This window comes from Macaca mulatta, chromosome 5 (genome assembly GCF_049350105.2).
Source record: "Macaca mulatta isolate MMU2019108-1 chromosome 5, T2T-MMU8v2.0, whole genome shotgun sequence".
Taxonomy (NCBI): domain Eukaryota; kingdom Metazoa; phylum Chordata; class Mammalia; order Primates; family Cercopithecidae; genus Macaca; species Macaca mulatta.
Window position 1 is genome coordinate 121,764,699 of NC_133410.1, and position 288,358 is coordinate 122,053,056.

At 41.1% G+C, this 288,358-nt stretch overlaps 3 protein-coding genes, 1 long non-coding RNA gene, 5 other non-coding genes and 3 pseudogenes across 25 annotated transcripts in view; 3 read left to right on the forward strand and 9 right to left on the reverse strand.

Annotated features, from left to right (window-relative positions):
* Nucleotides 1-12,978: 12,978 nt before the first annotated feature.
* On the reverse strand, nt 12,979-98,536 carry ZGRF1 (zinc finger GRF-type containing 1). Of its 6 annotated transcripts, XM_015139053.3 has the most exons (28): nt 98,183-98,536; nt 94,298-94,388; nt 92,834-92,914; nt 84,428-84,487; nt 80,624-80,812; nt 78,062-80,309; nt 72,980-73,044; nt 69,845-69,895; nt 63,758-63,931; nt 57,732-57,882; nt 55,872-55,924; nt 55,272-55,412; nt 54,442-54,580; nt 53,218-53,402; nt 51,664-51,860; nt 48,668-48,807; nt 36,765-36,908; nt 36,004-36,118; nt 34,363-34,625; nt 31,447-31,606; nt 27,994-28,071; nt 27,645-27,792; nt 22,377-22,504; nt 21,407-21,530; nt 14,702-14,878; nt 14,431-14,565; nt 13,468-13,729; nt 12,979-13,285 (listed from the first exon to the last, which is right to left on the reverse strand). In XM_015139053.3, exons 2-28 carry the CDS (start codon nt 94,316-94,318, stop codon nt 13,128-13,130), a joined length of 5,787 nt encoding a protein of 1,928 aa, XP_014994539.3. In that variant the 5' UTR covers nt 94,319-94,388; nt 98,183-98,536; the 3' UTR covers nt 12,979-13,127. The 6 variants fall into 6 exon arrangements, with proteins under 6 accessions (XP_014994539.3, XP_077858285.1, XP_014994540.3 ...); XM_078002159.1 differs by lacking the exon at nt 63,758-63,931; XM_015139054.3 differs by lacking the exon at nt 55,272-55,412.
* Nucleotides 98,537-98,663: 127 nt separating this feature from the next.
* LARP7 (La ribonucleoprotein 7, transcriptional regulator) lies at nt 98,664-122,139 on the forward strand. Of its 12 annotated transcripts, none has more exons than XM_078002161.1 (14): nt 98,664-98,767; nt 101,253-101,347; nt 108,545-108,748; nt 110,513-110,613; nt 110,731-110,814; nt 110,947-111,111; nt 111,192-111,285; nt 111,354-111,704; nt 111,797-111,941; nt 113,671-113,822; nt 114,603-114,721; nt 117,241-117,400; nt 118,270-118,361; nt 121,899-122,139. In XM_078002161.1, exons 3-14 carry the CDS (start codon nt 108,547-108,549, stop codon nt 121,977-121,979), a joined length of 1,746 nt encoding a protein of 581 aa, XP_077858287.1. In that variant the 5' UTR covers nt 98,664-98,767; nt 101,253-101,347; nt 108,545-108,546; the 3' UTR covers nt 121,980-122,139. The 12 variants fall into 12 exon arrangements, with proteins under 12 accessions (XP_077858287.1, XP_077858292.1, XP_014994542.1 ...); XM_078002166.1 differs by having other exon boundaries at nt 108,545-108,645; XM_078002162.1 differs by lacking the exon at nt 98,664-98,767 and adding an exon at nt 99,052-99,130.
* Nucleotides 111,981-112,048, reverse strand: MIR367 (microRNA mir-367). The gene has a single exon (NR_032491.1). It is a non-coding gene; the product is annotated as a microRNA mir-367 (primary transcript).
* Nucleotides 112,111-112,178, reverse strand: MIR302D (microRNA mir-302d). The gene is given in 1 exon segment (NR_032469.1): nt 112,111-112,178. It is a non-coding gene; the product is annotated as a microRNA mir-302d (primary transcript).
* MIR302A (microRNA mir-302a) lies at nt 112,277-112,345 on the reverse strand. The gene has a single exon (NR_032466.1). It is a non-coding gene; the product is annotated as a microRNA mir-302a (primary transcript).
* MIR302C (microRNA mir-302c) lies at nt 112,454-112,521 on the reverse strand. The gene has a single exon (NR_032468.1). It is a non-coding gene; the product is annotated as a microRNA mir-302c (primary transcript).
* MIR302B (microRNA mir-302b) lies at nt 112,589-112,664 on the reverse strand. The gene has a single exon (NR_032467.1). It is a non-coding gene; the product is annotated as a microRNA mir-302b (primary transcript).
* A 37,717-nt stretch (nt 122,140-159,856) lies between the features above and the next one.
* LOC703836 (oligosaccharyltransferase complex subunit OSTC pseudogene) lies at nt 159,857-160,321 on the forward strand (annotated as a pseudogene).
* A 22,939-nt stretch (nt 160,322-183,260) lies between these two features.
* On the reverse strand, nt 183,261-185,459 carry LOC144340825 (uncharacterized). The gene is made up of 2 exons (XR_013417272.1): nt 185,429-185,459; nt 183,261-183,418 (listed from the first exon to the last, which is right to left on the reverse strand). It is a non-coding gene; the product is annotated as an uncharacterized LOC144340825 (long non-coding RNA).
* ANK2 (ankyrin 2) overlaps nt 184,394-288,358 on the forward strand; it is a 695,731-nt gene continuing 591,766 nt past the window's right edge. The window contains exon 1 of the mRNA XM_078002190.1: nt 184,394-184,936. Coding sequence (XP_077858316.1) covers nt 184,865-184,936 — 72 coding nt within the window. The 5' untranslated portion in view covers nt 184,394-184,864. The remainder of the gene's footprint in view (nt 184,937-288,358) is intronic.
* On the reverse strand, nt 240,992-241,281 carry LOC114678384 (small ribosomal subunit protein uS14 pseudogene; annotated as a pseudogene).
* LOC100429245 (eukaryotic translation initiation factor 2 subunit 3 pseudogene) lies at nt 285,910-288,238 on the reverse strand (annotated as a pseudogene).

The following is a 288,358-nucleotide window of genomic DNA, read 5'->3' on the forward strand; positions in this document are numbered from 1 at the left end:
ATTCTGAGTTTTGCTTTCATATGCTGTTAGGCTTTTGGCTTTCTCTGTGACAGAAGCCATCTTTACCCTGAAGGACGCTACTGTGAGTTTCTATTTAACTGCATTTTTATAGCAGCAATCACCACACTGAAACTATGTTGTGTTATTGTCGAGTGCATGAGACAGCAGGACTGAGAATAAGAGAAAGGAAAGGATTTGCAAGAGTATAATGGCATTCTTTTCAGCAAATTCTCTTTTTCTCCAGGGTTTTTATTTTTGAGGATTTGAGGTTTCATTTTCTCTTGAAGAAAAAGGTTAATCTCACAATAAAATAATGTACAAAAAAATCAAAAGATATATGGTAAAAGGCTATATGGTAAAAGTCTACTAAGAAATTTTGAAAACACAAAATAGACTAGAAATAAAAAAATAAAACTCCATGTCAATATTAACCGAAAGCCAAACCCTATTGATATCCTAAATAGAAGACAGCTTTCACTTTGTTCTGTTTCGTTTTCAAATTTCCCAGCTGGGGAGAGTCTAATATGCCACCAAAAGGTGGAGAAAATTCTAATTTTATTATTTGCATGAATGTGGTAAGCTCTATTCTTATTTATTTAGTTAGTTAGTTATTTATGCATTGAGACAGGGTCTCGCTTCTGTCATGCAGGCTGGAGTGCAATGTCATGATCACGGCTCACTCACTGCAGCCTCGACTTCCCTGGCTCAGGTGATCCTCCCACCTTAGCCTCTTGAGTAGCTGGGATTACAGGGGTGTGCCACCATGCCCAGCTAATTTTTGTATTTTTTGCAGAGACGGGGTTTTGCCATGCTGTCCAAGCTGGTCTCAAACTCGTGAGCTCAAGAGATCTGTCCACCTCAGCCTACCAAAGTGTTGGGATTACAGGTGTGAGCCATTGCACCAGGCCTAGTCTTACTCTTATACTTCAAATAATTTGAGTTACGTTGGATTTGAGACCAACAATATTCTCAGAAAACAAATGATCAGAGGTTTAAGGACATTGTATTAGGTTTCAGTGTGTTGTTTCTTAAGATAAATTGCTGGCCACCCAAAAAGTGACATGGTATTTTGGTTTCTTCTCTGAGTCTTCCTTTGGCTCTCAGTGTCTCATAAAATTGGCATCAAAAATGTTAAGTGTTTCCGGCTGGGCATAGTGGCTCATGCCTACAATCTTAGCACTTTGGGAGGTGGAAGCGGGAAGATTAATTGAATCCAAGAGTTCCTGGATGCACTGAGCCAGATGGTGCAACTGTACTACAGCCTGAGCAACTCAGAGGGACTGTCTCTGAAAAAGGAGTAGTGCTTCATTGAAATAAAAGCCTTTTCTGGCCGGGTGCAGTGGCTCACACCTGTAATCCCAGCAATTTAGGAGGCTGAGGCAGGTGGATCACTTGAGATCAGGAGTTCGAGACCTGCCTGGCCAACATGATGAAATCCCGTCTCTACTGAAAATACAAAAATTAGGTGGGTGTAGTGGCTCTTGCCTGTAATCCTAGCTACTCAGGAGGCTGAGGCAGGAGGATCACTTGAACCCGGAAGGTGGCCAGGTTGCAGTGAGCCAAGATCATGCCACTACACTCCAGCTGGATGGCAGAGTGAAACTCCATCTCAAAAAAAATAAATAAATAAAAACATTTTCCTTCCCTCTCACCCAAAAATTCAAAGTGCTTTTTTCTCCCTAATAAAATAGAGGTGAAATAAACCACATAGAATGTTTAAAGTAATAATTAGAAATATATGGATACAGCCTCCTAAGAAGTCAGTAGTAATCTCTTGGTTCCAAGCATTTGGCCAGGAAAGAATATCTAGATAGCTATTTCAATCACAGCTTGCTGGCATTGGAATTTCTCTTTAATTTGATATTTAAGAAGAAATAAATCTGTAACTGCAGAACACAAAGTGATTTTTCTTTACTGGCCCAGGTAATTTAATCGGTGTGGAGAACCAAGTTAAAAGTTAGGTCAAGATAGCATTCATAGAGATGAAGACAATCACTTTTTCCTCCTTCTCCTTATTGGACAGTGTATAGTCTATGGCTATGGCAAGGCTGTGTCAGTGCTCTTGACAAGAGTGCTCTTGGCAAAGTGCTCAGCACTGCTCTTGACAAAGTTATCCTCTAAAGGAAAGATTTCTTTTGCAGTTTTTTCTCTACTTAGTCTTTCTCCATATTTTTAGGTTGCATTGGGTGACCAAAGGATTCAGTGTTTTTCTGGAGCACATTTTTTAGATGTTTATTTGCAGCTTATACCTTTTGGAAACTTGGAGGATATAGGGACTGCTTCTTGAAGAGGGGAAGCAAACCTACAATGAGCCAGGCACCATACCACCTACCAACCTTGAATATATTGTTTAATTTTGTCTTCGCACAAATCCCAATGAGGACATTATTGTCATTACCATTTTCACAAATGAGGAAACTTGCCTAAGATCACCCAGATCACAACTGCAGTCTAGTCCTGTCACACTGTACACCCAGGCTTGACAATTTCAGGGTTATGTGCTTTCCTTGAGGAATGTGTTGACCCTTCTGAAAGGGAAAAGATTCTCTATGACCTCATCAGTGCAGACAGTGCTATTGTTATTATAGTGTTACCTAAAGATGGCCAAATAGAAATCTTACTATAAATTCCTTGTTTTTATCTCTTACAAAGCGATGACAACCAACAAAATTTATAAATATAAGTACAACTATAAAGGCAATTCCATCCAAATCAACATCAACTTAACGGGATAGATGTCATTTTTTTTTTTTAATCACCTGAAGACACAACACAAATTTCATATAACCTGCCACTGTGAAGTTTCAAGTTTGGATACCTTTAGTATGGCACCAGGTATATTGTGTGATACGCCTACCATTCCCCATCCACCTTTTTTTTGAAATACCAAGAAATCTTTGTTTGTACAGTGTTATTTGGCTGTCATTAAGTGTTGACTAATAATGTACATAGTAAGTTGCCATTTTTTTTCTTATTGGCTATTAAAGCACTCCGTGGAACCAACACGATCAGAAACATAAATGTAAACAGGGCATTAACATCTCACATTATTATTGAGCACGGAGAATCCCTATGTCCCCACAGATGCCTGTCCTTAGATCCATAAGCTCCACACCAGAGTTGGGACTTACCCCATGAACTGACGATGGGAACACCGCCTCCTGAAATCTTCAAGACATGCAATGAGATAGATATATCCCAACAAGATTGAATGGGGATGTCTTTAATGTGACAGTGCTACAGAAAAGACAGCCAGTGGTGCTCAACTAGTCATTTTCTCCTTCTTTTATAGTAGTTAGATCCCCATTTTTAGCTGGGCATTTGGCTGCCTATAGTTAAAGACTACATTTCTCACTTTCCTTGCGGCTAGGAGAGGTCAGTGCAACTCAATTTTAGCCAATGAGATGCAAACAGAAGTGGCACATGCAACTTCATGTCCTTAAGGGCAGGGGCATGCCCTCCTCCCTTGCTTTTCCTTTGCCCTGCTGCTTAGAATATGGATATAATATACGGATTTCCATCTTGGGTCATGAGGAAGAGGTACACAGCCTGGAGATGGTGGAACAGCGACACCCTATCAGTTCTCCATTGCTTCCTTCCCAACTCATTTGCATGGGAGAAATAAACTTCTAATTGTTGAGGGCATTGTTATTTTGGGTTTTCTATCACTCACAACTGAATCTAACAAGCTCCAAACTCCCAAACCAATGAAAAATAACAGATAGGGCCGGGCACTGTGACTCACGCCTGTAATCCCAGCACTTTGGGAGGCCGAGATGGGCGGATCACGAGGTCAGGAGATCAAGAGCATCCAGGCTAACACAGTGAAACCCCTTCTCTACTGAAAAAATACAAAAAATTAGCCGGGCGTGGTGGAGGACGCCTGTAGTCCCAGCTCGTCAGGAGGCTGATGCAGGAGAATGGCGTCAACCTGGGAAGCAGAGCTTGCAGTGAGCGGAGATCGTGCCACTGTACTCCAGGCTGGGCGACAGAGAGAGACTCCGTCTCAAAAAAAAAAAAAAAAAAAAAAAAAAAAAAAAGAAAAAAAAGGAAAAAGAAAAAAAGAAAAGAAAAATAACAGACAGACAGAACTCCTTTTGTCTCTCTCTTAATATTACCTTGATTCCTAGATAGTCAAACTTGGCAGTCTTGGTAACAGAAGAAAATAAACTAGTGAACATCTTATGTGGTCTTCATTTGGCAGACTCAGTGGTAAGCAGAAACCTGATGACAGCTTAGGGTCCAGCTTGTTTCTCCTGGGGGCGTTCTTCCGAGGATATTTGGGCTGCCTCCAGAGTTGCAGTATCTTGGGCGGCCAGAAGGTGGGTGATGTACGGATCTTTTTTGTGTGTGTATGTGTGTGTGTGTGTGGCCGTGGACACCCTTCAACCCCGTCTTTTGGTCTTCAAAGACTTCGCCAAAAGGAGGGGCAGGAGCTTCCTTTGGCTTTAGGTGGGGCAGGAGCTTCCTTCTTCGCATTCGGCACCATCTTGTGAAAAGGGTATACAAAGTTTTAACACAGGTAAAAGTAGTCTCTGGAGAGTGGATTAGTGGTTATCTTGGGGAGGAGAGATTGACTCACCCCAAAGGGGCCCAAGGGAACTTTGCAGGTAATGGAAATGTTCTTGATTTTGGTGGTGGTTATAAAGGTGTACATACATTTGTCAAAATTCATCAAGATGTACACTTAAATTACGCATATTTTACATACCTCAATACAAGTAGTTTTTAAAAACAAAAACATATTTCTTAGGATAAATGACTTTGAAGTCAGTGGTTCTGACACAGGTTGACCAATGATCACATGTTGAGAAACAATATTATAGGTGATGAGATGCGATAAAAAATATTTCTAAAGTGATCATATCTGCAATGTTAGAAAAATCATTCTGGTGGGAAGAGTGACTGAAGATAATGAGTTGAAGAGCTTAGGGACGTATAACTTCTGGGCATATGGGACATGTGAGATCAGTTATCATAAATGTGTTGTGGCACCCATCTGCACGTTAGAATAATTTCCTCTAGAGCACCCAGAAGCCCAGGTGTAAGAAAATGGAAAAGGATGTTTGAATAAATCTATAGAGTTTTATCAGCTGGAAAAAAAACTGCAGCAAGCCACTAATTTGCCAAGGCAGTTGAGAATGCTTAAGCAGGATGGTGTCTGGACAGAGAGGAAAAGATAAGGAAACTAATAGAATGTCAGAATAGTAACGAGTCAAGGAATGAGAGATCATGAAGCCAGAAGGTGTGTGTGGGAGTGAGGGAGAGGTCATGGTCAGCAGCATGTTGGAGTAATTTAGGGTGATAATAAATCTCAGATGATTTTTTTTAAGTATAGACAACATGGAATGAACTCTAAGATATATTGTTCAGTGAAAAAGGCAAGGTATACAAAATTTCTTACATAGTAGTCTACCACGTAAAAGAGGGAGACCAGGCTGAGTACAGTGGCTCATGCCTATAATCCCAGGAGTTTGGGAGGCCAAGGCAGGAGGCTTGCTTAAGGCCACAAGTTCAAGCCTAGCCTGGGCAACATATTGAGGCCCCTTCTCTACAAAAAGGCTATAGTGAGCTATGTTTGTGCCACTGCACTGCATCCTGGATGATGAAATGAAGCCCCATCTTTAAAAAAAAAGTGAGACCTGGCATCTCACACCTATAATCCCAGCATTTGTGATGCTGAGGCAAGAGAATCTCTTGAGCCCCAGCAAGGGCAACACAGTGAGACCCTGTCCCAACAAAAAAATACAAAAAAAAAAAATTAGCCTGGCATGCACTTGTCATCCTAGCTACTGGGAAGTCTAAGTTGGGAGGACCACTTGAGGCTAGGAGGTTGAGGCTGTAGTGAGCTAAGATCATGCCACTGCACTCCAGCCTGAGGGACAGAGCAAGACCCTGTCTGTAAAAAATAAAAACAAAATAAATTAAGAAAAATAAAAGCTGGTGGCTGGGGAGATATTTATATGCATTTACCTGTATGTTAGTAAGGCATTTCTGCAAGGAAATATAGGGATCTTATAGCATTGGTTGACTCTGCGGAGGAAACCTGGGAGGCTGGAGGACACAGGAGCAGGGGAGACTTTGGGCTGTATTCCCTTTTGTTCCTCTTGAACAAACCATGGCAATGTTATTGTCTATTCAAAAGTATATAAATAGAATTAAACAAAAATAAGGGGAAAGAGAATAGATGTGCCATAATGAATAAAAACAGAAAGCAGAATGAGGTATTCATGCTTCAAGCATATAAATTAGGCACTGACCAGGCATGGTGACTCATGCCTGTAATCCCAGCACTTTGGGAAGCCAAGGTGGGGAGATCACTTGAGCCCAGGAGTTTGATCACACCACTGCACTCCAACCAGGGTGACAGAGACACTGTCTCAAAGAAAAAATAAGGCATACATGAGAGCACATACTAGAAGGTAAGAGAAATAAACACAGTTTGATTCATTTTAAAACATTTAAAGTATGCAAAATACGAAAGAAAACAGATCATCTGGATATATATATATATTTTTTTTTTGAGACAGAGTCTCACTCTGGCTGGTGCCCAGGCTGGAGTGCAGTGGTGTGATCTCAGCTCCCTGAAGCTTCCACCACCTGAGCTCAAGTGATCCTCCCACCTCAGCCTCCTGAACAGCTGGGACTACAGGCACACACCACCACGCCTGGCCTTTTTTTTTTTTTTTTTTTTTTTTTTTTTTTTTTTTTTTTTGAGAGGGAGTCTCACTCTGTCCACCTAGGCTGGAGTGCAGTGGCGCAGTCTTGGCTCACTGCAACCTTCACCTCCTGGGTTCAAGTGATTCTCCTGCCTCAGCCTCCTGAGTAGCTAGAACTACAGGCACACACCACCACATACAGCTAATTTTTGTATTTTTAGTAGAGACAGGGTTTCACCATGTTGGCCAGGCTGGTCTTGAATTTCTGAGTTCAAGTGATCCACCCACCTTGGCCTCCCAAAGTGCTAAGATTACACACATGAGCTACCATGGCCTGCCCATTCTAGATTTTTATAACATTCTATAGTTACTGAGCACCTACTGTACTGGTGCTGATCCCAAATTATAAATGCAAAACATGATTCTTAAGAGCCATTGGCACTAAAGTTATGTATGTGATTCCTTTACCAATATGTTGACTATTTTGTCCTTGGTCCCTTATATTCAGTCAGCTTACCTAGGCAACATACATAGTGCACATAACAATGTCTGGTCTCATACAACAATGTCTAGACTCATCAAATGACCCTGGACTGCTTGCTGTTCATTACACTTTACCTTATGCTCTAATTTTGTTCTTATGTGATGTCACCATGTTACTCAGAAAGGTCATCATCATCCATTCACAACACTGGATAGGGCTCATAATACCTAAAAGGAGTCACAAACCTGTGGGAGATGTCAGCTGGTTATACATACATCCACAGCTGCGCTGAAGGACGTGGGATCTTTTTATACTTCAGAATTTGTTAACCATGTTGTCTTCCCCACCAGTTACTCCCTTCCATTCACAACTATTCTTCTACCTCTCTATGACTTACCTGGTCTTCAAAGATCTAACTTCTACTTCATACCCCATAGCCTGATATTGACTCTAGATATAAAGAACCTAAGGATGTAGGAGACAAAGTATTGAGCTCCTGATGGCATCATGGTCATGTTAGCTCTTATTTAGAAGTATATATTCCAAAAGAATAGGGAAAGGAGCCCAATTTTCTTGCTTCAAGTATGCCCCTAAGTTTTTCCATCAGGAAGAGCTCTACTTTGCCCCATGTCAGGGTGGAGTGGTACATAACTAGCCTTGCACTCCATGCCTGGCCTAACACATAAAACAAGCTGCATATGCCTGTTGTGCACAAAGGGCCAGCCACAGAGCAGATGCTCAATGAATGCACTGACTTTAATGGCACCAAAGAAATAATTAGTTCTATTCCAAGAAGCCATAAATCCATCATAATTCATCCAATGTAATGAACTATATCTGTCTTTAAAGAGGCTGGCTACCATAGGTACCCTAAAACTTTCACTTAGGAAATTTTCTCTACCAGTTCTTTAGCCTGCAAGGTGACTGCTTCCTGATTTTCCACACATGCAAGCATGCACACATACATCTTCATTTATTATCAGGACTAGATTTTTTAAAAATCAAACTAACTTGTTTCAGGATGACAGAAACTTAGAGGACTGCGGAGACATTTGGTTAGTATTTTTCCTTTGCTTTATAATCAAGTCATGCTAATGTAAACCAAACACACAACTTGAACTAAACACACATTTCACTCATGGCTAATTACAAAGCAGGCATTTCAAATCAGTGTTGATCTAATGTTTTTAGAGCAATTATTTAATTTTCAAGGTCCAATATCTGTCGAGTAAATCACCAACTTCCAGTTCATTCTTATTTAATATAAACAAATCTAATTAGTATAAAGATATTTCACAGCTGTCTTTAAATTAAACCATAGTCAAGAGCAAGCAGAATTTTGGGTTTGCTTTGGCATCCCAAATAAAATGTCTTTTGTTCAAATATAAAAGAGCAATACCAAAAGTTATGTTTTATTTTGAAGTTTTAAACTAAGCTTCATAACCTCAAGCAACCTGTAATTTTTCACAATTCAAATTTTGAATAAGGACAGGAGCTGGCTATAGAGGAAAGCAAAGTATATTATTTTTTCACCTACTTTTGAGAATTATAAGAATTTTAAGAATCACCATTTCAGCTATAAATACCTTTTCGTTAATAATATTTCTCTTGCATTAAGTAGCAAACTACATCTTATAGTAGCAAATGTAGACATTCAAAGAGAAATCAACAAACCCATTTCTCTAGTAAAAATTATATTTACCAGGAAGGTATAGATTGTCCAACAAATAGGCCAGGCACAGTGGCTCATGCCTGTAATCCCAGCACTTTGAGAGGCCAGGTGGGGGCGGATCACCTGAGGTCAGGAGTTCGAGACCAGCCTGGCCAACATGGTGAAACCCCATCTATCTCAAAAAACAAACAAACAAAAACACATTGTTAATAAATGGTTTCATACTAAATTAACTAAGGTAAATGATCAGGAGACGAGTCTAGTTGGATCAAAGAGGATTGTAAAATTTTTGGTCTTTTATCCTTTGATAAAGTGACTTACAATGCAGGTGGTGCAAATAGCCTAGCCTCAGAATTGGATTAGCTTGGGTTCCAGCCCTGCCTTGTACTACTCATGGTAGATTAGGTGGATTACTTCAATTTTTCTGATCCTTGGCTAAATCATTTACAGAATGGGGAAAATACCTATCCCCCCACTGGGGTAAATGAGATGTTTGTGAAAAAATCTTCAAAAATAAAAAAAATCCAACACACATACTATATAAAGTAAGCAATTAATGATGAGTAGATTAAAGCCTAGAAATTTCATTCTATTTCAATTTGTGATACATAAACTAATAGACATTCTATAAATTAAAATCTTTACATTTTAATATCCTATCATTTAATGAACACAAGTTGGGAGACATTGTTTTAAGATTGTTATGTATAGATGTTTGATGGCTATCATTGTAAAACTGGCTTATTACTTCGAGTATCTTGTAAAATCCTAAGAAATTTTAATATTTTGATTGTTATTGAATGGGATGCTTCTTAAAGTTCAATTCATGTCTATCCAACCTTGGAATTTGAGATGAAAAAGATAAAGAATGTGTTAGCCTGGGCTTTAGGGATTTTTTTTTTAAATGTCAAATATTGTTATCTTTTTCTTACTGAAAATACATATAAAGACCATATTAATATTCAGGGTTCAGATAGTATGTTTCCTCAAAATATATCATGGAGCCAAAAACAACTCCACAATGATCAACACCACCCAATCAGAAGAATGTTTTATTAATATAAACCAGGCCTGCTGCAGCTGACATTACACTTTGGGATGACAGTCTGTGACCCAATCCAGAATGGTAAAGATTAAAACCAGAGACAAAACTATTAATACCATATCCACTGTGGAGTAAGGTCCACCCAGAGTGAAAGAAAGCCTCTCCATCTTCTCGCCCAGGTGGGAATCTCCGTCCTAAACTAAGGGAATGGGGGCAGCATGGAAACAGAGACTAAACTATTTCCATTTCTTCCCCCGCACCACCATTACTTTTTCTTTTCTAAAGTGCCTGGTGGAAAAGAGTGCTTAACCTAGTGAGCTATGCAGGTGGGCTAGAAAGAATAGAAAGAATGGTTCTGCAAAAACCAACATTTTCTATTAATTGAGTTTTAGTTTTCTGTTACAATATGCTATAAATTAGAAAAAGGGAAATAATAGCTATGTAGTTATAAGATAGAGCTAATCCCTTAGCAAAAATAGTAGCATAGTATATTAGCCATCTCTTTGCCACCTTCTACACCATAACATTTATACTAACTTATGTTCTAAACAAGAGGAATGTTGTTGAATGGGAAGTTCTTTTAAAGATTTCGATGTGTTCCTGTTTAAAAAGGACCCAGGCACGGTGGCTCATGCCTGTAATCCCAGCACTTTGGGAGGCTGAGGTGGGCAGATCACCTGAGGTTAGGAGTTCGAGACCAGCCTGACCAACATGGTGAAACCCCATCTCTACTAAAAATACAAAAATTAGCCGGGCATGGTGGTGGGCACCTGTAATCCCAGCTACTTGGGAGGCCGAGGCAGAAGAATCGCTTGAAGCTGGGAGGCGGAGGTTGCAGTGAGCTGAGATCATACCACTGCACTCCAGCCCGGGCAACAGAGCACAACTCTGTCTCAAAAAAAATAAAAATAATAATTAAAAAAAAAAAAAGGTTCCAGTGGCCTCTGTCACATTAAAATAACTATGAAAACACGTAAGATAAATATTTGACACTCCTAGCTGACCTATTGTCACAAGTTGGGAGGAATAGTAATGAACTGCTACAATGATATCCCTGGGTTGAAAATATAAAATTGATACAGTACATGTATAACGGCATTAAAAACAGAGTAGGCATGCTCACTTAAAAATAAGACCCTTCTCTCCTTTATTAAATATCAAAAATACAAGATTTATAACTACCAAAAAATAAGGCAGCTATACTTTCAAGTGCAGTTACTGCTTTTTGAGATTGCTGGAATGCTGAACCTACCCTCTACATCAGAATATTTGGCAATGTCTGGAGGCATTTTTAACTGTCACAACTTTGGGGTAAGGTGCCACTGGCATCTCATGGGCAGAGGCCAGGGATGCTGCTAAAGGGCACAGGACAGCCCCCCATAAGAAAGAATTATCTGCTCCAAAAACATTAAAAATGCCAAAGTTGAGAAGTCTTACTCTACACCATCAAGACCTGTCCCTATATCATGGTAGAAATGGAAATTTCTGGAAAACTGACAAAATGAGAGATGAAGGGAAGGGAGCAATTAATGACAGCACAGGCACTAGTGCAGAAGATTGAGCAGGTCTAGATAAAAGCTAGTAGGATTTAGACTAGGAATTGTGCAAAATCAGTCAGTCATCCAGCTGTAGATCCGAGAAAGAAGTTCAATTATCATCCAAATGAACAGTAAGTGAAGCCAAGGGCAATTTACATAGTGTTTATATAGCTCTCATAAGTGTATGTAAAAGAAATATATCCTCAGATATACAAAACCTCAAAAGATATATCATCTATATACTCTTTTTGGGGAAAATAAATTACTTGAGACCTAGCTCCAGCTGGCCAACAACTCAAAATTAAGAAATAAAAAATAGGGAGGTCTGGGCCGCAAAACTCAGGAATCCAGTTTAAATGTATGTTGTCAGTTAGATTGTACAGTTCATGGGTAAAACGTGGTTCTGTAATACTTCCTTCAACTATTCCTCTGCTTTGTAAGGATCTGTTGGAAGTCACATCTTTCACTTCAGTCTGGATGAACACTTAAAAAAGCAACTATTGTTGCAAGTAGTAACTAACACATTTGGGAAAAGGCTTGGAGAATTATTAAACCACAAGTTTGGTTACTGAATTTATTTTTTTTCCTAAGAGTTCCATAGAGACTGACTGGTCATTTTCTTTTTATTATGAAATAATTCCTGCAACTTTGAAATGAATATTTCCTGCATCTTTGAAATGAATATTGAGTGACTTGGGTCACAAAATATTTGAATTTTCCTGCATCTTTGAAATGAATATTGAGTGACTTCGGTCACTAAGATTTTTTTTAATTGGTAAAAATATTGCATTGATATTAATTATAATCAAGCCCTTGTCATTTTTCTTTCCAGGATGTATAAATGCTCTTTTGTTAATAATGTCTAAGAATCAATGTGGACACAAATGGTTTAAAACTTAACTACGTATATACACATAGAATATAAGCATAGAAAAAAGACTAAAGGAATATGTTAGTGATTATCTCCGGGTAGTGTATTTCTAGGTGATTTTTGTTTCCTGTTGTATACTTTCTTATATTTTGTAAATTTTCTACAAGAATGTATTATTTTTATAATAAAAAGTTGTAACCCATATATATATCAATACCTACTATGCAAACAAATGCAGAGGAAAAAGACTAGAAGAAAATGAACCAAAGGTAATCTTTCTTTCATCTGTTCATTCTTCCAATGGATACTTATTAAGCACCTATTATATCAGGTATAGGTGCAAGGCACCAGCCATGGCCAGGTGTTGAACACTGCTATCTCCAGGTGTAAACTTTTAGTGTTTTTCTTTCTTCTTTTGTGTACTTTTCAAAACTTTTAAACATAAAAACATATTTGTGAATATGTTTTTATTTATAAAATGGGGGGTCTTATAATCTTTTAAAAAATATTCTGATAAAGTTTAGAAAGGTGTTGGTATATCTGATTGTGTAGATATGTTCCAACAGATGAGCTCTGGAGACATTCACTATTATTGAAGTATACAGGTATTCTCCATACCCTGCCCCTTGTAAAATTCATTTCTTTAGCAAACAGAAATCATTCTTCTTAGAAAAAAGCTTATTTTTATTAGGATTTTATACTACCTTTTGTACACTTTTTTGAAGAACAAAATTTTTACATGTGTTTACTATGTTATTTAAATATCATAAAGTATTTTTAATAAGAGGGTTTAGAGTAATAAATATATAAAAAATATACAACATAAAATGAGTCTGACTTTACATAAATACAAAATATTTACATCATGTCTTTTTGTGAATGAGATTTATCTTTAGATTTCTCTTTTTCACTCTTTTTCTTCTGTTTTTCTTCTGCTTGTTTTTCAAAATAATCTTTAAGGAGATGGTTCAGCTGTGGTTCATACTGGTTTGCATCTTGCAATCCATCTTTCCTTCCTTAAAAAAACATACGACATGAGACAACTATTCTTTATTTTACAGAGGTCCCAATGTCATCATGTCAGTTACTTCCCCCAGTGACAAATTCAGAACTGCTCCTGCTTGAAGCACCCCAAGCATTAACCCATAAAAGTCAGTTTGAACTTGATACGCATGAATTAAACACATTTTTATTTTACCTTCGCAGTGTTGGATCACTCGTCCCCACAGTCGATTTTTCCTCAAACAGGCTAAATTTCCCACAATCAACAAATGCCTCTTTCCTCTAGTCAATGCAACATTCATTCTTTTTTCTGAATCAATGAATCCTACTTGTCTTGTCCTTACACAGGACAGAATAATGATCTCCTTTTCAGCTCCCTGAAAAGCATCTACTGTGGACACCTGCACAGTTTTAATATCAGGATGGCCAAAGTCCACAGCACTGAGTAAATGACAAAGCTGTGGAGGAAAAGATAGCAATCATGTGGTGAGAGATTGTGAAGAACTTAAGCTTCTGAACCTGCTCAAAGCAACCACTATAGTTTAACAGTAAATAATTTTCATTTTTCTTTTATGACTCACATAGATTTGGCTAGTTTCTAAAATGATAGATAAATGACTAGATGACAATATTAATTACGACACAAAATCAAAAGTGATTTATCTATTGCTGCGTAACTCATTTGGATATGCTAATTTGGAGCTGATAAACTAATAATGAAACAGATCAAAAAATACTAAAAGAAAAAAGAAAAATCTAGTTAGAAGTAATTGGCTTATGTGTACATTAATATTTGGTATCTATCCTTGATTTAGTGATAAAATGTACTAATAATAAAAGAACATTTTGGATAACTGAGATTCAATCCCATCTGTCTACAAAGCATACACCATATTTTCTTTCCTCCAATTTGTTTTTTTGCATTTTTGCCCCAACAGCGGTAAACTAAATTTAATTAAACCTTGTTAGGTTTACATTTAATTACACAGAAAAAAAGCCAGACTAGAAAAAAATCAGAATATTTCTTTTTTAATACATTAATTACAGTACCAAAAGTTTTTCAGGCACCAAACCGACTACTATAAATGTAATATCAAATGTGGTAACATGTAATTGTAATATTTAATATATGACAAATGCTGTAATACATAATACCAACCTTGTACATCTGGGATTTGTATAATGTTATCACGCCAATCATAGAGCCTGCTATTCCACTTGCAATCAGTGATTGAATCAGCTTCAGTGTAAAAGTAGCTTCTGCCACATTATGAAAGCTGTTATCTCTTTCTATCTGGAGTAAGAAACAGATCCTAAATTATATTTCCCAGAAAGGCTATGGCAAAACCAAGTAAAATCATACAAACAACAACAAAATTAAACAAGGAACCTAAACCATGTTGACTCTCATCAACATTAATGTCATTTACCTGTTCTAGTCCTTTAACATTATAAAAACACAGGGTTGGTAGCCATTCCAATAAAGGGCTCCTCTCTATTTCTGTTACACCATTCATGAGGGTTCCTTTGTAAAACAGATCATTAGCAATAGCACTGATTGTAGGATGACAACGGTATTGAGTTCTCAATAGAATTGGCTTGTGACCCTAAGAAATTTAAAAGAAGAAAAGTAAGAACACATAACTTTTTTATTCTTCTATGGAAAGAACATTATGTTTTTAAAATTAAAAATATTGCTATATTATGTATGGTCTTAGGAGATGAATTACAAAAAAATGTAATTTTTTGTAATTAATTACAAAAAATAAAAATATATTTTTTAATTACTAAAAATATATTCATATTAAATTAGAAAAATTAGAAAATATAAAAGATGTCAACTTTAGACTTATCTAGTAAGTTTGGCTCCTAACATTATGGTGGTTTTTTTTTTTTTGAGATGGAGTCTCGCTCTGTTGCCCATGCTGGAGTGCAATGGCATGATCTTGGCTCACTGTAGCCTCCACCTCCTGGGTTCAAGTGATTCTTCCGCCACAGCCTCCCGAGTAGCTGGAATTACAGGCATCTGCCATCACACCTGGCTAATTTTTGTATTTTTGTAGAGACTGGGTTTCCCCATGTTGGCCAAGCTGGTCTTGAACTCAAGTGATCCACCCGCCTTGACCTCCCAAAGTGCTGGGATTACAGGTGTGAGCCATCACGCTTGGCCAACATTATGCTTTTATAATATATCTGGGTTTGGTCTAACACTAAATTGAAAAGAATCTCTTAAAAAATTAGGTGTCGTAGATATCTCATTAACTTCCCTCATTGAGTAAAAGCCATTTTTCATTCTGAATCTTCAAAGAAGTTACAGATTTTATTAATGCATCATAAAATCCAAGTCCTATCTACTTTAGGGCTATTCGAGCAAAAAGTTCTGTAGTATTGTCAGAATTGAATAGCTACAAGGTGCTCTAACAATAATACATGTATAATTCAATGCAGGATTAATGACCAAATGGAGAAGAATCTTCTATGGCAAAAAAAAAAAAAAAAAAAAAATCCTAGTACTCTTTGGGGCATAAATTTGTCTACGTTTATAAGTCTAAGTCAGCAAGCACATGAAACTGCTGACAAAAGTGTCAAGTATAAAAATGCTGAAAGAAAAATAATGCTCAAGCCGGGCGCAATGGTTCAACGCCTGTAATTCCAGCACTTTGGGAGGCCAAGGTGGGTAGATCACCTGAGGTCAGGAGTTCGAGACCTGCCTGGCAAACATGGTAAAACCCCATCTCTACTAAAAATACAAAAATTAGCCAAGCATGATGGCGGGCGCCTGTAATCTCAGCTACTCGGGAGGCTGAGGTAGGAGAATCACTTGAACCCAGGAGGTGGAGGTTGCAGTGAGCTGCTCAAATGTTAGAGAAATGACTAAATTATGGTATATCCACACTACATAATACTTAGTGATCAACATATTTATGACAACAGTAATGATACAAAGCTAGTAGTAACAAGGGGAGATGATTTACTATTATGCAAAGTTTAAAAAGGCAAGATAGAAGTTATATTTATGGTATGGTTTCAACTATGTATAAATACATATATTTGATATAGGCATATAACCCTAGGATAAAAGATGGAAGGAAAAATACTAAAACATTACAGAGAGTTTTCTCTTAAGGGCAGTGAAGTTATTACAGATGTTTTTGTTTTGTTTTTACCTTTTTTCTTTCTTTTCTGAGACAGGGTCTCGCTGTTGCTTAGGCTGGCCTCAAATTCCTGGGGCTCACACGATCCTTCTGCCTCAGCTTCCTGAGTAGCTGGGACTACAGATGCCTGACACCCCACCCGAATTTATCTATTTTTTTCTTTTCTTTTCTTTCTTTTTTTTTTCTTTTTTTTCTTTTTTTTTTTTTTTTTAAGAGACAGGATCCTGCTCTGCTGCCCAGGCTGGAATACAGTGGTGAGATATAGCTCATTGCAGCCTCAAACTCCTGGACTCAAATGACCCTCTCACCTCAGCCTCCCAAGCAGCTGAGATTATAGATTATAGGCACGAACCATCACACCCAGCTTGCCTTTTCTCTTGTCTGTAGTTTCCACACTTTCTATAATGAATAGTGATTACTTTTATTTCTTTTACTTTTAATAATTGTGAACTAGTTCAAATATACAGAAAGCAAAGAAATAATATTACATCCATGAACTTACCATCCAGACTTGACATTAGCCATATTAAGTCATTTTTGTTTTGGCTCTCTCTTTTGTTAGATAAAATATGACATATATAGCTAAAGATCCTCCTTCATTGCTTTCCTCTACCACCTTTCCCAGAAATAACCCCAGTCCTGATTTTGTTTTGTGGACTCGTCATACATGTTTTTATATGTTTACTGTATTGGTATGAATCTATAAATAATATATATTATGTGCTTTTGAAATTCTCATAAATGGCATTTTATTATAATTATCCCTTTGTGCTTTGCTTCTTTCAATATCCACTATATTTCTGAGAAGTATCCATATGGATCTAGCTCATTCATAATAACTGTTTTTTTATTCTACTCTATGACTAACTCACTTTTTTGTCCATCTCTTATTTGCCGTTTTAGAATTCCCCTAAATTAAAAAAAACCCACTTCATATTTTAAAAGGCATTGACAATAGGTACATGGAAAAGGGCAGAACAGTATGCAGAGTACACTACCATTTGTTAAAATGGGGAGGGAAAATGCTCTATATTTGCTTACAGGCATAAAATATCACAAGAAAGGTACAAGACAGTGATGACAGTTTCTTTGAAGGAGAGAGAATGAATGATTGGGGGACAGGAGAAGTCTTCACTATCTCCATGTTTTTTGGTTCCACTTGAGTTTTGAACCATATGACTATATCACCTATTCAAAAACGTTTTAAGAATTTAAATAACTTTTTATTTTAAAAATTTTCTTGGTAGAGGCAGGATCTTACTCTGGTGCCAGAGCTGGTGTCAAACTTGTGGCCTTAAGTGATACTCCCACCTCAGTCTCCCAAAGTGCTGGGAGTTACAGGCCGGAGCCACCATGCCCAGCCCTTTTTTAAGATAATTTTTTTTTTTAGTTAAGATTTTTTTTTACAAAGCCATTGAAAATGTCTGATACAAAAGAGGTTGGACACTGACTTGTCACAGATGAGGTGGAAAGTTTTGCAATTAAATTGCAATTAACAGCTCAAGACAACTGAAAGCTTCCTTCTTCATAAAACGGAATACAATTCAACTCAAAATTCAATGCAACTTGACAGTTAGAAAGTCCAGCAAGAGGAGGTAACCGCTTGAGCTAACTCCGACCCGCAATGCAACTTGAAATTCAACCTAAGGGGGAACTTCTTAATTAAGGTAGAATAAAGCTGCCTTATAGAATCCATTCTCCAATATATAAAGGTACAAAAAATACAAAAACAGCAGCAATGATAATGCAGCAATTAGGCAACAAAGAAAGGTTTACAGCCAACCAAATGCCATAAACTTTAAAAAGTACTTGTCATCAAGAAAGAAACAAGATTCTGGGGTGGAAGGGGAAAAAGCAGCACAGTGAGCCAGAATTCATATGATGGCAATGGTTCCTAAGAATAATGAAAAAGGGAAAGTGAACTTGGCAGTTTTTACTAGAATTGAAGGCTCAAGAACTGTGTCCCTTTCCCGGGGATACTCTTGGGCCTCAGCTGTCCTATCACTTTGATGGGACATCACCATAATTCCAGGGTACTGAGAAAACAGAGAATACAAATCTGAGAGAGTATCTGATATTCAAGCATGAACACCAGAAAATGAAACAAGAATGGCAACTATACAAACATAGTGTTTATATAGTTGTATAGTTTGTATAGAAACAGTGTTCTCTCTTTCTCTCTCTGCCATGTAAGGACACAGCAAGAAGGTAGCATCTACAAGCCAATGACCAATGGAATAGAATAGAAAGTCCAGAAATAAACCCTTGTATATGTGCTCAACTGATTTTTGATGAGGGTTCCAAGACAATTACATGGGAAAAAAGGAGAGTCTTTTCCACACATTGGGAAAACGATATATCCACATGCAAAAGAATGAAATTGGACCCTTATACCATATACAAAAATTAACTCAAAATGGATCAAAGACCTCAACATAAGAGCTAAAATTATAAAATTCTTAGAAGAAAATATTGGGGAGAATTTTCATGACATTGGATTTGGCAACAATTTCATAGATATAACACTAAAAGCACAAGCAACAGAATTTTAAAAAATAGGTAAATTGAACTTCATCAAACTAAGAACTCTTGTGCATCAAAAAACACTATTAGGAAAGTGAAAAGACAACCAACAAAATGGAAAAAAAATTGCAAAGCATATATTTGAAAAGAGACTAATTTCTAGAATATATTAAAAAAAAAAAACCTATAACGCAACAACAAAAAAACCAAAACAACCCAATTAAAAAATAGGCAAAGGACTTGAATAGGCATTTCTTCAAAGAGGATATAAAAATGGCCAATAAGCTCATGAAAAGAAGCTCAAGATTATTAGTCTTTAGGGAAACCACAATAAGATACCCCTTCACATCCATTAGGATGGCTATGATACTCAAAAACCAACAAGAAGTGTTGGTGAGAATGTGGATAAATCAGAACCCTTGTGCAACTGCTGTTGGGAGAGTAAAATGATGCAGCCACTATAGAAAAAAGTTTGGTGGTTTCTCAAAAATTTAAACATACAATTATCATATGACCCAACAATTATACTTCTGGGTATGTACTGAACTGAAAGCAGGGATTTGAACAAGAGATTATTCACAAGAGCCAAAAGGTGAAAACAACCCAACTATCTATCAACAGAAATGTAGTACATACATGCAATGGAATATTATTTAGCCTTATAAAGGAATGAAATTCTGATACATGCTACAACAAGGATGAACTCTGAACACATTATGCTAAGTAAATCAGACAGATGTAAAATGACAAATACTGTATGACTCTACTCAAATGAGGCAAATTCATAGAGCTAGAAAATAGAACAGAGGTTACTAGGGGCTGAGGGACGAGGAAATGGGAAATTATTGCTTAATGGTTCAAAGTTTCTGTTTGGGATAATGAAAAAATTCTGGAAATGGACAAGTGATGGTTGTACAACATTATGAATGTACTTTAAAGTAATAATAATATAGTACCGATACATGCTACAACATAAATGAACCTCAAAAAATGAAAGAAGAGAGACACAAAATGTCTCATATTGTATGATTCCATTTATATAAAATATCCAGAATAAATAAATCCATACAGAGAGAAAACAGGCTGGTGTCTGCCAGAAGCTGTAGGAAAGAGGAAATGGGCAGTTAACTGCTAAATGGGTATGGATTTTATTTTGAAGTGATGAAAACGTTTTGAAACCAGACAGAGGTAGTGGTTACACAAGAAACTGTGAATGTACTAAATGCTACTAGACTGTTCACTTTAAAATAGTTTCTGCTATATAAACCACATGCTGTAAAGAAAAAAAAATTTTTTTTTAAGAAATTTAAAAAATAGTTTTATGCTAGATGAATGCAATGGTTTGAACGTGTCCCTCAAATTTCCTGTGTTGGAAACTTCATCCCCATGCAACAGTGTTGAGAGGTGGGACTTTCAAAAGGTGATTAGGCCATGAGGATTCTTTGTAATCCTCACAGATTAATGCCATTATCACATGAGTGGGTTCCTCATAAAAAGATGGATTTGTGAATGGATTAATGCCATTCCTGGTATATGTGTGTGGGTTAATGGATTAATGCCATTATCACATGAGTGGCTTCCTCATAAAAGGATGAGTTTGGCCTCTCCCACTCTCTTGCTCTTCTGCCCGCCACCACAGGATGACAATGAAGCAAGAAAGTCCCTGCCAAATGCAGGTCCCTAGGTCTTGGACATCTCAGCCTCTGAAACTATAAGAAATAAATCTCTGTTCTTCATACATTACCCAGTCTCAGGTTGTTCTGTTATACTAGCACAAAATAGACTAAGACAGTAAATTCCACCCCAATTAAAAAATGTTAATAATTAATTTAAAAATTATTTACAATGTGAAGTAGTGCTCCATGTAGATAATAGAGACATTATAGGTTTTTTTGGTTTTAGAGCAAAAGCTATATAGTCCTACCCACTACTCAAGTAAATAGGGAAACATTTCTTTTTATAAAAGGTACTGGCCGGGCGCGGTGGCTCAAGCCTGTAATCCCAGCATTTTGGGAGGCCGAGGCGGGCGGATCACGAGGTCAGGAGATCAAGACCATCCTGGCTAACACGGTGAAACCCCGTCTCTACTAAAAGATACAAAAAACTAGCCGGGCGAGGTGGCAGGCGCCTGTAAGTCCCAGCTACTGGGGAGGCTGAGGCAGAAGAATGGCGTAAACCCGGGAGGCGGAGCTTGCGGTGAGCTGAGATCCGGCCACTGCACTCCAGTCTGGGCGACAGAGTGAGACTCCGTCTCAAAAAAAAAAAAAAAAAAAAAAAAAAAAGGTACTTAAATTGCAGGGTTCCACTTGTATTTAAGATTAATATTTTCCAGACAACTCCAATTATACATTATTTTAAGGCAGGACTAAATCTTCTAATATTTTCATTCTCTATCAACACATACACACAATGTAGAATCAATAAATGATAATTCTGTAAGAATTTAGCAGTATGTACCATTAAGCAAAGTCGATCAAAAAGAGTTTGTTCCAATCCATTTTCATGAGCTGCATCAGAACCCTGAATAGTAGGAGGTAGCTGTTTGGGATCTCCAACAAGAATCAGCTTTTCACACTCAAACCTAAAACAGAATTTCAAAAATTAATCTAAGCAATTAAAAAGAGTGCATTAACATCATTTATTACACTGTTTGCCAAAATTGTACTTCGAAATATTCAAATGCCATGAAATATCCTGAGTACTAATAAAGCTTAGTAGTTCTATTAAGCACATTAAAGGCTTTGAAAAGTTACGCAATAAAGAATCCTTTATATAATTTAGTTACCCTCCCCGCACATAAAAGCTAGTAGGTGCCCCTTGCCTCTGCATGGAATTAATATTTCACAGAGCATATTTGGGAAATGCTAGTTTTTAGAATCCATAAACTCTTAAAATTAAAGTCTTTCTTAGGAGTCATTTAGCTTAAACCGTTGTCTTAGAAATTAAGTAAATTGGGTTCTCAGGGGCTAAATGTTCTCCTAAATAGGAGTAGGATATAGTGGGGAAAAATCAAAGTTTTATAAACAAACCTGTATCTAAATCTCAACTCCATTATATTTTAGATACCCAGCAGGTTATTTAATCCTTTCATGCTTCAGTATTATTATTTTTTCTTTTTTCTTTTCTTTTTTTTGAGACGGGGTTTCACTCTGTGTCACCCAGGCTAGACTGCAGTCATGCGATCCCTGCTCACTGAAGCCTTGACCTCCTGGGCTCAAGCAATCCTCCCACCCCAGCCTCCCAAGTTGCTGGGACTTTAGGCACACACTACCATGCCCAGCTAATTTTGTATTTTCTGTAGAAATGGGGATTTGCCATGTTGCCCAAGCTGGTCTCAAACTCCTAGACTCAAACAATCCAGCTGCCTTAGCCTCATAAAGTGCTAGGATTACAGGTGCTACCCCAGGAAAAGAATATTTTAGGTTACCTTGCAATGGGAAGGAGAGAGGCCGGTTCGGTTATCTGACTACACTCATCCAACACAACTACAGGAAATTTAAGATCATTCATGCATGGGAATGGGCAGGCTGCACAGGTAACTCCAACTACTCGAACCTTTATTACAACAAAAATGTTATTAATTAACAACTATTAAAAGAAAATAAGAGAATGTATTTACCAAAGAACTTGTAGGCTAAAATTAGAGAGTGAGCTAGTCCTAATTTAATTCCTAGCCATCAGAAATCTTAGGTCATCATATCTCCATATTTTTATTATTCCTACATACAAAATGGAAATCAACAAATGTAGGTTACTTAAGCCACAAGCCCATTAACAAGAACAAATAAAAGACATATTTTGATATTCAGAAGGAAAGTATCACAATATCAAGCATTTGTAAAATATCAAGGATGACGCACATATTTTATTGTCTAGATGAGGTTAGACAACGTACATTATATCAACACAGGCCAAAGTTCTTCACAAAAAACACTGAATATGTTAACGAAATATTCTTTGCTTAACCTTCAAGCACATTAGTTTTATTTATTTAAAAATGTAAAGATGACTAATTTTAAACAACAGTAAATAAAATGTACTCGTAGCCTGTGAATATATTTGAATCTTGTAAGTTACACATTATAGCAACATGGCATTACTCTGAAGGCAAAAAGCTTCATAAAAGCTGATTTTTAATCTCTAAAGTTAAATGTAAACAATAGGGAAATCTATGAATTTTCTAAATCGATGTAGTCATTGACCTAGTAGCCTGCTATCTATACACATATGTGTACATACACATATACACACGTATGTTTGTGTACATATACATATGTGTGTATAAACACAAACACATACACATACATGTACCTATACATATACAGTCATGTGCCACATAACAATGTGATGTTTCAGTCAATGATGGACCAGATATATGATGATGGTCTCATAAAATTATAATGGAGCTGAAAAATTCCCAGCCCCTAGTGACATCACAACTCTCACAGCACAATGCATTATGCATGTGTTTATGGTGATCCTGGTGTAAACAAACCTACTGTACTGCCAGTCATATAAAACTATAGCACATACAATTATGTACAGTTCATACTTGATAATAAATGACTATTTTAGTGGTTTATACATTTACTATAGCACACTTTTATTATTATTTTAGAATGTACTCCTACTTATTTTTTTAAAAAAAAGTTGTCTATAAAACAGTTTCAGGGACGTCCTTCAGGAGGTATCCAGAAGAAGGTATTGTTATCATAAGCCCTGACAGCCCCATGTGTCCTATTGCCCCTAAAAACTTTCTAGTGGGACAAGATGTAGAGGGGGAAGACAGTGATACTGATGATCCTGACCCTGGGTAGGCCTAGAATAATGTGTGTATTTGTATCTTAGTTTTAAACAATAAAAGAAAAAAACAGTTTTAAAGATAAAAAAAGAAAAATTTTAAATAAAGCTTATGGAATATTTTTGTATATACAAAATGTTTGTGTTTCAAGCTGCGTTATTACAAAAGAATCAGTTTTTTTAAATTTTAAAGTTTATAAAGTAAAAATATTATAATAAGCTAATTTATTATTGAAGAAAGAAAACATTTTTAAATAAATTTGGGGTAGCTTAACTGTACAGTGTTTACAAAGTCTACAGTAGGCCAGGCGTGGTGGCTCACACCTGTAATCCCAGCACTTTGGGAGGCTGAAGCAGGTGGATCGCTGAAGGTCAGGGGTTTGAGACCAGCCTGGCCAACATGGTGAAACCCCATCTCTAATAAAAATGCAAAACTTAGCCGGGCATGGTGGCAGGTGTCTGTAATCCCAGCTACTCGGGAGGCTGAGGCAGAAGAATCGCTTGAACCCGGGAAGCGGAGGTTGCAGTGAGCTGAGATCGCAGACTGCACTCCAGCCTGGACAGAGCAAGATTCTGTCTCAAAAAAATCAAAACTTTTTTTTAAGTCTACAGTAGTGTACAGCAGTGTCCTAGGCCTCCACATTCACTCACCACTCACTCACTGACTCAACCACAGTGACTTCCAGTCCTGCAAGCTCCATTCATGGTAATTTAACTATAAAGTTAACTATTAAAAAGCTATAATATACATAGTTTTCTGAGGACTTCTAGAACCAAAACTTTGTGGTTATTATTTCCAATTTCTCCTTCCCTCCCTCCCTATACAGGTGTACCATTTTAAATCTTTTATACCATATTTTCACAGTACATTTTGTTTAGATACAGAAATACCATTGTGTTACAATTAATTGCCTACAGTATACAGTACAGTAACATGCTGTACAGATTTGTAGCTGAGGAGCAACAGGCTATACGATGTGGCTTAGGTGTGTAGCAGGCTATACCATCTAGGTTTGTGTAAGTACACTATGACGTTCACACAATGACAAAACTGTAAAACAATACATTTCTCAGAATGTAATTCCATTGTTAAATGATATATGATTGTACTTATTCTCTTCTAACAATCTGAAGATCTATAAAATTATACTTCTTGATAGCAAGGGCAGTTCATACCAACTGACCATATCTTTTTTCAACAAAGTGACAAAAAATATACTTTACAAATTAAATATTGCCTCCACAGATCCTACAAAACAAGAAAACATTACAACTGCCTTATTTTCTTTAATAATAAATAATACTCACCACACACAATAGCCCTGTATCAGTTAGGTTTTCTTCTTTTGTTAAAAACAAAAACAAAAATCTTAAAGCCACATTTATATCAGAAATTCCACAGTATTTAAACATTCAGTGCTTTAAAAATGATCAAGCTTCAGTGCCACTCTGAAATATTATTCATTTTATTTAATTTCTGGCAACTGTATCTACAAAACAATCTTAGAATGAGAACTCTAAAGTTCTGTGTCAGGAAGTTTTTAAATTTAAAGAAATGTCTAGGCCGGGCGCGGTGGCTCAAGCCTGTAATCCCAGCACTTTGGGAGGCCGAGATGGGCGGATCACGAGGTCAGGAGATCGAGACCATCCTGGCTAACACGGTGAAACCCCGTCTCTACTAAGAAATACAAAAAATAGCCGGGCGAGGTGGCAGCGCCTGTAGTCCCAGCTACTCGGGAGGCTGAGGCCGGAGAATGGCGTGAACCCGGGAGGCGGAGCTTGCAGTGAGCTGAGATCCGGCCACTGCACTCCAGCCTGGGCTACAGAGCGAGACTCCGTCTCAAAAAAAAAAAAAAAAAAAAAAAAAAAAAAAAAAAAAAAAGAAATGTCTAATACAAAGACCTAAAGTTTTAAGTTTTCTTTAAAAAATTATATTATCTTTTAATTTATTATTATGTTGCTGAGATTCTAACAGCAGAAAAGATTTTGTTACTGACCTAACAAGTATTAATTAACTATGAAGCATTTTTAAAAATTAGTTTTATTGTGAAGACATGTCACTTTAGAAATGAGTCAGGTCTTCCGGGTGTGGTGGCTCATGCCTGTAATCCCAGCACTTTGGGAGGCGGAGGTGGGAGGATCACTTAAGGTCAGGAGTTTGAGACTAGCCTGGCCAACATTGTGAAACCCCGTCTCTACTAAAAATACAAAAATTAGCCAGGTGTGGTGGCACGTGCCTGTAGTCCCAGCTACTCAGGATGCTGAGGCAAGAGAATCGCTTGAACCCAGGAGGTGGAGGTTGCAGTGAGCTGAGACTGTGCCACTGCACTCCAGCCTGCAGCCTGGGCGACAGGCTCAAAAAAAAAAAAAAAAAAAAAGGTGTCAGGTCTGAATGCCTGACTGGACCTTAGAAATATGTCAGAGAAAACATCTAAAAAAATAATTCCTCTAAAATAGTTTTCATTTGTGAATAGGTGATACCAATGAGCAATAGATCATGGTAACTGAGCTTTCATTCAGAAAATCAGCCAAGAAATCGTTAACAATGATACATTATTCTTATGTATCATTGTTATGTTGGGTTAGTAAAGTGGTAAGTAGTTTAAATAAATGACTAATTTGTATTAATTGAACACAGCCAAACTAAGCCTTTCTGGATTTGGTTAAGAAGAGAGTACAGAGTTAACTCTAAAATTCAAATAACAGAAAGTTAGTCTGAAGTTTTCTGAGGACTTCCAGAACCAAAACTTGTTATAGATTTAGTTATTATTTCCAGTTTCTCCTTCCTGCTCTAGGAAATTATTATTACATATCCACACCCTTTGCCATGTTACTTGGCAGTGCTTCCCACCAGAGAAGTAGGGGAGTATATTTCCTTGCCTCACTGATGTTAGGCTTGGCCATGTGACCTGTTACAGCAAATGGAATGTCAGCAGACATAATATGAACTGAAGCCTTAAATGTGTTTCTGTGATCTGTCCTGCCCTCTTGCACTTCTGCCATCTGTTCATGCCATAGCAACTGTTCTCAGAATGAGAGACTTGATCCGTAGCCTCAGGCCAAGCGACACCACTTGACCTGTAGAGTCATAAGCTGTTGTCTTAAAGTACTAAGACTGAGTTTGTCAACCCTCATTATTTCAGCAATAGCTGATTAATACAGGGTGCCAAGTAGACTGATTTTCTCAACTCTCTAGCAGAAAGTTGCCAATGTGCAAGTGGCCCAAGAAGCCAACAACTTTCTTTTACTCCATCCCCATTGCTTTTCCCCATGCTCTCCTTTCACAGGAGGAAGCTGCTGATTGATTTCTCTCTTCCAACAGCTGATGCCCAGGCTTCCCTGGATCAAAACTTGATAAAGAAGATGGTGCTACCTGTTACAGCCTAGAATCTTGTGTGCTTAGTCTTGGCTCCCAATACCTGGAAGCTAGTATCTGAGCCTCCTGGATTTTTGGATATATACAAACACTAAAGGTCTTGGCTTTCTTGGAGAGCATGAGCGACAAATTTCATTTGGATATTTTGCTCAGGGTCAGACCCTCTCCATCACTGTTTCTCCTAGAATATAACCAATTTCATTTAACTTGCAAGGAATCTATTCCCACCTCTATACTTTCCTCTTCAAGCCTATAAAAAGAAAGTAAACAGGGAGAAGGAGAAAGGATGACTCAGTCATGGTGAGTTGGATCTATTCACGAATTTGAAGAATGCTTTGAAGCAAACATAAAACATACAATGGGTAGACTATATCCAAGGATCCACATGCATGCACCTCAGTAGAATCTAAACTATCATGGCAGTTTGTTTTATTTAAAGGAAATATTATTTCATCAACAGAAACAAGAGAATCTGAATGGTATACATAAATCAAGAAACAAACTGAAGCTACTTCTTACCTGCTTCAGCAGGGTTCTATTTGTCCCCAGTTTATGCTGCTCAATGCTTTTTCTCACATAGACTCTTTCCGTAGGAGTCAGGTCTTCTTTCATTAGTGCATGTAGTTCTTTTAACTGTTCACTTTCATTTTCTGAGCCAGCATGCAGGCTAAATAATTATATTAAAAACACTCCTCTTTATTTCATTTTTCGTAACATCACAGTAAAGCAAAATACGAATTTTCTAAGTTAACCAAGACAAGATAAGCCTTTCTCCATTCTTCAAAAATCAAATTTAAGGTAAGAGTCATATAAAAGTACCATACTTCCCTCTGACCATTCTGTGACTTCTGGAATTTTGCATTCTTACCTATAAGGTAAAATTGGTTTGGCAATCTTCCTAACACTCCCAACTCTGATAAAGTTTTCAAATCCAAGACTGAGAAGCCTTTAAATAAGAAAACAATATAGATTCTGATTATTTAGGAAACAGAATACAAAATAAAGTTTTATATAATAACTGTGTTATTACAACTAATTTTGTGTAACAGTATATTTTAGTTATAAAATTTAATGTGAAATACCTAAACTCAAAGTAAACGCAATGTAGTTGGTTTTTTAAATATAATGCATTTTCTAGAGAATTAAAAAATATGCATTATTCCATCTTGAAGGCTCATTAAATGTTCATAAAAAGCCAATGTTAGTATTTATCACAAATAAAATTGCCTCTAAAGACACAATATAGAAAGCAATAGCTACCATATACTTAGCACCAAGATTTGTTAGGAAGAGCCTCTTTACGTATGTCACATTGTTTAACACTCACTACAGCTCTAGATGACATCTCCTCTTAGAGATGAGGACACAAGCTCAGAGGTGAGGTATCATGATTCAAACCCAGGCAACTCTGTCTACATCCAAAGGTTATGACTGGTCCTCTACATACATTACCCCTTAGTTAGGGCTTTGTGAGGAATGACCCCTCACCTACACTTTCCTTTTATATCTTACAGCTCTAGCACTATGCTGGGAACACAGCTGGAACTCAGTGAATACTCAACTCTCTAAAACTTCTACCACCTCAAAATGGGAACGTAAAGACCTGGAGAACTAAACTATAGATCTCTAAAAACAATTTTCCAAAATAATTACGAAACAAATTAGTATCAATATATGAATAGATTTCAACTTTCACATTTTTCATAGTCTTCAGCTTGAAGAATAATAGCAACTTAACGGGCTGAAATACTAGCTTACGATTTTTTTTTCAATGCAAGTTTGGTTAAATCTATAATAACAAAGGTGCAGTCTCCTCAAAGTACTATTCACCCCATGCTCTTTCATTTCTTCTCAAGAAACTGTTCTATCCACTACAATAGGAAAACAAGGTCTGTTCAAGCACACAATGAAAAGGTTATTTCAGTGTGAAGAAATGTATGAAACCAGACTATAAGCAGTTGAGGCATAGATCCTAATTAGAGATTCACATTTCTCAGGTCCTTATCAGAGATTTAAGCATTAAAGAATCTCTTTTATAAGTTTCCTGTTAACTTTTAGTATTGAGTACTTACCTTCCCTCCTCATTCTAACTTCTTGTTTTTTTGTTTGTTTGTTTGTTTTTAATATTGTTTTGTTTTCTAACAGTCTACAGTTAAATTTTCATCTTGGGCTAAGCAATCTAAAGTTCCTTCCTGTGTAGTCTCCAGGTAACTCTTCATTATCTTTATTAAAAACAAACAAACAAACACAACGTCCTCAGCCACTCTTTTAAATTGCTTATAAGAGTGTACACTAGAAGAATCTTTCTGAAGGGAAATTTTGAAAAGTATATTTAGAAGCTTAAAAGTTTTCATATCTTTTATTCTAGGCTTAGGATTATTTTCCTAAGGAAAGAATCAGAAATGGATACAGAGTTTTATGTTTAAGGATCTTTGTCATAATATAATTCATACTGGCAAGAATTTGGAAATAATTTACTGATCAAAAATTGCTTAAAGTATGGCATAAGAAAATCATTGAATATAATAGAGTTATAAAAAATTATGTTTTCTAAGATTTTTTTTTTGGGACAGAGTCTCACTTTGTCACCCAGGCTGAAGTGCAGTGGTGTGATCTTGGCACACTGCAACCTCCACCTCCCGGGTTCAAGTGATTCTTGTGCCTCAGCTGCCCGAGTAGCTGGAATTACAGGCATGTCCCACCATTCCCAGCTAATTTTTATATTTTTGGTAGAGATGGGGATTCACCATGTTCGCCAGGCTAGTCTTGAACTCCTGGCCTCAAGTGATCTGCTCACTTCAGCCTCCCAAAGTATTGGGAATACAGGCATGAGCCAACTTTTTAAGTAAAAAAAGCAGGACACAAACAACACATACTATTGAATCTCAAATTTGGAAAACAAAATGTATGAGTGTGTATTTAAAAATCTGTAAATAAATATAATAAAACATCTGTGTAGTCTGCATATGTTCTACCATAAACATTCACTTGTATAATTATGAAAATTAATTTTTAAAATGCCTAGGCTTAGAAATAATGACTGTTTCTCCTAACCAAACTGCCATTTATGTTGAAATTCAGATCATTAAACATTGGAATATTGGTGAAATATTGTAATATTCTTTGCATTTTTAATAAAGTCTTATGCAATCACAAAAATTACCTTCAAAACAGATTATTGTCTTCTTTGCATTCCTCTTATTGAAATAAAAAACATAATATACTTAAATTGTTAAGCCATTTACTATGATGTGTTCATGTAGGCAGATGAACAAGAGACTAATCTATAACTACTGATTCTGGAATTTGATTCTAGCCTACTTCTTTTTATTTATTTATTTATTTATTTATTTATTTTTTTGAGACAGTCTCCCTCTGTCACCCAGGCTGGAGTGCAGTGGTACAGTCTCAGCTCGCTGCAGCCTCTGCCTTCTGAGTTCAAGCAATTCTCCTGCCTCAGTCTCCTGAGTGACTGGGATTACAGGCACCTGGCACCACACCGGGCTGTTTTTTGGTATTTTTAGTAAAGACGGGATTTCACGATGTTGGCCAAGCTGGTGTTGAACTTCTGACATCAAGTGATCTGCCCACGTTGGCCTCCCAAAGTGCTGGGATTACAGGCATGAGCCACCACGCCCAGCCTGATTTTAACCTACTTCTAAGGTAATAGACCCAAGACTCCTAGGTCAGAGACAAAGGACTTTTACTTATGGCACAGGAAGCAGTATAATTATCAACATATCTGCATTGGTTTCCCTTGGCTCCCAAGTCACATGAGGAGACAAACAGCATCCAGGTAGATGCCTGCACATGCCGTGGGTTGAGGAGTAGGGCAAGAACACTGAGGCTGGGGATCCAATATCTTACAACAAGTAATAAGCAAGCCTGCTCTTTGTCCTGGAGGGAGACATTACTTCATCAGTCAAAGTTGCTTATTGCAAACAAAATGTGAGAAATGTTTTGGGTAAGAATGGTCAGGGACTTGTATCCTTGGCATCCCAGCAGGGATGCTCAGGGCTGCTGGCAGACTGCCTCCCCCAACAATACATCTCTAGCCCTACATGTTCTTGGCTGAACTTGAATTTTTGCATGAGTATCACTGTGCCAAAATTTCCAGTTTTGGTTTTTATTTTATCCTACTTACAAACTAATTAGTTAGCCTGTTACTGTTTCACAGATGCTGGCTCCTGGGTCAGAGACAAATGTCTTGCATTCTTGGCATAACCAGCAAGAGTACATGGACACTCAGGGCCCACAGTGGGTTGCCTCTCTCAACAATATCCCAAAACAATAGCTACTTAAATGCACTTGTCATGCCTACCCAAGAAGTACTCTGTCAACAGCCACATTAGTAGAAGAAGAAATTAGAAGTTTCCATGGCCTTGCATTTCCAACGGTGGGAGCTTCACTCTTTTCAAACAGCTGTACAAAGAACAAAATCACCACTGCCAGCAAATAACTCTTTCCTGCTCCAAACACACCTAATTATTTTAAAAGAAGAAGAAAAAATAAAAAGCATAAAATAAATAAATTTCTTTTTTCTTTTCTTTTTTGAGACAGAGTCTCACTCTGTCACCCAGGCTGGAGTGCAATGGCACAATCTCAGCTCACTGTAACCTCCGCCTCCCAGATTCAAGTGATTCTCCTGTCTCATCCTCCCAAGCAGCTGGGATTACCGGCATGCATCACCACACCTGGCTAATTTTTGTATTTTTAGTAGAGCCACGGTTTCACCGTATTGGCAGGCTGGTCTCAAACTCTTGAACTCAAGTGATCCACCTGCCTTGGCCTCCCAAAGTGCTGGAATTACAGGCGTGAGCCTCTGTGCCTGGTCAAACATAAATTTCTATAGGCATAACAAATATTTCATCCATCTCTCCCTCCTCCATTTAATTAATTAATGTGCTCTAAAAACACTGAGTGCTCACTATGTGCAAAGCACAGGGGATAAATAGATAACCAAAATACTTCCACTTTTAATGAGACCATCGCCTACTTAAAATTATAAACAAGTAAAGTAATAATTAGAAATAATATGGTAAGCAATATTATTTTGGATCACAGAAGGAAGAAAATCTATCCCTGCTTTGATGGAGATGTGAGTACTTCCTAAAATTAAGAAGTAGAACTAAGACTTCCAGAATAAGATATCCAGACTGCTTAGAGAAAGGGCCATTCCAGGCAGAGCCATGACAAAGCATGCAGTTGTTAAAGTAACTTTTCTATATAACCTCTACCAAATAGGTAAGAGATGAGGCTGATAAGGTAGGCACGGGAGCTAGTAAGGTAAATCACAAAAGCTCTGTTTGCTATAGCTAAACAAAGTTTGAATCTTACCTCAGAGTCCAGCAGATGTCATCTAAAGATTTTCAGCAATGGTTGTTTTTTTTGTTTTGTTTTGTTTTGTTTTGTTTGAGACAGGGTCTGGCTCTGTTGCCCAGGCTGGAGTGCAGTGGTGCAATCTTGACTCACTGCGACCTCTGCCTTCCAGGTTCAAGCCATCCTCCCACCACAACCTCCCAAGTAGCTGGGACTACACGTTCATGCCTCCATGTCCAGCTAATTTTTAAATGTTTTTGTAGAAACAGGGTTTTGCCATGTTGCCCAGGCTGATCTTGAACTCCTGAGCTTAAGCGAGCTACCCTCCTTGACCTCCCAAAGTGCTGGGATTACAGGTGTGAGGCCAAGCAATGAGTTTGACTTAATCAGATTGTGTTTTAAAAAAACAACTTGAATGAAAATATGAAGTAAGGCACAACTAATGGTAGATCAATTAGAAAGTTTGTGAGATAATTACAACAATAATAAATGTTAACTTTACTGAGCGCCTCCCACGTGCCAAGCACTGTTCTAAGCCCTTTACATATGTTAACTCATTTAATCCTCCAACCCTATGAGGTGAATGCTATTATGATCTCCATTTTGCAGAGTAGGAAATTAAAGATTAAGAGATATATAACCTGCCCAAAATCATACAGCTAACAAATGATAGAGTCAGAATGTAAATTCAGGATTCTAACTCTAGAGTCCACACTCTTACCCACTAGGCTATATGGAGGTATGATGAAGGCTTTGATTGAGGGGATACAAGTAAACTGGAGAAGAGATACTCAATATGAAAGACAGATAGAATCTAGAAGGAACACATCTTAGTGACTAAGCTGATGGCAGGAGATGAATAGTGACAGAATAAGAGGAGGATTAAGAGAGAGTCACTTAATCTTGAGAGAATAATCTAGGATGACTCTCAGGTTTGATTTGGTCAACAGGGTGGATATGATATAATTCCTCAAAATAGGACAAAAAAAGTAGGATTAGCTTTGGTGTAGAGGTCTATGAGAGAAAATGTGCTACTGAGGCAACAGAATCCAGATAGAACTATTTACTGTAAGTAGGAGGAAGTAAATCGCCTTTGCTATGACAGAACCAAGCAGTAAGAACAGCTCCAAAATTAGGTAAATTGGAGAAGGAAGGCAGGACATTGAAAGCAGTTTCTGTTATGACCTCCATTTCCTCTTTTAGAGGCAAGATCAAGAGAAAGGGCAAGAATGAGGTTATGAGAAGAATTAAGGTTTGTAATCACTGATATAAAGGATAGAAGAGTGAGCTGACTAGGAATAAACAAAAGGTTTTGCTAATCAAGTTAAGTTTACTATAGGACAGCAACATGTAAACATCTAAATCAAATCTGGTTATTTTGACCATAAGCTAATAATGCTACTCATTTATCAGATACACTAATAAGTCTCCTTTTTTAGGGTAGTCAGTTCTGTTCTCATCTAACAGTTTACCAAAGTGGGTACAGGTTAAAAAGTCTGCTTAGAGTTATTCTTGAACCTCATTTGACTAGAAAATTATAAAGGAGCAGACTGAGTCACAAAAGCTTACAGATAGAAAACAATTAGGCTGGGTGCGGTGGCTCAAGCCTGTAATCCCAGCACTTTGGGAGGCCGAGACGGGTGGATCACGAGGTCAGGAGATCAAGACCATCCTGGCTAACACGGTGAAACCCCATCCCTACTAAAAAATACAAAAAACTAGCTGGGCGAGGTGGCGGGCGCCTGTAGTCCCAGCTACTCGGGAGGCTGAGGCAGGAGAATGGCGTAAACCCAGGAGGTGGAGCTTGCGGTGAGCTGAGATCCGGCCACTGCACTCCAGCCTGGGCGACAGAGCGAGACTCCATTTCAAAAAAAAAAGAAAGAAAACAATTACAATTATTTTATTTCTTGCTTCTTACCATGTATGATAGTGATAGGGAGGGTATGAGCTTGCAGTTCCTTCAGTTCTTCAATACTTTCATGTGATGCCATCATTTGAGCTATTTGAATTAGAGCTGTAGCTTGATCTTTGTTTAACTTGTATACCCGAATCAACTCACTAGCTAACTTCAATGTTGCTCCTAGGCTGAGTAGTTCAAATTTTGTGTTGACGTTTGTGAAGGCTGGTGGCATAAATTTTCTATTACTGACTCTTTTGTTACTAACTATAGTTGGCGAAGACCTAATAAAAATGAAGCAAATAAACAATTTTTAAAAATAGAGACATTTGAAAAAGATGAGTAGAACAATTCATAACTTAGCCATCACTTTGTAAGCATTACAGAGAACAGTTTTTTATGGAAACAAACAGTAAGTGGATATATACTGTAAATGGATACATACTCCAATATTGAGGAGGGTAGAAGAGAACTAACATTTGTTGAATACTTACTACGTGCTGACACTTTGCTGAGCATTTTACATATTACTTGATGAAATCTTCACAACACTAGGAAGTAGTTAATTAGTTAATTATCCCAAATACAGATACAAGAATATTGAATTTTTCCCCCCAATACCACACCACAAATAAGTGGTGGACTGACTTTAAAACCCATGCTCTATTATACAAACCTGACTTAGATAATTAATCTAGCCCTCATTTCAGGTAAAACTACATCACATGAATTGGTCTTAATTCTATTTCTATGAAAATTCATTTCAAATTGGATAAATAACGTAATTAAATCATAAGGATATTTATTTTACCTAGGACTTCATTATAGTGAGAAAAATAAAACATCACAGATAGATAATAATATTCCAAATTGAAAACTGGACTTTTCCTATCATTTTTAATGCATTTAATGTAATATCACTTCCATTTTTTTAAAAAAGGGACATGGTGCTTGAGAAATTGAAAATGAGATATGGCTATATCGAGAATAAAATCAGTAGTAATATACACACTGGATTCAAGCTGTAAAATGATTCCTTTAAATGTTAAATAATTTGTGATATAAAAATACAGATAATAAAAAATAAAATAAATACCAAAATGATCCTTAAATTATCTCCTGACAAAGTGAAAAAATTTACAGTAACATTTATTAGCTCAAACCTTAATAAATAGATGAAAAATACTGCATATTTCCTTTTCTCTCTCTTTCTTTTTTGAGATAGAGTTTCACTCTTGTTGCTCAGGCTGGGGTGCAATGGTGCGATCTTGGCTCACCACAACCTCCACCTCCCAGGTTCAAGCAATTCTCCTGCCTCAGCCTCCTGAGTAGCTGGGATTACAGGCATGAGCCAGTATGCCCAGCTAATTTTGTATTTTTAGTAGAGATAGGGTTTCTCCATGTTGGTCAGGCTGGTCTCAAACTCCTGACCTCAGGTGATCTGCCCACCTCGGCCTCCCAAAGTGCTGGGATTACAGGCATGAGCCACTGTGCCCCGTCCCTTTTCTCTTTTTAACTACTGACAGAGAGTAATGTTGTAGTCTGAAAAATAATTACAATTTTATTGGCAACATTTATATAATGTACTTTTATTGAATTTTCATCTTTACTTCTGGTTACCATTTTTTAATACCAATGACTCAAAGGTAAAAATTGACTTACATTGTTAACAGGTACTGTGTTAGAGGTAGAGTAGCTGGATTAAAGTAGTCCTGAATGTTTTTCAAAGTAGTCAGTTCTGTGCTAGCATTACAAACTAATAACGCATGGACAATCACTGTACAGAGGATACAAAAAATAAACATTCGACGTAAATAAAATGGCCCATAAAAACTCTGTGTTAAATGTTCACGTAACTCAGAGTTTGGCTACTGAATTAAGCACATGACATAAAACAAACCCTTAAACACACACACACAGATCCCAAACTTATATTCATTAAATTACTATGCTATCTGCTCATTCATTTTATAATGGGTACCCATAAATTGCATAATTTAAATCATATTTGGACTTCCATATATCAACAAATGAACAAGAACACCTGTTTTGAGTTAGTACATTGTAGCACAACTTCACAGCCAGCAGTTTCCTTTAATCAACATATCATTTGTGCCATACAGTAGTATTTGTATAATTTTTAAACACTTTCTTGCTTTTTTTCCTCAATTACTTCATAGAAATGTATGGAAAACAGAAAATCAGAACAATCTAATTAGAAAATTAGAACAAAACAATCCCCCACATACCATTCTTCCTCACAGAAATATCTATATATTCAACTTTCATACACATTTTCAGGAACACACTGTACACAATAGTAGAAACTAGAGTTGGGTGCTTTTTATTGGCTTTAATCAAACAGTGCATCTTGTCTATCATTCTTTTCAAATATAAACTAAAATGAACATAGTAATACTCACTGTTAGTGGGCCAGTTGGAAGGGAAATAGCCTTTCAAAGGCAGTATTTCTATCTCATTGATAGACGATGGTCCAAAGAAAGCACTACATGCAATAAAAGTATCCAGCTCAAAGTCTAGGGTTTTTGAAACCACCCAAAGATCATCTGAAAAGACAAACTTTTTTTTTTTAATTATACTTTAAGTTCTAGGGTACATGTGCACAACGTGCATGTTTGTTACATATGTATACATGAGCCATGTTGGTGTGAAGACAAACATTTTTAAACACTACACAGACACATACAGAATGGTTCTATATTTTTAAAAATTATATATATTTGCACATGTGTGTACATACATCTATAGTACACATATACGTACACATGATGAGAAGTAAAGCTCTGGAAAGATATTCATCAACTATCAACCTAAAGGTTGGGAGTGCTCCTGAACAAAAGAACCAACATCAGATTCTGCAATTAATACAGTACCTCTTGAATCACACAGAAAAAGACTAAAGAGATGGCAGAATTACAGGGTGAGGAAGAAGCAGGGCAGAGACATCACATGGGAAGATGAGTTTGCTACAATGGAAATCCCTAGGTTTTGCATGAACCCACAGAACTCCTAAGAAGGCAGGACATGGGCTAGCCCATAAGACTATTGTATTAGTCTGTTCAGGCTGCTATAACAAAATATCTTAAATTAGTAATTCACAAATAGCAGAAATTTATTTCTCATAGCAGTTCTGGAAGCTAAAAAGTCCAAGATCAAGGTGCCAGTAGAGCACCAGTGAATAACCAGTGAAGGCTCACTCTCACTGGTGCAAAGGGGCCAAGGTACTCCCTTTAACCTCTCTTATAAGGTCACTAATCCCATGCAGGACTAAGTTATGCAGTGCCCACATGACTTAATCATCTCCCAAAGGTCCCAGCTCTTAATACACTGGCAATCAAATTTCAAAATATGTATTTGGTGGGGGGAGTGGAGGGCGGGGGGACACATTTAGACCACAGCAACCACTTAACACACTACAAAAAAAGTAATATTGGACTCAGTTCAGGCTGAGAAAACCAACTGCCAGGGCATCAGCAATTGGAATAGTGCCAAAGATCAGATCAATAAGGATATAAGCAGTTCTAGCAAGCTGAGAAATAATCACAAAAAAGCAATATACTATCCCATTTTCACTAACAAGCCTCTTTCAGGAAAGCGGACCTTCCTCCTCTCTAGCAACTACTTAGTAATTAGCATGTGTATCTTGTGATATTAAAAGTAGGCACAGGGAGGAATAGGGTTTTTAGAAATGAGAAAGGTGTGGAAGCCCTGAAAGAGAGACTAAACTGGGCAGCGACTAAGATTTCAATACCCAAATGAGTCTGAAATTTATTGGACAAAATCTATCAAATTGGATTCATCTTAAACTTTCCCTGCTGCAAATAGGAATGAGAGATTCCAGTGAAGAAAATAAACTAAAGAGAACCTTAAGACTGAATATATCTAGTAATTATTTAATCATATGCATTTCAAAATGGTAACCTATAAGGAATGAAAATGAAAGGTATTAAAGTAAGACTTTCACTTTTAACTGTATATATTTCTTTATACCTTGATTTTTCATTGTATCTATTTATGTATTACTTGTTAATTTTTTTCTTTTTTTCCTCAAATGCTGGTTTGGAGATTTTTAATTTTTAAAAAATGATCTCAAACGTTTAATTTCTAAAAATCCAACCACTTCATGAATGTCTTCTATGTGATATACATTTAAAAAATAAAAACATACATAATGTTCCTGCACAAAAGTTTCCTTCAAAGGTCACATTATAAATTCTTTTTACTTACTAAATTAATAACATAATTCAAAACATGCAAAACAATGCTCAAAAAAACTTTTGAATTAAAAATAAAGACATAGGAGATTCCTGATTCTGGTGTCATCTAAGATGCTGAATTAGTATGATTGTTGGCTTCCTTTCTGTGGGGAACAGAGAGAGAAGTGGAGAAAACCATGGAAAATCTCAAGTTGGAGGGCCTGTTTTGAACCGGGGTTTGTGTACCTGAAGTGATTTTGGCCAAGTGCAGAAGGCCTGTAGAGGAGGAGGGGATCAAAGAGGGTGAGGAACCTCCTGGGGTTCTGTTCTTGCTTCCCATCCCATCTTCTTCCCCATCCCCAATTGTACTGGGACACATAGGGCCTACCTATCCATAAGGCAATTTATACTTCTGGTCCAGAAATCCTCTGGAGGAAAAAAAAAAAAAAAATCAGGGCGGCAATGCAAGCCCTATGCCATAAAGTGTGGAGAAAAACAGATGGTAACTCACTGATCACAGGCAGTCTCTACTTCACCTTCAAACCCCTAGGGCTAAAGAATTTTACAATCTAAGAAATGATACATCTTAATGTTGCATTTTCCTTTTATTTTATTTTATTTTATTTTTTTTTTTTTTTTATTTTTTTTTTTTGAGACGGAGTCTCGCTCTGTCGCCCAGGCTGGAGTGCAGTGGCCAGATCTCAGCTCACTGCAAGCTCCGCCTCCCGGGTTCACGCCATTCTCCTGCCTCAGCCTCCCGAGTAGCTGGGACCACAGGCGCCGCCACCTCGCCCGGCTAATTTTTTGTGTTTTTAGTAGAGACGGGGTTTCGCCGTGTTAGCCAGGATGGTCTCGATCTCCTGACCTTGTGATCCGCCCGTCTCGGCCTCCCAAAGTGCTGGGATTACAGGCTTGAGCCACCGCACCCGGCGGATTTTCCTTTTAATCAGAGGTTTTAGATTTCACTTTAGGGATCATTCTGTGGGTAACTGTGGTTTTCTAGTGCCTGGGGCTCTCCACCCCATAGCTCAGTTACACCCTCAACTCCCTGAGCTCCTTCGAGCTGACCAGACTGGAATGGGCCTTCCCCAACATGTACTGCCAGAAAGAAAAGCTGATACCGCCAGGGGAAAATGAGTTCACAGGCCAAAATATTAAGACATTCAAGGAACACAAAGACTTAAAAAAAAAAAAAAAAGAGGTAAAGGAAGATAGTAACAATGTAAAATAATAACAGCTGAGTGCAATGGCACACAACTGTAGTCCTAGCTACTTGGGAGGCTGAGATGACAGAATTGCTTGAGCCCCAGAGTTTGAGACCAGCCTAGGCAAAACAGTGAGAACTCATCTCAATAAATACATATGTACATACATACAGGAAAACAGGCCAGGCACAATGGCTCACGCCTACAATCCCAACACTTTAGGAGGCTGAGTCACGGGGATCACTTAAGCCCAAGAGTTCGAGATGTGCCAGGACAACATAGCAAGACCCCATCACTACAAAAAAATTAAAACATTAGCTGGGTATAGTGGCTTGAACCTATAGTCCCAGCTACTCAGATGGCTGAGGTGGGAGGATCACTAGGGCCTAAGAGGTCAATGCTGCAGTGAGCCATGATTGCTCTACTCCAGCCTGGGTGACAGAATGAGACCCTGTCTCAAAAATTAAACAAAACAAACAAACAAAAAAACAAAAAACAGGAAAAAGAAACGAACACAAATATTAGGTTGGAAAAATATAATTGATAAATAGCAGGATGAATACATTTGAGGAATCAATAGCCAATTCAGATAATCATATTGATGATATTTCCCAGAAGGAAGAAAGGACAAAAATTCAGGAAATATAAAGGAAAAACTAAGAGATTTGGAAGACAGATTCAGAAGTGCTAACATTTAAATAATAAAAGATCTAGAAAAGAGGGAAAGAATAAAGAGATAAAAAAGAAAGATTATTTGAAGAAATAATTAAGATTCATTTCCCAGAAGTATAAAAAAAGATAATGAACTTTAGATTTAAAAGGTCCATAATGTGCCCAAAAGGAGAAATCAGGAAAAACCCAGTTAGACACTGTGTAGAGAAATACAAGACTATCAAAGTAATTGAGAAAATTCTAAAACTCCCAGCCAGAAAGAGCACATAACACATAAAGAAATAAGAATCAGAGTGCCAGCCAGGCGTGGTGGCTCACACTTGTAATCTTAGCACTTTGGGAGGCCGAGGTGGGTGGATCACCTGAGGTTAGGAGTTTGAGACCAGCCTGGCCAACATGGTGAAACACTGTCTCTACTAAAAATAAAAAAAAAAATTAGCTAGGTATAGTGGTAGACACCTGTAATCCCAGCTACTTGGGAGGCTGAGGCAGGAGAACCACTTGAACCCAGGAGGTGGAGGTTGCAGTGAGCCCAGATTGCACCACTGCACTCCAGCCTGGGTAACGAGAGTGAAACTCTGTCTTAAAAAAAAAAAAAGCCAGGCACAGTGGCTCATGCCTATAATCCCAGCACTTTGGGAGGCCAAGGCGGGCGGATTACAAGATCAAGAGATGGAGACCATCCTGGCCAAAATGGTGAAACCCCATCTCTACTAAAAATACAAAAGTTAGCTGCATGTGGTGGCGTGTGCCTGTAGTCCGTTAATCGTGAGGCTGAGGCAAGAGAATCACCTCATCATTCAGGAGGCGGAGGTTGCAGTGAGCCGAGATCACACCACTGCACTCTAGCCTGGCAACAGAGCAAGACTACGTCTCAAAAAAAAAAAAAAAGCAAATCACAGTGCCATCAGACTTTTCAACAATAACGAATACAAGATGATAACTAAGTATATTAAATGTTGGATTAAAATATTTGAAAGTGCCGTTTTTGTAGGTTGAAAGCATTAAAGGAAAAGAACTTAGAACCTAAAATTTTATATGTAGCCAAATTATCATCCAAAAAAGATAGAAAATAGATGTATGCTAACCCAGTGTTTCAAGATTTAGACTAGAACTACTCAAAGCAGGCTGTCCTGAACAGTTACTGGTCTGTAACAAGAAGCTTGTGCTAGAATATAATTCAACAAATCAACATAATGCTTCCTTCATTCAGAAAGCTTGCTACAAATAAAACAAAATACAGCTAAACTAAACAGCATGCTAATGATATAGGTGATCTACATTCTGGAGCTGCTCCTCAGCTCTCTTTGGGAACCAGTAAGTTTGTGGACCAGAATCAGCCTACAGACTCTACCTTGAGTAGCACTAGTCTAGATTTTGTCAACTGGGGGCAGGAGGGGGAAGAGTAAGGAAACGGATCAGGGGAAGAACCAAGGGATGTGGGTGTTTTCTAAGTATCTGTTTTATTGGGAGCAGGGATAAGATTTAAATATCGATTTATTTTTTAAAAATAAGAAATGAGGCCAGGCGCGGTGGCTCAAGCCTGTAATCCCAGCACTTTGGGAGGCCGAGACGGGCGGATCACGAGGTCACAAGTGTAGATCACTTAGTAGATCAAGACCATCCTGGCTAATACGGTGAAACCCTGTCTCTACTAAAATATACAAAAAACTAACCGGGCGAGGTGGCGGGCGCTTGTAGTCCCAGCTACTCGGGAGGCTGAGCCAGGAGAATCGCGTGAACCCGGGAGGCGGAGCTTGCAGTGAGCTGAGATCCAGCCACTGTACTCCAGCCTGGGCGACAGAGCAAGACTCTGTCTCAAAAAAATAATAATAAGAAGAAGAAATGATTTTAAAAAGCATAGTAAAATTAGAATAAACAAAAATAATTTAAGATTAAAGAAACATATCCAGGTATCAATTATTATAATAAAGTCAACTATTGGTCTTATTCTATTTACAAGTCACATCTTTAAAATTGAGACATATGCTGTTTATAAGGAACACCTGTAATATAAGAACAAAGATTAAAAAATGAAAAAAGACTTATGAAACTAATACTAGTCAAAATAAACTTAGCATACCTATATTAACAGACTTTTAAGAAAAAATTATTAGAGAAGGAGAGGATCATCTCTACATAATATGTTTACCCCGAGGTTAATAATAATTTAAAATATATATGTACCAAATAAAATAGCCCTAACATATAAGATGCAAAATGTAATAAATAGCAGGGAGAGAGTGCACCACAAATTTTCAACTCATCTCCCTTAATTACTTAGACAACTGCCACAAAAAGTTGGCAAGACTATATAGAAGATCTGGACAAGACAATTAATAAGCTTGATCTGACCATTAAAGAGTTCTGTATTCAACAATTAGAGAAAATGCATTTCTCTTGTACTATGCCATTAAAAACAGCCTTAAAAATATCGCTCCTCAGTCTTTTGGCTAGGATCAAGTGTACAAAAACCTTAGTAGGCCAGCTGCGGTGGTTCACGCTTGTAATCCCAACACTTTGGGAGGCTGAAGCGGGCAGATTACTTGAGGCTAGGAGTTTGAGACTAGCCTGGCCAACATGGTGAAAACCTGTCTCTACTAAAACTAAAAAAATGTAGTGGGTGTTGTGGTGGGTGCCTGTAATCCCAGCTACTTGGGAGGCTGAGACAGGAGAATTGCTTGAACCTGGGAGACGGAGGTTGCAGTGAGCTGAGATCGTGCCACTGTACTCCATCCTGGGCAACAGAGCAAGACTTGTCTCAAACATACATACATACATACATACATATATAAATTTAATAAATTTTAAAGAATAATATAAAAATAAAAATGTCTACCTATTACATATTTAAGTCAGAAGTTAATAAAAAGTTAAACTAGAAATTCCCTACATTTTTGAATATTAAAACAAATGCTAAATGACTCACAGGTTAAAAAAGAAATCATAATGGGAAATTTAAAACAAACTGAATTATAATGAAAAAAATACTTCAGCAAAAATAGAGTGGTAGGCCAGGCGCGGAGGCTCACATCTGTAAACTCAACACTTTGGGAGCCTAGGCAGGCAGATCACTTGAGGTGAGGAGTTCAAGACCAGCCTGACCAACATGGTGAAACCCTATCTCTACTAAAAATACAAAAAGTTAGCTGGGTGTGGTGGTGGGTGCCTATAGTCCCGGTACGGGAGTATGGGAAGCTGAGGCAGAAGATTTGCTTGAACCCAGGAGGTGGAGGTTGCAGTGAGCCACGATTGTACCACTGCACTCAGCCTGGGCAACAGAGCCAGACTACATTTCAAAAAAAAAAAAAAAAAAAATAGAGTGGTACTTTAAGGAAAACTTACAGCCCTAATAAGTGTATTAGAGAAGAGAAAAGCCTCAAAATTAGCTAAGTATCAACTTAAGATGTGTAAAAAAGAAGAGGATACTATCCTAAACAAAATAGAAGAAATCATAAAAATTAGAGAGGAAGCCAACAACAACAATAAAAATGAAACAAAAATACATTGCTGATCTTCTGATCAATAAAACCAAGTCAGTTCTTCGAAAAAAATAACAAAATAAGACAAACCTCAGGCAAGACTGGTCAGAAGAACAAAAACACAAATAATACAGTGGTATCAGAGAATATGAATAAATTTAAGATAAAAATATTCAAAACTTCCACAGGGAAATTTGCAAAACTTTATTATAAGATGTCACAAAAAAATTTAAATAAACAGAGAGATATAGCAAGTACATGGTATTAAACCTTAATTTTTTTTTTTTTTTTTTTTGAGACAAGGTCTCACTATGTTGCCCAGGCTGGTCTCCAAACTCCTGAGTTCAAGCTATCCTCCTGTCTTGGCCTCCCAAAGTGTTGGGATTTCAGGTGTGAGCCACCATACTCAGCTCTAAATCTTGGTATTTTAAAGATGGCATCCCTTCTCAACTTTATAGGTACAATTCCAATCAAGATCCCAACAAGTTTTTCATGAAACGTGATAAGATGATTCTAAAATATATATGAAAGAGTAAAGGACCAAGAACAGCCAGGCCACATCTAAGAACACAGAGGGGAACTTGCACAATTTGATATCCGGATTTATGAAGCTATGGTAATTAAGGCAATCTGGAACTGGCACAACAATATACAAATTAACCTACAGTATAAAATAGGGATTCCAGAACACACACAGTTACTTTAAACCTGATTATATGACAGACGTAGCATTTCAGACCAGTGAGGAAAAGAGACTAATCAATAAAAAATGGTTACTATTCTAGCAAAATTGGTAATTAAAAAGAAAAGATGAAACCGGATCCCTACTTCACACCATATACGAAAGAAAAAAAGAGTCAACTTCAAGTGGACTGAAGATTTAAATCTCATAGCCACCAAAACAGCATGGTACTGGTATAAAAATAGGCACATAGATCAACAGAATAGAGAGCCCAGAAATAAAACCAAATACTTAGAGCCAACTGATCTTTGACAAAACAAACAAAAACATAGAGTGGGGGAAAAAACCCCTATTCAACAAATGGTGCTGGGATAATTGGCAAGCCACATGTAGAGGAATGAAACTGGATCCTCGCCTCTTGCCTTATACAAAAATCAACTCAACATCTAGAACATCAGAAAAATCCTTCTGACACTGGCTTAGGCTAAGACTTCATGACCAAGAACCCAAAAGCAAATACAATAAAAACAAAGATAGGTCGGGCGCGATAGCTCACGCCTGTAATCTCAGCACTTTGGGAAGCCGAGGCGGGCGGATCACGAGGTCAGGAGATCGAGACCATCCTGGCTAACACGGTGAAACCCCGTCTCTACTAAAAATACAAAAAATTAGCTGGGCGTGTTGGTGGGCGCCTGTAGTTCCAGCTACTCGGGAGGCTGAGGCTAGAAAATGGTGTGAATCCAGGAGGCGGAGCTTGCAGTGAGCCGAGATCGTGCCACTGCAGTCCAGGCTGGGGACAAAGCGAGACTCCATCTCAAAAAAAAAAAAAAAAAAAAGATAGATGGAACTTAATTAAACTATTAGTAAAAAGCTTCTGCACAGCAAAAGAAACAATCATCAGGGTAAACAGACAACCCACAGAGTGGGAGAAAATCTTCACAATCTATACATCTGACAAATGAGTAACCTCAGAATCTACAAGAAACTCAAACAAATCAGCAAGAAAAAATCAAATGATGCCATCAAAAAGTGGGCTAAGGATATGAATAGACAATTCTCAAAAGAAGATATACAAATGGCCAACAAACATGAAAAAATGCTCAACATCACTAATGATCAGGGAAATGCAAATCAAAACCACAAGGCAATACTGCCTTACTCCTGCAAGAATGGCCATAATCAAAAAAATCAAAATTAATAGTTGTTGGCAGGGATGTGGTGAAAAGGGAACACTTTTACACTGCTAGTGGAAATGTAATCGAGTACAACCAGTGGAAAACAGTGTGGAGATTCCTTAAAGAACTAAAAGTAGAACTACCATTTGATCCAACAATCCCACTGCTGGGTATCTATTCAGAGGAAAAGAAGTCATTGCACAAAAAAGATACTTACACGTTTATAGCAGCACAATTCGCAATTACGAAAATATGAAACCAGCCCAAATGCCCATCGATCAACGAGTGGATAAAGAAATTGTGATATAGATAGATACACACACACACACCCCCCCGACACACACACACACACACCATGGAATACTATTCAGTCATAAAACGGCACAAATAATGGCATTTGCAACAACCTGGATGGAACTGGAGATAATTCTAAGTGAAGTAACTCACGAATGGAAAATCAAACATCGTATGCTCTAATCGTAAGTGAGAGCTAAGTTATGAGGGTGAAAAGGCATAAGAATAATACAATGGACTTTGGGGACTCAGGGGAAAGGGTAAGCGGGGCGGTGAAGGATAAAAGACTACAAATTTGGTACAGTGTATACTGATCAGGTGATAGGTGTAGCAAAATCTCAGAAATCACTACTAAAGAACTTATTCATGTAACCAAACACCACCTCTTCCCTCAAAAAATTATGGAAATTAATAATAAAGATTTAAATGTCAAAAACCAAACTGTAAAACATTTAGTAGAAAATATAGGTGAGTAATTTTAGAACTCAGCATAGGAAAAGATTTTTAAGATAAGATATAAAAAGCACTGTCAAAAAGAAAAGATTACAATAAATATGACTATTCTAAAATTAAGATTTTTATTTATCTAAAGATATCTTAGGCCGGGCGCGGTGGCTCAAGCCTGTAATCCCAGCACTTTGGGAGGCCGAGACGGGCGGATCACGAGGTCAGGAGATCGAGACCATCCTGGCTAACACGGTGAAACCCCGTCTCTACTAAAAAATACAAAAAAGTAGCCGGGTGAGGTGGCGGGCGCCTGTAGTCTCAGCTACTCGGGAGGCTGAGGCAGGAGAATGGCGTAAACCTGGGAGGCGGAGCTTGCAGTGAGCTGAGATCCGGCCACTGCACCCCAGCCTGGGCGGCAGAGCAAGACTCCGTCTCAAAAAAAAAAAAAAAAAAAAAGATATCTTAAAGTAAGTGAAAAGACATGATCTGAGGAGCAGATATTCACAATATACATAATCAACAAAGAATTAATATGAAGAACACATAAAGAACTTCTATAAATAAAAGAAGGTTATAAAGAACCCAATAGTAAAATGGCTAAGAAGAAACACATGTAACTAATAAACACATGAAGAGTATTTTAACATCACTGGTGAGCAGAGAAATGTAAGCTAAAACCACAATGCAATCATCTTACACTCATTTGAATGAGTTGCTCTATAAGATCTCTTATACTCAGGTTGAATACAAACTGATAGAGCCACTTTGGAAATCAATTTGGCACTACAATCTAAAGATGTGTGAAGTATCTTCATATGCTGTAATGCAGCATTTTTATTCCTAGAGTAATATTCAAAAGAAACCTGTACATATCTACAAGACTGTACAAGAATATTCACAACACCCTGTTCACAGTGGTAAAACTTAGAAACCCAAACAATGAAAACAATAAACTATAGCATGTTTACAAAATATTATACAACAGTCAAAACAAATAATCTAGACTAGATTTAAGAACAACATGGATAAATTGTAGCAACATACTAACCAAAAAAAGATAAATTCCAAAAGATTATATACAGAATGACATCATTTTAGTAAGGTCTAAAAAAACTAAAAATTTTATTTAGCTCTTTAGGAATTCATTTACATAAATCTATACACAAAGGAAAGAAAAATGTTGGTGTGTGCAAGGATCAAAATGATAATTACCTTGAGTTTGGAGAGACCAGATGAGGTAGTGGGGTTAACTTAAATGTAGGTTGGTATAAAGGTACTAGATTTTGATTTGGTTTGTGGGCTCACAAATGCTTATTATATTATTTTAAATAACTAAGTAAATAACTAAATGAAAGTGAGCTATGTGAGGACCAATGACTAAGAGTAGGTCACAAAATCACAAATAATGATTAATCCAACTTAGTGCACCTAAGGTCCTTTAAAAACACTCAATGCTGGCCGGGCATGGTGGTTTATGTCTATAATCCCATGGTAGCCAAGGTGGGTGGACCACCTGAGGCCAGGAGTTCAAGACCAGGTTGGCCAACATGGTGAAACCATCTCTACTAAAAATACAAAAATTAGCTGAACTTGGTGGCGTGCACCAATAATCCCAGCTACTCGGGAGGCTGAGGCAGAATAATCACTTGAACCCAGGAGGCAGAGGTTGCAGTGAGCCTAGATCACGCTACTGCACTCCAGCCTTGGCAACAGAGTGAGACTCTGTCTCGGGGGGGGAAAATGTTTAAAGGATTTTATTTCCAAATATACAAAATTTGGGGTTCAATGTTGCCAAATTACATAGACAATAAAAGAAGCAGCATCAACAAACTTATTATTACGTATTTTCGGTTTATTTTTGACTTTAAATCAGGGCACAGTTGACTCAATATACTTACTTATATGATTCCAAGAAATAATTAAATGTTTTTGGTATCCCTTTTAATGAAGTTTTTAAAAAGCCCTAACATCTTAAAATATGTTTTTTAGAAATGGTCTAATTTATTATACAATTAGTTTATATATAATACATAGTACTATATTATACTTTCAAAATTTAATATAAAATTCTTTAATATAAACAACTTATACAGTTGTATGTAATGGAGACAGAAGGCTAGATTGAATCACCAGTATGATCAGATCAACTCACTTTTGCTATAAGCTGAAGAACTTTCCTTCCGACTCAGCTTAAGATAAAGTTTGGTTTTTGGTTCATTATAAAACTCAGGATTTACAGTAGTAAACTTCTTTAGTTTGCCATACTGTTTTCTTTGAAAATCAAATCCTTTTCTGAAAGGTAATAAAAAATAAAAATGAATTGTAATAATATTAAGGTGCAAGTTTTTTGAAAATCTTTAAAATACAGTATGAAAAGAACCAGGTTTTATATGTGTACCTACTTTCATACATGTATACAAAATATAAATATATTCTATCAAAGTAAGACAATAACAACTCTCACAGAACTGTCATCAGTTTTAGAAGAGACTGAGATAGAAAAGTATCTGAAAGATAGAACACCTCATGTGCTTTTTAAAATCTTTAAATTTAATTTGTTTTATTGGTATGTAATAGTTACACATACTTTAGGAGTACATGAGATCTCCTGGTATCTTTACACATTGTGTAATGATCAAATCAAATCAGGGAAACTGGGACATTCATCACTTCAAACACTGATCTTTTCTTTGTGTTGGGAACATTACAATTCTTCTCTTGTAGTTATTCTGAATATACAATAAATTATTAACTATAATTTCCCTACTGTATTCCTTTTTCTTTTTTTTTTTACATTTTAACCAACCTCTCTTCATTTCCCACCCCGTTTTCTTCCCAGCTTCTGGTAACCACCATTCTACTCTCTTACTTCCATAAGATCTCCTTTTTTAGCTCCACATATGAGTAAGAACATGCAATATTTGTCTTTTGGTATCTGGCTTCTTTTTTTTTTTTTTTTTTTTTTTTTTTTGATACTGATTGAGACAGAGTCTGGCTTTGTTGCCCAGGCTGGAAGTGCAGTGGCATGACCTTGGCTCAGCGCAACCTCCACCTCCTGGGCTTATCCTGTTTCAGACTCCCAAGTAGCTGGGACTACAGGTGCAGGCTACCACACCTGGCTAATTTTTTTATTTTTTGTAGAGACCAGGTTTCAAGAGACAAGGTTTCATCATGTTGCCCAAGCTGGTCTTGAACTCCTGTGTTCAAGTGATTCACCCACCTTGGCCTCCCAAAGTTCTGGGATTACAGGCGTGAGACCATGCCTGGCCTTTGGCTAATTTCACTTAACATAATGACCTCCAGTTGTTGCAAATTACAGGATTTCAGTCTTTTTTATGCCTGAGTAAGATCCCATTGTGTGTGTGTGTGTGCGTGTGTGTGTGTGTGCGTGTGTGTGTGTGTGTGTTTATATACCACATTTTTTTTATCCATTCATCCTCTGACAGACACTTAGGTTGATTCCGTATCTTGGCTATTGTGACTACTGCTGAAATAAATATGAAAGTGCAGGTATCTCTTTGATATACTTATTTCCTTTCTTTTGGATACATACCCAAGATTGGGATTGCTGGATCACATGATAGTTCTATTTTTTTTTTTTTTTGAGGAACTTCATTTTCCAAACTATAAAATGGGAATAACTTATTCCCATATCTCCATCTTACAGGCTATTATAATAATTACATAAAATAACTCATGTGAGGCCGGGTGCGGTGGCTCACGCCTGTAATCCCAGCACTTTGGGAGGCCAAGGCAGGCGGATCACAAGGTCAGGAGATCAAGACCATCCTGGCTAACACGGTGAAACCCCGTCCCTATTAAAAATACAAAAAATTAGCCGGGCATGGTGGCGGGCGCCTGTAGTCCCAGCTACTCAGGAGGCTGAGGCAGGAGAATGGCGTGAACCCAGGAGGCAGAGCTGCAGTGAGCCAAGACCGCACCACTGCACTCCAGCCTGGGAGTCAGTGAGACTCCGTCTCAAAAAAAAAAAAAAAAAAAAAATTCCTGTGAAGTGCCTAGTTACAAGAGGGCCTGGCATATATCGGCTCCCAATAAAAATGTTACTATTAAATCACCATGCAAATGGTCTTTATATTTATTTTGAATAATCTAAACTTTTATAAAAGACATACTTCCAAAAAGTAGCATTCTATTATCCTATAAGCTATGTAGGTCAGACATGCAAACAATCAGTTATTTATTATGCCACACTGCTAAAAATTATTCCTATAATTTTTCGGATAGGGTTTCCCTTAGGATTGTGGAAAATAGCCCCAACTATACATAAAATAAGTTAGAAAAATAGCACCCTGCTAGTTATACTGATATTGCTCACACTGTTTGATGTTTAGAAGGAGCCAAAATAACTTTAAAGACTTATTCCCTGGCCGAGCATAGTAGCTCACGCCTCTAATTCCAGCACTTCGGGAGGCTGAGGTGGGAGGATCATTTCAGTCCAGGAGTTCGAAACCAGCCTGGGCAACATAGCAAGACTCCAGCTCTACAAAAATTCAAATTAGCTGGGTGTGGTGGCATAGGCCTGAAGTCCTAGCTACTCAGGAGGCTGGGCCAGGTGGAGAGCTGGAGCCCAAGAGTTCAAGGCTGCAGTGGGCTAAGGATCACACCACTGCACTCCAGCCTGGGCAACAGAGCAAGATCTTGTCACTATATAATTAAAAAAAAAGAGACGGCCGGGCGTGGTGGCTCAAGCCTGCAATCCCAGCACTTTGGGAGGCCAAGACGGGCGGATCACGAGGTCGGGAGATAGAGACCATCCTGGCTAACATGGTGAAACCCCGTCTCTACTAAAAAATACAAAAAAAAAACTAGCCGGGCGAAGTGGCGGGTGCCTTTAGTCCCAGCAATTCGGGTGGCTGAGGCAGGAGAATGGCGTAAACCCGGGAGGCAGAGCTTGCAGTGAGCTGAGATTCGGCCACTGCACTCCAGCCTGGGCGACAGAACGAGACTCCGTCTCAAACAAACAAACAAAAAAAGGACTTATTCCCATTTTGCAGGTTTAGAAACTGAGGTATTCCATCTTTTAAATAGTTTTCCTATCTTAATCTCTTTTAAAACTGATGATAGTTCTGTGAAGGCTGTCGTTCTCTTATATAATCACAGGCAATCGCTTGGTACTATAAAACATACCTCAACAAAAGCTGGCATTCCTCATAGAGTGGTATCTTTTGACTTCTTAAGTACAAGCCAATACTCTTAATATCACTTAAAACCATGCCAGGTCGAGCTCCTTCCTGTGTTAAATATCCTGGAGTCACGTCCTCAAGCCATTTAAAGAATTTACATCGATCAGCTTTGGGTCCATCACATGTATAAAAGAGACGACCCTAAGGCGAAAGAAAAAAGATCAACATTTAGTGAAAAAAAAGCTTTTACTTTTCGATTATTTTTGTGTTTGTCAAGGTTTCTATGCAAACTGCTTGGCATTACTGTACTCCAGTAAATTAGTCACTATACAACTTAACTTTATTATTAATTTAAAACCACCTGCTTTTCCATTTACTTTCTCTTTATCAAAAAATTACATTATTCTGAGAGTAAAAGCTTATTTGAAAATTTGTTTTTCTGCTTTAAAATGTTCACTATCAACAACCTGAAAGCTGCCCAGAAACACTGAATATCTTATCCATTTCTTTCTATCTTTTTTTCTCATTCACATAAGTACACACACACCACAACCCAACAAGAACAAACACACGTAAAATTTTTTAAACAAAACTCAGATGATACATTTTCTACTCCGTAACCTACCCTTTGTACCCAACAACATAGTATGAGCATGAAACTATGTCATCAAATAATCTTAAAAAGAAAACAAAGACTTTTAGTAGCTATATTTTAGTCCACAGTTATACCACTATTTACGAATTTTGGCTTTTGACGCCTAAATTTAAATCCAAATTTATACACTTAGCTAACAATAAAGTGGGATATGCAAACGGTGGAAGCAAATTGTATTATGAATGAAAGCACAGTTCTACAGTGAGTATAAGTCATCAATCAACCTACGTTTTATTAACCTGACTCCCTCCATAATATATTATTAACAATATAAATTAAGTCAGCATACTTTTCTATTCCTCTGGGCTTATCTGTTACTTGTACTGGGGATTACATGGTAGACTAGTTTCAACCTTCATTTCTTTCAGGCTCATTTCTGAAATCTCTAAGCTCTCAGGTTGAAACACATCCCCCTTCTCAGTGATCTCACTATAACTTAGGCATATTCCTCCTATTTTATCAATTACAGAAGTATGTAAAATTTTCAGGTGGGCACAGTGGCTTTTATGCCTGTAATCCTAGCACTTTGGGAAGCCAAGGCAGGAGGATGGCTTGAGCCCAGAAGTTTAAGGCTGCAGCGAGCTATGATCAAGGCACTGCACTCCAGCCTGGGCAACAGTGAGACCCTGTCTCTAAAAAAATAATAATAATAAAAATAAAATTAAAATACTACACAAAAAGTTCCTAAGCAACTTGAAGGTTAATTTTAACTCATATTTTTGTATCCTAGAGCACAGATCATTCTTTCAATAAAACTTTGAGAATTTAATGTGTGTTAGGTACTAACACCTCAAATAGAAAGCTCTTAAGACTCACTCTTTAAGCTTATCATGAAGTAATAGGTACCTAAACCCTTTATAAGAGAAGTATTTGGTATGGTAGGGGGAGGGGAAGCAAGAATACCTTATTTGGACCTTCCTTTTTAACCATGACAAGTTTTGCAGGTTGACTATGATGGCAGGATGGCACATTATTTTCTACGTTTTTCAGTTTCTCTCCCTTCAATGATGTGTAAAATGATATGTCAACTTTTGAAAGAGCTTTGTGCAAGTTTTGTGCTAACGCAAACAGCAATATATTTAGATGTTCTACAAAAAAAAAGAGATAGAGCAGAAAATTAAATACAAAATAATTTTGTTTGTATTACATGTGCTGTTTGTAGCTAAATTTGAATAGCCTTTAAACAGTCATACCTAATACGAATTTCCATTTTTAAAAGTTATTTTCTGCTAAATTTAACACTTCTACTTAAAAAAAAAAAAAAAAGAAAGAAAGAAAAACTCTTAACTTGTAAAAGATAATATTGGCCAAGTGTGGTGGCTCATGCCTGTAATCAAAGCACTTTGGGAGGCCAAGGTGAGTAGACTGCTTGAGCCCAGGGGTTCAAGACCAGTCTGAGCCACATGGTGAAACCTCATTTCTGCTAAAAATACAAAAATTAGCTGGGTTGGCCGGGTGCGGTGGCTCACACCTGTAATCCCAGCACTTTGGGAGGCTGAGGCGGGTGGATCACGAGGTCAGGAGATCGAGACCATCCTGGCTAACACGGTGAAACCCCGTCTCTACTAAAAACACACAAAATAATTAGCCGGGCATGGTGGCAGGCGCCTGTAGTTCCAGCTACTCCGGACGCTGAGGCAGGAGAATGGCATGAACCTGGGAGGCAGAGCTTCAGTGAGCCGAGATGGGGCCACTACGCTCCAGCCTGTGGGACAGAGCGAGACTCCATCTCAAAAAAAAAAAAAAAAAAATTAGCTGGGTATGGTGGTGTGCACTTGTGGTTCCAGCTACTGGGGAGGCTGAAGCGGGAGGATTGCTTGAGTCTGGAAGGCAAGGTTGCAGTGACCCAAGACTGCTCCACTGCACTCCAGCCTGGGCAACAGAGTGAGATCCTGTCTCAAAAAAAAAAAAAAAAAGAAGAAGATTGTCATCTCCCACTTTTAAAACTCAGTTTTGATCTGAAATTAGAATAAAAGTTACTGTTCAAAAACTAGAACACATGAAAAATAACAAATCTTGAATGAGATACTTAGTATGAAAATTCACAATATAATGTATCATACTCTCACAATTCTACTACTTACATGAAGCAGCAATCGTAATACAATAAAAACTCAACAGCCATACCTATGAGGCAAGATGTGAAAGTCTGCTTATAATGAGCAGGAGACTGAAAAACAGCTGGTATGTGAATTTGCCTTTGGGGAAGATAAGCAGATTTTATTTTCTGCCCACTTGGAAAACATAGCTCAGAGCCACTTATCTCCTGCAATGGAATAATTCAAGTTATCATAGCAACTCCAGAAAAATACCGTTTACTAAAAAGTAAATTATTTTTCATAGACTTATTTTTTTAATTAATTCTTTTGATTTCTAGGATTCTTGAAAATTACTTTCAAATTTTAAATGAGAAAACAAATACAGCAAGAATACCTACAAATGGCATTTTTAACCCTAAATAAGAGTAACTTTTCTTATCTGCCCCTTAATAAGTTTTTATATATTTTTTGCTAGGAAAAGTTTAACTGATGTGAATGGATCATTATGTATCTTTATTTCTGGTTATGACTATAATAAGGATTATTCACAATTAACGTGAAATAAGATGCACTTTTACCCTAATGATGACTTAATCAGCAAACACAATTGACAGTCAAAAGTAAAAACAATCATTGTAATGGTAGTAGTGATGGAAACAAAAATAGGAGCTATCACTTATTAAGTATTGATAATGTACCAGACACTGTACCAGATACTTTCAAATAAATCATTTCATTCAATGTTCACTACTATTACGAGAGATTTTAAGTAAAACATGATGTGACTGCAGCTCAGAGTTAGGATCAAAAAAAGCCATCTGTTCAAATTGCTCCTATGCAGTATATTTTGTTAATTCTTTTGTTGAAATTCAGACAATAACTATTGGAAAAATGTACAAGACTGGTACATTTCCTCACCTGTAAATCCTTTACACTATAGTTGTAGCAGGTAGACTCTCCTAATACATTTTTAATTTCCTCTGTCTTAGAAGTCTGCTTTAAATTCAGAGAAAGTACTTTCTTTCTGGAAACCAATTCTTGGCTGCTAAAATCCTGCTGCTGTTGATAGAGCATGCCTTTTATCATTTGCAAATGCACAGAGTTCAAAGAGTTTTCATTGACAACATCACCCTGTCTTTTACTTATGTCTCTAAAATGCATCCCAGAAACAGCCTCAGCAAAAAAGCCATCAGTTATTCTCTTATCAACTCTGTCTGGAGTAGTCACGTTGCATTGGGATGTGTTTTGATATTTCAGCCACTTGCTCTGAGTAGATATATTATTGAGAAGTGAAACATCCCCTGGAGTCACTTCCCCAGATTCTTCAGAGAAAGAGGTTTCATTTTGGTCCTCAGGCTCAATGCTAAAAGAAAGAACTGCTGACTTTTCACACAAGTTGAGCATGGGGGAACCAGAAGACTGGTATGTGTTAGAGTTGATCACACACAAATGAGAGTCTAAGTCAGCTGGCCCATCAGTAGGTGGCAAAATAATAAGTGGAACCTGGGTTCTACTTACTAATGAAAGCCTTTGAAGGTTCTCATTCTCCAGAGAACTGGATTTTTTCATCCCTGAAAAAACAAAATGCTAATTAAATAAAAATGTTCTACTAGTTATCACCTAGGCTCTAGAAAACAGTGGGTGTACAAAAGCAAAAAGTAGCAACTTGCCCTGAAAAAAAAAATCATATTATTTTATTTCCTTAAAAAAAATTAATGGTTTTAATCTCAAAAAATAAAGATTTCAAAGCTTAATTCATATATACTGAAACATTTTTAGGGTTGATGAAGTCCCTCTTTTTCTTCTCCTCCTTAACTAATGATTTTTTTCCTAATTACTAAATTATGTTTATATAGCACTTAACATTTTCAAAGCACTTTAAAGCTAACAACAACCAAAAAATGCATCATTCTCACTTTACAAATGAGATTACAAAGGCTTAGAGGTAGCATAACTACAAAGTGGCAGAGTCAGGATAAGAACCTGGACTAGTTTTTTATATCTACTTTCATTCTTTCTCCAGAGACTGAAATTCATGGTTCACTTATATGACTATGTGATTGTAACTTCCTTTAGATATTTTTACACTCATGAATTATGTTACCCTTCAGAGTAAAAAAGATTTTAGCTTTACTTTGATCTAATGGTGTTTGATAAGAGTAGAATTCTGGTAAACTCATGGCAAATTCTGTCTGAAAGAGTTTAATGATTCTAATGATTCTTTCTGTGTGTCAGCAGCTTTAGTGATATATTCCTAAAAATCTAAGAAGCAATAAATATTTGTTGAATATATAAACAAATGAATAATACTGCATCAGAATTATGCAAGCTGATAGTTTTTATCTGACAATACTATGGATACCTATTTTATAATAATGTACCTTCCTGACAGAGTTTTTGTTTTGTTGGAAATACACTCTGGAGATCATCTGGAAAGTAGCAGAGCAGTAGGTGAGCCAATGAATATTCTTTTATAAAGTGCTATGCTGTAATTCTAACAAGTCAATCAAGTAACACTGACAGAAAAGTTAAAAATCCATTAAACTAAAAGATTCATGGTATAACTGTGAAAATCATCTACTGTTCATTACCATATCACTTGTTCTTGAATACCCACTCCCGTGTATTTGATTCTTCTCTACCTTGTTGTCTTCTACCAAGCACACCCATAAAACCTTCTCTAACCCAACTACCAATTCACATTACAAAATTTTTTGTATCATCCATCCAAAATCAAAAAAATCATCTACAACTCACCCCTCACCCAACATAAATTCAGAATCAGGGGAAGATATATTGATAAGATTATAAGAAAAGAGAGAAGAAAAGAAATTTTAGTGAAAGGGATCCTAGAGAATAGTATTATATTCATCAAAAAGCAGAAGCTGACTCATAGTGAAAGGCCAAAATATATGAAAATCCAGAGTCCTAGGAATGCAAGTGTGGAACAGCAGTTGAAGCGTTCAGGATCCCAAAGCAAAAAGAGAAACTAAGAGGTTATGCTAAGGTCAATCAATGGTGTTGATGAGACATTTGCAATCAGTCATTCCTCTGGAACAGGAAGGGGCTGTAAAGGGGTCAGATGCTGCAGTTACAGCTGTGAGAAGTACTGACAATGGTAGAAAATACTTTCAGGGCTCTGTGTTGACAAAGTTGGGAGGAGAAACAAGAAGGAACTAGATAGCTAGAAGGGAATATTGTACCTGGAATAGCTATCTATGATAGAAAAAGTTCAAAGGAAGAAAAGTTATGGAAAGGCTTCAAGGCGTATGACACTGAATCTGGTTCTAAGATATATTTAGTGTAATAATCTCTCAAATAAAAAATTTCATCTCTTAAATGAATAGACAGATATTAGAACAATATGGTAACGACTACCCTCCAAGTTGAGAAAATGAAGATCATCAGGTAAAGTTCTTGCTTTCAGGGACGTCTCAGAGAATTCTACCATGAAGTCTTCATCTCTTGAGTTCAAAGAAACGGTAGAAATAGGGCTCAACGTAGAGACGTTTTGTTCTGGTGATGTCACCTATACAGAAAGAAGAATCAAAACTACAGACCAAAATCTTCTGATTTTTTTCTTTAGTTTGAATGAATTCTAGTAATCTATATTATAAAAATAATGATTTAAAGCACATTATGTAGAGCTATGGTGGGGGCAACAACTATAAAACTTCTTCCAAAAAGGACGGAATAAATTTACTAAAATCAACAAGAATAACAGTAAAATACAGAGCAAAAAATCTTTCAGATTTATTTGAAGTGGGTCAGATTTTGATTTGTACTGGTCTGGGTTATTAGGATTTGGTCCTGAAGATCAATTGCCATTCTAAGGGGCTCGGGCCAAATTAGACCTAATGTTTACGGCTGTGAAGGTCTAAATCCCTGCAGACTCAAGGACTGAACAGTTTTCTCTTATGTCCTCAAGTCCATAGTTGATCTAAACTTCAAGACATTGCTCCAAAATGAAGTGAAATTTTAAAATATATCCCAGCTATACAGTTCATATGTTATTCTTGTTAGAACAGCATTTAATTTTGCTGCTGCTTCTTCCAGAAATTAATCATCTTAAAATCTAATATGATGATCAAATATATATACAATATATATATTTGTATAAGCACAGAATAAAAGAACAAAATTTGGAAGAATACATACCTTATTGTTAGAGTGGTTTTAGATGGGAATGGAATTGGGGGAAGAGCTCTTTTACTTATACCTTCATACTCTTGTAAATGATTTGAACTTGCTAAAATGAGTATGTTAATGAGTATATGATATTTTCCTTAATAAATGACAATAGCCAGGCACAGTGGCTCACTCCTGTAATCCCAGCACTTTGGGAGGCTGAGACGGGTGGATCACCTGAGGTCAGGCGTTCGAGACCAGCCTGGGCAACACAGTGAAACCCTGTCTCTACTAAAATACAAAAAACTAGCCAGGCATGGCGGCGTGCTCCTGTAATCCCAGCTACTCATGAGGCTGAGACAGGGGAACCGCTTGAACCTGGGAGGCAAGGTTGCAGTGAGCTGACATCACACCATTACACTCCAACCTGGGCAATAGAGCAAGACTCCTTCTCAAAAAAAAAAAAAGACAATAAAGATTTAAAGTTTATAAGCTTATATATACATTTTACAGCATTTTCTTGATTGGCTACTGGGTTCTGGGTGCTGTGCTAGGAAATAAAGATGTGAAAAAATACTCATGATCCCTGGACTCAAGGAGTTCAGTTCAGTGGAAGACAGACAAATGGGAAATTACAATCATCACCATAAAAATAGTTTTATTATATTTCTGAGTTCTTACTATATGCCAACACTATATATTTTTAACTTGTTTCATCCTTATCACAACCATATGAGGTGGGTACTCTTATTTTCCTTATTTTACAACTGAGGGAAGTGAGAAAAAGAGCAGTTTAGCACTTAAATTTGCTTTATTCATCAAGCTTATAAGGGAGTTCAAATCTAGCCAGTCTAGACTATATTGCCTCTTTAGGCCGAGACGGGCGGATCACGAGGTCAGGAGATCGAGACCATCCTGGTTAACACGGTGAAACCCCGTCTCTACTAAAAATACAAAAAACTAGCCGGGTGAGGTGGCGGGCACCTGTAGTCCCAGCTACTTGGGAGGCTGAGGCAGGAGAATGGCGAGAACCCGGGAGGCAGAGCTTGCAGTGAACTGAGATCCCGCCACTGCACTCCAGCCTGGGCGACAGAGGGAGACTCCGTCTCAAAAAAAAAAAATAAAAAAAATTAAAAAAAATAAAAATAACAGTAACAGGCAATACTTACTGAGTACACTATTCCGTTCTGTTCCCCTACTACCCTCTCCACAAACTTGCCAACGTTCTTTCTAAAATGTAAGTTTGAATATTTCACTCCTCTGATCAAAACCCTCCAATGCTCCCAATCTCTCTTAAAGTATGAGGCAGCTCTTACAAAGTCCTATGCAGCCCTACCTGATCAGCCCCTTACCTCCTGGTTAACCTCACTGCCTATCACCCTCCCCCTCACTCACTCCATGGCAGCCTCCTTGCTGTTCTATACACCAGCCATCATTCTTCTGCCCCAAAACCTTTGCTCTTGCTATTCCCTGTGCCTGGAATGCCTTTCCCCTGGATATCTGCATGGCTCTCTCCCTCTCTTCATTCAGATCTCGACTCCAGTGTCATCTTATCAGAGAGGCTTACCTTGCCTAAAATAGAACTCCATCCCATGTGTACTCCCTATCCCCCTACATACCAGTGTCATTCTTCAGAGCACTTAAGACACTCTGAGGTGCTGTATATTTATTTTCTGTCTCCTTTAACCAGAATGTAAGTTCTGTGAGGGAAAGATTGTGCCTTATTCATAAGACTATCTCTAGACCAAGAACAGTGTAACATACAGGCATTGTTCAAGAAATATTTGTCAAATGAGTGACTGATTAAATATGCTTATCTTTTAATGAGTTTGCTACATACATGGCCTCCACTTTCTTACCTCTCATTCATTCCTTTTATTTGTTGTTGTTGTTGTTTTTTGAGACTGAGTCTCACTCTGTTGCCCAGCTGTAGTGTAGTGGCATGATCTCGGCTCGCTGCAACCTCTACCTACCAGGTACAAGCAATTCCTGTGCCTCAGGCTCCTGACTAGCTGGGACTACAGCTAATTTTTGTGTTTTCTGTAGAGACAGGGTTTCACCATGTTGGCCAGGCTGGTCTCAAACTTCTGACCTCAGGTGATCCACCCGACTCGGCCTCCCAAAGGGCTGGGATTACAGGTGTGAGCCACCACGCCAGGCCTCATTCACTCTTTAAATGACTCTAAACTAATTCTTACCCTATTTCATTGAAATTATTCTTGCCAAGGTCACCATTGCTAAATGAAATGGACATATTTCTGTCCTCATTTTATTGGGTGTCTCAATAATAATTCACATAACTAACTCCATCCCAATTCTTGATACAAATAAAACCCATTCTCTTCTCTCTCTATGCTCTCTTTAAATGAACCCACCCATTCTTATTGCTCTAAACTTTTCTTTGTGCAAATGACTGCACAAATATCTCCTCTAAATCAGACCCATGTACCCAACTTCTTACATAGTATCTCTATTTGACGGTTTCACAGGTATTCTTTATTTATTCCTATGTATTCACCAAACCTGCTCCTCCCTGCTACAGAGAGAATTACGTACCCACAAAAAAGTATATGTTGAAGCCTTAACCTCCAATGTGATTATATTTGAAGACATGGCCTTTAGGAGACAACTAGGGTTAAATGAGGTCATAAGGGTGGGGCCCTTACGCAACTGAATTAGTTTCCTTACAAAGAGAGACAACCAAGATTTCTCTCTCTCTCTCTCTCTCTTCAAATGCACACAAAAAAAGGACACATAAGAACATAGGGAGAAGGCAGCTATCTGTAAGCCATGAAGAGAGGCTCATGAGAAACAGAATTGGCTGGAACCTTGATCTTGGACTTCCAGCTTTCAGACTGTGTGAAAATTAAGTTCTGTTGTTTAAGTCATCTAGCCTGTGGTATTTTGTTATGGCAACCCTAGCAAAATAATAGTTCCCCATCTTGCTTTACTCAATGAAAATTGCCTCAGTCTGCCCAATTGTTTTTCTTCTCCCTTTCTTTCACCCTACTCCTTACATTTAATCCAGTAACATCCATGATTCTAACTCCAAGATTTGTCTTAAACCCATCAACTCCCAACAATTTGGGAAGCTGAGGCAGGAGGATTGTTTGAGCCCAGGAGTTCAAAACCAGCAGCAACCTGGTGAAACCCCATCTCTTAAAAAAAAAATTTAAATATTAGCTAGGCAGCCGGGAGTGGTGGCTCATGCCTGTAATCCCAGACCTTTGGGAGGCCGAGGCAGGCAGATCACTTGAGACTAGGAGTTTGATAACAGCCTGGCCAACATAGCAAATTGTTAAGCTAGTTCTAAATGTATATGCAACATACGAAAAATACAAAAAATTAGCCAGGCATGGTGGCGCATGCCTGTAGTCCCAGCTACTCGGGAAGCTGAGGCAGGAGAATTGCTTGAACCTAGGAGGCAGAGGTTGCCGTGAGCTGAGATCACGCCACTGTACTCCAGCCTGGGTGACAGAGCAAGACCTTGTCTAACAACAACAACAAAACAAATTAGCTGGGCATAGTGGTGGGAACATGTAGTCCCAGCTACTCGAGAGTCTGAGGCAGGAGGATTGCTTGATTCCAAGAAATTGAGGCTGCAGTGAGCCATGTTCATGCACTGCAGTCCAGCCTGGGTAAGAGTTAAGACTCTGTTTCAATAAACAACAAAAAAAGACAAACTTTGATTCATCAAACATACCATTAAGAGTGAAAAGGTACGTAAGGGTCAGGAAAGATATTTGCAAAGCATACAACTGAGTATGTATCCAATTATATAAAGAATTCCAGAAAGTTTTTAAAAGATAAGCACATCAATTAAAAAATGAGGAAGAGGCCAGGCGTGGTGGCTCATGCTTGTAATCCCAGTATTTTGAGAGGCTGAGGCAGGCAGATCACCTGAGGTCGGGAGTTTGAGACCAGCCTGACCAGGAGGAGAAACCCCATGTCTACTAAAAATACAAAATTAGCCGGGCGAAGTGGCACATGCCTGTAATCCCAGGTACTCGGGAGGCTGAGGCAGGAGAATCGTTTGAACCCAGGAGGCAGAAGTTGCGGTGAGTCGAGATCACACCATTGCACTCCAGCCTGGGCAACAAGAGTAAAACTGTGTCTCAAAAAAAAAAAAAAAAGGAAGAAAGCCGAATAGGCACTACACCAAAGAGAATAAAGAGATGGCCAATAGGCACACAAAAAAGGTCCCAACCTCACTATCAGAAAGGCAAATGCAAATTAAAATTACAAGTGAAGTACCAGTATATACCCACCAGAACAGCTAAAATTGAAAACCAAAAACAGTCAGCATCAAGCGTTGGTAAAGATGTAGAGTGATGGGGACTCTCATACACTCCTAATGGAGATGTAAATTATAAATACCACTTTGGAAACCAGTTTGGCATTCTGTACTAAAAGTAAATATATCCTATCCAGTGACTCAGTGATGCTACTCCTGGGTAATATAACCAACAGAAGTATGTCACGTGTGTGTGTATATGTACATGTTCATGATGGTACTTGAATGTTCACAGCAGCAGTATATGTAATAGTCCCTAAACACAAATAACATGAACATCTGAAGAATGGATAAATTGGGATACATTTATGCAACAGAATACTACACCAGCAATTAAAATGAATAAATTATAGCCACAGGCAACAACATAAATGAATTTCAAAATGCAATATTAAACAAAAGAGGGCAGACACAAAGAATACACTGTGTATGATTCTATTTATATAAAGTTTTAAAGCAAAACTAATAGATGGTTATAAGTCAAGACAGTGGATATCTTAGGGAAAAGGGTAGTGATTGAAAAGGGACAGAAGGAGAGCTTCTTGGGTGCTGATAATGCTCTATTCGTTAAAGGTGGAGGTTATATGAGTATGTTTACTTTGTGGTGATTTACTATTTGCTGTATGTATTATGCTTACTATGCTTTTTTTATTTCTTCTAATATGTATTGTTTTAATAAAAAGGGAAATAGACGTTAAACAGATGAGTATTTCTCTGTGTAATCTACCTATTTGCTTTTGTCATGAATTCCTAGTCTTCTCTGAAGTGACAATCTATTAAACTCCCAATCCTAAAAAGGTAATGTATCTTTCAAGTAAAATACTTTTGTTATTTAGTTTTACTTGAGACATTATGCTTCTTGTCAATTTACTGTACTCCTTTTTAACTTATAACTGTACAAACAACCATGCTATTTTTACAAAATGTAGTATTAACATAAAGAAAATGATTTGGCAAAATGCAACTATAAAAATATTTTTACCTGCAAGAAGTCAATGTGCATACACGTGCTAGGTAACTCTGGTGTCTCTGTCATAAAGTTTTCATACTCAGTGCTATCTGGAAACTGACTGCATCCTAGCTGTGAGCTGCGTCCTCTGACCATTACACCACTAGTAGCTGATCCTTTTATTTGATGTCCTTGAAACTCAACAGGCTACAGATAAATCATTAAAAATAAGAACTGCATAACTATATATTGACACATATATTCACAAAGTAAACACACAGAACATAATACATAATTCACTTTTTATTACACATAAATAATTACCAGGAACTAATGCTGAAAACCAGGAAATTCTCCTATTATCCTAAAACATATGTATGGGTAACAAATTCAAAGGGCATTGATTTAACTGCATTTAACTTCAACATTAAAAAGTATGATTTAGGCTGGGCATGGTGGCTCACGTCTGTAATTCCTGCACTTTGGGAGGCCAAGGTGGGTAGATCACTTGAGGTCAGGAGTTAAAGATCAGCCTGACTAACACTATCTCTACTAAAAATATAAAAAATTAGCCAGGCGTGATGGTAGGTGCCTATATCCCAGCCACTCGGGAGGCTGAGGCCAGAGAATTGCTTGAACCAAGGAGGCGGAGGTTGCAGTGAGCCAACTTCGCACCACTGCACTCCAGCCTGGGTGACATAGAGAGACTCCGTCTTAAAAAAAAAAAAAAAAAAAAGTATGATTCATAGCCAATGAGGGGGGAAAAATGAATAAGTATAATTTTATTATAAGCATAAAGATGAGTATAATAATGGCTAAGCCAGAAATATTTAGTTGTTTCTCTATGCTTCCATTATATATTACACAACTATGCATTACATACAATACTGCATGTTATAGACTTTCAACTTCATACTACAATGAAGTTTCTCCTTATTTCTATACTAACTGTACTGTAAGTCCCTTGAGAACAGAGACTTTTTGCTTCATCTAGGTACCACCTATATTTAACAGTGTACTTGGTATACAGGAAGCAGTCAATAAACAGCCAGTAACAGGGAAGAATGAGAAAGAATGCAAACAGCATTTCTCTTTACTTAGGGGTTTTGTAAAATATCAGGCTCAACTGCAGGATGGGTGGTGGACTCTCTGCCTCTCAGTAGAAAGATGTGACATCCTACTGCTCTGAGAGCAAAGGCCTGAGAGTGTGATTCCAATGCAGACATGTTCCTTAGAGAGGTTCTTTCACTCAGTCTGTTTTCAGGCTTCAAATGGCTTTCTCTGCTGCCCCCTGGGGGGTTCTAGGATTTTTACTCCATACAAAGTAAAGCCTACCCGAAATGTGGAAAAATAAGACTGATAAGAGAGTCAAAGGAATGTAGATAAAGGATTAATTCATTTTTAACAAAATGACAGTAATATATAATTAAATATACTCTTATTAAAAAATGAAGAACTGTACATCACACATTTGAAAGAAAAATCTAATTTAAATGCCCTTTAATAGGACTTTGGTGGAAAATACTCTTCTGAACTTAAAAATAAACATTGTAATAAAAATGAGTCTCAACTGTTAAAGATTCTATATGTTTCTGCTTCTGCTTTGTCTGATGGGTAATGTATACTCCCCACAAGGAAACAGGTACATTGCTTTCCTTTTTTTTTTTTTTTTTTTTTTGGAGACAGTGTTTCGTTCTCTCACCCAGGCTGGAGCGCAGTGGCACAATGTTGGCTCACTGCAACCTCCACCTCCCAAGTTCAAGTGATTCTCATGCCTCAGCCTCCAGAATATCTGGGACTACAGGTGTGTACCACCACACCTGGCTAGTTTTTGTATTTTTAGTAGAGACAAGGTTTGGCCATGTTGGCCAGGTTGGTCTTGAACTCCTGGCTTCAAGTGATCCACCCGCCTTGGCCTCCCAAAGTACTGGGATTACAGGTGTGAGCCACCATGCCTGGCCAAAATAGGTACCTTTCCTTCTATGCTGCCATGTAGATCTTTTCCAGAGGTGTGTTGGGTTTTAGTAGTAGAACTGCTATTTACAAAACCCATCCATTTTTATGCTGTCATCTTTATTAATTTTTGACATAGAATAGGTAGCACTACTTAGAGCTTGGTTACATATACTTCTATATACTCAGAAGTATAAGTGGTAGAATAGACTATAATAAGTTAAAGGGTATAAAGATACTCATTTTTTTCCCCACGGAGTATTCATTAATTGTACTCTACATGGCTTTGTGTCCAACCCCCAGTGTATCCCATGTATGGAGGGATAATCTAAACACTATATTATTAGTTCATTAGTAGTATAGAGAAAGTTCAAGACCAAAAAGGGGATCGGGAGTCATTAAATAGTTTTTCTTGTTCTTAAAACCATTTATTATGCTACTAACCTTCTGCCTGTGAAAACTCTGATAGTTTAGTTGTTGTTTTTTTTTTTTTTTTAAAAAAGAAAGAAAAAAGAGAAGAAAATATAGTTGGTTAAAGAAATTGGGCCGGGCGCGGTGGCTCACGCCTGTAATCCCAGCACTTTGGGAGGCCGAGGCAGGCGGATCACAAGGTCAGGAGATCGAGACCACGGTGAAACCCCGTCTCTACTAAAAATACAAAAAATTAGCCGGGCGCGGTAGTGGGCGCCTGTAGTCCCAGCTACTCAGGAGGCTGAGGCAGGAGAATGGCGTGAACCCGGGAGGCGAAGCTCGCAGTGAGCCGAGATCGCGCCACTGTATTCCAGCCTGGGGGACACAGCGAGACTCCGTCTCAAAAAAAAAAAAAAAAAAAGAAATTGATGTTCTTCACAAATTTTACCTCAGGGTCACAGGTTTTTCTCTTTATTTGTTTAGGAATAACAGCTAGAAAAGCAGTCTCTTCTTTACTTCCCAAGGAAGAGAACTAGGATAAAATACCAGTAAGTTATCTAGTTAGCTAGAATAGTTTCACAGGTGGTTCATGATTTTGATGGGAAAATAATTACAAAACAAGTTTGCCCTGTGAAAACACACTTGCCATCTCTATCTTGCTTCTCTCTACACACACATACAAGCTATCTCTCCCTGGCAAAGGGGTACTTTAGCAGGTAAGTCACTATGCAAATTAATTTTAAAACTTAGCATGTTAGAAAATTCTGATTTTAAATTTTTAATTAAATCTTTGAACACTAGAAAAAAATGCCAGGTACAGCCAGGTGCAGTGTCTTACGCCTGTAATCCCAGCACTTTGGGAGGCCAAGGCAGGCGGATCACCTCAGGTCGGCAGTTCAAGACCAGCCTGACCAACATGGAGAAACCCTGTCTCTACTAAAAATACAAAATTAGCCAGGCATGGTGGCATGTGCCCGTAATCCCAGCTACTCGGGAGGCTGAGGCAGGAGAATTGCTTGAACCCTTGAGGCGGAGATTCTGGTGAGCTGAGATCACGCTATTGTCTAGCCTGGCCAACAAAAGCAAAACTCCATCTCAAAAAAAAAAAAAGAAAAAAATGCCAGGTACATAATAAATCACCTGTCAAACCTAATACTATGTTAATGCAGATCACCTATTTTAAAATTAGCAAGAAATGAAAGGAAGAAAAATTGAAAAAGTGCAATTGACTATTTGAAGAATGAATCATCTCCTAGCAATCACAAAACACATGATACTGACAACGGCAACAAGTCATTTTTAGTTCATCAAGTAATATACAAAATAACCATAACTTTTCATATGACTTGGACAAAGAAAATGAATTCAACTACAAAAGCAATTGTTTAAATGTTTAACAAATGCAGAGAAAGAACACTTTCCCAATAGACTGAAGAGGTAAACTAGTATATTTCTTCAAATAAACAATTAGCTCTTAAAAATATTCAACCTATATTTCAGAATTAGAATTTTCTTTTCCTTTTTTTTTTAGAGACAGGGTCTTGTTCTGTCACCCAGGCTGGACTGCAGTGGCACAATCGTTGCTCACTGCAGCCTTGACCTCTAGGATCAAGTAATCCTCCTGCTTCAATCTCCTGAGTAACTGGGACTACAGGCATGTGCCACCATGCTACCTAATTATTTTTATTTTAAAAAAATTTTTTAGAGATGGAGTCTCGTTGTATTGTCCAGACTGATCTCAAACTCCTGGCCTCAAATGATACTCCCGTCTTGGCTTCCCAAAGTGTTGGGATTACTGGTGTGAGCCACTATGCCAAGCCAGAATTACAATTTTCCAATATACAGTTTTCAGAATTAATTAGCATACTACCTTCTCTGCTGGAATAGTTCTTTTGCAATGTGTAGTTCATTATACTTTTAAAAATGAAGCAGAAGTGGCATTAAGGGTATCTTCAAAGAACATCCTGTTTTCAAAGTTCCTTCTATCACTAACATACATAAAGAGGTTGTTTCAGAGAGTTGTAGTAAGAAGAGCCATTAAATTAAGCTGGGAACATGCCTATAATCCCAGCATTTGGGAGGCGGAGGTTGGAGGATCACTTGAGGCCAGGAGTTTGAGACCAGCCTGAACAATATAGTCAGACTCCATTTCTACAAAATAAAAAGATAAAAAATAATTATCCAGCCATAGTACTGTGCACCTGTGGTCCCAGCTACTCGGGAGGCTGGAGGAGGATGGCTTGAGCACTGGAGGTCAAGGCTGCAGTGAGCTGTGACTGTGCCACTGCACTCTAGTCTGGGTGACAGAGTAAGAACCCATCTGAAAAAAGAAAAAAAAAGAGCCATCACAAAAATACTAATGTACTCCTATTTTAAAGCTAAAAACAGATTTAAATAATTTTTATTGCAAAAGATTATTGAGACCTTTTCATTACTATGGGATGACAGCATATTTTTATTGTCTTGTTAAGAAGAGGTGGATAACACTATGTCACATTATGGGGTCCAGGCTGGACTCTATCTCCTCAGCTCAAATGATCCTCCTGCCTCAGCCTCCTAAGTAACTGGGATCAAAGGCACAGGCCACTGCTCCTAGTTTCAACAGACTTTTTAAAAATATGTGATATTTAAGTGGCAACTCATTCTAAGGGAAAAAATAGTGATAGTGTTATCTGTACTTTACACTTTGTGATACCTGTCCTTAAAAAATTTTAAACCTAGGCCGGGCGTGGTGGCTCACGCCTGTAAACCCAGCACTTTGGGAGGCCGAGGCAGGCAGATCGCCTGAGGTGGGGAGTTCGAGAGCAGCCTGACCAACATGGAGAAACCCCATCTCTACTAAAAAAATACAAAATTAGCGAGGCATGGTGGTGCATGCCTGTCATCCCAGCTACTCAGGAGGCTGAGGGAGAAGAATTGCTTGAACCTGGGAGGCGGAGGTTGCAGTGAGCTGAGATCGTGCCATTGTACTCCTGCCTGGGTGACAAGAGTGAAACTCTGTCTCAAAAAAAAAAAAAAAATTAAACCTTATTTTTTCCAGTGAAAAAAAGACAAAAATGTGATCATTTGTAAGCTAAATTTTGTAGTTGCCAATTGTTTATAATTTTATATGTGTAATGTTGTTACATAAGAATGAAAAATGGCAAGTAACCATAATACAGGTGTTTTCTTTTTATTTTGTTCTGTTTTAGGCAACAGAGCTGTAGGGGTAATTGTCAATGACTCATAGGTTTGGTAATGTTTGCAAATCTGCAAACTAACTTCATGGTAAATAATTTGTTATTTAACCAAATTATATTGATCATATAGTACATTTATACTAAATGAATATCACTACAAATGATTTCAAAAACTGACAATATATAATACAAACTTAAATTTATTTATAAACTTAAAATTACACGCCATACTTATATATACAAATATAATTTGGCAAATTTTTTTTTTTTTGATACGGAGTCTCACTGTGTTGCCCAGGCTGGAGTGCAGTGGTGTCATATCGGCTCACTGTAAGCTCTGCCTCCCAGGTTCACGCCATTCTCCTGCCTCAGCCTTCCGAGTAGCTGGGACTACAGGTACTTGCCACCACGCCCAACTAATTTTTTGTAGTTTGGTAGAGACAGGGTTTCACCATGTTAGCCAAGATGGTCTCGATCTCCTGACCTCATGATCCACCCACCTCAGCCTCTCAAAGTGCTGGGATTACAGGCGTAAGCCACCGCTTCTAGTGGCTAATTTATATTTTAAATAACTTACCTGCAAAGACTGAAGTGGTTCACTTAGTTCAACTTCATCTTCTTTTAGTACCTTAGGAAGAGAATATTAATTTAAGATAAACCAATAGGCAATAATAATTTAGAAAACAAAAATACAAATTTCGGTTAGACTTAAGAAATACTAGGGCCAGGCGTGGTGGCTCACGCCTGTAATCCCAGCACTTTGGGAGGCTGAGATGGGCGGATCACCTGAGGTCAAGAGTTCAAGACTAACCTGGCCAACATGGTGAAACCCTGTCTCTACTAAAAACACAAAAATTAGCTGGGTGTGGTGGTGCATCCCAGCTACTCAGGAGGCTGAGGCAGGAGAATCGCTTGAACCCGGGAGGAGGAGGTTGTAGTGGGCCAAGATTGCGCCACTGCACTACAGTCTGGGCGACAAGAGTGAGACTCCGTCTCAAAAAGAAAAAAAAAAAGAAATACTAGAACACCATCACTAATATGAAATAAAAACTGGCCAGGCATTGTGGCTCACACCTCTAATCCCAACACTTTAGAGGCTGGGGTTGGAGGACTGCTTGAGCCCACGAGTTTGAGACTAGCCTGGGGAACATAGTGAAATCCCATCTCTGCAAAAAATACAAAAGTTAGTTATGTGCTGGCATGCACCTGTAGTCCCAGCTACTCAGGAGGCTGAGACAGGAGAACTGCTTGAGCCCAGGAGGTCAAGGCTGCAGGAGCCAATCACACTACTACAGTCCAGCCTGGGCAACAGAGCAATAACCAGTTTTAGAAAAAAATAAATACATAAAAAGTAAAATCCTGATAAAACAGTATTGTCACTTAGCAAGAATTTAAAAAGCTCGGAAGGGTACTAGTAAAAATGAAGTAAAATAAATATTCTAATTGTAAAACATTAAAATTTTTATATTTGAAAATATCATGGCCAGGCATGGTGGCTCATGCCTGTAATCTCAGCACTTTGGGAGGCCAAGGCAGGCGGATTACCTGAAGTCAGGAGTTCGAGACCAGCCTGGCAAACATGGCAAAACCCCATCTCTACTAAAAATACAAAAATTAGCTGGCGCATGGTGGCGTGTGCCTGTAGTCCCAGCTACCCAGGAAGCTAAGGCAGGAGAATCGCTTGAACCCAGGAGGCAGAGATTGCAGTGAGCCGAGATCACACCACTGCATTCCAGCCTGAGCAATAGAGCAAGACTCTGTCTCAAAAAAAAGAAAGAAAAGAAAAAAAAACAAAATATCAAGAACCCAAGAAAGAAAGTTGTTCCTAGCCTTCCAAATAATTACTTCTACTTCTGGAATCAAATCTAAGGAAAAACTTAAAATGCAAACAATGATTTATGTGTAAAAACATTTATTAAAGGGTTACTTATAATAGCAAAATGCTGGAAATTATTTAAATGCCCAAAACAGAGAACTGTTTGTCCAAAGCACAAGAGAGCCATAGGATGGATGGTAAATAACTTTTAAAACATATGTTTAAGAAGAATTATTAATAATGTGAGGTAATACAATGATATTAAGGGGAAAGGATATAAAACTATTTATATACATCAATCTAATCATTTTTTTTTAACTGGACACACAAGAAAATCTGGAAACATTAATAAATATTCTGAGAAATAGGGTAAGTTTTATTTTTCTCTTCACTGTTTTCTATATTTAAAAAGAAAAAAATCAAGATTATTAAAAGGGGAAAAAAGGACCAGTAACATAGAAAATAAAGAAAGATATAAAAAGGAAGCAAGTGAGGCCGGGCCTAGTGGCTCATGCCTGTAATCCCAGCACTTTGGCAGCCTGAGGCAGGTGGATCACTTGAGGTCAGGAGTTGGAGACCAGCCTGGCCAACATGGTGAAACTCCGTCTCCACTAAAAATACAAAAATTAGCTGGGAGTGGCGGTGCACACCTGTAATCCCAGCTATTTGGGAGGCTGGGGCAGAAGAATCACTTGAAACTGGGAGGTAGAGGCTGCAGTGAGCCAAGATCGTGCCACTGCACTCCAGCCTGGGCAAAAGAGAGAGACTGCAGCTCAAAAAAAATAAAAACAAAAATAAAAAGGAGGCAACTGAAACATTCTACTTGCTTTTGTTCCAAACATGTCTGTAGAAAGACCAGTGCCATATAATGAAAGAAATGACCCTCCAGAAGTGCTAATGGCATCCCCATTGAGTTAGAAACAGTCCTCTAGATGATTTATCCTAGAATTTCAATTCATCCTAATTAGAGCTATTATTTTTTATATAACTACCATGGTTCCCAAACTGTGCAACAAGGTACTCTGAGGTGGCACAATGGACTCACAGGAACTCCACAAGGTGTTTTACATGTAGGGAAACAGTGTCACCTGACATCTGTCTGACACCTAATGAACTACTAACTCCAGGTCTGTTTCTATATCAGATCTTGCTACATTTCTTTCAATGACATCGTGCCTTTGTGAAGCTGAGTTCTGAGAAACTGCTATGATAAAAAGCAATTATCACGAGAAAATCAATGTGTAACAAGAAATAAGGTGGTGTTACCTAATCTATTCCAAGGTTTGAGAAGTCATATAGTGCCCAACAGAGGTACACATTCCATTAGTAACTGTGGGGTTTTTTTTGTTTTTGTTTTTGTTTTTTTGAGATGGAGTCTCACTCTTATTGCCCAGGCTGGAGTACAATGGTGCGATCTCGGCTCACTGCAACCTCCGCCTCCCGGGTTCAAGTGATTCTCCTGCCTCAGCCTCCTGAGTAGCTGAGATTATAGGCACATGCCACCATGCCTGGCTAATTTTTGTGTTTTTAGTAGAGACGGGGTTTCACCACATTGGCTAGACTGATCTCAAACTCCTGACCTCAGGTGATCTGCCTGCCTCGGCCTCCCAAAGTGCTGGGATTACAAGCGTGAGCCCCCGCACCGAGCCATGTAACTGTGTTTTTTAACAAACAAAATGCTAACATAGGAAATACTTGAGTTGCTTAATACTACTAACTACATAATAAATGCAACTGTTAGGTATTTCTTCTGGCTGAGGAAGGCAATGAAAAAATTAGATACAGGAGGAGTCATGAACCAAGATAGCCTGGGACTGTATTACTATAATTCTATTACAAATTATAGAAAGTTCTTATCAAAATAAAAGAACATACTCTTAGAGAAAAAACCTGTACCTGTTGAGAATCCTTGTGCAGATGAGGAGACTTTGGTGAAACTACTGTAATAAAGGGTTTCCTCACTGTAATGGAGAAAAGAAATAATCATATCATTGTTATATATAGCAGTACTCTAAAATTTAACTTATTCCTAAATCTGAAGCAAGGAATATAACTTAAATTTTAAGATCAGACGATTTTGGTTAATTGTTCAATTTAGAAACTAGCATTTGAGGATTCACTGTACTGTTGTTTAGACTAAAACATTTTTATAATAAAAATTTAAAAATATTTAGAATGAAAGCCTTTTTACTTTCTAAGTCAATAGTAGGAATGTTTCCTTGTACTCCTTTTTTACACTAATTAAAAAATAAAAACTAACCCAATAGTTAATAACCTATGCTAAAAATGCTAAAAATGAAGTACTGGACAACTATGAGGAACAAGAAAGTCAAGACTCCCAATATACTGTTGCTATGTGCAAACATAGACAAGAAAAACCGAGTCAGGCATGGTGGCTCAAGGCTGTAATCCCAGTGCTTTAGGAGGCCAAGGCAGGCAGATCACTTGAGGCCAGGATTTCAAGACCAGTGTGGCCAACATGGTGAGACCTTGTCTCTACTAAAAATACAAAAATTAACCAGACATGGTGGTGCACAACTGTAATCCCAGCTACTCGGGAAGCTGAGGCAGGAGAATCACTTGAACTCAGGAGGTAGAGGTTCCAGTGAACTAAGGTTGCGCCACTGCACTCCAGCCTGGGTGACAGTGAGACCATGTCTCAAACAAAAGAAAAAAAAAACAGCACTTCATGCTATTTCTAGTCTATCTTAAACCCATTTTTACTATGGCTTAAGAAAAAAATTCTATATTCTAAAAAATTCACTCAACAATTATTTTCCAAGTGCAGTGTGCCAAGCACTAGGGACATAGCAGTGAACATGACAAAAAAAAATTCCTTGAAAAAAGAGAGACACAAAAGACAAATAACTAAGCCAGATAAATTCAGATTATGATACAAAAGGGTATCTCATTGAACAGTGATATGATACAGAACGATTTTTGATACAGGAATTGGAAAAGTTTCTCATGGGAAGTAACATTTAAGTTGAGACTTGAAGAAAAAATTCAGCTATGACAAGGGTAAAAGTGTTCGAGTAAAAGGCTGAATACAAAACAGCAGAAAACTTGGCAAGTCTGCAGAATGGAAAGGAGTGCAGAGTGGCTAGTTTTGCCACCTTATCAGGTATCCATTTAAAAATAGAATTTTTTTTCTTAAAAAAAGTACATATTCAATCATCTCTCTCTTCTAAAATCACAAAAAGACTAATTTTAAGTGATAATTACGGCAAAAAATCATAGCTATAACTAGTGTAAACTTCATTTTTAGGCTATTGCTATTTATGATTTCATTATTTTCCTGCTAAAATTCAGAATAAAATAAAATAAACAATAATTTTGGAACTTGACATTTCTAAAAAGTTTTTTAAAAACACTGGATGAAAATTGATGTTGTTTTCCTTTACTGCCTTTGCTCCAGAAAAACATTCTAAATTAACATTTCTAAGCTATATACAATTATCTCACAAAAAATTTAGAATTTTAACACTTTCACACATTCTAAATTGGTAGCAAAAGTTATTCTTCTCTAATTTTGCTTTAAACGTCATAAAAGTACGTTATACCCTCGTGATTCAATCTTCTCAAACTGTCTCAAGCAACCAACTTAATTCTTTTTAGAGAAATATATTTATATCAAAAAAGCGAATTTAGTCGATCATTACTCATGGATTCTACCTACTCCCTAAAGTTTATTTGTAACCCCTAAATCAGTATTTGCTATACTTTCATGGTCATTTGCAGACATACATAAAGCGGCAAAAAACGAATTGCCTGAAACGCATGTTCTCAAGGCAACACTCTGGCTTCTTGTTTTAGCTTATGTTGTAAACAATTATCTTTTTCATGGCCATTTGGTGCCACATTTTTCATTTTTGTGCTATTTATTGGTAACTTCACTACTTAAAATGTCCCCAAAGAGGCCAGGTGCCGTGGCTCACGTCTATAATCCCAGCACTTTGGGAGGCTGAGGTGGACGGATCACCTGAGGTCAGTTCAAACCAGCCTGGCCAACATAGCCAAACCCCATCTCTAATAAAAAAAAAAAATAAAAATTAGCTGGGTATGGTGGCACACGCCTGTAGTCCCAGCTCTTCAGGAGGCTGAAGTGGAAGAATTACTTGAACCCAGGAGGCGGAGGTTGCAGTGAGCCAAGATCGCCCCACTGCACTCCAGCCCAGGCAATAAACTGAGACTCTTTGTCAAAAAAAAAAAAAAAAAAGTCCCCTAAGAATAGTGCCGTCTAGTGTTCCCAAGGGCAAGAAGACTGTTATATTCCTTATTAGTGTGTTAGGTAAGTTTTTTACAGGTAAGTTACATGGCTGTTGGCTATGAGTTCAATGTTAATGAATCAATAATATATATTAAATAAGGTTCTTTAAGCAGAAACATACATAAAACAAGGTTATGTATTCACAAATTAATGAAAATGTTCTGACCACAGGCTTGCAGGAACCTAACCCTGTATTTCCCATAGGAGCAAGGTTTACTGTTGACTAATTATGTGTTTGCAGTGACTTCACAGAACTATTGCAAATCATCAGAATCAACTGTAATTTTCTTTCCAACTTGATGAGAGAAACAAGTTGGTTTCCCAAACTAATGTGTTTTTTTTTTCAGATGGAGTCTTGCTCTGTCACCCAGGCTAAAGTGCAGTGACACAATCTCTACTCACTGCAACTTCCACCTCATAGGTTCAAGCTATTCTCCTGCCTCAGCCTCCCAGTAGCTAAGATTACAGGTCCCCACCACCACACCCGACTAATTTTTATATATTTTATTAGAGATGGGGTTTCACCATGTTGGCCAGGCTAATCTTGAACTCCTGACCTCTGGTGATCTGCCCACCTTAGCCTCCCAGAGTGCTGGGATTATAGGTGTGAGCCACCACCTCGCCTTCAAAACTAAATTCTATAATCCCTAAATCTTCACACTAGAACTTTATGTTCTTATATGGTATCATATAACTTTATCTACTCATATTTATTTTTCATTAAAGCTTTTTACTTTTTTTTTTTTTTTTTTTTTTTTTGAGATGGGAGTTTCACTCTTGTTGCCCAGAAGTGCAATGGCGCAATTTCGGCTCACTGCAACCTCTACCTACCGGGTTCAAATTATTCTCCTGCCTCAGCCTCCCGAGTAGCTGGGATTACAGGTGCCTGCCACAATGCCCATCTAATTTTTTGTATTTTTAGTAGAGACAGGGTTTCATCATGTTGGCCAGACTGGTCTCGAACTCCCGACCTCAGGTGACCCACCCACCTCGGCCCCCCAAAGTGCTGGGACTACAGGCATGAGCCACCATGTCCGGCTACTTACTTTTAATATTTTAGAAAACAAACTAACAATTATCTTCAAACTTAACTACATTTCAAATAACCATTTTAGTAGGTACAATAAGTTATGTATATTTTTCTCAAGAATCACATGAGATACTCAAAGTTCAATTTTACCTTTTGAAAGTAGTGCACTGTTCATTTACATTCAAATGTATATTATTTACTATCATATTCTTTAAAATACAATGCTGTTGCCAGTGTACCATAAGGAAAATCAAAAGATCAATCACATACTGAAAGAAAACATTTACAACATATATCATAAAGGGCTAATATCTCTAATGCATAAAGAACTCTACAAATCAAGAATTAAAAAGCCAACATCTATTAAAAAGCTGGACAAAAGGGTAGACAGAAAAGATAGTTCATGGAAAAATATATACAAATGATGTTTAAATATAAGATGCTCAATTTCACCTGTAGTAGTAAAAACACAAATTTAAAATAACACTGAAAAGGTCAGAAGTGGTGGCTCATGCCTGTAATGCCAGCACTTTGGGAGGCCGATGTGGGTGGATCACTTGAGGTCAGAAGTTTGAGACCAGCTTGACCAACATGGTGAAACCATCTCTACTAAAAATACACAATTAGCCAGGTGTGGTAGACACACCTGTAATCCCAGCTGAGGCAGGAGAATCACTTGAACCTGGGAGGCGGAGTTTGCAGTGAGCTGAGATCATGTCACTGCACTTCAGCCTGGACAAGAGTGAAACTCCGTCTCAAAAATAAAAATAATAAAAATAAAAATAAATAAATAAAATAAATAAAAAATACACTGAAAAGCCATTTCTCATCTATCAGATTGGCAAACATTCAAAAGCTGGGCAATACACTATTGGCAAGGCTGTGGAGAAACACCCAGTCTCATACATTACTCATGGGAATGAGAAATGATTAACTCCTATAAAGAGAACTTTGAAGTATCTGTAAAACTGAGGCAGGAGAATCGCTTGAACCCAGGAGGTGGAGGATGCAGTGAGCTGAGATCGTACCATTGCACTCCAGCCTGGGTAACAAGAGTGAAACTCTGTCCTTAAAAAAAAAAAAAGACAGACACAATTATGGAACAGAGGAAAGAGGGAAAAGAACTCTGTGGTACAGGATTGGAATTAGAGGTATCAATATGAACTCACTTTAAAAAAAAAATGTATTCCCTAGTACCTGTCCAAAAATGAATAATAAGAATAGATGTAATTAGCTAAGCATGGTGGTGCATGCCTGTAATCCCAACTACTTGGGAGGCAGAGGCTGCAGTGAGTCACTCCGGCCTGGGTGACAGAGTGAGACTGTCTCAAAAAAAAAAAATAGACATATACACACATATACGTACATATATATGTACATTTTTTGACATATATTAACTTAAATGTGCCAATATATGCTTATACATGCATAGAATATTTATGGAAGGATATCCTAGATGAAAACTGTAGCTAATTCTGAAGGGTAGACTGAGGGATGTGGTTGGATGGGGACTTTTCATTGGTATTATTCTCTGTTAACATTGGTTTTACAAAGTACATGTGTTACCTATTTAAACATTATATAATTCTTTAATGTAGCACCCAGAGCTATTATCTTCTTTCTTTATAGCTCTTTGAGCTATAAAGAAAACAATCCAAAATAGACACACAATTCTAACCTTCAGGACTGCTATCTGGCTCATATGTCTGTTGAGTTCCCTGCTGAAAGACAGTATTTTTCTTTCTCAATATTTCCAAACTGTCTAAAGCAGTACTGTGTTCAGATAGTGACTTTAAAATAGAAATGGTATTTACTAATCCAGAAAGTTCTGAAGAATTTCTAGGATTCCAGTATTGTTTGCCTTCTCTGGCAGTTTCAACCTCAACATGGTCAGGGGGTGGACTTCTAATCTTTCCCAAATCTTCAGGTTCAGATATATGTGCTTCTGTGTCTTTGGAAATAAGATGCTTTTTTCCCAGTGGGTAAAACAAAGAATTGGAAATGTGGGTATTTGATTTATCAAGTTCAATACATTCAGAGTGATTCTGATTGGTATTTAATAGTTGGACACTGTTGTCACTACTAGAAGTTGAGGGTAAAACATGTTCAACATTTTTGTCTAAGTCATTTCCCAAAATAAAATGCTGAGGTTGAGCATCTTCTGAAAATAGATTACTGTTTTCAGCAATCTGATTTTGAATATGAAGAATATGTAAATTCATGTTTATACCTTTAGATTTATTTGGGAGTAAAGCAAAATCATAGTTATTTCTGACTTCTTGAATAGGTTTATTAGAATCTTCTTTATTATCTATGTGTACAGCATCAGTCCACTTGAAAGATTCAAAATTGCTCAATGTGTCACTATGCTCCTCTATTTCTTTTCTAGTGTTTTCAGCTTTACAAATTCTCATGTCAAAACCCACATAAGTTTTATCACAAAACTGTGATGGCAGAGTCTCTTTAACAGGAAATGTCACTGTAGGTTTGCCACTAACAGATGTTAAGAGTGGCAAATGTTTACCCTCAATCTCTTCACAGTTTGTATTCTCAGACCTCTTCTGAACACATGAATTGCCATCATTAACCAAAATGTCCTTTACCCAACTCTCTGAATTCTGGGAAATTTTGTTGCTTTCCTGTGATTCCTCCTCAGTGTCACTGGTCTCAAAATTGTTCAGATTAAAAGTTACCTCCAAAAATGGTTGTGTTACATTACTCAGTGATTCATGAATACTATTAAGACTTTCATTATCCATTTTACTTTCAGAAATCACGTCTGTAATGTCATCAGAGATTCTAGAATTATTACTAAATTCAACTTGGAGATGTTTCAGTTCTGGCAGAGATGACTCTGATTGTTCATACTCCTTTTCTGGTGTTCCACATGTATTTACCTCCTGAGCATTTTCTTTAATGAGAACTGATCCTTTAGTGCAGACCTTGTCATTTTGATTAAAAGATATTTTATTATCTTCTTGAATGTCAGATTCTGACAATGTACTATCATTTTCTGCACTGCTACAGGTAATCTGTAAGCTATTGCTTTCACTGAATGAAGGAATTTCTAATTTTACTTCCTGATTCCAGGATTGATCATTATTACCGACTGACTTGTCTACATTATACTTTTTCCCCTCTTCAACACATGTTTCAAAGAACTGTGTATTTTTTTGTAATGAAAGGTCTTTCAAATTATAATTTATATCATCTTCCTGGGCCTTGGTTTTCCTTTCTGTATCATTCCCATCTACAGTAGAACGTATAGGTGAACTCTGTGAGGATAAATACATGGCCCACCGGCTTTTATTTCTCATGGTATTTTCTGATTGATACTGGTAGTATAAATTTTCTGTGCTCTTCATCTCAGCACACTCTTCCTGTTGAATTAGGTGCTTCGGTTTAGTAGCAATTTTTAAACTTCCCTGTGGTTGTTTTTGAGGAAAATGCTCTGTCATCTCAGAATTTAGTTCCTCACATGTACTAGATGATTCAGACTTCAGAAGAGCTAATATCTGTGCTTTGCTTCTGATGTTTTGTGAAACTCCTGAACAGTAAGATGCTAAACTATCTCTTTTCACAGGCTCATTGGTCAGTAAAGAGTCTGAAAGCTTATTTCCAGAATTGATAGGAGAGCAAAAATACTTTTCTTCACATAGCACTTCTGGGTTAATCTGGAAGGATGGAGAAAAAACTGAAGAAAAATCCATGGCATTTCTCTCTCTGTTCTTGTAAGTCACAATGTTCTCAGGGTCTGCCAGTATATTATTTACATCTTTATTGCCAACAGTAGGAAACAAAGGAGGCATGCTGTAGAATGGAGAAAAAATAGTGGAGCCAGGTTTCTTAGCATCATGTGATGCAGCTGATTCACCACTTTCTGTAATAACCATTTTCTTCGGAACCTGACGTGGTCCTTGAAAATCCTGAAAATATTAAAATAACTGTTAGCTGTACCATTACCCATAAAGAAAATGTGAAGTGAACTGGCTAAGAAAAAAAAAAAAGACGAAGGAGCGTTTCTGCTTTGCCTAAGGTAAAGTAATATTTCAGATTTAAAGTTTGTTAAAGTACATTCATTTGTAATAAGATTTTTCAAAGTAGGGTTTATTTCCTTTCTACCTAAGTATACTATGAAGTGCCCTTTGAACGACAGAGTACGATAACTTCGAAATTCACTACTTTTTGAGACAATTTAATAAATATATTTTGATGTATTATTTTCCACAGTAAAACTTACAGTAAACTTCCTTTTTAAGCCAGAGGGCTGACATCCACGAGATCGGCCAGAGGATATAAATCTCCTTGAATTTAACTCTGGTGCTTCTTTATTGACATTCTGCTTAACAATACCTATGGCTCCTGCAACTTTAACCTCTTCAACTGTGATTAAGTATCGATCACTTTCTAAGTCATCTCCAGGTTTCACCTAAAAGAATAAATGTCAAAATCACATACATCTAATTATTTGATTATCTATGTATTCCAGGATGCTCACTAGCACTAAGACACAATGGGTATTCAATAAATAGGTGTTGAATGAATAAATCAGTAACTAAAGTCTTCAATTATTTTTTATTATGTACTCGTTAACTATCAATAAGCACAAAAAAGGACAATAATATAATTTTTAAATTTCTCTAATTTGTTTATTCAACAACACATATTAGAGCTAGGTGTGGTAGCTCACACCTGTAATCGCAAGACTTTGGGAGACCAAGGCAAGAGGATTGCTTGAAGCCAAGAGTATGAGACCAGCCTGAACAAAATATTCAGATCCTGTCCCTACAAAAAAATTTTATTTTAAATTAGCCCGGACTGGATGGGATGGCTTATGCCTGTAATCCCAGCACTTCAGACACCAAGACAGGGGGAATGCTTGAAGCCAGGAAGTCAAGACCACCCTAGTCAACATAGCAAGACCCGTCTCTACAAAAAACTTTTTAAAAAATTAGCCATGTATGGTGGCATGCACCTATAGTCCCAGCTATTTGGGGGGATGGTGTGGGAGGATGATTTGAGCCTAGGAGGTCAAGACTGCAGTGAGCGGTTATCACAACACTGCTCTCTAGCCTAGGTGACAGAGTGAGACTCTGTCTCAAAAAAAAAAAAAAAAAAAATTAGCCAGGCATGGTGGCATGTTGCTATAGTGTCAGCTACTTGAAAGGCTGAGGTGGAAGGATCCCTTGAGCCCAGGAGTTTGAGGCTGCGGTAAGCTATGATCACACTACTGTACTCCAGCCTGGATGACAGAGTGAGACAATGTCTCTAAAAACAAAATTAAATTAGTAAATAAATATTACATACTGGGGACTTACATGAGGCCCCTTGTTACATACTAGGGATACAAAGATGAGAAAAAAATGCCTCCTCTCAAGCAATTCACTTAGAATCCATACAACTAAGTGTAACTTTTCAAAAATTAGAGTTATTACCAACTATATATCTTTAAATGAATAAGATACTCATAATTATCACAAATTAAACATTATTATAAATCATTACAGTTGCTTAAATAATCATATTCTAAAAATGCATTTTAATCACATTAATGAGTAAATGTAGTACTTGCCACCATCTCTGATTGTAGCATAAAAATAAGATTATCGCTAGGCACAGTGGCTCATGCTTGTAATCCCAGCACTTTGGGAGACCGAGGCGGGCGGATCACCTGAGGTTGGGAGTTTGAGACCAGCCTGACCAACATGGTGAAACCCTGTCTCGACTAATAATACAAAAAAAATTAGCAGGGTGTGGTGGTGCATGCCTGTAATCCCAGTCACTTGGGAGGCTGAGGCAGGAGAATCACTTGAACCCAGGAGGCGGAGGTTGTGGTGAGGTGAGATCACGCCATTGCACTCTAGCCTGGGCAACAAGAGCAAAACCCCATCTCAAAAATAAAAATAAAAAATTATCAACCTAATTTGAAAATACAAAAAATCTGTATCAGATTAATATTTTACTAATGAAATGATTTTTTTTTTTTTTTGAGACGGAGTTTTGCTCTTATTGCCCAGTCTGGAGTGCAACAGTGCAATCTCAGCTCACTGAACTTCCGCCTCCCGGGTTCAAGTGATTCCCCTACCTCAGCCTCCTGAGTAGCTAGGATTACAGGCATGCGCCACCACGTCCAGCTAATTTTGTGTATTTTTAGTAGAGAAGGGGTTTCTCCATGTTGGTCAGGCTGGTCCTGAACTCCTGACGTCAGGTGATCCGCCCGCCTCGGCCTCCCAAAGTGATGGAATTACAGGCGTGAGCCAGCGCGCCTGGTCCGAAATGATTTTTAAGATGAAATAATAGTAGTTACCACCAATCAAACCATATACTAAGATACTGATTCTCCTAGACCCTTCTAAAAATATATAAAAGTATCATAACCACTACTGATGTCATGTAAAATTTCAAAACGAATTAAATCCTATGGCCAAAATTAAACATCATCATCATCATAGTATGCATTTTAACACATTTAGAATCACCGTACTAGGCCAGGTGTGGTGGCTCATGCCTGTAATCCCAGCACTTTAGGAGGCCAAGGCACGTGGATCACTTGAGTTGAGGAGTTCAAGACCAGCCCAGTCAACATGGTAAAACCCCATCTCTACTAAAAATACAAAAAATTAATTGGGTATGGTGGCACACACCTGTAATCTCAGCTACTCGGGAGGCTGAGGAAGGAGAATCACTTGAACCCAGGAGGCAGAGGCTGCAGTGAGCCGAGATTGTGCCACTACACTCCAGCCTGGGCAACAGAGGGAGACTCCATCTCAAAAAAAAAAAAAAAAAAAAAGAATCACTATACTAACTAAAACTGCTAGGCATTTTACAAAAGTTATTTCTAACCTTCAGACCGACCCTGTAAGTAATGCCTGTCTGTGATCTACATTTTACATCAGGGAAGTTAGATATAGAATTTAGGTGGGCCAGGAAGTATTTAGAACTGGGAAATGAACCCAGAATGACCAACTTTAATATCCTAATTCTTCACTAAAATATGCCTTTAGTTCTCTTTCTATGCTTTTTCCTCTTTGAGAGGAAAAACACAAACTACATATTTGATAGAATACCTTATTTACATACTTATTTTTAACTTTTAAGTTCAGGGGTACATGTGCAGGTTTGTTATACAGGTAAACTTGTGTCATGGGGGTTTATTATACAGATTACTTCATCACCCAAGTATTAAGCCTAGTACCCATTATTTTTTTCTGATCCTCTTCCTCCTCCTACCCTATCTGCGTCCTTCAGTAGGCCCCAGTGTCTGTTGTTCCCCTCTGTGTCCATGCATTCTCATCATTTAGCTCCCACTTACATGTGAGAACATGTAATATTTGGTCTTCTATGTTCCTGCATTAGTTTGCTAAGGATAATGGCCTCCAGCTCCATTCATATTCCTGTAAAGGAACATGATCTCATTCTTTTTTATGGCTGTACATCATGGTATATTTGTATCTCGTTTTCTTTATCCAGTCTATCACTGATGGGCATTTAGGTTGATTCCGTGTCTTTGATACTATGAATAGTGCTACAACGAACATACACATGCATGTGTCTTTATGGCAGAACAACTTATATTCCTTTGGGTATATACCTAGTTATAGTTCTCTTGGGTTGAATGGTAGTTCTGTTTTTAGGTGAGAGAATATTATACTTAAATGAGAATATGTCACAAAAAATTTCCCACAGTAGACCTCTGCCTATGGAAAAATCATGTAGTAGAATTAGACTCTAGAATCACCTCCTGGGATCAAATCTCAGCCTTCCTACCACTGTAACTCTATGAACATGAGCAAGTTACTTAACCTTTCTGCACTGCACTCTTAATCTATAAAAATCAGGTTTTTTTTTTTTTTTAGATTATAAAAAATCAGTTGTAGAGATTAAAGGAAACATATCTAAAAGGTTTTAGCACAAAGTCTAGTTATAATGTTCAACAAATACTAACTATAATTATTAGTATTATGACTACATTAACAATATTCATAAAGGACTTAAAGAGATTTTTAAATAATAACTTAAAAATAAGATAAACACACTAAAATACCTCAAGGCATTTAAGAAACACACTCTCCAAACATGCTCCTTTGTCATCATATAAAATTGCCTGTATAAAAACAAAATAAAGGTTAAAAAGGAACAACACAATTATGCTTTTCTTAAATATCTTCAAGAGGAAATAAGTAATTGTTATATAAGTCATCATATAACGAAAGGATTACATTTGTTGAACTTGGATTTGAAAATGCATCTATTTTGAATGTTTATTATGCATCAGTCTGTGTAAGAGAGTAAAGGCACACATAAATAAATTCAAGAACTTAATTGCTACCAGGAGGATATTAGAATGAAACTGGGAAGAGGCTGAGTGCAGTGGCTCACACCTGTAATCTCAGCACTTTGGGAGGCCGAGGCAGGTGGATCACCTGAGGTCAGGAGTTCCAGACCAGCCTGGCCAACATGGCAAAACCCCGTTTCTTCTAAAAATACCAGCTAAGGCAGGAGAATTGCTTGAAACCAGGTGACAGAGGTTGCAGTGAGCTGAGATCACGCCACTGCATTCCAGCCTGGGCAACAGAATGAGACTCCATCTCAATTAAAAAAAAAAAAAAATTGGGAAGAAAATATAATTGAAACACATTAAAGGGGACAAACAGGAGACAAGATCATTTCAAGAGATTATTGCAATGGGATGGTATACAGGATAAAGGAGATGATTAGCACTTAAAATAAGGTATTGGCATTCAGAAGGATAATTGTTTACGAGGTATAATGAATAAAACTTGTTAAATGTGAGGGTTAAGGGGGGAAAAAAGGATGCTAAGGTTATTACCATTTTCTAGCTTTCCCCTTATGTCTCTAGCCCTTTTTCATAGCAATTTTTCCACTAGCCCCTTTAATACTGGTGTTTCCATCACTTTGGAAAACAGTCTGGCAATTACTTGAAAGATTAAACAAAATTCCCACATGACCCAGCAATTCCACTCCTAGGTATATACCCAAGAGAAATAAAAACATATGTCTATACAAAAACCTGCACATTAATGCTCATAGCAGCATTATGCATAATAGCCAAAAAGTTGAAGTAACCCAAAAGTATATCAACTGCATTATGAATGGATAAATAAAACATGACGTATTGGGCTCGGTACACAGCTCGTGATGTAATCCCAGCTACTCCAGGTACTCTGCAGGCTGAGATGCAAGGATTACCTGAGACCAGAAGTTCAAGATCAATCCAGGGAACAAAGCAAGACTCTATCTCCAAAAAATTTTTTTTATTTGCCAGACACGGTGGTGTAAGACTAAGTAGTCCCAACTACTTTGGAGGCTAAGGCAGAGGGATTGTTTGAGCCTAAAGTGAACTATGATTGCACCACTGCAATCCAGCCTGGGCGACAGAGCAAGACCCTGTCTATTGAAAAAAAGAAAATCATGCCAGGTGCGGTGACTCACGCCTATAATCCCAGCACTTTGGGAGGCTGAGATGGGCAGATCACCTGAAGTTGGGAGTTCGAGACCAGCCTGACCAACATGGAGAAACCCCGTCTCTACTAAAAATACAAACTTAGTTGGCCTTCGTGGCACATGCCTGTAATCCCAGCTACTCAGGAGGCTGAGGCAGGAGAATCGCTTGAACCAGGGAGGCGGATGTTATGGTGAGCTGAGATCACGCCATTGCACTCCAGCCTGGGCAACAAGAGCGAAACTCCGTCTCAAAAAAAAAAAATTATATGGCAATAAAAAATAAAATACATATGAAGATACATGCTTCAACATGGAAGAATCTTGAAAATATTATGCTAAATAAGACTCACTCACAAAATACTACTTATTACACAATTTCATTCATGCATAAATGTCCAGAATAGGTAAATCTATAGAGACAGTAAGTAGATTTGTGTTTGGGTAGGGCTGGGGGCTGGGTACTGAGTAGTAGCTGCCAATGAGTATGAGATTTCTTTTGGTGGTGACAAAAACATGCCAAATTTAAATTGTGCTGATGGTTGCAAAACTGTGAAAATACTAAAAATCACTGAATGGGTGAATCGAAGTGTGTGAAGTGTGAATTATATCTCAATAAAGCTGTTAAAAAAAATTGGTATTCTTGTCCCTCTATTCTTTTAATTTGATACACCCTCCCTGAGCACTATCATCCATATAAATCAGATCATGTTATGTTCCTGCTCAAGTCATTCCCACGTCTCTGCAGCTCCCTAAGAATAACAAAAGTTCTTTCCATAGCCAGTGAGGCTTATATAATCCCCTTTATCTCCATTCTCGCCCTTGCTCACTCCGTTCCAACCACACTAATGTCCTTGTTATTGCCTTTCACTAGACATACATATTCATTTAATTTAGCGGTCTCTCTCCTCCGTGTTATTTCCATGAAGTCAGGGATTTATCTGTTTTGTTCTCTGCTGTATTTGTTAGAACAGTGTGTAACTCACTCGGATGCTCAAAAAATATTTGTTGAATAAATGAATACACTCTAATAGTTTCAAATACCATCTAAAAGCCAAGGACTTCCAATCTATACTAGTAGTCAGGAACTCCTTGCTGAGGTCTAGATCTCTACAGCTAATTACGTGAGTGTTTCTATGATACTTCAAATTTATTTATTTATTTTATTTTATTTATTTTTTCTTTTTTTGAGACTGAGTCTCACTCTATCACCCAGGCTAGAGTGCAGTGGCATGATCTCAGCTCACTGCAACCTCCACCTCCCGGATTCAAACGATTCTCGGCCCTCAACCTCTCGAGTAGCTGGAATTACAGGCACCCGCCACCATGCCTGGCTAATTTTTACATTTTTAGTAGAGACAGGGTTTTACCACATTAATCAGGCTGGTCTGGTCTCAAACTCCTGACCTCAAGTGATCTGCCCGTCTTGGCCTCCCAAAGTACTAGGATCACAGGCATGAGCCACCGTACCCAGCCTCAAATTTGTTATATTCAATATGGAACTAAAAATCTTGATTGTTCCCATTAACTCATTTTTCTTTTTGAAATATTTCATCTTGCGAAATAAATACACAAACCTAAAAGTCATTCTGGATCCTCCTCTCACCTTCTATATCCAAGATTTAAGAGGCTATATTTTCATAATTTATCTATAATCATTCTTTTTCTCCATCGTCATTGCTAATGTCTGCTTGGTCAGACCTCCATTACTTTTTGTCTAGATTATTCTACAGCCTCTACTATAAGTCTCTGAAACCCAATCTGACTTTTACCCTACACAACTTTTACACTGCTGCCAAACCAATCTTTCTAAAATACAAACATAGCCGGGCATGGTGGCTCACATCTGTAATCCCAGCACTTTAAGAGGCCAAGGCGGGTGGAACATCTGAGGTCAGGAGTTTGAGACCAACCTGGCCAACATGGTGAAACCCGTCTCTACCAAAAATACAAAAATTAGCCGGGTGTTGTGGCACATGCTTGTAATCCCAGCTACTCAGGAGGCTGAGGCCCAAGAATCACTTGTGCCCAGGAGGCAGAGGCTGTAGTGAGCCGAGATCGTGCCACTGCACTCCAGCCTGGGTGACGGAGCAAGACTTTGTCTCAAAAAAATAAAATAAAATAGAATAAAATACAAATATGGTATGTCACTCTTGTTCTCATAATTCTTCATTAGCTCCTAGGGCTGAGCACACAAAGTTCTTCATGATATGGTTCCTGTCTACCTCTTTAGCTTTATACTGTATCATTTCCCAATATGGGGCCTTCATTTCAGCTAGATTTAAATGCTTATAGTTCCCCACGTTTCGTATCATTTCATACATTCAGGTTGTTGGGACTAGGACACAATATTCAGCTCCCTTCCCCTTAACTTAGCAATTTTGTTTACAAAACAGAACAAAAAATATATACATATATGCTTCATCTAGAAAGACTTCCCTGAACCAGAGACAGATCTAAATGTCTCTACTTTGTAATCTCATAGAATCCTAAACAAACATATTATAATCCTTATGCCCTTAGTCAAAAATTAGATAAAAGTCCCTTGAAGACAAGAACTATAATAACAAACTACCATTCATTGTGTGCTTAGGATGTGGCAGGTACTTTATTAAGGTCTTTACATGTTTCTTATTTTAATCCTTAAGACAACTTTATGAAGCATCATTTTCCCCATTTTACAAAGAAAGAACAGAGGCACTGAGAGTACTTCCCCAAAATTATACATCTAATAAGCGAAGGGCCAGAATTGAAACTGAGGTCTACTTGACATTTGATGCTAACTGCTCTTCTACTCTGCATCCACCTATCTTACTTGACTTTTCCCACTGTTCACCAGCGATATGTTGGTAGGTTGATGACTTATTCAGTGGAAGTTGAATAACTTTGACAGAATTTAGATAGAGAAAAGGCATAACCAGCAAGAGAAGAATATAAGCAACAGCCTGCATTTAAGAATGAGGGCGTTATATCGGAAACAGTGAGATAATTAACTTGCCTAGAACACAGAAACTTTCAGGGACTAACTTGAATTTACCTTGTTTTCCTATAACCTACTTGTGTGAGATATATAATGGGCACTCAACAAATGTATGCTATAGTTGAAGATAAAGTTGGATAGTAGCACTAGCGTGACCATAATAATTTGGAACCAGAAGACAACACAAAGGATATGCAGAATCCAATCAGATGGTTTTTAAATATCTACAAGATTTTAAAGACACTAGATCTAAAGAAAAAGGCAGAATATAAAAGAAAAAGTTATATAGAATAGCATCAGACACTGAATGAACTAGTTTACATATTTAAAAAACATATGGATATGCACAGACCTGAATATTCATCTATTTAAATTAGAAGAATTAATCACATGACTTGAACATAGCGATAGCAACCATGAGACCACCACCTTCAAAGAGCATAGACTTGGAGATCCTGTTGTTACTACAATTAAACACAGGGTTCGACATGTCCCTTGGTGATGGTGTTCAAGTTATCCTGATTATCTATAGCCTTGGGTCTCAAATCTCACTCTAAAATCTTACTGGCAGCCTCAGTTTGTTGATATGATAACTCCAATTTACTTGGGTAACAACATGTTTTTTACTCAATGTGAAAGTACCTTGTAACTCCTGAAACATTTAGAACTGGATATAGACAAAATGAAGTAATTCAAACCAAAAATATCAATACTTTTGAATTATAGTCATGAATAGATTTTAGTTATTGGCCAATCTGACATTAGGTAATCTGATATTTCAAATATTTGAGCCAGGCACGGTGGCTTATGCTCGTAATCCCTTTGGGAGGCCAAGATGGCTTGAGCTCAGGAGTTTGAGACCAGCCTGGCCAACATGGTGAAACCCTGTCTCTACAAAAAATGTAAAAATTGCCAGGTGAGGTGGTGTGTGCTTGTGGTTCCAGCTACTTGGAATGCTGAGGTGGGAGGATCGCTTAACCCTAGGAGGTGGAGGTTACAGAGAGCAGGGATTGCACCACTGCACTCCAGCCTGAGTGACAGAGTTAGACTCTGTCTCAAAAGACAGACAAACAAACAAAAAAACTAATAAAATATTTGTGTTATTTTTAATTTTAAAAAGCTACTTTTGCCAGGCACAGTGGCTCACACCTGTAATACCAGCATTTTAGGAGGCCGAGGTGGGAGGATCACTTGATGTCAGGAGTTCGAGACCAGCCTGGCCAACATGGTAAAACCCCATCTCTACTAAAAACACAAAAATTAGCTGGCATGGTGGTGGGTGTTTGTAATCCCAGCTACTCAGGAGGCTGAAGCAGGATAATCACTTGAACCTTGGATGCAGAGGTTGTAGTGAGCCAAGACTGTGCCACTGCACTCCAGCCTGGGCAATAGAGCAAGACTCTGTCTAAAAAAAGAAAAAAAAAAAAAACCACTTAGTTTTTTCAACTTAAGTTGCTTGAGGCCGGGCGCGGTGGCTCACGCCTGTAATCCCAGCACTTTGGGAGGCCGAGGCGGGCGGATCACAAGGTCAGGAGATCGAGACCACGGTGAAACCCCGTCTCTACTAAAAAAATACAAAAAATTAGCCGGGCGCGGTTGTGGGCGCCTGTAGTCCCAGCTACTCGGGAGGCTGAGGCAGGAGAATGGCGTGAACCCGGGAGGCGGAGCTTGCAGTGAGCCGAGATCGCGCCACTGCACTCCAGCCTGGGCTGGGCGACAGAGCGAGACTCCGTCTCAAAAAAAAAAAAAAAAAAAAAAAAGGTGCTTGAACATTAAGTGAAAACCCTACTGAAAGTAACTGTTAAACTCAACTAGGTTTACAAATTTAATAGGATTACATAAATTGAACTTGAAGACTTAAGCAAAATTACTTTTTTAATTTACTGTTTTTTTTTTTTTTTTTTTTTTTGAGACGGAGTCTTGCTCTGTAGCCCGGGCTGGAGTGCAGTGGCCGGATCTCAGCTCACTGCAAGCTCCGCCTCCCGGGTTTGCGCCATTCTCCTGCCTCAGCCTCCGGAGTAGCTGGGACTACAGGCGCCCGCCACCTCACCCGGCTAGTTTTTTTTGTATTTTTTAGTAGAGACGGGGTTTCACCGTGTTAGCCAGGATGGTCTCCATCTCCTGACCTCGTGATCCGCCCGTCTCGGCCTCCCAAAGTGCTGGGATTACAGGCTTGAGCCACCGCGCCCAGCAATTTACTGTTTTAACAAATTAAATATTAAGAAATAGTAGGGCCAGGCGCAGTGGCTCACACCTGTAATCCCAGCACTTCGGGAGGCCAAGGCGGGCAGATCACCTGACCTCAGCAGTTCGAGACAGCCAGACCAACATGGAGAAACCCCGTCTCCACTAAAAATACAAAAGTAGCCAGGCATGGTGGCGCATGCCTGTAATCCCTGCTACTTGGGAGGCTAAGGCAGGAGAATCGCTTGAACCTGGGAGGTGGAGGTTACGGTGAGCCAAGATTGCACCACTGGACTCCAGTCTGGGCAACAAGAGTAAAACTCAGTCTCAAAAACAAAACAAAACAAAAAAAAGAAATAGTAGATAGCCTTTTCTCTACTAAAAAGTTTGCCTCAGTGATAACTTCACAATGACAGATAAGTAAAATAAGAACAGAATATGGTTATATTTAATTGCTAGACTGAGGAGTAGGGGCTTCATTCAGGAGGCCACAGACATTGTCAATGTGTCCTATGTAAAATTAGTGACTCAACTGTAATAAGGTTCTTTTTTAAAATTGGTAATATTTGGATCACCTGAGGTCAGGAGTTCGAGACCAGCCTGACCAACATGGCGAAACTCCGTTTCTACTAAAAATACAAAAGACTAGCCGGGTGTGGTAGTGGCACCTGTAGTCCCAGCTACTTAGGAGGCTGAGGCAGAGCTGCTTGAATGTGGGAGGCGGAGGCTGCAGTGAGCTGAGATCTTGCCACTGCACTCCAACCTGGGCAACAGAGTCAGACGCTGGTTCAAAAAAAAAAAAAAAAAAAGACACAGTAGAATGGAGAATGGTTAGGACATGGGCTCTGGGGACAAAAAGCCTAGGTTCATATGTGGCTCCTCCACCTTCCAGCTTTGACCCTTGGCAAGCTACTCCATCTCTCTGCACCTCAGTTTCATCTTCGGTAACACAAAGATTAAAAGAGTACCTAACTAGTAGGAGAGTTACGTAGATTAAGTAAGTTGATACTTTTAAAGCATTATGCCTAGTATATAACAAGCAGTTTATAACTTTTGTAAAATTTTTTTATTTACTTTTATTTTTTATGTAGAGCCAGAGTCTTGCTTTGCTGCCCAGGCTGGTCTTGAACTCCAGGTTTCAAGCAATCTTCCTGCCTCAGCCTCCCAAGGTGGTGGGATTACAGGTGTGAGCCATGATGCCTGGCCTTATCATTTATGTTAGGAGCATTCCAATTCCACTCTTGGAGTTATTTTGAAAATACACAAAAAATTATTATTAACAATAGTCACTCAGCCGGGCACAGTGGCTCACGCCTATAATCCCAGCCTTTTGGGAGGCTGAGGCAGGCAGATCACCTGAGGTCAGGAGTTTGAGACCAGCCTGGGCAACATGGTGAAATCCCGTCTCTAATAAAAATACAAAAAAATTAGTCAGGTGTGGTGGCAGGTGCCTGCAGTCCCAGCTACTTGGGAGGCTGAGGCAGGAGAATCGTTTGAACCCGGGAGGCGGAGTTTGCAGTGAGCCAAGATCGTGCCACTGCACTCCAGCCTGGACGACAGAGCGAGACTCTGCCTCAAAAAAATAATAATAACAACAGTCACTGTACTGTGCTACTGGATAACAGATCTTATGCATTCTATTAATGAACATTTTTAGAACGCACAAATGAACCACTGTGATATGGAGATCATTTGAAAATCTGTTTTCACATCATTTCAATGTATGGATATATTTGACATTTTATCACGTACAATTTTTAAAATATTCAATCAAAAATCGAGAACCTCGCTCATGCACCCTGTAGTCAACTGCCTTGTACTCACTTTGTTTCCAAAGGGAGTGATCTTCAGAATTCCATCTTGCCACACTTTTGACTTCTTCATCTTTTGATGAGTATATAGAACCTTATTTCCAAAAATACAAAAGATGGTTTCCATTTATATATATTCAATGTTATATATTTTATATATCCTTCCTACATACAAAATATATTTAAGGCACCTTTCATCAAAAAAAGGCACATACACCCATATCAATTTTTTAAATTTTAAAGACAAAAACACAGATAGCATGACAATAACATTAAACATTAATTAAATGAAATAAAAAGGGAAGGAAGGGAGAGAGAGAAGGAGAAGGGGGGAATAAGGGAAGAAATGGCAGGGGAAGGAAGAAAGGACAGGAAAAATACAAGGAAGAAACAAAAAAGATAAATGAGCACTGAAAGTAATTTGAGCTCTCCAGTCATCAGTGGGAAGGGAAAAAAATTATTGGATTACACAGTACTAATAATCTGTGCAGTTCTCAAAGTTTGGTCCAGAGACTCCTGGAGGTCTCCAAGACCTTTACAAGTATCTGTGAAGTCAAAACTATTTTCATAATGCTGTCTTTTCATCCTCACTCCTTCAGGGGTACAGAATGAAGTTTCCCAGGATTATGTATATGCAATATTGTAATATTCAGTTGCAACCTGAATGTAGAAGAAACAAACATGAGAATCCAGTTGTCTTCCGTTAAGCCAAATCATAAATACTTTTTTTTTTTTTTTTTTTTTTGAGACGGAGTCTTGCTCTGTCACCCAGGCTGGAGTGCAGTGGCCGGATCTCAGCTCACTGCAAGCTCCGCCTCCCAGGTTCACGCCATTCTCCTGCCTCAGCCTCCCAAGTAGCTGGGACTACAGGCGCCCGCCACCTCGCCCGGCTAGTTTTTTGTATTTTTTAGTAGAGACGGTGTTTCACCATGTTAGCCAGGATGGTCTCGATCTCCTGACCTCGTGATCCGCCCGTCTCGGCCTCCCAAAGTGCTGGGATTACAGGCTTGAGCCACCGCGCCCGGCCCATAAATACTTTTTACATTTCTGCTTTAACTTCTAGTATGAAAAACATCAATAGACGTAAGACCCCCATATACACAAGTTACTTGGGGTCAATAATTTTCTAGAGTGTTAGAGTCCCGAGATCAAACAGTGTGAGAACCGCTGATCTATACAGAAGAGGAATGCCAGTTCTTCAGGAGAAAGAAATTGTTTCCCGGTCTCACACTTCCAAAGAATATGTTACAAAGGACTTTGAACTGTGCAATATTTGGGATCCTAATGTTAAAAAAGGTATGCATTGTTTATTTGAAATTCAAATTTAACTGAGTAGCCTGTTTTTTGTTTTTTTTGTTTTGTTTTTGCTAAACCTGGCAACACAGCAATATGTTTGTGAAACGCCTTCAAAAGAAAGAAGGAAGAAAGGGAGAGAGGAAAGGAATTTCACCAAATTGTGAAAAATGGTAAAACTTACAATAAATTCTTGGCTTTCCATTATTTCTTCTTAAGTTATAAACCAGCTGGGTCCAGAAAATAGGAAGTACTTATTCAACTATTTATACCACCTAAAATTAAAAATGACATAAAATTTCCACCCTGATTTCTTAAAAATAACAAATAAAATTTTTCTCAATAAACTCCCGACCACAGGCATGAATCACAGTTCCAAGACTACCTAACTACCAAGGGAAACAGAGGTGTAATAAAATTATCTATCACTGAGGACACAGTAAAAGTGATACCATGCTGTGAAACAAGAATTTTTTCACAAGTAAAGAAAAAACCAACTAAAATATATAAACTAATTTGTAGTCTGCAAACATTTTTCCAGATACATAATATGTATCAGAAAACACGAATTTGTCCTCCACATGTTTGGTTTCCTATAGCACAAATTCAATTTTTAAAGTTTTCTGAATTGCTATGGCCACCACAAGATGGCCCCCTTGTGTTTTAAATTTTTCCTTTCAACTCTTAGCATCAATATACCACAGACTCTAGGACCAATTATATAGTACCTCTGCAAGGAAAAATCTTTCCAACACTGTTGCAACAGTTACTGTAGTTATGTTATGCTATTGGAGAAAACTGTTTTTGTGGGCAAATTTGAAAATCTAAAATCACTGATGGTGATCAGTGAAGAAGTAAATAGAAATGCCCAAGAAACATACTTTCTTTTTTTTTCCCTGAAGTGGTTCTAAAGATGTGACCCCTGGACCAACAGTATTATCTGGGAACTAGTAAGAAATGACCGATTAAGTCAGAAAGTCTGGGGTTGGGGGCCCAGCAGTCTGTCTTTTAAGAAGCCCTCCAAGTGATGCTGATGGACACTCAAGTTTGAGAATACAGACCTAAAAGACCTAGAAGCTGTAATTTGTGATCTGAGTTCAGTTCCTCTTTTAGACATATAAAATATGCCACTTACATATTATTTATAAGTTACATATACTTATTCAGTACTTACTATGTGCCAGATATTATGCTAGGCTAAAATATTTAAATGGAAACTCTACCCTCCATCTCAAAGAATTTCAGTATGGCGGGGTGATAAACAGTAAATTTAATAAAATATGGCAGGAATAAGCACAGGCTGGTCACCCAGCTTGGTGTGGATCATCAAACAAGGCTTCTTCAAGGAAGTAAAGCCTAAGCTGTAAGTTGAAATAACCATTAGTCAAGGGAAGGCCAGTGAAGGTCTTTCCAAACAAGAATTGATATGTCTGATGAGGGAACTCTAGTACAATTACCGGGTGAAGTGCAGGCCGGGCACGTTGGCTCACACCTGTAATCCCAGCACTCCAGGAAGCCGAGAGAGGCGGATCACCTGAGGTCAGGAGTTCAAGACGAGCCTGGCCAACATGGTGAAACCCCCGTCTCTACTAAAAATAGAAAATTAGCCGGGCGTGGTGGTGCGCGCCTAAAATCCCAGCTACTTGGGAGGCTGAGGCAGGAGAATCACTTGAACCCGGGAGGTGGAGGCTGCAGTGAGCCGAGATCATGCCACTGCACTCCAGCCTGGGCAACAAGAGCAAAGATCTGTCTCAAAAAATAATAATAATAAATGGGAGGGGGCAGTGAAGTGCAAGAAAGTGAGTGGCATCCTCCCTCGACTAATCAAGGTCATCTGGAGAAAGGATAGGTAAGGGGTATGCAAATGAGATATGCATACTTGCTTCATGACACAGGTCACAGCACAGAAACCAAACCTACAGAAGGACTGCCTTTCAGAAATATAACACCTGGCCAGGCATGGTGGCTCAGGCCTGTAATCTCAGCACTTTGGGAGGCCCTGGCGGGTGGACCATGACATCAGGAGCTCGAGACCAGCCTGGCCAACATGGTGAAACCCCGTCTCTACTAAAAATACAAAAATTAGCTGGGCATGGTGGCATGCGCCTGTAGTCCCAACTACTCAGGAGGCTGAGGCAGGAGAATTGCTTGAACCCGAGAGGCGGAGGTTGCTGTGAGCAGAGATCGCTCCACTGCACTCCAGCCTGGATGACAGAGTGAGACTCCATCTCAAAAAAAAAAAAAAAAGAAATATAACTCTCACATCTTATCTCCCTCCCCTCCAGCGCACATAAACTGCTGATGCCTAATAATGCCAAGAAGATAAAAGAGAGATCCAGAAAACCACTCCTGGGCTGGATATGCTGTGTACATAAATGAGAATACATGGTACAGACACAGTGCTGGGCATGTGGCAGTCATTAATATCAGATCTGTTTAATAGCTACCATGTATTCAGTGCTACCATATGCTAGAGACTGTTAAATGCTTTATTTGGAGGTTTCGCTTTTGTTTGCTTTTTAACTTTTCTTTTTCTTTGATAGAGACAGGGTTTCTCTCTGTCACCTAGGCTGGAGTGCAGTGTTGCAATCATAGCTCACCGCAGCCTCAAACTCCTGGGCTCAAGCAATCCTCCCAGCCTCCCAAAGTGCTATATTATAAACTACATTATATACATTATATGATGTTAATTATATACATTATAATTATTATGTAATTATATAATATATAAATATATTACTGTTATATAATATGTAATTAATTATTGTGTGTAATCATATATATTATATAACTATTGATTACATACTATGTATCAAGCAGGAATTGGACGAGACACTTTACATATAGTATTTATCAGTCTCATAATCCTGAAGAATAAGTATTACAATTTACATATTAGGAACCCAATATTTACTAATTTAGGATTACTTATATGCTATTTCGCAATTGCAAGATAAATTCTCTATTATTTTCCTAAATTGAGATATTACTTCTGGAAAGGTATAGTTTAAAAAGAACTTGGAAGATGGAAACTCTTAAAGGATGGTTAAATTCGATTACAGGAGAAAACCTCAAAAAAAAAGCTAACTGGATCTTTTAAAATCTACAAGAGCTCTAATACTTCTTCACTGAAAGTCAACACCCTTTCTTTTTTTTTTTTTTTTTTGAGACGGAGTCTGGCTCTGTCGCCCGGGCTAGAGTGCAGTGGCCGGATCTCAGCTCACTGCAAGCTCCGCCCCCCGGGTTTACGCCATTCTCCTGCCTCAGCCTCCCGAGTAGCTAGGACTACAGGCGCCCGCCGCCTCGCCCGGCTAGTTGTTTTTTTTTTTTTTTTTGTATTTTTTAGTAGAGACGGGGTTTCACCGTGTTCGCCAGGATGGTCTCGATCTCCTGACCTAGTGATCCGCCCGTCTCGGCCTCCCAAAGTGCTGGGATTACAGGCTTGAGCCACCGCGCCCGGCCACCCTTTCTTATCTTAGCATTAATCAGAAAAAATTATTTAAGATACCAGCATCATATATTTAAGTGAGATGCAAAGATAAAGAGTTTTTTCCAAGTGTTCATCTGTCCACGTCTACCAGCCAATTCACCTGCTGACCGACTTCTAACAGGTGAAAGATTAATCTCCAAAGAAGTTTTTAAAGATCCCAAATGTTCTGTGATAATTATATACATACATACATATACAGATATACGTACATACACACACATATATATACCTTGTGCTACGATATGTACAGATACAATACATATACATAAAACTCGGTGTTCTCAGTAAAGTATGAGCCATTTTTCATTTAATTACAAGATGTTTTTCCTTTTGTTTTTAGACAAGGAGGATTTTTTGAACCTAACCCTGAACCTCTAAATAGTTCAGATAACAAAGTTTTGGAATCACGAATTCAACATTGTTAAGAAACCATCCAGTCCAAATAAACAAAGGAAACCCACATATCATTTGCCAAGATTCTAATAACCATAATCCTGTGTCACCAAATGACAATGGAGACTCGATCCTTTATCAGTCCTAAATACGAACAGCAAAGTCCCCTTTGGTCCTCATACGTACTCGAAATTGCAAAGCAGGGCCTGGGAAAAGCGGTGAAGAGGCAACCCTTATTACAAGCAGTCCGAGTAGCTGTTACTAATCCTGGTTCCAAACAGCATCCTTCCCGGTTCTCTTCTTACGGAGCAGAGTCTTTTGTCCCTTCGCCCCAAATCGCTCAAGCCATTCCTAGGAAAGCTCGAGAAACACTTCACCTCACCTGTCAAAATTACAGAAAATCCACTTTCGAATTTTTCCCGCGAAAGAATGTGACGTCATTAACGCGGGACCTCACCAGATGAGGACCCAAAACTTGGCCCGTCCACCTCCGCCCAAGCCAAAAACCGCCGTTTTCAAACCGCCAATCAAATTCTTCCTTGGCTTCGAGGCTCTCAGCCGGCCGCGCTCTCCGATGCCCCGCCCTCCCGGAACCACCTCGCCTGTGACGTAGGTGGCGCGCGCAATGCCTTGGGCCCGTCTTTCTCGAGCGGGACCGGCGAACGTTGTCGCTCATCCTATGACGCGAAAGTAACCAAGACTATCAGGATCGGGAGACGGAAAGGGCTGAAGGCCGCAGTACTTGACCCTGTATTTTGGGAGTTGAACGGAGTAAGTTACAAGCGGCGTATAGGGTCGCACAGCTTGGGCGACGTCTGATTAACTCTCCGTCCTTTTTCTTGCGGTCCACTCTATCATCTGTCGTCCTTCTTACCCCGCCTCCCGCCTGCGCATCCATCAATTCCTTGACCTAGTTATCTATGCGCACGCGCAAAAGTCTTCCGGCAGTACTTGTAGTTCTCGTTTTCAGAGAGTAGGGGCGCATAGGGGCCCAGCATGGGGAGGTTTGGGGCGCGCCCTGCCTATGACGTTGTCCTTGTGGAAGTACGGGTGCCGAGAGAAGCAGTAGTCAGTAAAGACAGTGCAGTATTTCGCAGATTGGAGCTGACTTGTGGCTGCCAGAGGATAGTGAACGTGAGGATTTATATTCTAAAATTATCATCTTCTTTTGCAGGACTCTGCCATAGTCCTCAAAGAGTTAAAAATCCAGTTATGGAAGGGAACTAACAAGTGCTAGATACGGTGTGCAGAGTGCGTTAGCAAAAAAACTTAAGCGAAAACAAATGAGGAGGCAGTTAATTAGAGGACACAGGGTGGTGGAACATCTCAAAGAGTAAGATGCCATTTAACCTGGGCCTTGAAAATTTAGTAAGGAAATTTAGACGAGAAGATTCAGACAAAGCAGAAGACACAGGCCACTACGTGTTGAGGGACTTGAATTGTAAGCAGTGACTAGAACAATGATTCTTAACCTGTTGTGAAACGCTTTTGAAAACCTAATAAAAGTTATGGATTAGCTTCTCAGGAAAACATGTATGTACCTTTTAAAACATTTTGCGAGGCCGGGCACCGTGGCTCACGCCTGTAATCCCAGCACTCTGGGAGGCCGACACGGGCGGATCACTTGAGGTCAGGGGTTCAAGACCAACCTGGCCAATGTGACAAAACCGCGTCTCTACTAAAAACACAGAAATTAGCGGGGAGTGGTGGTGCACGCCTGTAGTCCCTTAAGAGGCCGGGTTGGGAGAATCTTGAACTCGGGAAGTGGAGATTACAGTGAGCCAGGATCGCGCCACTGCACTCCAGCCTGGGCGACAGAGAGAGGCTCCGTCTCCAAACAAACATTTCGCATATAATTTCCTCAGGAAAAATTACGAAATAATTTTAAATAGCAAACACACACAAATGACTTGGTGTCCTGTCTAACTCAGTCTTCCAGGTTATCTGTCTTTCGTGATCTTTGAACTATTTTTCAACCATGTAACCCGCTACAACAACATGGAAATGAGTTTGTCCAGTAAAGATGCAATTAATTATTATTCTGAGCAGTATTTATTAATATTTATTTCAACGTTCCTTATTGCCTATGTACGTGCTTTTTTTTTTTTTTTTTTTTTAAGAAGGAGTCTGGCTCTGTCGCCCAGGCTGGAGTGTAGTGGCCGGATCTCAGCTCACTGCAAGCTCTGCCTCCCGGGTTTACACCATTCTCCTGCCTCAGCCTCCCGAGTAGCTGGGACTACAGGCGCCCGCCACCTCGCCCGGCTAGTTTTTTGTATTTTTTAGTAGAGACGGGGTTTCGCCGTGTTAACCGGGATGGTCTCGATCTCCTGACCTTGTGATCCGCCCACCTCGGCCTCCCAAAGTGCTGGGATTACAGGCTTGAGCCACCGCGCCCGGCCGTACCTGCTTTTTAAATTCTTCTTTGAACTGGTTTTTAACACTTAACTGATTCCTTTATTTACAGTCCAGCACCACATACCGACAGACCGCATGTATGACAGTGGTCCCATAAGATTATAGGTGTGTAGTAGGCGATACTACCTAGGTTTGTAGGTGAGTACATCATACAATAACTACATACCCTACAATGTACTTACTCACCTGAATATGCATTTCTCAGAATGTGTCCTTGTCATTAAGCAACCCATGACTGTGCTTAAATCTTTACCATGTATTCCATTTTATATTTGTACAAGAGTCTTAATTTTACCTTATCTTTAAAATGTATTATTTACAATTTAACGGAGCCCACAAGAATTCTTGTCCAGACAAAGTTGCATGGACTTCAGATTAAGAATTCCTGAGTCAGAACATAGAGTCCATGGTGATAAATTGCAGGAAATTCTAACAAAAGGTAGACAATGTGGGATCAAACATACCTGGGATAATTTACTTAGCTAGCTTGGGCCAAGTCACATAACTTTTTTGAGTTTTTGTATTAAGAAGATGGAAGAAACTGCTACCTAGTGGGATTGTGAGGATTTACAAAAATGTATATAAAATTACTGGTATTATTACCCAGTAGCTTTTATTCTGCATTTAAAGCAACTAAAATGTTACTTTTTTTTTTTTTTTTGGAGTCTTGCTCTGTTGCCCAGGTTGGAGTGCAGTGGCACAATCTTGGCTCACTGCAAGCTCCGCCTCCCGGGTTCACGCCATTCTCCTGCCTCAGCCTCCCGAGTAACTGGGACTACAGGCGCCCGCCACCACACCCGGCTAATTTGTTTTCTTTTTTTTTTTTTTTTTGTATTTTTAGTAGAGATGGGATCTCACCTTGTTAACCAGAATGGTCTCCATCTCCTGACCTCGTGATCCACCGCCTCAGCCTCCCAAAGTGCTGGGATTACAAACGTGAGCCACTGCGTCGTGACTTTTTTTTTTTTAAACAATGTTTTCTTAAACTGCATATTATGTTATGGGAAGGTGCTAAGGAATTTCTAATGTTGCAAGTTTTGACAGAAGCATCACAAAACCAGGTCTGTATTTTAGATGGGTTATACATAGGCTTCTGCTGAGAATGGATGACTTACAGAACAGTTTATAAACTATTGGCATATTCTAGTGACAGTTGTAGCAGTAGTTGTAGAAAACACTGGATGGAGATGAGAGCCATTTCAAAAGTCAAACTGGTAGGATTTAACAAGAGTTTGGATAGAATAATGGTTACTTGTGTTCTATATCTTAGCAATTTGAAGTGCTTTTATTTACATTATTTTGGCTAATGCTAACAACCTTATAATGTGAGTATGATTTTTATCCATATTTTATAGACCGCAGAGAGATGGGGTAACTTCCTCAAAATCCACACAGCTAATAAGTAGCTTGATTGGTTAACTTGGTGGAATATGGCATCCTTAAATAAGTTGAGGATGGTAGAAAGAACAGGTGTGGATAAGAAAGACAATGAGTTTGATTTGGAATGTGTGGAGTGACAACACACATACCTGTTATCACAGGACATTGAGAAGTATGGACTTTGAGGATCAAGACTAACGAAAGTATTATAACTTCCTGATTCTCTACAGTCAATGTATAAAGAAGCTAAATTATACCATATCTTATGTTCCTTGCTATTTAATCTAAATCGAAGGTAAATCATTCTGAACTTAAATACTTCAAGCCACAAAAATAATCCTTAGGAAAAGAATGAAGGAGGGTCTCTGGGCCGAGAGATGAGAATGATAAGGAAAGTCTGGTTTCTGGGAAAATTGTGGCTTTCTGCGCCTATATATTTCTGTCTACTTTTCCTTAGGGCTTTGACAAGGAAATGAATTGGAGAGCAGGTAGTCTGCCCTTTATAACTTAATTTTTTCAAGAGAGAAAATCAGCAGTAGAGCCTGCTGTAGTGATAATCATAGCCTACACTGTGTGTGTTTGTTTGTTTGTTTTTGAGATGGAGACTGATTCTGTCTCCCAGACTGGAGTGCAGTGGTACGATCTCGCATCACTGCAACCTCTGCCTCCTGGGTTCAAGCCATTGTCCTGCCTCAGCCTCCCGAGTAGCTGGGATACAGGCATGGGCCACCACACCCAGATAATTTTGTTATTTTTAGTAGAGACTTTGTTTCATTTTGTTGGCCAGGCTGGTCTTGAACTCCTGAACTCAAGTGATCCACCTGGCTCAGCCTCCCAAAGTGCTGGGATTATAGGCATGAATCACTGCACCTGGCCTATTTGTATTTTATTTACATTCCACAACCTTACAAAGAATTTGAAATGCTTAACATTTTACAGGTTCTTTTAAATCTGTTTATTTATTCAACAAATACTTAGGTACTGATGAAGTTAAAGTTCCTGCCTTCATAGTGTCTACATTCTGGTGGGATAGATAGACAATAAAATTTCAGGCCGGGCATGGTAGCTCACACCTGTAATCTCAGCACTTTGAGAGGCCCAGATGGGCAGATGACTTGAGGTCAGGAGTTCGAGACCAGCCTAGCCAAAATGATGAAACCCCATCTCTACTAAAAACAAAAATTAGCCAGGTGTGGTGGCAGCTGCCTGTAATCCCAGCTACTTGGGAGGCTGAGGCAGAACAATCACTTGAACCTGTGAGGCGGAGGTTGTAGTGAGCCAAGATCGTGCCACTACAGTCCATCCTGCACAACAGAGACTCCATCTCAAAAAATAAAAAATAAAGTAATAATTCCAGGTAGTGACAAAAGGATACAAGGATAAAAAATAGTGACTGAGGAGGTGGACAGAGTTAAGGTCAGCAGGGAGAGAATATTTTAGATTGAGTGGAAAGAGTAAGTCTCTCTTAAGAAGTGATGTTTGCAGAGACCTAAGTGTACAAGGAAGTAATCCATACAGATATGGTAGGGAAAGTCAAGGGAGCAGCAAGGGCAAAGGCCCTGAAGTGGGAAAGGTCTTAGCATGTTTAAAGAACCAAAAGATGGTTATGTTTGGACTGAGCCTGTTGGCAAGAATTATGATAGATGAAGTTAGAGAGATCCCCAGGCCAGATTATATCGGGTCTAGTCAATCACAGTAAGGTTTTTGGACTTTATTTTGAGTATGATAAGAAACCTTTGAGCTGGGTGCGGTAGCTCACACCTGTAATCCCAGCACTTTGGGAGGCGGAGGCAGGTGGATCACTTCAGATCAGGAGTTCGAGACTAGCCTGGCCAACATAGTGAAACCCCATCTCTACAAAAATTAGCCGGGTATCATGGCGCAAGCCTGTAATCCCAGCTACTTGGGGCAAGAGAATCACTTGAACCCAAGAGGTGGAGGTTGCAGTGAGCCAAGATTGTGCCACTCCACTCCAGCCTGGGTAACAGAGCGAGACTCTGTCTCCAGAAAAAAAAAAAAAAAAAATAGAAACCTGGCTGGGCACGGTGGCTCATGCCTATAATCTCAGCACTTCAGGAGGCCGAGGTGGGCAGATCACCTGAGGTCAGGAGTTCGAGACCAGCCTGGCCAACATGATGAAACCCTGTCTCTACTAAAAATACAAAAAAAAAAAATTAACCGGGCGTGGTGGCACATGCCTGTAGTCCCGGCTACTTGGGAGGTTGAGGCTGGAGAATTGCTTGAACCCCGGAGGCAGAGATTGCACTGAACCGAGATCGCGCCACTGCACTCCAGCCTGGTTGACAGAGTGAGACTCCATCTCAAAAAAAAAAATGAAACCTTTGGAGGAGTTTGTGTAAGGAATTGGCATGATCTGATTTACATATTTAAATAATAAATTCTATCTGGAGAATTGATTCTAAGGGAAGAAGATTAGAAGCAAGCAGACTAGTAATAAAGTTCTTGTAGTTGTTCAGACAACACAGTAGTAGCTTGGACCAGGTGCTTATGATGGAGGAAATGATAATTATTCATATTTGGAATATATTTTAAAGTTAGAGCTAACAGAAATACTGATGAATTGACCATGAGGTGTAAGGAAAAGGGAAATTAAGAATGATTTTAGGCCGGGCATGATGGCTCAGGCCTGTAATCCCAGCAGTTTGGGAGGCCAACACAGGTGGATCACCTGAGATCAGGAGTTCAAGACTAGCCTGACCAACATGGTGAAACCTCGTCTCTACTCAAAATACAAAATAAGCTGGGTGTGGTGGTGCATGCCTGTAGTCCCAGCTGCTTGGGAGGCTGAGTCAGGAGAATCACTTGAACCCAGGAAGTGGAGGTTGCATGAGCCAAGATGGTGCCCCTGCACTCCAGCCTGGGTGACAGAGTGAGTCTGAGACTCTGTCTCAAAAAAAAAAAAAAAAGAATGATTTTAAGACTTTTGCCTTTTCAGCAATTTTGTAATTGGTGTTTCTGAGATAGGGAAAATTGGTGGGAGGGGGTTGTTAGCATTTGAGAGTCCTATTTTGAGATATCCTTTAGATAAACTAGTGGAGGTGTGAGGTGGACAGTTGAATATTGGAATGGGGAGCTAATGAGAGAAGATAGATTTGTAAAGCCTCAGCATAAAGCCAACGAGCTTAAAGCCAAGATCCTCAGAAACAATGACTGTGTAAATGAGAAGGAAGCCCAGGACTGACTCCAATTTAGGCATCATGTAAAGGTGTAGGGCACAGTAGGAGAGAGAGGGTAAAAGGAAATTGAGAAACTGAGATTGCAAAAGGAAATTGAAAAGGAGGAAAACCAGTTTGGAAGCTATATGAAGAAAATATTTTCAAGAAGGGAGTTACCAACTGCATTTGCTGCTGACAGGTCAAGTAGACAGTGGAGCACATTCAGGAACTTGTTTGTAGTTTCTCTAGAATGGTGAGGAGGAAAGCCTGACCAGATGGGTTGAAGTAAAGAGCATGAGGTGAAGAACATGGTTGTGTGGTACTCAATGACACCTCACTGTTTTTCTATTATTAACCCGTAGTTGTGTTTTATATCTTAAGCTAGCATCACCTAAATATGTCATTACTTGTATAATTTCAAAATTGGTATTTGATTGATCTACTGAAGCCTAAAATGCCAAAATGTTCTTCTGTTGAGTTTGATGAGTATGCATGTTTAGTTGGAGATTTGAGGTAAAATGCATTAAGGGCTTTGTACCCTCTTCCTAGATACCACTTTGAAACACATTATCAGCTGGGCGCGGTGGCTCAAGCCTGTAATCCCAGCACTTTGGGAGGCCGAGACGGGTGGATCACCAGGTCAGGAGATCGAGACCATCCTGGCTAACCCGGTGAAACCCCGTCTCTACTAAAAAATACAAAAAACTAGCCAGGCGAGGTGGTGTAGTCCCAGCTACTCGGGAGGCTGAGGCAGGAGAATGGTGTAAACCCGGGAGGCAGAGCTTGCAGTGAGCTGAGATCCGGCCACTGCACTCCAGCCGGGGCGACAGAGCGAGACTCCATCTCAAAAAAAAAAAAAAAAAGAAACACATTATCTATTTCTGTTACTATCAGCAGCATCACTTTAGCAGTTAGAGATTCTAACCAGCAGTCAGACTCAAGAGATGCAAATACTGTTTACCAAAGAAAGATACAAGGCAAAAGATAGGGTAGATGCAGCTTTTTCATCCCACCAAAGGCCACTAAGCCATTTACTTTTTTCTCCCATTTACCCACAGCAGGCATGTATGCCTTCCCTAGAAAAGGACCACGGTGTATTTAGGACACTTTAACACATAAAAGCTTTAACCCCTTTTGCCTATCAATCTCTTGTTCTGGTCATACAAGCATAAGGCCTCCATGCCATCTAATAGCTGCTCCAAACCAGGTGCAACATGGGAAACAGATAACACTCCCCATTAGTCTCTCCAATTTCCAAGAAGACTGTATTATGGGAGACTGAGGTTATTCTCAAGCAGCCTGTATTATCCCAGGCCTGATATTAATCCTTTGCTCATATAACCACTAGTGATTCAATTCATTCAACAAAATCTAGGCACAATTTATTCAAAACATTTTTAAGTGACTATGTGGCAGGGACTGACAATATATCAGTAAACAAAACAGACAAAAATCTCTGATTTCATTGATCTTACCTTCTAGGAAGGATAAACAATAAAGAAATAAATTGCATAGTAGTGATAGTAATCTTAGAACATGATAAATGCTACGAACAGAAATAAGGCAGGGGCGTTACCATGTATGTATCCAGAAATTTGCATTATTAAATATGGTTGTGGGAGGAGACTTCACTGAGGTGACATTTAAATAAACACTTGAAGTAGGAGAGCAAGCTCTGTTATCTCTGGGGATATGTGTCTCAGAACAGGTTTAAAAACCCCTGTTAGACATTGCTGGGTGAGCTTCAGGAAGTGCAAGGAGGACTGTATGGCTGGAGCTGACAGAGCAAAGGGGAAGAGATGTTGAAAGGAACTTGAAAAAGGAGGGGGGTAGAAATTGCTGCCCTAGGGCCGGGCGCGGTGGCTCAAGCCTGTAATCCCAGCACTTTGGGAGGCCAAGACGGGCGGATCACCAGGTCACGAGATCGAGACCATCCTGGCTAACACGGTGAAACCCCGTCTCTACTAAAAGATACAAAAAACTAGCCGGGCGATGTGGCGTCCGGACGCCTGTAGTCCCAGCTACTGGGAAGGCTGAGGCAGGAGAATGGCGTGAACCCGGGAGGCGGAGCTTGCAGTGAGCTGAGATCCGGCCACTGCACTCCAGCCTGGGCGACAGAGGGAGACTCCGTCTCAAAAAAAAAAAAAAAAAGAAATTGCTGCCCCAGAAATAAACACTGGGATGAGAAGGCTACTTGAAAAGGCTGGTTTATGGCTGAGTGTGGTGGCTCACACCTATAATCCCAGCACTTTGGGAGGCTGAGGCTGGGAAATTACCTGAGGTCAGGGGTTCGAGACCAGCCTGGTCAACATGGTGAAACCCTGTCTCTACTAAAAATACAAAAATTAGCTGGGTGTGGTGGCAGTGGCGCCTGTATTCCCAGCTACTCGGGAGGCTGAGGCAGGGAGAATTGCTTGAACCCAGGAGGTAGAGGTTGCAGTAAGCTGAGATAACGCCGCTGCACTCCAGCCTGGGCAACAGAGCAAGACTGCCTCAAAGAAGAGAGAAGAGGCTTATTTCTACAGCTTACCAGTTGAATTCTGCCCCTAGAAAGCAGAAATTAACGTTTTAAAAATCAAAATTGCCAGACACGGCCACTCCCACCTGTAATTCTAGCACTTTGGGAGGCGGAGGCGGGTGGATCACTAGGTTAGTAGTTCTAAACCAACCTGGCCAACATGGTGAAACCCCATCTGTACTACAAATACAAAAATTAGCCGGGCATGGTGGCGTGTGCCTGTAGTCCCAGCTACTCGGGAGGCTGAGGCAGGAGAATTGCTTGAACCTGGGAGGTGGAGGTTGCAGTGAGCCGAAATCGCGCCACTGCACTCCAGCCTACGCAACAAGAGGGAAGCCGTCTCAAAAAAAAAGCCAATAAAACTTCTCTGGGGCAGGGGGCGGTGGGCGGGGGGATTGTTGCAATGGAGAGTGTGCAGGTCCCTTAATCTTACACTTTTCACTTACTGCCTTATAAGTGCAGTTTAGTGAGATAAAGGTGTAATTGTTGTATTATTCTAGGATAATCTGGCCCTGCATTTTAAAAGGTACAGGCCGGGCGCGGTGGCTCACGCCTGTAATCCCAGCACTTTGGGAGGCCGAGGCGGGCGGATCACAAAGTCAGGAGATCGAGACCACAGTGAAACCCCATCTCTACTGAAAATACAAAAAAAAAAAAAAAATTAGCCGGGCGCCGTGGCGGGCGCCTGTAGTCCCAGCTACTCAGGAGGCTGAGGCAGGAGAATGGCGTGAACCCGGGAGGCGGAGATGGCAGTGAGCCGAGATGGCCCCACTGCACTCCAGCCTGGGGGTCAGAGCAAGACTCCGTCTCAAAAAAATAAAATAAAATAAAATAAATGAAAGGTACAAAAAAACTAAAGCATGATCCCTAACATCGGAGGTAAATTATTTTTTTAATTTACTTTATTAAATATAAAAATAAATTTTCTGTTTGTCTTCTCACAGCCAAATGTGAGTCCATTATTCTCTCAGACAATTAAATAAAGGCTAATCTAAATATTTAACTATATTAGCTATTGTGGTTATTTAAATATTTACCTCTTTTTCTTATATTTCACAGGAATGGAAACTGAAAGTGGAAATCAAAAAAACGTAATGGAAGAAGAAAGCACTGAAAAGAAAAAAGAAGTTGAAAAAAAGAAACGGTCACGAGTTAAACAGGTGCTTGCAGATATTGCTAAGCAAGTGGACTTCTGGTTTGGGGATGCAAATCTTCACAAGGATAGATTTCTTCGAGAACAGATAGAAAAATCTAGAGATGGATGTAAGTTTGCTTCAGTAAAGGAACCAACTTTTAGATGTGGTTGCCTTTCAATTTATTTATAAAATAGTATATCTATATATTTTTTTGAGATGGAGTCTTGCTGTGTTGCCCAGGCTGAAGTGCAGTGGCATTATCTCAGCTCACTGCAACCTCTGCCTCCTGGGTTCAAGTGATTCTCCTGCCTCAGCCTCCTGAGTAGGTGGGGCTACAGGCACGCACCACCATGCCTGTCTGATTTTTGTATTTTTAGTAGAAATGGGATTTTACTATGTTGGCCAGGCTGGTCTCAAACTCCTGACCTCGTGGTCTGCCCACCTCGGCCTCCCAAAATGCTGGGATTACAGGTGTGAGCCACTGCACCCAGCCTAAAATAGTATATTCTATAATGTATGTATTCGTTTCTGCAAGTATGTTCCTTGTCATCTGTTTTAATTTTTATTTAGTGAATGACAGTCTTCTAAATATTTAGACTGTTGGTAAGAGTTTAGGCTATATTAAATAAGCAGTTTCGGCCGGGCACGGTGGCTCACGCCTGTAATCCCAGCACTTTGGGAGGCCGAGGCGGGCGGATCACAAGGTCAGGAGATCGAAACCCCGTCTCTACTAAAAATACAAAAAATTAGCCGGGCGCGGTTGTGGGCGCCTGTAATCCCAGCTACTCGGGAGGCTGAGGCAGGAGAATGGCGTGAACCCGGGAGGCGGAGCTTGCAGTGAGCTGAGATCGCGCCACTGCACTCCAGCCTGGGCTGGGCGACAGAGCGAGACTCCGTCTCAAAAAAAATAAATAAATAAAAATAAAAAAAATAAATAAATAAGCAGTTTCATATCAAAGCTTGTAAGTATTTTGGGATTTAATTGCTTCAATAACCATTTATCATGTGTAACTTGAGATGAGAGTGCTATGCTTTAGTTCATACAAGAAGGCATTTCACCTAGCTCAATGTTATTTTTTGTTTCACATTTTTTGAGGCAGGGTCTATCTTTTTTCCCTAGGCAGGAAATGCACTGGCTCCATGTCTGCTCACTCCAACTTCTGCCCCCACCTCCACCCCCTAGCCCTACCCAAGCTGTCCTCCAACATCAGCCTCCCCAGTAGCTGAAAACACAGGCAAGCATCATCAGGCCTGCTTTTTCTTTTTCTGGCATTTTTAGTAGATATGGGGTCCCACCATGTTGCTGATCTCGAACTCCTGAGCTCAAGAGATCTACCTTCGCCTCTAAATTGCTGAGATAAGAGGCATTGAGCCACTGTCCCCAGTTGATAAATTTCAAATGACCAGCCATGTGCTTGTTTCTAATAGGATGGGATCCAGACATCCTCTTTGAATGTCTGGATGTTGCTAAGCAATAAAACCTCAATCTGCAATTACATACACTAAGATGTGTCATTTTAGGTATGCCAAATATGCAATACCATTTAGACCCTCACACAACAATACTGTTAATGGACAAAGTCTGTCTCCCAGGCTGGAGTGCAGTGTGATCTCAGCTCACTGCAACCTCTGCCTCCTGGGTTCAAACGATTCTCCTGCCTCAGCCTCCAGAGTAGCTGGCATTACAGGCATGTGCCACTACACCCAGCCTAATTTTTTGCCAGGCTGATCTTTAACTCCCCCATCCACCCGCCTTGGCCTCCCAAAGTACTAGGATTACAGGCATGAGCCACCAAGCCCGGCCTGAGGGGCAGGTTAAATTGTACCAGATTGAATTAATCCTGCTGATAGTGTACACTAACACAATTATTAACTTTTTCATTTTCATTAGATGTTGATATATCACTACTTGTGTCTTTTAACAAAATGAAAAAATTGACTACTGATGGGAAGTTAATTGCCAGAGCATTAAGAAGTTCAGCTGTCGTAGAGGTAAGAATTAAGAATGACTGCCATTACTATATAATTATAGTTTATAAATAATATTAACGTAATGATCATTATTATAGTTTATTATAGTTTTATTAATGTAATAATACTCTTTTAAAGCTTGATTTGGAAGGCACCAGAATCAGGAGGAAAAAACCTCTGGGGGAAAGACCAAAAGATGAGGATGAGCGCACTGTGTATGTGGTAAGCTTAAGAGCCCGGGTCCCCAGTCAGAAACTGGCACAGAAACAATGTAATTAAGTTAAAAACTTATTGACATTCTGAAAATATAAGCATTGCAAAAAACTATTTAATATTGCTTTTAATTTATCACAGGAGTTACTTCCCAAAAATGTTAATCACAGCTGGATTGAAAGAGTCTTTGGGAAATGTGGCAATGTTGTTTATATCAGTATACCACATTATAAGTCTACTGGAGATCCAAAGGGATTTGCGTTTGTGGAATTTGAAACAAAAGAACAAGCAGCAAAGGCAATTGAGGTAGGTCCAGATCCTAGAAAAAAAAAATGTATAGATATAACAAGTATTAAAATAGTAAAACTTTTTTTCAATCATTTCAGTTTCTTAACAACCCACCAGAAGAAGCACCAAGAAAACCTGGCATATTTCCTAAAACAGTGAAAAATAAGCCCATTCCAGCCTTAAGAGTTGTGGGTGAGTATTTTTCAATATTTAAGTAGATGTAATTGAAGTAAGATGAACTAATGATGGCACTTTTACAGAAGAGAAGAAAAAGAAAAAGAAGAAGAAGGGCCGAATGAAAAAGGAAGACAATGTCCAAGCCAAAGAGGAAAATATGGACACAACCAACACCAGCATCAGTAAAATGAAAAGATCCAGGCCCACATCTGAGGGCTCTGACATTGAGTCTACTGAACCCCAAAAGCAATCCTCAAAGAAAAAGAAAAAGCGGGACAGAGTTGAAGCATCGAGCTTACCTGAAGTCAGAACAGGCAAGAGGAAGAGAAGCAGCTCTGAAGATGCAGAGTCCCTGGGTCCGCGATCAAAAGTAAAGAAAATTATTCAGAAAGACATCATTAAGGAACCTTCAGAAGCTTCCAAGGAAAATAGAGGTAAACTGCAAGGTTTTATTTATATAAATTAAGCTTCTGTTTCACCCATTTCACAGCCGCAAGTCTTAACTGGCTTTTTTATTTATTTCAAGATATAGAAATCTCTACTGAAGAGGAGAAGGATACTGGAGATCTAAAAGACAGCTCTCTCTTAAAAACAAAAAGGAAACACAAGAAAAAACATAAAGAGAGACATAAAATGGGAGAAGAAGTTATACCATTAAGAGTACTATCAAAGTAAGTCTGTGGTTTAAATCCTGTCATTAGCTTAACAATCCATCACCATTGCTAAAGTGCAATTCCAATTTGTGTTCAACAGAGTTGCATATTAGCAACAGTAGTGGCCTGTAGCAAAGAACTGCACACAATGTGGGCGTTAACGCAATCGATGATTAAGTAGGAACCACCACACTCAAACATGGAAGCACTTATTTTTGTCTTACCACAGCAAGTGCCTCCATGTTAAAGTAGAGGGGGCACCTTAACAGACTTAAAAATACAAAATAAAGCTTAAATAAACGAGAATAAAATCCTTTTCTAAAAACCTTATAAAAATGTAAAAGGAAGACTTACCATCACCAAAACATGGAAGCACTTACTTCTTTAGTTTCAAAGCAAGTACATCCACGTTTAAGTGGTGGGAAGCCCAGTCTTGGACAAACTTAGAATCCTTTAACCTGTAACAAGCTTAGTAAGCTTGAAACACAGTAACAAAAAAAATTAACAAAAGGTGTGCTGACTTGGAGACACCTCCACTGAAACATGGAAGCACTTACTTTTGTTTCACACAGCAGGTACCCCCATGTTAAAGCAAAGGGGATCCCTTCAACCTCTTAAGGAGAGTGAAGTTAGCATGTTCTATTTTGGAGAAGTAAGTTGGATTCACTCCTACTAAAACATGGAAGCACTTACTTATTTTAAAGTCACAGAAAGCACTTCCATGTTAAAGTTGAAGGGAGCCCACCCACATACAACTTCTTTGGGACTTGAGAGTAGTTAAAGCTGAGGAGAAAGAAAACAAAATGGCATACCTTTTGAAGAAAAATATTTCCTTACCTTCCTGAATTAGTTCCCAAAGATTCCTGTCCTCCTCCAGAAGGGTAAAAGGCAGGGACTTCAGCCACTTCTATTTATACTATTCTTAACTCCTGAATTCCTTTTGCCTTTTTATCTCAGAGAATCATTACAAGGGCCTTTTGTTATTTTAATGTATCAGCTCTTGGGGAATGTATGATCCTGGGTGGGTCTGGATCCTTTTTTTTTTTTTTTTTTTTTTTTGGAAGTATACAGATGTCAATGTTAACAGCTAAAACCATTACCACAAGATATCTTCCTCTTTAAAAAAAAAAAAGGAAAATCTATCTGCTTGTTTGATGGCATAGATTAGGGTAACAATGAGTGCTCCCACTAAGCCAAGAGAGGCATTGTGTTTCTATCTGGAGGAACTCTAGCTGTTTGAAGAAACATCTACATGTTAAATATATGTAAATAAATAGAATGCTTCCATGGGGTGTTTTGTTCTACTTAGAAATTCTTTTTGATTCAAGTAAATACTAAGGAATGTTATCTCTCAAATTGGAAGCAGTTTAACAAATCTTTAATCTCGGGCTTTTCCCACAGAGATGACTGATTTAGTAAATGTTACTAGTTAAGGAATCAATGCTAAAATGTTACTTTTATAAATTAAAATACTTCAGACACACTCAAAAATGTAATTGGCAATCTTAAAACGTTTAATCTGAATATTGGGGGAAGAGGAACTCCCTTAGCTTATTTGCTAAATGTCTTTAGAACCCAGGAAATATTTTGAATATGTGTTTAAAGAAACAAGAAAGTTGGGTGGAGGAGTTACTCCAAGTCATTGTGAATGTATATATTTAGATATTCCCATATTTACTTTTTATATTTTAATATTTTTTTTTATATTTAGTCGTCTATAATCACTATTTCATTTCTTTCCTTGCAGGAGCGAATGGATGGATTTGAAAAAAGAGTATTTAGCGCTACAAAAAGCTAGCATGGCTTCTTTAAAAAAAACAATATCCCAAATAAAATCAGAGTCAGAAATGGAAACAGACGGTGGAGTACCTCAAAAGACTGGAATGAAAAATGAAAAAAGTAAAGATCACTGATAGTTTTGACTTATAATGTACAGTTTTGACTTATAATGTACTTATGTATGAAAATGCTATCTCTGAGTTGTTACAAGATAAACTTTAATTTTAAAAAACTTGATTATTCTGTGTCATTATTAGAACAATTCTTGATTTGTTAAGTTATCCAGATATGTTATTTACTCTTGATATAAGAACATTTAAAAGGCTCATTTAAAACAATTTTTTAAATAACCTGAGTTTTCTCTACAGTTTTCATTTAAGCACATGAGTGCAGTTTGTAGACTGAACAAGTTTGTAGGAATGAAGATTGTAGTTCTCACCTGTAATTTCATTCTGTAGTATGAACCACAAGCAGGAATAAGTTAAAGCAAAATTCTTACGAATTCAAAATTAGGATACATCTTAAATTATCATTTCTTGTAAAAATAAATGATGCTCACGTTGGAATAATTATTTAAAACAGTATCCTATAATTTTTTTTTAACTTTATTGAGTTAAAATTTGCTGTTCCTTTGTGCAGGGAGAAGGGGCAAACTTAAAGACTACCAGTGCTCTTCTAGCAGTAACAGTTTGCATGTAGAATAATAAACCTTTCTGGATTTTATTTCATGGTATTTTGAAATAAGCAGTATGACATATAAAATAAACTTTATTTTAAAATTAAATACGTTTTAAATTATTTAAATCTGCCTCAGGAATTATTCTAAGATAGTCCTCCCAAGTATTAAATTGTTAAGTGTAAGAGATTTAGTGCTGGTCTTTTTCCTCTTCTAATCAACAGCCAACAGTGAAGAGTGTCCCACCCAGGAGAAAGTTAATGCAACAGGACCACAGTTCGTGAGTGGAGTGATTGTGAAGATCATTAGCACAGAGCCTCTACCTGGCAGGAAACAAGTCCGGGTAATGATTTTGAGCCCGTAGGGTATTTGTTCCTTTCTTGTCTTAACTTCCCTGTGTGATAATGTTTTGAATATGGAAGATAAATCAAATTAGAATTTGTATCTCTATGGTAAACTACCTGTACAGTTTTAATTCCATGGTAACTCTTAGGTTTAATTTTGAAGCAAAAACTAGAGACTGAAATTCTTCACTGAGTCCATTTTATAGTAAGCACAGTTTAAACATCCTTCTTTATAGGAAAATTGTAACTTTTGCTTATTTTTATTGGCACGGATTTATTTTTTTGTATTACCTATGTGCTGATTATCTTTAAAATTGTAATTATAGAAAAGTGTAAAATATTTTTGAAGACCTATAGAAATCTTTCACACATGTGCCAAAAAACCCATAGTTCTATATAATTTACGCTACAAATTGCTGTACACACAGGTTTATAATCTTTTTTTCGTTTTGTACAGTCTATCTTCTATAGCCTTTTATACCACACTGGTAGCAATACTTCTTTCTATTAGGGAAAAGTAAGTATATACTTTTATGTGAGAGTACCGTATCTTATTTACCCTTACCCTGCCTGTGACCCATTTAAGTCAATCCTTTTCTTTTTAAAAAGTGTGAAATGCTCTGTAACATACCACATATTTTAAGTATTTTCTTATACTGACATTCATCATCACTTAGTATATTGTTTTGGTTTCACATAGACTCATCAGTCACAGGTTTTAACTTGAATATCATTGAGGTGGTTGTTTATCTGTAAGCACTCCTTATCTGAAATGCTGTCCTACAATCCTATAGCTGTCACTAAGAAACAAATTTTGATTCTCTTTCCAATATTGGTGAAGGATTTGGCCAAATCCAAATTGCTATTACCAACTTGCATTTCAGGAGACAGCTGAAAATTGAGGGATGTAAATACCGCTCTGGTTAATCAGATTGCAAAACATTTAATAAAAAAAATTACTCAGTTATTTGTAATCACTCATTAAATAACTTTTATTATTTAAATGGTAACTATATCAATTACAAATTCATCATTTATGATCATCAAAATCATAAAATCAATCCCTGCATTAATCCAGTTAGTAGTTACTTACATTTTGCTGAAACAAAAACTGAGCTGTGATGGTGGTTACAGCTGTCTGTGACTTGCCCATGTGATTACTAGGCTAATTTGTCCTTCTATGGGTTTTAAATTCTGAGGGTTTTAAATCAAGAGATTAGCCTGACATTATAATGGATATTTAGTAAATATCTTTTGAGTTGTAGTAATTGAATATGCTCAGAAGTCAGTTATAAAACTCATTACTAGTACTGAATGCATTCAAATTTCAACAATACTGAATTTTTTACTTGCTTTATATCTAAATTTGGTACTAATTAATTAGATAAAGAAGTGGGAAGGACTAGCAAGTATATGTCTCTGCAGTTCTTTTTTTTTTTTTTAATTTGGCAAACAGTTACCAAATGCCTGTTTTGTGCTAGTTTGCTGAGTGTTGGGATGAGTTAAGATCTGGTCCCTGGCTTCTAGAAATTCATAGATTTTATTATATATTTTTTATTGTTAACTGATAAACTTGTCTTATTCTATGATGAAATAATACTCCCAGGTATTGCTCAATTCTTTCCATAAATCAAACATCTAAAAATTCAACATTTGAACATAATCTAAATTAGTTGTGTCCTGAAAATGTAGGTTAAAACTAAAGTGAGGCAAGATAAGAAAGATTTTTTTCCCCCATTTAGGAATCTGCAGTTATTTCTTTAGCTTTGTGAATGGAAGTTGATGAATTAGGAATTAGTGTAACATTCCTGCATAAATGCATTGTATACTCTGTAAAACCTGCTGTGAGGGAAAAAAAAAAAGTTGATTAAGAATGCAGGAATCTGGTTAATTTGCCCTCACAGCAGGCAGTGTAGGTAAAACTTTTCCTTGCTGGGTGACCACAACTTGTTTAGAAGAGGTTGCTTAGGTATTTTTTTCAGAAAGTAAGAGCTCTTGAACAATTTGGAAACCTAGTATCTTAGGTTCAGTAAAACTGTTTTTCATGAGTTGTTATTAAAAGTTGAGTGATTTGTACACATATTTTAAAGTCATAGTGATTTTCTGCAGGTGAGTAAAAACAAACCTCCCTTAATCCTTTTTTTTTTTTTTTAAATTTTATTCCTTATACTAACTACTCCCAGATGTGAACCCTTCCTGATTTGGGGATTGGGGGACACTATTTCTGCTTTCTGCTCTACAAATCTGTTGTCCTTATAGAATATTCCCATTCTAGTTCAGATTTTACGGATGTGATTTCAAGAAAATAAAGGAAAATAAATTGTTAGAGTTGATATTATTCAAATCTATTTTTAAGAACATGCTTTACAAGAAATGTTTGATATAGGATATTTGCTCCTCATTAGTCTGCAAAATGCTTTATTTACATAATATATTCTGGCATAACCATTGGAATAGTTTTAGAATTATTGTGAAACATTTTAAATTTTATTTGTCTTTCTACTTAATTCTAATGCAGGATACTTTGGCAGCAATCTCAGAAGTTCTTTATGTTGATTTGCTTGAAGGGGATACAGAATGCCATGCTAGATTTAAAACTCCTGAGGATGCTCAAGCAGTAATAAATGCATATACAGAAATTAGCAAGAAACACTGCTGGAAACTCGAGATCCTTTCTGGTAAAACTTCATAGAAGTGTTTTTTTTTTTTGTAACCATCCTTATTGTGGGTAACATTTTCTGAGTTTGGCTAATGAAACTAGTTTTGTTTTTTGTTTGTTTGTTTTTTGTTGTTGTTTTTTTTTTTTTTGGTCTCACTCTGTCGCTCAGGCTGGAGTGCAGTGGTGTGATCTCAACTCAACGCAACCTCCACCTCCCAGGTTCAAGTGATTCTCCTGCCTCAGCCTCCTGAGTACTTGGGATTACAGGCGTGTGTTACCACGCCTGGCTAATTTTTATATTTTTATTTTATTTTTTGAGACAGAGTTTCGCTCTTGTTGCCCAGGCTGGAGTGCAATGGTATAATCTCAGCTCAGTGCAACCTCTGCCTCCTGGCTTCAAGTGATTCTCCTGCCTCAGCCTCCCAGGTTAGCTGGGATTACAGGCATGTGCCACCTTGCCCAGCTAATTTTATGTTTTTGGTAGAGACGGGGTTTCTCCATGTTGGTCAGCCTGGTCTTGTCTTGAACTCCCGACCTCAGGTGGTCTGCTTGCCTTGGCCCCCTGAAGTGCTGGGATTACAGGCATGAGCCACTGCACCAGGCAATTTTTAGTAGAGATGGGGTTTTGCTATGTTGGCCAGGCTGTTGTCGAACTCCTGACCTCTGGTGATCCTGCCTCCTTGTCCTCCCAGAGTGCTGGGATTAGAGGTTTCAGCCACCGCACCTAACGAAACTAATAATTTTATTTCTATTCTGTAATATGTATAAAGTGGCATTAAATATAATCAAAAACTGTCCTAGTTCTGTTACTGAGAATGTAATGCCTTGAATATGGTTTTTCAGATGTGTTCTTCTTTTCATCCATCAGAGTTTTTGTTTGTTTTTAAGGTGATCACGAACAAAGGTATTGGCAGAAGATTTTGGTTGATCGACAGGCAAAACTTAATCAGCCTCGGGAAAAGAAAAGAGGCACTGAAAAGGTAATTAATTCATTTTTGTTTTTTTAGACTAAACTTTCTTTGAACATTTAATGCCAAAGTCAGTATAGGTAGTCATAAAATGATCTTAGCTTTGCTATTACCTAACAAAGATTTACTGAGTATATACTATGTTTTAGGTTGGGAGGAAAAAGTCATTTCTCTAGATTTCAAAATGTGTGAAATTATTTTTCTCACAAGGATACATAATTATAATTTAGAGTTTTTCTTTTTAACTAGTGATACTTTAACAATCTTGATTTCTGGCTGCTATGTCTTGTAGTTTGGTGGTAAATGATTATAGAAAGATTATCGTAATGGTAAAACCACAACATATTTAGAATGTAGTTTCTAAAGATAGGAAGCTCCACAGATAAGATGGAGAGACTTTATGCATAGTGTTTCCTATAGCAACGATAAGCTTTATTCCTCTTTCTCTAAGATAGTCAGTAGGTAATACAAACAAGCTTAAATAATTTAAAGCAAGCCCCAGCCAGGTGGGTGGATCACAAGGTCAGGAGATCGAGACCACAGTGAAACCCGGTCTCTACTAAAAATACAAAAAATTATCCGGACACGGTGGCGGGCGCCTGTATTCCCAGCTGCTGGGGAGGCTGAGGCAGGAGAATGGCATGAACCCGGGAGGCGGGGCTTGCAGTGAGCTGAGATCCGGCCACTGCACTCCAGCCTGGGCGACAGAGCAAGACTCCGTCTCAAAAAAAAAAAAAAAAAAAAAGCAAGCCCCTCTTTCAGTAATTTTATTTTTCTGTCACTCAAAATGATATTATAAAAGTGTAAGAGGCCGGGCGCGGTGGCTCAAGCCTGTAATCCCAGCACTTTGGGAGGCCGAGACGGGCGGATCACGAGGTCAGGAGATCAAGACCATCCTGGCTAACACGGTGAAACCCCGTCTCTACTAAAAAATACAAAAAACTAGCCGGGAGAGGTGGCGGGCGCCTGTAGTCCCAGCTACTCGGGAGGCTGAGGCAGGAGAATGGCGTGAACCCGGGAGGCGGAGCTTACAGTGAGCCGAGATCGCGCCACTGCACTCCAGCCTGGGCGACAGAGCAAGACTCCGTCTCAAAAAAAATAAAAAATAAAAAAAAATTAAAAAAAATTAAAAAAAAAAATAAAAGTGTAAGAAAAAAGAAAAAGATGAACTTCCTTTTTTGTTAGGTGAGCACTTTAAAAGTCCTATTTCCTGTAATCTAAGGTTGTTGATTTGGGGTCATATTTATTTTAAAAAAAAAAATTTTTTTTTTTAAGTTAAAAGGCAAGCATTTTTCATCAACCTTCTTCCATTGCCCAGAATTTATTGTGATTTGTGAGGAGGTGTCTTACTGGTCTTTGTGAATTTTGTTTCCTTGAAAGGAGACTGAACTTGCTGTGGTGGGGAAGCCGCCTGTGCTTCCCAAGGATTCTTTCAGGGATACGAGGTGTTAATTTCAAAGCCTGTTTGAGATTATTCAAATGTTAAAATCACTGATCCAGAACTGGTAACTGAAGTGAAGTCACTTTGTTAAATAATACCCTTCTAATTGCTGTGAAATTTCATTTAGATTGTATATATTTTTTAAACTAGGAATAAATCATTTATTTTTCATTTTAAAAATTTAGAGCTCATCTTTGACTAGGAAATTTCTTAAATCGAGTTGGAACACAACTCAGTTATGATGTCAGGATTGTTGTTAACACAGTTTGTTAAGTAGCTATGGAAGTAGCAAGTTGACTCTTGTGAAATGAAATGGAGGTTACCACACAAAGTAAGTGCTGTGCAAAGCTTGTTGGAAAAAAGGAGTAGACCATAATTAGTTTAGCCAACTTGTTTGCTAGTTAATTCAACTAATGTTTTTTGAGTGCCTTGTGTTAGGCACCATTCTTGTAACCTCGGGTAAAGTCATGAATCACAAAGTCCTCTACTTTCATGAAGCGAACAGATAAACCCTATAGTTTAGGTGATGACCAGTGCTACACAGAAAAATAAAACAAAGTGTATTGCAGGAGAGCGTTGTATCAGCTGAGGTTGTCTGGAAAGCTGTCTGCAAAGGTGATGTTACAGCCAAGACCCGTAGGGAAGTGAGCGAGTAAGCCCCAGTAAAGTTTAGAAGTATCGCTTTTCAGGCAGAAGCAAAGAAAATGTACAGACCATAAGGGAAGACTGTCAGGGACTAGAAGACCAGTGTAGTTGGAGTACTAGGAGCATCTTAGTAATTAATGGGAATTGCTTAGAAAAAAACTAGTAGAACATCAGTGAATCTGCCAAAAGGTTACATAAATACCTTACTGGCATGACAGCCCAATGAAAATACTACAATAGTATTGTATTTGGCCCATAATTGAGTAAAAGTAAAAAAATTATGGCTCTTAACATTCATATTATGGGGCCGGGCGCAGTGGCTCATGCCTGTAATCCCAGCACTTTGGGAGGCTGAGGCGGGTGGATCACTTGAGGTCAGGAGTTGGAGACCAGCCTGGCCAACATGTTGAAACCCTGTCTCTACTAAAAATACAAAAATTAGCCAGGTGGCACACACATGTAATCCCAGCTACTTGGGAGGCAGAGGCAAGAGAATTACTTGAACTTCGGAGGCGGTGGTTGCAGTGAGCCAAGATGGTGCCACTGCACTCCAGCGTGGGCAACAGAGCGAGGCTCCATCTCAAAAAAACTAAACTAAAATAATATATTAAACACAAGTAAATAAAATTAGTGATGTCTCACAAAAGATCAAGAAGATTAAAGAAAAGTCTGCCAAAAGGGATGTCTCCTAGTCATTTTGCTAGCCTAAATCTTTGTAGTATGCCCTATCATTTTGAACAAATTGGTAAAAATAGATAACAGCTACTAGAGACATAATGAAGCTTATTTCTCTTTGGCTTTTAAAACATTTGAATTATTTTCTGTATAAATTACTGATACTCAGCAGGTAAAGGCAGAATTTATAAAATTTGTGAACAGCAACATGGGTATGATAGAGTTCTAAACATCTTTGGATTTTAATTCACCTCAATGATGAATAATAGGTTTTTAGTTGAATCTAAAAGTAAATTCCTTCCAATGGCCATTATGGTACCAAACACTTTAAAGCTATTTAAATGAATACCCATTAGAATCTGTATTTTTAAGAGGAAAAGATTTGCATTTACTCCAAAGTTTAATATTTTAACTTTTTTTTAATCAAGGAGGCTTTTGGAATATTTTAGACATTTTAAACAGTCTTCTTCTTTATTCTGTGTAATTTCATTTGCTTTCCTTAAATATATTCAACAGTTTATGTTAGGGTATAAGAAATAGGAAATAGTCAATAGCCTTAATAACAGATTTGATTTGTAATTGATTTGACCTGAGCATAATTATCTCATTTGTCATCTTCTTGCTGTTTTTAAAAAATTTTCATTCAAGCTGATAGCTGTGAAGTTTTTTCTAGTCGTAGTTTTGTGTGTGTGTGTATGTGTTTGTTTTTTGGTTTTTTTTTTTTTGGTTTTTTTTATTTTTTTTTTTAGTATCCAATGCACTCTAATTTCTGATTTATTTCTCTTTAGTTAATCACCAAAGCCGAAAAGATTAGACTGGCAAAGACTCAACAAGCAAGTAAACACATAAGATTTTCTGAATATGATTGAAAAAAAAAACAGTTCACCTCTTAATACTTCACAAGATACTTGAGCTGTTCTTGGGATATTCACTTTTATTATGGTAGCACTGCATAATGAATGTGTTTTTAATTAAAAGAAATATCTTTGTTCCTCAATTTGTAAATAAGACACTTTTTCTAGAGACAAATACGATGTATACCACAATTTTTTCTTTTTTTTTTTTTTTTTTTTTTTTTTTTTTTTTGAGATGGAGGCTGGCTCTGTCACCCAGGCTGGAGTGCAGTGGCCGGATCTCAGCTCACTGCAAGCTCCGCCTCCCGGGTTCACGCCATTCTCCTGCCTCAGCCTCCCGAGTAGCTGGGACTACAGGCGCCCGCCACCTCGCCCGGCTAGTTTTTTGTATTTTTTTAGTAGAGACGGGGTTTCACCGTGTTAACCAGGATGGTCTCGATCTCCCGACCTCGTGATCCGCCCGTCTCGGCCTCCCAAAGTGCTGGGATTACAGGCTTGAGCCACCGCGCCCGGCCTTACAATTTTTTCTTAAAACATTTTGTTGAAATTATCTCAGATGTCGATGTCAGGTGATTTAGTAAATAAATGTGTTTTGAACATTATTTGGAAATGTGTTGATTTTGTTTTTATATTGTAAAACCAAAACATAATTGCAAAAATAACACTACATGAATATATATAAAATTTAGAGAAATGTTTAATACTGAACTCTCCCTGTACTTAGTAGTTTGTAACTTGCAATACCTTCAATACCTTTTCATGTTGATTTATACAGACATGTTTAATATTTCGTTCTATTCATTCCACTTGGCCTATCTGAGCTTCCATTGAATAATAGACCATAGGGATTGGTTCTAATTAAAATGTTAAATTTTAAAAGAATTGAGTTTATTTTTCATAAATCAAGTTAAATGTTTTATTTTGGTTAGACAAAATAAAATATACTAGGTGCTCTGAGCACAAGAAGGAAAAAATACAGGAATCAACCTTAGGCAGAACTGAGCTCTGTTATTTTATTCAGGAAAATCACAGGAGTGAAATATTTAAGGCCTTCCCAGAATTGAATTTACTGGGTCCATACAGGACTGGCATCTTACTCTCTTACCAAAATCTCAAGGAAGTACTCTGGACAGCCATGGAGTTAATTTCATTGGGCTGCAAACCAAATCCTGGATCTGTCAGCTTTATCCAAAATTGGGGGTCTTATTTGGCCACCCCCTTCCATGGATTGTGGAGAGGCTACAGTCAGGATCTGTTCACTTCTATGAGCCAGATATTTAAGGAGATTGGCCATCTCACTGGTTGGAGTGACAGCTAATTGCTACCAAAGTAAGTACCATGGCAAGTTCCCACTCACCCACTCCATGAAGTTTTTCTCTCTCCACGAAGGAAAGCTAGCATATGCATTTTCATGGAGGAGAAGGAAGATGTATAAATAGTTGCTAAGCCCTATTATGAGGATTATGACTAAAGATGCTCCAGTAGATCAGAATATCAGGAGTAAATTAAGGTTTCAAGAATTCAATTGATGTCAGTGAGGAATGTCTTAAGGCAACATGGAGATGTTACCGAGTAACATTTCAGAAATCCCCCCATGAGCAGTTTTTAAAACAGTCATTCAACAAATATTTATTGAATATCTGTGTTTGGACATTGTAACACTTGGAAAACATTGAACAAAACAAAGATCCCTCACTCATGGAGTTTATAGTTCAGCAGCAGATACAGACAGTAAACAAAAGTAAGTAAATTACACAGTTTATTAGAAAGTGACAAGTCCTAGGAACAAAAAATGCAAGGGAAGAGAAACCCTGTTCATTCATTTTTTCTTTCTTTTTTGAGATGGAGCTTCCAGGCTGGAGTGCAGTGGCATGATCTTGGCCCACTGCAACCTCCTCCAGGGTTCAAGCAATTCCTTGCCTCAGTCTCCCGCATAGCTGGGACTAAGGCACACGCCGCCACTCCCGGCTAATTTTTGTATTTTTAGTAGAGACGGGGTTTCACCATCTTGGCCAGGCTGGGCTTGAACTTCTGACCTCGTGATCAACCCTCCTCGGCTTCCCAAAGTGCTGGGATTACAAGCGTGAGCCACCGCGCCCGGCCTCATTTTTTTATGTTTTAATTCATTTAATTCAAAGAATGTTTATGTAGTCCCTGGTATATATCAGACGCTGACTCTTTAAACATTAGAGATACAGAGGAAAGGTCCTTGCCCTTGAATTTACAATCCCTTGGTAAAGACAGACAAGTGAATACAGTGTAATTATAGTATAGTGTGATAGGACAAACGTCACTCCAGATGAGATGCATTCTGTAAGTAAAATATTTCTTCATGACCTTTCCAAGTCCCCGTTGAACCTGTCATGTTTTTGGTAAATTCTTACTGAATTACTGTGCTTAGCACACAGTAATTACTTACTATTTGTTTAATTGAATTAACTTGAATGTGTACTTCATGATGTTTCCCAAGTGCAAATGTTTAGTTGCATAAAGGTGGGTTGTGTTTTCAAGTTGCTTATTCTTAGTATTCACATTTCTTTTTTTTTTCAAGTATCTGCTCTGTACCTATCCTTGTACATGTCAGTGGGATCTGCTTCTTTAACTGCAAAACCAATTTTATTTTATTTTTTTCCTGAAGATCTGCTTGTTGAGAAAGCAAAACCAATTTTATTTAATCACCCTCCAACATCTCAGTATCGCTTTTACAAATAAAACTTTATGGACCATTGTCTGAATTGAGATGTGCTACCAGTATAAAATACAGATTTTTTTGGAAGAATTGGAAAAGATTATTAATTTTTTCATATTGAATACGTATTGAAATAATATTGTATTAAAATATATTATTAAAATTAATTTCACCTGTTTCTGGTTAATTTTGTATGTGGCTACTAGAAAATTTTAATTGCTTATGTAGCTCACATATTTCGATTAGACAGTGGTGAGCTGGAGGAACCACATTGCAACTAGAATCAATGGCAGTATTTACTGTAATAGCTCATGCTGACTCACAGTTACTGAATAAATTGGGAATACCAAAAACTTATATCTTTGCACAAGGCTTAGCTGATGCCAGAAAAAGAAAAAAAAGTTATTTTGTCCTCGAATCCATTTGATAAGCCTCATGCTTTGTTATCTTTTGACTCAAAATAGATCTGGATTTGTATTTTCCTGTTTCCTGCAGTATGACTATATAAAATTGTCAAGACGTAAGGAGTTTATTATTTTTCTATACTTGAAGAACATTTTGTGGAATTATTTTAAAAGTAACTGCTGAATTATATACCTGCCTAGTTTTATTTTAATATCAAGAAAATATGTACTAAAATTGGCTGAATATATATATATTTTTTGAGACGGAGTGTCCCTGTCGCCCAGGCTGGAGTGCAGTGGCGCCATCTCCACTCACTGTAAGCTCTGCCTCCTCGGTTCACGCCATTCTCCTGCCTCAGCCTCTCGAGTAGTTGGGACTACAAGCGCCTGCCACCAGGCCCAGCTAATTTTTTGTATTTTTAGTAGAGACCGGGGTTTCACCGTGTTAGCCAGGATGGTCTCGATCTCCTGACCTCGTGATCCACCCGCCTCGGCCTCCCAAAGTGCTGGGATTACAAGTGTGAGCCACCACGCCCAACAAGGCTGAATATTTTTAAATTAATTATAATATCCTAGAAGTTAACTAGTGAGGCCAAATGGGGTGGCTCACGCCTATAATCCCAGCACTTTGTGAGGCCAAGGTGGGCGGATCACCTGAGGTCAGGAGTTCAAGACCAGCCTGGCCAACATGGCGAAACCCCATCTCTGCTAAAAATACACAAATCAGTCAGACATGGTGGTGCACACCTGTAATTCCAGCTACGAGGGTGGCTGAGGCAGGAGATGCGCTTGAATCCAGGAGGTGGAGATTGCAGTGAGCCGAGACCGTGCCATTGCACTCTAGCCTGACCAACAAGAGCAAAATTCTGTCTCTAAAAAAGAAAAAAATCAGAAGTTAACTAGTGAATGTATTATGCAATTGACTGAGTTTGAATCTAATAAGTATGGCCAAATAATGTCCATTTTATGGTGCTTTATTTAAAGTACAAACTCCATTACGTCTGTTCTAACACAAATCTCAGCCCACAAATTAAGGTATACATAAGATTATTTTATATAATTCAATATAATCTCGACAAGGCACGGTGGCTCCCACCTATAATCCCAGGACTTTGGGAGGCCGAGGCGAGCAGATCACTTGAGGTCAGGAGTTGGAGACCACCTTAGCCGACACGGCGAAACCTGTCTCTACTACAAATGCAAAAATTAGCCAGGCATGGTGGCACACGCATGTAATTCCAGCTACTTGGGAGGCTGAGGCAGGAGAATGGCTTGAACCCAGGAGGCTGAGGCTGCAGTGAGCCAAGATCACACCATTGCACGCCATCCTGGGCAACAAATGTAACTGAAGATTTTTTTTTTTTTTTTTTTTTTTTTTTGAATTAGGGTCTCACTCTGTTACCCAGGTTGGAGTGCAATGGCTCAATCACAGCTCACTGCAGCCTCTAACTTTTGGGCTCAAGCAATTCTGCCGCCTCAGCCTCCTGAGTAGCCAGGACTGCAGGCAGGCGCCATCATGCCTGGCTAATTGTTTGAATTTTTGGTAGAGACAGGGTTTGTCCATGTCAGCCAGGGTGGTCTCAAACTCTTGGCCTCGGGTGATCCGCCTGCCTCTACCTCCCATTGTGCTGGATTACAGGCGTGAGCCACCACGCCCGACCTGACACTGTCTCAAAAAAAGAAAAAAGGAATATCACAGTGCGTGCTGTACAGGGAAATGATTAATGATATTTGTATGGATGGATGAATCACTTATATATTTGTAACAATTACATAGTCATTTAAATATGCAAAAGCACAGAGCTAAAAATAAAAGTAACCTAACTAATCACTTTAGGCTTGTTTTTGTTTGTTTGTTTGTTTTTGAGCAGAGTCTCCCTCTGTTGCCCAGGCTGCAGTGCAGTGGCGCGATCTCGGCTCACTGCAAACTCCACCTCCCGGGTTCAAGTGATTCTTCTGCCTCACCCTCCCGAGTAGCTGGGATTACAGGCGCATGCCACCATGCCCGGCTAATTTTTGTATTTTTAGTAGAGATGGAGTTTCACCATATTGGCCAGGCTGGTCTCGAACTCCTGACATCGTGATCCACCCGCCTCGGCCTCCCAAAGTGTTGGGATTACAGGCGTGAGCCACCACCCCTGGCCCTCACTTTATGTTTCATAACATTTAATTAAGTCCTACAAAAAAACTATTGCATTGACAAGTATCTTTTTATTTTTTATTTTTTATTTTATTTATTTATTTTTTTTTTTTTTTGAGACGGAGTCTCGCTCTGTCGCCCAGGCTGGAGTGCAGTGGCGCGATCTCGGCTCACTGCAAGCTCCGCCTCCTGGGTTTACGCCATTCTCCTGCCTCAGCCTCCTGAGTAGCTGGGACTACAGGCGCCCGCCACCGCGCCCGGCTAATTTTTTGTATTTTTAGTAGAGACGGGGTTTCACCGTGGTCTCGATCTCCTGACCTTGTGATCCGCCCGCCTCGGCCTCCCAAAGTGCTGGGATTACAGGAGTGAGCCACCGCGCCCGGCGACAAGTATCTTTTTAACTTCTTATTGAAGTAAATCATGTATACCAAAAACTGTACAAAAAGTGTACCAAAGATCTATGAAATTTTACAAAACAAATGTACCTGGGTAACTGCACTCAAATCAACAAACAGATTACTTCAAGTCAAAGATGCACGTCAGGGGGAAAAATAAGAAACACATTATTAGCTGGGCAAGTTGGCACATTCCTGTAGTTCCAGCTACTCAGGATGCAGAGGCAGGAGAACTGCTTGAGACCAGGAGTTTGAGACAAGCCTGGGCAACATAGGAAGACCCGGTCTCTTATTTAAAAAATTAACCAAGCAGGCTGGGTGCGGTGGCTTATGCCTGTAATCCCAGCACTTTGGGAGGCTGAAGCAGGTGGATCATGAGGTCAGGAGATGGAGACCATCCTGGCTAACACAGTAAAGCCCGTCTCTACTAAAAATACAAAAAATTAGCCAGGTGTGGTGGCACGTGCCTGTAGTCCCAGCCACTAGGGAGGCTGAGGTAGGAGAATTGCTTGAACCCAGGAGGTGGAGGTTGCAGTGAGTCGAGATCGCGCCACTGCACTCCAGCCTGGGTGACAGCAAGACTCCGTCTCAAAAAAAAAAAAAAAAAAAAAAAAAAAAGCCAGACGTGGTGACACATGTCTGTAGTCCTAGCTACTTGGGAGGCTGAGACTGAAGGATTACTTAGTCTAGTAGTTGGAGGCTACAGTGAGCTATGATGGTTCCACTATACTCCACACTGGATGACAGAATGTGACTCTCTCTCTGAAAAACAAACTAAAATTATATCAGCCTTGGAACTGATTGGAAAAATGTGATGGCCAGGTATGGTGGCACATTCCTGTAGCATCCTACTCAGGAAGCTGAGGCAGGAGAATTGCTGGAACCCAGGAGTTCAAGACCACCCTGGGCAATATAGTGAGAGTCTATCTTAAAAAACACACACACACACAAATGGCCAGGCACAGTGGCTCACGTCTGTAATCCCAGCACTTTGGGAGGCCGAGATGGGTGGATCACCTGGGGTCAGGAGTTCAAGACCAGCCTGGCCATCATGGTGAAACCCCGTGTCTACTAAAAATATTAAAAAATTAGCCGGCATGAGGGCCGGGCGCGGTGGCTCAAGCCTGTAATCCCAGCACTTTGGGAGGCCGAGACGGGCGGATCACGAGGTCAGGAGATCGAGACCATCCTGGCTAACACGGTGAAACCCCGTCTTTACTAAAAAATACAAAAAACTAGCCGGGCGCGGTGGCGGGCGCCTGTAGTCCCAGCTACTTGGGAAGCTGAGGCAGGAGAATGGCGTAAACCCGGGAGGCGGAGCTTGCAGTGAGCTGAGATCCAGCCACCGCACTCCAGCCTGGGTGACAGAGCGAGACTCCGTCTCAAAAAAAAAAAAAAAAAAATTAGCCGGCATGGTGGTGCATGCCTGTAATCCCAGCTACTCAGGAGGCTGAGGCAAGAGAATCACTTGAACTCAGGAAGAGGAGGTTGCAGTGAGCTGAGATCGCACCATTATACTTCCAGCCTGGGCAATAAGAGTGAAACTCCATCTAAAAAAAAACCACAACGAAACAGATTATTATTAGCAACCCCTCCTTCAGTCACTTTCCAAGGAAGAACTCAACAGAATAGATTCGTTGTATCTGATTTATGCTTTATGTCAAAAGAATCATACATTTAGATGATCTTTGGTGTCATTGGTTTGCTCATTACAAGATTGTTCCTAGAAGAAAAAAACAAAAAATCCATCAAAAAAAGACTATTTACATGATGGTATATTTACACAATGAAATACAATACTCAGCAGTGGTTATGATTGAAGTAGAGGCTGGGTGCCAAGGCTCATACCTCAATCCTAGCACTTTTGGGAGGCTGAGGCGGACGGATTACCTGGGGTCAGGAGTTCGAGACCAGCCTCCCCAACATGGTGAAACCCTGTCTCTACTAAAAATAGAAAAATTAGCCGGGCGTGGTGGTGGGCGCCTATAATCCCAGCTACTCAGGAGGCTGAGGCAGAAGAATCACTTGAACCCGGGAGGCAGAGGTTGCAGTGAGCCGAGATCCTGCCACTGAACTCTAGCCTGGGCAAAACAGCAAAACTCTGTCTTAAAAAAAAAAAAAAAAAAAAAAAAAAAGATTGAAGTGGAAAAAAGATGTTCCAATTCAGTACATGTGGTATTAGCCCATCTAGGTAAACATATTAAGGAGAATATATCTCCTTTTAAGAAGTATATATCATACATGTGCTGTTATATACATTAAACACATTTTAGAATAATATAGGAAATTAACAGTGGTCCCCTTTTGTTTTCCTTTACCACATAGGAAGTCAAAGTTTATAACAGTGGTTGCTTTGATGAAGAACTGAAGCAAAGATGGAAACTTTTTTTATTTTAGTATTTGTGTCCTGTTTGTATATTTTAGTAAAAATGCATTATTTTATTTAATGTATTTTAAGTAGACAAATGGAAAGTTGAAGAATCTTTCAAATACAATCTTCATGTTTCATATGAAAGCCTTTGTATGAGGCCGAGGCGGGCGGATCACAAGGTCAGGAGATCGAGACCACAGTGAAACCCCGTCTCTACTAAAAAAATACAAAAAATTAGCCGGGCGCGGTGGCGGGCGCCTGTAGTCCCAGCTACTCAGGAGGCTGAGGCAGGAGAATGGCGGGAACCCGGGAGGCGGAGCTTGCAGTGAGCCGAGATCGCGCCACTGCACTCCAGCCTGGGCAACAGCGTGAGACTCCGTCTCAAAAAAAAAAAAAAAAAAGAAAGCCTTTGTTTACAACCACACAATAAGACGCTGGCCCTTGAACTTAAGGTGCACTGTTGAAAAAGTGTATGAAGATTCCAGGAGGAACCAGCAACCCACTCAAATGGTTCGTTTTAGCTTAGAATCAGTCCATTTTTGCAGTCATCATTTTCAAGCCCTTAAAATAAAATTGGACTGGTAATTAGTATGCATATCTATTACTCAGGAAATCCAAACAGTTTTAAAAGAAAAGAATGAAAAAAACAGAAAAGAATGTTTGGGAGCTTTAGCTACCATTACTAAGGAAACCAACTCTACTTGCCCTCTCTAACTAAAAAAAAAAAAAAAAGCCACCAAGTTTGATAAATAGTAAGGAAAAAAAGGCTGAATGAAGGAATGAAAATATACTTGTAAATTATCTCAAGTACTGACAAAAGTATAAAAATATAATGACCTGAAAATTCTAGTTAGAAATTACTTTCCCTATCATTTCAATGACTCAATAAAAATTTATTGTGGAAAAAAACTAGAAAAAAACATAAGAACAAAAAAGAAAGGCATCAAAATTCTATACATGCTATTACAGTTTCATAACTTCCTTTGTTTACTGAGGGGTACACTGTAAACATTTTTCTTTCAAAAAGCATTATCCCCTCGAAGTCAGGTTTTTAACCCGTAAAATAGAGATAATATTATCTACCGTCTCATACATTCTTGGCAGATAGTAATCACTCAACTGCTAGTCCACTGCACCTATGTCTCTCTCTAAAATAGCATTCTTTTTGGTTTTGATTTTGTTTTTGAAACAGGGCCTCTCTCTGTCACCCATGCTGGAGTGCAGTGACATGATCATGGCTCACTGCAGCCTTGACTTCCTGGGCTCAAGTGGTCTTCCCACTTCAGCCTCCCAAGTAGCTAGGACTTATGAGCACAAATGCAACATGCCAGGCTAATTTTTAAATTTTTTTGGCCGAGAGGCTCTCCCTATGTTGCCCAGGCTGGATGACACGATGATGACGATGATTATTGTTATTATTTGTAGAGATGGGCTCTTGCTTTGTTGCCCAGACTGGTCTTGAACTCCTGGGCTTAACCTATCCTCTCACCTTGGCACTCAAGAGTGCTGGGATTGGCTAGGCGAGGTGGCTCACGCCTATAATCCCAGCACTTTGGGAGGCCCAGGCAGGCAGATCACCTGAGGTTGGGAGTTCGAGATCTGCGTGACCAACATGGTGAAACCCTTTCTCTACTAAAAATACAAAATTAGCCGGGTGTGGTGGCACATGTCTGTAATCCTAGCTACTCAGGAGGTTGAGGCAGGAGAATCACTTGAACCTGGGAGCAGAGGTTGTGGTGAGCCGAGATCGCACCATTGCACTCCAGCCTGGACAACATGAGCGAAACACTGTCTCAAAAAAAAAAAAAAAAAAAAAGAGTGCTGGGATTACAGCCTTTACCACGCCCAGCCAGGCTGGGTTATTTTTAATAGCTGTTTAGTATGCCATTATGGGTACCCATCATAATTTGTTAATGAATCCATTATTGCTTGACTTTATTTATTTTTTTTTTTGAGAGAGGTTCTCGCTCTGTCACTCAGGCTGGAGTATAGTGGTGCAATCACACCTCACTGCAGCCTCAACCTCCTGGGCTCAAGGTGTCCTCCTGCATCAGTCTCCTGAATAGTTAGGATTTCAGGTGCCACCACCACCATGACCAGCTAATTTTTTTTTTTTTTTTTTTTTTTTTGGAGACAGAGTCTTGCTGTGTTGCCCAGGCTGGAGTGCAGTGGTGCAATCTCGGCTCACGGCAAGCTCTGCCTCCCGGGTTCACGCCATTCTCCCGCCTCAGCCTCCCAAGTAGCTGAGACTACAGGCACCCACCACCACACCCGGCTAGTTTTTTGTACTTTTAGTAGAGACGGGGTTTCACCATGTTAGTCAGGATGGTCTCGATCTCTTGACCTCATGATCCGCCCCGCCTTGGCCTCCCAAAGTACTAGGATTACAGGCGTGAGCCACCATGCCCAGCCGACACCCCAGCTATTTTTTAATACAGAGATTTGGATAATGTTTAGTTTTGCAGAGTGTGCAGATAATTAACTTAGTTAATAGGTATGATGTACTTAGTACAATATCTGGCATGTAGCTAGTGCTTTAAAAATGTTCATTGCTGTAACAATGAAAATTGAAGCCGGGAGTGCTGGTACGTTTCCGTAGGCCCAGCTAATGTGGAGGCTGAATCAGGAGAATTGGTGGAAACCAGAAGTTTGAGGCTGTAGTCCTCAATGATCACATCTGTGAATACCCACTGCACTCCAGCCTGGGCAACAGAGCTTGATTGATCCTGTCTCAAAAGAAATAAAAATAAATTTTTTTAAAAGATGAGAGGCCAGCTGGGGTGGCTCACATTTGTAACCCCAGCACTTTGGGAAGCTGAAGTGGGCAGATTGCTTTATCTCAGGAGTTCAAGACCAGCCTGGGCAACATGGTGAAAACCCATCTCTACAAAAAATTCAAAAATTAGCCAGACTTGTTGGTGTGGGCCTGCAGTCCTAGCTACTTGGAGGCTGAGGCAGGAAGATTGTTTGATCCTGGGAGATGAAGGTTGCAGTGAGCTGAGATTGTGTCACTGCACTCCAGCCTAGGTGACAGAGTGAGACCCTATCTCAAAAAAACAAAAACAAAATAAAACAAACAAAAAACAGTTTCCATTAAGAACCAATAAAAGGGCCGGGCGCGGTGGCTCAAGCCTGTAATCCCAGCACTTTGGGAGGCCGAGGCGGGCAGATCACGAGGTCAGGAGATCGAGACCATCCTGGCTAACACGGTGAAACCCCGTCTCTACTAAAAATACAAAAAGAAATTAGCCGGGCGTGGTGGCGGGCGCCTGTAGTCCCAGCTACTCCGGAGGCTGAGGCAGGAGAATGGCGTGAACCCGGGAGGCGGAGCTTGCAGTGAGCCGAGATCACGCCACTGCACTCCAGTCTGGGCGACAGAGCGAGACTCCGTCTCAAAAAAAAAAAAAAAAGAACCAATAAAAGAAAAGGAGACAAACAAATCTCATAGTCTCAAATCTACAACAAAAGTCAATTTAGAAAACTTCTTTAATATCTATAATATTGAATCACAATATTAAATAATTGTCATCCTTTATGCTTACCGTTGTGACTCAAATAAGAAATAAAAATCTCTTCTCTCTTGAAGATGGAGAACCTGAGGATGGGTTAACTAGCCTAAACATCTTTTTTGGAGAAAGAATCTCTCTCTGTCGCCCAGGCTGGAGTTCAGTGGTATGATCTTGGCTCATTGCAACTTCTGCCTCCTGGGTTCAAGGGATTCTGCCTCAGCCTCCCTAGTAGCTGGGATTACAGGCACCCGTCAACACGCCTGCCTAATTTTTGTGTTTTTAGTAGAGACGGGGTTTTGCCATGTTGGCTAAATTGGTCTCGAACTCCTGACCTCAGGTGATCTGAGGTGATCGGCCTCCCAAAGTGCTGGGATGACAGGTGTGATCCACTGTGCCCAGCTGTAGGTTAAACAGTTCTATTGATGTTTCCAAAAGTTCAGATTCTTTCTGGAAAGGGAGGACTGCACTAGAAATAATCATAGAATCAAAACTTTCATGTACAAGAAAGACACATGAGCACCATCTAATAAATATTCCTTCTTGTTGCCGGGCGCGGTGGCTCAAGCCTGTAATCCCAGCACTTTGGGAGGCTGAGACTGGCGGATCACAAGGTCAGGAGATCGAGACCATCCTAGCTAACCCGGTGAAACCCCGTCTCTACTAAAAAATACAAAAAAAAAAACTAGCCGGGCGAGGTGGCGGGCGCCTTTAGTCCCAGCTACTCAGGAGGCTGAGGCAGGAGAATGGCGTGAACCCGAAAGGTGGAGCTTGCAGTGAGCTGAGATCTGGCCACTGCACTCCAGTTTGGGCGACAGAGCGAGACTCTGTCTCAAAAAAAAATAAATAGAGGCCGGGCGCGGTGGCTCAAGCCTGTAATCCCAGCACTTTGGGAGGCCGAGACGGGCGGATCACGAGGTCAGGAGATCGAGACCATCCTGGCTAACACGGTGAAACCCCGGCTCTACTAAAAAATACAAAAAACTAGCCGGGCGCGGTGGCGGGTGCCTGTAGTCCCAACTACTCGGGAGGCTGAGGCAGGAGAATGGCGTGAACCCGGGAGGCGGAGCTTGCAGTGAGCTGAGATCCGGCCACTGCACTCCAGCCTGGGCGGCAGAGCGAGACTCCGTCTCAAAAATAAATAAATAAATAAATAAATAAATAAATAAATAAATATTCCTTCTGGTTACAGATGAGAAACAGGCTGGGCATGGTGACTCACGTCTGTTTACCCAGCACTTTACAAGGCCAAGATGGGAGGATCACTTGAGCCCAGGGGCTCAAGACCAGCCTGGGCAACATGGCGAGACCCCGTCTCTACAAAAACACATACAAATTATCCGGGCATGGTGGCACACGCCTCTAGTCCCAGCTACTTGCTACTTGGGAGGCTGAGGTGGGAGGATCACCTGAGCCAAGAGAGTTTGAGTCTGCAGTGAGCTGTAATTATACCACTGTACTCCAGCCTTGGTGACAGGGTAAGATGCTGAAAAAAAAAAAGGAAGGAAGGAAGGAAGGAAGGAAGGAAGGAAGGAAGGAAGGAAGGAAGGAAGGAAGGAAGGAAGGAAGGAAGGAAGGAAATAAAGAAACAGAGACTTAGAGATGTTCAGTTCACTTGCCCAAAGTCACAGGACAAGTGTAACAAGCAGAGTCATCCCAGATGTCAGAGTTAGGCGCTGAAGCCAGCAACATGGAGAAACACCAAATAGTCAAATTTATCCTGAGAAAATATGTCTTGCTAGAAAAATGTATTCTTTAAACCCAAACAGAGCCAATTTTCCCACCATTATTAGAATGGTCCATATTCCTTTAGTTGGACAACAATATGCATAACAGTCATTTCAAAGGAAAAATGTGCATCTTTAAACCCTACATTACACTCAAATGTACTTTGATGTTCACTCTCAGAGAAGAATGTGAAAAATCAGGAGTTGGCCAGGTGCGGTGGCTCACACCTGTAATCCCAGCACTTTGGCAGACTGAGGTGGACAGATCACCTGAGGTCAGGAGTTTGAGACCAGCCTGACCAACGTGGTGAATCCACGTCTCTACTTAAAATACAAAATTAGTCAGGTGTGGTGGTGCATGCCTGTAGTCCCAGCTACTGGAGAGGCCGAGGCAGGAGAATCGCTTCAACTCGACATGTGGAGGTTGTAGTGAGCCGAGATGGTGTCACTGCACTCTAGCCTGGGTGACACAGCAAGATTCCATCTCAAAAAAAAAAAGAAAAAAGAAAACTGAGGAATCAAGGAAGAGTGTATATTCTCAATTAAGTAGACTGTCTCATAAAAAAAAAAAAAAAGCTTGAGGCCAGGAGTTTTAGAAAGACTGAGCAACAGAAGCTGGGCGCGGTGGCTCACACCTGTAATCCCAGCACTTTGGAAGGCCAAGGCGGGTGAATCATGAGGTCAGGAGATCGAGACCATCCTGGCTAATACAGTGAAACCCCTTCTCTACTAAAAATACAAAAAATTAGCTGGTTGTGGTGGCGGGTGCCTGTAGCCCCAGCTACCTGGGAGGCTGAGGCAGAAGAATCCCTTGAACTCGGGAGGTGGAGGTTGCAGGGAGCCAAGATCGCCCCACTGTACTCCAGCCTAGATGATAGAGCGAGACTCTGTCTCAAAAAATTAATAATTAATTAATTAATTAAATTAAATAAAGACTGAGCAGCAGAGTGAAACCTCATGTCTACAAAATTTAATATTAAAAAATTAGCTGGGTATGGTGGTGTGTGCCTGTAGTCCCACCTCCCCAGGAGGCTGAGGCAGCAGGAATCTGAGGATGCAGTGAGCTGTGATCACTCCACTGTACTCTAGCTTGCGTAACAGGGCAAGACCCTACCTCTAAAAACAATTAAATTTAAAAAATAAATATCATATTCTCTTTCCTCCCCTCTCCTCCCTTTCTTTTCTTTGCTTCTTTTCTTCCTTTTTTCTTTTTTTCTTTTTTTTTTTTTGAGACGGTGTCTCGCTCTGTCGCCCAGGCTGGAGTGCAGTGGCCGGATCTCAGCTCACTGCCGCAAGCCCTGCCTCCCAGGTTTACACCATTCTTCCTTTTCTCCCTCTGTTTTCCTAGCTTGTAAGGTTTTGCTTTTTTTTTTTTTTTTTTTTGAGACGTGGTCTTGCTCTGTTGCCCAGGCTGTAGTGCAGTGGTACAATCATAGCTCATTGCAGCCTCAACCTCCTAGGTTCAAGTGATCCTCCCACCTCAGCCTCCTATGTAGCTGGGACTACAGGTACATGCAGCTACACTCAAATAATATGGTGTTTTGTTTTGTTTTGTTTTCTTGAGATGGAGTCTCACACTTTGGCCCAGGCTGGAGTGCAGTGGTGTGATCTCGGCTCACTGCAAGCTCCGCCTCCCGGGTTCACGCCATTCTCCTGCCTCAGCATTCCGAGTAGCTGGGACTACAGGCGCCCGCCACCATGCCTGGCTAATTTTTTTGTATTTTTAGTAGAGACGGGATCTCACCATGTTAGCCAGGATGGTCTGGATCTCCTGACCTCGTGATCTGCCCGCCTTGGCCTCCCAAAGTGCTGGGATTACAGGCATGAGCCACCGCGCCTGGCTGATAATATGTTTATTTTTTTTAAGAGGCAAGGTCTCTCCATGTTGCCCAGGTTGGTCTCAAGCTCCTGGGTTCAAGCAATCCCCCGGCCTTGCCTTCCCAAAGTGTTGAGATTATGGTAAACGAACATATCTATTTATCCTGTGACTCCAGTTGATGGGCTTACAGGGCCACAAGAGGAAATGGAATAATGAGAACAGAGAGGAAAATATAAGCCTCATATGTATCCACTAGGGAGGAACCTACCTAGTGATTTTCTTTGGTTTTTATCCTTATACTTCCTTTCTCAGCATCCCAATTACTTACTCCCCCAAACCTGTCCTCATTTCCCAATACTTAAAGAGTTTTGGCCAAAATGTTAGTGCCGACTCTTAAACATTTTGAAGTAAATCCATGGGTTCTGCTTTTCAATACATTGCTCTTCTTAGCTCTTACAGTTCTTGACAGGTTTGGAAAGATTTGACTCTGAAATCATTACTTCCTAGGCTATCAAGCCTTGGCAAAATTCCTGCACTGATTTGCTATCCATCAACTCCACTCTTGATTTAAATTCACCATGATAGCCCTGAATTATATGGACCCCAGAGTGAGCAATTATAGCTCAGTTATAGATGGATTTTTATGCATGTAGAATATTAAAATTAAAAAGAAAAAATAGAACTCAGTGCTGGAAAGTATAGCATCACATTTCCTCTTTTATTTGATATATTTGGCATATTTAAAATATCAAAAATTTTTTAGAGCTGTATTCAGCTTTATTACTGTCTCAATTAAAGACAATGAAATATGAAATTAGATGCAGTTGCCTTAAACGAAGTTGACAGCAGATGCAAAAAATACAGCAAGCACGGACTTCACTGGTTTGACTAGGGTTAAGTGGTACTGCCATTACAGGTCAGTGCTAGTGGAGTGGGTTCAGAAACGTAGTACAGAAATACAGTGTTAGGATTTGTTCAAGAAAATCTAAATTATTTTTGCATGATAGAAATTGGTGTGTCGGCCCAGGCATGGTGGCTCATGCCTGTAATCCCAGCACTTTGGGAGGCCGAGGCAGGCGGATCACAAGGTCAGGAGTTTGAGACCAGCCTGACCAATATGGTGAAACTTTGTGTCTACTAAAAATGCAAAAATTAGCCGGGCTTGGTGGCACATGGCTGTTATCCCAGCTACTCAGGAGACTGAGGCAGGAGAATCACTTGAACCCGGGAGGCAGAGGTTGCAGTGAGCCGAGATCACACCATTGCACTCCAGCCTGGGTGATGGAGAGAGACTCCATCTCAAAAAAAAAAAAAAAGGAAAGAAAAAGAAATTGGTGTGTTGACTGGGCGAGGTGATTAAGGCCTGTAATCCCAGTACTTTGGGAGGCCCAGGAGGGTAGATCACTTGAGGTCAGGAGTTCAAGGCCAGCCTGGCCAACATGGTGAAACCCTGTCTCTACTCAAAATACAAAAATTAACCGGGCATGGTTACATGCACCTGTAATTCCAGCTACTTGAGAGACAGAATCTCTTGAACCTGGGAGGTAGAGGTTGCAGTGAGCCGAGATCATGCCGCGGCACTCCAGCCTGGGTGACAGAGTGAGACTCCATGTCAAAATAATAATAATAATAATAATAATAATAATAATAATAATAATTTGGTGTGTTGGCTGAGCCCAGTGGTTTACACTTGTAATCCACAGCACTTTGGGAGACACAGACGGGTGAATTGCTTGAGCGGAGGAGTTTGAGACCAGCCTTGGAAACATGGTGAAACCCCATCTCTACTAAAAAATCCAAAAAATACAAAAATTAGCTGGGCATGGTGGCATGTGCCTGTAGTCCCAGCTACTCAGGCGGCTAAGGTGGGAGAAGCACCTGAGCCCAGGAAGTCGAGGCTGCAGTGAGCTGTCCCACCATTGCACTCCATCCTGCCTAGAAAAAAAGAATTTGATGTGTCAAGGGCTATTTTCTAGCAGAAATAACTTACATTAGAATGATTTTACACTCAGCCAGGCACTTTGGGAAGACACGGTGGGTGGATCGTGTGAGCTCAGGAGTGTGAGACCACCCTGGGCAACATAGTGAAACCCCATCTCTACTAAAATACAAAAAATTAGCTGGGCCTGGTGGCACACACCTGTAGTCCCAACTACTTGGGAGGCTGAGGCACAATAATCTCTTGAGCCCTGGAGGCAGAGGTTGCAGTGAGCTGAGATTGCACCACTGCACTCCAGCTTGGGCTACAGAGAGAGACTCTGTCTCAAAAAAGAAAGAAAGAAAGAAAGAAAAAAAAAGAATTATTTTACACCGTGATGCTGGGGTAAATAGGGCAGAGAGTTGCTAAAACACATTTGTACACAGACAACAGAAGAAAGACATAATAGTGTAAATAATTATTATAGGCCAGACACGGTGGCTCACGCCTGTAATCCCAACACTTTGGAAGGCCAAGGGGGCACGGATCACAAGGTTAGGAGTTCAAGACCAGCCTGGCCAACATTGTGAAACCCCCATCTCTACTAAAGATACAAAAAATTAGCCGGGGGTGGTGGTGAGCGCCTGTAATCTCAGCTACTTGGGAGGCCGAGGCAGAAGAATCGCTTAAACCCAGGAGGTGGAGGCTGCAATGAGCCAAGATCGTGCCATTGCACTCCAGCCTGGGCAACAAGGCGAGACTCCATCTCAAAAAAATAATGAATAAAAATAAAAATAAATAAATAGGCTGGGCACAGTGGTTCATGCCTATAATCCCAGCACTTTGGGAGGCTGGGGCAGGGGAATTGCCTGAGGTCAGGAGTTCAAGACCAGCCTGGCCAATGTGGTGAAACTCTGACTCTACTAAAAAAAAAATTAATTTAATTTAAAAATAAATAAATAAATAGGCTGGGTGCGGTGGCTCACGCCTGTAATCCCAGCACTTTGGGAGGCTGAGGTAGGCTGATCACCTGAGGTCAGGAGTTCCTGACCAGCCTGGACAACATGGTGAAACCCCGTCTCTACTAAAAACACAAAAATTAGCCGGGCGTGATGGTGCTTGCTTGTAATCCCCTCTGTGTGGAAGGCTGAGGCAGGAGAATCGCTTGAACCTGGGAGGCGGCGGTTGCAGTGAGCCAAGATTGTGCCATTGCATTCCAGCCTGAACAACACAGCAAGTCTCTGTCTCAAAAAATAAAAACAAAAAGATAGCGTAAATAATTATCACATATCTTATTTATAAAAATTCTTGCTTTAAATAGCTTCTATTGCCAATAAAATAAACCCATGGATTTTACTTCTTATAGACATATTAATTTGGGGTGTCAGCTTTTGTTTTTGTTTTTGCTTTTTTCATACGATGCTGTAGTTTTTTAATCACATCACTTCCTCATTTGTGAATATATTATTTTCCTGTGTATTGGTTACCGTATCTCTAGACTTAGGGTTCTGCGCTTGCTGTCAACTCTCCAACCTCATTTTTTGTTATTCGCTAACATGACCTTCTTCTTAGGCCAAGTTAATTGGCAAATAGCACACAGCACATGAATAACTATTTCCTTTGTTTTTTTTTTGTTTTTTTTTTGTTTGAGACAGAGTCTTACTCTGTCACCCAGGCTGGAGTGCAGTAGCGTGATCTCTTCTCACTGCAACCTCTGCCTCCCAGGTTCAAGTGATTCTCCTGCCTCAGTCTCCTGAGTAGCTGGGACTATAGGCGTCTGCCACCACGCCCAGCTAATGTTTGTATTTTTAGTAGAGACAGGGTTTCACCACATTGGTCTCAAACTCCTCACTTTGTGATCCACCCACCTCGGCCCCCCAAAGTGCTGGGATTACAGGCGTGAGTCACTGTACCCGGCACTAGTTCCTTTCTTTAGGCCCTTAGAAAGACCTGAAATGGGGCCCATCGTGGTGGGCTCACGCCTGTAATCCAGCACTTTGGGAGGCCAAGGAGGACAGATCACATGAGGTCAGGAGTTCGGGACAAGTCTGGCCAATATGGTGAAATTGAAACCCTGTCTCTACTAAAAATACGAAAACTAGCCAGGCATGGTGGTGCACACCTGAAATCCCAGCTACTCAGAAGGCTGAGACAGGAGAACCACTTGAACCTGGGAGGTGGAGGTTGCAGTGAGCCAAGATCATGCCACTGCACTCCAGCCTGGGCAACAGAGCAAGACTCTGTCTCAAACAAAGAAGAAAGAAAGAAAGAAAGAAAGAAAGAAAGAAAGAAAGAAAGAAAGAAAGGAAGGAAGGAAGGAAGGAAGGAAGGAAGGAAGGAAGGAAGGAAGGAAGGAAGGAAGGAAGGAAGGAAGGGAGACTTGAAATGTCTTTCCTACTCTCTGCCAGTCTGTATCCATCACTTCCTCCCAGTGTCTATCCAAAATTTAGTTTTCTTCAGGGAGACATCCCTTTCTGACCACTTCTTGACTTCTTATTCTCTAATCACTTAAGCTCTGTGGTTCTTCTTAACGTGGTCCTTGTTAACTTCTTCAAGTGACTATTGTCTCTACAGAACTGGGACTGATCCTTTGTTTCTTTGTCATCTGAGCTGAACTTAGCACATAATGGCACTCAATGCTGTCTTCAAGAGAAGATTCAGATGTTATTACCACTGCTTGTCATAAATATCATAATTTAGTTGTTTAATGAGCCACTGAAAAAGAAACATGCAGAATAGTAAAGCATAAAAATGACAAGCAGTGGCTCACGCATGTCATCCCAGCACTTTGGGAGGTCGAAGCAGGCCAATCCCTTGAGTCTAACAGTTTGAGACCAGACTAGGCAACATGGTGAAACCTCATCTCTACAAAAATACAAATATTAGTGGCTGTGTGCGGTGGCTCACGCCTGTAATCCCAGCACTTTGGGAGGCCAAGGTGGGCGGATTACGAGGTCAGGAGATGGAGACCATCCTGGCTAACATGATGAGACCCCATCTCTACTAAAAATACAAAAATTGAGCTGGGCATGCTGGTGGGTGTCTGTAGTCCCAGCTACTCGGGAGGCTGAGGCAGGAGAATGGCGTGAACCCACGAGGCAGGGCTTGCAATGAGCCGAGATTGCACCACTGCACTCCAGCCTGGGGGACAGAGGAGGATTCCCTCTCAAAAAAAAAAAAGAAAAAAAAATTAGCCAGGCATGGTGGTGCACATCTGTCTGTAGTCCCAGCTACTCCCAGAGGCTGAAGTAGGAGGATTGCTTGAGCCTGGCAGGTGGAGGCTGCAGTGAACCAAGATCTCGCCACTGAACTCCAGCCTGGGTGACAGAGTGAGACCCTGTCAAAAAAAAAAAAAAAAACCCAACAAGCATATAGATAAACTGATACATGGAAATGTGTACATAAGCCAAGTGAAAAAAGGCAAAAGCCTCCACTCCTTTATAAAGACAAAGCACAAATAAGAAATAAACACAAAATAAAAACATCAAATATCACAAAATAGTACATATACACTGATTTCAACTCAGTAAAGTATCTATTGTGTACATTTACTTTGTGCAATGTAAATTGTACTAGAAATGAAGATGACTTTTTCTCCTGTAAATTTGTTGGAGTATAGTAAAAATGAAAACATAAACATAAGAGATGAGTGACAAAAGTTGTGAGTTCTGGTTCTTTGCTGTATATATAGGAGTATATTTCTTCTCTGTCTCCCGTCCCTTCTTCCACAAGTCCACAAGAATTGATGAAGCATCTATTCTTTTTTTTTTTTTTTTTTTGAGACAAGATCTTGCTCTGTCACCCAAGCTGGAGTGCAGTGGTGTGGTCACATCTCACTGCAGCTTGTACCTTTGACCTCCCAGGCTCAAGCAATTCTCTTACTTCAGCCTCCAAAGTAGCTGGGAGTACACAGACATGTTCCTCCATGCCTGGCTAATTTTTTAGTTTTTTGTAGAGAAGGGGTCTCACTATGTTGCCCAGGTTGGTCTGGAACTCCTAGGTTCAAGTTATCCTCCCACCTCAGCCTCCCAAAGTGCTGGGATTGTAGGCATGAGCCACTGCGCCCGGCTCTAAAGCATCTATTCTGTACGTGGCATCAGAGGTAGATCCAGCACCAGGTGATTATTCTAATACTCTTTAATGCTGGAGAACCACTGCACTAAGGCATAGAATACACTAGTTCAGTGGTTTTCAAATTTTAGCATGCATCAGAATGACCTGGAGGGCTTGCTAAGCCTGCTGACTCCACCCCAGGAGTTTCTGATTCAATAGGTCTGGACTGCAACTGAGCATTCCTAGCTCTAATAGGTTCCCAGGTGATGCTGACACACTTTGAGGATCACTGCTCTAGTGTTTCTCTGATGCTATGTGGAAAAAATTATTGCGTATCATTTGGCTTCTTCTTGCTTAAGTCCCACATCGTATTCCCTTGTGAGCTAAGCTATTGCCTGCCTCCAATGTACCTCCCCTCTGTTTACACTTAATTTTTCTTCCTCTACAGCTTCTATGTAAAAATACCACCATCCTGTAAAATAGATTCACTTCCTGTCTAACTTATTACATCAAGAGAGAGCTATGAGGCTGAGGCGGGTGGATCACCTGAGGTCAGGAGTTCGAGACCAGCCTGACCAACATGGCAAAACCCCGTCTCTACTAAAAATACAAAAATTAGCCAGGCATGGTGGTGGGCGCCTGTAGCCCCAACTACTAGGGAGGCTGAGGCAGGAGAATCGCTTGAACCCGGGAGTTGGAGGTTGCAGTGAGCCAAGATAGCACCATTGCACTCCAGCCTGGGTGACAGAGCAAGACTCTGTCTCAAAAATAAAATAGAATAAATAAAATAAAGTTTTCCAGAGCTATATATATATATATATATTTGAAACGGAGTCTTGCTCTGTTGCCCAGGCTGGAGTGCAGTGGCGCGATCTCGGCTCATTGCAAGATCCACCTCCCGGGTTCACGCCATTCTCCTGCCTCAGCCTCCCAAGTAGCTGGAACTACAGGTGCCCACCACCATACCCGGCTAATTTTTTTGTGTTTTTAGTACAGATGGGGTTTCACCTTGTTAGCCGGGATGGTCTCAATCTCCTGACCTCATGATCCGCCTGCCTCAGCCTCCCAAAGTGCTAGGATTACAGGCGTGAGCCACCACGCCCAGCCCCAGAGCAATTTTTTAACGACTGCTTTACTTACTATGCAAAGCTAATGTTTAATCCTAGCATTGTGAGACTCTGCACACAACTAAAGTGTTTGGTTTCATCATACCGCTAGCCTCAAACTACCTATCACTGACTTGTATTCTCTACTGATTTTATCCTTAACTTTGCAGTTGTCTGAAAAAGTAAGAGGAGACTTAAGACCTTCCTTATGTTGTTGTTCTGGCCTCAAAGGTTCTTGAAAACTGACTTCACAAAGACACAGAAACTATAGCAAAGGGCACGCATACTAGTTTGACAGTGTGTGAGCTATCAGAAGTGAGAAGAATGCTGTCACCACATGACAAATGTTCTTGCGGCAGCTGGGAAGGCATACATAGCTTCCAGTATGATACAGTATATTTTTGTCTGGAGTCACGTAGTCCCTGCCTTTAAATATCCAGGTTGCTCTTTCAAAGGACAGTTCAAATACCAGAACACTTAAGATTTCTAATTATTACATAAGCAATAGAGAATTACAAATCTGTTTCTTAAACTTTCCTATGTCAAGGTTGAAACCAGGAACAACATAATATGTTCCTCATTGATGGGATCTTATTTTGGCAGACTTACACAGTCTTTCTTTCTTACAGTATGATGTGTCTATATTTAGCTAGTTGTTCCTTTCTGGGCCCTTGAAGTAACTTTTTTTGGCTTTGCTGCCCTTAAAGGGAAAGGAGAGATCTATTAACATGAATGAGAACTGGCCACAAATGGGTTTTTAAAAAGCAATAGAATTCCTGAGATGAGGTTTAGGTTTTCTTCAATTGCCAAAATTAATGCAGTATTGTTGCTGACCCAGTGAAGAGGGTTGGCTCTCTACAAAATGATAAAATAGACAAATTTGACTTCAGACCTCTAGGACTTCTCTATTCTGAGCCGTTTACCTCCTTGGGTGGTGTCACCCTGATTCTCATATCCCCCACATGATTGTATTTTTATTAAAATGCTTTCCGAAATCTTCCATTACCAGATAGAGGTATCATTTGTTCATTCAGCCAATATTTAACTTGCAACAATCAGGGACCAAGCATCAGTAACAAAATAATAGATCTACTCTCACTGAGCTTTTACTCTAGTGTCAGGAGATAGCAATAAATAGATGAATACATATATACATATAGATTGTATCAGATGATAATACAGATTATGGAGGAAAAAAGAGGAAGGGTGTGATGATTAATACTGGGACCTTGTGATCGTGTAAGTTAATACTTAATAAACTCATATATATATATATATATATATATATATATATATATATATATATATATATCCTATTAGTTCTGTCTCTCTAAGAGAGCCCTGAGTAGTACAAAGGGTAACAGGAGGCTGGGCACGGTGGCTCATGCCTGTAGTCCTGGCACTTTGGAAGGCCGAGTCAGATGGATCACCTGAGGTCAGGAGTTCGAGACCAGCCTGGCAAACATGGTGAAACCCGCCTTTACTAAAAATACAAAAAAAAAAAAAAAAAAAAAAAGCCAGGTGTGGTGGTGCATGCCTGTAGTGCCAGCTACTCGGGAGGCTGAGCCAGGAGAATGGCTTGAACCCGGGAGGTGGAGGTTGCAGTGAGCCAAGATTGCACCACTGCACTCCAGCCTGGGCGACAGGGCAAGACTGTCTCAAAAACAAAGCCGGGTGCGGTGGCTCACACCTGTAATCCTAGCTCTTTGGGAGGCCGAGGCGGGCAGATCACGAGGTCAGGAGATCGAGACTACCCTGACTAACACGGTGAAACCCCGTCTCTACTAAAAAAATACAAAAAAAAAATTAGCCGGGCGTGGTGGCGGGCGCCGGTAGTCCCAGCTACTCGGGAGGCTGAGGCAGAAGAATGGCGTTAACTCAGGAGGCGGAGCTTGCAGTGAGCGGAGATCGTGCCACTGCACCTCCAGCCTGGGCGGCAGAGCGAGATTCCGTCTCAAAACAACAACAACAACAACAACAACAACAACAACAGCAACAACAACAGCAACAACAACAGCAACAGAAAGGGTAATAGCGAGTTCAAAGGAATGGTGTGTGTGATGTTGCAAGTTTAGTAACCTAGAGTGGTCTTGGTTAGAAGATAGCATTTGAGCAAAGACCTGAAGGAGGTGAGATAGGGAGCTATTTGTAGTAGGGTTTGAGGGAAGACTTTCAGGCCCAAGTATAGCAAGTGCAAAGGCCCTGAGGTGTGAGTGTGCCTTCTTTGTTGAGATGCAATAAGGAGTTCACCATAGATGGTGTGGCATGAACAAGGGAGTGGGTGGTAGGAGATGAGGCCAGAATGCTGGAGGTCAGATAATATAGGCCTTGGGGCTCACTGTAAAAAAATTTTATTTTGATTCTGAGGGAGACGAGAAACCATTGGAAGGTTTTGAGCAGAATGACATGGTCTAAAACAGCTTAAGGTATGGTCTTTTCCAGGACTGCAAAGTTGTAGAGATAAAATAATGACTATATATATTATTATTATGTGTAATATAATGGTAATAGAAACAGCCATCTTATATTGAACAATTAATATGTGCAGGCTCTGTGATAAACATTTTACAAGAAGATTCTGAAACGTAATTTCAGGGATAGGAAGACACTTTTTGGTAGGGGTGTCTTCCTCCTGAAATCACCTCACTTTCTCTCTTTCCCTGCCTACAGACAAGAGCAGACATGCAGTGCCCTGAATTTTGCTAGTGACGTGGGAGTTAAGCTACTCTTTAGTGACAAGAGGTAAAATGAGAAAAAGTTTTATATTACATTGTTCCAGAAATATTATTCTTACTGTAAACCCATCATTAAAGAGGAAACCATCATTGCTAAATCACAATTTTAAATAATACTGACCAACTTTAGCACTTCATATGCATTCAATGCTATGTGCATGGATTCCTTCTCCTGGATCTTAAGCTCCTTCTAGGATGAGGGCAATTTTTCCCTTTCTAAATTCTTTGCCGGAACCAAGATTTATACTGAGTCTCTGACACTAATGACTGATGCAAAGTCTGATATAATTTTGCTGTTAATTCAATCATGCTGGCTCTATGGCAGCATGCTGGAAAATTCCTGGGTCTGGATTCTACTGGTCATTCTTTGAAATTCTCAGTCCTTTTTTTTTTCTTTGCCATGCACTCAAAACCTGGGATATGAGGAAGTGAATGACAGCACTGGGCACCATTTTTCTGCATTGAAAGACCAGGGAGTGTTCTCTCTCCCTTGCAAAAATTCTCAGATACCTATGCTGGCAAAGAATTGAACTCATGTTTATTATGTGCTCATCTATTTAATTCACTTGCAACAAATACCCCAGAGACACCATTCTAGGTCTGATAAGAAACAAGGGCTTAAAAATCTATCTCCTTGGCACCGTATTAATCCTCTTGAATATATTATTTCATTTACCTTTTACAACTGGAGTTAGGTATTGTTAGCCCCATTTTGCCTGAGGAAATTGAAACTTAGAGAAGTAAAATTGTCCGATGAAGTTCCTACAACTAATGAAGTTAAGTAAAGTTAGGTATAAGATTTCAAGTTCATCTGACGTTAAAGCCCATGTTTTACCAGCACAAATGGTAACATTAAAAAAAAAAAAAAAGATCACAGCAAGAATCACTGAGGAAAAAGAAATAGAATACCAATATCAAGTATACATTCTATATATAGTTTTGTTATTCTGTGGAACATTAAACATAATTAAACCATTTAAATTGTGTATTACTATGGCAAGAGATCTCTTTGATCTTTGATTGAGGCAAAAATGTTGCCCAAACACAAGAAAGCTCCCTAAGGCAATACTGATTACTAGCAACCCTAAGAAATCAGCACTAGCTGGAATGTCTTGGGAATTTTTATTGTAGGGTTAGTACCGAAGAGTGGGAGTTGAGCCTTAGCATGTCTTAATGTGGGTCTCAAGGGCAGGATGGAGGAGGGAGGTAAAGGGCAGGCATTTGGTATTGGGCAGAGTCCAGATGCAAGATGAGAAGCAACAGCAGCTGAGGACCCAGTAAGAAGACATATGTGCCTCTGAAACCTGTCCTTTCCCCTTTAACCTTGACTTTCTTTTTCCATTTCCTTTTACATCTAGCGTCAACCTTCCCTTACTTTGTTTTCTGTCCCCTAAACTGAATAGGTAAGGCTTCCTAAACCCCTCTGAGGAAAACATCACAAAGATATGAAACTTTAGTTCAAGGATATCGCATTTGTTTTTTTCCAAAATGAAAACTTTGGGTTTTCTCCATTTTTTTATGACAAGCAACACGGACAACTACAGGTGAAGTTCAAGGGACATATATTCATACATGCACATAGAAAAAAAAAGATATAAAATGGTATATACTAGGAGTTAGTGTTGTTGCTTGGATTATAGCACTTAGATTCCTTTTTTTTTTTTTTTTTTTTTTGAGATGGAGTCTCGCTCTTGTCCAGGCTGTAGTGCAATGGGGTGATCTCAGCTCCCCACAACTTCTGCCTCCTGGGTTCAGGTGATTCTCCTGCCTCAGCCTCCCGAGTAGCTGGGGTTACAGGCATGCACCACCACGCCTGGCTAATTTTGTATTTTTGGTAAAGACAGGGTTTCTCCATGTTGGTCAGACTGGACTTGAACTAACGACCTCAGGTGATCTCCCCGCCTCAGTCTCCCAAAGTGCTGGGATTACAGGCATGAGCCACCACGTCCGGCCTATTTATAACATTCTTAAGTAAACAGATACTGCGTATGAAAGATTATTTTTAATTTTAAAGTATGCATAAATGATTGCTCAACAATATTTAAGGTGAAAAGCCGACAAACAAGTTGGAAAGGCTGTTAGGACAGATGCAGCACCAAGATGATATTACAGATGCTCAGAACGATAGGTGACTAGTTAAGGAAAATCTATAGAGGCTCTGGCATGGAGGCTTCTGTAAACCCACCTTAGCTCTTTGGGAAAGTCTGTGCAGTGAACTTCATGGAGTGCTAAGGGAAGAGTAACACATCCACTTAGCTTGACAGATCAACTTAATTAAACTCTGTGATGGATGGGCCAACAATAGTCAAATATAGATCATATTAATAGCCAAGTAAATTCGGCAGAGCGCGGTGGCTCAAGCCTGTAATCCCAGCACTTTGGGAGGCCGAGACGGGCGGATCACGAGGTCAGGAGATGGAGACCATCCTGGCTAACACGGTGAAACCCCGTCTCTACTAAAAAATACGAAAAACTAGCCGGGCGAGGTGGCGGGCGCCTGCAGTCCCAGCTACTCGGGAGGCTGAGACAGGAGAATGGTGTGAACCCGGGAGGCGGAGCTTGCAGTGAGCTGAGATCCGGCCACTGCACTCCAGCCTGGGCAACAGAGTGAGACTCTGTCTCAAAAAAAAAAAAAAAAAAAAAAAAAAAAATTCCAGGTAAATTCTGCAGAAAATGAATAAATGAACAGATGAAAGAAATTAGATAAGAGAGTTAGTAAAACTGGCTCTCATCTATTGTACATACGATGTGCTAGATGTTGTGCTAAACACTCCATTACTGATCCTGAAATTGACTGCCAAGAAAGGTACCATTATCACCATCTACATCCTTCTTTTACAGCTGAGGATTTCTTTTATTTCTTCATCTATTTATTTATTCCATAGAATTTTTATAGTCATCAAAAAGGTATGCTCATGAAAACTTTATGGGGAGAAACCTTAAGCGAGTAAGTCAGGATACGAAATTGTATTTATAGGCCGGGTGCGGTACCTCACGCTTATAATCCCAGGACTTTGGGAGGCCAAGGCGGACGGATCACGAGATCAGGAGGTCCAGACCGTCCTGGCTAGCACAGTGAAACCTCGTCTCTACTAAAAAATTAAAAAAAAATTAGCCGGGCATGGTGGCGGGCGCCTGTAGTCCCAGCTACTCAGGAGGCTGAGGCAGGAGAATGGCGTAAACCCGAGAGGCAGAACTTGCAGTGAGCCGAGTTCGCACCACTGCACTCCAGCCTGGGCGACAGAGTGAGGCTCCGTCTCAAAAAAAAAAAAAAAAAAAAAAATCAAAATAGCATTTATAGTAGAAATACAAGGAAGTTTTTTTAAAAAAATAAAAATAGGCCGGGCGCGGTGGCTCAAGCCTGTAATCCCAGCACTTTGGGAGGCCGAGACGGGTGGATCACGAGGTCAGGAGATCGAGACCATCCTGGCTAACACGGTGAAACCCCGTCTCTACTAAAAATACAAAAAACTAGCCGGGCGAGGTGGCGGGCGCCTGTAGTCCCAGCTACTCGGGAGGCTGAGGCAGGAGAATGGCGTGAACCCGGGAGGCGGAGCTTGTAGTGAGCCGAGATCGCGCCACTGCACTCCAGCCTGGGCGACAGAGCAAGACTCCGTCTCAAAAAAAAAAAAATAAATAAAAATAAAAATAAAAAAATAAAAATAATCTGAGCATTAAAAAATTACTGGAACGAGATCCACAAGGAGTTTAGCAGTGACTGCGATTGAGTGGTGGGACTGAGTAAACTGCTTTTCTAATTTTTATCTTTCTGTATTCCTATGATTTTTAAAAGATTTGTGTTACCTTAGAAGTAAAATCAGGCCGGGGGTGGTGGCTCATGTCTGTAATCCCAGCACTTTGGGAGGCTGAGGCAGGTGGATCACCTGAGGTCAGAGTTCAAGACCAGCTTGACCAATATGGTGAAACCCCACCTCTACTAAAAATACAAAATCAGTTGGCTGGGTGTTGTGGCTCATGCCTGTAATCCTAGCACTTTGGGAGGCCCAGGCGGGTGGATCACCTGAGGTCAGGAGTTCGAGACCAGCCTGACCAACATGGAGAAACCCCATGTCTACTAAAAATCCAAAATTAGCTGAGCGTGGTGGCACATCCCAGCTGGTAATCCCAGCTATTCTGGAGGCTGAGTCAGGAGAATCACTTGAACCCAGGAGGCAGAGGTTGCAGTGAGCCAAGATTGTGCTATTGCACTCCAACTTGGGCAGCAAGAGTGAAAACTCCATCTCAAGGAAAAACAAAATGCTGGGTGCCGTGGCTCACGCCTGTAATCCCAGCATTTTGGGAGGCTGAGGTGGGCGGATCACGAGGTCAGGAGATCGAGACCATCCTAGGCAACACGGTAAAACGCCATCTCTAAAAAAAAATACAAAAATTAGCCTGGGAGACAGAGCAAGGCTCTGTCTAAAAAAAAAAAAAAAAAACCAAAAATTTAAATGACATGTTAAGAGAACCATATTGAGGGATAAAAATATCACGTGTAAAACTCAATATAAAGTATGATTCCAATTATGTTATGTTACATATATCTTAGATAATACATACATTATAAATAAAAGAAATAATATGTTAAGAATTTCAAAGTGAAATGAATATATGTTAAAATTTCAAGATTTTGGCTGGGTGTGGTGGCTCACGTCTGTAATCCTAGCAGACTAGGCTGAGTAGGCAGATCACCTGAGCCCAGGAGTTCGAGATCAGCCTGGCCAACATGGCGAAAATCCATCTCTACAAAAAATACAAAAATTAGCTGAGTGTGCTGGTGCGTACCTGTAATCCCAGCTACTCAGGAGGCTGAGGTGGGGCGATCACCTGAGCCTGGGAGGTCAAGGCTGCAGTGAACTGTGATGGTGCCACTTCATGCCAGCCTGGGTGACAGAGTGAGACCCTGTCAGAGAAATAAATAAATAAATATTTCAAGATTGTAATACATTGGTGGAGATTTTAATTTTTCTTTATATTTTATTTTTCTCTTAAAAATATCTTTAGTGAATAGTACAATCAGAAAAACATGTTCTTGAAATATATGCTTCTAAAATCCACTAAACTGAAAGATTTCTCTGCTTTTATCATCCCAGCATGTACCACATTTACTGGCATTCTGCCAGCATGCAGAAATACTTGATAAATAAATATATGAAAGGATAAATGAACAAATGAACAGATGAAATAAGATAGTCATGTGCATTCAGGCCAGTGGTTATCTTTTCCCCATGCCTCACATCCCATCCATTTTCAGATTTTGTCAGCCTTACCTTCATAAACAACACAAATCCGACCTCTCTCACCTTGTACACTGGTACCATTATAGTCTAAGCTGCCATGCTTGCTCAACTGGACCATTACAATAGCATCTTAACTGGCACTGCTACTTCTATTCCTGACCCCTACAACCTGTTCTCAATAAAGCAGGCAGAGTATGACAGAACTTAATCATTCCTCTCTTCTACAACCCCCAGTGACTTTCAATGTCAATCAAAAGGAAGTCTAAAGTCCTTCTGGTGGACCATCAGGCCTGTATATCCATCCCCACCCCATATCCCTCTGACCTCATCTTCTACTCAATCACAGCACTCCCACCACATTAGCTTTTTGTTCTTGCCTTAGGTTCTTTGCACCTGCTTGTCCTCTGCCTGGAGTGCTCTTCCCCAAAATAACTGCAAGGCTTGCTCCATCACTTCATTTAGGTCCTGTGCAAATGTCAGCATGTCAGAGAGGACTTCTTCGATTCTCCTATTAAAAATAGCACCATTCCCCGCCTTCAGTCCCCTGTTATTCTCAGTCCTCTTACTCTGCTTTGTTTTTCTTCATAACCCTTATAACCACCTGACATGATGTATATTTATTTGTTTAACATCTATGTTCTCTCACACCCAATGGCCAGAATATATGTTCTATTAAAACAAGGGCTTTTCCTGTTTTTTTTTTTCTCTGCTACACATAAGATTAATTCCTCATAAAAGTAATTTTTTGAAAATGAAGACACAGGCCAGGTGCGGTGGCTCACGCCTGTAATCCCAGCACTTTCGGAGGCCAAAGTAGGTGATCACCTGAGGTTGGGAGTTTGAGACCAGGCTGACCAACATGGAGAAACCCCTTCTCTACTAAAAATACAAAATTAGCCGGGCATGGTGGTATGTGCCTGTAATCCCAGCTACTAGGGAGGCTGAGGCAGGAGAAGCACTTGAACCCGGGCGGCGGAGGTTGAGGTGAGCCGAGATCGAGCCATTGCACTTGAACCTGGGCAACAAGAGTGAAACTCCGTCTCAAAAAAAAAAAAAAAAAAAAAAGAAAAAGAAAAGAAAACTAGGACACAAAAAATAATGTCAAAAGATTAATGATATGTTCTCCTCTCTAAATTACCTCAACGATTTGTAATAAGGACATCCTATCTTCATTTCCTTCTTAACCTCAACTTTGAAAGCTGAAAGGTTCCAAATGTCCAATTGTTTTAAAATAATGTGTTAAGCCTAACTGTACTATGAGAATTACCAAACACCTGGTATAGAAATTACCATAATGTAACTTGCATACTAAATTATGAATATGTTAATTGCATTATTAAAATATTTTAATATATGGTTAACATTAATTTGTAATGCTGATATTTCAAGACCACCTGGTCCCAATTCTACCTCTGACACTAGCAGGTTGACCTTGGGCAACTTGCTTAAACCAGCTGTGTCCCATAGAAGCATAATGTGGGACACATAAATAATTAAAATCTTTCTTTTTTTTTTTTTTTTTGAGGTGGAGTTTTGCTCTTGTTGCCCAGGCTGGAGTCCAATGCTATGATCCCGGCTCACTGCAACCTCTGCCTCCTGGGTTCAAGCGATTCTCCTGCCTCAGTCTCCCAAGTAGCTGGGATTACAGGCAAGTGTACCACGCCCAGCTAATTTTGTATTTTTAGTGGAGATGGGGTTTCACCATGTTGGTCAGGCTGGTCTCGAACTCCCAACCTCAGGTGATCCACTCACCTCAGCCTCCCAAAATGCTAGGATTACAGGCATGAGTCAACACGCCCAACCTAATTGAAAATTTTCTTTTTTTTTTTTTTGAGACAGAGTCTCGCTCTGTTGCCCAGGCTGGAGTGCAGTGGCGTGATCTCAGCTCACTGCAAGCTCCACCTCCCGGGTTCATGCCATTCTCCTGTCTCAGCCTGCCAAGTCGCTGGGACTACAGGTGCCCGCCACCACACCCAGCTACTTTTTGTATTTTTAGTAGAGATGGGGTTTCACCGTGTTAGCCAGGATGATCTCGATCTCCTGACCTCGTGATCCACCAGTCTCGGCCTCCCAAAGTGCTGGGATTACAGGCATGAGTCACTGTGCCCGGTTAATTTAAAATTTTCTAGTAACCAGATTAAAGAATGTGAAAAGAAACAGGTGAAATTAATTTTAATAATGTATTTCACTTAAGCCAATATATCCAAAATATTTCAACATGTAATTAATGTACTCCAATGTTAATGAGATAGTTTAAAGTCTTTGAAATCCAGTGTGTGCTTTACACTTAGATCACGATTCGGACAAGCCACTTTTTTCTTTTTTTTTTTTGAGACAGAGTCTCACTCCATCACCCAGGCTGGAGTGCAGTGGTACGATCTCAGTGGTAAGATCTCGGGTCACTGCAATCTCTGCCTCCCGGGTTCAACTGATTGTTGTGCCTCAGCCTCCCGAGTAGCTGGGATTAGAGGAACCTGCCACCACACCTGGCTAATTTTTGTGCTTTTAGTAGAAACAGGGTTTCACCATGTTGGCCAGGCTGGTCTTGAACTCCTGACCTCAAGTGATCCACCCGCCTCAGCCTCCCAAAGTGCTGAGATTACAGGCGTGAGCCACCACGCCCGGCCCAGACAAGCCACGATTCAAGAGCTCAACTGCTACATGAGCTAATGGATATGACATTGGACAGCACAGGCTCAAACTTCTGCCTCAGTTTTCTTATCTGTTAAGTATGTATAATAATAGTATCCGTCAGCTGCGTGCAGTGGTGCACACCTATAGTCCCAGCTACTGGGGAAGCTGAGGCAGGAGGATCGCTTCAACCCAGGGGTTCAAGGCTGCAGTGAGCTATGATCTATCATGTCACTGTACTCCAATCTGGATGACAGAGGGAGACTCCATCTCTTAAAAAAAATATATATATATATATGTGTATATATATAAAATAAGTCAATTAATTAAGAAAATGCTGTCTCATATGATTGAATTTGTTAATGGATACAACAAAGTGCTTACGACACACTCAGAGTTTTAAAAATAAAACGTCGTTGGCTGGGCATGTGGCTTATGCTTGTAATCTAAGCACTTTGGGAGGCCAAGGTGGGTGGATCACCTGAGGTCAAGAGTTCGAGACCGGCCTGGCCAACATGGTGAAACCCCATCTCTACTGAAAATACAGATTATCCACAGTGGCACATGCCTGTAACCCCAGCTACTCAGGAGGCTGAGGCAGGAGAATTGCTTGAACCCTTGAGGCAGAGGTTGGAACGAGCTGACATTGCACCACTGCACTCCAGCCTGGGCAACAGAGTGAGACTCCATCTCAAAAAAAAAAAAAAAAGCAAAACGTTGTTAGTGGGTGGAGGAGCTCAGTGGTCAGAGGCTGGGAACCACGTCACATCATTTCTTTGGCTTGCTTCACAGAGGAAGATAACCCAAGACCCTCTGCAAGAGTAATCTGATGGTCTAGAGAAGAGTTTGTTGCCACTCAGAGTAGAGGAGATCTCATAACAAGAGGATGAGCAAAGCTGTAATCACAGGTGAGCAAAGCTGTAATCACAGGTTAGCAAAGGTCACAGGGGCACTGATAGCATACATTTGAAAAAGATCACAAGATTTGCCCAGTAAAACATTAATGATTTTGTTGAGACGGTTAGTGTTATCTCTTCAATGACTGATACATAACCCTATCTTATTTTAGCTCATTTCTGCAATAAAAAGTGCCAAATAAGCAACTGCTCTTAAATTATTATCTTAATCTATTTGCAAACAATTCAGTAAAAAGTGTTTTTGGGCTGGGCACGACGGCTCACACCTGTAATCCTAGCACTTTGGGAGGCCGAGGCTGGTGGATCATGAGGTCAGGAGTTCGACACCATCCTGGCTAACACAGTGAAATGCTGTCTCTACTAAAAATACAAAAATTAGCCTGGCATGGTGGTGTGCGCCTGTAATCCCAGCTACTCGGGAGGCTGAGGCAGGAGAATCGCTTGAACCCGGGAGGTGGAGGTTACAGTGAGCTGAGATTGCGCCACTGCACTCCAGCTTGGGTGACAGAGAGAGACTCTATCTCAAAAAAAAGGAAAGGAAAAAAAATGTTTTTCTCTCCATTTTTCAGGTTAGGGATTGTATAGACGAAATGGAGGGAAAATAGCTAAGTTACACAAAGGTCACCCAAACGGACAGAACAAAACTTTGGACCTGGGTTTATCCATTTCCCAAGCTCATGTTATTTTCATTTACTAAAAAGTACCATAGGTTCTGCCAGATATTTAAATCAAATAGATTTTAAAATGTGTCTTTTCACAATACCATATCTTATCACTATATAGGTATATGTTCAAATATTAATTCCTCTTTTTGTGGATTTTATTTAATTATTAATTTTGAGACAAGGTCTTGCTCTGTCACCCAGGCTTGAATGCGCTGGTGTGATCATAGGTCACTGCAACCTCAAACTCCCCTGTTCAAGAGATCTTCCTGCTTTAGCCTCTGGAGTAGCTAGAATTACAGGCATGCAGCACCATGCCTGGCTAGTGTATTTTGTTTGTTTGCTTTTGTTTTTAATGTTTAGTAGAGATAACATCTTGCTACATTGCCCAAGTTGGTCTTGAAATCCTGGGTTCAAGCGATTCTCACGCCTTGGTCTCCCAAAATGCTGGGATTACAGGCATGAGCCACCGTAAGGCCTAGCCTTTTGTGGACTCTAGGTTTTAAAATGGTACTACATTTTATATATTAATGCCAGATTTGTCAAGAGCCCAAAAAATCAGGAAGTAAGGAAGTATTCTGAGTAGGAAAAATAGTTATCATAAAGTTCAGTGCCCTAGATTCAAGACTATTCTCTTTAAAAAAAAAATTTTTTTTTGCCAGGCGCGGTGGCTCATGCCTGTAATCCCAGCACTTTGGGAGGCCGAGGCGGGTGGATCACGAGGTCAGGAGATCGAGACCATCCTGGCTAACATGGTGAAACCCCGTCTCTACTAAAAATACAAAAAATTAGCCGGGCGTGGTGGCGGCGCCTGTAATCCCAGCTACTCGGGAGGCTGAGGCCAGAGAATGGCAGGAACCCGGGAGGCGGAGCTTGCAGTGAGCCGAGATTGTGCCACTGCACTGCAGCCTGGGCGACTGAGCGAGACTCCGTCTCAAAAAAATAAAAATAAAAATAAATAAATAAATAAAATAAAATAAATTTTTTTTTCTTTAATCAACTCTCAAGTGCTTGGACAAGACCAATCTCATAAGAGTCTTCAGGGCCTCATTCTGAATCTATTGGTTTGCATTTTGCATAAAGTTACAGCAGTTCTCATGATGTGGCTTCCAAACTTGTAACAGATCAGAATGGTGTTAGAGGAAAATCAGCTGCTTCAGGTGGCATATAAACGATAATTAAGCAACAAGTGATTTCCTGTCAGCACAGAAGGAAACAAAAAATTTTAAAGGAAAACTCAAGCCCTCCAAAGAACATTAATAAAGAATCATTTAGTAGGGCCAAATGGTCCTGGTGTTTTTTAGCAGGCAGAGAGGTTCTAATATAGCTTAGAAATGTTCCTTCATATGGTCGGGTGTGGTGGCTCACGCCTGTAATCCTGGCACTTTGGGAGGCCGAGGCAGGTGGATCACGAAGTCAAGATTTCAAGAACAGCCTGGACAACATGGTGAAACCCTGTCTCTACTAAAAATACAAAAAAGTAGCCGGGCATGGTGGCGAGTGCTTGTAATCACAGGTACTCAGGAGGCCGAGGCAGGAGAATCGCTTGAACCCAGGAGGCAGAGATTGCAGTGAGCCGAGGTCGTGCAACTGCACTCCAGCCTGGCCTGGGTGGCAGAGTGAGACTCTGTCTCAAAAAACAAACAAACAAAAAATCATACGTAGGAACATTTCTTTTTTCTTTTTTTCTGAGTCAGAGTCTCGCACTGTCTCCCAGACTGGAGTGCAATGGTGTGATCTTGGCTCACTGCAACCTCCACCTGAAGGGTTCAAGCAATTCTCCTGCCTCAGCCTCCCAAGTAGCTGGGATTACAGGCATGCACCACCATGTCTGGCTAATTTTTGTATTTGTAGTAGAGACGAGATTTTATCATGTTGGCCAAGCTGGTCTCCAACTCCTGACCTCAGAAAATCTGCCTGCCTTGTCCTCCCAAAGTGCTGGGATTACAGACATGAACCACCACGCCCCGCCTACAATAATTAATATAAAAATATTTTGGGTCAGGTGCAGTGGCTCACGCCTGTAATTCCAGCATTTTGGGAGGCTGAGGCAGGTGGATCACTTGAGGTCAGGAGTTCAAGACCAGCCTGGCCAACATGATGAAACCCTCTCTCTACTAAAAATACAAAAAAACCCCAAACATTAGCTGGGCATGGTGGTGGGTACCTGTAATCCTAGCTACTTGGGAGGCAAAGGCAGGAGAATTGCTTGAACCTGGGAGGCAGAGGTTGCAGATCGTGCCACTGCACTCCAGCCTGGGCAATGGAGTGAGACTCTGTCTCAAAAAATAAATAAATAAATATATATTTCTCTCTCTCTATATTCCTCGCTATATATATTTCCCTCTATATATATATTCCTCTATATATTTTCCTATATATATATTCCTCTCTCAATATATTCCTCTCTCTCTATATATTCCAATATATATTTATATATATATATATTGGAAGGCCGGGCATGGTGGCTTATGCCTATAACTCCAGCACTTTGAGAGGCCATGGTGGGTGGATCACAAGGTCAGGAGTTCAAGACCAGCCTGGCCATCATGGTCAAACCCCGTCTCTACTAAAAATACAAAAAAAAAAGTAGCAGGGCGTGGTGGCGGGCTCCTGTAATCCCAGCTACTCAGGAGGCTAAGGCAGAGAATTGCTTGAACCTGGGAGGCGGATGTTGCAGTGAGCTGAGATTGTGACACTGCACTCCAGCCTGGGCGACAAAGCAAGACTCCGTCTCAAAAAGAAAAAATTTTTTTTTGGAGCTTGTAAGGAATCCTGTTAGCTACTATCAAAAGTCTCCATCCATCCATCCATCCATCCATCCATCCATCCATCCATCCATCCATCCATCCATCCATCATCCATTCACCCATTCAATACTGTATTTAAATGGAATCTGTATCTAGGGAATTTAAGTTCAAGTAGGGGGCATACATGTAAATCATCTCAGTAGAGTGACAGTATATTACAATGCCTGACACATAGTATGTACTCAATAAGTATTTATTAAGTGAAAGAATGCATAATATAGGTAAAATAAGAACATAAAAGAGATAAATTTTTAACATGGCAAAACTCTACCAAAAAATTTTAAAATTAGCTGGCCTGGTGACATGCAGCTGTAGTCCCAGCTACTTGGGAAGCTGATGTGGGAGGATGGCTTTAGCCCAGGTGGTCTAGGCTGCAGTGAGCCGTTATCACATCACTGTGCTCCATCCTGGGTGACACAGCGAGAACTTGTCTTAAAAATAAAAAATCGTAGACCGGGCACAGTGGCTTATGCCTGTACTCCCAGCACTTTGGGAGGTCGAGGCAGGCAGATCACGAGGTCAGGAGATCGAGACCATCCTGGCTAGCACAGTGAAACCCTGTCTCCACTAAAAATACAAAAAGTTAGCCAGGCGTGGTGGCGGGCGCCTGTAGTCCCAGCTGCTAGGGAGGCTGAGGCAGGAGAATGGTGTGAACCCAGGAGGAGGAGCTTGCAGTGAGCCAAGATCATGCCACTGCACTCCACTCTGGGAGACTGAGTGAGACTTCATCTCAAAAAACAAAAATATAAATAAATAAATAAATAAATAGCTTGCTGCCACCAACATGGAGACTTTGTACCGTGTCCCATTCTTAGTACTTAAGTGTCCCAACCTGAAGCTGAAGAAGCCGCCCTGGCTGCACATACTATTGGCCATGACTATGTATGCTCTGGTGAAGGTGTCTTACTTCCTCATCACTGGAGGAATAACTTATGATGTTATTGTTGAACTTCCAAGTGTTGGCTCTATGACTGATGAATATGGGTATCAGAGGCCAGTAGCTTTCTTGGCCTACAGAGTAAATGGACAATATATTATGCAAAGACTTGCATCCAGCTTCCTGTTTACAATGGGAAGTTTAAATTTCATAATCCTGGACCCATCAAATGCATCAAATATCCCAAAACTCAATAGATTTCTTCTTCTATTCATTGGATTCGTATGTGTCCTATTAAATTTTTTCATGGCTAGAGTATTCATGAGAATGAGACTGCCAGGCTATTTGATGGGTTAGAGCACCTTTGAGAAGAAATCAGAAGGATTGTGGTAGTACAGAAGGAGCGCCTTTAGGTCTTAGAGCCACGGCACTTTTTATGTGGGAAAGAACTATGCAGATTTGTGACTTGTTAATTCTCAACTGTTGCTTTACTATTCGGAGAGTCCCCTTTATCCATATGATAAATATTTACATAATGAGAAGCTAGTCTGTGTTGTGTTCAGGCACATGGGACATATACAACAGTAGTGAGGATACTGGATTTGCTCCTGTCAATGAAGTTTTAAAGGCTGTACCAATCCTCCAGTATGACATGTGGAAAAGAATGAAGAGCAGCAGTAAAAGAAATAACTAGTGAAAAAACAGGAAGCGTATTGAAGCTTGCACTAGAATTTCTTCTTGGTATTAAAGAGACAATTTTATTACAGTATTTTTTTTTCCTGCTGTCCTGTTGCTATACCAATTATGTTTAGTGGCATTTTCTTCTTAGTTTTTCATTTCTTACTCCATATCTATAACGATAGTATCAAATAATTATTTTTTACAACCCCCTTAACATTTTTTGGAGCTGACATTTCTGATTTTCAGAAATTAACATAAAATTAAGAAGCAAGGTTCCATAAGCTGAGAACTCTGGACAGCTCATCAGCTTTTCCTATGGTGCTTTGCCTTTAACTAGAGTGTGTGATGGTAGATTACTTCAGATATGTACATAAGACTGTTTCCTGAACAATAAGATGCATGAAAGGAGCAGAAATAAATACTCTTTCTAATTAAAAATAAAAAAATAAAAATAAATAAATAAGGCCCGGCGCGGTGGCTCATGCCTGTAATCCCAGCACTTTGGGAGACCAAGGCAGACAGATCACGAGGTCAGGAGTTCGAGACCAGCCTGGCCAACATGGTGAAACCGCGTCTCTACTAAAAATACAAAAATTAGCTTGGCATGGTGGTGGGCATCTGTAATCCCAGCTACTCAAGAGGCTGAGGCAGGAGAATCGCTTGAACCTGGGAGGTGGAGTTTGCAGTGAGCCAAGATCAAGTCACTGCACTTCAGCCTGGGTGACAGAGCGAGACTCTGTCTCAAAAATAAATGAATGAATAAATGAATTAATGAATAATAAAATAAATAGACTGGGTGCGGTGGCTCAAGCCTGTAATCCCAGCACTTTGGGAGGCCGAGACGGGCGGATCACGAGGTCAGGAGATCGAGACCATCCTGGCTAACACGGTGAAACCCCATCTCTACCAAAAAATACAAAAAACTAGCCGGGCGAGGTGGCGGGCGCCTGTAGTCCCAGCTACTCGGGAGGCTGAGGCAGGAGAATGGCGTAAACCCAGGAGGCCGAGCTTGCAGTGAGCTGAGATCCGGCCACTGCACTCCAGCCAGGGCGACAGAGCGAGACTCCGTCTCAAAAAAATAAATAGATATGCCGGGCGCGGTGGCTCAAGCCTGTAATCCCAGCACTTTGGGAGGCCGAGACGGGCGGATCACGAGGTCAGGAGATCGAGACCATCCTGGGTAACACAGTGAAACCCCGTCTCTACTAAAAATGCAAAAACTTAGCCGGGCGAGGTGGCAGGCGCCTGTAGTCCCAGCTACTCGGGAGGCTGAGGCAGGAGAATGGCGGGAACCCGGGAGGCGGAGCTTGCAGTGAGCTGAGATCCGGCCACTGCACTCCAGCCTGGGTGACAGAGCGAGACTCCGTCTCAAAAAAAAAAAAAAAAAAAAAAAAATAAATAAATAAATAAATAGATAAAAATTAAAAAAATAAATAAAGTTGACTGGTGTGGGGTGGGGCTGGGGGTAGCAGAGCCCAGAAGAGGGATCTTGAGCTGTGTTTCATTAAAGTAAGGAAAGCATTTGAATAATAAGGAGCAAGATATTTGAAGGCAAAGTGGTGGGGAAGAGTAAGACATACTCAGGGCCCTGTGTGTAGTGCTGGAATGGCTGGTCATGAGGCAGAAGCCACAAGCCAGGACTAGATTGTGAAGAGCTTTGTGTATTAAGCTGAAGAATTTGGATTTTATTGAATCCAGTGTATCCAATCCAAGCATTTACTGAATACTTGGAGTGGAAGGAGAGGTGCCACCTGGTTAGATTTTTGTTTTAGAAAGATCATTCTAGGGTACATCACAGGATCAGAGTCAGAAAGACTACTCAGAAAGTCCTAGACTATCTTTAAAATGAGTGGGGGTGGGACCGGGGGGATGGTGAGAGTCTTAATAAAGATAGTGGCAAATGCAAAGATAGAGAAGGGAAGTACTACAAAAGAAGTTGGTATAAGGAGAATTCAATGACTATTGTGGGGAAAGTTGGAGGGAGAGAAGAAGTTTAGGATAATCCCTAAAATTCTAGATTTCATGTGAAAACGCAGAGAAGCAGCTGAAGTTGGTTTTGGACACGCAGAGTTTGAAATGCTTAATGGGCCTGAATAGTTGACTTCTGGGGTATGTTTTATCCTGATCCTGGTCTTTGAGCATTATTATTCTTCATATCTCCATTTGCATTGTTCAAAAACTAAAGCACAGATAAGAAAAGAAATTTTAAATGACACAAACTAAAATGTTGCTTGCATGTTCAACTGAATAAAATATTGAGGTAATTATCTTAAAAGTTAACATATAAAGTACTTTTAGCAAAACAGGAAAATAATTGTTTAGTTTTGGGGTCTAGACATTGTTTTCCTTGTCACTGCAATAAATTACTCTCCATTTATCTCCTGTTCTCTCTGATCTATTTTTGCAAAGTCACATTTATGTACCATCTGCAAACCAATGAAATTTGCTATTCAGATTTTCCTAGTTGGCTATAAATATTCTGCTCCCATTTACAGATCCTTAGATCATATTTTAATTTATAAAAATCATAAAAGGTCAAACACGCATTTTCCCATCTAAAAACCTATGTCTAACATTATTTTCTCTCCTCATATTCCCTCCATGATCTCACCAAAAGCTAATACTTTGAAAGAAAGACATTCTATCATATGGTTGTTCTAAACACCAGAGCAAGTCCATAGAAGCATAGAACAGTACTTTACCCTTTGACCTACTCAAGTAGCTGGTTTTCACTTTGGCTCTTCATGTACCAAGCATGCCGCCCTGGAGGAAATGGAAATTATCCCAGTGGAGAAGAAGGTCAGAAGCCTCTTCCAGAGGTTTCATTCAATCTAGGATTACTGTTCTTGTCCCTTAAGGTCGACATAAATAGTGTTGACCAAATGATTAAAATACTTACAAACAAAGTGGTATTTCCTAACTTTATACATTTCCTATTGGAAATACTGTCCTGGGCTTCACCCAGGGCCATATTCATGAAGTTATCATTACACTCCTGAATGCAAAAGTAGGCCTATATTAATTTCAATGCAATCTTTGACTCTTAAAGTCACTTGTATTTTGTTTCTTTCTTTTTTTTTGTTTTAGATGCAGTTTCGATATTGTTGCCCAGGCTAGAGTACAATGGCGCCATCCTGGCTCACCGTAACCTCCACCTTCCAGGTTCAAGCAATTCTCCTGCCTCAGCCGCCCGAGTAGCTGGGATTACAGGCATGTGATACCACGCCTGGCTAATTTTTTGTATTTTTAGTAGAGACAGATTTTCTCCATATTGTTCAGTCTGGTCTCAAACTCTTGACCTAGGGTAATCTGCCCGCCTTGATCTCACAAAGTGTTAGGATTACAGGCGTGAGCCACCATGCCCATCCTCTATTTAGTTTCTTAAAATATATTGTGATAGGTGGCTGGGCACGGTGGCTCACGCCTGTAATCCCAGCACTTTGGGAGACTGAGGCGGGTGGATCACCTGAGGTCAGGAGTTCGAGACCAGCCTGACCAACATGGAGAAACTCCATCTCTACTAAAACTACAAAAAAATTAGCCAGGTGTGGTGGTACATGCCTGTAATTCCAGCTACTAGGGAGGCTGAGGCAGGAGAATCGCTTGAACCTGGGAGGTGGAGATTGCGGTGAGCCAAGATCGTGCCATTGCACCAGCCTGGGCAACAAGAGTGGAACTCCATCTCAAAAAATAAATAAATAAACATATATATATATATAGTGATAGAAGATGCTGTGGCCGGGAGCGGTGGCTCAGGCCTGTAATCCCAGCACTTTGGGAGGCCGAGGCAGGCAGATCACAAGGTCAGGAGATCAAGACCATCTTGGCTAACATAGTGAAACCCCATCTCTACTAAAAGACAAAAAATAAGCCGGGCCTGGTGGCACGTACCTGTAGTCCCAGCTACTCAGGAAGCTGAGGCCACAGAATCGCTTGAACCTGGAAGGCGGAGGCTGCAGTGAGCTGAGATTGTGCCACTGCACTCCAGTCTGGGCAACAGAGCGAGACTCTGTCTAAAAAAAAAAAAAGAAGATGCTGTGGTGTCTGAGGTTAACATAGTAGCTGGGACGATAGGCCTGGCTAAATTAGAATCTTCATACCAGACACCACAGCATCTTCTATCACAATAAGGAGAATCCTTGAGACTAGGAGGGCTGCAGTGTGCTAAACCAGTAGGATGTCTGCACTAAGTTCAGAATCAACATGGTGACTTCCTGAGGGCAGGGGACAACCAGGTTACCTTGGTAGAGGTGAACAGGCCCAGGTTGGAAAGAAAGTAGGTCAAAACTTTCATGCCGATGAGTGGTGCAATCGTGCCTGTGAACAGCCATTGAACTCAGCTTGGGCAACATAGCAAGACCTGTTTTTTAAAGGAAAAAAAAGGATTCTAATTTATGCTACTCTACAATAAAAAGGAATGAACCACTGATGCATGCAACAACTAGAATGAATCGCCAGGGAATTTTACTGAACAAAAAAAGCCAATCTCAGATGGTTACATGTTCTTTGATTCCATTTATATAACATTTTCAAGATATTACTTTGATAATTTAAAAATTTATTTTAGGGACCAGGTGCAGTGCCTCATGTCTGTAATCCCAGCACTTTGGGAGACCGAGGCAGGTGGATCACTTGAGGTCAGGAGTTTGAGACCACCCTGGACAACATGGTGAAACCCCGTCTCTACTACAAATACAAAAATTAGCCAGGCATGGTGGCGGGCGCCTGTAATCCCAGCTACTCAGGAGGCTGAGGCACGAGAATCACTTGGACCTGGGAGGTAGAGGTTGCAGTGAGCTAAGATTATGCCACTACACTCCAGCCTGGGCAACAAAGTGAGCCTCCATCTCAGAAAATAAAATAAAATTATATTAAAATAAATACTATGGCCGGGCGCGGTGGCTCAAGCCTGTAATCCCAGCACTTTGGGAGGCCGAGACGGGTGGATCACGAGGTCAGGAGATCGAGACCATCCTGGTGAACACAGTGAAACCCCGTCTCTACTAAAACTACAAAAAACTAGCCGGGCGAGGTGGCGGGCGCCTGTAGTCCCAGCTACTCGGGAGGCTGAGGCAGGAGAATGGCGTGAACCCGGGAGGCGGAGCTTGCAGTGAGCTGAGATCAGGCCACTGCACTCCAGCCTGGGCGACAGAGCGAGACTCCGTCTCAAAAAAAAAAAAAAAAAAAATACTATTTTCAAAAAAACACAAGGATATAAAACATAAAAGACATTTGAGTTTTCCTTATTTAATCTTCCTACTTAATCTTCACAGACTATTAATGTATTTGGAAACAATGAACAGCTGTAAATTATAAATCTTTTTCTCTAGTCTCAGTGAGATTTGTCAAAATTCTTTTGGTAACAATGGAAGAGATATGTGGTTAGGAGATAAGGGTCTTGTCAGGAATACTTCATACTGATTAGTGATGCAAAGCTGGCCCTGGGCATGATGTACCTGGCTGCCAATTTTTTGTTGTTTAACCGCTAAACAACAGCTAACTAAAAATGGGCCGGGAGCGGTGGCTCACGCCTGTAATTCCAGCACTTTGGGAGACTGAAGCGAGTGGATCACCTGAGGTCAGAGTTTGAGACCATCCTGGCCAACACGGTAAAACCTTGTCTCTACTAAAGATACAAAAATTAGCTGGGCATGGTGGCATGTGCCTGTAATCCCAGCTACTGGAGAGGCTGAGGCAGGAGAATCAATTGAACCCAGGAGGCGGAGGTTGCAGTGAGCTAAGATTGTGCCACTGCACTCCAGTCTGGGCGACAGAGCGAGACTCTGTCTCAAAACAAGCAAATAAATAAATACATAAATGAAAGGAGTTAGGCATGTGTCCTCCAACTGCTAAGTTTTATCTAAGGGACCATAAACACTGCAGCTTCCGTATACTGCTGTAATCACCTTAGTTTGGCTTCTCATCCTTTGTGACCAAAATGTATCCTGTGTGGTGATGAGACACCGGAAACTAGTGCCAGGTCCTCCATGGCGCTGCTGCTGTGTTCCCTGTCCCGTGTCCTTTCTGGAAACTAAATTTGGTGCTGACTAAGCCTGTAGTATCTGTGAGCTTGAATAAGTGGAACCTGAAATCCACTCTGGTGGTCTTCAGCATAACAGTAAACTAAAGGACCACAGCACTTAGCCAAAATAATAACAAGCCACTTATTCAAGCATGAGGGAATACAAGAATACAAATATGATCTTTTATAAACTAGTGATAGAATTTAGCTTTATTGTGCTATGGTTACTCAGTTAATGGACAAACCCTCTACAACACTTGTCAGTTCCAGATTCCTCATAGCAAATAAGTGGCTGTAGGGAAGAAAGTCACACAAACACTTGCAAAAATTTTAATTAGAAAAAAGTATATAAAAAATAGGTTTAGCAGAGTTATGCTTTATGGGCCAAACAGGTTTCAGTTCAGATTAATTTAATCAGGCTTCCTAAATTTGTTTTTTACCTCTTTCCATTCAACAGAGCATAAATATTAAATGCTTATATAAAATACATTTCATTTGAATGTTTTAAATACAATACAAAATTTGAGCACAAAACAATGCATTATAGTCTATTGAAGAAATTTACAAAACACTAATGAAAAATTAACAGCTTCAAGTAAGTAGATAGTACTATACAAATGCTTGTCCAACAAATGCCATTGTAAACAGAGGAAGAGCTGGTGCAGTGGCTCATGCTTATAATCCCAGCACTTTGGAAGGCCGAGGCAGGCAGGTCACGAGGTCAGGAGATTGAGACCATCCTGGCTAACACGGTGAAATCCCGTCTCTACTAAAAATACAAAAAATTAGCCGGGCATGGTGGCGGGCGCCTGTAGTCCCAACTACTCGGGAGGCTGAGGCAGGAGAATGGCGTGAACCTGGGAGGCGGAGCTTGCAGTGAGCTGAGATGGTGCCACTGCACTCCAGCCTGGGCGACAGAGCAAGACTCCATCTCAAAAAATAAATAAATAAATAAATAAATAAATAAATAAATAAATAAATAAACAGAGGAAGAAAATGCAACCAGCCTGGGCATCATGGCGAGACCCTGTCTTTACAAAAAATACAAAAATTATCCGGATGTGGTGGCAAGCACCTTTAGTCCCAGCTACTTGTGAGGCTGAAGTGGGAGGGTCACTTGAACCCTGGAGGCAGAGGCTACAGTGAGCCTAGATGGCCCACTGCACTCCAGCCTGGGCAACAGAGCAAGACCCTGTCAAGTAATGGATAACCCCACAAGACTGTCTGATAGCCTGATCACGGTAGCTGGCAATTTGTAGAAAGCAACACTTAGAACCCATTTTATCATTCCTGATTGAGCTGTCTATGCTTTCACGTGAGTTTTGAGCTTATTCGTCATCTTGTTGATCTTTCTTTCCAGCCTGGCGGATCTGGCAAACTTGACCATCATGTTGAACGCGGATAACTCTTGCTTCATATCCTGGATCTCTGCTCTCATCTGTGACTCCTGCTTTGCATCCTTGCGCTGCACCCTGGCCATAAAAGAGAAGGACGGGAGTAGGATCTGAAGGACGCGGCACCCAAACAGGAATCTGAGCACCAGCAGCCACACCCAGCAGTTAGCCTTGGCCATGCCCATGTCAGACGCTCCTGGTGGCATAGGCACCGTTAGCTATGGTAGCTCCATGGGGATCACGTTGGCATCCACCTATGTAGCAGCTCTGAAATGACAACATTTTAGAAATGGCAGACGAAGTGGATGCCAGGGTTTAAGGAGAAGTGTTTATAAAAGGGCAACACATGAGATCCTCCTGGTGTTGAAACTGTTGAATAACTTGCCTGTGGTAGGTGGATACACGAATCTACAAAGGTGGTAAAATTGTGTAGAAGTTAGTACACACACACTCACAAGTAGGGACAAGTAAGTATAAGTAACACTGGAAAAATCTGAATAAAACTAGTGGATTGATAACGTAAACATCATGGTAATGGTATTACACTATAGCTTTGTAAAATGTTATCATGGGGATAACTAGGCAAAGTGTGCAAGGGATCTTGCTGTTTTTGCTTATTTCTTATTACTGCATGTAAATCTACAATTATCTCAATAAAAACCTCAATTCAATAAAAAAGTCAGGAATCCATAGTTTCTTTATACCAATATTACGTCATCATATAATATGTTTTGTTGTTGTTATTTTCTGTTTTTGCTTTTGTTTGAGACAGGGTCTCTCTCGGAGTGCAGTGGTGCAATCGTGGTTCACTGCAGCTTCCATCTCCTGAGCTTAAGTGATTCTCTCACCTCGGCCTCCTGAATAGCTGGGACCACAGTGGTATGACACCATGCCTGGCTAATTTTTTAAATTTTTTGTAGAGACAGGGTTTTGCTATGTTGCCCAGGCTCATCTCAAACTCCTGGGCCACAGTGATCCTCTGGGCTTGGCCTTCCGAAGTGCTGAGATTACAGGTGTGAGCCATCGTGTTTCACATAATATTTTAATTATTATATATTTATTATGTAAGGTTTTTGTAGGGTATCAAATATTATAATAAAAATGAAGTCGATTTACTGATATGGAAACATGCTGTATTGTAAAGTTAAAAAAAAGGACCTTGTCAAGTAACATGTATAACATAATCCCCAAAATGCACTTGTCTTTGCAAATAAAGGTGCTAAGAGTTTTGAAAGGATAATAAAGAAGCAGTTTACAGTAGTTATCTCTGGGGCATGGGACTACAGGAATAGGGAGTGAAGGACACTTATTTTTCACTTTATGTGTACTTCTTTCTTTCTTTTTTTTTCTTTTTGAGACAGGGTCTTACTCTGTTGCCCAAGCTGAAGTGAAGGGGCATGATCAGGGTTCACTGAAGCCTCGACCTCCCTGGGCTCAGGCGATCCTCCCACCTCAGCCTCCCGAATAGCTAGGACTGCAAGCATGTACCACGCCCAGCTAATTTTTGTATTTTTAGTTGGGATGGGATTTCACTATGCTGCCCAGACTAGTCTTGAACTTCTGGGCTCAAGCTACCTGCCTTTCTCAGCCTCCCAAAGTGCTGGGATTACAAGTGTGAGCCACCCAGCCGGGCGCGGTGGCTCAAGCCTGTAATCCCAGCACTTTGGGAGGCCGAGACGGGCGGATCACGAGGTCAGGAGATCGAGACCATCCTGGCTAACACGGTGAAACCCCGTCTCTACTAAAAAAAAAAATACAAAAAACTAGCAGGGCGAGGTGGTGGGCACCTGTAGTCCCAGCTACTCGGGAGGCTGAGGCAGGAGAATGGCGTAAACCCGGGAGGCGGAGCTTGCAGTGAGCTGAGATCCGGCCACTACACTCCAGCCTGGGCGACAGAGCCAGACTCCGTCTCAAAAAAAAAAAAAAAAAAAAAAAGCCACTGCGCACAGCCCATTTTATGTGTAATTCTGTAATGTTTGCATGCTATTTACCATGAGCATGTACTACTTTTATAATTAAAATTCTACAAAAAAATTCTAGCTTAATAGCAATCTAAAATTTTAATAAAATTTTGTAAAATATTGGGATATATTTGCAAATATGAGGGTAGAAAATGTCTGCAATAACTTCAGGTAATAAGGTAGCAACATGTTGTCACCTAAAGACCAATGCGTTCTTCAAAATTTCGCTGCTCTATAAACTCTATTAGTTTGAAAAAGCCAAAAATGACTGAAAAAGGAGAAAAATAATTCCTTTTTAAAGCGCTTATGTAAAAAAAATGTGCCAGTTCTAGTGCTCTTTCCATTTGTGGTGATTTCCTCAAATCATAAACAATTATCGTTTATTTCATGCTGATTTTCATAGAACATGTGCTGAGGTTGTAAGCAAGCATATGATACCCCCACCCCGCCAACTTGAAGATGTTAATAACATAGCTACTGGGAAATAGGGCATATGCATAAAAGATAAATAACTATACAATAGGCCAGGAGTGGTGGCTCATGTCTGTAATCCCAGCACTTTGGGAGACAGAGGCGGGTGGATCACCTGAGGTCAGGATTTCAAGGTCAGCCTGACCAACATGGAGAAAACCTGTCTCTACTAAAAATACAAAAATTAGCTAGGCATGGTACTGGGTGCCTGTAATCCCAACTACTAGGGAGGCTGAGGCAGGAGAATCACTTGAACCCAGGAGGTGGAGGTTGTGGTAAGCCGAGATCATGCCATTGCACTCTAGCCTGGGCAACAAGAGTGAAACTTCGTCTCAAAAATAATAATAATAGGCCTGGTGTGGTGGCTCACACCTGTAATCCCAGCACTTCGGGAGCGAGGCGGGAAGATCACAAGGTCAAGAGATCGAGACCATCCTGGCCAACATGGTGAAACCCCGTCTCTACTAAATACAAAATACAAAAATTAGCTGGGCGTGGTGGTGTGCACCTGTAGTCCCAGCTACTTGGGAGGCTGGGGCAGGAGAATCGCTTGAATCTAGGAGGTGGAGTTTGCAGCGAGCCAAGGTTGCACCATTGCACTCCAGCCTGGGGACAGAGCAAGACTCCGTCTCAAAAAATATATATAAAATAATAATAATAATAACTATACAATATAGCACAAGTATGTGTATTATATAAGTACTACATATATATTATATAAGTAATACACAAGTATTATGTATATTATTTGGTTGCTATAGACAGTGAGTGTTCATAAATTATCATAGGATGAGGTAATAGCAAAAGTATAGGAAAATCCAATCATGCTTTTGGCAGAAGATAGAATAAATTTGGGATTTTATTTAAGATTGAGTAGACTGATTCAGCTGAAGTAAGGTTTATGTAGAGAAGAGACAGGAAATAAAGTTGGAAAGGAAGGATGGAGTCTTAATGTGAAAAGCCTTGAACATCAGCCACCTGACAATCAGTCTATATTTAATATGAATAAAACTTTGTTCAAGATCCATTTAAGCTAGAATATCTAAATTTCAGACTATTGATTTGTTCTGTGTAGCTGAAACTCCTACCCTTTTAGTTGATTTGTTTTAAGATTATTTTGGACCTTACTTATATTGATTTGAAATGTTTACTTGGGAGTGGGCCCAATTCTCTTTTTTTTTTTTTTTTTTAAACAGAGTCTCACTGTGTTGCCCATGGTGGAGTGCAATGGCATGATCTCGGCTCACTCCAACCTCCATCTCCCGGGTTCAAGCGATTCTCCTGCCTCAGCCTCCCGTGTAGCTGGGACTACAGGCACCCGCCACCACTCCCAGCTAACTTTTTGTATTTTTAGTAGAGACGGGGTTTCACCATGTTAGCCAAGATGATCTTGATCTCCTGACCTCGTGATCCGCCCGCATCGGCCTCCCAAAGTGCTGGGATTACAGGCATGAGCCACCGTGCCCGACCTGGAGTGGGCCCAACTCTCTTTAGAAATTTGTTACCCAGTCGGGCGGGGTGGCTCACGCCTGTAATCCCAGCATTTAGGGAGGCTGAGGCAGGCAGATCATGAAGTCAAGAGTTCGAGACCAGCCTGGCCAACATGGCGAAACCCCGTCTCTACTAAAAATACAAAAATTAGCCGGGCATGGTGGTGGGTTCCTGTAATCCCAGCTACTCAGGAGGCTGAGGCAGGAGAATCGCTTGATCCCAGGAGGCAGAGGTTGCAGTGAGCTGAGATTGTACCATTGCATTCCAGCCTTGGCGACAAGAGCAAGACTCTATCTCAAAAATAAGTAAATAGGCCAGACGCAGTGGCTCATGCCTGTAATCCCAGCACTTTGGGAGGCTGAGGCGGGCGAGTCACAAGGTCAGGAGTTCAACATCAGCCTGGCCAACATGGTGAAATGCCGTCTTTACTAAAAACACAAACAATTAGCTGGGTGTGGTGGCGGGTGCCTGTAATCCCAGCTACTCGGGAGACTATTGCAGGAGAATCACTTGAACCCGGGAGGTGGAGGTTGTAGTGAACCAAGATCGTGCCACTGCACTCCAGCCTGGGTGACAGTGCAAGACTCCATCTCAAAAATAATAACAACAAATAAATAAATAAATATTAATTTTTTAAAAAAAGAGATTTATTACCCCTTTCAGTTTTGCACAGATGCTAGTCAGGTGAAGAAGATAGGTGAAGGCGTTCTAGGCAGATGGAACCCAGGATATGTAAGGCTAGATTCACAGGCAAGACTGGCTTCTGAGGAGGGAGAATGGCAAGAACACAGCATGAATGAACAGCAGAAGGAAATCAGCTCAAAAGGTCAGTTATGGAAAAGATTGGAGATGTCATCAAAGTGGGGCCTCTGTGAGAGGAACTGATAGCTTGAAATAATTTTATTATACAAACAACGGAACCAGTAATATTTGCTTAAAATATTATTTGAATGGTTGAATAACATTCTATAAAACATCCCAATATGTGGAAGCTTCATAATGTATGTACTCAATCCTCTCTTTTAGAATATTTAGCTGACTTCCAGATTGTTATTGTTTATTTATGTTTTATCTATTATAACCAGTGCTACAATGAAAATCTTTGCTAGGGTGCATGGCCACCATGTAGACCAGCCTGGTCAACATGGTGAGGTAGAGGTTTCAGTAAGCCAAGAGTGCACCATTGCACTCCAACCTGGGCAAGAAGTGCAAAACTCTGTCTCAAAAAAAAAAAAAAAAAAAAAAGGAAGGAAGAAAGAAAGAAGAAATATCGAAAGATTATTCTACATATAACCATAAAATTTCTTTTTATTTGTTGAGACAGAGTCTCACCCTGTTGCAGAGGCTAGAGTGCAGTGGCAGCATCTCAGGTCATCACAGCCTTCAACACCTGGGTTCACGCGATTCTCCTGTCTCAGCTTTCTGAGTAGCTAGGATTACAGTCACATGCCACCAAGCCCGGATAATTTTTGTATTTTTAGTAGAGACGAGGTTTCGCCATATTGGCCAGGCTGGTCTCCAACTCCTGACCTCAGGTGATTCACCCCCTTGGCCTCCCAAAATGCTGGGATTACAGTCGTGAGCCACCACACTCGGCCATTTTTTCTTTTTTTTGTGACAGAGTCTGGCTTTGTTGCCGAGGCTGGAGTGCAGTGGTGATCATAGCTCATTGCAGCCTCAACCTCCTGGGCTCAAGCGATCCTTCAGTCTTAGCCTCCTGCATAGTTAGGAGCAGGAGGCAAGCACCATCACACTCAGCTAATTGTTTTTTTGATATGGAGTGTCCCTCCTGTCACCCAGGCTGGAGTGCAATAGCGCGATCTCAGCTCATTACAACTTCCACCTTCCAGGTTCTGGCCTCCCAGGTTCAGGTCCTGCCTCAGCCTCCCGAGTAGCTGGAATTACAGGTGGCTGCCACCATACCTGGCTAATTTTTTTGTATTTTTAGTAGGGACAGGGTTTCACTGTGTTGGCCAGGCTGGTCTTGAACTACTGACCCCAGGTGATGCACCCTCATCGGCCTGCCAAAGTGCTGGATTACAGGTGTGAGCCACCATACCCCACTGGCTCATTTTTTTATGTTTAATAGAGGTAAGGCCTCATTATGTTGCCTAGGGCGGTCTCAAACTCTTGGCCTCAAGTAATGCTCCCGCCTCAGACTCTCACAGTGTTACAACTACAGGCCTGAGTCCTTACACCCCGCCTCTTTTTAATTTTTTTTTTTTTTTTTGAGACAGAGTCTCACTCTGTCACCCAGGCTAGAGTGCAATAGCAAGGTCTTGGCTCACTGCAAACTTCGCAGCCCGGGTTCAAATGATTCTCCTGCCTCAGCCTTCTGAGTAGCTTGGATTACGGGCACCCACCACTATGCTTGGCTAATTTTTATATTATTATTTTTGTTATTATTAATTAATTAATTTTTTTGAGACAGGGTCTTGTTCTGTCACCCAGGCTGGAGTGCAGAGGCCTGATCTCAGCTCACTGCAACCTCCGTCTCCCAGATTCAAGCGATTCTCCTGCCTCAGCCTCCCAAGTACCTGGGATTTCAGGCATGCACCACCATGCCCAGCTAATTTTTGTATTTTTTTTTTTTTTTTGAGACAGAGTCTTGCCCTGTCACCCAGGCTAAAGTGCAGTGACACGATCGTGGCTCACTGCAACCGCCACCTCCCGGGTTCAAGCGATTCTTCTGCCTCAGCCTCCTGTGTAGTTGGAACCACAGGCGCCTGCCACCACGCTGGGCTAATTTTTGTAGTTTTTAGTAGAGACGGAGTTTCACCATGTTGGCCAGGCTGATCTTGAACTCCTGACCTCATGATCCACCCGCCTTGGCCTCCCAAAGTGCTGGGATTACAGGCGTGAGCCACTGTGCCCGGTCATTATTATTATAATTTTTTTTGAGAGGGAGTTTCACTCTTCTTGCCCAGGCTGGAGTGCAATGGTGCAATCTCGGCTCACTGCAACCTCCGCCTCCCAGGTTCAAGCGATTCTCCTGCCTCAGCCTCCCGAGTAGCTGGGATTACAGGCATGCACCACCATGCCCAGCTAATTTTGTATTTTTAGTAGAGACGGGATTTCTTCATGTTGGTCAACCCATGTTGGTCAGGCTGGTCTCGAACTCCTGACCTTAGGTGATCCTTCCGCCTCAGCCCCCCAAAGCGCTGGGATTACATGCATGAGTCACCACACCCAGCCTTTTAAATTTTTTTTTTTTTTGAGACGGAGTCTCGCTCTGTCACCGGGGCTGGAGTGTAGTGGCCGGATCACAGCTCACTGCAAGCTCTGCCTCCCAGATTCACGCCATTCTCCTGCCTCAGCCTCCCGTGTAGCTGGGACTACAGGCACCCGCCACCTCGCCCAGCTAGTTTTTTGTATTTTTTTAGTAGAGACAGGGTTTCACTGTATTAGCCAGGATGGTCTCGATCTCCTGACCTCGTGATCCGCCTGCCTCGGCCTCCCAAAGTGCTGGGATTTCAGGGTTGAGCCACCGCACCCGGCGCCTTTTAAATTTTTAAATAACTATCAGTCTTAGGACTATCTTCCCTAATGCAAAAAGTATATCAATATTTAGAAGGGCTTTTATTTCGAAGCAAAGGAATGCAGATTTTATCCTGAAGCAATAGAAAGCCATCAGGGCTGTTTAAACAGGAGAGGTTTTAAAAAGTAAGTTACTCTGGGTGAATTATGCTGGATGTTCCAGGATAGGAAGAACTCTGTGGGGTCATTATTAAGAAACTAAACAAAACACCGAAAGAGTGGCTGAAAGCCTTGACTAAAGCCAAGGATACAGAAAAAAAAGAAGCGGAGATTACCATATTAGAATTCACTGGATGTGGTGAGTCATTATAGAACCTGAGAGATGTAGAGAGGTCTAGGATGACACTAAAGTTTCTAGCTTGAGTGATTTGGTTCATGGTAAGAATCTCCATCTAGGCTGGGAATGAAGAAGATGGAGCAGGTTTAGAGAATTTGTGTAGATGGATACATAGGTAGGATACATGACAGAGAAGGGTTGCATTGTATTTTAAAACTCTCATATTTTAGGCACTGTCACTCAGGGTGAAGTGCAGTGGCACGATCTCAGCTCACTGCAGCCTTGATCTCACTGGTTCAAGTGATCCTCCTGCCTCAGCCTCCCAAGTAGCTGGGACTACAGGTGTGTGCCACCACGCCTGGCTAATTTTTGTATTTTTTTTTTTTTCTTTTTTAGACGGAGTCTCACTCTGTTACCCAGGCTGGAGAGCAGTGGCACGTTCTCGGCTCACTGCAACCTCTGCTTCCTGGGTTCAAGCAATTCTCCTGCCTCAGCCTCCCAAGTAGCTGGGACTGCAGGTGCTTGCCACTATGCCCAGCTAATTTTGTTGTTGTTGTTTGTTTGTTTGTTGGAGACAAAGTCTTGCACTGTCACCTGGGCTGGAGTGCAATGACATGATCTCAGCTCACTGCAACATGTGCCTCCCAGGTTCAAGTGATTCTCCCGTCGCAGCCTCCTGAGTAACTGGGATTAAAGACTTCTGCCACCACGTCTGGCTAATTTTTTGTATTTTTAGTATAGAGAGGGTTTCACTATGTTGGCCAGGCTGGTCTCGAACTCCTGACCTTGTGATCCATCTGCCTCGGCCTCCCAAAGTGCTGGGATTACAGGTGTGAGCCACCGTGCCTGGCCCAATTTTTGTATTTTTAGTATAGATGGAGTTTCACCATATTGGCCAGGCTGATCTCAAACTCTTGACCTTGTGATTCACCTGCCTTGGCCTCCCAAAGTGCTGGGATTACAGGTGTGAGCCACCACACCCGACCAATTTTTGTATTTTTTAGAGAGATGAGGTTTTGCCATGTTGCCCGGGCGGTCCAAGGGCTGGGATTATGGATTTTTAAAAAGCAGCCCATGGGGCAGAAGGAAAACCAAGACAGTGTGTGGAGTCCTGGAAGTCAAGTGAAGAAATTTATGTCAAATAAATTTTTTTTGAAGATAAGTCAGACAAGAACTGACCAAAATTGACCAAAGCAACAAAGATGGAACTGGAGGTCATTACGTTAAGTGAAACAAGCCCAGACACAGAAAGACAAGTATTGCATGTCCCCACCCATAAGTGGGTGCTTAAAAATGTATATACTTATCCCAGAACTTTGGGAGACAACATTTCAGAAAAAATTTTCTACACGTGGAGCAGAAGCATGGAATTACAGAGGGATGGGGATGTATGCTTATGGGAATGAGCCAGTAGAGAGGGAAAATAGATGATACAGGGGAAAGTGAGAGCCAGAGGGAGAGAGAGGAGGGAGAGTACTTATAAGAATGACATTCATGCCGGCATGGTGGCTCACGCCTGTAATCCCAGAACTTTGGGAGGTCGAGGCGGGTGGATCACGAGGTCAGGAGATCAAGATCATCCTGGCTAATATGGTGAAACCCCGTCTCTATTAAAAATGCAAAAAATTAGCCCGGTGTGGTGGCAGGCACCTGTAGTCCCAGCTACTTGGGAGGCTGAGGCAGGAGAACGGCGTGAACCTGAGAGGCGGAGCTTGCAGTGAGCGGAGATCGCGCCACTGCACTCCAGCCTGGGTGACAGAGTGAGACTCTGTCTCAAAAAAAAAAAAAAAAAAAGAATGACGTTCACAAGTAAATTTGAGGAGATGTGATCAAGTGCCCAAGTGGAGGGCTTGGCCTCTCATAAGAGCATGCACAATTCATTCATGGTAAGACGATAAAAGGCATCATTCAGCATATGGGCAGATGAATACAATGGTGATGAAACTATGCGGAAGCTCCCTTTCATTCCCTCTGTTTTCTTTTTTTTTTTTTTGAGACAGAGTCTGGCTCTGTTGCCCAGGCTGGAGTGCAGTGGCCGGATCTCAGCTCACTGCAAGCTCCGCCTCCCAGGTTCATGCCATTCTCCTGCCTCAGCCTCCCGAGTAGCTGGGAGTACAGACGCCCGCCACCTCGCCCGGCTAATTTTTTTTTGTATTTTAGTAGAGACGGGGTTTCACCGTGTTTGCCAGGATGGTCTCGATCTCCTGACCTCGTGATCCGCCCGTCTCGGCCTCCCAAAGTGCTGGGATTACAGGCTTGAGCCACGGCGCCCGGCCCATTCCCTCTGTTTTCTTGGTGAAATAACAAGGTCATCAATTGAGAATGAAGAATCCAGGCCAGGAGTGGCGGCTCACACCTATAATCCTAGCATTTTGGGAGGCCGAAGTAGGTGGACTGCTTGAGGTCAGGAGTTCAAGACCAGTCTGGCCAACATGGTGAAACCCCGTCTCTACTAAAAACACAAAAATTAGCCAGGCATGGTCACGTGCACCTGTGATTCCAGCTACTCCACAGGCTGAGGCATGTGAATTGCTTGAACCCAGGAAGTGGAGGCTGCAGTGAGTCTACACTGCTCCACTGCACTTCAGTCTGGGCAACCACAGAGTGAGACCCTGTCTCGAAAAAAAAAAAAAAAAATTCAGGGGTAGCACTGGAAGTTTGAGGAGAGAGTTGTTAATGTGCTAATGATTGGCTTGGAAAGTGGGAGAATTAATTTATTAAGGAAAGATGAAGGATTACCACACACCAACAAGGCCCACTTACAATTAGTATCCAGCAACACTGAGACCTCTCAGCATTTTTCTCCAGGTATACTTTGCATGGGTGCAGGCTTAGAGTAGATGGAACACTGGATATAACTGAGATTTCATTTTGCCAGATGAGCATGGCAGAGGAAGAAAGAGGCATGTTGAAGTACATACAAGGCAATGATTATAATAATATAATAGTGGTTCATGGAATCCAAATTGAGTTAGGAAGAGGAGGGGGACGTGCAATGGAGTAGGGATAGTGTGAAGATAGTAGGGCTGAAGGGTTGGAAGTTTCAGTGGGATTACAGAATTACTGGAGATCAGGTAGTATAGGAAGTCAGTTGGAAAGAAAGTAAGTGATGATCAGAGAATGGAATGTTTGATAGTGGGGTCATAGAGAGGGGACAAATATCAATAATGAAAACCCTAGGGTACGAACATGGGAGTAGACAGTAGATATCTGGGGTGGGGTGGAGGTCAAGTCATTGCAGGTTAAGAGGGGCACTGTCTAATTGTCTATGTGGATTTTATATTTTATTTTATTTTATTTTTGAGATAGAGTCTCATGCTGTCACCCAGGCTGGAGTGCAGCGGCATAATCTTGGCTCACTGCAACCTCTACCTTCCGGGCTCAAGCCATTCTCCTGCCTCAGCCTCTTGAGTAGCTAAGATTATAGGCATGCATCACCATGCCAGGTTAATTTTTGTATTTTTAGTTGAGACAGGATTTTACCATGTTGGCCGGGCTGGTCTCGAACTCCTAACATCAAATCATTCACCTGCCTTGGCCTCCCAAAGTGCTGGGATTACAGGTGTGAGCTGTTGCACCTGGCCTATGTTGATTTTTAAAAATTAACAAGAATTAGCCGGGCGCGGTGGCTCACACCTATAATCCCAGCACTCTTGGAGGCCGAGGCGGGGATCACGAGGTCAGGAGATCAAGACCATCCTGGCTTACACGGTGAAACCCCATCTTTACTAAAAAATACAAAACAATTAGCCGAGCGTGGTGGCGGGCGCCTGTAGTCCCAGCTACTCGGGAGGCTGAGGCAGGAGAACGGCTTGAACCCGAGAGGTGGAGCTTGCAGTGAGCCGGGATCGCGCCACTGCACTCCAGCCTGGGCAACAGAGCAAGACTCCATTTCAAAAAAAAAAAAAAAAAACCAAAAAACCATTAACAAGAATTATGACAAGGATATTGCTGAAGAAAAAGAAAGTAAGGTTTTTAAGGTCTTCAGGAAATGTAAATGTCTGTAACAAAGAGAAATTGTGGTGGTCTAGTATGATTTTCAAAGCAGCTGGATTTTTTTAGGGCAAGCTGTAGGGACAAGAGTCTAGAGGTAGGCCGGGCGCGGTGGCTCAAGCCTGTAATCCCAGCACTTTGGGAGGCCGAGACGGGCGGATCACGAGGTCGGGAGATCGAGACCATCCTGGCTAACATGGTGAAACCCCATCTCTACTAAAAAATACAAAAAACTAGCCGGGCGTGGTGGCGGGCGCCTGTAGTCCCAGCTACTCGGGAGGCTGAGGCAGGAGAATGGCGTCAACCCGGGAGGCGGAGCTTGCAGTGAGCTGAGATCCGGTCACTGCACTCCAGCCTGGGCGGCAGAGCGAGACTCCGTCTCAAAAAAAAAAAAAAAAAAAAAAAAAAAAAAAAAAAAGAGTCTAGAGGTAGCAGTTATAAGCAAAGATGAAGCTTACTCCAGGGTCTGAGAGAGAAGGAGGGCTATTGGAAGATAAACAGTCACCACTCAAGAGGGCTTCAGAGACCACTAAAGTAGTCCTCATTTTGCATAGTTTCCTGGTAAACCCAAATGATGCCTTTCCTGGAGCACTCTTCACTGTCGTGGCAAGCGACAAGTGAGACTGAGACTTGAGTTATACCTCAACAAGCCAAGGAATGCCAAAGTTTTCCAGTAAACTACCAGAAGCTAAGGAAAAAGCATAGAACAGATTCTCTCTCAAAGTCCTCAGAAGGAACCAACCCTATTGTTACCTTGATATTGGACTTCTGGCCTCCAGAACTGTAAAAGTAAAAATTGGAATACTGGCCAGGCACAGTGGCTTATGCCTGTAATCCAGTATTTTGGGAAGCCAAGGTGGGCAGATGGCTTGAGCCCAAGAGTTTGAGATCAGCCTGGGCAACATGGTGAAACCCCATCTTTACAAAAAAATACAAAAATTAGCGGGGTATGGTGGTGTGTGCTTGTGGTCCCAGCTTCTTGGGGGACTGAGACAAGAGATTCGCTTGAGTCGAGCAGATGGAGGCTGCAGTGAGCCGAGATCTTGCCACTGCACTCCAGCCTGGGTGACACAGTGAGACAGTTTCTCAAAAAAAGAAAAAGAAAAGAAAGAATGAAAAAAGAGAATACTTTCCTACTTACAATATTGCATCATGTCTCTATCCATATCTATCAATCTCAACATCTGCCTCTATATCAACCTATTATTTATTTAAAATGTTAATTCTTTTATTGTTATGTTCTTTTTTTCATTAATTTGGATTATGTACCCCAGGACTGGAGAGATTGAAGACTATAAATTTAGATTTCTGTGTGCCCAGTTATGATACAGAACACTCAGGAGCCATAGCAGTATTACCGGTACTTACTTGCCTTGCTAAGTTTTTCTTGATTTTCTGATATGATATAAAGGTTTTCTTTCTTTTTTTTTTTTTTTTAAGTTTTTGAGACGGAGTCTCGCTCCGTTGCTCAGGCTGCAGTGCAGTGGCAGGACCTTGGTTCACTGCAAGCTCCGCCTCCCGGGTTCACGCCATTCTCCTGCCTCAGCCTCCCGAGTAGTCCCCTACAGGCGCCTGCCACCTCGCCTGGCTAACTTTTTGTATTTTTAGTAGAGACGGGGTTTCACTGTTAGCCAGGATGGTCTCTATCTCCTGACCTCGTGATCCACCTGCCTCGGCCTCCCAAAGTGCTGGGATTACAGGCGTGAGCCACCGCGCCCTGCCAAAGGTTTTCTTTTTTAACCACCTTTATCTTCAGTCTCCTGTTTTTAGGTAGATACCATTACATAATATCTATGTAATATATCATTACATAATATTAGATAATAATGTAGTCATGACTACATTATTTACATTGAGCATTTACAATGTCTATGTATGTTATCTCATTTACTATTCACAATGATCCTACAAAGTAAGTAATATTAGTTCCCTTTCACAGGTAAGGAAACCTTTTCACAGGTAAGGAAACCTTTATTTTTTTTTTTGAGACGGAGTCTCCCTCTGTTGCCAGGCTGGAGTGCAATGGCATAATCCTGGCTCACTGCAACCTCTGCCTCCCGGGTTCAGGCGTTTCTCCTGCCTCAGCCTCCAGAGTAGCTGAGATCACAGGCACACGCCATCAGGCCTGGCTAATTTTTGTATTTTTAGTAGAGACAGGGTTTCACCATGTTGGCCAGGATGGTCTCGATCTCTTGACCTTGTGATCCACCCGTCTCGGCCTCCCAAAGTGCTGGGATTACAGGTGTGAGCCACCACGCTCGGCCTTTAGAAATGTTAAGTAGATAGGCCGGGCGCGGTGGCTCAAGCCTGTAATCCCAGCACTTTGGGAGGCCGAGACGGGTGGATCACAAGGTCAGGAGATGGAGACCATCCTGGCTAAAGCAGTGAAACCCCGTCTCTACTAAAAATAACAAAAAATTAGCCGGGCGAGGTGGCAGGCGCCTGTAGTCCCAGCTACTTGGGAGGCTGAGGCAGGAGAATGGCGTGAACCTGGGAGGCAGAGCCTGCAGTGACCCGAGATCGCGCCACTGCACTACAGCCTGGGCGACAGAGCGAGACTCTGTCTCAAAAAAAAAAAAAAAAAAAAGAAATGTTAAGTAGATAGCATCTCAGTGCTAGTTACTGACATCAGTTCACCATCTTAACCATCAAGCTATACTGCCCCAATGAAAATGGCCACATTGGGAGACTTGGAGGAACGCTTGAAGAGATGAAAAAACAACTTTTAGCTGGGCAGGCAGCTTACACCTGTAATCCCAGCACTTTGGGAGGCAGAGGCGGGAGGATCACAAGGTCAGGAGTTCGAGACCAGCCTGGCCAATATGGTGAAACCTCGTCTCCACTAAAAATACAAAAATTAAGCCGGGAGAGGTGGCTCATACTTGTAAGCCCAGCACTTTGGGAGGCCAAGGCGGGCGGATGACCTGAGGTCAGGAGTTCAAGACCAGCCTGATCAACATGGAGAAACTCCATTTCTACTAAAAATACAGAATTAGGTGGGTGTGGTGGCGCATGCCTGTAATCCCAGCTACTCGGGAGGCTGAGGCAGGAGAACCGCTTGAACCCAGGAGGCGGAGGTTGAGGTGAGCCGAGATCAAGCCATTGCACTCCAGCCTGGGCAACAAGAGTGAAACTAGGTCTCAAAAAAAAAAAAAAAAAAAAAAAAAAAAAAAAAAAAAAAGTGATTTTCCTCCCGAGTAGCTGGGATTACAGGCATGCACCACCACGCCCATCTAATTTTGTATTTTTAGTAAAGATGGGGTTTCTCCATGTTGGCCAGGCTGGTCTCGAACTCCCAACCTCAGTTAATCCTCCCGCCTTAGCCTCCCAAAGTGCTGGGATTACAGGCGTGAGCCACCGCGCCCAGGGGCTAGCTTTCTTTCCTTTTCTTTTTCTTTTCTTTGCTTTTCTCTTCTCTTCTCTTCTTTCTTTCTTTCTTTCTTTCTTTCTTTCTTTCTTTCTCTCTCTCTTTCTTTCTTTTCTTTTCTTTTTCTTCTTTTTTTAAACATTTAGAGGTCAAGCCAAAGGAGGACTGAGAATTGATCATTAGATTTCGCAGCATGGAAGTCATTGGGAACCTTGCCAGGAGAAAGTTCGGTGACGCAGGTGGAGGAAAGCCTGAATGGACTACATTCAATAGAGAACGTGAAGAGAGGAATAGGAGATATTGAAACTTTGTAAAGGCTCTTGCTGAAAAGAGACGTACAGAACTGGAACACTAGCTTAGGGAAAGGAGGCTGCTATAAAGGAAAGTTTTGCTTTGTTTTGTTTTTGAAGGTAGGTGTATATTTCTAAGGAAATCTATAAGAAAGGGAAATTGATGATGCCTGAGAAAGGGAACAATCTCAGGAAGGTCATTTTATCTGTAAAAAGTCGTAATTCCACCTCGTTGGGACAGCTGAGCCAATGAATTTCTTTCGACAGTAATAAGGTTTGGAAGGTGCTTTGCAAATCCATGGAAGCTCTATACCCCTGGGAAACAGTGAGGCAAACAAGATCGGCCCCTGTGCGGGATGTATGACTCCTGCCATAAGCAATTGAGCAAAGGTGTGCAAACCCTGGTCCGTCTTTTAAGTTCTTCCCAGAGCTACAAAAGAGGTGCTCTCTCCCTTGGTGAGGGATGGGGCCAAGTCCCTACCCTGGAACGTGGCTGGAAGATGCTTTCTCATAGTGAAGAAGGTGGGAAGGGAAGAGGTTGGATCTTGAGAGAGGGGAAAACGCCCAAAGCGTGAAGGACACACCGTTTGGGACACTTCATCCATCAGTCCACATCCGACAGGGGCTGAGGTCCCGGTGGCATTTCACACCACGTTCACTCCGTAAATGAATGCCCCCTTATCAATAGGGAGTAGTTGGCAGAACAAAGAATGTGTGCGCGTGGAGGCTAGAGGTGGGTGGGTGGGTGCCTTAGCACAACGCCAGGGGAGAGTGAGTGCGGATAGGAAAAGTGTGTATGACATGAATGGAAAGAACCGAGAGTGAGTGTGGAGATGGGCAGGGAAGAGCTGGACGCGCCCCAACAGCCGGGGGCCTCCCAAGGGAACGTCCGCCAGTGGTGCGGGAGCGCCCGCGGAGGAGCCTCCTTCTCCCCACCCACCTCCCGAACTCCGGCAGTCAGTGGTGCATATAGACATATTTCTGGGAGCTGTCCATGAGCTCATCGCTCTCCTGGCGATAGCGGCAGCGGCTAGGGAAGCAGCCTCCTTTCTCCCGGCGCCGCCGCTAGAATAAGCCCAGCCGCTCGCACGTTCAGACCACACGCGCCGGGCGCGGCGCTGGGAAGGGGCAGCTGCCGGCCCAGCCCCGCGGCCAAGGTCGCGTCCGACCCCGGCCCGCCGCGGCCCGGAGTCCGCCGGCCGGGATGTAGGTGGCGCGGGAAGGGACTCCGGCTGGGTGAGCGGAGGACACAGCCGCCCCTTCCACTCTGCGGCGCAGGAGCCGGGGCGGGTCCGCGGGGCGCGGCGGCTGCGGAGTCTCCGGGAGGGCGCGGGCCGCAGGCCCGACGCGGAGGAGACCGAGGAGACGCGGGAGACCCAGGCGTGACAGGGGGAAGAAACCCGGAGCCGCAGGAAGATGGCTTCTCCCACCTCCCCGGCCCCGGAAGGCGGGGCCTCCACCCCGCCGAACCCGCCGCGGATTCGTCAGGTGGGTGCACAAAGTGCGGGAGGGGCGCCGGCACCCCATTGTCCTCGCGTCCCCCAAGGGCGGGGACCTCAACCCCAATGCAGAGGCTCCCCAAGGAGCGGGGCCGACACGAGCCGATTTGGCTACATCGCCCGGCCCAGGATCATTCTCTAAACCTCTTTTCTCAGTCTCACTTCACACACAGACACACATACAGACACACACGCAGATAGCCCTTGAAAAATACACGTCTTCCAAAACCAGACGTGTAACTTCTGAACGCTCACACACTCACACACACGCACCCCGCAAACTCATCCCTCCCACACCGCACAGAGGCACACACCCAGCTGTCACATGACCCACTGCAGAGCTATACCGTTAGAAGAAACCAGGGTGCCCCAGGGGGAAAGGTACCCCAGACCCAAACTCCCTGAGGACCTTGAGAAGGATTGCTGGAAGCATTTACTTCCACCCATAGGAGAGCAGGAACCTCGTCTAGAGGTTACTCACCATTTCTCAACTTTCGGGCAGAGCTTCACCCAACAACCGCAGCCCTGTATCCTGTATTAGCGATGTAGTACAGAAAACATGTGTTCCTGTTCTCTCCACGTCTGTAGAGACACAAACAGCTTCCCCCAGCACAGCAAGGAGGAATGCACGTTTCTTTGACTGTTTGAATAAGCCCTGTTTTCTGTTTGTATGGTAATATTAAAACAAGGGAGTACTCCATCTGGTTGTGATCTGTGATTTGGTATCTAGATTTGTTTTCCCCGCTGCTACCATTGCCAGAAACTATAGCACTAGCACTTTAGGTTATCACAGTAGTAGCGATTGTGCACTTGCTGTGTTCAGGGTGGTGTATGAGTGTGAGAATATGATTCACTGACTGCAAATAGGAAACCTCTTTACCGAAGACAATTGGATTCCTATTTAGAAATAGGGCTAAAATTGGTTGATGAATAGTATCTGTGCAGGAAAATAATGCCCAACAGAATGGTCTTTCTCCCTGGCAGTGTGGAAATTTTGAAAAATAAAAGAGACTCCAGGATTTATGAAAACATGACAGTAAAATCAATTGATGCCTAACAAGGTCTTTGCCACGTTTGAATCTTAATATGTGTAGGTAGTGTTATATTAGGGACAACTTTTGTTTATGGGCATTTTTTAATGCAATGACTAAAAAGTAGTGTGTACAATTTTTGTGGCAATCTGCATCCCAAAGAAATTGTTAGGGTTTTAAATCCTTATAGAATCTGGGACTCTAATTTTATGACAACGCATTTTTAATGCACTTGGAGCTATTCTTTTTTTTAATTTTCTGGAAGAATTGTGATAGCAGATATCATTAAATCTGTATTTGTGATAGTTATGCATTCAAGAATGAATGTGAAATTATTGTTATTTGCAATATAAATCACATTTTAAGCAAAAAATTATTTTTATATTTGTTTGGCTAAATATATGTGTATGCATACTTATATATAAACATTGAGGAAGTAAAATTTGTTAATAAATAGAATACGTGCACTCAAACATTTCTATGAAATCTTATTCTGTAAAGCACTTTTATTGATCTAGCAAATAATATGTATGAAAATAGTTATAGAAAAAATGTGTATGGAAGGTCATTGTTATTTTGCAGACTAGACACTCTATTTAGAGAAACTCATAATTAAAAACTATGTAAAATGACATAGTGCTGCAACATTCAAGTTATTGACTGGTGTCCTCTGTTCAGGCTTTCATTTATATGACCTTACAGTAGCACTGCTTTAGTGATTGGTGCATTAATTTGCATAGGATGTAGAAATAGGTTGCTGGAATTATTGGTCCTTCTCATCTACCTGATTCATCCAGTCAGGTGGAACAGAAGTACTGACAACCTCTGGCTGCAGAATCACCATTTGCCTGAAAATGATTTTGAGCAAATTAGAAATAGAAAAACAGAAGGGATAACTGTGTTGTTCTACTAAGTGGTGAAATGTTTTAGGCCCCATTCACATTGTATTTTAACTGTGTCACTGTTTCCTGGACATGTTTTTCCATGTTCATTAATAATTCTTTTTCAAATCAATTCTGGATTGAATTGGAATTAAATTAAAATTGGAATTGTTTTAATCTTTCTGAACCATGCAAAAATTCAGAATAAGTGTAATTGAAAAAAGCACAGAAGTCCAAAGGAGTAAAGATTTTAATGTGGATTTTTGCAACAAATCTATTGGTCGTACTATTAATTATATAATGGAAATTTAGAAATTAAAATATTTTAGAAAAGCTTTGGGTGAATATAAACATAACTGGCAAATTAGTATATTTAACTACTAATTTCGATGAAACTATGCTGTGTGGGGATTCATTTATTCAACAGACATTTATTCAGCATAAAGTAATGTTTCATGCTCCAAAAATAAAGAAATGAAGAAGACAAAAACCCTACCCATTAGCAGGTGTAGGTATTTGAAGCAATAAACTATTTAAAATTTGAATTACTTATAGGGTCCTTTCCACGTTATTTAGACAAAATAGTTATTTATCAATTTTTGTTTTGATCACTCCTCTAATAATGAGCCTAAATAATATCTAATTTGTATGTACCTAAAATGTCACTGTAGGATTGCATTCATGTTTGCATTTATTTGCTATATTTCTGTTCTCATTAATTATTTCATATATTATTAGAATTGCATATCACAAGCTATATATGTTATTTTTTACAACTTCACATTTTGAACAAAGGTTTTTTTAAAGCTTTTGGATAATGCTGATGTAGCATGAAATATCTAAAGTGGTCCAGTACCTTCACACAGTGTACTTAAAATCTAGGTTTCCAAAAATGAGAAGGACAGGGAAAAATGACCTTTAAGTTCATTCTGCTAAGGGAGAGATAACTTTATCAATGCGCCATCTTTTCAGGCTTCTTAGGCATTAGGTATTTCCCTTTTTTTCTTCTTCTTCTTGTAAGAAAAGGGGTATCTTTTCTGTATTTTATATCCAGGATAAATAAGTTACAGAATTTTCACCTACTTTTTCCAACTTGTAAGTCAAATTAGTTATTAAAATAGAAAGACAGATTTCATGGACATCAGCCCATGTTTATTCTTCATTCATTTTCTAACTTTGTAAAAGAAAAGACGAAGAAATGGTTGTTTTGCAACTGAAGTTTTAAATAGTTTGTCTGTATATGTCACATACATTAAAGGACCCATATGACTCTTACAGCCATTGCCAGAGAATTTAAATCAAAGCTAAACGAGTACTTACTGAGATTATGAAGTATAAGATATATTGAAGGCTGGGCACGGTGGCTCATGCCTGTAATCCCAGCACTTTGGGAGGCAGAGGTGGTAGTATCACCTGAGATCCGGAGTTCGAGACCAGCTTGGCCAACATGGTGAAATCCCGCCTCTTCTAAAAATACAAAAATCAGCTGGGTGTGGTGGCGGGCGCCTGTAATCCCAGATACTCAGGAGGCTGAGACAGAAGAATCGCTTAAACCCAGGAGGCAGATGTTGCTGTGAGCTGAGATTGAGCCACTGCACTCCAGCCTGGGTGACAGAGCAAAACAGTCTCAAAAAAGAAAAGAAGAAAAGATGTATTGATAGCAGCTATCTGGACCTTACCATCTTTTTGACAAACTCTGATGGGTATTATCATGGCACTGATTGCTGTGAGACTTGGAAGAGCTGTTAAGACTATCATTGTCTATCATTGGCGCCAGAAAACTTCAGTGTCATTCTCTTGTTTCTTCATCAGTCCTTCCCTGTGGTCTCTGGGTATTGGTGTCGTATCATTTATGGCACCAAGCTCGTGTTCCTTCATTCTTTGCTGCGGAAACGTTGAGATCTCCCATGTGGTAATACTGAAATATTTACAGTGAGCCAGGCATGGTGCTGAGCGAGGCATAGTTTTCACAACAATCCTATGAAGGAGATATTATTCCCATTTTCTAGACAAGAAAACATGGGTTTAGAGAAACTGAGCTACATACTCAAGTTCATAGCTAGGAAACTGGAACTCAGGGATTTAAAATGTGGTCTTAATACCTCACTTTGCAATCTCTGTTATTTACTGTCTTCCTCTTCTAATTTTCAGGATTTGTGACCATTAAAGGAGCTCCTCTGCTACTCCTAGCTATCTATAATTATTCTCATGGAGTTCTGCTTTGAGTTACTTGGATTTAACTATAGTATTTACAGTAGAGTTGAAGTAATTTTCATTACTCAAATCCATCAGGAGAATAGCTTGGGCTGGGCGTGGTGGCTCACACCTGTAATACCAGCACTTTGGGAGACTGAAGCGAGCAGATCACCTGAGGTCAGGAGTCCGAGACCAATCTGGCCGAAAAGGTGAAACCTCATCTCTACTGCGAATACAAAAAAATTAGCTGGGCTTGGTGGCGGGCACCTGTAATCCCAGCTACCTGGGAGGCTGAGGCAGGAGAATCACTTGAACCCGGGAGGTGGAGGTTGCAGTGAACTGAGATTGTGCCACTGCAATCCAGCCTGGATGACAGAGCAAGACTCCATCTTAAAAAAAAAAAAAGAAAGCTTGAATTCCATTTTCATTTCTATGTTCTCTAAAAGAACATTTTTCCAGCATTGTGGTTGCTGACAGGAGAGACTAAAGCCTTCAGTTACTTTTTGCCTACAGTGGGAGCTCCTCAATTATTTCTGCTGTTTCTATGATGGTCCTGAGAAAAATAATTCTGAGAGTGAATGGGTTAATGGAGAATCTTTTTGAACAGGCTATATATACACATATATGTTTACATTTATATATATATATATTTTTAATTATAAATAGAGATGAGATTTCACTATGTTGCCCAGGCTGGTCTCAAACTCCTCAGCTCAAGTGATCCTCCTGCCTCAGCCTCCCAAAGTGCTAGGATTACAGGTGTGAGCCACTGCGCCTGGCCAGGTTTACATTTTTAAAGGATTTTTCATTCTTTTATTTTTCTTTTAAGAGTTGGGGTCATCGGGCACAGTGTCTCACGCCTGTAATCCTAGCACTCTGTCTCGAAAAAAAAAAAAAAAAAGAGTCGGGGTCTCTCTGTGCTGCCCAGGCTATGTATGGGCAGTGCAGTAGGGTGCAGTGGTTATTCACAGGTGCAGTCATTCTGCATTATAGCCTCAAATGCCTGGGGTCCAGGAATTTGAGACCAGCCCGGGCAACACGGCAAAACCCCATCTTTACAAAAAATACAAAAATTAGCTGGGTGTGGTGGTGGGTGCCTGTACTCCTAGCTACTTGGGAGGCTGAGGTGGGATGATTGCTTGAGCCGGGGAGTTCAAGATTGCAGTGAGCCGTGATCATGCCACTGCACTCCAGCCTGCGCGACAGTGAGACCCTGTCTAAGAAAAACACAACAGGCTGGGTGTGGTGGCTCACGCCTGTAATCCCAGCACTTTGGGAGGCTGAGGTGGGTGGATTGCCTGAGGTCAGGAGTTCGAGACCAGCCTGACTAACATGGTGAAACGCCGTCTCTACTAAAAATACAAAAATAATTAGCCGGGTGTAGTGGTGGGTGCCTGTAAACCCAGCTACTTGGGAGGCTGAGGCAGGAGAATCGCTTGAACCCGGGAGACAGAGGTTGCAGTGAGCCAAGATCATGCCATTGCACTCCAATCTGGGCAACAGAGTGAGACTGTCTCAAAACAAAACAAAAAAAATAAACAAATAAATAAACAAGAACACAACAAACAAATGCCTGGGCTCAAGCAATCCTCCTGACTTAGCCACTTGGGTTGCTAGGACTACAGGCCTGTGCCATTGCACCTGGCAGTTTCTTCTACTATTAATTACATTCTTTGTATATTTTTGTCAGGATGTTACATACATACATATACACACACACATACACACACACACGCTCGCATATATATATATATATATATATATATGTATGTTTTGTTTGTTTGTTTTTGAGACAGAGTCTCACTTCATCCTCCAGGCTGGAGTACAGTGGGGCGTAGTCTCGGCTCACTGAAACCTCTGCCTCTGAGATTCAAGCTATTCTTCTGCCTCAGACTCCCAAGTAGCTGGGACTACAGACATATGCCACCATGCCTGGCCAATTTTTGTATTTTTAGTAGAGATGGGGTTTCACTATGTTGGCCAGGCTGGTCTCGAACTCCTAACCTCAGGTGATCCACCCGCCTTGGCCTCCCAAAGTGCTGGGATTACAGGTGTGAGCCAGTGCACCCGGCCAAGATATTATATTTTTAATTTTTATTTTATAAAAAGTATTTGAGTTACAGTACAGGATAATTTATTTTAGAGAGTGAAGGGATGACAGAGGCAATAAATAAATATAGTTATACATTGACATTATCAATTTAGGTTTTTAAATTTTGCTTTTTAATTTACATATAGTAAAATTCACTTTTTATATAGTTTAATGAGTATTGACAAATACTTAGAGTCATGTAACCATCACCGCAATCTAGGTAGAGAATAGTTCTATCTCCTTGAAACATTCCCTCATGCTAATCCTGCTGTAGTCAAACAAAGGCTCCTCCCACCTTCAGTTCCTGGTAGCCACTGATCTGTTATCTGTCCACATAGTTTTGTCTTTCCAAGAATGTCAGATGAATGAAATCACCTAGAATAAAACCATTTAAAATTGATTTTTTTCAATCAGCATAGTGCCTGTAAACAGGTCCCTCTAAGTTCTTACATATGTAAACATAGTAGTATTCCAACATATGGGTGCACCACTGCTCAGCCATTCACCAGATGAAGGACATTTGGGTTGTTTCCAGGTTGGGGCAGTGATGAATGAAGTTGCTATATAAAACACTTTGGAAGGCCAAGGCGGGCAGATCACCAGAGGTCGAGCGTTCGAAACCAGCCTGACCAACATGGAGAAACCCCGTCTCTACTAAAAATACAAAATTAACGGCGTGGTGGCGCATGGCTGTAATCCCAGCTACTCGGGAAACTGAGGCAGGAGAATCGCTTGCACCCGGGAGGTGGAGGTTGTGGTGAGCCGAGATCACGCCATTGCACTCCAGTCTGGGCAACAAGAGTGAAACTCCGCCTCAAAAACAAACAAAAAAAATTTGTATGGGTTTTTTGTGTGTGAACCATGTTTTTATTTCTCTTGGATGTGCACCTGGGAATATAATTTTTGAATTATATAGTTATATAGTAAGTATATATTTAACTTAATAAGAAATTGTCAAACTATTTTCCAATGTGACTGTGTTGCTTTTACATTCCTTCCAACAATGAATTAGAGTTCTTACTGCTCTGCATCCTTGCCAACATGTGATGTTGGCATTTTTTTGTTTTAGTCATTCTAATAAGGGCGTAGAGACACTTCTTTGTGGATTTAATTTGTATTTCCCTAATGACTAATTATGTTGAGCACGTTTCATGTGCTTATTTGACACCCTTATATTTTCTCTTTCTTTTTTTTTTTTGAGATGGAATCTCGCTCTTGTTGCCCATGCAGTGGCATGATCTTGGCTCACCACAACCTCCACCTTCTGTGTTCAAGTGATTCTCCTGCCTCAGCCTCCCAAGTAGCATGGACTACAGGTGCCTGCCACCACGCCCGATAATTTTGTATTTTTAGTAGAGATGGGGTTTCTCCATGTTGATCTGGCTGGACTTGAACTCCTGACCTCAGGTTATCTACCCGCCTTGGCCTCCCAAAGTGCCGGGATTACATGTGTTAGCCATTGTGCCCAGCGGATATCCTTATCTTTTCTTTATTTTATTTTATGTTATTTATTTATTTATTTTATTTTGAGACAGTGTCTCACTCTGTTGCCCAGGCTGGAGTGCAGTGGCATGATCTCGGCTCACTGCAACCTCCATCTCCTGGGTTCAAGTGATTCTCTTGCCTCAGGCTCCCAAGTAGCTGGGATTATAGGCATGTGCCACCGTGACCAGCTAATTTTGTATTTTTAGTAAAGATGGGGTTTTACCATGTTGGTCAGGCTGGTCTTGAACTCCTGACTTCAGGTGATTCTCCCACCTCGGCCTCCCAAAGTGCTGGGATTACAGGCATGAGTCACCGTACCTGGCTGAAAAGATTATGTTTTATCTATTAAATTGCCTTTTCATCTTTGTCAAAATTCATTTTACATGTTGACACGAGTCCATCTCTGGACTTTCTCTTCTGGGTTTCAATATTTTTAACTTTTCAGATTTTCTGTATGCATTATATAGATTCAGAAAATCTTAACAGCATTAATATGCTTTTAGCTTGGCTTTAAAAGAATTTTTTTTTTTGAGATGGGGTCTTGCTCTGTTGCCCAGGCTGGAGGGCAGTGGTGTGATCTTGGCTCACTCTCATCTTCACCTCCTGGGCTCAAGCAATCCTTCTGCCTCAGCCTCCCAAGTAGCTGGGACCAGAGGCACATGGCACCATGCCCGGCTAATTTTTGTATTTGTAGTAGAGATGGGGTTTCATCATATTGGCCAGGCTGGTCTTGAACTCCTGGCCTTGAACAATCCACCCACCTTGGCCTCCCAAAGTGCTGGGATTGCCGGCATGAACCACCGCGCCCAGCCTATTTTGAGATATCCTAGAAACTTTTTACAATGTGACGAAAGCATTTTGGTTTACAAAATCCATCCTTCTACTTCCTGCTGACAGGTTTGATGAAAAAAAAAAGGTAACAACAACAACAAAAAAGGCCGGGCGCAGTGGCTCACGCCTGTAATTCCAGCACTTTGGGAGGCAGAGGCGGGCAGATCACGAGGTCAGGAGATTGAGACCATCCTGGCTAACACGGTGAAACCGTGTCTCTACTAAAAAATACAAAAATAAATTAGCCGGGCGGGCGCCTGTAGTCCCAGCTACTCAGGAGGCTGAGGCAGGAGAATGGCGTGAACCCGGGAGGCGGAGCTTGCAGTGAGCTGAGATCGCGCCACGGCAGTCCAGCCTGGGTGAGAGAGCGAGACTACATCTCAAAAGAAAGAAAGAAAAAAAAAGTATTATTTATACATTTCCTATTTAAACATATGAAGCTACAAGGCAAGTACTCATTTCTAGAAGGAAGACTGTTTATGAAAGTGAAATTCATACAATTAAACTATATTAAAAAATCAAATGGAAAAAAGAAAAAATAATATATCTCATCTCATACCCTACTTGATGTATACAGAGAGTTCCCAGAGGCTTTAAAAAAACAGTTTCTAAATCAGCTGCGTTGAATATGAACAATAAGAAGAGAAATAAATAGGGACTTTAAGCTTCGTTCACTTCAAGGTTTGGAGAAGTTTAGCATTTTATGTTTTTATAAAGGGTTATTATATGGGTAGATTATGGTATATTAAGGAGCTAATTATCTATTTCTAGTGACACATATAGCCTTGAGTTCACTAGCCTGTAAACCTAGCTTTTATTGCAAGGATATATAAATACAGTTTCAGTTATCTATTGCTACATAAGAAACCCCATCAAACATAGTGGCTTCAAACAACAATAATCATGTGTTTTGCTCATTAATCTGCAATTGGGTAGGGCTTGGTGAGGATATGAGGAATCAGCTGGGGTGACTAGAAGACTGGAGGTGACTCCATGACTGGAGCAATAATCTTCTACAATTTGCTCAGTCACACATCTGGTGACCAATGCTACCTGAGGGTGTTGGCTAGAACACCTATATAAGTCCTCTCTGTGTGAATCTTGGCTTGCTTGCAGCGCGGTGATTGGGTTCCAACGGTAAAAGTCCCAAGAAATTGTGGCAGAATTAAAAGGCATCTTTAAGACCTAGCCTTAGAAATCACAGGTTTCTTTTGTCATACTCTTGGTGAGGCAGTCTCATGGCTTCACCTAGATTCTGTGGGAGGGCACATACATCCCACTATTCCATGGGAGAGATGGCTATTAACATCATATTGTAAAAATAGCATGTGGGAGGGATATTGGCCACCTTTGAAAATAGATCTACCGCAGAGTGAGAACTAGGTTAACACAAGTAAGCTGGTATCAAACAAGACTCAACACGTTATTTTTGTCATCGGATCAGGAGGTAACACAGATGTGATAAGAACTAGTTAGAAACATTTCACAGGAAATATTTCCTCACTTAAATCTTCATACATTACTATATGCAAATGCTATACTTTTGCTGTTTACCTTCTTTTTGATTGTTCAGTCTCCTTGCCCTCGGGCTCTGTGCTTTGAATTTGGAGAGTGTTACATAGTACCACCCTTAGACACAAACTCTGGGCTCTAGAACTTCTCACTCTGGGCTCCTTCCAACCACACTTTTTTCTACTGAATGAGGAGGGCATGAGACCAGGGGACTTGCTCACATAGGGCCTGCACTTTCTCTTTGCAGCTATGGGAGGTGGAGGTTGCAGTGAGCTGAGATCACGCCACTGCACTCCAGCCTGGGCAACAGAGCGAGACTCCCATCTCAAAATAAATAAATGAATACATAAATAATAAAATGCACAAGATACATTTTGCTTGATACCTGGCATTTGTTTTATACTAAATAATTTTAGCTATTGTTATTATATGATAAATACACGATAAATGTTAGCCGCTTCCCTTCCCCAAGGACAGCACTACAGGGAAGGACAGCCATTTTCCTGAGGATTAGCCACAGAGGTCAGAAATGAGACTTGTACAGCTCCCCTAATTCCTATCTGAGTAACTCTGAGTAAATTATATAATTTTGATAAACTTTAGTTTTATAATGTATTAAATGGCAATAACCATAATTCCATCTCATAGGTCCATTATTATTATTATTTTTCTTTTTTATATATAGACACAGGGTCTTGCTATGTTGACCAGGCTGGTCTCGAACTTCTATCCTCAAGCAGTCCTCCAACCTTGGCCTCCCAACGTGCTGGGATTTCAGGTGTATACCACCACACTGGGCCTCATTGGTCCATCATTAATCTCTAATGGTATAGTGTTAGTGTAAGTGCTTTCAAAATAATAAAATATTATAGGTGTACATGCTATTGTGAAAAAATATGTAATTTTGATTTCAATTGTTTATATCGTAAGCCTCTTGGTTAACTCAATGTCCTTTATTCTAATAGTTTTTTTTTGGTAGAGATGGGGGCCTCACTATATTGCCTAGGCCGGAGTGCAGGGATGATTCATAGACATGATCATAGTGCACCACAGCCTTGAACTGCTGGGCTCAAGTGATCCACCTGCCTCAGCCTTCTGAATAAATGGTACTATAGGCTTACAGCACTGCACCTGGCCTCTAATAATCTGTAAACATGATTTTATTGTACTTTTTTTTAATTGAAGAAGTTATACAGAATGTGGTAATAACATCACATATTTATAGATGGATATGTGGGAAAAATAAACCTTACTCCAAAACAAAACACTGCGATCCTCCTCTCCTCCTTTTGTTTACGTAAATGGGAGCCTACTGTCCACATTGCTTGACATTATGCCTTTTTAATAATAATCTATTTTGGTAGGCCGGGTGCGGTGGCTCACGCCTGTAATCCCAGCACTTTGGGAGGCTGAGGTGGGTGGATCACCTGAGGTCGGGAATTCGAGACCAGCCTGACCAACATGGTGAAACCCTGTCTCTACTAAAAATACAAAATTAGCTAGGTGTGGTGGTGGGTGCCTGTAATCCCAGCTACTCGGGAGGCCAAGGCAGGAGAATTGCTTGAACCTGGGAGGCGGAGGTTGCAGTGGGCCGAGATCGCGCCACTGCACTCCACCCTGAGCAACAAGAGAGAAACTCCATCTCAAATAATAATAATAATAATAATGTATTTTTGTTATCATTCCATTTTGGTACATATACTTCATTTTTTATTTAGTTACATATTTTATTATATGCATGTATCATAATTCATTTCACTCTTTATGAGTGAGCATTTAGGTTGTTTCCAGCATTTTGCTACAGTGCACACCATGTACATTTATCTTTATGAACATGTGTGAGGACCAGGCCTGGTGGCTCATACCTGTCATCCCAGCACTTTAGGGGACCAAGGTGGGAGGATCTCTTGAGCCCAAGACCACCAGGACAGCATAGTGAGATACCATCTCTACAAAAAAAAATGTTTTCTTAATTAGCCAGGTGTGGTGATGAGCACCTGTAGTCACAGCTACTTGGGAGGCTGAGGTGGGAGGATCACTTGAGCCTGGGAGGTCGAGGGTACAGTGAGCCATAATTGTATCACTGCACTCCAGTCTGGGCAACAGAGTGAGACCCTGTCTTTAAAAAAAAAAAAAAAAAAAAAGAGTATATATGGGTCTTTGAACACATGTACTGACAGATAAATTCCCAGGAGTGAAACTGGTGGTTTAGGCCTGGTGTAGTGGCTCAAGCCTATAATCTCAGCACTTTGGGAGGTCAAGACAGAAGGATTGCTTGAGCCCAGGAGTTCAAGACCAGCCTGAGCAACATAGTGAGACCTCATCTCTACAAAAAGTAAAAAAAAAAAAAAAAATCAGCTGTTCAGGAGACTGAGGTGTGAGGATTGCTTGAGCTCTGGAGGTCATGGCTGTAGTGAACTGTTATCACACCACTGCATTCCAGCCTGGGTGACAGAGCAAGACCCTGACTCAAAAATAAATAAATAAATAAAAATAAGTTTTTTTCTTTCTACCCTGTTAACTGATGGAAAAAATAAAAATAAAATGAAACTGCTGAATTAAAGACTACTTTTACACCCTCTCACTTCTGAATACTACATTCAACAATGTAGGAATCCCAAGTTACACATTGAATTACATTAATTTTGGTCTTAGGTATACAATTGCTAATCAAGCTTTATATTTTACAAATATCTTGTTTATTTCCTTTACTTTTATTATTATTATTATTTTATCTTTTATTTATTTATTTTTTTGAGACGGAGTCTCGCTCTGTTGCCCAGGCTGGAGTGCAGTGGCGCAATCTCAGCTCACTACAAGCTCTGCCTCCCGGGTTCATGCCATTCTCCTGCCTCAGCCTCCCGAGTAGCTGGGACTACAGGCGCCCGCCGCCATGCCTGGCTAATTTTTTGCATTTTTTAGTAGAGACAGGGTTTCACCGTGTTAGCCAGGATGGTCTTGATCTCCTGACCTCGTGATTCGCCCGTCTTGGCCTCCCAAAGTGCTAAGATTACAAGCGTGAGCCACCACGCCCGGCCTCCTTTACTTTTAAATATTACATGCTGATGTCAACATATTAGGAAAATAACCCTCATAATCTTGCAACAAAGTAGGGATTACACCTCGGTTGAAAACTTTTCTTCATTTAACTCTGTTCTTTCCTTAGTTCACTTTAGGTTATTTAGCTTCAGGGTGTTATTAACAAGTATGATTTTTTTTTTTTTTAAATTTCAACTTCTTTTCTTTTTTTTTTTTGAGACGGAGTCTGGCTCAGCCGCCCAGGTTAGAGTGCAGTGGCAGGATCTCGGCTCATTGCAAGCTCCGCCTCCCGGGTTCACGCCATTCTCCTACCTCAGCCTCCGAGTAGCTGGGACTCTGAGTAGTAGTGCCTGTCATCATGCCCAGCTAATTTTTCTATTTTTAGTAGAGACGGGGTTTCACTGTGTTAGCCAGGATGGTGTCGATCTCCTGACCTTGTGATCCGCCCGCCTCGGACTCCCAAAGTGCTGGGATTACAGGCGTGAGCCACTGCGCCCGGCCTTCAACTTTTATTTTAAATACAAGGCGTACATGTTCAGATTTGTTACATGGGAATATTGCATGATGCTAAGGTTTGGAGTACTCATCCTGGCACCCTGGTAGTGAGCATAGTACCCAAGAAGTAGTTTTTTAACTCCCCTATCCCCAGCAAGTACCATTTCTGTTCACTTGTCAGATTCCCTCCTTCCTTATAATTCTTTTGTTTGTTTGTTTGTTTTTGAGATGAAGTCTCCCTCTGTCACCCAGGCTGGAGTGCGATCTCGGCTCACTGCAAGCACCACCTCCCGGGTTCACGCCATTCTCCTGCCTCAGCCTCCTGAGTAACTGGGACTACAGGCGCCAGCCACCACGCCTGGCTAATATTTTGTATTTTTTAGTAGAGACGGGGTTTCACCATGTTAGCTAGGATGGTCTTGATCTCCTGACCTTGTGATCTGCCCACCTCGGCTTCCCAAAGTGCTGGGATTACAGGCGTGAGCCACCGCGCCCGGCCTTTTTTCCGTCTAATTCTTGACAATCACTTAATGACTAATATCTGTAGCAAATTGGAAAGCAGATAATCCATATTTTAGATTTCAGATTTGTTAAGTGGATGCACAAAGAGTGTAAGTAACTTGCTCAAAATTACCTACCAAACAAGTGACAGCCTAAGCAAGGCCCTCATTAGTAATAATTTGCTCTTTAATCCATGAAACTTTATGGCATTTCAAACATGAAGAGAGAAATTACCAATTACATTTTCAGTTTTAATTATCACTTGAGAGAAGACATACTAATAATGTAATCCTCCCTTACATTTCATTTGGACATTATAGAAGGTAGCTGTTAAAATTAGAAACTAAATTAATAATTTCAGATGTCACCTGGAATATAACCCTTGGCAATAATTTTAAAAGATACATTCTTCAGATTTTTCATTGATTTATTATTTTGAGACAAGGTCTCACTCTGTCACACAGGCTGGAGTATAGTGGCACGATCTCGGCTCACTGCAGTCTCCACCTCCTGGGTTCAAGTGATTCTCCTGCGCTAGCCTCCTGAGTAGCTGGGATTACAGGTGCACGATGCCACATCCAGCTAATTTTAAGATATTTTGTAGAGATGGGGTTTCACCATGTTGGCCAGGCTGGTCTCGAACTCCTGACCTCAGGTGACCCACCTGCCTTGGCTTCCCAAAGTGTTGGGATTACAGGCATGAGCCACCGTGCCCAGCCATATTCCTCAAATTTTTTAAAAGCAAAGTTATGACTCTGTAAGTTATGGTTCATTTGAAAAGCACTCAGAATATTTTAAATTTTCTTCTGAGAAGGACATTAGATCTACCCCTGCTCTCAAGAATCTTAGAATCATATAGAAGAGGATGGGCCAGGCACGGTGGCTCACGCCTGTAATCCCAGCACTTTGGAAGGCCGAGGCAGGTGGATCACGAGGTCAGGAGTTCAAGACCAGCCTGACCAAGGTGGTGAAACCCCGTCTCTACTAAAATTACAAAAAACTTAGCCGGGCGTGGTGGCAGGTGCCTGTAGTCCCAGCTACTCGGGAGGCTAAGGCAGAGAATTGCTTGAATCTGAGAGGCGGAGGTTGCAATGAGCTGAGATCGAGCCATTGCACTCCAGCCTGGGCGAGAAGAGAGAAACTCCGTTTCAAAATAAATAAATAAATAAAAAACAATATCATAAGGGCAATAATAGTGTATAAAATACCATGGAAGGACAGATAAAAATTTATTTTGGTTGAAGGAAATCGTATTAGGTTTAATGAAAAAGTTGAAATTTGAGTGGGATATAGGAGAATGGCTTTAATTTTTATAGGTAGAGATTGGATAAAGAGCTTTTCAGATCCAGAAGGAGCAGCATAAAGAGACACAGAGAGATGGGAAAATATTGGAGGCCAGGCAGAATTGTTAGTGATCAATAGTAATGGACTAAAGAGTAAATGACAAGGAGTTACTAGTGAAAGATAAAACTGAAAACATATTTGGTAGGCTGGGCATGGTGGCTCATGCCTGTAATCCCAGGGGGAGGCAGAAGCGTGTGGATCACCTGAGGTCGGGAGTTCAAGACTAGCTTGGCCAACATGGTGAAACCTTGTCTCTACTAAAATACAAAAATTAGCCGGGTGTGGCGGCAGGCACCTGTGATCCCAGGTACACAGGAGTCTGAGGCAAGAGAATCACTTGGACCTGGAGGCAGAGGCTGCAGTGAGTCAACATTGTACCACTGCACTCCAAAGTGGTGACAAAGTGACAAAGTGAGATTCTGTCTCAAAATAAATAAAAAAGAAAAGATATTTGGTATAATATCATGGATGGCCTTCAGTTTACTAAAGAATTTGGTCTTTATTCTGTACAGAATGAATACCCCTGAAAGGTGTTGGCACCATTAGCCACCTTCCTCCCATCCCCAGATGAAAGCCACTTCCCAATAAAATCATTATCATCGTCATCGTCATCGTTGTTGTTGTCATCGTTATCACCTAATCATGGATGTCATATTTTCACAATCTTATTTAAAATCCAAATACAACTTTTAAAAAATTGCCATTTTCATCAGTTCTATAATATACAATTTAATAAAAACAATATGTTTGGGACTGGGCACAGTGGCTCATACCTGTAATCCCAGCACTTTGGGAGGCCATGCTGGGCGAATCACCATATCAGGAGTTCGAGACCAGCCTGGCCAACAGGGTGAAACCTTGTCTCTACTAAAAATACAAAACTTAGCTGGGTATGGTGACGGGCACCTGTAATCCCAGCTACTTGGGAGGCTGAGGCAGGAGAATCGTTTGAACCCGGGAGGTGGAGGTTGCAGTGAGCCGAGATCATGCCATTGCACTCCAGCCTGGGCAACAGTATGAGACTACATCTCAAAAACAAAAACAAACAAACAAACAAACAAACAAAAATACATATATATATATATATATATTTAACCTCTAGACAAATCACTTCATGCCATGCCCCCCTAGAATCTCTCTGTCTTCCAATCAGATTGCCTCCATTAAGTCCTTCCTAAGTAGAACCTCTGGAACTGTCACTGCATGCGGGGTTTTAAATTGAAGGAATAATTTATTTCAAAGTCTGAACAGTATTAGATTTAAAATCATTGTTCTGTTAAGATACTTTGTGTGAATGTAATTTGTAGAACACTCAGAAAAAAATGAATATTATGATGGATATTGCTTAACTGGTTTGGCTCATCTGTGCACAGAATCTTGACTAATATCCAGATATTAGGCCAGGTGTTTTTTTTTTTTTTTCTTTTTGAGACGGAGTCTGACTCTTGTTGCCCAAGCTGGGGTGCAATTCTGAGATTTCGGTTCTCTACAACCTCCATCTCCTGGGTTCAAGCAATTCTCCTGCCTCAGCCTCCCAAGTAGCTGGGATTACAGACGCCCACCACCACACCCAGCTAATTTTTGTATTTTTAGTACAGATATGGTTTCACCATGTTGGCCAGGCTGGTCTCAAACTCCTGACCTCAGGTGATCCGCCCGCCTCGGCCTCCCAAAGTGTTGGGATTACAGGCGTGAGCCACCGTGCCTGGCTGCCAGATATTTTTTATGACAATTCTTGGAAGAGGTTCTTTAATTTAGGTCTTTATGAAAGTAATAATGGAATTTGTAGGAAACAACATTCAAAGAATTCAAATAATTAAACAGATCTCTGCAATTATTAATACTATCCACTGGGGTTTTGATGTTATTAATACTATCCCCTGGGGTTTGGGTATGAAATTCTGTGCCTCTTCACTAGGAAGTCTCAATCCTGTCTGGATTTTCTTTCCTCCATATGTAGCCTGGTCACATTCTGAGTTCCACGTTGTGGAATTCTCTGCAATGTCTATGCTGAGGTTGCTAACATCCTTGTTTTAGGGCCATTATTATTATTTGTACATTAATCTTACTTGCTGCTAATGTGATTACATTTAACTTAAAGTACTAAGTTTGTTCATCTAATTTTGGGACTGTTTTTGCTTCTCTCGCTTTATAGTGTAAAACTTCCATACATACCTGTTAGCCTGATAAAAATGTCTCTCTAGCCAGTGTCTTCTGTCTTGAATATGTGTATTTGGCCATGATCATTGCTTAGTGAGCTGTGGGTGATGAGAAGGACATTTTAAGTTACCGCTTCACAGGTCATTTCTTGATTAGGGTTTGGGCTGAAAACAGAACCCTTTGAGCAGAAGACTGGCACTTCTGTATCACATATGACAGAATCAGATCCCTTAAAGATGTACCCAAATTTAGAAAACTGGAGACAGACTAGCAGCCCAACAAGAAGCCTAAGAAGAATCAGTCATGCTCCTTGAGAATGGCATCGCATAGCCTGAAGAAATTGGAGGAAACACGAAGACCTGGTGATTGTCAAGTGCTACATCTGAAATTTATTTTTCCTTTTAATGAAATTAAGCAAACATTCTTTTGTTTTACCTGAGCAGGTCTAAAAACAGTTTTGTTCTTTTAAATGCTTTATTTCACTAGACAAATATGCAAGTTATTTATCTCAATAGTTTTCTTTTATAATGAATGGTACCTTGCCAGGCACTTGGTATTAAAAACCAGACTCTTGGAAATGCAGTTCTTCAAATCCATTAACCTTTATTCTACTCTTATCATAATAAATGTAGAAGGAACGTGTCATTTTTCTGCAGTGTATTATCTAATATATATTGGGCTTGTGTGACCTTTTTTTCTGATTGTCCTAAAAGATGCGCTTATTAAACTATTTTCCTACAAGTTTTATGAATACTGAATTTCTCTTCTGCTATCTGTCTGCACTTTAATTTCATAAGGTTATTTTGCCTTAGTTCATTTTGGAATTGAGCAAATCAAACAAACTCTTTCTGAGACTGCCCAATGAAATGACTGATAGATAATAATGAACATGAAGGAAAATGATAGATGCATGGTATTGTGATATTCCTTAAATTGTGTGAGCTTGTAGATTTCAGAGTAATAGACATATTTAATATAAATTATAAGGACTAATCACTTCATAATGCCAGTTGATAAGGAAAAATGTTTACTTTATGAATTTGTACCGCTGAGCTAAACATAATATCTAACAAGCCAATGTGCTTTAGTGCTATTACCTATCCAAGATAGTTACTAAGTATTTGTATAGCTTTGCTAGAAGTGCTTAGACAGTTTTTTAGACAACAATGAATATTTACTTTAAGAAAATATATATTTGTAAATATAAAAAGTTAAAATGTACAAGAGTACCAGGGCTGTTGACTAAATCAGACTTCTAGATGGACGAGACCTTGTATGCCAACTTAGAAAATCTTATCTTTCTGATAAAAACTTGGATGATTATATAGCTGACTTAGTTCTTTCATCTGACAGTACAAAATGTTTTATGCATGAATGCCTCTTTTATAGACACCTTCTTCAGTTATAAAAGAGAACCAGGAACACACATCCACTTCTAAACATTTGCATTTTCACATATTCTTGCCTTCTTCCTTCCTGTTTCAGAGGAAGAATTATCCTGACCTTGATCACATTCTCTCCTGCCTGTTCTAGGATTTTGCTCTGTTTAGAAGGTGGTGTTGTTTTCCCCAATTCTTTTGTCTTCTCTAGTTATAGAGATTGGGGCAAGACTGAGCCTGACAGTGAGGTTAAAGAAACCCAGTTGATGGGGAGACAAGGATGCATTAGTTAACTATTTAGGAAATGGATAGCACTAATCCTATTAGACCTCTTAATTTTTTTGTTTTTGAGACAGAGTCTTGCTCTGTCTCCCAGGCTGGAGTGCAGTGATGTGATCTCAGCTCACTGCAACCTCTACTTCCCAGGTTCAAGCAAATTTCCCGCCTTAGCCTCCTGAGTAGCTGGGATTACAGGCACCCACCACCACTTTAGCTAATGTTTATTTTTTGTAGAGACATGGTTTCACCATGTTGGCCAGGCTGGTCTTGAACTCCTGACCTCAAGTAATCTGCCTGCCTCGGCCTCCCAAAGTGCTGGCATTATAGGCGTGAGCCACTGGGCCTGGCCTACTTCTTAGCAGTTTTTATTCTGTTGATCATTTCCTCCTTCCTGAAGCTCTTCTCATTAAGACTATAGATTACTATTGATATATTCGACAATTATATTAAACTCCCTCTGAAATAAAGATGCTTATACTAACTGAGCTTGAGTGTGTGTCAAGCTCTTTGACAAATTCTTTACATGTATTATTTCATCCTCCCATCCATTTGATGAGATAGGACGATAATCACTCTAATTTAAAGAAACCAGGCTTAGTTTGCTGAAGATCATGCAGTCAAGCAAATGGCAGAAAAGGGGGTTCACATCCACATGTGTTAGATATCAAAGCTTGTGTCCTTAAACAGTGCATGTAATACCACCTCCTCATGCCAGGTATCACGTTGGGGCCTGGAAGTACAGAGGTGAAAACACCTCAAATACAGAGATGAAAACACTCAGTACTCAGGGAACTATGGTATAGTGGAAAAACCAACTAAGCAGATAGAATATGATGATTTCAATAAAGAAGGTATAATTCAAAGCAGTGGGGGCCTCTGCTTGGGGACTTCAGCAAAGGCCTCAAAGAGAAGCTGGTGATTAAAGGAAGAGTAAGAGCTTGCAACCTAAGCTAGAAAGGGAATATCAGAGGAAACGGGAATTGCAAAGGCTTGGAAGTAGAAAGCATATTGCATTTTAGGCATTTTAGGGAGTTATCAGAAGTTCTGATTGGCTGGAGCACAGTTTTGAGGGAGGTGGCAGGATATAAGACTGGCGAGTTGGTCAACAGTCGGATCCTAAAGAGCTGTACTTATTATCATGACTTATTCATGATTTTCCTACTAGTGTTCTTTAACATTCTCCTCCATCCCTTCCTCTTCCTTCACTTGTTCTTTAAACATTAATGTCAACCAGGGTTCTACTTTCCATCTCTGATTTTCATCTCACATATTTATACTTCTTCCCAGATCAATTATCCACTCCTGTAGCTTCCATTACTACCATACGTTGATGTCTCCTCAACCAGTATCTTCAGTGTAAACCCCTCTGTTGACCTGGTACTTTCATCTGACTTCCATAAATCTCCTCCTTTATGTCTTGTGGGTCCTTCAAACATAACATGTCTGTAAAAGTCTCACTATTTGGTGCCTACCCTCAAGTGCTGTTTTTGGTTTCTTTTCCTCTTTCCATCTTTTCTCCAATTTTACTCTTTCTGTCCAAGTTCAGGACCAAATTGGGTATAATAGTGTCCTAATTGGTATCACTCTCTGCAGTCTCTCCCATTTACAAATTCTCTTGTATACATTTAATACATCTGATCCTGTCACTTCCTAATGAAATCAGCCATAAATTTCCCTAATTGCCACATTCTGAGGTATTGAGAGTAGAACAATGCCTATCATATTGCCTGAAATATAACAGGTGCTCGATAAATGATTTAACCTTTTAAAATTGAAATTAAAGTCTTACATGTGTGGACTACATAGAAGGAAAACATAGAGTTTGGTTTTATAATGTGCTTTTAATAATTAAGGTATTTCAAAGCACTTGACTGTGTAACACATAACTCAAATATTTCTTGCCTAGAGATTGTGTTGGCAAATGGAAAAGTCATCATGCATTAAAAAAAAAAAAAACCTTACATTGGCTGTGACTATTAGAGGACCATCAAGGGTATAATGGTTCCCTGATTCAGAAGTTTTGCCTAGCTGTTGTTTTTTTGAAAAGTACTATGGAATGATCTCAGTATTTATGAAAATCCTCCACTCCATCCCCACCAGCATCTATTGGCTTCTTTTATTCTCTTGCTGCCGAGAAAATAGAATTCCTGAATCCCCAAGGTTCAGAAGCCCGTGTTTGCCAGCCACTCTCAGGGTTGAATACATGAAAGGTAGGAGAGAGGAAGGATGCTAAAGAAGGGGTGGGACAGAGATAGAGAATTCCTTTGTGTTTCTTGGAAGGCAGGTTGCTATTGTGACGAAGATAATGGAGACTCCTTTATCATCTTGAAGCTTATTAAAAGTTTGGCTGCCCTAGCCAGGCACGGTAGCTCACGCCTATAATCCCAGCACTTTGGGAGGCTGAGGCAGGTGGATCACTGGAGGTCAGGGGTTCAAGACCAGCCTGGCCGACATAGTGAAACCCTGTCTCTACTAAAAACACACAAAAAATTAGTGAGATGTGGTGGCATGTGCCCATAGTCCCAGCTACTTGGGAGGCTAAGGCAGGAAAATTGCTCGAATCCAGGAGGCGGAGGTTGCAGTGAGCTGAGATTGCACCACTGCACTCCACCCTGGGTGACAGAGCGAGACCCCATCTCAAAAAAAAAAGAAAAAAGGAAAAAGAGTTTGGCTACCCTGAAGAAGGCATTGTCTCGGCCGGGCGCGGTGGCTCAAGCCTGTAATCCCAGCACTTTGGGAGGCCGAGACGGGCGGATCACGAGGTCAGGAGTTCGAGTCCATCCTGGCTAACACGGTGAAACCCCGTCCCTACTAAAAAATACAAAAAACTAGCCGGGCGAGGTGGTGGGCGCCTGTAGTCCCGGCTACTAGGGAGGCTGAGGCAGGAGAATGGCGTAAAAACCCGGGAGGCGGAGCTTGCAGTGAGCTGAGATCCGGCCACTGCACTCCACCCTGGGCGACATAGCGAGACTCCGTCTCAAAAAAAAAAAAAAAAAAAAAAAAGAAGGCATTGTCTCTACACACCTGGAAAAGGTCTGAGCTTCCAATTTGGAGTGTGGGAGAAGCAGAAAGTAAAGGAAATGATTCTAAAGTTATTGCTATTTTCAAAGGGGAAAGTAATAATGAAATTGTGAATCCTGAAATGAAAGTGCCACGATTTATTGTGTCTGGCTAGCAACTCATATGCAGGTGTGATGAAAATGGCATCATAAGCATTGGTAGAAAAGATATCAAAAGCAATTTATTGTTTGAGTAAGTGAGTCACCTGGGATCACACTAACCCAAAGTCATGGCATCTGGAGGAATCTTTAAAAGCGAGTTTCTTCTAGAGGAGAAGTGCAAGAGCAGAGAGGTAATTTGCATATCTCACAAGCAAAATTATCAGACTTCATTTGTTAGCCTTCTCAAATTTAATAGGAAAATATACAACCTCATAAAATGTTTTATTAACTGTATTAAACATCCACAGGCTTTTGAATCTGCAGTCACATTTTTCGAGCCATTTCTAAACAGCTGTCTGCATTTGCTATGTTCTAAATTGTTTCAAGGCAGAAAGAGACAGCTCCAGCCAAGATAGTTTGCAATTTATCTTGTGATTGTATTTTCTTTTAACTCATCCTTACCTCTAGCCCCCAAAGCATATGAATTTGGACCACCTAACAATATCTCCTTGTCTCACTAACTCTCTCTGCAAATGATAAAGTTGTGGTCCAAAGTCACAGCTCTTTGATGCAAGATCCTGCCTAAAACACACACAGGCACACATACCCCCCATACACGAGTGCTCGCGTGCACATACACATACACCTTTAGGGTGTTTCCACTAACTGTGGCTTAAATCATAAGTGCATTCACTGTTTACCTAACAGGAGGCCAGAAGTTGTTAGTCCCAGGATTGTTGGCTCAGTGGCTCAATAGTGTCATCGATGATTGAACCTTCTCTGATCCTTCTACTGTGCCATCCTCAAGTGATAGCACTGTCATCCCTTCTGGTCATGAGATGGCTGCCACAGTTCCAAAAATCACATCTTCATGTAATGGTGTCCAAAGCAGAAAGCAATGTTGGAGGAAGGTGTCAGGTGGTGGCAAAAGGTCTTTTCTTATGAGGGTGGTAAATCTTTCTTAGTAGCCATCTTGCAGACACTTCCTTTCTTCTAATTATGAAAACTGGGTCATGTGCTTACCCCTAGAAAAGGCCATGTATGGTGGCTCATGGCTGTAGTCCCATCTACTCGGGAAGCTGATGCAGGAGGATCGCTTGAGCCCAGGAGTTTGAGGCTGCAGTGAGCCATGATCACGTCACTGCACTCCAGTCTGGGTGACAAGTCTCTGTGTCAAGAAAAGAAAAAGGAAAAGAAAAAAAAAAGAGAAAAAAGTTCTCTAGAAATAAAAAAAAAGAATGCCATGTATTGAGGCTGGGCTCATGCCATCCAACAAAACTAAGTTTTGGTTGGGAAACATTAGAGAAATATGTAACCAGTCAACAACAGCTGATAAACCTACACAGCTGGAACTAGATTGAATCATAGATCTCATGAACCTGGAATTTAGTTACTGGTTACTTGCCCCTGTTTACTGAATCTTTTTTTTTTTTTTTTTTTTTTTTGAGACAGAGTCTCGCTCTGTCACCCAGGCTGGAGTGCAGTGGCCGGATCTCAGCTCACTGCAAGCTCCGCCTCCCGGGTTCACGCCATTCTCCTGCCTCAGCCTCCCGAGTAGCTGGGACTACAGGCGCCTGCCACCTCGCCCGGCTAGTTTTTTGTATTTTTTAGTAGAGACGGGGTTTCACCGTGTTAACCAGGATGGTCTCGATCTCCTGACCTCGTGATCCGCCCGTCTCGGCCTCCCAAAGTGCTGGGATTACAGGCTTGAGCCACCGCGCCCGGCCATACTGAATCTTACGTTCAGTTTCATTACCGCAGTGGGAGGGAGGAGAAGTAGTTTTCAAGTTCTTTTCCTTGAATTCCTTGCTTCAAGTGATCCTCCCACTTCAGCCTCCTGAGTAGCTAGGATTACGGGTGCAAGCCACCACACTTAGCTCCTCAAGATGTTTTTTTGGGGGTGAGGGAAGGACAGAGTCTCGCTCTGTCACCCAGGCTGGAGTGCAGTGGTGCGAATTTGGCACACTACAGCCTCCATCTCCCAGGTTCAAGCAATTCTCTTGCCTCAGCCTCCTGAGTAGCTGGGATTACAGGTGACCACCACCATGCCTGGCTAACTTTTGTATTTTTAGTAGAGATGGGGTTTCTATTGTCCAGGCTGGTCTCAAACTCCTGACCTTAGGTGATCCGCCCCCCTTGGCCTTCCAAAGTGCTGGGATTACAGGCATGAGCCACCGCCCCCAGCAAGATCTTTTTTTAATTAGCTGTCTCGTCAAGGACTTGGTATAAATTTCCTGGTTAATGTTTTTATGGTGATCAAAAGCATTGCCACCTAAGAGCATTTCTTTAGAACCTAGCAACAAAGGTCACATTTAGATAATGATCACAGGAATAAGCAAATATGGTTCTTGACAACTGATGAGAATGTGCGTTGACGGAATTTATTCTTTAGTTGATATGATATATGCATTACATTACTAAAATTATACTGGGTTTACATTTTAAAATATCTGTAAAGAAAAGGATTTTAATTTTAGACCCTAAAACATTGAAGGGAATCTTAGACATGCTGTGTATCATAATTCCTACAATAACTGTTCTCTCACCTTTTCAGTTTGAGTACTAATGCTAATACAGGAATAATCTTTTTTTTTTTTTTTGAGACAGAGTCTCATTCTGTTACCCAGGCTGGAGTGCAGTGGTGTGATCCCAGCTTACTGCAGCCTCTGCCTCCTGGGTTCAAGTGATTCTCATGCCTCAGCCTCCAGAGTAGCTGGGACTACAGGCACATGCCACCATACCTGGTTAATTTTTATATTTTTTGTAGAGACAGGGTCTCACCATGTTGGCTAGGCTGGTCTTGAACTCCTGACTTCAGGTGATCTACCCCCGCTTGGCCTCCCAAAGTGCTGGGATTAAAGGCGTGAGCCACCATGCCTGGCCAGAAAAATCTTGAAAATGTGGGATTATTGATTCATTTGACAAATATATTTTGGATGCCTAATAAGTGTCAGGCAGGTTAAAAGTTTTAGGAATGCAACAGTGACAAAAACAAAATCCTGGCCCTCATGGAGTTTACATTCTAGTAAAATAAAGGAAGAAAATAAAGATATAAATATATAGACACACAGACACACACATACACACACACACACGCACACACACACACCATCCCATACCCATTAGAATGGCTACTATCAAAACAAAACAAAACAACCTAAAAAATTACAAGTATTGGAAAGGACGTGGAGAAACTGGAACCCTTGTGTGCTACTGATGGGAATGTATAATAGTTTAGCCACTGTGGAAAACATGAATGTTGTTTAGAAATTAAAAATAGAATTGCTCTATGATCTAGGAATCCCACTTCTAGAGGGATAAATATACTTCTGGGTATATACACAGCAGAATTGAAAACAGGGTCTCTAAGAAATATTTGTCCACGGCCGGGCGCGGTGGCTCACGTCTGTAATCCCAGCACTTTGGGAGGCCGAGGCGGGTGGATCACGAGGTCAGGAGTTCGAGACCATCCTGGCTAACACGGTGAAACCCCGTCTCTACTAAAAAATACAAAAAACTAGCCGGGCAAGGTGGCGGGCGCCTGTAGTCCCGGCTACTCGGGAGGCTGAGGCAGGAGAATGGCGTAAAAACCCGGGAGGCAGAGCTTGCAGTGAGCTGAGATCCGGCCACTGCACTCCAGCCTGGGCGACACGGCGAGACTCCGTCTCAAAAAAAAAAAAAAAAAAAAAAAAAATGAACAAACACTGTATGATCTCACTTATATATGAAATCTAAAAAGTCAAAAACATAGAAGCAAAGAGTAGAATGTTAGTTATCAGGGGTAGGGACTGGCAGAGAGGGCAGGGATTGGAAAGATGTTAGTCAAAGGACATGAAATTTAAGAAGAATAAGCCTGGCCAATATGGTGAAACCTTGTCTGTACTAAAATACAAAAATTAGCTGGGTGTGGTTGTGCGTGCCTGTAATCCCAGCTACTCAGGAGGCTGAGGCATGAGAATCGCTTGAACCAGGGAGGCAAAGGTTGCAGTGAGCTGAGATCACACCACTGCACTCCAGCAGCCTGGGAAACAGAGCGAGACTCTGTCTCAAAAAAAAAAAAAAGAAAGAAAGAAAAGAATAAGTTCAGGAGACCTATTGAACATCATGGTGAATACAGTTAATAACAATATATTGTATATTGTACGTTTGAAAATTGCTGGCCAGGCGCAGTGGCTCACGCCTGTAATCCCAGCACTTAGGGAGGTCGAGATGGCAGATTGCCTGAGATCAGGAGTTCAAGACCAGCCTAGCCAACATGGTGAAACCCCATCTCTACTAAATATACAAAAATTAGCCAGATGTGGTGGTGAGCGCCTGTAGTCCCAGCTACTCCTCCTTTGAAGGCTGAGTCAGGAGATTCGCTTGAACCCGGGAGGTGGAGGTTGCTGTAAGCCGAAATTGCGCCATTGCACTCCAGCCTGGGTGACAGAGTGAGACTCCGTCTCCAAAAAAATAAAATAAGGAAATAAATAGAAACTTTGTCCCCCAAAATATATAATTAATAATGTCATTCAGATGGGAATCAGTCACACACTTATGATGTCTCTAGACTCTATCTAGAGGAAATTAAGGGTGGAAAAGCAGAGGCATTGGAGGAAACTGTCTGGAAGCTGCATTTGCATAGTAAACATACTGTTTTAGTTAGCTTATATTTTTATTTAGGGCCTCCTGGGGATAATGGTACCACTGGGCATCACTATGAATTTAGTTATTTTGAAAATTATAGTGTACTCGAACATTCTAAAATCAGAGAAAATGCTGTCATGTATGTTTTAGTAGTATATATAGTGACCGGCTGGGCATGGTGGCTCACGCCTGTAATCCCAGCACTTTGGGAGGCTGAGGTGGGTAGATCTAGATCACTTGAGCTCAGGAGTTTGAGACCAGACTGAGCAACAAAATGGGACCCCATCTCTACAGAAAATACAAAAATTGTGGGGTGTGGTGGCACATGCCTGTAGTCCCCAGCTATTTCAGAGGCTGTGAGGTAGGAGGATTGCTTGAGCCTAGGAGTTTGAAGCTGCAGTGAGCCATGATTGTGCCACTGCACTAAACCTGGGCAACAGAGTGAGACCTTGTCTCAAAAAAAAAAAGTATGTATAGTAACTAATATCTACATGTTTTGTATGTATGTAACACTCAAAGTGCAGAAATAAGGTCTCACTTTGTTGCCTGGGCTAGAGGAGTGCCTATGTGACTGTTCACAGGCACAATCATCGCACCTTCAATTCCACAATCAGCCTTCAATTCCTGGGCTCAAGCCTTAGGCTCTCAAGTAGCTGGGACAATAGGTGTGCACCACCATGCCTGGCTCAGGGATTTTCATAAATATTTCATATCTTGTGGTATGTAAGTACCAGCTCACAAGAGCCGATGGTTAAAATATCAGGAATTCTATAAGTTAGTTGACTCATGTTGGTGGTTTGAAATCAGGTAGGAAATTGGTAAGTGCTACAAAGCTTTCTTATTCCCAGGTTGGTGAAACATTTACCAGCACACCACTGTGTGTATCAGCTCATTTTACTCTCACAATGACTATAAAATGGATACCATTTTATTCCTATTTTACAGATATGGGAACTGACAGAGTAGGGATTTTTTTTTTTTTTTTTTTTTTTTTTTTAGAAACAGGGTCTGGCTCTGTTGCCCAGGCTGGAGTGCAGTGGCATGATCATAGCTCTCTGCAACCTGAAACTACTCAAACTACTGGGCCCAGCCACTCCTGCTTCCCAAGTAGCTACAGGCACCACATTATCATACCCTGCTATTTACTTCTTCCTTTTTTTTTTTTTTGTAGCGAAGGGAGTCTCCTTGTGTTGCCCAGGCTGGTCTCCAACTTCTGGCCTCAAGCAATCCTTCCACCTTGGCCTCCTAAAGTGCTGAAATCACAGACCTGTGCTCAGCCGGAGTAGGGATTTTTAATTGTAGTAGTCAGGTTCTTGAGTTCACGGTCATAAACTCTTTGCAATGTTGCTATTGATTGCTCCCAAAGAGGTGTTCTGTCCTTACAGTGTTTTCTACAAAACGGAATGCAGCCCCACAACTGAGTGTTGGGATGCACTTTTAGAAGTCATCTACTTGGGTCTTCACCAACACCAAACAATGTGGTCTACCCTGGACTAGAAAGAGCATGAATCTCTGCTTCTAAATAACACTCAGTGTTTCAGGCTGGGCGTGGTGGCTCACGCCTGTAATCTCAGCACTTCGGGAGGCTGAGGCCAGTGGATCATGAGGTCAGGAGTTTAAGACCAGCCTGGCCAAGATGGTGAAACCCCGTCCGTACCAAAAATACAAAAAAATTAGCCGGGCATGGTGGTGGATGCCTGTAATCCCAGCTACTCTAGAGGCTGAGGCAGAGAATTGCTTGAACCCGGGAGGTGGAGGTTCCAGTGAGCCAAGATCCTGCCACTGCACTCCAGCCTGGGCAACAAAACGAGACTCCGTCTCAAAAAAATAAAAAAATAAAAAATAAATAAGTAAAAATAACCACAACAACAAAATAGCTGGGCACGATGGCATGTGCCTGTAATCCCAGCTACTCGGAAGGCTGAGACAGGAGAATCGCTTGAACTGAGGTTGCAGTGAGCCGCGATCAGGCGACTGCACTCCAGCCTGGGTGACAGAGTGAGACTCAGTCTCAAAAAAATAATAATAATACATAAAAAATAAATAAATAACACTGTTATTTATATCTCCCTGAGACTTGGATTCCTCACCTAAGAATAAATAACTGGGATATGATTATATCTGAAGTGCCTCCCACATGTAAAATCCTGGTTTAACCAAAGCCTATCCAATTCTGCTTCTTTACCCTGGTATTTGGAGGCCCGGTATCTGCTCCATATGTAGCTCATGGCTCTACTAGTGACAAAGCATTCGTTCATGAGTAATTTTACTCTAGTTATTTCATACATGTACACATTTTTAATATAAATTACATAAGTTTTATACTAATAACTTACCATGACTGCAAATTAGACTTCAAGCTTCTGCAAAAACTGTTTTTTTCACTGATACAGACCCAGCACCTAGCTCAAATTAAACATTTGTGGAATGAATTAACGAAATTTTCTTCAATTCAATTAAACAGTTCAACTTTGACTCAGATCAACAAGAATTAACGCCATAGCTATAGGTTAAATATATTGCATAGGAAAGAAAAGGAAAAACTGAAGACAGAGACCAATTTTGTTTGTTTGTGTGTGTGTTTTTTGAGACGGAGTCTCACCCTGTCCCCCAGCCTGGAGTGCAATGGTGCGATCTCAACTCAGTGCAACCTCCGCCTCCTGGGTTCAAGCAGTTCTCCTGCCTCAGCCTCCCAAGTAGCTGGGAATACAGCCGCCCGCCACCATACCCGGCTAATGTTTGTATTTTTAGTAGAGATGGGGTTTCACCACGTTGGCCAGGCTGGTCTCAAACTCCTGGCCTCAGGTGATCCACCCGCCTCGGCCTCCCGAAGTGCTGGGATTGCAGGCGTGAGCCACCACGTCCGGCTAACAGAGATTAATTATATGATGTGGTGTCTGTGTGTGTAACATACATATTTGCATATATATATATGCATAGTATATCTGTGGAAGGAAACAGAAGGAATAGTAACATTGATTTCCATTAGAGATGAAAAGTGTGAATTCAATTTTAAGCCTACTCACAGTCTCTCCTTAAGAGAACAAGATGCCTACTTTCTAATCTTTTGGAGAAGGAACTGAGCTCCTTAGCTGGCTCACTGATGGGACTCGACAAGTGCTGAAAAATATTATCTTTAGCATGGTGAGTAGTGGGAGCATTTCTGCTATTCCCTCTTTCTAGTTAAATTCAGGGCCAAAATGTATTCCTGGGATGGCTTAGACCCTTTCCTTTTCCTGTGTCCAGAGTCATTAATAGTCAAAAACTACTTACTGGAGAAAGTAGACTGTGAGGAGCCCTGTTAGGGTGTATAAAATCAATGAAAGGCAATTTGCCTGCCACCAAGTAGCTGGAATCCCCAGTTGGTGAGATAGAGGTGGGTTCCTCACCATTTTTCTTTTGGGATTTCAAGAAGTGGTTCTCTTGTATTCTGATACCATGTATAATAGTAATTTATATCATTAAATGTTTTCCCATTATCAAAAGATGTTCATGCTTATTTTTAAAACAGAAATAAGAAGTAACACAGAGAAAAAGAAAAAAGTTCCATTGTTTTACTACCCAAAAATAACCACCATTTTTGGGAGACATTTGTTTCCATTTTTACTTTTGTAGTATTTTGTTGGTGTGTGTAGGAAGTAATCTGGGCATGTTGCCCAGTTTGGTTTAATTTTTGTTTATTTGTGAAGTGTCTTAGATTGCATTACACTTATTAGATCATTACTGTTATTAGCTGTTCCTAATGATACATCATAATGTGATCTTATCAATCTAAAATTGAAGCAATAAAAAGTTCATTCCCTAGAGCAATTGCACATGTTGCCTCAATTATGAAGAAATGATACACACTGGAAATATAACTCTAACTTCAGTGAATTTAAAATTCTGACTGAGTGAGGTGGCTCATGCCTGTAATCCCAGCACTGTGGGAGACTGAGGTGGGTGGATCCTTTGAGCCCAGGAGTTCGAGTCCAGCTTGGGCAACATAGTGAAACCCTGTCTCTACAAAAAATACTGAGGTGAGAGGATCGCTTGAGCCTGGGAGGCAGAGGTTGCAGTGAGCTGAGATTGTGCCACTGCACTCCAGGCTGGGTGACAGAGAGATACTCTGTCTCAAAAATAAAAATAAAAAATAGAATAGAATAGAATAGAATAAAATATTCCCTGGATGTGATTCTTTAAGCATTTCTTTTCTGTGCACATTGCTTAAGTGTTAAATCAGACTGGGTTCCTTCCTATCTCCCAATGCATTACAGCTTCTTCCACCTCCCCAATTTGGCTTATCTCTTCATCTTCCTGTCTCTACCTGTCAACATTCATCATCTTCAAGGGCTGCCACCCATCTTCCCACAAGGGGGCTTTTCTTGTTACACTGATGTCATTCACATGACAGCAATGAATCTCTCATTTCCCCAAGCCACTGAAGTAGTAGTCTCTGTACCATTCATGGGATGTGTATATTCTATTTATTTTTTTAAATTGTGATAAAAAATATAGAATTTATCAACCATTTCTAAGTGTACAGTTCAGTAGTATTAGGTATAATCACATTGTTCTGCAAGTAATCTCCAGAAATTTTTCATTTTACAAAATTGAAACTGTGTACTCATTGAACAGCTCTCCATTTCCTCCTCATCCCAGCCCATGGTAACTACTATTCTTTATATTTCTATGAATTTTTCTATATAGGTGCCTCATATAAGTGGAATCATTCAGTATTTGTCTTTTTGTGATTGGTTTATTTTATATAGTCTGTTATATTTGTAGTCTACTTATGTAGACTATAACTTACATAGTCTATGTTCCCAGAATCCTATCCTTTCTTTTAGGTTTCAGAACAGAAATAAAACCCATCTATGACAAGTACCTTTCAATTAAATCACTATATTTTTATAATCCCTTGCCTAACTTAATAACCTAATAGCTGCTAAATTTATCTTAAATTTAAATTAAAAAATAGAACCAGGGCTGGGTGCGTTGGCTCACGCCTGTAATCCCAACACTTTGGGAGGCCCAGGTGTGCAGATGGCCTGAGCTCAGGAGTTTGAGACCAGCCTGGGCAACACGGTGAAACCCCATCTCTACTAACATACAAAAAATTAGACAGGTGTGGCGGCATGTGCCTATATAGTACCAGCTACTTGGGAGGCTGAGGCAGGAGAATTGCTTGAACCTGGGAGGTGGAGGTTGCTGTGAGCCGAGATTGCTCCACTACACTCCAGTCTGGACAACAGAGCAAGACTCCGTCTCAAAAAAAAAAAAAAAAACCATAAAGTTTTACAGAATTTAACAAATCAGTTCTCTAATATTACAGATGAGGAAATTGACTCCAGAGAATCAGGTATACAGAAATATGTGGCAGATCATTTTTCATTCCCCTTCACAATGGCGGATTTCAGACATCTACCACTCAGGGAAGAGATGTTTTGTTTGAGAGGCATTTCCTTGCAATCGCACTATTTCAGTAGGTGCTGCATGTGTGGTAAGGTTAATGCTCATTCTGCAAATCCTTTTTAGAGGTAACACCTTCGTGACTGAATCATTTTTCTCCTAAACTCTGGTTGGGGGGCTGTCATGTAGTGAGATTGCTGATCGCGTCACTAGACCACTAGTCTTGGAGGAGCTCAGCTGAAGCTGGAGAGAAAGAGAATGGAAATGGAGAGAAAGAGAAATAGTGACAGTAATTCTCCCTTGAAGGAGCACAATTACATTGTTCTGATGACTGGTTTTGGTAGTGGTAAGTAGTGGTGGCTTTTTTTCAGAAAGTCCCTCTAGTGTTATTAAGACCTTGGGCTCTGAAGTTGCATGGTTTGAGTTCAAATTTGGACTCTGAATCTTGCTCAGTATGTGACCTTGGCCTGGTTACTTCCTCTCTAACTCTCATTTTCATTGTCTATAAAGTGGGGATAATATGTTTAGCATATCGCTATTGTGAGAATTTATGCATACAAAGTGCTGGGCACATAGTAAATCGTTCATATTCGCAAACAGTTATTTTTCATAACTAAGAAAAAATGCTAACACTCTATAATGCTTGGTTTAATAACATATTAGACTATTGTATGTTCAGGAAATATATAAGTTCTCTCTGTAAATCTGCTGCCTTTCATTGCAGGAAATCTTTGGGTATACATGCACATAGAGCACATGGTTTGTATTTTATTTTTATGAATTGTAAATATCCACCTATCCTCTATCTCAATTATCAGTTGCTGCATAACAACCATTCCCATGTTCAGTGCTTTAAAACAATAGCTATCATTTATTCACTCCTGGTTCTGAGATTTATGCAGGACTTGGCATCAGCTGGAGCAGCTTGACTGGGGTCGGATGATCCACTTTGAAGGTGGCCCATTCACATGACTGGGACATTGGTGCTAGTTGGTGGAGTTTGGTGGGAGAAGGGGTTCAGTTCTTGCTCAGCTGAGTTCCTCAGTTCTTGCTGCCAGCTGGGTTCTTAGTTCTCTTACACATGGCCTCACCATATAGAAGACTTGGGCTTCTTCCTAGCTTGGTAGTTGAAGGAGTTGGACTATGTTTGTGAGGATTTTCTTCCATTTGTACAAAAGGAGGAAGCTCAAGGTTTCTTAAGACTCAGGCCTGGAACCGGAACAGGGCAACTTTAGCTGTATCCTATTGGTTAAAATGTGCCAGTTTCAAGAAGGGACGGCACAAAGATGTAAATAGCAGGAGATTTGGTTCATTGGGGTCCATCAATAGAACAAACTACCACACCATTCATCTAACGTAAATATTTAGCAACATTGAGGTATAAGAGAATACTCATTTATTAATTCCACAATTATTTACTGAGCATCTGTCCTGTGCCCAGGTTTATAGTAGGCACTGTGGATACACAATTGAATAAGGCATGAGGCTGGGCGCAGTGGCTCACATCTGTAATCCCAGCACTTTGGGAGGCCGAGGTGGGTGGATCACCTGAGGTCAGAATTTCGAGACCAGCCTAGCCAACATGACGAAGCCTTGTCTTTATTGAAAAAGTACAAAAATTAGCCAGGCGTGGTGGCGGGCACCTGTAATCCAAGCTACTCAGGAGACTGAGGCCGGAGAATCGCTTGAACCCGGAAGGCAGAGGTTGCAGTGAGCCGAGATTGCGCCACTGTACTCCAGCCTGGACAACAAGAGCGAGACTCTGTCTAAAAAAAAAAAGACATGTAAGATCCTTGCCCAGGTGGAGCATACATCAGGTAATTAAGCAAGTGATTTCAGTAGTTCCTTACTTAACAGGTGCTATGAGAGTAGTAAGGGCTATATGCTGCAGGTAGCTAGCAGGAACTTTAACCTAGTCTGTAGGTTCAGGAGAGTTCTGAATTGTGAGTTAAAAACTACATTCTAGCTCTTCCTCTGGGCTGCCTACAGAGGTGGCAGCCATCTCCTCCTCGGCATCAGACCCCTTGTGAAGCCCAAGATCATCAAAAAGAGAACCAAGAAGTTCATCCAGCACCAGTCAGACCCATATGTCAAAATGAAGCATAACTGAGAAACCCAGAGGTATTGACAACAGGGTTCATAGAAGGTTCAAGGCCCAGATCTTGATGTCCAACATTGGTTATGGGAGCAACAACAACAACAAAATTAAACACAAACAAACAACAACAAAAAAAACAAAGCATATGCTGCCAGTGGCTTCCTGAAGTTCCTGGTCCACAATATCAAGGAGCTGGAAGTGCTGCTGATGTGCAACAGATCTTACTGTGCTGAGATCGCTCACAAAAACCAAGAACCTCAAAGCCATCATGGAAAGCTCCGCCCAGCTGGCCATCAGAGTCACCAACCCCAATGCCAGGCTGCGCAGCAAAGAAAATGAATAGATAGCTCATATGCATGTTTTGTGTTTACATAAAACCGTAAAAACTGCCAAAAAACCCAAAAACAAACAAACAAAAAAAACTCCTACATTCTAGAAGAGTCCAATGTAAGGAGAGAAACAGAGTTAGAATAGGCAAAAAAAAAGTCTGGTTTGTCTGGATATTTAATGGTTTGAAGCACTTAGAAGCATGCCACTACGCCCGGCTGGCATGAATGCTTTTAAAAGATATTTCTAGGCCAGGCTCTGTGGCTCACGCCTGTAATCCCAGCACTTTGGGAGGCCGAGCCAGGTGGATCACGAGGTGAGGAGTCAAGACCAGCCTGGCCAACATGGTGAAACCTCGTCTCTACTAAAAATACAAAAATTAGCCAGGCGTGATGGCTCACGCCTGTAATCCCAGCTACTTGGGAGACTGAGGCAGGAGTTTTACTTGAAATGGGAAGGCGGAGGTTGCAGTGAGCCCAGACTGTGCCACTGCACTCCAACCTGGGTGACAGAGCAAGACTCCATCTGGGAAACAAAAAGAGATCTCCGCCCACCCATGTTATGCTAAATTACCAATTTCCTGATGTTCCCTTAGATGGGGGAGGGAGGAGCAATTTCCTCATTCCTCCCCTCCTATCACTCTCTGATAAACCTGTGTTGTGCTCTTAGCTTTGTCAGTGAAGAGCTAACTTTTAATACTAAAAGAAATAAATATTTAAAGACCAAGACCAGGCTAGGCAACATGGCAAAAAACCATCTCTATTAAAAATACAAAAAATTAGCCAGTCTGTAGTCCCAGCTACTTGGAGGCTGAGGTGGTAGGATCTCTTGAGCCTGAGAGGTCAAGAGTGCAGTGAGCTGTGATCACGCCACTGCACTCTAGCCTGGGCAACAGAGTAGAACCCTGTCTCAATAAATAAATAAATACATAAATAAATAAAATAAAAATAAAGTTAAAAATCTTTGTTGCAGGAAGCTTCTTCTAACCTATTTCCATTTCCAAATTCGCCACATCAATCTGGTCTTTCTAAATGTGGTTAGCTGCCAGTATTTTAGTTAAAGTTCTGTTCTGATGAGGGGGGACAAAAAAAAAAAAAAAGAAAAGCAGAGAAAAATGACCATTATCAAAGAGTCAAAAGTATTATTCTCTTTTTTATTAGCATTATTGTTTCACGTGTCCGTGTGAAGAGATCACCAAACAGGCTTTGTGTGAGCAACATGGATGTTTATTTCACCTGGGTGCAGGTGGGCTGAGTCCGAAAAAGGAGTCAGCAAAGGTGGTGGGATTATCATGAGTTCTTGTAGGTTTTGGGATAGGCGGTGGAGTTAAGAGCAATGTTTTGGGGGCAGAGGGTGGATCTCACAAAGCACATTCTCAAGGGTGGGGAGAATTACAAAGAAACTTCTTAAGGGTGGGGGAGATTATAAAGAACATTGATCAGTTAGGGTGGGGTAGACACAAATCACAATGGTGGAATGTCATCAGTTAAGCTATTTTCACTTCTGTGGATCTTCAGTTGCTTCAGGCCATCTGGATGTATACGTGCAGGTCACTGGGGATATGATGGCTTAGCTTGGACTCAGAGGCCTGACATTTATTTATTTATTTATTTATTTCTTTAATTTTTTTTAGAGACAAGGTCTTACTCTGTCTCCCAACCTGGAGCAGTGGTATCATCATAGCTCACTGTAACCTCTAATTCCTGGGCTCAAGCAATCCTCCTACTTCAGCCTTCAGAGCATCTGGGACTACAGGTGCATGTCACCATGCCTGGCTGACTTAAAAAAATTTTGGGGGGCTGGGTGCGATGGCTCACACCTGTAATTCCAGCACATTGGGAGGCCAAGGTGGGCAAATCACGAGGTCAGGAGTTCAAGACCAGCCTGGCCAACATGGTGAAACCTCATCTCTACTAAAAATACAAAAAATTAGCCGGGTGTGGTGGCATGCGCCTGTAATCCCAGCTACTCAGGAGGCTGAGGCAGGAGAATTGCTTGAACCTGGGAGGTGGAGGTTTCAGTGAGCTGTGATCTCGGCATTTCGCTCTGTCACTAACAAAGCAGCAGAGCAAGACTCCGTCTCAAAAAAAAAAAAAAAAAAAAAATTGTAGCGGCTTGGCACAGTGGCTCACGTCTGTAATCCCAGCAGTTTGGGAGGCCAAGGTGGGTGGATCACTTAAAGTCAAAAGTTCGAGACCAGGCTGGCCAACAGGTGAAACCCCATCTCTACTAAAAAATACAAAAATGAGGCCGGGCGCGGTGGCTCAAGCCTGTAATCCCAGCACTTTGGGAGGCCGAGGCGGGCGGATCACAAGGTCAGGAGATCGAGACCACAGTGAAACCCCGTCTCTACTAAAAATACAAAAAATTGGCCGGGCGCGGTGGCGGGCGCCTGTAGTCCCAGCTACTCAGGAGGCTGAGGCAGGAGAATGGCGGGAACCCGGGAGGCGGAGCTTGCAGTGAGCCGAGATCGCGCCACTGCACTCCAGCCTGGGCAACAGCGTGAGACTCCGTCTCAAAAAAAAAAAAAAAAATACAAAAATGAGCCAGGCGTGGTGGTGGGCACCCATAGTCCTAGCTACCCAGCAGGCTAAGGCAGAAGAATCACTTGAACCCGGGAGGCAGAGGTTGCAGTGAGCTGAGATTACACCACTGCACTCCAGCCTAGGTGACAGGGTGAACTCTGTCTCAAAAAAAAAAAAAATAAAATAAAATAAAATTAACTTTTTTTTTTGGAACAGAGATCTCACTATGTTGCCCAGGCTGGTCTCTAACTCCTTGCCTAAAGTAATCCACCTGCCTCAGGCTCCCAAAGTGCTGGGATTACTGGTAGGAGCCACCATGCCCAGCAAAAGTATTATTCTCTTAATAGATATTATCCCATATTACAACCACAGTTTTTCTAGCAACAACTGTTTATCATGTGCTTCTATATGCAGAGATCCAGTTTTGCCTTCTTCATCCAGGCAGAAACTCTCAGGAGAAAGAGATTAGGTCAACTTCCTTCGATTCCGTGAGCTGACTATTTCCACTAGGCTTTTCTCTAACCAATAGGCTTCTTTCCAGCAAGCCCAAGCATCCAATAGGCTTCTTTCCAGCAAGCCCAAGCATCCCTTCACTTGGCCCTCTTCAGAGAGCTGCATTTTCATTGCATAGCCATCCTGACAAAGCAAAGCATGCTCTGTCCATGCTGCCTCTTAGGGCTGGACCTGAGCAGTGTGGTCAGGATCGGTGGGCACACTTTAGCGATAGGGTGGCAGAGCAGTCAGTCTGTCATCATCATAGTCAGTGCTTTTATGCCTGTGTCCATACAGACGCCTAGTGTAAGCGTTCCTTTTGGGTATTTTTTGTTTTGGGTGTAACTAAAACTTTGTTTGTTTTCTTTCCACTTGGACTTCATTATTCTTCATTTGAAATGACTGGTTTGTGAATCTTTAAAATTGGCATTGGGTTCAGCGTAAGGTGTGGTGGCTCATGCTTATAACCTCAGCTACTGGGGTGGTTGAAATGGGAGGATTGCTTGAGCTCAGGAGATAAAGACCAGCCTGGGCAACATAGTGACATGCTGTTTCTTAAAAACAAACAAACAAACACAATAAAATTGGCATTGGGTTCAAAACCCTTCTCAGAGCATTTTTCTGATTTATTGATATAAACAATTATAATATAGTACTGTTTCACTTACCAGATGTTGAGTACTTGGCCCGTTTATTTGAACCGTTTAGAGAAGAGAATATGAACTTAAATAAAACAGGGCTGGGAGTGGTGGCTTGCACATGTAATCCCTGCGCTTTGGGAGACTGAAGGGGAGCACTGCTTGAGACCAGGCGTTCAAACCAGTCTGGGTAACATTTCCAGCCAAATTTTTTTTTTTAAATTAGCTGGGCATGGTGGCATGCACCTTGAGTCCCAGCTACTTGGGAAGTTGAGGCAGGAGGATCTCTTGAGCTCAGGTCAAGCAGTTCACTACTGCATTCCAGCCTGGGCGGCAGCGAGACTCTGTCTCAAAACAAAATAAAATACTAAAATAAAATATGATAAGTGCTACACAGACTTGGGGAAGGCTTCACAGAGGTGAAATTCACTGTGTTGGCACAGTGTCTTCAAACTTTTCACTGAATTCTGTGTGTGTGTGTGTGTGTGTGTGTGTGTGTATTAGGAGGGCTATGGAGTTAGATGAGTGGAGACACACCCTAGATAAGACTGGTTAAGGTAGGTTGTCAGAAGGGCCTTGTTTGCCTTGATAAGGAGGAGTTTGAGCATTATATTTGAGACAATGGTTATCCATAATAGATTTGCAAATAGAGGAATAAAATAATCAGATTTACTTTGTTTCTTTTTTAAAAGAAAGTAAAACTAAGACTGAAGAAAAGTCCCCTAAAATGAAATGCCAGATAATCCAAACTTCCATTACAACCATTTATAAACAGGTTTTAGGGGATTTTAGTCCTCATTCCACATCTTCTGAGATCCATCAGGATTACCAAGTCAGGCCAAGGCCCAAATGTTGACTCTGATACTTGGCATGAAGAATATGGAATTTTAATCTTCCACAGACTGTAAAAGCAAATCTTTTCCCATATTAGCTCAATACAGTGTGTAGTCAATGATGGAGTTATTAGTGAAATAGCTTCTTCTACAGGCTCACCATTTTAATGGTGTTTTATATAACCTTTCCTTTTTGGGGACAGAAACATGAAAGTGCAGCAATTTACTTTGGCTGATACCTGACAATTTCATTATGGTAGATTCCTGAATAACTTGCTTTGTGCATTCTTTTAATTATTATTTATATGTTTTCTTTCAGTTCTACAATATTGGTTTTTAATGTTAAAAGAAAATATGTCTTTTATAGTTCTCTCCTCTAAAGATAACTTCCTTATGTGTATATTGCTTAAACTAACACATGTAATTAGGTTGGTGCAAAAGTAATTGTGGTCTTTCTCTCCTTTCCTTCTTTCCTTCTTCCCTCCCTCCATCCCTCCTCCTCCTCCTCCTTTTCTCTTTCTTTCTTTCTTTCTTTCTTTCTTTCTTTCTTTCTTTCTTTCTTTCTTTCTTTCTTTCTTTCTTTCTCCTTCCTTCCTTCCTTCCTTCCTTCCCTTTTTCCTTGTTTCCTTCTTCTCTCTCTTTTCTTTCCCTTTTTTTTTTTTTTCTTTGAGACAGAGTTTAGCTCTTGTTGCTGTGGCACGATCTCGGCTCACTGCAACCTCTGCCTCCCGGGTTCAAGCAATTCTCCTGCCTCAGCCTCCCGAGTAACTGGGATTACAGGTGCATGCCACCATACCCAGCTAATTTTTTGTATTTTTAGTAGAAACGGGGTTTCACCATGTTAGCCAGGCTGGTCTCGAACTCCTGACCTCAGGTGATCTGACGGCCTTGGCCTCCCAAAGTGCTGGGATTACAGGCGGGAGCCACCGTGCCTGGCCTCTTTTATTTTCTTTTTTTTTCTCCACCCAGGCCGTACCGCAGTGGTGGATCCAGCTCAGTACAACCTCTGCCTGCCCGGTTCATCCAATTCTCCTGCCTCAGCCTCACAAGTAGCTGAGATTACAGGCATGTGCCACCATGCCTGGCTAATTTTTTTTTTTTTTTTAGTAGAGACGGGGTTTTGCCATGTTGGCCAGGCTGGTCTCGAACTCCTGACCTCAAATGATCTGCCCACCTCGGCTTCCCAAAGTGGTGGGATTACAGGCATGAGCCACCAGTCCCGGCCATTTTGGCCATTACTTTCCATGGCAAAAACTGTGATTACTTTTGCACCAATCTAATATGGGTATAATTGTTCTGTAGCTTTTGTTTCCAATTGAACATCTCAGATAAAATAGCTCACATAGATAGACTTAATGGGTACAGAATATTAGACCTCATGAATAATTCTACTCTGGGAGATTTACATTGTTTCCAGTTTTTCACGTTACCTATAATATTTTCTTAGGATAAGATTTTTTTTTTTTTTTGAGACTGGGTCTTGCTTTCTTGCCCAGGCTGGAGTGCAGTGGCATGATCTCCGCTCACTGCAGCTTCCGCCTCCCGGGTTCAAGCAATTCTCCCACCTCAGCCACCCGAGTAGCTGGGATTACAGGGGCGTGCCACCACGCCAGGCTAATTTTTTGCATTTTTAGTAGAGATGGGGTTTTACCATGATGGCCAGGCTGGTCTCGAACTCCTAACCTCAAGTGACACCCGCCTCACCCTCTCAAAGTGCCGGGATTACAGGCATGAGCCACTATGCCTTGCCAGGATAAGATTTTAAAAGTAGAATTTCTGGATCATACTAGAGCATCTTCAATTTTAATATATGTTGTCAAATTATCCTTTACAGTTTTGGCATAAATTTGTATTCCCACTTACAGAATATGAGAGTACCTGCTTTAGCAAATACTTGCCAACATTAAGCTTTTTCTTTCATTTTTATCTTTCCCAATATAATTGTCAAAAAACAGTTGAGTGTATTAACATGTATGTCTTCATCTGTCATCAGGTTAAACATATTTTTGTAAGTTTATTAACCATTTATATTTCCGTATTTGTGAATGTCTGTTGACAGTCTTTGTCACTTTTCTATTGATGTTTTGCGCTATTGATTTGTAAGCCCTTTTTCTCTATGTGTCATACGTGATCCAGTAATGTTTTCTCAGTTGGACTGCAATCCTTTTAATCTATTTATCATATTTTTTCTTTATTATTCGTAAGCAGGCAGGCAATTTATCAGTCTTTTTCTTCCTTCATTGTTACTTCTTCCTTGACTAATTGTAAAAGTATTACATACATTCACCTATTATACAGGTCACAACACAAACACATCACACAAACACATCAAATATAAGTTCCGACATAAAAGCTATCGTTCTTTTTTAAATCTATTTTTATTTTCTTACTTTTCAATTTTTGTGGGCACATAGTAGGTGTATATATTTATGGAGTACATGAGATATTTTGATATAGGCATGCAATGTGTAATAATCACATCAAGGTAAATGGGGTATCTATTCACCTGCAGCGTTTATCCTTCTTTTGTGTTACAAACAATCCAATTATGCTCTTTTAGTTATTTTAAAATTTACAATAACTTATTGTTTTCTGTAGTCACCCCGTTGTGCTATCAAGTACTAGATCTTATTCATTCCATCTAAATATATGTTTGTATCCATTAACCATCCCCGCATCTCTCCCTTCCGCACTGCCCTCCCTGGTCTCTGATAACCAGTTTTCATTCTGTTTCCATGAACTCAATTGTTTTAAATCATTCTTGTTTTTTTTTTTTTTTTTCTTTCAATAATCCTGTCCTCTCACTCACCTACCATCCCCTTATATAAGCCCTTTAAAGGAATCCACTATATTTTCAATTCTATAGTGACTCTTAAAGAGATATTGGAAGTTCTTAGACCGGACTGCATATATTTAGGATGGCAATTAAATTAGCAAGTATGGCCAGCTTTTATTGATCATTAAAATGTATAAGAATTAAAACAGCCGGGCGCGGTGGCTCAAGCCTGTAATCCCAGCACTTTGGGAGGCCGAGGCGGGCGGATCACAAGGTCAGGAGATCGAGACCACAGTGAAACCCCGTCTCTACTAAAAATACAAAAAATTAGCCGGGCGCGGTGGCGGGCGCCTGTAGTCCCAGCTACTCAGGAGGCTGAGGCAGGAGAATGGCGGGAACCCGGGAGGCGGAGCTTGCAGTGAGCCGAGATCGCGCCACTGCACTCCAGCCTGGGCAACAGCGTGAGACTCCGTCTCAAAAAAAAAAAAAAAAAAAAAAAATTATAAAAAAAAAGAATTAAAACAATTGAAAAATTATATTAACCTTAAGAGTAATTTTCTAAATATATTTAAAGAGAACACTATATATGTTTAATTTCTGTTAAAACTGCTTTCTTAGCGCTTACATATGATATGAACAAAAAAAAAGTTCAAATGTTGTTTGGATTGTGGGGATAGAGTTAACTTGGGGGTTGGAAAATGCCTTTTTTTGGCCGGGTGCGGTGGCTCAAGCCTGTAATCCCAGCACTTTGGGAGGCCGAGGTGGGTGGATCACGAGGTCAGGAGATCGAGACCATCCTGGCTAACACGTGAAACCCCGTCTCTACTAAAAAAATACAAAAATTAGCCGGGAGCGGTGGCGGGCGCCTGTAGTCCCAGCTACTCGGGAGGCTGAGGCAGGAGAATGGCGTGAACCCGGGAGGTGGAGCTTGCAGTGAGCTGACATCCGGCCACTGCACTCCAGCCTGGGGGACAGAGCGAGACTCCGTCTCAAAAAAAAAAAAAAAAAAAAAAAAGAAAATGCCTTTTTGATCCTAGCTACTCGGGAAGCTGAGGCAGGAAAATTGCTTGAACACGGCAGATGGAGGTGGCAGTGAGGCGAGATCGCGCTACTGCACTGCAGCCTGTGCAACTGAGTGAAACGCTGTATCAAAAAAAGAAAAAAAGAAAAGAAAAAGATAATGCCTTTTTGAATACAGACCTCCTCCTAACATGCATAATTTTCTGGATAAAGAAAGTTGTCATTATTTTCTTGTATTGAAGTGATACAGGTGATGTGCTCCTTAGCTTATTACATGTTTTAGTGTTAAATAATATTCGGTTTCATCTGCAGATTTGTAAAATAGAAACAAAGAGTGAACACATATTAATCTAAAGGAATTTCTTCATTTTAATAACTTCAAAATACTTTTGAATTATGTATTAACTTACACTTTAATCATGCATAATAGGAACACTGAATGAAGCTTATTAAAATTATTCCTTGACATATTCAATGATAAAAAGGACGTGCTTTTGTGATTTTTCTGCAAATACTTGAAATGTATTCAAATATCCAATTTTAAGCAGTAGAACTAAGGCTATAACTGTGGTCACGCATTTACAAAATCCCTAAAACAAATTTCAATTTGTATTATATTATTTCAGGGATTAAGCACAGTTAACAATGGTATCAGACTCACAGCAGATGACGTTACCTTTGCATTTTTCTAAAACAGAAGGGAGCAACATCAACCTTATCTCTTAAGGTTGAGGAATTCCTAACAGCGTTAGTCATAATGAAGAGTATCAACATCCTGAGGTGACACATTCTTTACCCAAAACTCTGTGGGGATTTTCAAAGTGGGAAATTCTTTTGTGTCTTTGAAACCAGGCAAATCAAAGGAATTTATTTTAATCTGGCTTAAATCCAGGCCAGTGAGTGGCACTAATAAGGAACAAACACATTAGCACCAAAAGGAAATGATCATTAGAAAGAAATCTTAATCTGTCCATAGCCCACAGGCTGAGATCTCCAAAGCCTTGTCACTGGACTTTAAATGTAAAAATCACATTCAAATGTGTAAAATGATAATGTACAAGAATATTTACATGTGAAAATTGGTGGTTTATGTGCATAATTGGTTAGCTGAATACCTTTTTGTTGGGAGTAGGGGGTGGAGTTCTCCTAGGAACTCTTGAGCTTGTGAAAGAAAAAGGAAGAGAAAGCACTACATTTAAGAGTGGATTCATTTTTCAAATTGAAAGTTAAATATTAAGTTCTGACAATTAAGCAAATTGGTTCTGATCGGATTTATTTTAATGGTGGTTCTCTAATTTCTGGTTTTACTTTCTGGAACATCAAGAATATTGAGAATTAAAAGAAGGTGGGGAAGAGTGACAGGACAGGAGTAACAGAAGACATTAAATACCAGACTTTAACCCTACAGTATCCTAGGGTTGGAAAGGAGAAATATTGTGAGATAAAAGTGAGAAGTTGGTAAGAATTTCTGAATATGTGATAACTGCTGGGGTTATCAAAATAATCCTAGCGCAATGGGTTAATAGTTTTCTATTCGAGAGTGCCTTGAAATGTCATCAGATGTATATTTACTAATTTTTTTCATTGATAAAAAGATTTGGCTCTCATCCTAGAATATAATGAGTTCTACATTAGCTATTGAGATGTAGTAAAAGCTGTTTTCATACATTTTTTGTAAGGCATACTCCAAGTGATTCAATATCTGCAGTGCATCAGGAAAATGTGGTGATTAATATTGTATGATGTAGATCACTAAGAGCTCCTCTTTCAAGGAGCTCCCCTAGGCAAAAAACAAAGTTTTAGAATCTGGAACTGAACATCACCAAATCTGCCTATACAGACAAACATGCTTACCATGTAATAATTGTTATATAGCAAATTAAAATGGTCATTGTGGGTTTTATAGAGTAAATATGGCACAAATAAACAATCAAATTCAGGGTCTGCAAGCAGTGGTAGATGTAATCCAGTCTTGTTGCGAGCATGCTATGGAAATGTAGAGAACATCCTCATAACAAGCCTAATGGAATGTATTTCTTGTAGCAATGTGAGTGACCTAGTGTCCTTAATTCCTGGAGAGGTCTAGCTCAATGACATATTATTTTCACCTTAACCTGCTTTTTTTCTAGCATGCTTTATGTTTATCTTATGGCTAACCTATAAGGCTATGCTAATTTTACGCACAGACAGCACATTCCTGTTTGACCTTATTTCCCTTCCTCTAACTTCTGCAGCTGTTGGGCCTAAAGTTCCTCACAGTGTAATTTTGTGCTGGATGTGTTCTGAGAATGGATGAATTCAAGATACTCAAATACATACTTTATGGTCCCCTGAGGCAAGGCAATTGAAAACCACTTGATTGGAGGACATTTTGAAACACACCCATGCTTTTAAAATGCTTTGAATTATTGGAAACAAGAATTGCAGATATTCAACTTAGTAAACAGCAGCTGGAGGTAGAGATTGTCCTTTAAAATAAAGTCAGTGGATGGCCCTATGATTTTATTTATTCTTTTTTTTTTCTTGGTAGATGGAGTTTCGCTCTTGTCACCCAGGCTGGAGTGCAATGGCGTGATCCCAGCCCACTGCAACCTCTGCCTCCCAGGTTCATGCAATTCTCCAGCCTCGGCCTCCTGAGCAGCAGGGATTGCAGGCGTGCACCACCATGCCCATCTAATTTTTGTATTATTAGTAAAGACAGGGTTTCGCCATGTTAGCCAGGCTAGTCTCAAACTGCTGACCTCAGGTTTTCCACCTGTCTCAGCCTCCCAAAGTGCTGGGATTACAGGCATGAGCCACCACGCCTGACCTGACCTATGATTTTAAATCATCTTTGATCAAGCATGCATTATTCTATGCTACTTGAGCAGTTATCACCATCTGTAATGTTACCAGTGATATCATTGGTAATGTATGGGAGGAAAAGTCTGAGTCTCAAGAGTAACATGCATGTAGGAGTTTCAAGTCTCTGGTGGGAAAAAATGTCTTAAATGAATTTGTACTCAGGCATAAAAATAGATCCATAGATATTAATGGCAAGCACTTGTTTATGGACCCAACTTTGGAATTTTGGGAGGAAAGTTATATTCAGAAAACGCATGGAAACTCATCAGCTCTTTACTCCAAAATTTTTAGAGTCAGCAGTCACCAACCCTGGAGGGCTTATGAGAGAGATGGTCCCCTACTGAATAGTTACTGGATTGAGAACAGCAATGTTTCCTAGGATTGTATGATGATGTTTGTGCAAAGTGATAGATAATAATGAAGCAAATCTTAGACATTGAGATTTATCATAGGACATAACAGTTGCTAATTTCAGAATTATCTAGCTGTAGGTAACTTTTTTTTTTTTTTTGAGACGGAGTCTCACTCTGTCACCCAGGCTGGAGTGCAGTGGCCGGATCTCAGCTCACTGCAAACTCCGCCTCCTGGGTTTACGCCATTCTCCTGCCTCAGCCTCCCCAGTAGCTGGGACTACAGGCGCCCGCCACCTCGCCCGGCTAGTTTTTTTGTATTTTTTAGTGGAGACGGGGTTTCACCGGGTTAGCCAGGATGGTCTCGATCTCCTGACCTCGTGATCCGCCCGTCTCGGCCTCCCAAAGTGCTGGGATTACAGGCTTGAGCCACTGCGCCCGGCTTTTTTTTTTTTTTTTTTTTTTTGAGAAAGAGTCTCGCTCTGTCACCAGGCTGGAGTGCAGTGGCGCGATCTTGGCTCACTGTAACCTCCACCGCCTGGGTTCAAGCAGTTCTGCTGCCTCAGCTTCCCGAGTAGCTGGGATTACAGGCACGCACCACCATGCCTAGCTAATTTTTGTATTTTTAGTAAAACGGGGTTTCACTGTGTTGGCCAGGCTGGTGTTGAACTCCTTACCTCAGGTGATCCACCTGCCTCTGCCTTCCAAAGTGCTAGGATTACAGGCGTGTGCCACCATGCTCGGCCTAGAAGATTTAACAAGGTACAGAAACAGAACAAAGAAGGAAGCAGCCACCTCTCTGGTAGCTATTTAATGCCATCATCATAACCCAGTTTTCCTGCTTCTCTATCCCTAAATTCTTATGCTACATGGTACTGTCTCCAGTCCCCAAAACCAACCCCAACCTCTCCCTCCAAGGAAATGTGGCAGTGTAAAATGTGACCATGCTTGCAACGTGAAGGAAAACTGCTAGCATTTACAATGCCATATACCAGCAGCAAGCGACCTGTGAAAGAGAAGAAACACTTGGCCCCGAATTTTTAAAATATAGTAGTACATCTAACAGCACTGGAAAGCATAAAGCTGCAGTCTAGTCCTGGCTCAGCCATTAACTAGCTAAAGAACTAGGCAAACATGTAAATCCATGAGGTTAGACTAAAAGGCAAGTTAAGGCACTGCAAGTTTGGTGATTCTAGAACTTTTTATAATAGACTTCATTAAGTTCAAAGAAAGAAGATATCATTGTGGGCAGGAAATGTCAGGGAAAACTGTGGAGGAGCTGTGGATTAGATTAGGCCCTAAAGGATGAGAAGCATTAAGTAGCAGGGGGGAAGGGATGGAATCAGAGGGGCAAGGGGGAAGCAGAAGGAAACAGCTTTAACAAAAATGTAGGAACAGGAATGCACCCAGAGATATGCTGAGGTGTAGAGGGAGTTCCCACCAGATGGCAGAGATCTTATCTCTAAGGTAGGAAGTGAGATCCAGCTGCATAAAGAATCCCAAAGGAGGTGTTAAGGACTTAAGAAGTGGGGGAAATTTTTGCACCATTTCTTATGGGGGATGTGGAGGATGTGCTGGAGTCTCAACAAGGGATGTTGCAGCACAGCTGGGAAACCCTTTTAGTGTAGCCTGTGAAATATTCGTGGTTGATTTTGCTGTCAGTACAAAGAATAGGGAGAAAGTAGTTTGGAGCATGCTCTGGTGTTTTTGCTAGCATTCCCAGGACTTACTAACCAAGGGTAAATGACCACTGAAGCCAGTAATTCTTATACACACGGCACAACCTGATCCTCACTCCCAGAAATTAGAGATTTTTTTATGAGAAATTCAAGGGAGAAGGGAGTCCATATTCTACACCCGACACTGTGTTAGGAGGCTCACTCTGGGCTCCTTGTCCTCACTGGATTACTAATATCACTCTCTGCTCTTTACCATTTGCTTCAACTCCATAAACCCTCCTTGAGACATGTGAGTAGATGCCTATGCAGGGCAAGCACTCCACTCACCTGGTACCCGGGCTGGGGACGAGGAGGAGGCAAGAGAGCAACTCTGGGGCATTAAATGTTAAGCAGCAAGTGCCTCTTTTTTCTAGTTCAGTCCTTTTTTCCCCCTCCTCAGCTTTTGTTTGTTTGTTTTTTATTTTTTAGAGTCAGGATCTCCCTCTTTCTCACTGGCTGGAGTGCAAGGGTAGAATCCTGGCCCACTGCAGCCTTGATTTAGTAGCTGTGCCTACAGACATATGCCACCACGCCTGGCTTTTTTTTTTTTTTTTTTAACTTTTTGTTGAGACAAGGATATGGTGATGTTGGCCAGGCTTAGCTCAAGCAATCTTCCCACTTCTATCTCCTAAAGCACTGGGATTACAGGCCTGAACCACTGCACCTGGCTCTTCTCTCCCCACCTCTTTCTTTGTTTGAGACAGAGTCTCTCTCAGTCGCCCCAGCTGCAGTGCAGTGGCAATTGCTGCGGCCTCCAACTCCTAGGTTCAAATGATCCTCCTGCCTCAGCCTCCTGAGTAGCTAAGACTACAGGCATGTGCCACGATACCTGGCTAATTTTTGTATTTTTTTGTAGAGAAGAGGTTTCATCATGCCGCCCAGGCTTGATGTTGCCAGGTCTTGAACTCCTGGGCTCAGGTGATCATCTCACCTCAGGCTCCCCAATGTGCTGGGACTACAAGTGTGAACCTTTGCGTTGGCCTCCCTCTCTTTTAAGCAACACCTACTGGCTATGACTGTCTCTATGACCGCTGCCCTTCATTTCATGAATATACTGTTAAGGAACCTTACAATAAGCCTAGTCTCTCCCTCTTCCCAGGTCTCCACATCATATTATTTTCCTCTAGCCTCAGGCCATTTCCTTCGGAGGGCACATTGATGCCTCCCAAAGCCTCACCAAGGTGCTTCTCCCAGACTCAAAGAATGAGTCTTGCTTCATTTGCTTATATTTGAATAAATGTGCAGGCAGGTGGTAGAAAGAGTTTTGGAGAAATCTCCAAACCCATAGATATTACAGCTAAGCGGACTAGATAGGTGGATACATATACAGTCATGTGTCACTTAATAACAGGAATACATTCTCAGAAATGCATCGTCAGGCAATTTCATAATTATGCAAACACCATGGAGTGTACCTACACAAACCTAGATGGTAGAGCCTACTACACACCCAGGTTACATGGTATTGTCAGAGGCATTTGAACCACAGCAACTCCATCTTGAACAGGGGTTGGGTGAAATGAAGCTGAGGCCTGCTGGGCTGCATTCCCAGGAGATTAAGGCATTCCTAGTCACAGGGTGAAATAGGATATTGGCACAAGATACAGGTCATAAGGACTGTGCTGATAAAACAGGTTGCAGTCTGGCCGGGCGCGGTAGCTCACGCCTGTAATCCCAGGACTTTGGGAGGCCGAGGTGGGCGGATCACGAGGTCAGGAGTTCAAGACCAGCATGACCAACATGGTGAAACCCCGTCTCTACTAAAAAAAATACAAAAATTAGCCGGGTGTGCTGGCGGGCACCTATAGTCCCAGCTACTAGGGAGGCTGAGGTGGGAGAATCTCTTGAACCCGGGAGGCGGTGGAGGTTGCAGTGAGCCGAGATTGCATCATTGCACTCCAGCCTGGGCAACAGAGCGAGACTCTTTCTCAAAAACAAAAACAAAAACAAAACAAAAATGGGTTGCAGTGAAGAAGCCAGCCAAAACCCACCAAAACCAAGATGGCCACGAGAATGACCTCTGGTCATCTTCACTGCTACACTCCCACTAGCACCATGATGGTTTACAAATGCGATGGCAATGTCAGGAAGTTACCCTGTGTTGTCTAAAAGGGGAGACATGAATAACTCACCCCTTGTTTAGCTTATCATCAAGAAATAACTGGCTGGGCCTGGTGGCTCACCACTGTAATCCTAGCACTTTGGGAGTCCAAGGATGTGGATCACTCTAGGTCAGGAGTTTAAGACCAGCCTGGCCAACACAGTGAAACCCCATTTCTACTACAAATACAAAAATTAGCTGGGCGTGGTGGCACATGCCTGTAATCCCGACTACTTGGGAGGCTGAGGCATGAGAATCACTTGAACCCAGGAGACAGAGGTTTCAGTGAGCCAAGATTACGCCACTACACTCCAGCCTGGGCAATAGAGCGAGACTCTTTCTGTTGCCCAGAAAGTCTTGCTCTGTTGCCCAGAGTGAGACTCCGTCTCAAAAAAAATAAATAAATAAAAAATAAAAAATTCTATTATTGCATGGGGATATATAAAACAGCTTTCCAGTTGTTCACAGATTCTCTTTTCCACTAGACTGGGAACAGCTCGAGGACAGGACAATCACTATTGCATGTCCTCTGCCTGGCATAGTAATTAGTCCCCAGTTAACGTTGGCTCACCTGCACGGAAGCCATAGTCCCTTTCTGGGCCCTGGTTTCCTTTTGTATAAAATAAAATATTTGCACCAGATGATTTCCAACATCCTTTCCAGTTCTAACATCCTATGGTCGATCCGAAGCTTCTTTTTTTTTTTTTTTTTTTTTTGAGACAGAGTCTCGCTCTGCCGCCCAGGCTGGAGTGCAGTGGCGTGATCTTGGCTCACTGCAAGCTCCGCCTCCCGGGTTTACGCCATTCTCCTGCCTCAGCCTCCCGAGTAGCTGGGACTACAGGCGCCCGCCACCTCGCCCGGCTAGTTTTTCGTATTTTTTAGTAGAGACGGGGTTTCACCGTGTCAGCCAGGATAGTCTCGATCTCCTGACCTCGTGATCCGCCCGTCTCGGCCTCCCAAAGTGCTGGGATTACAGGCTTGAGCCACCGCGCCCAGCCCCGAAGCTTCTTATAAATCAAAAGCAGAGGTAGCGAACTGTTAGCTTGTGAGCTGAGTTGGGTCCACATTGTTTTTGTTGTTTGTATTGTTATGAGTATTTTTTTTTGGGGGGGTGTATTATATTAAAAACTTTTAATGAGTTCCAGGGGCTAAAAGTCTTCATATTAAAGTACAGATTTCTAGCTTCTCTCAAAGAAACAGGACTCACTGAGCCTGCTTTCTCCCTCAGGCAGCCATTGGCTAGAGCACTCTCATGTGGCTGCCACCTGCAAACTCAACTTAAGGTCCCTGTTCCCCCATCTCCAGGCCACAATATATATTAAGTTTATAATCCCTGCTCTAAAGTTGCCCAAGAAAACTTACTAGAAAGTGATGCAGTAGAAAGGAGAGTGAGGGGGTCATGTAAAGATAAGAGTGGAGCTTTGAGGAGATGAAATACTGGAAGAACACGTTCTACATAGTAACAGTGGTCACCCCTAGAAATAGAGACGGGGAGGAGGGAGAAAGATGAAGATGTTTTACTTTTTTACCTCAAACTCTTATATCCTAATAGTCCACCAGTTAGGAAAATCCCAGATGAAGACTTAAAGGCATATCATCTTAGAAGTAGCTAATATTTATTTTGCCAGGGTTTAAAGTCTGATGGTGGACCACTGTATATGCCTTGTGGCAAGAACAACTTCCCACCCTGCTTCCCCACCTCAATCCTGCCCCCCTCTAATCCCCTGGGCCCCATCATTAATTGATTAAAGAAACTGGATTAATTGTCCTATGTCGTTTCACATTCTGGATATGTCTCATTGCTTTCTTGTGTCATTTAACTTGTTCCACTGTCCTGCCACACATGTGTGTAAAGACTGAATTATGACCTTTCCAATGAGTTAGTTAACTGGTAAGGGCTTCATGGAACTATTGTTAGTTGGCTCTGTATCATGCCAATAATAATATAAATGTTTTCTTTTTTTTTTTCCTTAAGCTAGTCAAGTGAAGCAGTGGGAGTGGAGAAGGAACAAAGAAATCTGTAACTGGTTATAATTAATTAGTTGAAAACACCATTGCACTTGGACTAGCCTTACTATTATTATTATTATTAAAACAGAGTCTTGCTCTGCTGTGAAGGCTGGAGTACAGTGACTTGATTATAGCTCACGGCAGCCTCAACCTCCTAGACTCAAGTGATGGAATGCTCTTCTAATGTCGGAAGGATTGAGTTTCGGCTTTGTTTTCTAGAACTGAAGCCTGACTTAGAACCATTTACTCACTTTCTTTCATGCAACTCTCAGAACATTTAAGAGGACAACTTGAGGCAGGAGGATCATTTATTCCTAGGAGTTCAAGGCCAGCCTGGGCAACATAGCAAGATCCCATCTCAAGAAAAAAAAAATGCAAACAAAAAACAACAAAAAAAGAAAACAGCCTGAATGTATAGTATGCCTGGCTCATGGGGATAATACGGGGCAAAATGATCTGTTGCCCAGTCCTTCAACCTAGTATGTTATTCAATTTCGCTCTACAATACACTATGTGCTCTGACATAATTTATTTGACAATATTTATCTATATGACAAATTAGGCCATTAGGGTTCAGTGGCTCATACCTGTAATCCCAGCACTTTGGGAGGCCGAGGTGGGTGGATCACTCAAGGCCAGGAGTTTGAGACCAGCCTGGCCAACATGGCAAAAACCCATCTCTACTAAAAATACAAAAATTACCCAGGCATGGTGGCGGGCACCTGTAATCCCAGCTACTCAGGAGACTAAGGCAGGAGAATCACTTGAACCCAGGAGGCAGAGGTTGCAGTGGGCCAAGATCAGGCCACAGCACTTCCAGCTTGGGCAATAGCATGAGACACAGTCTCAAACAAACAAACAAAAAGACTAGCCGGGCCCGCGGTGGCTCATACCTGTAATCCCAGCACTTTGGGAGGCTGAGGTGGGCGGATCACGAGGTCAGGGGATCGAGACCATCCTGGCTAACACGGTGAAACCCCCGTCTCTACTAAAAATACAAAAAAATTAGCCGGGCATGTTGGTGGGCACTTGTAGTCCCAGCTACTCCGGAGGCTGAGGCAGGATAATGGCGTGAACCCAGAAGGCGGAGCTTGCAGTGAGCCGAGATAGCGCCACTGCACTTCAGCCTGGGCGACAGAGTGAGACTCCCTCTCAAAAAAAAAAAAAAAAAAAAAGACAAATTATTTCTTGTTTATAAAACAAAGGTGGGCATGTTTATTTATTTTTATTTTTATTTTCATTTTTTTGAGACGGAGTCTCACTGTGTCACCCAGGCTGGGATGAGGTGGCAGGCGCCTGTAATCCCAGCTACTCGGGAGGCTGAGGCAAGAGAATCACTTGAACCTGGGAGGCGGAGGTTGCAGTGAGCCAAGATCGTGCCACTGCACTCCAGCCTGAGTGACAGAGCAAAACTCTGTCTCAAAAAATAAATAAATAAATAAATAAAAAGTAAGAATTACGCTTTCTCTTTTATTTAACAACGGTAGTGAAATAGAATGAACTCAAATTGTGGTTTTTCTTTGCCAGTGAAGAAGAGTACAGTGAAGCCTGAATGTAGGAGTCAGTGTCAGAATGCTGTAGAATTGTGTGTCACAACATATACTTTGGAGATTTATCCTTTCCTGGTTTCTACTTGGCAGGATGTGAGGGTTGGAGCACTTGGCTCTCTCAGGTTGAGCATTATAGGATACAAAATCTAGCTGGGGTTTATGATTTCGCCAGTTCAGTATTGTTGGTTCAGAAATAATTTGGTTATCAATTCACATAGAACTAACTAATCAAACTTTGGGGAAATAGATTCTCTATAATTTAAAAGATACTGCTTTATAACCCAAAATGGCAATCAATTTATTAGTGGTGGGATTGTGTCTTTCCAGTGTCTAGAATAGTAATGTTTATCTGGTATTCAAGTACTTGCCAAACCAAATTAATAATCTGCTGCCGGGCGCGGTGGCTCAAGCCTGTAATCCCAGCACTTTGGGAGGCCGAGACGGGCGGATCACGAGGTCAGGAGATCGAGACCATCCTGGCTAACACAATGAAACCCCGTCTCTACTAAAAATACAAAAAATTAGCCGGGCGAGGTGGCGGGCGCCTGTAGTCCCAGCTACTCGGGAGGCTGAGGCAGGAGAATGGCGTAAACCCGGGAGGCGGAGTTTGCAGTGAGCCGAGATAGTGCCACTGCACTCCAGCCTGGGCGACAGAGCGAGACTCCGTCTCAAAAAAAAAAAAAAAAAAAAAAAAAAAAACAAATTAATAATCTGCATGTTACTTGAGAGAATTGGTTAAGTACATAGGGAGTTGTCTGTGATGGAAGCTGAGGAACTATGAAAGCTTTATGATTATGAACACTTGAGTAAGAGATTTTTTGAGCTTGGCTGGAAAAATATTGAAAAATTAAATCTTGTGACTCACGCCTGTAATCCCAACACTTTGGGAGGCCAAGGTGGGTGGATCACCTGAGGTCAGGAGTTCGAGACCAGTCTGGTCAATATAGTGAAACCCCATCTCTACTAAAAATACAAAAATTAGCCCTACATGGTGGTGGGCACCTGTAATCCCAGCTACTCAGGAGGCTGAGGCAGGAGAATAGCTTGAACCTGGGAGGCAGAGGTTGCAGTGAGCTGTGATTGTGGCATTGCATTCCAGCCTGGATAACAGAAGGAGACTCCATCTCAAAAGAAAAAGAAAAAGAAAAGTTAGATCTTAGGAAATTTTCTTAGAATTCATGAGTGCCATCACTTAAAAAAAAAAAAAATTGTTCTTTTTTTTTTTTTTTTTTTTGAGAGGGAGTCTCGCTCTGTCGCCCAGGCTGGAGTGCAGTGGCCAGATCTCAGCTCACTGCAAGCTCCGCCTCCCGGGTTCCCGCCATTCTCCTGCCTCAGCCTCCCGAGTAGCTGGGACCACAGGCGCCGCCACCTCGCCCGGCTAATTTTTTGTGTTTTTAGTAGAGACGGGGTTTCATTGTGTTAGCCAGGATGGTCTCGATCTCCTGACCTTGTGATCCGCCCGTCTCGGCCTCCCAAAGTGCTGGGATTACAGGCTTGAGCCACCGCGCCCGGCCGACTTTTCTTATCAGTAACTGTCTAATAGTATTAACAAAAGTCTACACTGATGAATCACCATGTGGTAGGCACATTTGCAGGTATTTTACACGCATTAATTTATTTGATCTCATAAGAATCCTGCGAGGTGAGAGCTAATATCATCTCTGGTTTTATAGATGAGGAATTAGAGAATTAGTTTAAAGTAGCTAACTTTTGGACAGTTAATCATGGATTATGAGTTCTTGTAAATTGAAATCATGGAGCTTTTGACTCATGAATATCTTATACTTCTCTACACTTTGCCTGCTAGATTTTAGGGTGAATCTTTTGTGTTTGTAGTCGTATCATTATAAAACAGGAATAAAGAAAGGCTGTGGATTGAGGAGTGGTGTATGTTAAGGAGAAAAGAAATGTAAAAGCCTTCTTAATTTTGGGTTGTAATCCTTCTGAAGGTGGATTTTTCTTTTTGTTTTTTGTTTTTTTTTTTTGAGACGGAGTCTCGCTCTTATTGCCCAGGCTGGAGTGCAATGGCACAGTCCTGGCTCACTGCAACCTCCACCTCTTGGGTTCAAGCTATTCTCCTGCCTCAGTCTTCCAAGTAGCTGGGATTACAGGCATGCACCACTACACCCGGCTAATTTTGTATTTATTTTTTAAGTAGAGGTAGGGTTTGTCCCTGTTTGTCAGACTGGTCTTGAACTCCTGACCTCAGGTGATCCTCCTGCCTTGGCCTTCCAAAGTGCTGGGATTACAAGCATGAGCCACCGCGCCCAGCCAAGATGGACTTTTTTTTTAGGTGTATTTTTCTGAGTCACATACACATTGTTTTTTGTTGTTGTTGTTGTTGTTGTTGTTTTTTTTGGTTTTTTCAAATGTTTATTTTATGTACAAAGAACTATCATGGTTTTTCACTGAGTAGATGCCTTGGATAATCCTTTGAAGGAAGATCATTTAGTCCAACTTAATGAAACCGATATCCTTCGCGTACTGACGGAAACACTGGCAGCACGTATTGAGGCCATATTTCCGGATCAGACTGTGCTGGTTTGAACACACGTGACAAGAGCGAGAACCCTGGCCGAATTTTCGCGGGTGGCTCCAGTACAGCTGCTGGTGACCCATCTTGCTCTCAGAAGTGCAACGAGGTAAAAAAAGCTCACATACACATTCTAACATTAAATTAGAAAAATGGAATTTTTTTTCCTATTTATAGTCAATTTTAAAATTTCTTTATTTTATTTTTATTAAGTACATCATAACGCACTGCATAATCTTTCAGCAGGAGTAGATGAGCATAACTGAATTATTTTCTCATCAATCAGGAAACGCTGTCTATTTTTATTTATTTATTTATTTTTTGAGATGGAGTCTCACTCTGTTGCTCAGGCTGAGTGCAGCGGCTTGATCTCGGCTCACTACAACCTCCGCCTCCCAGGTTCAAGTGATTCTCCTGCCTCAGCCTCCTGAGTAGTTGGGATTATAGGCGAGCAGATGCCACCAGGCCCGGCTAATTTTTGTATTTTTAGTAGAGACGGGGTTTCACTGTGTTGGCCAGCCTGGTCTTGAACTCCCGACCTCATGTGATCTGCCCACCTCAGCCTCCCAAGCTGTTGGGATTACAGGCGTGAGCCACCGCTCCTGGAAGGAAATGCTTTCTAATCAATCTTCTCCAAACCCTTTGACAAATACTGTAGTAGTGACTCCACAGATATGCCCCTTTCCATCAAACTCTGCTAACAGAAATACTGGCTAACTCTTTTTTCCTTGCTCCAGTTAGTGAACTTGTCAATGCGTGCAGTGGCCACTTTGGGGATGAGGAACTTCGTGCCCATGAGGGTGATTCTAGGGAGAATTTCGAACCACATAGCGACATAGTTATCTAGTGCAGAAATCTTTTAGGACCTTTATAGGTGACCTATCTTCTTATGGTCCTTTTTAGATTTGAAATACACGCCTAAATATATTTTACTCTCTGGTTAAAAGTTATTTCTTCCTAGTTTTTCTATTTTTGATTTTCATTCAAAAAATACTATGGATTAGGTCTAAAGAACAGTCTTTACAAGATAGCCTTTTTTTTAAGAGACAAGGTCTTGCTTTGTCACCCAGATTGGAGTGCAGGGGCGTGATCACAGCTCACTGCAGCTTCAAATTCCTGGGCTCAAGTGATTCTTCTGCCTCAGCCTCCTGAGTAGCTGGGACTACAGGCACGCACCACTGCGCCTGGCTAATTTATTTTATTTTTTGTAGAGACAAGATCTCTCTTTTTTGCTCAGGCTGGTCTCAAACTCTTGGCTTCAAGCGATCCTCCTGCCTCACCCTTCCAAAGCGCTGGGATTACAGGCGTGAGCTACCATGCTGGGCCCAAATCTTTCTAATTACCACATTTGAATAGCTATTTTCTTTACCTTCCTAGGAAATGTTTTCAGACTATAAGAATAAAGACACAAGTTGCATGAAAATAAGCATCCTCTTTGCTCTGTTCCTTGGTGGTAAATCCCATCTCAATAATGTTGACAGCTTCGGGGGTGAGTAAATTAGCATGTGAAAAACAAGTCATTTTCTCTTTTACCCTCCCATTTTCTGATTTTGATTTGCTTCAGTGGCATCATTCCAGCGTTCTCCAGTCATCAGGACTTGGACATATTTGATTAATAATGATTATTATGGCTGTATGCATTGTAGAGGACTTTGTACTTTTCAAAGTGCTTCTGCGTTCATATATATATATTTTTCTCTCTTTCCTTCATCTTCTCCATATCAATTCATTACCAAGTTCCTACTGATTCCGTAGCTGTAATGTCTTTTAAATTCAACCACTTAATTTCAGTAGCTGACACTATAAAAATCACAGCATAGTAGGGCTGGAAGGATCCTTAGAGTCCACTTAATATGAGCTTCTCATTTTATAAATGTAAAAACTGAGATCTAATGTGGTTGAGTAACTTTGGCAAGATTATGGTTACCCCTTACCCCAGGCTCCTTGACCACTGCTTTCAAGGCCATAAATCAATGGTTGACTGATTGTTTGGTTTCACCCCCACCCACCTGCCCACCCCAATTACGTTCTATTCTGTATAGAATTGGGAGAAAAGTATTTTTCAAATTCCATATTCTTAAAGGTGGGCTCTTTCCTCGAGACTTAATGGGATTTCTTATTTTTCAATATATTAAATCAAAAGTCCTTTAAGTGGGTTTACTATGTATTCCTTCTGGTTTTTTTTTTTTTTTTTTTGAGACGGAGTTGCTCTGTCGCCTAAGCTGGAGTGCGGTGGTGCAATCTTGGCTCACTGCAACCTCCACCTCCTGGGTTCAAGCAGTTCTCCTGCTTCAGCCTCCTGAGTAGCTGGGATTATAGGCATATACCACCATGCCCGGCTAATTTTTGTATTTTTTTAGTAGAGACAGGGTTTCACCATGTTGACCAGGCTGGTCTCAAATTCCTCCCCGCGTGATCCGCCTGCCACGGCCTCCCAAAGTGCTGAGATTACAGGCTTGAACCACCGCACCTGGCCATGTGTTCCTTCTTTATAAAGTAAACACACGCATTTTTATAGTAAATTAATTACATTTGAATGTATGTTGTTTTTATAATGTCCTGAAATTTTGGGCATACATATTTTATTTTCCCAGTATGCTTGAAATATCTTGAATTAGAAACTGTGCCATTTATTTCTTTTATAAGTCTTTCCATGGTATCTTATGCAATGTTCTGAGTTGGTGCTCAATAAATAAAAATAAAGTTCTCGCCAGGCACCGTGGCTCACGCTGTAATCCCAGCACTTTGGGAGACCGAGGCAGGTCGATCACGAGGTCAGGAGATTGAGACCATCCTGGCTAACACGGTGAAACCCCGTCTCTACTAAAAATGCAAAAAATTAGCCCAATGTGGTGGCACACGCCTGTAGTCCCAGCTGCTCGGGAAGCTGAGGCAGGAGAGTCACTTGAACCCGGGAGGCAAAGGTTGCAGTGAGTCCAGATTGCACCACTGCACTCCAGTCTGGGCGAGAGAGCGAGACTCCATCTCAAAAAAAAAAAAAAAAAAATTTATAAATAAATAAAAATAAAATAAAAATAGAGTTCTCTTCCAAGTTAAGTGCAAAGACAGCGCTTGGAAATCTTTCTTTCAATAAGAAATGTGTACACAATGCTCTACACAATCTTCCTCTACTATGCGTCTTCACTTACCATACTCATACCATTGCATGAAAAATACCATATTTTTTCATGCAATTGCCTTTTTTCCTTATGTCACTCTATTCTCCTATAAACTCTTTGAAAGAAGGAACTGAGCCTCTGGTAGGTTCTGAATAACATAGTAAGTTCTTAAGAACTATTGATTTCATCTAACTGCATTGGCTATACCAAGTGTTGTAGGAATACAGAGAAGCACAGAGGAAGGAATAATTAACTTTTCTGCAGGTGATGTGGTGCTAGGGAAGGCCATACCAACATCTGAGTTGAGTCTTGAATTTGCTGGGCATGGGGAAAAGACATTTCAGGTAAATTACCAAGGTGTGGAGAGTTCCAACATTTTAGATGTACCTTTGTTTAAGATGCCCCAGGCAATTGGTGTTTTGCCATATTGAAAGCTCAGAACTCAAAGGGCTATTTATTTGAATTTCAATTTATTACTCAAGTTAAAACAAATGTTTTCTTGATATTTGATTAAATAAGTCATTGGAACATAAATAAATGCAAGGAAACATATTAGGTAAAGGAAAAATTAGTAAGTTCAAATGTCTACTCTTAATAAAGCAAGGTGATTTGGTGAATCGGTAACCTCTATTTTAAAACTGCAACAAGGCTTTATAATATGATTCTCTTGATTTCTTTTACTTTTTCAAGGGTTTGAAACTTTTAGTGACAATGTTTAAAAATCATTTAAAAATATTTTTAAAAAGTAAAGGCATGTGAATGCTTTTCTAATTTTGTTGTTGTTGTTATTTTAGACAGAGTCGCACTCTGTCACGTAGGCTGGAGTGCAGTGGCGTGATCTTGGCTCACTGCAACCTCTGCCTCCTGGGTTCAAGCGATTCTCCTGCTTCAGTCTCCAGAGTAGCTGGGACTACAGGCCTGCGCCACCATGCCTGGCTAATTTTTATATTTTTGGTAGAGAGGGGGTTTTACCATGTTGGCCCGGCTGGTCTTGAACTCTTGACCTCAGGTGATCCACCTGCCTTGGCCTCCCAAAGTGCTGGAATTATGGGCGTGAGCCACCACGCCCGGCCTCTAAATATTTTTGACACTATAACTTACACTTTATTTTGCTTTTAATATTTCAATGTGTTTCGTGAAAACTGTTTTTGTTTATGCTTCTGAGCTTCTGGTGCCATCTAGTGGCAATAATTTACTGTTAAAACATTACTTTTTGAAAATGCTATTACTTGATACAGTTTAATTCTATATTCAACGTTTCACTGGGGGAAAATTAAACTTGCAAATGATGGGAAGAAAGTGCTAATTTGGATCAGTGTAAAGTAATAACTCATAGAAGCATTGTTGGAACGTGTGATGAATAATCATTTAAGAAATAAAAGTGGGGGTTGGGCGCGGTGGGCTCACCACACAGCCTTGACGCCCCCAGGCTCAGGTGATTCTCTCACCCCAGCCTCCTGAGTAGCTGGGACTACAGGCATGAGCCACCACACCTGGCTAATTTTTTTTTTTTTCCCTTTTCTTTGAGACGGAGTCTCCCTCTGTCGCCCAGGTTGGAGTGCAGTGGCGCGATCTTGGTTCACGCCATTCTCCTGCCTCAGCCTCCCGAGTAGCTGGGACTCAGGTGCCCGCCACCATGCCCGGCTAATTTGTATTTTTTTTTTAGTAGAGACAGGGTTTCACCGTGTTAGCCAGGATGGTCTCGATCTCCTGACCTCGTGGTCTGCCCGCCTCGGCCTCCCAAAATGCTGGGATTACAAGCGTGAAACACTATGCCTGGCTCTTTTTTTTTTGAGATGGAGTCTCGCTCTGTCGCCCAGCCTGGAGTGCAGTGGCGCGATCTTGGCTCACTGCAACCTTTGCCTCCCGGGTTCAAGCCATTCTCCTGCCTTAGATGCCTGAGTTAGCTGAGACTTGAAGCACATGCCACCATACTTGGCTAATTTTTGTATTTTTAGTAGAGATGGGGTTTCACCATGTTGACCAGGCTGGTCTCGAACTCCTGACTTCAAGTGAACCACCTGCCTCGGCCTCCCAAAGTGCTGGGATTACAGGCGTGAGCCACTGTGCCCAGCCTTTTTTTTTTTTTTTATGAGATGGAATCTCTCTCTGTCGCTCAGGCTGTAGTGCAGTGGCATGATCTCGGCTCACTGTAGCCTCCAGCTCCTGGGTTCCAGAGATTCTCCTGCCCCAGCCTCTGGGTAGCTGGGATAACAGGCGTGCACCACCATGTCCAGCTAATGTTTGTATTTTTAGTAGAGATGGGGTTTCACCATGTTGCCCAGGCTGGTCTCGAACTCCTGACCTCGTGATCCACCCACCTCAGTCTTCCAAAGTGCTGGCCAGGCCAAAATTTGATTTTTTAATGCTCAACCCTCTTGCATTTACTGATTTCTTTTATTTTTGTTTATTTATTTATTTATTTATTTTGAGATGGAGTCTCGCTCTGTCGACCAGGCTGGAGTGCAATGGCGGGATCTTGGCTCACTGCAACCTCCTCTTCCCGGATTCAAGTGATTCTCCTGCCTCAGCCTCCTGAGTAGCTGGGATTATAGGCGCCCGCCTCTACGTCTGGCTAATTTTTGTATTTTTAGTAGAGATGGGGTTTTACCATGTTTGTTAGGCTGGTCTCAAACTCCTGACCTAAGGTGATCTGCCTGCCTTGGCCTCCCAAAGTGCTGGGATTACAGGCATGAGCCACCGCGTCTGACCTGATTTCTTCTAGTACTAATTTTTTTTTTTTTTTTTTAAAGACGGAGTTTCCATCTTGTTGCCCAGGCCAGAGTGCAATGGTGCGATACCGGCTCACCACAACCTTTGCCTCCTGGGTTCAAGCGATTCTCCTGCCTCAGCCTCCTGAGTAGCTGGGATTACAGGCATTCACCACCATGCCTGGCTAATTTTGTATTTTTAGTAGAGACAGGGTTTTTCCATGTTGGTCCAGCTGGTCTCGAACTCCCGACCTTAGGTGATCCGCCCGCCTCAGCCTCCCAAAGTGCTGGGATTACAGACGTGAGCCACCTCGCCCAGTCTTTTACTAATGTTTTAATCACTATTTTTATGCAGAGTATTCCAAAATCTATGTTTCTAAGTACAATTCTTCCAAGGTCCATATATAGCATTTTCATTGGCTTATTTGGGGAATGGTACCTCCTGGTTGTCCTATATCTCTCTTTGGATCTCTCACTCATATCTCAGTCACACTTCAAGTTTAACATAATTCCCACATATGTTCCTTCCGGCTTTTTTTTTTTTGACCTCTGTTGTCCAGGCTGGAGTGCAGGGTTCCATCTCAGCTCACTGCAACCTCCGCCTCCTAGGTTCAAGCAATTCTCTGCCTCAGCCTCCTGAGTAGTTGGGATTACAGGGGCCGCCACCACGCCCGGCTAATTTTTTTGTATTTTTAGTAGAGACGGGGTTTCACCATCTTGGCCAGGCTGGTCTTGAACTTCTGACCTCAGGTGATCCATCTGCCTCGGCCTCAGCCTCCCAAAGTGCTGGGATTACAGGTGTGAGCCATGGCACCCGACCCAATTTCTTTATATTACTTATTTCCTTTCCTTTGTATTTTGTAACTGGTCTCCTTGAGAAGTTACCTTTTTTTTTTTTTTTTTTGAAACGGAGTTTTGCTCTTTTTGCCCAGGCTGGAGTCCAATTGTGATTCTCTTGCCTTAGCCTACTGAGTAGCTGGGATTACAGGCATGCGCCACCACCCTGGCTAATTTTGTATTTTTAGTAGAGACGGGGTTTCTTCATGTTGGTCAGGCTAGGCTTGAACTCCAGACCTCAGGTGATCCACCCGCCTCGGACTCCCAAAATGCTGGGATTACAGGCAGGAGCCACCGCGCCGGGCCATTTTTTTTTGGTTTGACAGTCTCACTCTGTCAGTTAGGATGGAGTGCAGTGGTGTGATCATGGCTCACTATAGCCTCGACCTCCTGGGCTCAAGGAATCCTCCTGCCTCAGCCTGTCAAGTAGCTGGGACTACAAGCAGGTACCACCATGCCTGGCTAATTTAAAAAATTATTTTGTAGAAATAGGGCCTTGTCATCTTGCCCAGGCTGGTCTGGAACTCCTGGCCTCAAAAATAATCCTCCCACCTCAACCTCTCAGTAAACTGAAATTATAGGAATGAGCCACCGCCTGGCCCAACTAGTTATCAATCCCCTGTTATTCAGGTGATTCCTGACTGGCAGAGCTGGCACAGGTGGTCCTCATGATTATGATTACCCACGAAGCTTTCTACTACATTTTGTTCCCTTAACCCACACCCAGGGTATGTCAGACTCTCGGGAAATATTTTGCTTTCTGACATTCTACAGAGAACCTGCAAGTCTAACTGAGTTTTTCCTAAAGGAACTGAATCAACTGGAATGACTCCTGGGCCCATTCCCAGAATTTACCATTTTCTTTTCTTTTTCCTTTTTTTTTTTTTGAGATGGAGTTTTGCTCTTGTTGCTCAGGCTGGAGTGCAGTGGCACCATCTCAGCTCACTGCAAACTCCACCTCCCGGGTTCAAGAGATTCTCCTGTCTCAGCCTCCTGAGTAGCTGGGATTACAGGCATGCTCCACCATGCCCAGCTAGTTTTGTATTTTTAGTAGAGACGGGGTTTCTCCATGTTGGTCAGGCTGGTCTTGAACTCCTGACCTCAGGTGATCTGCCCACCTCGGGCTACCAAAGTGCTAGGATTGCAGGCGTGAGCCACTGCGCCCGGTCCCAAGATTACCGTTTTCTAGGTCTTTAATGGGGCTCAGGAATTTGTAGTTTAAGACTGGCTGGCTGAATTTATCCCATGTACAGTGGCCAACATTCTATTCTTTAAGCACAGGTCAGAGGCAACCTGTGATGAAAAGTCCACTGAGTGTGGAGTCAGAAGGCCTGTGACTATAATTTGCCAACATTGTTTATGAGCTCTGTGAACTTGGACCTTAATATCTTTGAGCCATGTCTGTAAATAGAGTGATAAATCATTTAAATCATCATGATATTTTGTTTATCTAGATCAGAAACCTTAATTATGAAGATCTTTTATATATAAATTTATATCTTTATATATAGTCTACTTTCTTGTAAAATCTGGATATTGATGTCCATTCAGCTTAACCCAGGCTGCAGAATGAATGGGTAAAAGAAAGACTAACAAAATTCTTAGATTTAGGGTCAGAACTATTAACAAATCTTTTGACTGAAGTCAGTATTAGTCCTGAACTGCAGGGTGGTGTAAGAAACTTGATAGGGCACCACCCAGACATCATGGGGAAGCCCATATCCACACACGAATAAGGAGGAAGATTTTGGGGCAGTGGTTCTCCACTTGGATGATCATAGGACTTACCTGGGCAGCTTAAAAAAATCCTGAACTCAGGCTGGGTGCAGCGGCTCACGTCTGTAATACTGGTACTTTGGGAGGCCAAGGCGGGTGGATCACCTGAAGTCAGAAGTTCGAGACCAGTCTGGCCAACATGAAAACCCCGTCTCTACTAAAAATACAAAAAAATTAGCCAGGTGTGATGGCAGGCGCCTGTAGTCCCAGTTATTCGGGACGCTGAGGCAGGAGAATTGCTTGAACTCAGGAAGGGGAGGTTGCAGTGAGCAGAGATTGTGCCACCGCACTCCAACCTGGGCAACAAAGCAAGACTGTCTCAAAAAAAGAAAAAGCAAAAAAACCCAGAAAAACCAAAACCACTTCTGAAGTTTCCATTCCCAAAAATCTGGTTTAATTCATCTAGGGTGGGACCATATAATAATTTTAAAACACTCCCCAATGCCTACCTAGTTTCAATGTGTAACCATGGTTTAGAGTCATTGTTTTAAGGTGTCTCATGAGAAATTTGCTTTTTCCTTTCAAGTTGATACTTATTAGAGTGATTGTCTTTTTTCAAATCGATAGCTTATTAAGCATATTTATTTATTTATTTATTTATTTATTGAGACAGAGTCTCGCTCTGTCGCCCGGGCTGGAGTGCAGTGTCGCTATCTCGGCTCACTGCAAGGTCCACCTCCCGTGTTCACGCTGTTCTCCTGCCTCAGCCTCCTGAGTAGCTGGGACTACAGGCACCCACCACTGTGGCCGGCTAAGTTTTTGTGTTTTTTAGCAGAGACAGGGTTTCACCGTGTTCGCGATTTCCTGACCTCATGATCTGCCTGCCTCGGCCTCCCAAAGTGTTGGGATTACAGGCGTGAGCCACCGCGCCTGGCCAATCATGTGATATTTTATAACATTTCTTTCTACTCACTTAGCTCTTCTAAGTTCATTAAAACCCTTGCTTGTCTTTTATCTTCTAATACTACATAACAGTGTTCTGGAACAACTTTTCCCCCTCTTTTTTTTCTGATCAGGACTTCTGGCATGTCTTTTAGATAGTATATGTCTGAGAGCTCTAAAATTCTTTTTTTTTTTTTTTTTTTTGAGACGGAGTCTCGCTCTGCCACCCAGGCTGGAGTGCAGTGGCCGGATCTCAGCTCACTGCAAGCTCCGCCTCCCGGGTTCACGCCATTCTCCTGCCTCAGCCTCCCAAGTAGCTGGGACTACAGGCGCCTGCCACCTCGCCCGGCTAGTTTTTTGTATTTTTTAGTAGAGACGGGGTTTCACCGTGTCAGCCAGGATGGTCTCCATCTCCTGACCTCGTGATCCGCCCGTCTCGGCCTCCCAAAGTGCTGGGATTACAGGCTTGAGCCACCGCGCCCGGCCTTAAAATTCTTAATTCTGTGTTGTCAGGGTCTGTCTGTCCCCCAACTTCACTGTTCTACATCAGCAAAGTACTGCCCCCTAGAGGAACTTCCGAGAATGTGTGACATTTTTCATTTGTCACAGTGACAGTGACAGGGGGCTGTACTGGCATATATTGACCAGAGGCCACACTTGGACTCATCCTCAACAACTAAGAATTATCTTACCTAAAATGCTAATAGTGCCCAAGTTGAGAACACTATGCAGTCGATCCTAGTTAACTTACTCTCAGCGTGACTGACACAATGTGATACACCAGCACATAGTAGGTGCTTAATAAATATTTGTTGCAGCCGGGCACGGTGGTTCACACCTGTAATCCCACCACTTCGGGAGGCCAAAGTGTGCAGATCACGAGGTCAGGAGTTCGAGACCAGCCTGGCTCTTATGGTGAAACCCCATCTCTACTAAAAGTACAAAAATTAGCCTGGCATGGTGGTGTGCGCCTATAGGCCCAGCTCTTTGGGAGACTGAGGCAGAAGAATCGCTTGAACCTGGGAGGCGGAGGCTGCAGTGAATCGAGATCGCACCACTGCACTCCAGCCTGGTGACAGAGCGAGACTCTGTCTCAAAAAAAAAAAAAAAAAAAAAAAAAAAATTGTTGCATACATGAATGCATTTTGAAATTTGACTTTTGTAAAGCAGACTATTTTGCCACCAAAAAAAAAAAAATTCACAAAAGTTAACTATTTTGTCAGCAATCCTTTAATTACAAGTGAGAAAAATTCAGCTTATACTGGATTATGTAATTGAAAAGTCCAGGGATATCTGCCTTCAGAAATTGCTGGATCCTGAGGGTCAAGTGGTATTATCTGTACTCAATCTCCTTTAATTTTTTGACTTTCTACTCTGGGTATTGACTTCACTTTCTGAAGGGCTTTCTCTTCAAGGTGGCGTCCAGCAGCCCAAGGCTTATATCCCTCTACCCTCAAGCCCAGCAGAAAAGGTAATTCTCTTTACTCAACAGTTTCAACCCATACTTTAATTTTACCAGAGTTATTTACAACATCTGTGTGTCTCTAAACCAATCACTGTGCCCTGATGAGATGGGGTACATTGGTGGGTCAGGTTGGATTGTGTCTTTTCCCTCACCCAAGGCAGGAATTGAGTTAGCCAACCTGATCCAGATGCCTTTATCAGAAGAGGGAATGGATGCTGAGCAGGAAACAAACAACACACATTTCCACTGCACAAACCATCACTCTACAAAATAACAGAAAAATATCCATTCAATCACTATTACCTGTGCTAGGCACAGATTTTAAAAGTATAATTATGCAATGTAATTTTAATGTAATTATACAATATCACATATATATACATACATACATACATACATATATATATATATATATATATATATATTTTTTTTTTTTTTTTTTGAGATGGAGTCTGCTCTGTTGCCCAGGCTGGAGTGCAGTGGTGTGATCTTGGCTCACTGCAAACTCTGCCTCCCGGGTTCATACCATTCTCCTGCCTCAGCCTCCAGAGTAGCTGGGACTATAGGCACCCACCACCATGCCCGGCTAATTTTTTCTCTTTTTAGTAGAGATGGGATTTTGCTGTGTTAGCCAGGATGGTCTCGATCTCCTGACCTCGTGATCCGCCTGCCTTGGCCTCCCAAAGTGCTGGGATTACAGGCGTGAGCCACCGTGCCGGGCCTTGCTCATATATTTTGAATATCTTACGATGTAAAGCATCATCTCTTTCTTACCACAAAACTAGAAACTAAGGGATATTCCAAACAAAATTGAAGCATTTAATTAAATTCCCTAGGTATTTCTTTCTGTCTTTTCTTTTTTTTTTTTGAGACGGAGTCTGGCTCTGTCGCCCAGGCTGGAGTGCAGTGGCGCAATCTCGGCTCACTGCAAGCTCCGCCTCCCGGATTCACGCCATTCTCCTGCCTCAGCCTCCCGAGTAGCTGGGACTACAGGCGCCTGCCACCTCGCCCGGCTAGTTTTTTTTGTATTTTGTAGTAGAGACGGGGTTTCACCCTGTTAGCCAGGATGGTCTCAATCTCCTGACCTCGTGATCCGCCCGTCTCGGCCTCCCAAAGTGCTGGGATTACAGGCTTGAGCCACCGCGCCCGGCCCCAGGTATTTCTTAAGGCCTACTTTTGGTATCAAATTTATAGTAAAATAATTGAAGAGCAATTCAAGACAGTATGAATCAAAATGCTAAATTTAATCTTACTTCTAAAATGAGGTGCAGACAATATGTTCTGCCAGGCATGGTGGCTTACGCTTGTAATCCTAGCACTTTGGGAGGCTGAGGTGGGCAAATCACTTGAGGTCAGGAGTTTGAGACCAGCCTGGTGAAACCCCATCTCTACTAAGAATACAAACATTAGCTGGGTGTGGTGGCATGTGTCTGTAGTCCCAGCTACTCAGGAGGCTGAAGCAGGAGAATTGCTTGAACCCAGGAGGTCAAAGTTGCAGTGAGCTGAGATCGTGCCATTGCACTCTAGCCTGGCACTGGGTGTCAGAGCAAGACCCTATCTGAATAAATAAATAAATAAATAAATAAATAAATAAATAAATAAATAAAACGTGGTGCAGACAGTACCCTAGGCCCGCACTGGGTGTCAGAGCAAGACCCTATCTCAATAAATAAATAAATAAATAAATAAATAAATAAATAAAACGTGGTGCAGACAGTACCCTAGGCCCGCTAGGCTTTGCCTATGGGGAAAGTGAATGGGCAGCAGGCAAATGATGTTTATAGACAATGTTATCTCTCTGAATGTATGTTATGAGTATGTAGATGCTGTTGTTAAAAGTTAAATGTCTGTTTAATAGTATTTTTGGCCACTCTTATTTAGCAGATAGCAAGAGTAACTCGTTTTTTTAACTTAAAAAGGATGTAATTGCCTCAAAAAGGCTGGGATTTCTGATTCAGGCAATCAAATATTCCTGTTACAGAGTTAACTTTTCCCATCTCTCTCATCCCCTCCCAAGTCTGAAATACCTCCTCCTGCCTTTTACTGGAAAAAATCAGAGGAAGAAGAGAGTCTGGCCAGAAAGGCAGGTGAAGGAGAAAACAAAGGGAGAAGGAGATAGGGAGAGGGGAAAGAAGAAGAAATATAGGAAGACGAAGTTGACATGCAAAATTTGTTGAGTGGCTATTGTGAGTGGCTATTGTTTAACGGGAGAGGTCATGGGGCTTGAGGGGGTGTTTCACTTTATATATTGTCCTTTATGTTTACATTGATATTACTCCATAATTAACAGGCAAATACATTTCAGTCCTCATCCCAACTGAACTCAGAAGCATTTGGTACTATTGTTCATGCTTGCTTTCTTTGAATTGTCTTTTTCTTTTTCTTTTTTTTTTAATTTTTCTTTTTATTTTTTTGAGACAAGGTCTCAGTATGTCACCCAGGCTGGAGTGCAGTGGCACTATCTCAGCTCACTACAACCTCCGCCTCCTGGGCTCCCATCTCAGCCTCCCAGGTAGCTGGGACTACAGGCGCATGCCCAGTTAAGTTTTGTATCTTTTATAGGAATGGAGTTTCACCAGTTAAGTTTTGTATCTTTTGTAGGAATGGAGTTTCACCATGTTGCCCAGGCTGATCTCAAACTTCTGGGCTCAAGCAATCCGTCCACCGAGGCCTCCCAAAATGGCAGGACTACAGGCATGAGCCACCGCACCCGGCTTTTTCATTAAATATTGTAATTTTATTTTCTCCTGTAGCAGGAGAGAACACCTGTTTTTCTACTTACTTTTAAAATGGTGTTTCCCAAAGTTCCTTGTTTCGCTCTTGACAAAAAAAAAAAAAAGAAAACCACAACGAAAAAAACAAACTCATTCTTTGTGTTCTCAGAGATCAGTTTATGCTGATGACTCAAATTTACGTTGCCAGTCAAAAATTTTATTTGAATTACAGACTTGCATTTCTATCTGACTTATGGATATGTATACCCAGATGTCTTGTCATTATCTCAAAAGGTTTGGACCTGAGCTAATCTTTCTTTATGCACATGACCTGCCTTTGTTCACAAAGTATGTCAAAAGAGAACCATTTGGGTTATTAATTCAGTTATCTGTTGCTACAATAATGCTGTCTAACAAATCACCCCCAAAGCTCATTGACTTAATAGTAATCATTTATTATGATTGACAGCTGGTTTCACTTGTGCATTATGAGTGACTAGGATTTGTCACTCTGCTGAGCGTGACTAGGATTTCACCTGTTGGGGGGCAACTGGCTATAGACTGGGTTAAGTTGAGCTTGATTGGATAACTGGGTTCTTATTTATATGTCTCATACATGCATATGTTTTTCATGTCCCTCCAGCGGGCTAGCCTGGGCATTTTTTCAAGCAAGCTTGGGGAATATGCTCATGGTGATCATAGAAAACTAAAAGAGATTGGAAAGACCCAAGAACTTTTTCAAGTTGCTGCTTTCTTCAAGTTTGCCAGTGTCACACTGGCCAAAGCATACCATATTGCCCAGTGCAGAGTCAGAGTGGGGGAGGACTAAATATAATTATATAATAGATTAAAGGGTATACATACTGAAGCCCATTTAATTGAGGCCATTAATACAATCAGTCTACTGTACTTACCAAAGTTAGACTTGGAGTCAACCTTGGTTTCTGTTTTTCTTTTTTTTTTTTTTTTTTTGAGATGGAGTCTTGCTCTGTCACCCAGGCTGGAGTGCAGTGGCCGGATCTCAGCTCACTGCAAGCTCCTCCTCTCGGGTTCACGCCATTCTCCTGCCTCAGCCTCCCGAGTAGCTGGGACTACAGGCACCCGCCACTTCGCCCGGCTAGTTTTTTGTATTTTTTAGTAGAGACGGGGTTTCACCGTGTTAGCCAGGATGGTCTCGATCTCCTGACCTCGTGATCCGCCCGTCTCGGCCTCCCAAAGTGCTGGGATTACAGGCTTGAGCCACCGCGCCCGGCCGGTTTCTGTTTTTCTTACCTTTTATGAAGTTGGTCATGTCCTCTTCATTCTTCCTCTGAAATAGAATCATTCCTTTCCATCAGTGCCCATCAATGCTGCATAATTCCGAAGAATTTAACCATCACTCTTGTGACAGTTAATTCTATGTGTCGGCCGGGCGCGGTGGCTCAAGCCTGTAATCCCAGCACTTTGGGAGGCCGAGACGGGCGGATCACGAGGTCAGGAGATCGAGACCATCCTGGGTAACACAGTGAAACCCCGTCTCTACTAAAAATACAAAAACTTAGCCGGGCGAGGTGGCAGGCGCCTGTAGTCCCAGCTACTCGGGAGGCTGAGGCAGGAGAATGGCGTGAACCCGGGAGGCGGAGCTTGCAGTGAGCTGAGATCCGTCCACTGCACTCCAGCCTGGGTGACAGAGCGAGACTCCGTCTCAAAAAAAAAAAAAAAAAAAAAAATTCTATGTGTCAACTGGACTGGGCTAAGGAGTGCCCAGATTAAACATCATTTCTGAGTTTGTGAGGGAGTTTCTAGATGAAATTGGCATTTAAATTGGTGGATTAAGTACAGTAGATGGCTCTCCCCAGTGTGGGTAGGTATCATCCAATCCATCGAGAGATTTGAAAAAGGCAGAGGAAAGAGGAATTTCTTCCTTTTTGCTTTCTGCCTTCTGCCTGTTTGAGCCAGGAAATAAGTTGTCTTCTGCCCTTAAGTTGGAATTTACCCCAGTGGCACCCCTGGTTCTCAGGCCTTTGGGCTTAGACTGGAATTTATACCACTGGCTTTCCTGGCTCTCTAGCTTGCAGATGGCAGATAGTGGGGCTTCTCAGCCTTCATAATCAAGCGATCTAATTTCTCATACTCAATTTCTTCCTCTTTCTCTTTATATGTATCCTGTCCCACTGGTTCTGTTTATCTGGAGAGCCCTGACTAATACAACTCTCCTGGATTAGTACAATAGCCTTTGCACTTGTGGGTTTTCTTCTCCCCCCCTTATCAAGTTCTAGATGGAATCACAGCAAAACTGATTTAATTTCTGTATGAGTCCTGCAGATCCTTATCAGTTGGTCTCTCCCTTCTCAGGCAGCCCTGACCCACAACTCCAGAGATGTTTAAGGCCTCCCAGAGTGTGCCACAGTGAGGAGCTCCAGGGAATGTGGACACAGAATTTGGATGAGTCTCTGCAGATTCTGTGCTGTTTGTTCGGAAGGCATCCCAAGGGCCCATGCTTCATTTGCTATGCCCTTGTTTAGGTGAGAGGGGAGCAGTTTTCACTACAGACAATAATCAGGAGGGTTCTAGTCCCTTAGGGAACACACAACAGCAGAGAAGTGGAGGCACCTGCGTAGGGAGCAGATGGTGGAGGGCTGTAATGCGGGGTCACTGAAGGTCACTGGTGCAGACTTCTGTTGGGATGGTAGTGTCTCTTTGGGGCATCCCTTCTTGAAAATACCTCTTTTTTTGAGATAGGGTCTCACTCTGTTGCCCAGGCTGGAGTGTAGTGGTGTAATCTCTGCTCACTGCAACCTTCATCTCCTGGCTTCAAGCAATTCTCCTGTCCCAGCCTCCTGAGTAGCTGGAATTACAGGTACACACCACCACGCCCAGCTAATTTTTGTATTTTTTAGTAGAGACAGGGTTTTGCCATGTTGGTCAGGCTGATCTTGAACTCCTGACTTCAAGTGATCTGCCCACCTTGGCCTCCCAAAGTGCTGGGATTACAGGTATGAGCCGCCACACCGGGCCAAAAATACTTCTGCTGATGCTTCAGAGAGAATTAAATCTTCATACTGTTCGTAAGAACAGCAGCTTGTAGCACTAACTCAACATTGCTAAAAGAAAATCTAGAGGTGGCCTCTTATGGACAGAAAACCAGGTGGAATGTTGGTCTTCTCCCACCCTGGAGATGGGAGAACTCCTGGCCTCAAACGATCCGTCCGCCTCAGCCTCCCAAAGTGCTGGGATTACAGGCGTGAGCCACCGTGCCTGCCCTTCATTGTTTTGTTTTAAACCATCATTCGCTACCTTTACATTTCAGTAGTGGTCATCAGATTTATGTGCATTAGGCTGAGTGTGGTGGCACCCGCCTGTAATCCCAGCACTTTGGGAGGCCGATGAGGGTGCATCACCTGACATCAGGACTTTGAGACCAGCCTGCCAACATGGTGAAACCCCGTCTCTACTAAAAATACAAAAATTATCGGAGCATAGTGGCATGTGCCTGTAATCCCAGCTACTCAGGAGGCTGAAGCAGGAGAATCGCTTGAACTTGGGAGGCGGAGGTTGCAGTGAGCTGAGATTGTGCCATTGCACTCCAGCCTGGGTGACAGAGCAAGATTCTCTCTCTCTATTAAAAAAAAAAAAAAAAAAGTGCATTAAATAGAAAAGAAAAGAAAAAAAAGGTGCATTATAATCACCTGGTGGGCTCATTAAAACAGATTTCTGAGTGCATCACTAGATTTTATGATTAGGTAGACTGAGGGTGGGGGCCAAGAACTGCATTTCTTCCTTTCCAGACCCACACTGATACACTGATGCTGATAGTCTTGTGACTGCACTTGGAAAACTACCTTCTTTATGAATGCAGTCCTAACTCCTCAGCACGGCAAAGACCTCCATAACTCGACCTTGGGTGTGAAGAACAAGGGGATTCTGCCAGGAATGACAGTGACAATGCAGGGAGCACTGCGGGGCAGGAAAAAAAGTCTCTTCCTTCTTCCATTTTGAGTTTGTGGCTGGGGCCCCTGTAACAAAAGACAGATTAACAAAAGAAAAGCATACACATTTATTCATTTATTATTATTATTTTTTGGGGGATGGAGTTTTGCTCTTGTTGCCCAGGCTGTAGTGCAATGGTGCGATCTTGGCTCACTGCAACCTCTGCCTCCTGGATTCAAGCGAATCTGCTGCCTCAGCCTCCCTAGTAGCTGGGATTACAGGCATGTGCCACCACACTTGGCTAATTTTTTTGTACTTTTAGTAGAGATGGGGTTTCTCCACATTGGTCAGGCTGGTCTCGAACCCCCGACTTCAGGTGATCCACCTGCCTCAGCCTCCCAAAGTGCTGGGATTACAGGCATGAGCCACCACACCCGGTCACATTTATTTAGTATAAGTTTTTGTGACAGGAAGCATTCATAGGGAAATGAAGACCTAAATAAATAATTAGAACGGAATGTTTTTATGCTGAGCTTAATGAGGTGTGGAGGGTCATGGAGAAATATAATAGGAGGACAAAGGGCATGATCTAATGGGAATAAGCTGGGGAAACTTAACAAGCCTTGTTTGTTCAGATTCTTCTTGGTGTCCTGTGTCTTCAGAAATAAGGAAGCTCCTTTCCTCTGGGTACAGAGATGGCATCTTTCAGATGGGCTCTTATGAGCTGCTTCAGGAGAAGGTCAGAAAATCCTTCTCGCACATGCTGCTTCTCAGAGTCCTTCAGCCTCAGATATTCAATGTGTCAAGGTTCCTATATTAGTCCATTTTCTTTTCTTTTCTTTTTTTTTTTTTTTTGAGACGGAGTCTCGCTCTGTCGCCTGGGCTGGAGTGCAGTGGCCAGATCTCAGCTCACTGCAAGCTCCGCCTCCCGGGTTCACGCCATTCTCCTGCCTCAGCCTCCCGAGTAGCTGGGACTACAGGCGCCCGCCACCTCGCCCGGCTAGTTTTTTGTAGTTTTTAGTAGAGACGGGGTTTCACCGTGTTAGCCAGGATGGTCTCGATCTCCTGACCTCGTGATCCACCCATCTCGGCCTCCCAAAGTGCTGGGATTACAGGCTTGAGCCACCGCGCCCGGCCTATTAGTCCATTTTCACGCTGCTGATAAAGACATACCCAAGACTGGGTGATTTATAAAGAAAAAGAAGTTTAATGCACTCACATCACAGTTCCTTGTGGCTGGGGAGGTCTCACAATCATGGCGGAAGGCAAAAGGTGTGTCTTACGTGGTGGCAGACAAGACAGAATGAGGACCAAGTGAAAGAGGTTTCCCTTTATGAAGCCATCAGATCTCGTGAGACTTATTCACTAGTATGAGAACAGTCTGGGAGAAACCACCCCCATGCTTCAATTATCTTCCACCAGGTCCCTCTATACAACACGTGGGAACTATGGGAACTACAACTCAAGATGAGATTTGGGTGGGAACACAGCCAAATCCTATCAGTGCCTTATTTTGGAGTAGCATATCCTGAACCCTGTGAGCCCCAACTCAGCCATTCCTCACTGGAGACTCACCTGGGACACCTGCGAAAAAACCCACATCTGGATTACCCTCCCCTTTTGGCCAGCCAAGACTTTATTCTCCTGAAATCTGGCTTAAATGCATATCAAGAAATAGTCTGAAGGGAAAAGAAGGTACTAAAGGCAAACAGCCTTATTAACTAGTATAGCATTACCTAGGAGAAGTGTGTGTTCAAGAGGGCAGTGTTGAGGCCCTTGCTGTTGAGTCCCTTTGGTACCCTCGGTAGGATGGGTTTTGTAAACAGGTTATGCCTTCAAGTCCATCTTATTAGCTGTTGGTGCAGTTGCTTTCTTCTTCTGCTACATTGTAAATTAATGAGCTACTCCATCCTGTCACCTCCACTTAAGGGGTAGGAGGTGACGGTACTGGGAAGCATGTGTTCTGAGGCTGTACAAGAATTATGTGGAAGCTTTGAACAGACATACAGATTCCCACTGCATATGTACCAACTGAGAACCTCCAGAATGAGGACTTAGGATCTGTATTTTAATTTAGATTTATTAGTTATTTTAATTTAATTTTATTTTTTTTTGAGACGGAGTCATGCTCTGTCACCCAGGCTGGAGTGCAGTGGCTGGATCTCAGCTCACTGCAAGCTCCGCCTCCCGAGTTAACGCCATTCTCCTGCCTCAGCCTCCCGAGTAGCTGGGACTACAGGCACCTGCCACCTTGCCCGGCTAGTTTTTTGTATTTTTTAGTAGAGACGGGGTTTCACCGTGTTAGCCAGGATGGTCTCGATCTCCTGACCTCGTGATCCGCCCGTCTCGGCCTCCCAAAGTGCTGGGATTACAGGCTTGAGCCACCACGCCCAGCCTAGTTTTATTAATTTTTAAAGTGTGGTCAGGTGTGGTGGCTCATAGCTGAAATCCCAAAACTTTGGGAGGTCGAGGTGGGCAGATCACTTGAGCCCCAGGGGTTCGAGACCAGCCTGGGCAACATGGCGAAACCCCATCTCCTAAAAAATGCAAAAATTAGCCAGGTGTGGTGGTGGATGCCTACAGTCCCAGCTACTGAGGTGGCTGAGGTGGGAGGATCACCTGAGTCCAGGAAGTTGAGGCTGCGGTGAGCCGTGATCATGCCACTGAACTCCAGCCTGGATGATGGAGTGAGACCCTGTCTTATTATTAGTTTAAAAAACACAGAAAAATATAAACAAGAACACAAAATTGGCCCATGTTTTCTTTATACAGATAACCCATATTGGCATAAGCCAAAAACATGCATGGGTTTGGAAAATTCACATAGCATTGAAGGTATAAAACAAAGTAAAAAGTAAAAACTTCTCTCCTCCTACCTACCCCTAGACTCTTTCCTAAAAGATTACTGCTAATTTTCTGTGTTTTTACCTAGGTAATATTTTGGGAATCCACTTTTTTTGGGGGAAAATCTCTCCCATTAATTATCACGGTTAGCCAGATTTGAGAGATGCTGCTTCGAGAAATAGACACATTAATGCATTCAACTTGTGCCAAGACAGTTAGGCTTGATTAGCCCACCCTTTTTGTGGTAATAGGTACAATATGTATTTTCATTCCATCAGTATCCATCCAGTAAATCTTTATCTGCTGAAGTAAATTTTATTTTATTTTATTATTTATTTATTTACTTATTTTTTGATATAGAGTCTCACTGTGTCACCCAGGCTGGAGTGCAGTGGTGCAATCTCAGCTCACTGCAACCTCCGCCTCCCAGGTTCAAGTGATTCTCCTGCCTCAGCCTCCCAAGTAGCTGGAACTACAGGCGCCTGCCACCACGCCCAGCTGATTTTTGTATTTTTAGTAGAGACGGGGTTTCACTATGTTGGCCAGGCTGGTCTTGAACTCTTGACCTCGTGATCCGCCTGCTTCAGCCTCCCAAAGTGCTGGGATTACAGGCTTGAGCCCTCCCAAAGTGCTGGGATTACAGGCTTGAGCCACTGCGCCTGGCCGTAAATCTTTACTGTGGTAAGTGGGGTAAGAGACAAAAATAAATGGCAGCCCTAGTCACGCCCTTAAGGAAGGATCTTTTATCCATGTACTGTAAGATATAAATAACTAACTACCGCTGGGTGTGGTGGCTCACGCCAGCAATCACAGCACTTTGGGAGGCCGAGGCGGGTGGATCACGAGGTCAGGAGATCAGAACCATCCTGGCTAACATGGTGAAACCCCATCTCTACTACAAATACAAAAAATTAGCTGGTGGTGGCGGGTGCCTGTAGTCCCAGCTACTCGGGAGGCTGAGGCAGGAGAATCACTTGAACCTGGGAGGCGGAGGTTGCAGTGAGCTGAGATTGCACCACTGCACTCCAGCCTGGGCGACAGAGCGAGACTCTGTCTCATAAATGAATAAATAAATAAATACCATAAGCCTGGAAGAAATGAAGCTCTCATAGAGGTTTAAGATATTGCCATGGGCCGGGCGCGGTGGCTCAAGCCTGTAATCCCAGCACTTTGGGAGGCCGAGACCGGCGGATCACGAGGTCAGGAGATCGAGACCATCCTGGCTAACATGGTGAAACCCCGTCTCTACTAAAATATACAAAAAACTAGCCGGGCGAGGTGGCGGGCGCCTGTAGTCCCAGCTACTCGGGAGGCTGAGGCAGGAGAATGGCGTGAACCCGGGAGGCGGAGCTTGCAGTGAGCCGAGATCCGGCCACTGCACTCCAGCCTGGGCGGCAGAGCAAGACTCCGTCTCAAAAAAAAAAAAAAAAAAAAAAAACAAAAAAAAAAGATATTGCCATGGACAGCAGAAAGAGGATCAATTCGAGTTCTGGTAGGCAGGCAGCATTTGAATTGTCTTTAAACGATAACAAGTGAAATGGTAAAGAAAGAGGGCTGGAAATGGAAGGCCAAGTTCAGTCCAAGGAAGAGTGTGAGTCAAAGTGTGAGAGACCACCACATCATGGCAGGAGACAGGGGCTTAAGAACTTACTGTCACGTTAAAGATTTGGAACTGTTTATAGACAGTGGGAAATTTTGAAAGTTTTTGAGAAGAGATTTAACAGGACAAGACTGATGCTTTGAAGAATAATAATACTTGTGGGCAACAGGTTCACAGATAATCACCTCTGGAAAATAATTTTTAAAGACTCAACATGAAATTTGTACTGATATTCAACACAGTCTCTCCACCAGGTTCCCCCCTCCTCGTGGGTTTTGTATAGCAGGAGTGTGATGGATGCTTTTGTGTTTGGATCAACTGGAGGTGGAGAGGCCGGTTACTGATAATCTGCAGTATAGACAGTGAAAGAAAAAAGAGAGTAGGGCATAAAGAGATGTTCATAAGGTAGAATCAGAACTTGGTGACCAGCAGGGGCCGGTAAGAGGAAGACAATTAAAATGGATAATTCCTAAGATTTCACCAAAGGCGGTGGCTTATGCCTGCAATCCCAGCACTTTTGGAGGCCGAGGCAGGTGGATTACTTGAGATCGGAAGTTCGAGACCAGCCTGGCCAACATGGTGAAACCCTGTCTCTACTAAAAATACAAAAACTAGCTGGGTGTGGTGGCATGTGCCTGTAATCCCAGATACTTGGGAGGCCGAGACAGGAGAATAGCTTGAACCCAGGAGGCGGAGGTTGCAGTGAGCTGAGATCGGGCCGCTGCACTCCAGCCTGGGTGACAGAGCTAGGCTCCGTCTCTCTCTCTCTCACACACACACACACACACACACACACACACACCCCAAACAAACAAAAATTCTAAGATTTTAAGATTTCTAGGCTAATAGGCCAGGTGAGTGTTGGGTATCATTAACTGAGAAGGGAAGGTAGGAAAGTGGGCAGGTTGTAGGGTAGAGGTTGCTCTGGGCGTTTTGTAGGAAGATGAAGTATATCACTTTAAGTTTGAGTTATGCTGGTGGTATTTAGATAGGGAGACCTAGCAGACATGAGAAATTAGGTCTGAAGCTCACAAAATTGGTTAGAGCCAGGAATATAGGTTTGAGTAGTCATAGGCCTATAAGGACTGAAGTCTTGGAGGCGGATAGGATTGCATGAAGGTTGTGGTTTTCCACACTTTAGCATGTGTAAGAATCTCCTAGAGGGTTTGTTAAAACATGTTGCAGCCCGGCCACCCTTGAGTTTCTGATTCAGTCTGGTTAGCGCTCAATAATTTGCAACTCTAACAAGTTCCCGGATGGTGCTGATGCCATTGGTCTAAGGAATACGTTTTGAGAAGCACCAGTCTAGGGAACATGTAGTGAGAGAAAAGAACTAAGAGTAGGATTTGGGGGAGTGTTCTGGTTAAGAAGGAAGTGAAGGAAGAGGAAGTAGTGAAGGATACTGTAAGGGAAGAAAAACATCCTTTCCCTTCTACCCTTCTAAGTTCCTAGCTGGGTTCCCTGTAACAAAAGATTGGAAAGAGAAAAACATACAAATGTATTTAATATAAGCTTTACATGACATGAGAATTCTCACATAGAAGTGAATATCAAAAGAAGCAGAGTCGAATGCTTATTTGCTGAATTGGACAAAGAGCAGTAAATTCTGAAAATGTGATAAGACAAAAAGGCTTGGGCTAGGACAATTCATGGTGGAAAAGGAACTAGAAAGGGAAGAGTGAGTTTGACAAGGTTTGTACAGATTTTTCTCAGCCTTAACTCCTCATCTCTCTGGTAAAAATGTTACTTTCCTTCTGGAATAGGGAGCACATCTTCCATATGGGAATTTTATTTCCTGTTTTTAGGAAGAAAAAGGAAAGGTCAGAACCTTTCTTGCACTTGCTGTTCTTTAAGTGTCTTTAGCTCAGAATAACCCTTGTGCCAAATTGGCATATTTTGGGGTGGCATATTCCACTAGTCTTCAATACTTACAGCTTTGTCTGAGAGTTCCCATCGCATTGTAATAAAAATAGTTGCACATTAAATATGTACTTTATGCACATATATTTGCACATTAAGTAGGCACCTATCAGGGACACAGTTAGGAAGTTTCCGGAAGAAAACTAGGGAAAGAGGGAATGCTGTGAATCCCATAAATTTGGTCTTTCTAGGAATCCCTCTCACTCTGTTTAATCCCTGAATGGCTTTCGTTTGAGAGTCACCCATTTCACACAGCCCTCTCATTAACTGAGCAGCTTTTACTCATCTCTGAAACAAAAAAGTCAAACCAAATTTATATCCTGAGATCTCCTATGAGTTGTTTCTAAAAACTGAAAGGATTTTAATTTTTCAAACTATGAGAAAAATAAAAATAATATGAGTAACACAAATAACTCAGTGAATGTTGGCATAATATATTCTTCTCAGTTTAGTTAAATTGTTTCCATACGCAGTTTTGTTTGGAAGGGTGAGCTACAGCTGATGGGCAATATACATATGTAAGGCTTTCATGTGCAAAATCACACAGCGGGAACTGGCTCACCGAGTAAATTTTTAAAAAGCCCTGCTAATAAAGATACTGAAAAATATTCAAAGTGGTTTAAAAAAATACATCTATAATTTTATATTTGAGAAATAATCACCATGTTTTAGCTTTCTTTCTTTTTTCTTTTTTTTTTTTTGAGATGGAATTTTGCTCTTGTCTCCCAGGCTGGAGTGCAATGGCGCGATCTTGGCTCACTGCAACGTCTGCTGCCTGGGTTCAAGCGATTCTCCTGCCTCTGCCTCCTGAGTAGCTGGAATTACAGGCACCCACCACCATGCCCCGCTATTTTTTTTTTTTGACATGGAGTTTCCACTCTTGTCGCTCAGGCTGGAGTGCAGTGGCACCATCTCCGCTCACTGCAACCTCCGCCTCCCAGGTTGAAGCGATTCTCCTGCCTCAGCCTCCTGAGTAGCTGGGATTACAGGTGCCCAGCACCACGCCCGGCTAATTTTTTGTATTTTTAGTAGAGACTGGGTTGCCATGTTGGGCAGGCTGGTCTCGAACTCCTGACCTCAGGTGATCCACCCACCTTGGCCTCCCAGAGTCCTGGGATTACAGGCGTGAGCCACTGCACCTGGCCGATTTAGGTTTATTTCTTTCTAGTTTTTATATACTTAGGAAATTGAAATAAAATCTTTTATTTAACTTTATATATTAAATTATATAAGTGGGTATATATAGTTTATTTATTTCACTTAGTTTTTTTTTGAGAAAGAGTCTTGTTCTGCCGCCCAGGCTAGAGTGCAGTGGGTGATCTCGGCTCACTGCAACCTCTGCTTCCTGGTTTCAAGTGATTTTCCTGCCTTGGCCTTCCGAGTAGCTGGGATTACAGGTGCACGTGATCACACCTGGCTAATTTTTGTATTTTTAGTAGAGATGGGGTTTTGCCATGTTGACCAGGCTGGTCTTGAACTCCTGACCTCAAGTAATCCCCCTGCCTTGGCCTCCCAAAGTGCTGGGATTACAGGCATGAGCCACCGCACCCGGCCAATCTAAGTGTTTTTATGCTGGGTTTGAAGTAGCTGAGATTACGGACACCTACCACCAAGCCTGGCCAATTTTTGTATTTTTAGTAGAGACAGGGTTTCACTAAATTGGCCAGGCTGGTCTTGAACCCCTAACCTCAAGAGATCCCCCTGCCTCGGCCTCCCAAAATGCTGGGATTACAGGCGTGAACCACTACACCTGCCCCTGAACTGTGACTTCTGATTAACTGTCACTTGAACAAACATCTGTGGAGGATACAATGAAATCCATATGTAGGGTTGGGGAGACAGGGATAGACAGAACACACAGTTCTTCTCCTTAAAGAGTTTGTCATCTCTCGCTGCTCTGAAGCGGGTAGGTTGATATCTGTGCCTTGCTTGCCCCTTGTAATAACGGTGTCAATTCAAACCCATTTTTGACAAGGGACACCAGCCTGCAATAGGATTGTTACCTAGATTATTCGTGTTTGTGTTTAGGGGAATGTGGAATGTGGGAGTGGCTGTTAGATAACCACCCAGGACACCATTGGCTGCAACTACTTTGTTCGTTGAATTTTTTTGTCTGGGGGAAATCAAATGTGTAATAACTTCTGACTTCTCAACATCATGATTTATAGGCAGTACTAGTACTTTCCACTGATTTCTGACGTGCTGAGCTAGCTTAAACTACCTATTCTTCACATCACATTGGACATCTAGGAAATCTAATTTGTACCAAAGTGGTCAGGAATTGAAGTCTGTCCTTGTGCGAGTTTACTATTAGGTTGGTGCAAAAGCAACTTTTAAATATATCATCATTCAGTTTGAGTGATCCTGCAACCCGTATTTGTTAGTGCTGTTTTCTGGAGTGCCGAGCCACTCTTTGGGTGAAGTCCGGGTATAATTTTTAATGTACATCTTATATATGTGGGATAAGTAATTTTTTGGATAATTCTACTTTTAAAAAAAGCCACTTTATTCTTATTGACAAAGAAGTACATAGATTTCTCATTTTATTCTTGTTTACCTACACAATGATCTCAATTATACAAATGTATGAGAGGACTCCTCGGATATTATCACTGGATTTGGCACTTTCCTCAAAGTTCTGGAACGTGGAGTACTCTAAATGTTTTATGGAAGCATTCACACACATTTTAATTTCAGGCTTTTCAATTGTCTTCTTGCCTTCACCTGAAGATATCCTAAAGTAGGAGGAAAATAAAACCTTTATGAAGAGCCTGACATTCTGGTTTCCAAATACAAGGGGTTTCTTGCAGGGCATCATTCTTTCTTCTTTCCCAGGAACTCTGCCAGAAGACGTCATTGTGCTCAGAGCCCCCTCCACTGCACTGTCAATAGAAGCTGGTGAGCTGGGTGCAGTGGCTCACGCCTGTAATCCCAGCACTTTGGGAGGCCACGGTGGGCAGATCACCTGAGGTCAGGAGTTCACGACCAGCCTGGGAAACATGGTGAAACCTTGTCTCTACTAAAAATACAAACATTAGCCAAGCTGGTAGTGCACGCTTCTAGTCCCAGTTACTTGGGAGACTGAGTTGCAGTGAGCCGAGATTGCACGACTGCACTGTAGCCTGGGTGACAGATTGAGACTCTGTCTTAAAAAAAAGAAAAAAAAGAAGTCAGTGAAAACTCGGCAGCACCGGGAAAGCCCATTATCCTTAGCAAGGCTGACAGGAAATGAATTTGCTTGTGCATCTCCAGTCAAGGGCAATGCCATTAAGGTCTGCAAAACTACAATATCCCAGTCTAAAGATTTTTAAATTCTATTGCTGGCACACCAGTATGACGCTTTCGTTTCAATTAGACCAAGGGCTGGAAACCTAAGTAACAAAGACACAGTGATTATGGTAGAAAACAATTACAATTTGAAAGAAACAAGTGAATTCTAAAAGGAATCTGTGTGTTGAGTTAACTATAGAATATAGGTAACTCTGTATAGTATAATATTAATTTAATGTATAATATGATTCATGTATAGAACAATAGCATATAATTATTGGATTAGTCTGTTCTCACACTGCTATAAAGATACTACCTGAGACTGAGTAATTTATAAAGGAAAGAGGTTTAATTGACTCACAGTTCCAAATGGCTGGGGAGGCATCAGGAAACTTACAATCATGGCGGAAGAGGAGAGAGAGCAAGTGTGTGAAGGAGGAACTGTTAGACATGCATAAAACCATCCGACGTCGTGAGAACTCACTGACTATCGTGAGAACAGCATGAGGGACACTGCCCCCATGATCCAACTGTCTCCCACCAGGTCTCCCTTGACATGTGGGGGTTATCGGGATTACAATTCAAGATGAGATTTGGGTGAGGACACAAAGTGTAACCATATTAATTATAGAACTGTTTGTTACACTTTAATGACCATAAGTTGAACCCGTTTTTAATTTTCGATAGTATTTTCTTTTTTAAAAAAATACTGTTATTTTTTGAGACAAGGTCTTACTCTCCTCACTCAGGCTGGAGTGCAGTGGTGTGATCACAGCTCACTGCAACCTCCACCTCCTGGGCTCAAGTGATTATTGTGCCTCAGCCTATGAAGTAGCTGGGACTGCAGGTGCACATCACCACGCCTGGATAATTTTTTGTAGGGAAGGGGTTTCACCATGTTGCCCAGGCTGGTCTCAAACTCTCAAACTTAGGGGAACTCTGCCTGCCACCATGCCCAGCTAATTTTTGCATTTTTAGTAGAGACGGGGTTTTACCATGTTAGCCAGGCTGGTCGTGAACTCCTGACCTCAGGTGATCTGCCCACCTTAGCCTCCCAAAGTGCTAGAATTACAGGCATGAGCCACCATACCCAGCTGAAAAGTAAACTTTCCTTATTGAATTTCTGACTTCCATTTCCACTGTCAATGGTAACTAATCGTGTTTTATATATTCTCTCAGAAAGAAAAAAAAAAACCAAATTGCCTAAAAAACAGAAATAAGCTCATATTCTTCATTATTTTAATATTAATTTAAAAACTGTTTAAACAATTATTAATACTATGAAAGAGATTGTCAATCAATTGTAAAGCATGGCCTTATTTGCACCCTGATTTTTAAAAATCATAAAAAACACACAGACTCCATTTTTTTTCAAGGTGCTTATTACATAAGTATGTTCACTTTATAAAAATTCATCAAGCCGTCTACTTATAAATATTGCAACATAAAGTTTACTTATAACTATTTATGACACAAGCAACAAATTTTAACAGTGACTTTTTTTTTTTTTTTTTTAGGACGGAGTCACGCTCTGTCCCTCAGGCTGGAGTGCAGTGGCGTGATCTCGGCTCACTGCAAGCTCCGCCTCCCGGGTTCACGCCATTCTCCTGCCTCAGCCTCTTGAGTAGCTGGGACTACAGGCGCCCACTACCTCACTCGGCTAATTTTTTGTATTTTTAGTAGAGACGGGGTTCCACCGTGGTCTCGATCTCCTGACCTTGTGATCCGCCCGCCTCAGCCTCCCAAAGTGCTAGGATTACAGGCGTGAGCCACCGCGCCCGGCCAACAGTGACTATTTTTGATAATATTAAGAAATTGTTAATTTTTAAAGTGTGATAACAGTATTTGGGTTATGTTTTTTGTTTTTGTTTTTGTTTTTGTTTTTTGAGACGGTCTCACTCTGTTGCCCAGGATGGAGTGCAGTGGTGCACAAGCAACAAATTTTAACAGTGACTATTTTTGATAATATTAAGAAATTGTTAATTTTTAAAGCGTGATAACAGTATTTGCGTTTTGTTTTTTGTTTTTGTTTTTGTTTTTTGAGACGGTCTCACTCTGTTGCCCAGGATGGAGTGCAGTGGTGCAATCTCGGCTTACCGCAACCTCTACCTCCGGGGTTCAAGTGGTTCTCCTGCCTCAGCCTCCCGAGTAGCTGGGATAACAGGTGCATGCCACCATGCCCGGCTAGTTTTTGTATTTTTCGTAGAGACTGGGTTTCACCATATTGGCCAGGCTAGTCTCGAACTCCTGACCTCGTGCCTCCCAAAGTGCTGGGATTACAGGGTTAAGTGTTTTTTTTTTTTTTTTTTTTGAGACGGAGTCTCGCTCTGTCACCCAGGCTGGAGTACAGTGGCCGGATCTCAGCTCACTGCAAGCTCTGTCTCCCAGGTTTATGCCATTCTCCTGCCTCAGCCTCCCGAGTAGCTGGGACTACAGGCGCCCGCCACCTCGCCCGGCTAGTTTTTTTTTTTTTTTTTTTGAGACGGAGTCTCGCTGTGTCACCCAGGCTGGAGTGCAGTGGCGCGATCTCGGCTCACTGCAAGCTCCGCCTCCCGGGTTTACGCCATTCTCCTGCCTCAGCCTCCGAGTAGCTGGGACTACAGGCGCCCGCCACCTCGCCCGGCTAGTTTTTTGTATTTTTAGTAGAGACGGGGTTTCACCATGTTAGCCAGGATGGTCTCGATCTCCAGACTTCGTGATCCACCTGCCTCGGCCTCCCAAAGTACTGGGATTACAGGCTTGAGCCACCGCGCCCGGCCTCTGGCTAGTTTTTTTGTATTTTGTAGTAGAGACGGGGTTTCACCGTGTTAGCCAGGATGGTCTCGATCTCCTGACCTCGTGATCCGCCCGTCTCGGCCTCCCAAAGTGCTGGGATTACAGGCTTGAGCCACCGCGCCCGGCCGGGTTAAGTTTTTAAAAGTCTTTATATTTTAAGGTATATATTGAAATGCTTATGGATAAAATCTAGGATTTTCTTCAAAATAATCTCATGTGTTTCTGGAAAGGGGATGGGAATAGAAGTGAAACACTGGCCATGATTTGCTAATTGTGAAGGCAAAATGATTTGAGTCATTATACTATTCTCTCCAATTTTGTTTATATCTCATTATACTATTCTCTCTACTTTTGTTTCTATTTACCATTTTCCATAAGAAATTGAAACATATTTCCATAAAATATTTTCCAACCATACAAACAGCTATACAAACAATAGTAATGGAATCAAATAGTGCCTGCCTATGTGCCAGGCACTCTTTAAGTCCTTTACATATATTAACTTATTTGATCCTTAGTATACCCTGTGAGATATACATTCTTCACCATGCTACAGGTGAAGAAACCAGATTAAAGGCTGGGCTCAGTGGCTCACGCCTGTAATTCCAGCACTTTGGGAGCCCGAGGTGGGCGGATCACCTGAGGTCAGGAGTTCGAGACCAGTCTGGCCAACATGATGAAACCCTGTCTCTACCAAAAATACAAAAATTAGCTGGGCGTGGTGGCTTGCACCTGTAATCCCAGCTGGTTGGGAGGCTGAGGCAGGGGAATCTCTTGAATCTGGGAGGAGGAGGTTGCAGTGAGCTGAGATTGCACCACTGCTCTCCAGCCTGGGTGACAAGAGTGAGACTCCATCTCAAACAAAACAAAACAAAACAAAAAACAGAATAAATAGCATTTCCTTTCTTTTCTTTTTTCTTTTTGAGATGGAATCTCACTCTGTTGCCCAGGCTGGAGTGCAGTGGCTCGATCTCACCTCACCACAACCTCCTCCTCTCAGGTTCAAGCGATGCTCTTGCTTCAGCCTCCTGAGTAGCTGGGACTACAGGTGTGCACCACTATGCCTGACTAATTTTTGTATTTTTAGTAGAGACGGGGTTTCACTATGTTGGCCAGGCTGGTCTCGAGCTCCTGAACTCATGATTCCCCCTGCCTTGTCCCTCCCAAAGTGCTGGGATTACAGGCGTGAGCCACCTCGCCTGGACTTTTCTAGGGTCACAGAGTTTGTGGAGCCACATGCATTCATGTGAACACATGTGTATTCACCTCTTAGCTTAAGACATAAAACCTATTTGACATAAGGGAACACTACTTATATGTTGGGTTGGAACATGAGATTGGTGTTTTTATATGTCATAAATGCATAAACATTGGCAGTGTCATGTGGTTTAACCCAGTATCTCTTTCCAAGTGTATCCTCCATTAACTCTGCAGGTAACAACTCTCATCATTCCCATGCATTTCTTTGAACTTGTACTTCATATGAATGTATACCTAACAATAAATATAATTGTTTCTCATGTTTTTAAATTTCTTGATAGCATACTATTGGCATTTTGGTGTTTTGCTTTTTGTCTTCAACTTATGTTATGAAATCTATTTATGTTGATATATTTTTATTTTATTTATTTATTTATTTATTTATTTATTTATTTATTTATTTATTGAGATAGAGTCTCGCTCTGTCGCCCTGGCTGGAGTGCAGTGGCGCGATCTGGGCTCACTGCAAGCTCCGCTTCCAGCGTTCACGCCATTCTCCTGCCTCAGCCTCCGGAGTAGCTGGGACTTCAGGCGCCCGCCACTATGCCCAGCTAATTTTTTGTATTTGTAGTAGATACGGGGTTTCACCGTGGTAGCCAGGATGGTCTCGATCTCCTGACCTCGTGATCCTCCCGCCTTGGCTTCCCAAAGTGCTGGGATTACAGGCAGGAGCCACCGGGCCTGATTTATGTTGATATATTTTTAAAACGTACTGTGGTATATACTCATACTCTGACATACTATACAATAGTGAAAATACATGAACTAAAGCTAAACTACCTGCTTAGTATCCATTCATGTTATGAGTAAACTAATTTATGTAACCAGCTACCTACTGATGGACACTTTGGTTGTTTCCAGTCTTGTGATAAGCAGTGCTTCTACAAATACATATGGCATACTTAAATGAGTATGTTGAAAGCATAAACTCCTATAAACGATGGCAGTTAATATGTTTTTTTTTTTTTTTTGAGACCAGGTCTCACTTGCAGTACAGTGGTGTGATCATGGCTAATAACAGCCTCGATCTCCCAGGCTTAACCAATCCTCCCACCTCAGCCTTCCAAGACACTGGGACTACAGGCACGTGCCACAACTCCTGACTAATTTTTTTTTTTTTTGAGAAGGAATCTCACTCTGTCTCCCAGGCTGCAGTGCAGTGGCGCGACCTCGGCTCACTGCAAGCTCCACCTCCCAGGTTCACGCCATTCTCCTGCCTCAGCCTCCGGAGTAGCTGGAACTACAGGCGCCTGCCACCACGCCCGGCTAATTTTTTGTATTTTTAGTAGAGACAGGGTTTCACCGTGTTAGCCAGGATGGTCTCCATCTCCTGACCTCGTGATCTGCCTGCCTAGGCCTCCCAAAGTGCTGGGATTACAGGCGTGAGCCACCGTGCCTGGCTTTTTTTTTTTTTTTTCCCATCAAACCTGTCAGCAAGAAGTAGAAGGATGGATTTTGTAAACCAAAATGCTTTGGTCAACATTGTAAAAAGTTTCTAGGATATCTCAAAATAGGCTGGGCGCGGTGGCTCATGCCTGCAATCCCAGCAATTTAGGAGACTGAGGTGGCCGGATCACTTGAGGCCAGCAGTTCGAGACTAGCCTGGCCAACAGGCAAAACCCCATCACTACAAAATACATATAAAAATTCACCAGGCATGGTGGCACATGCCTGTAATCCCAGCTACTCGGGAGGCTGAGGCATGAGAATCGCTGGAACCCAGGAGGCAGAGGCTGCAGTGAGCCAAGATCAGGCCGCTGTACTCCAGCCTGGACAACAAAGCAAGAGACTGTCTCAAAAAAAGAAAATATAAAAGCAATACCAGGCTGGCATAGTGGCTCACACCTAATCCCAGCACTTTGTGGGGCTGAGGCAAGAGGATTGCTGGAGCTCAGAAGTTCAAGGTGACTGTGAGCTATGATCGCACCCACTACACTCCAGCCTGGGCAACAGAGCAAGATCCTGTCTCTTTAAAAAAACAAAAAGGTCGGGCGCGGGGGCTCACGCTTGTAATCCCAGCACTTTGGGAGGCCGAGGTGGGTGGATCACGAGGTCAGGAGTTCGAGACTAGCCTGACCAACATGGTAAAACCCCATCTCTACTAAAAATACAGAAATTAGCTGAGCGGGATGGCCGGTGCCTGTAATCCCAGCTACTCGGGATGCTGAGGCAGGAGAATCACTTGAACCCAGGAGGCAGAGGTTGCAGTGAGCCGAGATCACACCACTGCACCCCAGCCTGGGCGACAGAGCAAGACTCCATCTCAAAAAAAAAAAAAAAAAAAAAAGGAAAATAAATAAATAAACAAAAAGAAGAAAAAAAGAAAGCCACTACTGCCATTCATTGAGGGTCATTGGAAGGGTTGTTAATAATCCAAACTGAGGCAGACATATTAAGGATCAAGGGGAGGTAGCAAAAGAAGCACCAAGAGTAAGCAGTGAAAAAGGTTAAATATTCCCACCAACAACCCAGATGTACAAACTCTTCCATCATTTGCATTCACAGCTCACAAGCTCACAGAACCTTCCAAATGGATTTTCTCTAGAGCAAGCAGCTGTTTCACCAAAGCTACATTAAAGTGACTTGCTATAATATATTATAACTTTAAAGACTCCCTCTGTTCCCATACTTCTAGTATTTTCCTCTTGTTTTGTTTTATCAGCCACAGCATCAAACTGAGTAAACATTTTCCAGCTCAACCACAAAGTACTGTTGGCTTTGTCTATCCACACTTATAATTGCTCTTAAGAGGAAATATATTTTTCTGTGAGACCAAATGAGAATCTTCATGAGAATTAGTGTGCACCATTTGGAAAATTTTCAGAAAGGATAAAATAAAATCCAATCAAATCTGTTCATAAAGCAAAATAAGATGATTAGCTCTGCATTTTTATCCATTAAATTAAAAGTGTAGAGCCAGAAATGGTGGCTCATGCCTATAATCCCAGCACTTGAAGAGGCTAAGGTAGGCAGATTGCTTGAGCCGAAGAGTTTAAGACCAGCCTGGGCCGGGCGCAGTGGCTCACGCCTGTAATCCCAGCACTTTGGGAGGCCGAGGGAAACCTACTAAAAATACAAAAAATTAGACGGGCATAGTGGCGGGCACCTGTAATCCCAGGCTGAGGCAGGAGAATGGTGTGAACCCAGGAGGCTGAGCTTGCAGTAAGCCGAGATCCGGCCACTGCATTCCAGCCTGGGCGACAGTGAGACTCTGTCTCAAAAAAAAAAAAAAAAGTAAAACAAAAAAACAAAATTCATCCTTGACTGTGTGTAAAAACATATGGAAATATGAGGTGTGGGTGTAGATCTCCATCGTTCGGTGTGTGAAAAAAAGAAAAGATTTAGAAAGCATCAGCTTGTTTTATCAACTAACCACCAGAATTTTTTTTTTTTTTTTTTTCTGAGATGGAGTCTTGCTTTGTCGCCTGGACTGGAGTACAGTGGTGTGATCTCGGCTCACTGCAACCTCCGCCTCCCAGTTTAAGTGATTCTCCTACCTCAGCCTCCCGAGTAGCTGGGATTACCGGCGTGCACCACCACGGCCAGCTAATTTTTGTATTTTTAGTAGAGATGGGGTTTCACTGTGTTGGCCAGGATGGTCTCAATCTCCTGACCTCCTGCCCACCTCAGCCTTCTAAAGTGTTAGGATTACAGATGTGAGCCAATGTGCCCAGCCACCACCAGCATAGTAAATGCCTTTGGTCATCTGTGACAAATAAGAGTAAAATCACACTTTTTTTTTTTTTTTTTGAGATGGAGTCTCACTCTGTGGCGCAGGCTGAAGTGCAGTGTTGCGATCTCGGCTCAGTGCAGCCTCCACCTCCCAGGTTCAAATGATTCTCATGTCTCAGCCTCCCCAATAGCTGGGATGACAGACACGCACCTTCAGGTCTGGCTAATTTTTGTATCTTTAGTAGAGATGGGGATTCGCCATGTTGGCCAGGCTGGTCTCCAACTCCTGGCATCAAGTGATCCGCCCACCTTGGCCTCCCAAAGTGCTGGGATTATAGGTGTGAGTCATCACGCCTGGCCAAAATCAAACATTTTTCCTCCTGCTATTCGAGTCACATATATATCTTGCAAATTAATTTATTTCTATTTAATCTGGTAGGTACTGTTTTGGTTTTAAGTTTTGTTAAATATGCAATGGCAAAATTAAAGTAAGATTAGATTAAAAATCGCTTGTCAGCCTTTTGGCTAAGATCAAGGATAGATTAGATAAAAAAGACAAAAATATATAGTTGACATTCGAAGTTCTTCACATGCGAAGACCTCGAACTGTTTCAAAATTACCTTCTGCTACTCCCCTCGATAAGTCCTCTATTCAGGGTAGACTTGTGTATTACTTGTTCTTAAAATATGTTACATCAGGCTTTTTTTGTTTGCCAGGAAGAGATTCACTCAGATAATTTTAAGATAAAGGGGTTTATTATAAATACCCAGGACCCAGGCTTTGTTGTCTGGTGTCTTCTTGAGGGGTTGCTCGCTTCCTTTCTCCCTCTCACCAATCCTCTCTGCATTCTCTATAAATTCTGGAGGGAGATAGTCTGGACTAATTTCCATTGCCCCAGGAGGAAAAGTCCTTTGAGTAAGTCCACTCCATGGGTCAAGTCCCAGGCTGTGGAGAAGCTGCCCTTGAGTCAGGCCCACTCTGTTCCAATCAGTGGCCACTTCTGTGTAAAGAATGAGTAGGACCACTGTCATGGGTAGGCAGTTCAGTTGGAAGGGGGTACTTACTGTGTGACCCTTGGATTGTCATATCCAGACCACATCTGAAGCATCTCGCCTCCCTGCATTTGCTGGCACCTATCCTTTTTGTCCATAGAGTGTTCTCCATGAATTTGCACATGTTGTGAACTTAGCTGAAATCTTAATAGGTTAGGCAAAGCCTGTCTCAAATGCCGCAGTCTCCTAACATCCTCCATGTGTGATCATTATATGATCATTAATGATTAGTGAGTCATTACAGAGGACACATATTATGTGCTACCCAATTTTTTTTTTAATTATTAAGATTATATACTTAATCATCTCAAATACAGCATAAGTTCTCTGAGGGCAGGAACCATATTTTGTGTATTTTTATTTCCCTCAAAGTGTTTAGGGCATGGATTCTATGTAACAGATTATGGTTTGGTGCCTTTCACCAACTTAAAAAAAATCACATTTGCTTCTAAGGAAAAAGTAATGTATACTTATTTGCAAGAAAACAATACTCTCATAAAGAAGTTGTTGTGCATGGAGGGTGCCCTTATACAATTATTATACTGTGGTAAAATGGAAAGTTCAGAAAGGACTCAAAAGAGATTTGAGGGAAAAATCCCCAAGTCTTAGATGAGCTGAAGCCTGAGGTTCTCAGCTTACTAGAAAATCCTTAAGTGTTAGAAGACTGGAAATAAAGGTAGCTGAGACAAAGGCATCCTGAATAGGAAGGTCAAAATGAAGGTTTAGCTAAAGTGGTACCTGATGACTGGCTTGTTAGAAATTCTTAGAGGAAGAGTGCAGAGGACACCGTCTAAATCAGCAGATCACATGGCTACCAGGGGCAAAGTTATGATTTGAGACCAAGGAGGTAGAAAAAGGCCTTGGAAAAAAAAGACTTTTTTAACAGGCTGTAGGAGCACAAAACTAAGCATACTTATATTTCTTAACTTAGAGTTGAGTTTATTATGGAGAGGAGAAGAAACAAGTACTAATAAGGACAACAGTGACCACTGATGGCTTTAAATCAGTGATTTAAAGATGGCCAGTGATTTCCCTCAGGGATATGTAGTATATATCCTCAAGTTCCTGTATTTTCTAGTAAATCTGTGCCCTTGACCTCTGTGTTAGGGACCACAGCAGTTGGGATGGGAGAAGGTACGCTGCTAGAGAAGAAGAAAGAAGAAAGGATGGGAGAGAACATGAACTAAAAGGTGGAAGACTTGAAGGCGAAAGCTCTCTCTCTCTGCATCGGAGAAATGTGAAACTAAACCAAAATGAAATATCACCTTATATCTGTTAGGATGGCTACTATTAAAATAAAAACAAAAGCAAAAAAATACACACCAGAAAATAACCAGTGTTGGTGAGAATGTGGAGAAATTGGAACCCTTGTTGGTGGGATTATAAAAGGGAGCAACCACTGCTTTTTTGGAAGCAGCATTAGAGAGTTATCCAAGATGGTGATAGCAAAGGATTCACTGAGGAGCTCCCCAGATACCAAAGGATTAGATTTATTTTCTCTTCTATATGGTGGAGATAACTTACTATAGTGGACTACATAGTTTGTCATTGTGGAAAAAAGAGAATAAATAAGAGAAGACTGATTTAGACATTTTTGGAAATAAGAAAGGTGATAAAATATTAAATTAACTTCTATTTATAAGAAGGAATTAGTGGATTCTTTGTTTATTAAAATGACCACTAGTCAATAAAAATAATCTGTGTTTGATAATGTGCTACATTGTCTCCGTGAAATATCAGGGTTCCAACCAATTGATCTTGAAGTCTACCTCGTTGATTTCTGAGCCTGATGACCAGATTTCTAGCAGAGTGAGGGGACTCATAGAAGGTCTTTCTTCCTAGTCAGGGGCCCCGTTAACTATTCTTTTCCTTTTTTTTTTTTGGGATGGAGTTTTGCTCTGTCGCCCAGGCTGGAGTGCTGTGGCATGATCGTGGCTCACTGCAACCTCTGCCCCCTGGGTTCAAGCAATTCTCCGGCCTCAACCTCCCAAGTAGCTGGGATTACATGTGCATGCCACCACACCAGCTAATTTTTGTATTTTCAGTGGAGACAGGGCTTTACCATGTTGCCTGGGCTGGTCTCGAACTCTTGGACTAAGCGATCCACCCACCTTGGCCTCCCAAAGTGCTGGGATTACAGGCATGAGCCATCACACCCTGCCCAACTGTTCCTTCCTTAAGGGGCTTCAAAGGTGGGAAGAAATAAAAAGTAGCTATTCTTCTGGGAAATGTTACATGAGGACTAATTCAGGAAAGTATAATGTCCCTGTATCATTCAATCTTACAGAGTATTTGAGCAGTCTTTCTAGCTCCCAATTTTAAAGAGGGTTTTGATAAATTTGAGCACGTCCAAGAAAGATAGTGCACAAGGTTATGGGAAGAATTGTGAAAATATCTGCATCTCTTTATTTGAAGAAAAATTCTATTGACAAGAGGAGTTAAGTTTATTTCATGTGGCTTCAGAAGGCAGAAGTTGGATTACTGGGTGGAGGCTGCAGGAAGTAGATATCTCCTTAAAATAAGAACTTTCTAACATTTGAGAGAGGAATTGGACACCTTGTGAAGCAGGGAGGACCCTGTGCTTGGAGTCTTTAAGCAGAAACTGGTGAGCTACCTGTCAGGGATATCATAAAGGGGATTCCCACACTGGAGAGGACTGCCCAGATGACCTCAAAGTTTTCTTGAGTCTGAAGGAGCAAGGTAAAGCTGTAGATTTTTGAGCAGCATATATAGGGGTACATATTTGTAAAAAGGTTTCACCTTTTTCTAGGAGCCTCTTAGGAACCAAGATCACAAATGTTGGATAATCATGGTGGAGGTAAAGAAAGCCTCTTACTTCTAAAGCATCCTATACTTTGTTAGATAAGAGAAGTAAAAATATTAACATCTACTTAGGTAGAATTCCCAAATACTTTATTTTTTTATTTTTATTTTTATTGTTTTTAGACAGAGTGTTGCTCTGTCGCCCAGGCTGGAGTGCAGTGGCGCGATCTTGGCTCACTGCAAGCTCCGCCTCCCGGGTTCACACCATTCTCCTGCCTCAGCCTCCCGAGTAGCTGGGACTACAGGCGCGCGCCACCACGCCCAGTTAATTTTTTGTATTTTTAGTAGAGACGGGGTTTCACCGTGTTAGCCAGGATGGTCTCGATCTCCTGACCTCGTGATCCGCCCGCCTTGGCCTCCCAAAGTGCTGGGATTACAGGGGTGAGCCACCGCGCCTGGCAAATTCCCAAATACTTTAATCTTTATGAGTAACAGACATAAAGGGAATATATGTATACTGGTTCTTTAAAAGACAAGTTCCTAATAACATTACAGATAGACTGCATGTTAGTGGACTCTGGTAACTACTTTTACATAACATAAACCACATTTTATTTTGTTCTTCAACACATCCTTTTTTTTTTTTTTTTGAGACAGAGTTTTGCTCTTGTTGCCCAGGCTGGAATGCAATGGCGCCATCTCGGCTCACCGCCACCTCCGCCTCCTGGGTTCAAGCGATTTTCCTGCCTCAGCCTCCTGAGTAGCTGGGATTACAGGCATGCGCCACCACACCTGGGTAATTTTGTATTTTTAGTAGAGACGGAGTTTCTCCATGTTGGTCAGGCTGGTCTCGAACTCTTGACCTCAGGCGATCCGCCCGTCTCAGCCTCCCAAAGTGCTGGGATTACAGGCGTGAACCACCGCGCCTGCGACAACACAGCCTTATATTTAGTTCCTTGTTTAGTAGGCAATGATGTAAATTTTGCATCAGGCAGGATATCAGAATTGAACCTAGTGACAACTAAACATTTGAAGGATTTGAAAGCATTCTTATGGTACAAGTAGTATTGCCATGGAATTTGAATCCTTTCAGTATTAAAAAGGATCCACAGTCTACAAAGATCAGCATTGTTGATAACTATAAAATGGTTACTAGGGAAGGATGGTTGTCATTTTAGGTGCTTGGTGTTTACTGTGGTTCTCATAAAAGTAAATGCTTTATGCTAACTATAGCAGAAAAATATTTTGTCAGATACAAGGTTTATAAGAAACTAATTTCATCTGATACAAGGTATATAAGAAACATAGAGATGCTACACATTCTATAATTTCCCATCTTCCCTGCTTAGTTGAGTTACTACTATTTCAGAAATATGGAAAAACATAGACCCCAAAGAAAGGAGAGGGATAAAGTTTTGCCCTATTATAAAGGAAGATGTGAGTTTTATTTGCATGGTATGCTCTTTCTTTTATTGTTGTTTTATTATAAAGCTGAAACATGCTTATTATAGCATCTTTTGGAAATGAGTGCATTATTTTTAAACCTCCCATCTGCCACCTCAAAACTACATTTCTTTTTTCTTTTTTGGATAATATAAACTTACAATTCCTTTTGATCCAAAATTTTAAAATAAAACCAGAAGAATGTGGTTTACTTCAAGGAGAACTTCAATTTATACTGTTAAAAACTTATAGATATTAAAAATGCAAGAGAGGCCGGGCGCGGTGGCTCAAGCCTGTAATCCCAGCACTCTGGGAGGCCGAGGCGGGCGGATCACGAGGTCAGGAGATCGAGACCATCCTGGCTAACACGGTGAAAACCCGTCTCTACTAAAAAAAATACAAAAAACTAGCCGGGCGAGGTGGCGGGCGCCTGTAGTCCAGCTATTCGGGAGGCTGAGGCAGGAGAATGGCGTAAACCCGGGAGGCGGAGCTTGCAGTGAGCTGAGATCCGGCCACTGCACTCCAGCCCGGGGGGACAGAGCGAGACTCCGTCTCAAAAAAAAAAAAAAAAAAAAAAAAAAAAAAACGCAAGAGAAACTTCAAATTAAATTTTTATATCTAGTGATGCCATTTGTTAAATCATTTTGTCAAAGAAATTAAAACAAGTTGTAAATAAGTAAATTTAAGGTTTGTAAAAGCTCTGACTTGACCATTATTAGATTGTTACATGCACCTATGCATGTAACAGAATTGCACACATACCCCATAAATTTGTACAAATAAAAAAAAAGGCAAATCTAAACATGCTTCTTTAAGAAATTAAAGTTTTAATGTTAAATTATTTATATGAAAGACCAGAATAATATTTATATTTTTCAAAGAATTTAATGATATTAAGGCATATTAGTTATCAAATAATAATTTAGAAAAGTTGTAATAAGACAAGTAGATTTTACCATTGTTATTTACTCTGAAAACCCTTGTTAATAATTTTATCTCGTTATGTCATTACATACTAACAATTAGATATGAATTATTTTATATTTTGGTTTATCATATTACTGAATAACCAAATGATAGAAACTTAAAGACTGAAATGTACTAAGAGATGATTTTGTTATATACTATCTTTCATAAATGAGAAAACTAAAGCTCAGATAGAAATAAAATTTTCTTGTCTTTTTTTTTTTTGAGACAGGATCTTACTCTGTCACCCATGCTGGAAGGCAGTGGTGCAATCTGGACTCACTGCATCCTTTGCTTCCAAGGTTCAAATGATTCTCCCACCTCAGCCTCCTGAGTAGCTGGGACCACAGGCGTATGCCACCACGCCCGGCTATTATTATTATTATTATTTGTGGTTTTTTTGGTAGAGATCGGGTTTCACCATGTTGCCCAGACTGATCTGGAACTCCTGAACTCAAGTGATCTGCCTGCCTCGGCCTCCCAAAGTGCTGGGATTGCAGGCGTGAGCCACCGCACCCAGCCAATAATTTTCTCCATTGAGTAACAAGCAGCTCCTCAGCACTCCATAATCACATTTTATTTGGTTTATAGAGTAACTAATTGTTGACTTTACTCCCATCCACTGTGTTAGAAGACATTTTACAATGCACACACAGAACTCTCAAGTGCTTTTGTGACAAGATGTGAATTTCAATTTAAGATAAGCTATAAAAGATTATGAAAATCCTTTGGAAAGTTTTCATGCAGTTACTAGTTTATTTGCTCAGATTTCTCACTTGAATGTCTTACAAAATTCATTGATGTGTATTAAGATTTTATTTGTAAGGATTTGATGTCCTTAAAGTAGTATTTTGATAGACAAGTTTTCTCGTTTGGAAGAAGAATCAGATCATTTGTTGGGAGATAGCTGATTAAGTGATTAATAGAAGCAGAGTATGTAGTTATCTTATGTGTTTATTGCTTTGTCTATTCCTAGCTAATAAAGTAAAATAATCCCATGACAAATACTTCTGGAAAAGCAATTTAGGTATGATTAAGTCAACAAGGTCTATATGTAAGCCTAAATTTACACTTAGTGATTTTCAGGCATCAGGTTTAATTTCTTTCGTCTATATGAGTTGGTTGCTTTGTTTTCTTTTTTGAGCCAAGGGAGATGCTGAATGCAGAGATGAAGCACTTATTCTGCCATTCCCCCTTCTCTTCCTCCTCCCCAAACTATTTTAACAGGGAATCAGTATCAAGTGCTTTCATCAAAGGGTAAACTTGCTGCCAGGAGTCTCATTTGCCTGCCAACATAAAAGCTTGGCTATAGATTTTTGATTTTAGGGTAACACAGCTCTTTCCAGGAGGAGGCAGTGACAGAAATGGACTCTAGGCAACTGCGAGCATAATAGAATAGAATGAGCCTGGACTGTAGAGTCAGAAAATAACTAGATTTGGCTCCTAGTCCAAAGATGATAACATGTTTGTTATGAAAATCAAATGAAGTAATGAATGTCAAGCAACAATAGCAGTATCTGGTACATGCTGCATAATTTTTAATTCTCTCTCTTTCCCCTACAATCTAATTGGACTTCTTTTGGATTCCTTTGGAGACTAAACTTTGCAATAATAGAAGTAGGGACAGAGAGCAATCCCAGAAGCCATCTTATCTGTGGATGTTATTTTCCAATAAATGTAGAAGAGAGATTGAGATTACCACTCTCCAATGTGACCCATCCCTAACCCCCACTCTAACTTCAGTGTAAAGCTAATTAAACTAGATTCCTCAGAGATTCATGTTTGGATATATTACTCAGAGACTTGACATGATGATAACCAGCCCTCATTCCAGGGAAAGGTAACCCAAGAGTGGCCCCAGTTGCTCACGGAGTCTCAGTGCTCAGGTAAAGTGTATAACTATTTCTCTCAGTGAAAGATGAACAAGACCTACAGACCCTAAAGTTAGATAAATGTCAAGATCCAGGTACAGGATGAGAAAGGAGAACTAGATTAATTTTTTTTTTAAAATTTTTCCGAGACGGAGTCTTGCTCTGTCACCCAGGCTACAGTGCAGTGATGCAATCTCGGCTCACTGCAACCTCTGCCCCCCGGGTTCAGGTGATTCTCCTGCCTCAGCTTCCTGAGTAGCTGGGATTACAGGCGCCTGCCACCATGCCCGGCTAATTTTTTTTTTTTTTTTTTTTGAGACAGGTTCTTACTCTGTTGCCCAGGCTGGAGTGCAGTGGTGCGATAATGGCTCACTGCATCCTCGACCTCCCCAGCTCAGGCGATCCTCCCAGTTCAGACTCTGGGAGTAGCTAGGACTACAGGTGTACACTACCATGCCCAGCTAATTTTTGTATTTTTTGTAGAATTGGAATTTCACCATGTTGGCCAGGCTAGTCTCCAACTCCTGGGATCAAGTGGTCCACCTTCCTCAGCCTCCCAAAGTTCTGGAACTGCAAGCATGAGCCACAACATCTGGCTGAGATGAATTTTTTAAAAATTTGTGATAAAATATACATATCATGGCCAGGTGTGGTGGCTCACACCTGTAACCCTAGCACTTTGGGAGGCTGAGGTGGGCAGATCACCTGAGGTTGGGAGTTCAAGACCAGCCTGACCAACATGGAGAAACCCCGTCTCTACTAAAAATACAAAATTAGCCTGGCGTGGTGGTGCATGGCTGTAATCCCAGCTACTTGGGAGGCTGAGGCAGGAGAATTGCTTGAACCCAAGAGGTGGAGGTTGCGGTGAGCCGAGATTGTGTCATTGCACCCCAGCTTGGGCAACAAGAGCGAAATTCTGCCTTTAAAAAAAAAAGTGTACATATATATATACACACACACACACACGCATATAATATATATTATATATAGACATGCATATTATATATCATATATAGATATGTACACATACATATTGTAAAACTTGCCTTTTTTTTTTTTTTTTTTTTTTTTTTTTTTTTTTTTTGAGATGGAGTCTCACGCTGTCGCCCAGGCTGGAGTGCAGTGGCGCGATCTCGGCTCACTGCAAGCTCCGCCTCCTGGGTTCACGCCATTCTCCTGCCTCAGCCTCCTGAGTAGCTGGGACTACAGGCGCCCGCCACCGCGCCCGGCTAATTTTTTTTTGTATTTTTAGTAGAGACGGGGTTTCACTGTGGTCTCGATCTGTGACCTGACCTTGTGATCCGCCCGCCTCGGCCTCCCAAAGTGCTGGGATTACAGGCTTGAGCCACCGCGCCCGGCCAAAACTTGCCTTTTTAACTATTAAATTTTTTTTCAATTTAAATAGAGATGGGTTCTCACCATGTTGTTCAGGCTGGTCTCAAACTTCTGGCCTCAAGCAATCCTCTCACTTTGGCCTCCCAAAGTGCTAAGGCTACAGGCATGAGCCACCACACCTGGCCACCTTTTTTCTTTTCTTTTCTTTTCTTTTTTTAAAATAAAACTTTATTTCAAATAAGTCCAGTGGTATGTGTGATACAACAAAGGCCTGTTGTAACAAGCAATTTCATTTCAAAACGGCATAGAAGTACAAATCTGAAAGTGTTTAACAATGATCAATGTCTGCTAAAATGTATATTAAATTGATCAACATACCATTTTTGACATAATTATATATCCTACTCTTTAAGTATAAGGAGTTAAATTTTCATCACAAAACATGAGGATCACCTGACAGTTTCTACAAAGGTAATGAGCTGTGAAAGGTATTCCCTCATTTTGCTTTGAAAATACACCCCCAGGTTACTAAGAGAAATTCTGACTTCGCCCAACTGTGTTATTTAAGTGTAATTCTGCACTTGTCATCTACTGTTGGCTTCACGGCTACTCCTCTTCCTATCTGATCTCAACAAATTAAATGCTAATGTTTCTCAACTCTTTGGCTAAGGGCAATTTTTTCTCCTACTTTTGTGCACACAGAATTAGTGAGAACTATTTTACCCAAATCATCTTTGACTGCACTCTCTTTTTCCTGTAGACAGAGATCCTGTGTTTACTATAAGAACTTCATTCATGGACAGCTTTTGTACTTTTTCTGCTTTTTTGCCTTCTTCTATACATACACCTAGAAGCTGTCTAAAAAGTAAATAGGACATTTCCGGTCCTGTGACGATCTTAGGTACAGTTCCAACTGTACCAAGCACCTGTCCTGCCATTCTGCCAACACTGGGTACATTTTTGTTCCAACTCCAGTAAGACTCCCTGGAGCAGTGTGCTGAGGATCATCGTATTCTGCAAAAAGTGTTACAAGTTTGGAAATGATTGTTTTACACAAGTTTTCCTTCACTATTTTTGGGAACAATACTAGGTCTGACTCCTGTCTCCTGGACCACCTTTAATACGCCTTTTAAAATACTGCCACCAGTTGTACTCCTGGGTGATATCATCAATATCACAGCCAGGTTTGTTAACATCAAAGGAACCCCAACAATAAGTTGGGGTTCTGAAGTAAAGTCTCTTGGAGGTACTGGAATTTTCGTTTCTTTTTTTTAAGATGGATTTTCGCTTTTGTTGCCCAGGCTGGAGTCCTATGGCATGATCTCAGTTCACCTCAACCTCCACCTCCCGGATTCAAGTGATTCTTTTGCCTCAGCCTCCTGAGTAGCTGGGATTACAGGCATGTGCCACCATGCCCGATTAATTTTTTTTTTTTTTTGTATTTTTAGTATAGATGGGGTTTCTCCATGTTGGTCAGGCTGGTCTTGAACTCCTGACCTCAGGTGATCCGCCCGCTTCGGCCTCCCCAAGTGTTGGGATTACAGGTGTAAGCCATTGTGCCTGGCTGGAATTTTCTTTACTGTGTACTCATGGACAACTTCAGGATTGTATTTCAGCTGAGCAGATATGAAAATAATAGGAGGCTCTTCTGCTACTCTACTTTATATCAATACAATTGAAGGATCTGTTCATACTGTTCTTTAGCCTGACTTTCTTTTACCAAATTAATTTTATTTTATAGAATGAAAGTATGTTTCACCTTCATAGTATCTATGGCAGCCAGGTATTCAGAAAAGTCTGAGGTTGAGGACAAGATTCATTGCCAGCTATCAACAGAAGGGTCACATCCATCACTGCTGTACCGTTCAACAAAGTAGCCATCAAAATATCATGGCCAGGACGGTCAACCAAGGAAACATGTGTGACTAGGTCAAAGTTTCTTTTGGTCCCTGGAATGTCTGTAGGAAGCTCATCAAGGTGTACTGCTTCCACAGCATCTGTAATATTCTGGCCGAGGAAACTTAAGTCATCAAGTTTATAAATCTTGGCATTTAGCTTAACCAAACTTGATAGTAATATTTCTTTACAGTTCATTTTTGAACCTGACAGTGTGAATGACAGAAATAGTTTTTACAATTATTGATTTTCTATGAGCAACATGATCAATTGTACCTATATTAGTTGTGACTCATCTGCTTGATAACTTTGCGTAAAAGTAGAGTCCATTCGGTCACATCCTCATGCATAGCATGGTATCTTTAGCCCCACTGGTGTACCACAAGGGTGTGGTAGTGCCAGGACTGGCCATCTGACTTACTCAGGTTGGTACCATTGTCTTGGCTTGTCCATGGTAGGTCTGATGGTGCCTAGTGCCCCTGGCATGGATCTCATTTTAACCATTTTAAAGTGTACAGTTCAGTGGCATTAAGTAGATTCACAGTGTTGTGCAACCATTACCACTATCTGTCTTCAGATCTTTTTTCATCTTGCAAAACTGAAATTCTATACCCATTAAAAAATAACTCCCTATCCCCCAGACCCTGGCAACCACCATTTGCTTTCTGTCTCTACAAGTTTGACTACTCTAGGTACCTCATATAAATGGAGCCATACCTTATTTGCCCTTTTGTGACTGGCTTATTCTGCTTAGTATAATGTCTTCAAGATTCATCCACAAGGTAGCAGATGTTAGAATTTCCTTCCTTTGTAAAGCTGGATAACATTCCATTGTATATATATACCACATTTTATTTTATTTATTTGCCCATTGAAGGACACTTGTGTTGCTTCAATGGGCAAATGGCTATTGTGAATAATGCTGCTATGAACATGGGTACACACATACCTGTTCGAGTGCCTGCTTCCAGTTCTTTCTGGTATGTGCCCATAAATGGAATGGCTGGATTATATCATAATTTAATTTTTAATTTTTGAGGAACCTCCATACTGTTTTCTAGGGTAGTGGCACCATTTTATATTTCTACCAGCAGTTTACAGGAGTTCCAACT

Excerpts from the sequence above, each read along its gene's own strand:
- ZGRF1 (XM_015139049.3), bottom strand. The coding sequence starts at position 94,318 with ATGGAAAGCCAAGAATTTATT. Across the intron at positions 84,488-92,833 it reads TCACTCCCTTTGGAAACAAA|GCAATTTTATATGATGACAA; the intron begins GTGAGTACAAGG and ends GTTTTTATACAG. Across the intron at positions 80,813-84,427 it reads TGTTTCTTAAATGCCTTGAG|GTGAAACCTGGAGATGACTT; the intron begins GTATTTTAGTGT and ends TTATTCTTTTAG.
- LARP7 (XM_078002161.1), top strand. The coding sequence starts at position 108,547 with ATGGAAACTGAAAGTGGAAATCAAAAAAACGTAATGGAAGAAGAAAGC. Across the intron at positions 110,614-110,730 it reads GAAGTTCAGCTGTCGTAGAG|CTTGATTTGGAAGGCACCAG; the intron begins GTAAGAATTAAG and ends ACTCTTTTAAAG. Across the intron at positions 118,362-121,898 it reads AGAAAAGAGGCACTGAAAAG|TTAATCACCAAAGCCGAAAA; the intron begins GTAATTAATTCA and ends ATTTCTCTTTAG.